Raw genomic sequence first — 283,038 nt, forward strand, 5'->3', positions numbered from 1 at the left:
CCCTACCGGGTGCCAGCAGCCAAAAGGGAGGAAATAAAAGCAGAAGTCAGGAAAATGCTGGAGATGGGGATCATTGAAGAATCTCACAGTCAGTGGTCCAGCCCAATAGTGTTGGTGCCCAAACCTGATGGCACCACGAGGTTCTGCAATGACTTCCGGCGACTAAATGAGATATCCCAGTTTGATGCCTACCCTATACCCCGCATAGATGAATTAGTAGACCATCTGGGGAATGCCCGGTACTTAACGACCCTAGACTTGACAAAGGGGTACTGGCAGATTCCCTTAGCTGAAGATGCAAAGGAGAAGACGGCGTTCTCTACACCAGAGGGTCTTTTCCAGTATACGGTCCTTCCTTTTGGACTACATGGGCCCCAGCTACCTTTCAGTGCCTCATGGACAAGTTATTACGCCCCCATGCCAGCTATGCTGCGGCCTACTTGGATGACGTGGTGATTCATACCCCAGACTGGGAAACCCACCTGAAGAAGGTGGGGTCGGTCCTTGATACCTTCAGGCGAGCTGGCCTTACGGCAAACCCTGTTAAGTGTGCTGTGGGGTTCACAGAGGCCAAATATCTTGGCTACGTGGTAGGAAAAGGTCTGGTGAAACCTCAACTGAACAAGTTAGAGGCCATCCAAAATTGGCCACGACCAAGTAGTAAGAAGCAGGTTGAAGCATTCCTAGGGGTGGTGGGGTATTACCGGCGTTTCATTCCCCATTTTGCCACAAGGGCAAGTCCCCTAACGGTCTTAGTGAAGGCCCGTGGTCCAGATCCAGTCAGATGGTCCGACGCAGCAGAGAGGGCATTTGCAGACCTATGGACTGCCCTCTGCAGTAACCCCGTATTGATAGCTCCGGATTTCACCAAGGAATTCATCCTTCAGACAGATGCATCTGAGGTTGGGCTAGGGGCAATCCTGTCGCAGATGGCTGGGGAAGAGGAACACCCAATTCTCTACCTCAGAAGGAAACTCCTTCCAAGGGAACAAAAATATGCAGTGGTAGAGAGAGAATGCCTCGCCTTAAAATGGGCCATGGAAACGCTGCGTTACTACCTGCTGGGGCGCAGATTTGTCCTCGTGACTGACCATGACCCTCTTCAATGGATGCAACGGAACAAGGAAAAGAACACAAGGGTAACCAGGTGGTTCTTATCCCTCCAACCTTTCCAGTTCCGCATAAAGCACAGAGCAGGGAGTCGCCATGGCAACGCCGATGGCTTATCACGTGTACACTGTCTGGCGTCCCAAGCTGCCCAACCCCTTGGTGTTGAGCAGGGGGGAGGGATATGTGATAGACCCAGACCAGTTGGGAACAGCAGAGTAGCAGAAAGGAGATATACTGGCCACTGGATAAGTAGTTTTCTGTTCCCTGAGTGACCAGAGCAGGGGCTGCTCCAGGCTAATAGACCACCTGACTCCAATTAACCTGCTAAGAGTCAGGTGAGGCAGTTAAGCACCTGACTCTAAGGCCCTTCTGATGCTATAAAAGGGCTCACTCCACTCAAGCCAGGGGGAGCCAGAGGAGAAGTGTGTGAGGAACTGGAAGCAAGGAGAGGAAAAAAAAAAACTGTTTGTAGTGGTAATGAAAATGGCCCATTTCCAGCAATTGACAAGGAGATATGAGGAACTGGGGAGAGAGGGGGAATAAGCATGGGGAAATAGTTTTACTTTGTGTAATGGCTCATCCACACCCAGTCTTTGTTCAAGCTTAATTTAATGGTGTCCAATTTGCAAATTAATTCTAATTCAGCAGTCTCTCATTGGAGTCTGTTTTTGAAGTGTTTTTTTGTTGTTGTAATATTGCGACTTTTAGGTTTGTAATCGAATGACCAGGGAGATTGAAGTGTTCTCCAACTGGTTTTTTAATGTTATAATTCTTGATCTCAGATTTGTGTCCATTTATTCTTTTACATAGGGACTGTCTGGTTTGGCCAATGTACATGGCAGAGAGGCATTGCTGGCACATGATGGCATATATCACGTTGGTAGATGTGCAGGTGAATGAGCCTCTGATAGTGTGGCAGATGTGATTAGGTCCTATGATGGTATCCCCTGAATAGATATGTGGACAGAGTTGGCATCTGGCTTTGTTGCAAGGATAAGTTCCTGGGTTAGTATTTTTGTTGTGTGGTTGCTGGTGAGTATTTGCTTCAGGTTTGGGGGCTGTCTGTAAGCAAAGACTGGCCTGTCTCCCAAGATCTGTGAGAGTGATGGATCGTCCTTCAGGATAGGTTGTAGCACCTTCATGGTGCACTGGAGAGGTTTTAGTTGGGGGCTGAAGGTGATGGCTAGTGGCGTTCTGTTACTTTCTTTGTTGGGCCTGTCCTCTAGTAGGTGACTTCTGGGTACTCTCCTGGCTCTGTCAATCTGTTTTTTCACTTCAGCAGGTGGGTATTGTAGTTGTAAGAACACTTGATAGAGATCTTGTAGGTGTTTGTCTCTGTCTGAGGGGTTGGAGCAAATGTGATTGTATCGTAGAACTTGGCTGTAGACCATGGATCATGTGGTGTAGTCTGGATGAAAGCTGGAAGCATGTAGGTAAGTATAGTGGTCAGTAGGTTTCCGGTATAGGGTGGTGTTTATGTGGCCATTGTTTATTAGTACTGTATTGTCCAGGAAGTGGATCTCTTGTGTGGACTGGTCCAGGCTGAGGTTGATGGTGGGATGGAAATTGTTGAAATCATGATGGAATTCCTCAAGGGCTTCTTTTCCATGGATCCATATGATGAAGATGTCGTCAATGTAGCGCCAGTAGAGTAGGGGCATTAGGGGACGAGAGCTAAGGAAGCGTTGTTCTAAGTCAGCCATAAAAATGTTGGCATACTGTGGGGCCATGCGGGTACCCATAGCAATGCCGCTGATTTGAAGGTACACATTGTCCCCAAATGTGAAATAGTTATGGGTGAGGACAAAGTCACAAAGTTCAGCCACCAGGTTTGCCGTGACATTATCAGGGATACTGTTCCTGCCACAAGTACTCCTGTTCTTTTTGTGTATAGTAACAGATTTCATTCTCAACTGGCCCGAGGCTAGATTGGAACCACTGACCTCCCACTGGAAGGCTATTCCTCACCAGCTAATAACAGACTAGTGATCAAATTCTCCCATAGCAAGGGAGAGCTATATCAAGGTAACCTCTGTCAACTAAGAGGCAATTTCCACTAACAATTATCACTGAGGTGACTCCATTTACTTTGTTGCAGTGTTGTTGTAACCATGTTGGCCCCAGGATATTAGAGCGACAAGATGGATAAGGTAAAATCTTTTATTGGACCAACTTCTAAAGCTCGTCTCGCTCACCAACAGAAGTTGGTCCAATAAAAGATATTGTCCCTCACCCACCTTGTCTCCCCATTTGATTTGGCCTTTATTTATTTATGGTTAAAGTGTAGTTACTTCTAGTAATAAATGAGGTGCATTTACAGAGCACAAGAGCACAAGGTGCATGTACAGTGGGGTCCCTGGACTATACACCAGAAGGTGAGTTGGGTGAGATGTATTATCAGAGCTGTATGGAGAGCCTGGGGCTAAAGAAATGGGATGCTCCAAACTGGAGTGAGGGGCATTGGCAAAGCTGCGTGGGAGCCTAGGATTGGATTAGTAAGGGTGCTAAAAGGTGAGGGTGAGGAGAAATGGCAAAGAGACGGGGGAGGCTCAGAATTGGAGTGGCAGGGAGCATTACGGGTCAGGACTGAGGGGCACTGATAAAGCTTTGCCTAGTTCTTACCAGTGCTATTAGTTTGGACAGTGCTAGCCCCTGCCACCTCCCATTGTCCCTCCTTTGTACAGCCCACTGCCTTCAGCAAGAGCCCCCCCCCCATCTGAACAAGCCTTTTCTTCTCAGTGCATTTGTGCCTTTTATCTCCACTGGGACCCAGGAGTGTAACTAAGACAGAAAGCAGTTGCTGAGCAACTAGTTGCCCCACAGAGGGAATCTGTGATCCGTCTGCACCTGCCTTCCAGGTTAGGCTTCTCAGGGGATGGGGGACTGTTACCCAGGCTGTTTACGGCATCATCTTTTCACAGCCTGCAGATCCTCTCTCTTGGCAAACCTCCTTCCCCTCTGAGCCATCCGCCATTAGAGAAAGCTGTGTCTCTCCTGAGCACGCTCAGCCCTCTCTGTAGGGCCGGACAGGGCAAAGGCCAAAACAAAGACACGGCCTCACATTATTGATCGCCAGGGAGGCCTTGGGCTTGAGTAAACACATGTCTACCAATGTGTGTGCGCCCGGCCACACGCAGAGCTGGAGGTTTCAAAGGTAGGTCTGTAGCTTTGGGGGAAACCCCAGTGCCTAGAATTGATCTTCTAGCAAAGGGAGGCTCTTTTTGATCAGTCTGCGGTTCTTTATGCGGCTGTTGTTTTGAAGGAATCCCTTGAAGGTGGAGTAGAGACCCTCACCTCCTCCCTCCTGCTCCGGGGCAGGGGATACCCCTGAGGAACATCAGCTGAAAGGAGATCACAGTGAAGAGTAACATCGGTGTATTTCGATCTCTACTGCATGTGAGAGGGTTGTAGGAGACAGGAAGTGGTGGTGTTAATGGATTCACTGTTGTCTTTGTGCCTGCTCTTAAGTTAGATGTTTCCATTGAGTTGCTTTTTTTTTTTTAAACACTCTTTACATGTGTCTCTGTATTTGAGGAGCAAAGTTGAGGGTTGGGAGGAGCCTCAGTATCGGAGTGAAATAGGAATGCTGGCTGCCCTTGTTGTTCTCATATGGTCATGCAGCACACACGTTAATACAGACTTCCATGTGTGCACAAACATGTGCATCCACATGCTTCAACCCTCTAGGGACCTCCTCTAACAGGCACTCACATGCACCCCTCACCCCTGCACTCTAACACACCCAGGCACAGCCCCATGCATACACATGTGTGTCCTCCAGGCAGGCAGAGCACCATGTAAACAGGCTTTGGAACATGCTAACACACACTCCGGCACCCCCGCACACCCCCTCACATTCACATCCAGGCACACTCATATGTCGACATGCAAATCCTTTGGCCTCTACTAGTATGTTATTGGGTGACAGGACTGTCACAAGGCCTCTTAAGGGACAGTAGAGGGAAAGTGTCCAAGGAGGCCAGCCCAGGAGCATCCAGTCTTGGTAGGCTATGGTACTTCTTAGCAGAGAATCACGGGCGATTACAGGAAGGAGTAGGCAGGAATAAGTCAGACAATCAGGTGTTGTGGGAGGAGGGGTAAAGATGGCCATCTGGAAGGTAGAGGGCTGAATTACCATTGGGGGGTCACCACTCCCTAGTATCCATCAGTGGGGAGGGGGGAGAGGGGGTAGCAAGGAGCTACTTTAGAGTGGGTTATGCAGCATTTGAAAGCATTCCTGTTGCCTTGCAGACCCCTGGAGCTCAGCAGTTTGCATAGGTAATGCTGTTGCATTCAGTGACATTTGGGGGCAGACGCGGGTATGCTGGGGAATGTATTAAAAAGTTAGGACATACAGACACTAGGGGCACAGAGCCAGCAGGAGGATGGATAGGGCATGATCCTAAAGGTCTCACTCAGCTTCTGCCTAAGTAATGACTGAATAAACTCCTGCGGGACTTCAACAGGAGTTTTGCTTGTGTAAGCAATGAGCAAGGTCCTAGGGATTTGGCATAGGTAGGGCCCTACCAAATTCATAGATCATTTTGGTCAATTTCATGGTCATATGATTTTAAAACGTAAATTTCATGATTTTAGCTATTTAAATATGAAATTTCACAGTGTTGTGATTGCTGGGGTCCTGACCCAAAAAGGAGTTTTGGGGGGGGGGTAACCAGGTTATTTTAGGGGGGTCACAAAGATATTGTGTGTACGGGGGGGTTGCGGTACTGCTACCCTTACTTCTGTGCTGGTGGTGGCGCTGCCTTCAGGGCTGGGCAGCTGGAGAGTGGCAGCTGCTGGCCGGAAGGCAGAGCCGCCACCACCAGCAGCGCAGAAGTAAGGATGGCCTGGTATGGTATTGCCACCCTTACTTCTGTGCTGCTGCTGACAGGGTGCTGCCTTCAGAGCTGGCTACCCAGCCAATAGCCACTGTTCTCCGGCCGCCCAGCTCTGAAGCCAGCGCAGAAGTAAGGGTTGCAATACCGCAACCCCCAGGCAACTCCCTTTTGGGTCAGGATCCCCAATTTGAGAAATGCTGGTCTCCCACGTGAAATCTGTATAGTAGAGAGTAAAAGCACAGAAAAGACCAGATTTCACGGTCTGTGATGTGTTTTTCATGGCCATGAATTTGGTAGGGCCCTATGCATAGATAACAAGGGGATGTACAAATAGGAAGAGGAGCATATAGATGATAAACGACACATAGGAAGAGAGCAAGGGATGCGAAGATAATACAGCCTGATCCTTGGTCTGCTGCCTGACTAGATGCCCATGATGGAGGCTGAGGAAGATGCAAACACCCCATCTGAGGATGAACCCAAGAGCAAGGCTCGCGACTGCCTGCGCTATGCACCCCTCTGGATAGTCCTTGTGGTGTTGGCTGGAGCTGGAGTGCTGACCTGGTATTTCCTAGGTAACAGTTCTATGGTGTTTTGTTCTTTATGCTGGTGCTCATGTGTCCTAGCAAGGAGGAAGCCGATTTAGATGCCAAAGAGAATCAGTGACTCCTGGATGGGTCGCCATGGGTCAACCATCTGTGCACTGATTCCCTAGGGAGCTAGCTAAGTTCCCCCACCCACCCAAAGAACCCTGTCCTCCACATCCATGGGTTAATCTACCTGTGTCTTTTGTTGTCAGACTACAGACCACGACACTTGGAATCAACCGTCCTGCAGTTCTACTCCGGCAGCCTCCGGATCCTCAATTGTCAGTACTCCCTGGACCTTGGACGGCCAGAATCCAGAGCCTTCTGGACTGAGTCAGCAAAGCTACAGAAGATGGTGAGGGTGGTTTCATGTCTGGGAGCTGAGGCTGAGTGGGGGAATGGGCCACAGGTGCTTCTGTGAATGGAAGACTAGGTGGGTTATACCAAAACAGAGGGGGCTGGAGCACTGGGTGGGTTCCATGGGAAGTTTGCTGTTGTACTCTTGTTGGCTAGTTATCTGTTGGCATTCTTATTACAGCTGAGGGAACTTATTCGTGTCACGGACCTGGATCCATATTACAACTCCAGCACAGTATATGCCTTCGGGTGAGTGTTACATCCACATTTGTTTGCTTTTCAGGACTCTGTCTCTCCTGTCCTATGCGAAAGTTACAGCTCGGTTGTGATCTTGTTCAGTAGCCATCTGTTCATCTGACAAGAGCTGCTGCAACCTCCATTCTTACTCCAGCTGGGCTCTGGACTAAAGCTGATTGAAAAATGGAATTTCCATCCCACAGGAAATTCCAATAATTCAACGTTTGTTTTCAGCCCAAACTGAGATGAAAAGTCAAAATATCGAAACTTCTTATGGAATGAAAAGTCCAGAAAAAAATTAATTAGGAAATGTCAAAAGGTTTAGTCTCAGCATTTTCTATTGAAAGACTGTTTTGACATTCTTGAATCGAAATGATTCATTTTGTACTGTCAACACGCAATGAAACACCACAAAGACCAAGGTGCATCCTGGGAGATGTAGTTCTGCACGGGGCAGGCCCATAAGGGAGAAGTGGAGTAGGGGGGACTTGGAACTACAACTGCCTCAGGGCACTGTGGTGGCTAGGGCAGATGTGGAGACTAGTGTCAACATGATCCCAACATTTTGTTTTGATTTTGCCAATGGCAAATTACATCAACAGCAATCTTTGCCCACAGAATTTCTATTTCAGAAAAAAAAACTTTTTCCAGCAGGAAAATGTTTCATTCACATTTTTTCACTCAGGCCTACAGTCGCTCCCCAGCTTGGGCCATTTTCTCTGTCATTCAGCTGAGAAACTATGGTGGTTGTGATCTCTTGCCCTGTATCAATGGTCCCTGCACAGGATTAAAGGCTCATTCTGATCAGCTGAACAGAGTCCAGCATCAGTCACTTGTCACTACTGGGAGATGGGACATGGAGCCTTAAAGGTCAACATTTTCAATTTGTCAGCAGTGACCACAAGTTATTTCCACCTGAAGCACATTCAAGTAGATTATAAAAGTTTAATGATCTCATTTTAGTTTCTAATGGGCAGGTGTCCAGATAATTAACGCCACCATTACCAGTGGCACAAGATGGCTTCCTCAGCAGAAAGACCAACTATTGAATGGACCATGGACAAACTGGCTCCTCTTTTCCACTAAAGGTGGTCTCTCTAGGTTGGGGCTGAGGCACATTGGTGGGGCAGTGTGCTTTGGGATATTTGTACTGATGTGTCTGATCTGTAGCTAAAGAGAGGAGGAGATCTGTCTCCAGGGCTGTCAGTGAGGTGACTCTCACCAGTGCTGAACTCACTTGAAATGAAAAGGATGAAGGAAATTAATGTGCTATCTCCCTGCTAGGGAGGGGTCCCTGACCTTCTTCTTCTGGTTCACCCTTCAAGTCCCCGAGAGTCAGCACAAGGAGATGACTGCTGAGAGGGTGAACATGACTCTCTGCAGAGAGCTTCTCGCCAGTGCCAACAGTACAAACCGCCTCTCCTACCAGACAGAGTACAAGGTTGATCCAGACTCTCTGGTTCTGCTGGGTGAGTATCAGCCACCCAAGTGTGACCTAAACTTTCAGGATTAGGGGCTGAGGCCTATAAGTTGCTGCAGGCAGGTTGAGAGGCTAGACTGAATGGCCTTACTGAAAGGGAAGGAGAGAGAAACAATAGAGGAAGGGTAGAGTGTATGCTAGAGGGAAAGGCAGAAGACTGAACAGGACAGGGGAATGAATTACAAGTGTTTCCTCCTTGTACAGGACACACTTTTCATGAAGTTTGGTTATTCCCCTGAAGAATTATAGACTCATGGAGTAAGAGATGGCAGTGACTGACTAGGCAGCATCTTGTCCTTTCCTCTGCCGCCTCCTTCAGCTTTGGCAGGCGCAGAGTTGTTCCCTGCACTATATGCTTTGTAGCTTTACTCCAATGTCCCAAGCAACCGGGCTTCCATGACGTTCCTTGGGAGACTATTCCACTCTCTGATAGACCGAGAACAGAACTGAATGCAACATACTTAGATTACAATTGTTTTTGCTTCACGATGCTTGTCATATTTCCATCATTTCAATTCCTTATATTGACTTCAAGATTTTTTTAATCGGTGCAAAAAATAGAGATCACGGCTTGTTAAAGTGTCCTGGGAATGAAGGCCTGGCAACTGCCCTTGATATTTCAGGTCTTTTATAGGCCTTGATCCAAAGTCCATTAAGTCAGTGGAAAAAAATGCCATTGATGGCACTGAGGTTTGGATCAGGCCCATGGTGTGATTGCTCCCTCCTTGCTCTGTGATGTGATACCTCTGTGCACAGAGCCCACAATCAGGGCCAGCTCTAGGCACCAGCAAAGCAAGCACGTGCTTGGGGCGGCACATTTCCAGGGGCGGCATTCTGGCCATCCTTTTTTTTTTCCTGAAAAATCCACCAATGGGCAGATCAGGCAGTGCTAGGACCTGGGGGCAGCCAGGCTTGCTCTGCACAATGTGCTTTGCTCGCGGAGCGGCTCCCAGCCCAGCAGAGCCAGGGGGAGTGGGTATGAGGTGGCGGAGAGGAGCCGCTTTGACAGATGTGACCACTTGCTGACACCCGGGCCAGCGGGCCAGGGAGCGCAGACCAGCCTGGCCGCTTAAAGCACAGTGGAGGGGGGAAGTGGCTCAGAGCAAGGCATGCCCTGGGGGGAACCAGCCCAGACAGAACCGAAGGAAACGGGAGGCAAAGGTGTCCCAGGGCAGTGGTGGCTGGCGGGGCTGCAGCTGGGTGGAGAGGGGGAAAGTCCTGCTTAGGGGGACAGCCACTGGATTATTAAAAGACAGACCTGCCACAGGAATTGGCCCCAGATTATGGAACTCACTTCCACACAAGAGATGTATGACAACAGACTTCACCACATTCAGAACTAAAGGTAAAACTCAATTCTTCAACTTGTTTTTCTTTCAGTAAGTTAATGGTACACACACGCCACACCCACTTACACTCAAACATATACACCAACAACCGTAAAGAACCCAGGAACCAACCAATCCTTCCTCCTGCTGGTTCACAAGGAGGAGAGAGATTATTTGTTTTCAAATAAACATCTGCCAGTAGATAGATATGTGGACTACCATAGTACACTTGTACTTGGGGAGAAAACTATTGTCGGAAGCTGAACTCAGTAGCCAGCGTTGTTGGCAAGAACAGGCTGATGTAAGCACACTACACAGGACTCTGCACACACTATACTGGTGCACATTGCATTCACCATCCATTGAAGATTTCTGGTCTTTACTCTCAAATATCTTAATGGTTAGGCCTGAGCCATCTTTGAGCCAACTGCTCCCTTGTGACCAAGATCTCTTAAGCCTCATTTTTGCTAATGAAACTAACAGGAGCTGAAGGTAGACTTAGCAGTAACAAGCCCACCATTATGAAACTCCCTGTTTCACAAAAGCTGAGGATGACTAAAAAGTTCTCTGTTTTTAGAGAAAAAGTGTAAGGCCCATCTCTTTGTCATGATATTAATGATAACTTTAAACCAAAATCCCACTCAACTCTCACCTCCTCTGGCTGTGTTCAAAATGCTGTTGAGAAAAGCTGAAAGACTGGAGGCATTGCAGAAAGTTCTGCAAAGGGGAAGAGGGGAAAAAAAGAGTTCGGGTCTACAGATAGGACACCCATGCGGAGTAATGTGTTTGTGTTAGGTACTCAGATATGCGACGAGTGTGGCATAAATATTTAGCTAGGTACTTCTGGCAGAAAATCCTCAGGATATTTATTTGGTATGTGTTCCCAGCATGTGATTGGTAGGAACTCCCAGAACTGTAGAATTATAGGGATAGCTACTCCCTAAGCCAACAGGTGGCAGTGTCAGGACTCCCGCTCAACCTCCATGGAAATACTCATGTGAATAACATTACTCACGTGTATAAACGTTTGTAAGATCCAATCCATAAGTAGATCAATGAAATACTGAATTTATTTTATAGCCAAGGATTCCAAATTTTTTGAGGAGTAGTGGTTATTCCTTGGATTATAACTGGTGACAAAAGGAGTTTCCGCTGACTGCAGTGCTCTTGGTTATAAAATAAATTTAAGATGCTAACATTTCCAGTTCCTCAGGACTAGAGGGGCAGCCAAAATTTTTTTTGCTTGGGGCAGTAAAAAAACCTAGAGCTGGCCCTGCCCACAATGACTGTTTGTTTAAATTCTGCCCTATTGCATTGCAAACTCATCTCTAATTTGCTATCGTTGTTACTCCCGGGGTCTCTTTCACTATTGCCAATTCAAAGTTTCTCATTAAATAACATGTTTCCAACCATTTCCCCCTAGATACATTATCTGGCATTTTTCCCAGATTAATCTTATTTTGGTATATTCCTACCCTATTTCTCACTTCACAGGGTCCTTTTCTCTCTGTTCTCATGGCTGTTTTTTAATTTAGTATTGGGGAATGTCATTAAAATGCTTTTTACTCCCTCTTCCAGATCATTAATGAAGATGTTAAATAAGACCAAACCTAACGTCCCACTGAACACGTCTCTCCATTTAATAAATTGCCATTTATAATTTTTTATTTGCAGCTTTTCAGTTTCTGGTGCACTGTATGTGACAGGGCTCACATTCGAGCCAATTTAAATTAAGATTTCATGAAACACATGCCTAACGATTCACTAAAAATCAAGCTATATTGCATCTTCTGCTTTCCCTTTATCCACTAATTTAGTAATTCTATCAAAAAAAGCAATCAAGTTTGTCAGTACCATTATCTTCTAAAGGTTTCCAGTTTTTTTTCCTTTCATTCCCTTCACATTTGTTCATTATTTTATTAGGGTCTAAAGTAAGATTTGCTCAATTCTAATTGCCATGATCATCTATTGGGGTTTCCCTGTTTCTCCGTGACATTTCAAAAGTAAATGGCTGTAGTTGAGTAAGATTTGATAGCTTGGGAAGAAGTAGGTCTAGTGCCTAGAGCAGGGGGCAAAAATCCGGATCTTCAGGATTCTATCCCTGGGATAGACACGGCCTTGGCAAATCACTTAATCTAGGTCTTTGTTTAGCCATCTGTAAAGTGGGAATAAAATGATAGTTAACAATTCCTTTACACTTTCCAACCTCACAGCTTGTTGAGGTGTAATTAATTGACAGCAGTAAAGTGTTTTAAAACCCTCAGCCAAATGCTCCTATGTGAAGACTCTTAATATTACTAAATTTGTTAGCTGCCTCTCTTTATCATAGGGTGCCTATTTTATCAACCCACTGATTTGTATGTGGTCAGATCTTCCAAGTCTTCCCTCACTTTTTTTCTAATAGCTATTTGTAAGCCCACAATCTCTCTAGCCATAGGATTTCAGCCCCTTTTCTTTCAGGAACTCATTTGTATTTCTTTAGAATAAAATCTATTTAACACAGGTTCAAAAATATAATCACATCCTTTCACCCTGACTCAAGGTCTTTTTTTAGGAGCCAATCTATTCCCTATAGGATTACCCTCAGCAGGCCATCTGCCTAGGAATCATATATAACCTGGCCTCTTTCCCCTGCTCTAGGAACTCCTGAAACCACAATCTTCCCACCCACCAGCAGCCCTCCACTCAACAAAGCTCTTGCTGGCCTTTATGAGGACCAGGTGATCTACAAACTATCACCTGATCACTGCCTCTTAGCATGAGCTGGGAGGCAGCTGATCAGTCACAGGTGGGGCTGGGCCCAGCCCCCCTAAATGGGCCAACCACACTGACACTATTTTTTTTTTTAAACAGGTTTGTGGATTGTCCTCTCTTTATGTTCCTTTTTAAAGGGACATTTTATAAAGCAGTTCAATAGTCCATCTATTGGACATCACTCATTGGGGGCTTTGTTCTCTCTCCATCCCTGTCTCTCGGAGACTACAAGAAACTCCCACTGTTTTCAATGGAAGTTATTCATATCCTGCAACAGGAAGAAGAGGACCCCAAATTTCTTAATTCCCCATAACTGATTTTCTTGTTAAAGAATCCCTTTGGACTGCAGTATTCTGTTAACCTAGTATTCACTGTGCCAAACTCACATACCTTGTGGTCACTTGTACCAATCCTCCCTGTTATCGTCACATTTTCAGTTTTTTTTTTTTTTCCATTCGTAATCCTCTTTGACAGCAGATTCAAAGCCCACTGAAGTCACTGGAAAGAATCTCCCTTCCTTGACTCCCTGAGTGAGAAGAGCCCAATCCCCTTTGGGATTTGGATCCTTCTACCCCCACATCTCTGCTCACCCCAAGGGACTTTCTTTCCATCTAGAGTAAGAGAGAAGAAAGGAGGAAAGTGGGTTAGGTCACAGGCAGGTAGCCAGGGTAGAGCCTGGGAGGCATGGGAAGCAAGGCACTTCCCTGGGGTACTAGTGCTTGACAATGAGCATGGTTAGGAGTGGAAGGGCCTATGGCCACGTGGGGTGTGGCTAAAGAATGGTGGCCTAGGTTAATGACTGACTTGTGTGGGAAGAAGAGAATATGCCTGGGAGAGGATCAGATGATGGCCAAGTAAAGAAGGAGAGAGGCTCATGGCAGGTTGGGGCATCATGGGTAAGAGGGATAGGGCTCAGGATAGGTTGGACAAGGATGGAGGAATGGGAGATAGAGGAGGTGACCAAAGTAGATCTTGATAACAGGCATAGTAAGGAATGAAGGCACCCAGGGTAGTGCTTGATGGGGGGGACCACTGGGCACAGAAAGGAGGAGAGGGGCCCATCCTGCAGCTTAGATTTTAGGTACTACAGATTCTTATGTTTTTTTTTTCCCCTTTCTTTTATATATTTCCTTTCCAACAGAATCCAGTGTGAAAGACATAGTAGTGCTGAAATCCACTCTGGGTAGGCCATCCTTTCCCTTGCTTTTTGAGTTCATTTTGTTGGGGGGGGGATTTGGTGAGGGGCCAGAATTATTTTGTTTACTGTCCTGAGATGTGAGATCAAGGAAAATGTGGGGAAGAGGATTGTATTCATGAAGCACAGATGCTGCACACAGTGAATAACACTTTCAAAAGCACCACTGTGATTTAGCAGCCTAAATCCCATTGACTTTCAGATCCTCAGAGGTGTTAGGTATTTATCTCAATGGAAGTTAGGCACTGAAATATCTTTGAGGATCTAGGCTAAGTGCCTAAGTCACATAGGTGCTTTTGAACATTTAACCCAGTGTCACAACAAACTCTCTGGCTAATAGCTGGACATTTGCGTTCAGGCTCTGCGTGTGCATGCATGGTGTGCACTTGGAAACTCACTCTTCCCTTCACTTACAGTCCCCATTCAGAGCTGCCAAACCAAAGAGAATTAGAAGTGTCAGTAGAACAGGCAGCATGTACTCTAAATGGGATACACAGTAAGTGGAGGACGGGGCCAGGAAGAAGGAAAATGGGTCAAACAGAAGGGAAATATGAGAATGAGAGTCTGCCTAGAAGAAGGCAATAATTAACTTGGAGTAGGCTAGTGAGAGGGGACTGGTGTCACTGGGAGGAACTAGGGTAAAGTGTGAAAGTAAAATGAGATCACTGGGAGGAACTAGGCTAACACAGAACCTAACTGGCTTGTATTGGTCATCATTAGGGTATCTTGTTGGTAGGAGTCCCTTCCCTGACACTCAGCTAACAGCACTCTGGGGTTCTGTTTGTCTCATGGATTCAGGTTGCTACAGGTACAGCCACATCAGGGCGGAGGAAGTCCTCAGGCTGAAAGGCCCTGACTACTTGGCCTCCAGTTGTCTTTGGCACCTCCGTGGTCCCAAAGGCCACATGATCAAACTACGTCTGGAGTGGACCCTCCCGGAGTGCAGAGACCGGCTGGCCATGTATGATGCAGCCGGGCCACTGGAGAACCGTCTCATCACCTCGTAGGTAGCTTTCATATGACAGTGATATAAAATACAGCAAATGGTAGGAAGAAGTCGAGTCAGTTGGCGCTACTTACCCTTTCTGACAGTGCACCAACTCACCTGTAGAACTCACTGCTGTGGGATATTAGTGAGGCAGCCCTTCAGTTTAGTAAAAAAAATAAAATAAATGTTCAACTAGTTGAAGTGTTTAGATGAATAAGAACAGCAACTCTACAGTGACAGTGGTAGTGGAACAAGAGATTGTGCTTCAGAGACCAAGGAGTTTCATGAGAACATCATTTGATATAGGACTCCTCCTCAGAGCAGCCCAGATCTTAGGGTCAGGAACCTTACAAGAGGATCCTTGGACAGATCCTTAGCTAGTATAAATTGGTGTAGCTGCACCCATAGGCACCGACTTCGTGGGTGCTCCGGGGCTGGAGCACCCACGGAGAAAAGTTAGTGGGTGCTGAGCACCCACCAGCAGCTCTCCGCCCTGTCCCCCCCGCCGCTCCAGCTCACCTCCACCTCTGCCTCCTCCATGAGCGCGCCGCCACGTCCTGCTTCTCCCCCGTCCCTCCCAGCACTTGCGCCACTAAACAGCTGTTTCGCGGGACAGGGAGGGGGGAGGAGGAGGTATGCGGCGCACTGGGGGAAGAGACGGGGCTGGGTCGGGGATTGGGGGAAGAGATCCAATGGGGCAGGGAGGGGGCAGAGTTGGGGCAGGGACTTTGGGGAAGGGGTTGGAATGGGGCAGGGAAAGGGTGGAGTCTGGGCGGGGCCAGGGGCAGGGGGCGCAAGCACCCACCGGTGCCGGAGAAAGTTGGCACCTATGGCTGCACTGACTTCAGTGTAACTCTGCTGATTTTACACTAACTGAAGCTCTCACTAAGATTCCTTAGGAATGGGGTCTGATCTATATTAAGGTTAGAGGGAGAACAGGGGCTCCTGAAGGCTCTAAAATGACTGATTTATGGATGAGGGGTGTTATGGGTTGGTCCCCCTTCTGGAGTGCCACCTGATGTACTGGGGTTCCACTGAGCCCGCCTGTACCACCAGCCTGGGCTCCCTCACCCTGTCCTGCTGCGCGCGCATGCGCACACACACACGCACACGCACACACACACACACACGTAGGGACACACCCGGCTGCAAAGAGACACAGATCAGCTCTGTGTAGGAAGACTCAGCTCGGGGATTGCCCAGCACTCAGGTGCACACACCCTCTGGAGTGTAAACCCAAAATTACACTGTCTTGCGCTGGGTGAAGATCTATACAGCATAAGTCATGAAATTCGCTCCCCCTCTCAGTGTGAAGGAAGATATGCACAGCTTTTTGCCCTCCCAGTTATGAATTACACAAACTGGTTATAGAATAAACAAAAACACAAGTTTATTAGCTATAAAAGGTAGATTTTAAATTATTAAAAGGGATAGCAAACAGATCAAAGCAGATTACTGAGCGAATAAAACAAAACACACAACCTAAGCTTAATACACTAAAACAACTAGTTAATAGTAGAACATTCTCACCCTAAATGTTGGTTTGCGCAGGTTGCAGAGTTTCTTGAAGGTAAACTGCACTGCTTGCAGCTTAAATCTCTGGGTATTCCTCTCACAGGCTAGATCTTTCTTACCTGCGCTCCCTGCCCCCGCAGCTTAGTTCCTTTGTTTCTCCAGATGTTTTCAGCAGTCTTCCTTCTTGGGCTGGGATGCAGTGAAGAAGAACCAAGATTAATTCACTTCCCAGCCTTAAATAGGATTTGCATATGGCAGGAATCCTTTGTTTCCCAGTTTGACCCCTATCCCCTCCTAGTGGAAAAATACCAGCAGTCCAAGATGGTGTCCAGTATCAGGTGACATGATCACATGACCCTGCAATGTCAAAGCAGCATCCTAGGAAACTTCTCAGGAAGGAGGGAGATTAGTATCTGTAAAGTCCTATTGTCCTTCCTAATGGTCCATGCAGGTTGATTGCACATTGTCTGGTGGGCATTCCCCAAGCATAAACACAGTTGTAGTTGTTATACTCAATATTCCTAACTTCAGATGCAGAAATGATATATGCATACAAATAGGATAATCATATGCAGTAAATCATAACTTTCCAATGATACCGCTCATGACCCATCTTGCATAAAATACATCTTAGTTATGCCATATTCATATCTTAAGCATATCTCTATGAAGAATACGTGGTGTAGCGTCACAAGAGGTACCCTGTGATCTCAGAGTCCTCATGAAGGTGGTCTGGTTTGAGACAAGATGAAGGGCCTAACAAGGGGTGGGGGCATGCTCCCCCACCCTGATCTGAGCCCTTTTCTCCATGCTATGCCTTGATTTGGTTACTAGGCCCAGAGCTTCAAAGGTATTTAGGCTCCTAATATAAATTGATTTTGATGAAAGTCAGAAGCCTAAACACCTTTGAGGATCTGGGCCTTAGTGTCTAGCAACATACTGAAGTTAAAGGTCTGAATAATCTCATCCCCTCTTTTTCCTCTCTCCCCGTCTCTTGCCACCACCTCACTCCTCTCCTTTCCTCACCTCCTTTACTCATTCCCACCCTCTTTCACACTTCCTGCTATCTCTTTCCTCTCAGATTCTATGGCTGCAGCCGTCAGGAGCCCATGGTGGAAGTCCTTTCTTCGGGCCACGTCATGTCTGTGGTATGGAAGAAAGCGATGTACAGCTACTACGATCCTTTCATCCTCACCGCCCAGACTGTGCCCTCTGAAGGTGAGGGAGGCTGGAGGGAAAGTATGGAGAATGAAGGAGCTAGGAGAGCTCACACAGTGCAGATCCCTTGTCAGTTAGCCTCACACGTATTCTACAGGTCACTTCACCCACCATCCCAAGATGCTCCCACTGAGATGGAACGTGACAGCTGTTTCGCATAGAAACACCACACAACGGTTCGGGATAGGAATTCATTAAAGATTGTGTGGCACTTAGATGCTCCAGTGATGGCAGCCAAAAAAGGACGGAGATAGATAGAAGTGAGGAGTCCTGCATTCAGCTAAAGCCACAGGGGAATTTAGGTCAGCAGAATGGACTCCTATTGGAAATTGGCCAGGAGAAGGAGGTTAACAACCTTACTTTGCTCAAAGTGCCATGGGATCTTTAATAACCAGGAGTGGTCAGGGCTTGGGTTGTCCTGACAGAAGACAACACTAATGTCTCAGTAACCCCTAATGCCAGGCTGGAGCAATGGCACTGAGTCAGAGGGAAGAGCACCGCCGGTTACAGCAGCACCACTGCTTTGGACACCTCTCTGACGGTCTCCCATGCTAGTACAAGCCAGGCTTGACCCCTGCTTAGCTCATGAAAGCACAGCGTGTAGCCTTTCCCAGTTGGGCTTTCCTCGTTTTCAGCCACTTACTCATTTTTGAGCTGTACTCACTGCCCTTTTCTCTAGCTCTGGTCTCTTGGTATCTCCTGCACTATGATCCTTCACCATACCGTCCCCAGCTCTTCCCGACATGTACACACTGTGGCATAGCAATGTAGTGTGCCAAGCAGGCATCCACACCTGCAGTTGATTCCCTCAGCTGTCTGTCTCTGAGGGGCCCTCTCGTCAGGAAGTAGCTCCCCTGGGATGTTTCTGGGGCTCCCAGCGAACCCAGCTGGGAAAGCATGATGTTGGCCCACAGAGAACACAGACCATGAGCACAGCAAGCAGCCTCATGTATCTCTAGCAAACGTGTAGCCTGCGCCTTCCCCCATTCTTCTCTGGAGGGTGGGGCATGTCCCTTTTTTCTGCAGCAGGCGAAGATCCAGTTTTCCCAGCTGACGTGTGTCTGTGGGGGGTGGGGGGTGTCTGTGTTTTCAGACTGCCAGGTGAATCTAACACTGCAGGGAGGCCTGGAACTGCAGGGGAAGATCAACACTCCACACTACCCGAGCTACTACTCGCCCAACACACAGTGCACCTGGCTCATGATGGTGAGCCCCCTGGCCCCTCCTCTTTCCCTAGCCAAACCTTTCCACAGTAGTGGCTTTGAACAGAACTCCAGGGCATCCTTTCCCCTTCACCACTGCTCTGTGGCAATGCCCTCTCCACTCAGACTCAAGTGGCACAAGGGGGCTGAGTGCCAGGCGGTTTCATCTCTGCAGACCCTACTGCAGAGGGTCTCAAACAGAAGGTCATGAGATCACAGCCATCCAGCTCTTCCTGTAATGCTAAATGGGAGGCAGTCCCCGCTAGATTCCCACCTAGATGGGAGAAGGTTTGAGGGGAGAGGTTTCCTGTAAGGAAAAGGCTGGGAATCATTGCCCTACAATACTTCCAATTCTGGCTTTGGTTCCCAATGAACTGACTCTTGTGGCTCTCCTCCTAGATCTCTACCCTGGACTTGTGACTATCAAATAAACTCACTAGGCAGTCGCCTCCTGTTCTTCAAATCCGGCCTGTCTCAGTTCAACCAAGACCCACCATTAGAGTAGCAGGGATGAGGAGAGAGGTGCACTGGCACAGCTAGGTGCAAGGCCCCAGGATTGGAACAGCAGGGTTCCTGCATGTCAGGGCTGAGGTGCTTTGTCAGAGCTGAAAGTAGGATCTAGGGCTGAAACAGTCAGCCGTGATGGAGGTGCATTGGGAAAGGTGTTTAGGGAGAGGTAGGAGTGGTCTAGCAGGGAGTGTTGGAGGACATGACTAAGGTGCTCTGGCAGAGGTCTTAGAGGCAGGTCTGGAATGACAGAGGGTGCCACACTTCAGGATTAAGGTGGGCAGTGGCCTGGTGCCTGTGTAGACTGTGCCTAATTCTTGCCAGCTGGGCACTGTGAATTCACTGCTCTCCCATTTGTGTTCATTTTGCCCATTTCATGCCTATGGTCCCCTTTGGTTGGATGGAAATGTAGTTTTCTGCTGCTACCTCAGTTCTGCTCTTGGACCACTCTCCATGCAGGTCCCATCTCTTGACTACGGAGTTGTCCTGTGGTTCGATGCCTACACGCTGAGGAGACAGAAGTATGATCTGCCATGTACTCAAGGCCAGTGGATTATTCAGAACAGAAGGTGTGTGCTCATGTTCTTGCTGGATTGTCACTCTCCACCTCCAACCCCAGATTACTTCTGCATGAGTCTCAATTTGCCCCCAGCCCTCTCCTGTTTAGCCAGTCCCCAGGTCTGAAGGAGGAGATTCCTGCTAGGAAACATTTGCCAGCTCTAACTTCTATCTACTTGCTCCCACTCAGTCATTTGATCTGTGCCATTAACTGTAACAGCTACTACTGTGCTGATGGCACCCAGTTGTCCATATCTTTTTCAATACTCTAGTGACTCCTCCTTGTCCACTGACTCTGCCTATCTCGACCAAGTAAATGTATGGCTTTGCCTCAGCTTCCTTCAGAAAAGCATCTTAGAGAGAGAAGTGCTTCTTTTGGGCAAAGGCAACATCCCCAAACCTCTCCAATGTCGCTATCAACTTCTCTTCTTCCTCATGCTGTGTAAAGCAAACGGTCTAGTTTCCCCCACTGTGTGCAGCCCTGGCATCCTCCCACACCTCCTGTGTTTGCAAATGTGCCTATCACCACCTCTGCAGTAGCGTCTGTGTGTGCTACTGCCTCGAATCCTCCTCCGCACAAATCTGCCTCAGTCTCTGCCTCTTCCTGCTTTGCCTATAAAGACTCCCTTCTATAAAAGCTTCTTTAGGGCCTCCCTAAGCCCAGCTGCCATCATGCACTGGCTGCCGCTGCCCACTTTCTCCCACATACAAAGAAGCATGGCCACTGTACTGACAACCTCAGACCCCTCCAGCTGGCCCCGCTTTCATTTCAGGAGCCTGTTCAAAATTGCCCTCTTATTTTAAAACCCTGTTTGGGCCTTTTCCAACCTACCTCTCAGACCTTGTCTCTGCTGCTCACCTGACCTCAGCCGCCTCTGTCTTTGGACCTGATCCAGGGAGTTGTTCCAATGACCTCAGATTCTCCACTATGGGTGTGTCAGCCTGTCATCAGCAACAGCTGTCTTGTATGTCTCATTTCACCAACTTCCCCTCTATTTGCATCCCTTCCTTGCATGTACTTTTTTCTTCCTTTCTCCCTAGTCCAACCTCTCTTTAACTCTTATTTAACCATGTGAAGCATCTAGGATATGATGTCATAGGAAAGACAATATAGAAATAGCATTGGATTAGACAGCCTAAATTCTGCTCTTCCCCAGACAGGTAGGTGGAGTCATTCTGGATTTATGCCGAGGTAACAGAGCAGAATTTGGGCCAGTGGACTGTGTATAAAACATGGCCCGTTTGCAGAAGAACACCCATGACACCAATTCCCTGTGCCTGTTTTTTGTTACCAAGTGCATAATATTCTCATCAAAGCTGTTCAGTCCGGAACATCCAGAACCATTACACACATCGATCACTAACTTTAAATGGTGTTTATTACCGCTTTCATTTCAAATTCTCTCCATCTTACTCTTAGAATGTCTCTTTTCCTTTCCCTCCATCTCCATCAGTCTCTAAGGCTGCTTCATTGCACATTTCATTTTCTCTGGCCCCTGATCTTGGTGACACTAGTGTAAAACCAGTGATGTCTCTGGAGTTGCTCTGGCCTCAGGACGTTCCAGCCAAGTAGCTAAGTGCTGGTGCAGTGGAGAGGAATATGTGGTGCTGGATGGCCGGTCTGCTGAAAAAGCCTGGCTTCCCCTGCATTTCCCAGGGCATCGCCACGCTTTCCTCTATCACTACTTTACATCCCCAAAGCATACGGAGGGTGTTTCCCCATCTCTGCTATCCCAGTCCTTGTGGTTCTCTCTCTCTCTCTCATGGACCAGACTCCAATTCCCAACTGCCACAGAACCTTCCTTCCTCAACACCCTTTCCCCTTGAAGATCTCATTTTTTTCTCCTTCACACAAACTCTGCAATGTCCTGCCTGTACTTCTCTATCAGGTTGTGTGGCCTGCGGACCCTGCAAGCCTACGCCGAGCGAATTCCTGTTGTGTCCTCTGCCGGCATCACCATCAGCTTCACCTCTCAGATTTCCCTAACTGGACCCGGAGTGCAGGCTGCCTACAGCCTCTATAACCAATCCGATCGTGAGTACAGGGCTTCTTATAGCCTAAAGACACTGACTGAGAATGTGGGCTGCATCTTTCACTGCTACCCAGTCACCAGCAGCTTTCTCAAGCTCCTGGCATGTGTTAAGAGCCACACATGCCAAGTCCCAGAACAAGCTCACCTATAGGTACATACACACGTTACCCTCACGAATACACGTGCACACACCACTCTGAACCGTGGACACACAAACACTCAGGCACACAACACTTGATCATACACAGCTCACAGAGGTATTGAGGGACTGTACACCTAGGCACAGGCAGACTCACCTCTGCTGCTGTATTACTGAGCTGGCCTTGGAATTAGATGCCTTAGCTTATTTTAATTTGAAATGACTGTTTCAATCACAGAGGCTCCTGGAGAGTTATTTCCTGCTTTCCCTTGAAATCCATGTATGTGGAAGACAGAGAGAAAGACAAAGCCTGACACACACCCACATGCGCGCATACACACTCTCTCCAAGTCGGTCTTGTCTTACTGTGCAGTACAGTGCACACGGTCCCTCTCTGCATACTCCCTGCATGTCCTGGGGACACCTTTTTCAGGTCCCTGACCAGGGTTTTGTAACAGCCCCCAGGGAATTTATCCCCGTATTCCACCCAGCATCATGCACGGTGTGGCAGGATGTAATAAACAGTGTAGCTCCCAGGAGTTCTGGTGAGAGATTGCTCTTGATTTCCTGGACCCTGTCATATGACCTGCATCGGTTACAAGCGGTCAATACCTGCATTGCCTAGCCAGGGTCTGTATACACCGATTCCAGGGGCTGCCGTTACACAAATATAGCAAGCAATGCATGAACAGCTCTGCAGATCTGGCAAGGTCAGTAAAGCTTGTAGTCACACATTTTCGTCACACACTTCCGAGTGTTTTGCTTTTAGGCGGTCCTGTAATGGGGACTAAACATTCCCTTGTGATTTTTTTAGCCTGTCCCGGGGAGTTCCTCTGTTCTATCAATGGACTGTGCGTCCCAGCCTGTGACGGGATTAAAGACTGCCCCAATGGACTGGATGAGAGAAACTGTGGTGAGTGGTCCATTATTTCTACCCCCTGTCTCTCCTCAGCAATTTGCAGTTCAACCAGTTCAACCCTCTCCTGCACAAAGGAGTTGGTCTCCATGGTCCAAATCCAACTCTCTAATGGGGATCTCTGGGGGAGACAGGAAACCCCCTCAAAGACTTCACTGAATCTATCAGGGGGTGAAAGTAACAAAGGCATTTGCCTGGTTACATACAGGCAGTGAATCTTCAGTCCACCAAAAAGAAGAACAGGAGTACTTGTGGCACCTTAGAGACTAACAAATTTATTTGAGCATAAGCTTTCGTGGACTACAGCCCACTTCTTCGGATACTCCTGTTCTTCTTTTTGCGGATACAGACTAACACGGCTGCTACTCTGAATTCAGTCCACCAGAGTCACACTGCTTCAGTCTGTTAGGAAGTGATACTGAAAGTTCAATGTGCACCTGGCTCCTCCGTGCACTCTCGAGGCCATATATCCCACAGACAGCTGGCCCCAGAAATGGGGCAGTAGAAAAACAGACAGTTTCCATACATCAAGATGTACAAGTTCCGCAAATAAATCACTGTCCAACCTACAGCACTACACTACCCCCTCACTGCTAGTACAGTGCATGCCTGACAACCGCTCTCTCTCACCACAGTGAACCTCAGTCCTGGCTTACAGCCCCACCTGCTGTTCTAGGCCTGGGTGTCCCACGCTGCTCTGCCAACACACACCAGTCTTGGCTGCCCATAATATATGTAGTGCTTGCTCAGTAGAGCTCTGGGTCGGGGTGCTCTACTCACCGCTGGATAGCGTCACCCACTGGCCATTCTGTGTATTAGCTCCATCAGGCCAACACCCTTTCCTGCAGTTGCACTCCATCTCTCTCTTTCAGTCTGCAGCCCTTCTCTCAACCCAGGAGCTACTGCTTCCTCTTCAGGACTTAGCCCTCCAGCCAGTTCACTAAGGTCCTCCCCTTCCAGGGTAGTCTTTCTAAAATCTCTCTACAAGCAGCATCAGGCAGTCCTCACACTGCTGCCCAGACCAACTTATTCCTACACTGACTCCAGCAGTCTTCATATCCACTGCCCTTAATGGTACCACTCTGCAGTGGATGGTAGGGAAACCCAGGCCCACCCTCTACTCTGGGTTCCAGTCCAGGGTCCTGTTCTGAAGAGTCAAGGTCTGCATCTCCACCGCCTTACTGCTCTCACTCCTGGACTCCTGCCTACTTGGCTTCTTCTCCCCCTTCTTTCTCCTTTACCTCAGGGAGAGGGGATGCAGGCTTCCTCCCTGTTGTCCCCCCACACTGCTGCTGGCCTCGTGTCTTTATAGAAGCCCCGCCTGTTCCCTCACAGCTGAGCTTCCTTCTAATTAGCTCCCTCCACACAGCCTAAAACACCGCTGTTTGCAGTTTAATTGGCCGATGGGACCCACTTGGCCTAATTCAGCTCTTGCAGGGCTGGTGTGGGGAGTACACTCCCTCCCTCCCCCCCTCCCCCCCAGATTCTTTGTATTTTTAAACCACTTGCAAATATCACCTAACTAACTCTCACAGCTGTCCTGGGAAGTATTCTTAGTATTACTACAGATTGGGGGGGGCACAGAGAGGAAGGTTAGATTTGTCCAGGGCCACCCAGCAAATCAGTGGCAGAATTGGCACTAGAACTCCGGCATTCTTAGGTCCTAATCCCATCCTCAGGGCATTAGACCATGGTGCCTGTATGCAACGCTGCCCATGCCTGTTAGTCCTGGCATGCAACAGTCCCTCCCTGCTGTTCCAGGCCTCCCATGAAGCTCACAGTCCTGTGCCCACAGGAACATAAGAATCGCAGTGCTGGGTCTGACAAGACTCTATTTACCCCAGGATCCTGTCTCTGACAGTGGCCAGCGCCAAATAATTCAGAAGAAGGGGCAGAAAACCTTATTGTGGAAAGTTATTGAATAAACCTGTCCATGAAGGAAGTTTCTTTCTAAATCCATCAGTTAGTGCTTGATTTGAAGCATGAGGGTTTATTATCTCTAGTTGTCATGTCTGTGTGTCCCCCTCCCCGTGTCTTATGTAGCTGTGGATATTCTCATTCTCTATATAAATATCTAATCCTTTTTAGAATCCTATTAAGATTAATTCAAACTAGAACAGGTGCAGAGAAGGGCTACGAGGATGATCAGAGGAATGGAAACCTGCCTCATGAGAGGAGACTCATGGAACTTGGCTTGTTTTGTTTAACCAAATGAAGGCTGAGGGGAAATATGATTGTTCTCTGTAAATACATCAGAGGGATAAACACCCGGGAGGGAGAGGAGTTATTTAAATTAAAGGCCAATGTTGGCAATAAGAACAAATGGATATAAACTGTTCATCAATACGTTTAGGCTTGAAATTAGATGAAGGTTTCTAACCATCAGAGTGAGGTTCTGGAACAGCCTTCCAAGGGCAGTAGTGCTGGGGGGTGAAGGGGAAACATAACTTGTTTCAAGATTGATCTTGATAAGTTTACAGAGGGGACAGTGTGATGAGACTGCCGTGAGGGTTATTAGCAAATATCTCCAAAGGCCGGTGATGGGACACTAGATGGGGGGTGGCTCTGCATTACTACAGAGAATTCTCTTCCAGGTGTCTGGGCTGGTGGGTCTCGCCACATGCTCAGGGTTTAACTGACTGCCATATTTGGGGTTGGGAAGGAAATTTCCCCCAGGCTATATTGTCAGAGATCCTGGGGGGGTTTCATCTTCCTCTGCAGCGTACAGCGCGAGTCACCTGCAGATTTTAAGTAGTGTAAATGATGGAAGTTTTAAAATCAAGATTTGAGGACTCCAGTAACTCAACCAGCGGCTAGGGGCCTATTATTGGAGTCTATGGGCGAGGTTCTGTGGCCTGTGACATGCAGGAGGTCAGACTAGATGATCCTGATGGCCCCTTCTGGCCTTAAAGTCTATGAGTTCTTGTCCTCAGTGATCTCTTGTGGCTGTGAGTTGCAGAGGCTAATTATGAGTTGGATGTAAAAAGATACTATTTCCGTTTTCAGTTTCAAATGTGCTGCATTTCAGTTTCACTCAATGTCTCTGTGTCCTTGTATTATTAAAGTGGGTAAATAGAAGCAGCCTGATTTACCTTCTCTATCACCTCCATTGTCCTGTGTGCCTGTCAAGCCCCCTCCGTTTCATCTCATCTCTAAAGCAAACAGCCCTAGTCTTTTAAATCTCTGTTTTTATTGTCCCAGATTTTTCCAGGCCTCTAATAATCTGAACTCCTTGTGTAAATTATTACATAAATAATAACTATAATGAGGCAGCGCCTGGAGGCCCCAGCCCCATTGTGTTTGGGCCTGTCCGCACAAGCATAGCAAGAAGACAGTCCCTGCCCCCAAAGGACTTACAATCTAATGATAAGACAAAAGACAACAGGTAGATGCAACAAACAGCAAGGGGAGCACGAGGTAACAGTGAGCCAATCGTAATACAGATCATGTGCTGTGGCCCATGCTTACCAACCCCTGAGTCACTGTTGAGCGGTTTGCAGGTAAGGTAGGTTTAAGGAAGGATTTGAAGATGTATAGCATAATGGCTTTGTAGTCTTCTAGTTTTGTTGTAGATGGGCTAACCAGGACTGGGCACAGTATTCCAGGTGAAGGCGCACCTTTGATTTATAGAACAGCATTAGACTATTTTCAGTATTACTCTCATTCCTATTCCTGATACATCCGGACTCGTTGCTTGCCCTTTTTGGGTATGTCCACACTGCATGCTAAGCCCAGGCTATAATTCAGGTTTGAGCCCAAGTCCCCCTTCCATTCATACACAAATCAGTCTGATTTGGGTCAGCAAACACTCAGGACCTGGGTCCTAGGACCATGCTGGGGGGTGGTTCAGAGTCCGAGTCCTGCTGTGACTCGGATCCAAGCCCTGTCATTTTGAAGTGTAGATGTAGCTGAAGCCACAGACCCAGTTCAGAATGTCTGCGTAGTGCAGTGTGGACACATTAGCACAGCTCTGAGACCTGCGTCCAGCAATTGTAAGCCCAGGTTTACAATGCAGTGTGGACACTCAAGCGCAGGCTTGGCAACACCAAGTCCACAAGCCCACGTCCCACAGACCTGGGTTTACAATGCAGTGTAGACATACCCTTTGAGCCTGGCTGTACACTGAATGGAAGCTTTCAATGAGCTATCTAGGATGACATCCAAGACTTTTTCCTGCACAGTTAGTTAATTTAAAACAGATCAAGTTTCTTCTTCCTAGATGAATTACTGAGCATTTGTTAACAATTTGTTTAATCTGCTATCGAGCTGCCCTCTGGAATTCACTGCAGTCTTCTCTAGTCTTGACTAACCAAAATAATTTTGCAGCAGCTGCAAATGTTGCCACCTCACTGCTCTCTTTTTCCTTGGTCATTAATGACTATACTAAACACCAGCCCTAGCATGGAACCTTGGGCACGCCACTATCTTCCGCAGGGCCAGATGAAATTCATCCCAAAGTGCCTGCTTCAGCTAGTTCTGTAATCTCGGAACTGTTAGTAATTATCTTTGAGAATTGATGGAAGGCCGGAGAGGTCCCAGAGGCCTGGAGAAGGGCAAACAGTACTTATCTTTAAAAGGGGGAACAAAGAGGACCCCAGAAATTATAGACCAGTCAGCCTAACTTCAATACCCTGGAAAGATACTGGAACACATTATTAAACATTCAATTGGTAAGCACCTAGAGGATAATAGGATTACGAGGAATAGCCAGCATGGATTTGTCAAGAACAAATCATGCCAAACCAAATTAATTTCTTTCTTTGACAGGGTCACTGGCCTAGTGGATAAGCTGTGGACATCGTATATCTTGATTTTAGTAAGGCTTTTGACACAGTCCCACATGACAGTCTCATCTAGGGAACTATGAATTTACTATAAGGCAGGTGCACAACAGATTGAAAGACTGTACTCAAAGAGTAGTTATCAGTGGTTTGCAGTCACACTGGGGGTAAGTGTCTAGTGGGGTCTCACGGGGTCAGTCTTATATCTGGTATTATTCAATATTTTCATTAATGGCTTGGATAATGGAGTGGGGAGTATGCTTATAAAGTACGCAGATGACACCAAGCTGGTGGGGGGGGGGGTGTTGCAGGACGGGAGGACGGGACCTTGCCGAATTGGAGAATTGATCTGATTTCAACAAAATGAAAGTCAATAAAGACAAATGCAAAGTACTTCACATAGGAAGGGGAAAAAAATGAAATGCACAACTACAAAATGGGGACTAGCTGCCTAGGTGGTAGCACTGTTGTAAAGGACCTGAGGGTTTACTGAGGACTGGGGCCTATCCTATAGCCCCCTCCTCCTACCGGCCCAGGTTTTGCTCTTGCTGAGCCAGCTCACTCCCTGGTGTAATTCTATCTGAGCTCTCAAGGAATCCAGGGAAGCAGTTTCCAGCAGCCTTAGTTTTTTATTTTAAGCCGCCTTAACAAATCAAAAACCCCTTCAAAGTCTGTGCAGGCTGAACAGTCCCTTCCCCAAATCTGTCCCTCACACCGGTAAGTGCCGCAACCCACTTTCCTGGCTCTTTCCTCACAGCCTCAGGAAGAGAAGGACTTCACACAGTCTCCCTTCTGTCCATTTGGTTTCTGGAGCAACCCCTCTGTGCAGTTGCTCCAGCAGCCATGAATTAGGCACACAGTCCCTCAGCTTTTGGGAGGGTCTGGCCATCTCGCCCTCTTTTATGAGGATCAGCCAGTTATGGTCCACCTCTTTTCCCAGGTGCAGCAGGTGAGGCTAATCAGCCAGCCAGCCAGTCAGCTAGCGGCAGGCCTCTGACCCCAGAGAAATGGTATCCCTTATACTGTCACAGGGATATGGTGGATCACAAATTGAATATCAATCAACAATGTGATGCAGCTGAAAAAAAGGCTAATATCATTCTGGGGTGTATTAATGGGAGTGTTGTATGTAAGACATGGGAGATAATTGTCCCACTCTACTTGGCACTGGTGAGGCCTCAGCAGGAGTACTGGGTCAAATTCTGGGTGCCACACTTTAGGAAAGATGTGGACAAACTGGAGAGAGTCCAGAGGAGAGCAACAAAAATGATAAAAGGTTTAGAAAACCTGACCTATGAGGAAAGGTTAAAAAAAACTTTAGAGAAAAGAAAACGGAGTGGGGACCAGATAACAGTCTTCAGATGTGTTAAGGGCTGTTATACAGAGGATGGTGATCAATTGTTTTCCATGTTCACTCAAGGCAGGACAAGAAGTAATGGGCTTAATCTGCAGCCGGGGAGATTTAGGTTAGATATTAGGAAAAACTTTCTACCTATAAGGATAGCTCTGGAACAGGCTTCCAAGGGAGGTTGTGGAATCTCTGTCACTGGAGGTTTTTAAGAACAGGCTGGACAAACACCTGTCAAGGATGGTCTAGGTTTAGTCGGTGCCTCAGCACAGGGAGCTGGACTTGGTGACCTCTCGAGGTCCCTTCCACCCCTACTCTTCTGTGATTCTGTGATTAACCTTCTTTAAATCAAGATGGGGCATCTTTCTAAAACATAGGTTCTAGCTCAGCCACAAGTTACTGGGCCTGAAGCAGCAGCCCCTGGGTGAAAATTCATAACCTGTGTTACACAGGAAGTCAGACTAGATGATCAGAACGGTCTCTTCTGACCTTATAATCGCTGACTTTGTGGAACCTTTGCCGTGATGAAAAGTTACCATGCATTTCTACTCTCTGTTTTCTGTTGCTTTCCTGTGCTCAGTGCATTAGTCCATGTTGCCTCTCCTATAGCTCTGCCAGTGCACTACAGTCCTGACCCACAGCACCTTTTTGATGTGCTCTGTTCGCTATACCACATCGGTGCTCTGCTGATACACCTTAATCCTCGTGCACTCCCTTAGCCTCTCTTAAACAAAGGTGGCCAGTCTTGCCAAAAATGGGGCTGTCTGATGGGCACAATATGTGACTAGGCTGAGATTCTCCTCCTCCCCCAAATCATTTCACACATGACTTGTCCTATATTTGATGCCAGGACTGCAGAGGCAAAACGGGCTGGTCTCTTAACCGTCACATCACTTGGGCCTCCCAGCCTGGGTAGACAGACTGGCGCTAGCGGGGCCGAGCTCGGGCGCTAACAGTAGCGGTGTGGATCTTGCCACTCAGGCTCTCGCGCTCACGTGACCCCTGGCTCTGAGCTCGGGGCACCAGCCTGAGTCTCCGCCGGAGCCGCAACGTCCCCACTGCTATTTTCAGCACGATAGCTCGAGCCCTGCTAGCGCCAATCTGACTGCCCTGCCCTGGTGGGGCGGCTCACTGCCAGCTGCAGTGCAGACATACCCAAAGTCCCTTTCTCCTCTAGCCAAATGCCACATGGTGTTTCCAGTTGTGGCTAGTGGGTGGGTATTGCTGAGGGATAAGAGACCCGCTCTTTCCCTTTGCCTGGCTTTTCTGAATCCCGCCCGTTTCCTCCGGGTGCTTTGGTCTTAGTGTGCTCAGCGAAGTTCCAGTGTCAGGAGGACAGCACTTGCATAGAGTTCACCAAGGTCTGTGACCAACACCTGGACTGTGTCAACGGGAGCGACGAGGAGCAGTGCAATGAAGGTAGGGATGGGAGACTTCTGGGTAGCGATAAAGTTCCCCCTATCAGCTAACAATGCATGCAGTGCTGTTGTAGTGTGTCAGTCCCAGGGTATCAGAGAGACAAGGGAGGTGAGGTAATACCTTTAATTGGACCAGCTTTTGTTGATGAGAAGTTAGTCCAATCAAAGATGTTACCTCACCCACTTTGTCTCTCTAATAAGCTATTGATAAGATTCCTCTGCTGAGTCTCAGATCAGGACCCCGCTACCAGCTAACATCAAAGTACAGCTAGTAACATTCTCTCTCTTAACCTACCAGCTAATACAGGGGTATTACTGAGGGAACTCCCACCAGGGCCGGCTCCAGGGTTTTGGCTGCCCCAAGCAGCCAAAAAAAAAAAAAAAAAAAAGCCGCGATCGTGATCTGCAGCGGCAATTCGGCGGAAGGTCCTTCGCTCTGAGCGGGAGTGAGGGACCACCCGCCGAATTGCCGCCGAATAGCTGGACCTGCTGCCCCTCTCCGGAGTGGCCGCCCCAAGCACCTGCTTGCCAAGCTGGTGCCTGGAGCTGGCCCTGACTCCCACCCATCAATCTAGGAGTTCACCAAGGCAGAAGGTTGACATGGGTTTTTTTGGCTGCTCCATGCTCTCCACTGAAATACTCCAACCCTCATTCAAGTCTCTCCCCTTTACTCCCCCATCCAACTTCATCTTTCCAGGAGTCCCCTGCGGGCCTTTCACTTACCAGTGTGCAGACAGGAGCTGTGTGAAGAAACCCAACCCTCAGTGTGACTCCGCCACTGACTGCAAGGACTCGTCTGATGAGAAGCACTGTGGTGAGGAGTGAGAAGGGAGGGCACTCTCCTAGGCACTGCCAGGGGGAAGCTCCCACTCCTGGAGTTAAGAACGGTGCTGGCTGGGCCCTGCTGTGAGGAACCTTGTTCTACCAGAGCCTTGGTTGGCACTGCTGGAGTCATGGTTGCCAGTAATGGGGCACTGCTCCGAGAAAGTTCATATTAACAGAACACCAACTGGCACGGACCGGGCACTGCTGTGAGGAAGCTCACAGAATGGGTGTCCCAGCTGGTGCTGATTGAGCTCAAGCATGTGGGGTTCACCTGTGTTAATAATAGGGAAAAACCTCACACTGGAGTTTTCAGTCGCCTCAGCCTTGATGTACTATAAAATGGCTCCAGCCAGTGCCAGGCAGGGTGTAATTGGCCAAGGGTATAAATGGTGTAAATGGCAGACTGGAAAGTCAGTAAAACAAAGGGGAAGGGTAGACATGATATACAATGGCCCCTTCTATTCTTTCTCCCCTGAGAGACTTGCTATGTCTTCCACTCCGTAGATTGTGGATGGCAGGCCCCTCTGAACCGGATTGTGGGTGGCGCCAATTCCGTAGAAGGGGAGTGGCCGTGGCAGGCTAGCTTGCAGGTCCGCGGGAGCCATATTTGCGGTGGAACGCTGATTGCCGATCGGTGGGTGGTCTCAGCGGCTCACTGCTTCCAGGATGACAGGTAAATGGTGAGGGAAGAGCTCTGTGGAGGAGACCGAGTTCAGACTGCTTTCACATCGAAGCCAGTTGGGTCTCAGCCTAAACCAACTTGGAACCGTGTCACAGAATGGCCGGTCACTTCGGAACGATTGACGGTAGTGGCTCAGAGCTGCAGCAAGGAGGTCAGGCCTGGGAAGCCCTGCTGGAGATGTGTGTGTATGAGGGCAGGACTGTGGTAGCAGGGAGGTGCGGAGGTGCCCTGGGAAGGCATACAGGGGAGGGAGCTTGCATACACAGACGAAGGGTAGAGGAAATGGCTGCAACGGCCCAGCAAATTAATCTGGCGGAGCACTAGCACCGCTTTGCTAGTTCTGTGTTTTGTAGGGTGGGGCTTATTTTTATTACTATTATTATTTTGTACTGGGGTTAGAGGTATGAAGGAAGAAAAGGAGAGATGGGGAAGAGGAATAGTCACAGTTGGGCATGTGCCCAGCCAGGACCAGCAGGCTGGGGTTCAGAGGCATCATGGCAGAGATGAATCTTAAGGAGGAATTTGATGGAGGATAAGGTGGCAGCTGTTTGGAGAGTCTGTCAGGGAGTATTTCTCATGCATTAGGGGCAGCACAGGAGAAGGCATGGAGGTGGAAGGGACCTTGTGTCTAAACAATAGGCCTCTTACAGTTTTCCCCCCAGTCTTCTTCACTATGTTTTCCTCTCTGCCCTTCACTCTCCTGCCTGGAACATGTTCTCCCCTCTCCCATAGGCATGCTAGCTAATCTATCTAAACATCTTCACTGCTCCACCTCCAATCCCCACGTCTCTTGGCTTTTCCCATTAGGAGGTAGGTGCTATTTAATCTAGGCTCCCATTTAGGGCTGTTCCTCCTTGTAATGTACCCTTTCTTACCCGAAGGATATGTCTTCACTAGAAACACTACAGCTGGAGCTGCGCCACTAGCGTCGCGTGTAGACACTACAGTGACAGAAGGGGTTCTTCCATCGCTGTAGTAAATTCTAGTTAGGTCAATGGAAGAATTCTTCTGTTGACTTAGCACTGTCTACACTGGGGCTTAGGTTGGCTTACCTACATCTCTCAGGGGCGTGAATTTTTCACACTCCTGAGCGACATAGCTAAGTCGACCTACGTTTTCAGCATAGACCAGCCCTCAGATATGTCTTTCCCCTCCTTTACATCGCTCCCTCTCTGACCTTTTCACAGAGGTTTCACTTTCCCCATGCTCTCTTCCTTTCCTTTGCCCGCCCATTGTCTCTCTGATTTTCCAGCCTTCTCCTCACTTCCCTCGCTCTCCTTCATTTCCCCTAATTTCTCACTCTCCCTTTTCATGCCGCACGCCCCACCTCTCTGTCTAACACTGACACACTTTTTCTCCCCTTGCCCCCAGTAGATTGGCTTCCCCATCCATCTGGACTGTCTACCTGGGCAAGTACTTTCAGAACGTCAGCAGCCAGAATGAGGTGTCCTTCAAGGTGAGCCGCCTCCTCCTGCACCCGTACTATGAGGAGGACAGCCACGACTACGACGTGGCCCTGCTCCAGCTTGACCACCCAGTTATCAACTCGCCCTTCATTCAGCCCATCTGCTTGCCCACCCACTCCCACCTCTTTGAACCTGGCCTCCGTTGCTGGATCACTGGATGGGGGGCTCTCAAGGAAGGAGGTACATGCAGGATGTCTGCTGCTCTTGTTAGGATCCTCTTTCCTCCAGGGGCTACATAAGGGGGGGAGTTTTTCAAAGGCACAAATGGCAGTTAGACACCCAGCTCCCATGGAAAGTTGGGCTAATTACTCATTGTGCCTTTGAAAATCTCCTTGTGATGCTAGGCTTGGTTGCTTCAGTATGGGATACTGTTCTTGGCAAGGATCTGATGCATGGTCCCCCAAACAAAAGTCAGAGAATGTTCCAGTTCCGAGCTCCTTGAAACATAATGGAGAGCTTTGATTTGCCCTTGCCCCCTTTACCGAATGCAACTGCAATCTACCATAATCAGCCTTGCCTCAAGGTGCCCTCCAGCTCCCCCTAGTGGATCATCATAGTGCATCATGCAGAATTATCACATATTGATGTAACATCACAGCATAAAGACACTCATAGACTCATAGACTTTAAGGTCAGAAGGGACCATTATGATCATCTGGTCTGACCCCCTGCATGCTGCAAGCCATAAAACCGTCCCTACCCCTTCCCTGGACTCTGCTGTTGAAGTCCCCAATCCTGTTTTTAGTGACTTCAATCGGCAGAGACCCTCCTGCTAGAGATCCCTGCCCCATGCTGCGGAGGAAGGCGAAAAACCTCCAGAGGCTCAGCCAATCTGCCCTGGAGGAAAATTCCTTCCCGACCCCAAATGTGGCGATCAGTAAGACCCCGAGCATATAGGCAAGAGTCTCCAGCCCGACCCCGTTAGCCATTATACTATTTACCCACCATTGCTTGGCTTTCCTTGACTACTATGTTTTACCATTAAACCATTCCCTCCATAAACTTATCTAACTTTATCTTAAAACCAGACAGGTCCGTCGCCCCCACCGTTTCCCTCGGTAGGCCGTTCCAATATTTCACCCCTCTGACGGTCAGAAACCTTCGTCTAATTTCAAGTCTGAACTTCCCCACGGCCAGTTTGTATCCATTCGTTCTGGTATCCACGTTAGTACTAAGCTGGAATAATTCTTCTCCCTCCCTTGTATTAATCCCTCTAATATATTTAAAGATCGCAATCATATCCCCTCTCAGCCTTCGCTTTGTCAGACTAAACAACCCAAGCTCCTCTAGTCTCCTTTCGTACGACAGCTTTTCCATTCCTCTGATCATCCTAGTGGCCCTTCTCTGCACCCGTTCCAGTTTGAGTTCATCTTTTTTAAACATGGGAGACCAGAACTGCACACAGTACTCCAAATGAGGTCTCACCAGCGCCTTGTACAACGGAAGCAGGACCTCCTTATCCCTACTAGATATACCTCGCCTAATGCATCCCAAGACAGCATTGGCTTTTTTCACCGCCACGTCACATTGTCGACTCATAGTCACCCTGCGGTCTACAAGAACCCCTAGGTCCTTCTCCTCTTCCGTTACTTCTAACCAATGCGTCCCCATCTTGTAACTAAAATTGTTATTAGTCATCCCCAAATGCATCACCTTACACTTTTCACTATTAAATTTCATCTTATTTCTGATACTCCAATTCACAAGCTCATTCAAGTCTCCCTGCAGGATATCCCTGTCCTCCTCCGAATTTACAACGCCTCCCACCTTCGTATCATCCGCAAATTTTATCAGCCCACTCCTGCAATCGGTTCCGAGGTCAGTTATAAATAGATTAAATAAAATGGGTCCCAAAACCGAACCTTGAGGCACTCCACTAGTAACCTCCCTCCAACCCGACAATTCACCCTTTAATACGACCCGCTGCATTCTCCCCATTAACCAATTCCTTATCCACCTCTGGATTTTCATATCGATCCCCATGTTTTTCAGTTTAACCAATAATTCCTCATGGGGTACAGTATCAAACGCTTTACTGAAATCCAGGTATATTAGGTCCACCGCATTTCCCTTATCTAATAAATCCGTTACTTTCTCAAAGAAGGAGATCAGATTCGTTTGGCACGATCTGCCCTTCGTAAAACCATGTTGTAATTTATCGCAATTGCCACTAACCTCCAGGTCCTCCACTAGTTTCTCTTTCAGAATTTTCTCTAACACCTTGCACACTACTGATGTTAAACTAACAGGCCTGTAGTTACCCGGATCACTTTTTTTCCCTTTCTTGAAAATAGGAACCACATTAGCTATTCTCCAGTCTAACGGGACCACCCCCGAGTTTACAGATTCATTAAATATTATCGCTAACGGGCCTGCTATTTCCCGCGCCAATTCCTTCAATATTCTCGGATGTAGATCGTCCGGTCCTCCCGACTTAGCCCCATTAAGGCGTTCTAGTTTTGTTTCTACCTCGGATACGGTAATCCCCCATCCCGTATGCCCCTCTGTAACGGTGCTAGTATCCCTAATACCTTCATTGGCCTCATTAAACACCGATGCAAAATATTCATTAAGATATTGCGCCATGCCTAGATTGTCTTTAATCTCCTCTCCGGCAATAGACTTCAGCGGTCCCACTTCTTCTTTCTTTGCTTTCTTCCTATTTATGTGGCTGTAAAACCTCTTACTATTGCTTTTAATTCCCCTCGCTAGGTCCAACTCTACACGGCCTTTGGCCTTTCTCACTCTATCTCTACATTCTCTGACTTCACTTAGGTACATTTCCTTACTGATCCCTCCCCTCTTCCACTCTTTAAACGCTTTCTGTTTTTTCCTAATCGCCCCTTTGAGTCGGTCGCTCATCCAGCTCGGTCTAAATCTCTTGCTTAGTAATCTTTTTCCCTTTTTTGGAATACAGGCCTCCGACAGCTCATGCATCTTTAACTTAAAGTAATCCCAGGCTTCTTCTGCTTTTAAATCCATTAATACGTTTGCCCAATCCACTTCCCTTACCAGTCCCCTTAGTTTGTTAAAATTGGCCTTTTTAAAATTATAAACCCTAGTCTTTGATTTAATTCTGTTACTCCTTCCATGTATTTTAAACCGAATTAGCTCATGATCACTGGAGCCCAAATTGTCCCCTACTACCACTTCCTCAACAAGGTCCTCACTACTTGCTAGAATCAAATCTAAAATGGCCTCCCCCCTCGTCGGTTCAGTTACCACTTGATGGAGGAATTGATCAGCAAGCACTTCTAGGAACATCTGAGCCCTGTTATTGCTACTAGCGTTTGTTCCCCAATCTATATCCGGGAAGTTAAAGTCCCCCATAATTACACAGTTTCTGTTAGTAATTACTTCTCTAAACACATTAAATAGTTCCTTATCCATATCCTGGGTCGATCCCGGCGGTCTATAGCACACTCCAAGCACTATCCCCGGAGAGGCTCTAGTAGTCCTATTACCCAGTGTGAGTATTGCCCAGACAGACTCTGTGTTATCTAATCCATCCACTATTATTTCTTTACAGTTTATTTCACTATTGACATACAAGGCCACCCCCCCACCTTTACCCTTGTTCTGGTCTTTCCTAAACAGCGCATACCCCTCCATACCGGTGTTCCAGTCGTGACTGCCATTCCACCACGTTTCCGTTATTCCTACGATATCCGGTTTCAGTTCCTGGACCAAGAACTCCAATTCCTCCATTTTGTTACCTAGGCTTCTGGCATTGGTGTATAAACACCCTAATGTATGTCGTTTAGCCCGTCTCCCATTAGCAGCACTATATGTTGCGGGCCTCCTTGTGTCCGTCCCCCCTGTCCTTCCTATGTCCAATCTCATCTCCCCGGCTATGTCTCCTCTCCTTTTACTCACCTTTTCCATACTGGAATCTGGCGTGGAGATTAACTGTGCATCTCCCAACCGTCTCCCCAAACTTCCTAGTTTAAAGCTCTTTTGATTAGATGAGCCAGCCTCCCTCCCAGAAGTCTATTTCCTTCCTTACTCAGGTGAAGCCCATCCCGCGAGAACAGGTGTCTGTCCCCGAAAGCCTCCCAGTGGCCATACATCCCAAAGCCCTCCTTATAGCACCACTCCCTTAGCCAACTATTTATTCTCACAATCCTATCAGCCCTTTGCTGCCCTTCCCTCGGAACGGGCAGAATCCCACTAAAGATAATCTGAGCCTCTATCTCCTTGAGCGTCTTCCCCAGCCTGGCATAATCTCCCCTGATCCTCTCTAACGAGAACCTAGCCGTGTCATTCGTTCCCACATGAAGGATTATCAAGGGGTTCTTACCTGCTCCTTTTAGGATCCTTTTCAACCGCAGGTCCACATCGCGTATCTTTGCGCCCGGGAGACAGCACACCCTTCTGTTCTCTGGGTCCGCCCTGGTCACAGGCCTGTCCAATCTCCTCAGTAAAGAGTCTCCAATCACATACACCTGCCGCCGCCTGGCAACAGTGCGATCTAGTAATCTAGTCTCCGATCCCTCTAGTCCTGACCTGTGCCTGTTCCTATCTTCCCTTATGCCTTCCTGAATCCTCCCGGGGCCCAGAATTGGTGCTGTCTCCATCAACTCCTCCCCTCTCTCTCTTGGACTAGCTGCTCTTCTCTTCTTTCTCACCCTTCCACCTTCAGTCGCCACCTGCTGCCCCTCCACCTCGCTATCCAAACACTCGAACCTATTCCTGAGTTCTATTCCCCCCTCACTGGCCCTTCTTTTCCTTGGCCTACTTCTCACAGTCACATGCTTCCACCTCCCATGTTCTCCCCCCTCCATTCCCCTCTCACCGTCCTCTACCTCTGCCTCTACCTCCGCCACAGGGCATTCTCCTTCAGCCCCCCCTTGCCTTTCCTCCATCAGCTGCTCAAACCCCCGCCTAAACTCCACCAGGGTATCTACCTGCATCTGCAGCCCCTTAATCTTTTCCTCCAGTAACACTATCAGGCGACACTTCATACACACATACCTTTGTTCCAGGTCTCCTGCTAGGACTATATACATACCACAGCTCCCACATGTCGCCATCTGCATTCTGTCTGCTGCTGCTGCTTGGCTCATGGCTGCTGCGGTCTCTGCCCACGACACCTGGGGGAATGGAGCACAGAACACACCGCGCCCTCCTGCCTCCCCCTGCAAACTCCCTCTCAAACTCCCCTGTTAGCCGCCCTGTTTGCTGCCGCTGCTCGCAGCTGTACCGCTGCCTGGCTGGGCGGCCGCTTTTATGGGCCCCTTAATCAGCCAGGCCCCACACTAGCACGAGGCCCCCAAAAGATGAGAGATTTTAACTGTCTGGGCTTGCAGGACCTAAGACAGACTCATAACAGTATGGGTCATCCTGGGAGGACCAGGATGGGAAGGTGCACTGCTCTGGGACAGCTCTCAGCTGGAGGCGTTGGGTCCGAAGACCTAGAGAAGGGTCTTTGTCAGCAAGTGACGGGAGCATGAAGGATTTTTGTAGCTATAATTCTTTACGGAGTGTGTGCATGGCGTATTACACACACAACAACATAATCTCCCAACGGACGCAGTGGAAGCCCTGGCTTAAATTTTCAAAAGCGGCTGGTGCCTGTCAGACAGAGCTGAGCTCCTGCCCTCTGAAAATCAGGCCCCTTCAAGACGTTAAGCATCCCAAATATGGAGGTGCCCAAAATCAGGTGTCACTTTGGAAAATGTAACACCCCCTCCTCAACCTAGGTCATTGAAAACTACACTGGACAAAGCACTAGTAAAAGTATAGTAAGGAAGACTCCTACCCTGGCAGGGAACTGGGCTAGATGGCCTACAGTGACAGGTCCTGTCCATCTAATAGCTATAATTCTCTGACTGATGAAAAGCGTCCAAATTCTAACCTGTTGTAGGCTGGTACAACTCCTTTGGGAGTGTTGAACCCAGTTATAGCAGGTGTCAGTTGCAGTGCCCTGCCAGTGAGCTGAGTGTTTAATTGAGACAGGTAAGTATGAAACCCGGGGAAAGAATTCCCAAGGCAATGAGAGGGCAATATTGGCATGAAGATCAATGCAGGACAGCTTTGTGAAAGGAGTGGGCGAGGAGGAGCAGGAGCTCTCTTGGCAGATGAAAAGGCTGGAGCTGTTCCAGACTTGGAACACAAGGGGCGGCATGAGAGACACTGTGGAGCAGAGGTCAAGGGAAGGAGCCAGAGCGCAGTAATGAGAGAGGCCTGAGAAGAGCAGAGCTGGCTGCAGGGACGACACTGGGCCCAGCGATAGCCCTGCACTTGTGCAGGGACAGGCACCATCACACAAATGGAGGGGCTGCAGCTTGCACTTCCTCCAAGCAGCAGCTGCAGCAGCCAGTGCAGCCCCCAAGGGCTGTCCTAACCTGTGCCCTGGTGAAACGGTCACTACAGCCTGCTGCTCTCGTACAGTACTGCCCATGTGTCTCCTGTTCCCCTCATGGAGCTGGTTGGGACAGTCATGGAGACTTAGCAGGTTTGGATGAAGTTTTCATCAGAAAGATTCTGCCTTATTCTGGGATGAAAACATTGCTCTGAATCAGACAGGACAGGAACTTGAACCTGAGTCTCCCATCTCCCTAACCACCAGGCCACGAACCCACACTACTTCCTGAATCCTCGAGGGGGCCATTTAGGGATCTGGGGCAAAAATTGGGGATTGGTCCTGCTTTGAGCAGGGGGTTGGACTAGATGACCTCCTGAGGTCCCTTCCAACCCTAATATTCTATGAATCGAAAAGTTCTGGTTTGGATCCAAAACTGGACAGTTCAACACAATTCTGTTTTCATGGGGACGTTTGGAAGGCCATGTTTTCAGTCCACTGTGGGACGAAAACAAGTTTTGAAAGCGCAAAAGTTGCTGCAAAACGGAATTGTCCTCCTTCAGACAGTTCTACCCCCCTTGTGCCCCGCTGGTGCAAAGGGGCTGCAGCGTAATGCTGAATAGGACCCAGTTGTGTAGAGCCTTGTGGGTGAAGTGAGAAGCTTGAACTGATACAGTAAAAGGTGAGAAGCTAAGGTAAGGATTAGGGGAGGGGGGGAAGATGTGACGCAAGTGGAGGACAAGATGGTGATCCGAGTGGCAGCTCTTTCCATGAGCTGGAGAGGTGAGACGTGGCCGTGGTATGGGGATAACAGGAAGAGGCAGGGAGCTCTGCTGTTACTCACCGGCTGTTCTTGTTCCATATCTAGGGCAACTGAGTAACATCCTGCAGAAGGTGGATGTGCAGCTGATCCAGCAGGACATCTGCAGCGAGGCTTATCACTACCAGATATCTCCCAGAATGCTCTGCGCCGGCTACCGCAAGGGCAAGAAGGATGCCTGCCAGGTGACAGAGGAGACATGGGACACTTCCACCTTAAAGGGGCATCATCCAGTAATGGATGGGGGTGGGAGGTCTTTGTCCCCTGAACATGCGTTATAGCTTTGAATAAGGAGTATATTAATTCCAAGAGGTTAGAAGAAAGACCTTCTTGCCCCAACTGTAGGTCACATCCTGCTCATGCTTATCCTCTGGTGCAAACGCAGAAACTTTTCAGTTTCTTAGGATTATGTCCAGTCTCCCATGAGCTCCCCACAGTGATGGAACCTTGGTGGAGCCACACGCAGCTCCATAGGGAAGGTTATCCGCTTCTTCCCATGGATCCTCGGCCTAGTCAGGAATGCTGGTGACACTATAGCTTGGATTTTCCCTTTTCCAATTTCAGGCCATTACGTCCTTGTCAGCCATTCCTCCGCTTTCCTACTACGAGCACCTTTCCTGTCATCTACCTGAAGACTGTTCCCATAACTCACCCCACCCCAGCATGTGCTGATTGGTGCTGCTGCTCTCTGCCTGCTCCTACATTACCCTTCATCCCCAGGCAATTCCACTGGCACTCCATTCATTTTAGGATCCAGTTCAAATTTGCAATTGGCAAAGCCCTCCCTAGACTTGCTCCAGCCTGTTTCCTTCTGAGGACCTTCCACTGACTGGAAGAATAAGCAAGAGGCTTATTGGGGAAGGGGACACGCATGGCCGAGGATGTGCCAGTGGCCAATACCTTTCCTTAGAAGACTTGGATTTCTGATGCTATCCTACACCCATCTGCCTAAGATACTTAGCTCCATTGGGGGTTCTGCCAAGGCCTTGGGCAATGGGATGGAGGGGTTGAATTGCAGCCTGAAGATGAGAGGAAGTAGGGGAAATGTATTCTCAAAGCATGTGCGAGTTCTTCATCATGCTCCACCCCCATCACTTCAGTGTCCTGATGGTTCTTTGTTTCCTTCTGCCTCTAGGGTGATTCCGGAGGTCCCCTCGTCTGCAAGGAGCCCAGTGGCAGGTGGTTCCTGGCTGGCCTGGTGAGCTGGGGGCTGGGTTGCGCACGTCCAGATAATTACGGGGTCTACACCAGGATCACCAGGGTGCTAGGCTGGATGAAACAGACAATGAGCTGAGGGAGTCTCCCTGTGCCTTCCCCACTAGGCACAGGCTGCTCTGTTACCTGTTCCTGACATTGATCACTTGTCTCCAGAGTGTTGGGAAAGACAGAGATTATGTTTTGGGATGGAGGAAAGTATATCTGCCCCTGGGGGTATGTGAGGACATGTGGGAAGCCCCTCCACCCTCTCCAAGAACTGCCCAGTCTTGTATTAAGGCCAGGCACACAAAGGTCTCTGGTACTTTAAGGGGAGGGAGGATGGAAAGCCGTGGGTTCTGAGCAGATGCTTTCTGGACAGGAGAATGGGGGAGATGAACTTTACAGGAACTACATAATTAATTCCCAGTCCCAACGCTGGAACATTTGCTGCAAGAAAATCTGACTGATGTAGATAGAAATGAGATTCCAGTAACTGTGATATCAATCCGTCTCTCTCTCCTTCCCTGCCATTCATTCTTCTCCTCCCCACACTTCCCCCCACCACGCCTCCTCCTCTCCCATCTCTATAATTGCTTCTTTCCTTAGCTAGAGGGTGTAGTTAGGTTCAACTGGGCAATTATTTGTCTATTAGAGCCTCCAAGACATGATCCATCACTTTTCCCAAGTACATGTCACTGCCTCAGTGCTGTAATTTCACCATCATTTTATGCTGCAATTGGACTCCCTCCAGGCAGAATTCTTGGCCACTGAGTACATAACATCTGTGCAACCTCCTACCCGCTCTCTTGAATTCATTTAATACCTTTAATACAAAAGATCTTCCTTCACTTCCATCCTCTGTTGCCAGCAAAGTGAGGGGAGAAGGCAGCAAGCAAAGTATTTTAGATGGTGATGGCTATGTATTTATGAAGAAATATTATGGGCCAATGTCTGGAATTGGGAATAAAAAGCATTTTTTTTGCTCTGCAATTTTCTCTGTCTGGGTTGAGAATGTATCTGCCAGCCTAAAATTCCATATGCAGCAACTTGATGAGACCAGATTAGAGAACCTCAAAAAGAGACGAACACCTCCCTCTCAGCTGCAGCCTGGGGACAGCATGAACCATCTATAATCTGTGTGGGTGCTTATACAGTTCACTGTGGTGTGAACTACAACAAGAAGAAGTTCCCCCATCAGCCGTGCTATACACACTTGGGGAAATACACAGACAGTAAAGGGAGGCCCAGCCAGGCTCCCTGGGAACTGTGGGAATGTCTCTGTCACTTTAGCCAGGAACCAGGAGAACATCCCTTTCCACCTGAGAATGGAAGACAATGTGTGCAATAAATATCAGTATTTAGGTACATTAGGGTCAGAGTAGGTGACCAGGAGCACAGGCCAGGGCCAAGCCTCCAGGCTGAGCTGCACCCAGCAAACAACTTTTGTATCATGCGTGTTTATGAATTTTATCCTGGGCCGAGTGAGCACTGGACACAGCTTCCTTAGCCCAACATCATTTCCACTGGGACCATAAGTCTCCTGGCCTACAGAGTGCTGGGTACAGGGACTCCAGTCACACGCACTTCCTGCCTCACTTGCCAGTCGGGAACAAAGGGGTGGGGAAGGAAGACTGGCTCCGAGTGGATGAGTTCTAATATTGTCATGCAGTTAATCTGAGGCCTCAATTCTAGCTCTCAGGTCCTTCCCATGAGCACCAAAGTGCTGTGGCAAAAAGGAGAGGAGACAGCCAGTAATGGACAGTCACATTTATTCAGGAGTTATAACACAGCGGAAACACCCCATGTCCAGAAGCACTGGCAGGCATCTCCTTCCTAGAACAGTCAGAAGCTACATCAGAAGCCAGGTACGCCATGCTATACTCCTGCCTCTTTCTCCCCCATTGAAATTAAACCTCTCACTGCAGGGCCTGTGTGTGTGTATATTACCCAGAAAAGGGTCAATGCTGCCCCTTTACTCCTTGTGCTAAGCACAGGCTATCTGGAGAGAGGCAGGGATTCCCCATTTGCCCCCTGGTGACAAGCAAAGCTCAACTGCCCTCCCCAACAGTGGCTCTGACAGTAAATCAAACACACAGGCCTGAATCTAGTCAGCAGATGTGGGTAGGAAGGAAGTGTGTAGCTGTTGAGTTCTGGACTCTCCAGCATGGGTAACTGTGACCAGTGCTTAATTTGTAGTGAAAGAGGTGCCGGGGCTCAAGCAATGATTTATTTTCAAAACTGATGTGGCAAGTCCAGAGATGCTGGGGCTATGAACTGCCAAGCCTAGAGATGCCAGGGCTGAGCCCTGGCACAAATTAAGCACTGACTGTGTCCCTAAAGAAGGGGAATCCTGTGGGCCTGGGGAGATTGCAGGGTGTGGATTACATCCCCTGCAGCAAGTCAGACACACAGGCGTCGGTATCTGCCTTTCTCAGGGGGGAGGCGGGCGTGAGCTTCAGAAACGATATTCCAAAACAGAACTTTAAAAACAAAGGCAACAAGTTGAGGGTGAGGAGTGGAGTCGCTGCGACGCTTTCCCCCAGAGGGCTGCCATAAACTACAGTACAAAAATAAAGATTTTTAAATGGAAATTAAAAGGCTGGAGTTGATCGTCGGTATCACATCCTGAGGCCTTTGGCTTGTAACAACTAGAAAACAAGAGAGAGACAAAGAACAAAACCAAAGGCAGAGAGAAATCAAGCATGGAGGAGAAAGGGAGAGCAGCACAAATCGAGAGGAAGAGGAAAAGCAAAGTGATGAGAGAACAGAAAAGAAAGAGACATGAAAAAGGAGGGAGGGAGAGAAAGAGAGAGGAAGGAAAATCCATGTGAGTAAAATATACTGACTCAGTATAATACTCAGGCCCCACAGCTGAGGGCAGAGAGACCCCTAAACAGAGGGATGGAGAAGGCCTGGCAAATACCAGAGAACCAATGACTCCCCCTAATTGTAGGGGTGTGGGAAGAGGGGTTCAGGAACCTCCAATTTAGCACAAATCCTGTAAACAGCCTAAAAAGAGAGAAGCAAGGCTCCTTCCTCCAGGCCTCCTCACCCCCTTCATCCCCTCCACCACACAACTAGGGCGGTGAGCCCAAGTTCTCTCTCTCTCTCTGCCAAAAATTGGGGTGCACTTCACACAGAGCTGCCTAGTTTCTATTTTCACTCCCAGAACGCTTACCCTGTCAGAATCTGCTGGGAAACACCCAGCTGGCAAAGGCTGCTTTTAAAGGCAGGGAAATATATGGAAATCCTCATGCAAAATATTCTTTCAGCTACCAGGAGGAGGATTAAACAGAAGCTGCTGGGGAAAAATCCTGTGTGCACATATGCCAGGCAGAAATACAACACTCTCCCCAGCTCCCCCTCTATCTTCCTTGCCCTGGTTCTCATCCCTCTCAATGTCTCACAGCTTTGCTTTTCCTTCTGCTACCAGAGCCTCTAGTCCAGAACTGTAAGGCCTGCTTAAAAATAAGACACACACAAAGAGAATCAGGAAAGCACAGAGTAAGGAAATAATCAACCACTCCCTGCCCCCACCAAAGGCCTACAAACCAGGGCCAGATCCGTAAGAGGGGAGGAGACGAGAGTCACTCATGCAGAGCTCAGAGTCATATCTGAGAGAGCAGACAGGTACCATACCTGCAGAGGAGGAAGAGTGAGGAGCAGGAGGAGACAGGATCCTGAGCAGGGAGCACACAGGACACCAGGAGTGGAAGGTGGGAGGGGAGGCAGGAACCTAGGTGCATGAGGAGAGAGAGTGAGGGAAGAGGGGAGTGGAGGGAGGGATTCTTGGGGAAAGAACTGTGTGGAAGGGAGGAAGTAGGAGAGAGGTGACAAGAACCCCATGGGCAGGAAGGGAGCAGGAGAGGGAATCTGGACAGAATTAGCAGAATCCCAGGTAGATTAATTTGCTGCAAATAAAAATAAAAAAATAAAAAGTTAAATATAAAGTAGCAGCCATGTGTAATAGATCTCCCGCCTCCACCACTGAGACTTCAGCCCCACTGCATCCCCTGCTCCCTGGAGTGGTTCCCTCAGCCTCTTCCCTAGTGCTCCCCTGACACTAGCTGTGTGGACTCTCACCAGATGGGAACAGACGGCTTTATGGTTGGGTTTTTATTATTATTTTCCTCAGGGATTTGATGCACCTTTCTCCTCTGCCTCCTCCTCCTCCTTCTCTTCCTCCTCTGGATCCTCCTCTGTGCTCTGCGGCCCAGCATGCAGTACAAAGGGAAGAAAGATCGGAGACACTTGCAAGACCTGCCATGGTGATTCTTGCTCATGCGCAAGGGCTCAAAGTAGCGGCCAGATTTGGGTATAGGGAGGAATGGCCTGAAGACCTTTAGGGTTCAGAGAAATTCAGGCTTCTTCTGGAACCCTGAGCAGGGATTGTCCATGGGAATCAGGCAGGTACGTCTCCCCGCATAGAAATGCAGAGGACTGTCGGGGACCGATGGATTTTGGTCCTTCCCATGTTCTGTGTGTCTGTATCTACCAAGAAAGTGTGCCCCAACGGAGTTTCTCCCCTCCCTCTCTGGCCTGACGGTGAGGAGAGCGCCTCCCATTTCCACACACCACAACTCAGTGGAGAAAGCGTTCCTTACTCTCCAGAAAGAGGATGTTGTCCTCTAGTCAGCAAACAAAGGTACCCACTGCAAAGCATTATGGGTATTCCCACACCGACGGGTCTGATGATAGTGACACACTCAGCGTGGGTAGGAAGAGAGATGAGGAGGCAGACTGGGGAGGCACGAGAAGGACAGGGGTACCTTGTTATAGTGATTTGCCACACACACAAGGTCCTGTTCGTTAGGAGGTAGCACTTCATGACTCTGAACAAAGGGACAGGCCATGACATTTCACCACCTGGTTAGCCCACCGCTGAGGGGGAGGGAGGAAACAGAGAAGAGGCTCTTATGGTGATGAAGACAAGCCATTAACAAGGACAGTGAAGTGCAGGTTGGTCTCACCTTGGCTTTGCGGCTAGGCTCAGAGCTCAGGCCATTGGGTGAGTTGTACAACTCTTTGGAGACTACGCACAGGAACTCTGTCTGGTCCTCATTCCCATAGTTATAGGATGACCCGATATTCACCAGCTGGAAGTGACAAAAGAGAAAGTCAAAGATCTCACACATGCTTCGCTACATGTCCACTTCTCACTGGGAACAGGGATATGGACAATGCCCTCAGGGAGCATGGAGTCAGATACTTATGTGCTACTCCCGTCAAGAAACCAGAGGGACTGAGGACTAAACAGAGGCTGTGACACAGAGAACTGGGCGGGGGTGGGGGGGGGGACGGACTGCTGTAACACAAAGCACTGTAACCTCACGCAGATTCCTCCAGGCTCCCCAGAGAAGAGATGGCAGAGAGATGGGATCTACTGGCACTGAACCTGGTGAGTAAGCAATACCCACAGTGGGAGTGGTGTATTCTGGCGCCTTGATGTTAGAGCATGTTCCCTGTCTCTCCTCTAGCACACAGCTCCTCTTCTACCCCACACATCCTGCTCTACCTGCTCAAAGCGCCATCCATCTGACATAGTGGAAACCATCTGAGTGAGCTCTTCTTCCTGGCACTGCAGCACCCGGTACACATGCTTCGGAGGCACCTGTGAGGAAAGTGAGGCACGTTGCTGAGGAACTCTGCCTTCGGGGCAGATGTTCCAGCAGGAAACTGAGCCAAGTGGCTACATACCCTCAAAAGATTCTGAATGTTATTCTGTGACAAAAGCTGATATACCTGTGGCTTGGATTATAAAAATGAGGGCCCTACAAAGAGGTATACCTGCAACCCAACTTCATATTGCCCTGCCCAAAAAGGGGTGGTATGAGAGGACAAAGGTTTCTGCGGGATCACATCTCATGCGCAGCAGGACAGCACATGGATTAAAAGGATCTACTGTGAGGAGGGGAAGGGTCCAGCACCCAGCATAGGCCACACTCATTCTTACAGGAAGTTTGCATTTGTTATCATTGATAATAAAAGCCATTGATACAGTGCAGAGGTTCTCAAACTGGGGGTCAGGACCACTCAGGGGGTCAGGAGGTCATTACATGGGGGGTCACGAGCTGTCAACCTCCACCCCAAATCCCGCTTCATGTCAAGCATTTATAATGGGGTTAAATATATAAAAAAGTGTTTTTAATTTATAAAGGGGGGGGGGGTCGCACTCAGAGGCTTGCTATGTGAAAGGGGTCACCAGTATAAAAATTTGAGAACCTCTGACATAGTGCCATAAATGTCCACTGTGCTCAAGTGTGGAGTCACAGTCTCTGCTTCAGGGAGTTCACAAACTAAGGCAGATAAGACAAAACATAATGCAAGTTCGGACACGGGATCACTGCACAAGGAAAGAGACTATGGAGAGATTACTGGTGAAGCAAAGTAGTAGCTCTGCTGCAGGATTCCTGAGTGACCTTGGGGGAAAAAACCAATCCACAATCTCTCTGTGTTCGTTTCCAATCTGCAAAGTGGGGGGTAATAAGCCTGTTTTTCTCCCACCCTTTCTCTTGTCTATTTAGACTGCAGGCTCTTTGGGGGCAAGGACCGTCTCTGATCGTGTTTGTACAGTGCCTGGCACAACAGGGCTCTAATTTCAGTGTGTGTTACGGTAATGCAAATAACAAACAATTTTTAACTCTCATTATTCCTGGAATAAATGGGTATTAAAGAGCAATTTGAAGGAGGTAATCACAGCCAAAGATGGAGGAGTCACGCCTTAGAGAATTTCCCCACCACAGACACCCCCTCCACCTCCCACAGCCTCAGTGATTCCCCACCGATATCCCTCTGCCTCCCACAGTAATAGTACACTAAAAGGAACAGGCTGGCTTCTTTCTGGAGTTGCAGGCACACACAGACAATGCACCTTCCACCAACTATCCCCTTCCCACACTGAAATAGCCCCTGCAGCTAATACCCTGTCTGGAGGTTCAGAATATAGCACCCTTCCAGATCAGACAAGCGCAGCATCCAGTGCCACCTCTGGGACTTCCATTTTAACTACAATGAAGGTTTCCTGCTGGTGGAAGATTTCATGACACAGCATGTATCAGTGGAATCATCCCTGTGTATTTATGTGCCAGCAAACATCTCCCATTTATGTGACAGGGCCAGCTGGGCTGACACACCAGGAATTAAACCAAGAACCTCCAGAACTAAAAGTATTGGCTGCTACAGCTTAAGCTAAAGCTCTGTGGCTGGGGCTGTAACAACTCATTTCTTCTACAGATAGTCACAGTGGGTTATTTTTCCACGGTACTTCCCCACTGTCCCTCCCATATTTGACCTCTCTTCTAGCTCTCCATCCCCTCTCCCCCTCCCCCAGCCTTGTCTCTCCATTTTCCCTCAGACCTGTGTTACGGTGTAGTTCTTCTCCTCCAGTCTGTCCTTGATTATTCTGATTAAAGGGCCGATGTTATAGAATTCAGCTTCTTCTAAAACCCCTAGAAACACAGAGAGTGTAAAAGACATGGGAATAAGTATTTGTCCTTCTTAGTCCCATTTCCCAGTACTCGGAGCTTCCTGAAGGGAAAGCCCCATCTGGCTGCTTCAGGAATTCACATGCCTGTACCGAGAACTCTCTCCCCTGGGGAGAAGGGACACCACAACGTCCCACATGAACAGTTCTCTGGTGCCTGGAAGCTCTTACACCTGGGGATTGAATTCAGGCCCCCTTTATTACTGTACCAAGGGGAGGCGCAGGGGTGACTAACCTAGTTACGATGTCAGGGCTCTACAACTGGAGACAGAACCCTAGCTCTCTGGTTAATGTTCCCAGGATTCATCCTACTGGGAAGTGCACCCATATCCCTACCCTGGCTGTTATTCCAGGAGAAGGACACTACCCAGGCTTGCAGGTTATTTTCCCAGGGCAGGTTCAGAGCTCTACCTATTGGGCACTGAACCCAGGCACCCTGATTATTGACCCAGAGTGTCTATGAACTAGAGTGAATTTAGGCCCCGAGTACACAAGGGCTCATTCTTGCTCTGTTGGTTACTGTCCTGTGGGCTCTGTTCAGCAGGGATTAAATCCAGACCCCTCAGTTACTGAGTGCTACCCACTTGGGAGTGAATCCTGGTTATTGTTGTAGGTATTGAGCCTAGTCTTCTGGTGCCCGCCCTGGGCCTGTTGCTGATCTCTGAATAGCACTTTACCCCAAAGCAGATAAACAAAGATGTGTGTTTCACTTCATTAACCTACAGTAGCTGCATCTGTCTGCTCCCCTGAGACATACATGATCACGTTTGCTAACAGGGAGGGCGTGGGGCATTTTATGTGTCCACAAGGGAGAATGATGCCTAGGAACCAGCATTCAGTGACTACACAGGTTCCCTCTTGAGATCAGAACATAGACAGGGCAAGCAGGTGAGATTTATTTGCCCTCAACCATCCCACGTAGGCCTAGGGTACACAGAAAAGTTATACTGACATTGCTACGTCAGTCAGCGATGTGAAAAAAACCCACACCACTGACTGACATACCTATGCTGACAAAACCCCTTGTGTAGATGCAGGTCTGTCAACAGAAGAGGATTTCCATCAACAAAGCTAACTTTGTTTGCAATGACAGAAAAACTCTTTCTGACAGCATAGTCTCCATAGTGTAGACATACCCTGAGAATCCCTCAGAGCTTCTGATTCTCCCACCCCATTGGTCCCTCTCTCATACACTGGGAGAAATGGCATGCTGGGGAGGAAATTGATAATAAAGCATTCTCAGTCACTTAGGGCTCAAACCCTATGGGGCTAACACCAGGGAAGACCATCCATTTCCTACTTGTTAATTCATCAGAGATCCTACTGGGCATCACTACCATAGAATATCAGGGTTGGAAGGGACCTCAGGAGATCATTTAGTCCAACCCCCTGCTCAAAGTAGGACCAATCCCCAAATGGCCCCTCAAGGATTGAACTCACAACCCTGGATTCAGTAGGCCAATGCTCAAACCACTGAGCTATCCCTCCCCCCTAGCTACTCCTTTCCCAGCCCCAATGACAGAAGCTTCATGCTCCAAATAGTGGAGCAGTGGTGAGGAAATCAGCGTGCAGAGGGTTGAATCAGCATGGGTTCACCCTATCATAATATCATACCATCACTAGCGATCAGGGGAAACTCCAGCAAGCTTTTTCTCCTAACTCTCATTCATTTTATTGTATGGCAAATGGGGCACAAAGAGTTCCCTGGGATGAGGGCTCCAAAGATAGCTGTCTTCAAAATCCTAGCGCAGGGGAGGGGGCCTGCCACTGTGGGGGGCGATTTTTTAGACAGCAGAATTGGATATGGTCAGGATACTGGGTTAACAGCACCTACTGTAACCCACCTCTAAGAGAGGGATTCAGTGTTAAGAGGGAGTTTACTGGGTTTCAACACTCACCCTCCTCAGCCATGTCTTTATTCAGTACCAGCTTGCCATGACGCAGGAAATTCAGGATGGGTCCAAAATATGTGGGGTCCCGGTCTATAAGGTATGCACCAGTCTCATCCTAACAATAGAGACAAGCCATGATGGGAAGAACCCAACGGGAAAACTTGCCACTGCCCCTAACTTCTCTAGACAACGGACTATAGTAAAACAAGAACTGTAGTAATCCTGGTTTATATTTCTATTAGGATGACCAGACAGCAAGTGTGAAAAATCGGGATGGGGGTGGTGGGTAATAGGATCCTATATAAGAAAAAGACCCCAAAATCGGGACTGTCCCTATAAAATCAGGACATCTGGTTACCCTAATTTCTATAGCTCCTTTGGTCCAGTGGACAGGACTGAGGGTAAGGAAACCTGGGTCCTTTTGGCTGTTGATTTTAGGGAATTCACTTAATCTTTCTGTGCCTTGTTTTCCCTGTGAAAAAGGGGGATAATGATTAGTGATGGTCAGGAAACAGTTTTCCAGTCTTGTGAGAATTTTTGAGATTTCAATAATTTTTTCCACCTTGAATTGGGATGAAAAGTCAAAATCTCAAAAAGAAAAAAAAAATGTGAATGGAAAATTCAAAAAGAAAAACATTCAAACGAGAGATCAAAACATTTCAGTTCAATTTTGACTTTGTCATGTTTAACATTTTTAACCTTAAAATAACTTAAATTTCAAACCAAAAAAATAATTTGAATCAAAAACCCAATACTTTCCATTTAGAAAATGTCAAAATGGGACATGTCAACAAGTTCAAAACGTTCTCCCTCCCCCACCCCCAAAAACAAAATACAGGAAATTCATAAAAATGGATCCTTTCCCAGGAACAGTTTTGATGAACCAGCATTTTCCAAGGAAAAAACATTTTATCAAAAAATTCCTGACCTGGTCTAATAACGATACCTATTCGCCTTCATAAAGTGATTTGAGAGCTACATATTAAAAGTAGCATATAAAAGCGAACTTTTGGATCCCAAACCACTTCCCAAACTACATGCATATAGTACCACAGAAAAGCAGCCAACTCTAGGATGGAAGGCTGCAGCCAACTGGTACCCATCACACTGCAAAACAGTAGGGAGAAGAGGCATGTTGGAAAGCAAAATGGGTTAAACCTGTTCTCTAATTTAAAGTACCCTGGGACTTTTAACATTCAGGCAGAACCTTGTTGTTATAGATCTCATCCTAAATGCACAAGCAGAGCAAACTGCACAGTACTCTCAATTTATCTCCCTTGAAAGAGCAAAGGGCTGAAACTGATCCTGCTGGGGCCTGAGGTTCTTGGTATTTCACCCCTGAGGTGCAGACCCCCAAGCCTTTCCTATATATAACATGATTCTATAAGGCTAGCAGGGAGATCCAAGAATAAAAAGATGTGATGCGGACTCTGGTCTCAGCAGGGCTCCTACCTCTTCAGCCTGTATTGGGAGGAGGAGAATGGAAGAAGCGCTCTGTGTAAGCTGGGAAGCTTGTCTGGTACAAAAAAAAATATACCTCTCCCGCCTTGTCTCTGTGATGGGAGGCTACTTATTGTGGCTCTATGTGGTAACGCCATGTCTCCTTGTCAGACCTGAGTCCCACCCACATAACTGGGCATGTGACAGTGGGAGAAAGGGGGGCGCCTCTTGTGGGGCTGGTGCGAGGAAGCAGAGGAGACGGGTGGCAGGCCTGTTTGGTCCCCACTATTAAGCCAGAAACTCCTCCCATTCCACAGAGGGAACGGGCCAATCCCCCCAAGAGGCTCTGGCTGGATGGAACGCAGGGAGTGAGTTCCCCGGGGGGACAGGGAAGGGGTCTCATGCCAATTACCCCGGTCCTGTGCGCGCCGGCCACCAGTCTATCTCTCCAGCTCCCTGTTGATCCTGCACTATGGGACCTCGCCTTCCCCGCCGGGGTTGGCTCCTCCCAGCCCGGCCTGCGCTGTGCTTTGATCCCACCCCGGTCATGGCTCCGCGCTCCCCCGCTGGGCACACGGCAGCCACAGACACACACCCAAGGCGGGGCGGCCAGCAGGCGCCAGCTCGCCGCTTACCTGGTCTGACTGCAGCTCCTCCCCCTGGCACAAGCGGCAGAGGAACGATTTCTGCTCCCGGCACAAGGTCTGCCTGGTGGTGAGGAAGACCGTGCCCCCGACGTTCAGCCGGACCCACTTAGCCCGGCTGCTGTTTGCGGGCTGCGGCGGATGGCTCTCCCAGGTCAAAGACACCCTCTCTGGAGCCTGCGTTTCCTCCCCTCCTTCCATCCTCATCTCTCCCTCTCCCTCTCCGTCCCTCCCAAGCTGGAGACGCCACTGCAGGTGTGGGCGCTGGAGGATTCTGGGATCTGTAGTTTATCTGGTGCTCTCCACCCCAGAGGTGGCTGCATTTCACTGGGACTCAATGTGGTAGCTATGAGATCTTTGGGGAAGAAAGATTCTGTCTGAATGGCATGTTTGTCATTACTAGTGATGGGCACAAAGGACAAAACCCACCTCCTCATTCTGAACATTCCCCAAATCCCAGGGGTCCCAGGATAATGGGGTTTGCCTGGGGACTTTTCTCTGGTCGCTGCTGTTCAGTTGATAGCTGTAGAGTATTTTGAAATAATATATAAACTCTCTTAATTACCATATTACATCATTGCTGCAATTGGTCACCAAAGAATCCTGGGAGCTGTAGTTTTGCATGGCCCAGTCTCCCTGCACCAGGATTTGCAGTGTAATCTAGGCCACCATTGCTGCTGTAGGTGCTATAGGATTCTGGAAGCTGCAGTTTACACACCTCCAGAGCAGGGTGTTGCAGTGGTGCTTTGGGTTGAGGAGAAAACTGCTCTGTGCCCATGGGCTGGATGTGACTAACTCTTCCAATGCAGGGGGAGGGATAGCTCAGTGGTTTGAGCATTGGCCTGCTAAACCCAGGGTTGTGAGTTCAATCCTTGAGGGTGCCATTTAGGGATCTGGGGCAAAAATCTGTCTGGGGATTGGTCTCCCTTTGAGCAAGGGGTTGGACTAGATGACCTCCTGAGGTTCTTTCCAACCCTTATATTCTATGAACTAGATGGATCTTTCATGTTCCTCTTTTGCCCAGCAGGGGGTCTAACTATTATAGCATCCACTTCTCTGTTATTGCAGCAAAACACTCATAGAGGATTTGGACAATTTCTGTCATTGAGACTATGTGGGTGTTCATGGGTGTAGGGGACCAGTGTGCAATATCAAAGCCCTGTTGTTGTTGTTTTAATTTATCTGTAGTAATAATCACCTAGTCAGTAAGTTTTCCCGGTGGTTGCTACCCCACCACCACTTCTAAACTTACCTTGCATAAACCTCCCTTTCCTGGATGGGTGTCTCTATGTTCATTCAGTCCCAGGCCTTGCCCCCACCCCCGTCCAGGGGATTAATTCATTCACAACACCTGCCTCAGTCTCTTCTGAGTGCCCCATTCCAGGGCGGGGGGAAGAGGGTTTGAGAAGGAAGAGAGGGTGCCCTTGTGGAAATCAAGTTACACATGACCCCTGGCCCAGGTGAAACACAAATGCTTTATCTATCCACCCAACCATGCTTCTACCATGCACAACAGAGGTCACCTGACTTATTAACTGCAGCCACCTTGCCAACATTTCAAACAGTATTCACATCAGGCAGAAAAATGCTAGTAGCTTCCCTCTGGAAGGCTGACACTGGCCCAAAGCCACCCGACCCTTTTCTGCCAGGGCAATATCCATAAAGTGCAGTGCTAAAACGTAGACAAATATCTATTAACCTTACAGTTGGGTCTTTTCTTGAGTCATCCTCACTGCCCCTCCCCCCTTATTTTTATTCCATTTAGGGAGCTAGTTCTCCGGTACAATTCAGTCCCCTTATGCCATAGAGGGGGCATAAAGACAATAGTTTTCCCCACAGGTGAGTAACCCAGCCTAAAAGGGGTTGCCTGGAAAACAGAGCCAGCCGATGCCACTCTCTTTACAGGCCCCAGTGTAGGGGGTGTGCTGGGGGTAGGAGGGAGCGTGGCTGGAATATGCTGCCCTCTACCTATTTTCAGCTGCTGAGTAGCCCCTAGGCCACCTCTGCAGGGGAGTGTAAATTTGAACAGCCTTGAGTCTCCTCTAATTTACAGCAGGAGATAGATAGGCAGGCCCCTGGATGCACAAAAAATATAAACTGTAGGTGGCATAGTCACTTTTGTACCCCTGCTCCTCATCTCTGCATGGCATACCTTGGTTAGAGTGGAGACTCAGGCCCAAATCCTTATTGTGTCATCTATTTTTTTCCTCTTATCCCACCCTCCCGATCTCCTCTGCCCCACTTCCTACCTATCTCTTTCCTCCTACAGTATGCACCAGGGAAGGTCTTTAGTCATAGCACGAGTTCTTCTGTCAGCACTGGCCTCTGTTTGTTGCCCAGACTTCAGAACCTGGCCCACCCACAAGAATGACATCATCATGGGAGGAAGGGCAAATTGTTAACACCTAACCCACCATATGTAATGCAGCCCAGCTGCTCCCTGGGAATTGATCAGGAGACAAACACCCTCTCACCCACCTTTCTCTTCAGGCTGTCTAGGATAAAGGGTGTTATGATCAACAGGGACCTTTCTTTAATCAAATATATTGAAGCCAATGTGCTTGTACAGGTGTAACCAAGAGCAGATTAACTCTCCGAATGCACTGAATCAAATACCCCTGACATTTGCTGGGGGAGATTTTCAGCTCCAAGATTTCAGGCAGTGGCCTTGTGAAAATGACTGCCATTATGGGTAGTTCTTCCCTAGGGCTTCAACTCAGCAAGGTATTGAAGCACATAACTAATTGTAAGCACGTGAACAGTCCTGTGGAAGTACCTGAAGAAGAGCTCTGTATAAGCTCGTCTCTCTCACCAACAGAAGCTGGTCCAATAAAAGCTATTACTTCACCTACCTTGTCTCGCTAATATCTCGGGACCAACATGACTACAACAACATTGCTTACAATGGGAGTACGCTCTCATGCCTAGGGTTAGGCATGTGTAAGTATCATGCTGAATTGGAGCGTGGCATCTGAAAGTCACACAATTGCATGGCTGCAGACGGAAACAAACAACAGAGAGGTATGCTGTTCCTTTCTTATTTGATCCACAGGGCTCTCCCAGGGAAACTGAAATATACCTACCAAGGATGAAACAAATACTGCATTCACTTCATCAGAATAGCTTCCTTCGTAGAGAATAAGGGTATGTCTACACTGGAAGTGTAATTTGCCACCTGGATAGACATACATGCGCTAGCTGTGATCAAGTTAGCACACTAAAAACAGCAACGGAGCTGCAGCCGCATTAACTGCACGACAGGCTAGCAGCCCCAATCATGATCCAGTCGGAAACTGCAGGTACGTCCTTGGGATGGCTCCTCACGCCAACGCAGCTACACTGCTGGTACAGGTATGTCTGTTGGAGCTGGATTTTACACCTCCAGCTTCATTGTAGACATATGCTGGATGCATGTAGCTGTGCTAACTAAACATTTCCTGTGGATGCCTCTGTGAGCAGGGAAGGAGAAACCCCAGCTATACTGTCCCGGGTTCAGTTCAGGAGAAAAACCTTTAAACTCATTAAATGTTTTTATTATGTAACCTTTGAAATGGATACTTTTAAAAAAAAAAAAAAGAAATGAAACAGGATTTCAAGTTCCCCAGGAACAACAGTGGATGCAAAACTGGCTGAGAACAAATCAGAGTCCAAATATAAGGAGAAACCTAAACTGCTCCTCCACTCATCTTCCTCACTAAGTGTCCAAATAGGAGAGATCATCCCAGCTGATGAGTCCAGCCTGAATCAATTATTCCACCATCCCATGGCAAGTGCTTCCCCCCACCCCAATAAGATACTGTAAAAAGGCATCTTCCATGCCCAGAAAGTGAGGGGTGTGGTTTGTGGGTGAGAAGGGGGAGGGGAGTAGGGGAAAGGGGCTAGAACCATGTGAGTTTAGATTTGTCACCCAAGACCGTCACTCAATACCACCATGATTTTAAAACAGGAAAGGCTAAGACCATCTCTGAAAGCCTGTTCCAAGGCAATTTGTCTGCACTGCAGGGGCAGAAGCATTGCTTCAGAGGGTCTTGCCTTTGCCCTCAGAGATGACCTCTCCAGGCCGCGCCCGCATGTACCACTCCACCCAGGCACCATCGTAGACAGCCACATCTGGCTTGCCACAGAGGTACGCCCCCAGGGTCACATGGCAGGCAGTGACTCCTGAGCCACATGTGGCTACCACTGGCTTTGAGAGGTCCACTTTCTTCTCCTGGAAAAAGCTGCGGATTGCCTCAGGGGTCTTCTCAAAGCCAGCTTCTGTGAGGAAATCCAAGAAAGGGATGTTCACGGAGCCAGGAATATGACCAGGCTCAATTCCTGGAGGAAGAGGAAGGAGACCAATGCAGACAGGAGTTAATCTTTACATCACAGAGGGTTTCACCACACAACCCCTCCTTGACTACCCTCCACACATACTCGTGCCACGGCAACCCTCCCTCTACAGCCACTGCACAAGGTTATGTGAGGGTTAATGTCTGTACGTTTGACCACAAAGCATCGTATCAAAACTAAATATTATTAAAGGGCTGGGGTGTGTGGGAGCTATCTTCTTTTCCACCTCCCCAGGTCCCCGAAAGATTGAGTGCACTGTTGCCTCTGAACCACGGGACTCCGCATTCATACTAAAATACACAGCTTTTTTCACTTCTTGTACGGACAGAAAGTCACTTTCTGGAGTGCAGCTCTAACAGCTAGGGGTGGGGATGGGAGCACCTTCTTTCAGCCACATGTGTTAGTCACAATGTATGCAACACCCCTTCTAGATGCCTGATTTGAGACTCAGCTGTGGCAACAGGTGAATCAGCTGAGAGGAGAGATGGTTTTAGGGTGAAGGCAAGGAATGGGACTCAGCAAATCTTATTTCTATTCCTTCCTCTGCCACAGACTTCCTGTTTGACCTTAGATGTGTATCATAATCTCTGTGTGCCTCAGATTCCCAGCAGGAGAACAGCTATAATAATCCTTCCCTTCTCCCACCATTTGTCTGCCTTGACCATATAGGCTGTAAATGCTTTGTGGCAAGGCTGTCTCCTACTGTGTGTTTGTACAGCACGTACCAGAATCGGGCCCTCTATGCACGTACCAGAATACAAATCATAATCTACAGTAAATCTGGCTGTCAGACGGAGAACTTCACTGCCAGGGTTAAAGTCCTCATGGCTTACTGCTGGCACAGATGCTGAACTACTAAACATCTTGTGTTTGGTGTCATAAGGCCTTTCCCCAAGGCAAATGTGTTTTAAGCAAGCATTTCAAGCAGCATACGGAGAACAGAACAGTGGGAGTGGCAAATAGACATAGGTAAGCAGAGACAGCAACCACAAAAGGGATAGATATCAGCCAAGCATCCTCCTCTTGAAACTCATCTTTGGAAAAAGTGAGTTTCCAGCCTCAATCTTCAGCTGGGAACGAGAGTCATGTTTCTGGGTTTGTGCCTTAAATGGACCCCATGTTTGTTACAGTGATGGCTAAGCTGAGGCGTTACCTTCCCTGGGCTCTGCCTCCGTCCCTCTGAACCGCCCTGCAGGGCGAGCATCAACAAGCTGAAAGCGACGTGACTCTATGTTCTCCTCTATGTCCTCATGGGTCTTCACCAGGGACTTGTCCAGGGAGGCATGGAACTCCACAGGAACTGCTCGGTTCTTGCCAGAGCTCAGTGGGTACCCCTCCCGTTGCCAGTTCTTCAGCCCACCGTCCAGAAGGGAGACGGCATGGTGCCCAAAGGCCCGGAACATCCACCAGACACGGGGAGCAGAGAAGAGACCCTGATCACTGGCATCATACACGACCACGTGGGAGTCGTTCCCCACGCCCAGCTTGCCCACATACTCTGCAAAGTCATCCGCACTGGGCAGCATGTGGTCATATGGCGACGTGCGGTCACTGCATAGGTCGATGTCAAAGAAAGCAGCACCAGGGATGTGGCGCTCCTCAAACTCATGCCGGGGGTCACGCTTCATCTTCGGGAGGTACCAGGATGCATCCAGGATCTTCACAGCCTGCCCAGCCTGAGGGGACTTGATGGTTTCTGAGAGCCACTTAGCTGACACCAGTGCCCGATAAAGGAACTGTTGAGACATTGCTCCCGAGTCCTGGCCAGATTCAGACAGTCTCTGGGGTTTCCTGAAGGGGGGAAAAGTCAGGAATTAGTGACAGAAGATATTAGGGTGAGCTACTGGGGAAAAAAGAGATTAGAGCTCTTTGGGGGAGGAATTGTCTTTTGTTCTTTGTGTACAGCACCTTGCACAATGGGCTCCTGAGCACTACAGTAATACAAATAATAAGAATAGTAGAAGAAAAGAACTTGGGCCCCAGGTTACAGAATACAACCCCACCTCTGCTTCACTTTGTGCACACCGGGGTAAAGTCAGCTCTGTTGTAACACCACTGGGGCTACATTAGAAATCGGTTTGGTGGTCCAGAGATCATGAAATGAGCCCAGTTAAAGACACAGTGAGAAATCTAGGGAGAGGAACACCTGCCGAGCCTGCCTGACACCAAGCTGAGTCAGCTGCATGTGGCAGGAACCTGAATTCAAAATCAGGAAGCGAGAACCCTGTGTGAGGCACCCTGGCACCTATGCCCCATGGGGCTAGAAAGCTGTATATATCAGAGCCAGCACTCTGAACCTCACAAAAGGGAGCTCTGAATTAAGGACTGCCACCACCCCATTCAAAAAGCTGTTCATTTCCCTGGGTCCAAGTTTTCTGCTACACACTCTGCCAGCACCATGACTTTCCTACAACTCCCTGCCCCACAGGAGCATGAGAGGAAAGCACAGCTTTGGGAAGAGTCCTTGCCTCAGCGACAGGCTGAGAACTCCAAGCAGAGAGAGTATTGTCCCCTAGGACCTGGTTGAGTCAGCAGCATCCCCTCGCCCCTGCCCTGGCGGTATGGACCCTGGGTTCCCAGAGGTGTTACACAGAAGCAGACAGGAGTGGCTGGTGCCCACTCAAGGCCACTCCCCTGCCTGACCAGCCCCTACAAGGCACTAACTGCCCTGGATACCCCCCATCAGATTTTAAGGGGCAGTCTCCGCTCAGGGCTCCAGTGGAAAGCATGCTAGCGTGCCAACAAGCCCTGGCACGGCCTCCTTCCAACTCTGAGCCTGGGGATCGGTGCATCAACTCCATGCCCACGAGCGGCGCAAGGGAGTCCTGGAGGCCGCTGAGCCCACGAACCCGCAGAAGTTACTGCCCTCGACTGAGTGACTCCCGGCCAGCAGGCTATTGCCCATACCTCTGTGCCCCTCCTGGGTGGCTGCTGCTCGGCGCTGTGACTGACATGGGCTTCAGAGCACCTCCCCCGATGCGCGGCGCTCCCACCCCCTCCGCTCCCGCTATACGTTCGCTGCGGGGAGGAGACAAGCGCCACCTCCCACCCGGCTGCCCAATGGGGGAAAGGGCTGCCCGGGCAAACCAACCTTTAGGAGGCCGGGGCAGCGCTGGGGGCAGATGGGACCCCACGCAGCAGCCCTCCCAGCCCAGAGTCAACCCGCAGCAGCTCCGCTCGGCTCCCAGCCACCAGCGGGTGGGCTTGCCGGAGGGAGTGGCCCCGCTCAGCACTCTCCTGGGGAGGGGGGCGTTTCCACCCCCCCCTGCAATAATGGTCCGAGCCGCCTGCAGGGCGAGAAGGAAATGAATCAAACAGGCTTTTGGCAGCCAGGGTGCGGCGCTGGGAGCTGCCGTCGCTGCTGAGTCACGGCAATAAATGTGCCTTGAGTGGAATGCAAAGGGAGCGAGGCGCTGCACGTGTGGACTGCACCCGCCCGCGCTGCACGTGTGGACTGGGGCTTAGTCACCCAGGGGTCCGGAGCGAGCTGCGCCGCACACGCTGCCCTCTGCACCCCCCCTTAGCCGGCTTCCAGCCCCGCTTCCCTCCCCGTGTGCTTGCCAGGAATCCCGCTCTGGAGCGCTCCCTCGCTGCTAGGGTAGCTCTGGCTGGGGGCGTTTCCCGCAGGGGATTTAGCACTGAGGGGTTTCTCTGAGGCGGGTGGGCCTGGGAACTGCTCCTCCATCACCAGGATTCTTCCTAGAGCAGGAGGACTTTGTGTCCAGCGGTTTCCTTCATTTGGAGGGAGTCTCCTGGGCTTGCTGTGTAGTGACATGCCAGCGGGTCTTTAGCTCCCATCCCTTACACTTGTACTGTGCCCATCACCCTGTCTGATCCCACAGTCCTAGCTTTCTGGACAGCCCCTTACAGTTTCTTCTGTGGGGAGACAAGGTGGGTGAGGTAATATCTTTTATGGCAGTGGTGCTCAACCTTTCTGGACTACTGTAACCCTGTCAGGAGTCTGATTTGTCTTGCATACCCCTAAGTTACACCTCACTTCACTGTTTGCCAGAAGCTGGGAATGGGCAACGGGATGGATCACTCGATGATTTCCTGTTCTGTTCATTCCCTCTGAAGCACCTGGCATTGGTCACTGTTGGGTGACAGGATACTAGGCTAGACGGACCTTTGGTCTGACCCAATAGGGCCATTCTTATGTTCTTAAAAACTACTTGATTACAAATCAGACATAAAAATACAAATACAAAAATAAAAATACAAAAGTGTCACTTGCTGACTTTCTCATTTTTACCATATAATTATAAAATAAATCAATTGGAATATAAATATTGTACTTACATTTCAGTGTATAGTAGATAGAGCAGTATAAACAAGCCATTGTCTGTATGAAATTATAGTTTGTACTGACTTTGCTAGTGCGTTTTATGTATAGCCTGTTGTAAAAGTAGGTACCTAGCTAGATGAGTTGATGTACCCCTGGGAAGACCTCTGCATACCTCCAGGGTACACGTAACCCGGGTTGAGAACCACTGTTTTATGAGATCAGCTTCTGTGGGAGAGAGAGACAAGCTTTCCAGCAGCACAGAGTTCTTCTGGTACCAGTAGCTCGAAAGCTTGTCTCTCTCACCAACAGGAGCTGGGTCCCATAACAGATAGAATGACAAGGTGGGTGAGGTACTAATATCCTGGGACCAATACGGCTACAACACTTCACAGTTTTTTCTTTGAGATTTGCCCTTTGCCCTAACACCGATTTAGCCAGTCATCTGACTGCGCTGTCAATGACTCTGGAGTCTGGTTTCACCTTGTTACCTCCCTCCCCCACTGTCAGGGTTTCAGATTTATGTCCCACAGGAGGCTGAAGATGGTTCCTTATTCCCAGTTCCTTACTGGTGGTACAGCTCCTTATTCATGGTTCCCAGCTCCTTATTCAAAGGCCAACATTATTTAAAATATATCAGGGTAAGAGTCAATGTTTAGAAATGACATCAAATTGTGATGGAATGTGATAAAGATACATTAGTTAATTATTAATTACATAAGCAAATAGGCTGGTATTTGACTGACTGTACGTGACAAACTAAGTCTCCAATCACCTCAAGTGACATGTGCCTGTGACCAACAATCTGTTCTGAAGGAGCTGGGACAGGCTGCTGCCTGACCCAAAGTGTAGTTCCTGCGCCTTATGCTGCTACATGTCATGGTCCTGCCCCACTACTACCTTGTAAATAGGGCTTAAATAAAGAGCTGGGATTTGACTGACTGCACATGACAAACTAAGTCTCGGGTCACCCCAAGTGACATGTCTCTATGACTGTCAGACTGTTCTGAAGGGGCTGCTCGCCGACCTGAAGTGTTCTTCTTCAGCAGTATGCTGCCACATGTCATGCTCCCATCCTATTTCCATTTTTTACATGGAGTTTGGATAAGGAGCTGGGGCTTGACATGCTGTACATGACAAAATACATCTTTGGGGCACCGCAAGTGATACGTCCCAGCAACCGTCGGACTGAAGAAGCTGGGGTGTGTGATTCATTGACCTGAAGCTTTGTTCTTGTGCAATCAGATGTCACATCTCCACCTTACTTATATTTTCTATGTGGAGTTTGAAAAAAGAGCTGGGTTTTGACAGGGTGTACCTGACAAAATAAGTCGTGGGTCACCCCAGGGGACACAGTCTCTCAACTGTTAAACTGGTCTGATGGATTTGAGACATGCAACTCCCTGACTTGAAACTTTTTCTATGAGAAAAATTGTGGCCCATATCACCAGCCCTCTCCCTCACCCCCCAAACACATACACACCTTTTAGAAGGGAATGGGAACAGGAATGGCAAACCGGACCGTTTCAGAAGGTGAATATGTGGATCCTATGCTTGCAGCTACAGGGACTTGGTGAGTGCTGTGTTTGTTCCATCTGTTTGTTTGTTCTCAATCAGGGTTGTATGGCTGGGCTATGGGCCCCTGAACTGCCTGGATGAGACAGATCTGTTTGTGTCTCAGTGAGGGCCTGGTGGCTGGATTTTGAACAGAACTAGTGTTTGACGTCTCTGAGTGGTTATTCCCGCCCTGTTTGCGAGGGAAGTTGCTGAACACTGAGGCTTAATATATATCAGTTGCCAGGTGAACAAGAGTGACAAACCAGATAAATCTGAGTGGGGGTTTACAGAGGGATTGTGAAACCAGTTTTAGGTATGTCTTTACATAAGGTAGCAGATAGGGATGATGAGGGAACAACTGCTGTGACCTGCATTGGATGTGCTATGTTTTCCTCTTTGCTGGACGCCACAATAGATTTATCCGAGGCAATGAAGACTTCTTGGACAACCAGATTTGGAAATCATTGTCACAGACACCACAAGGTGATCAGTGATAAGAGACTTGGCGAAAGTAGAAACCAAAGAGGCAGTCTGTGACCAAGAGAGGAAAGAGAGTCAGGAGGCATTCAACCCAATGAGAAGTATCAAAATATTTTCAGGTAGCAAATCTACAATAGAAGAACCTTTTCTCTGATGAATGGAACAGAAAGCTACAGGGGACATACCTGATGGGTGTCCTTACCATATGAAATAAGCAGCTACCAAGAGAAGTTCTTCGGCCATCCTAAGAATGCAAATAATCAACATCAGCGACTCCATATTAAGAAGAGCAGACAGAAAATTAAGCAAGGGGCAGAAGGACAATAGGACGGTATGCTGTCTCCCTGGAATGAAGATATGAGAGGTAACTGTAGAGTTAGACAGGTTTATGAAGTTGTCTGGCAACTGATGATACACATTGGAACCCAGGACAAGCATCACATAGAACTACCCAGATTATAGAAGACCTTAGACATCTTGGAAGTGAGTGGAAGAAAAGGAAAGTTTAAGTGATCTTCTTGGAGATCATACTGGTCCCTTGAGTGAGAGAAGGCAGAAAATACTGGAAGTGAATTGTTGGCTGCACGGTTGATGTGAGGCTGAAGGTGTTGGATTTGTTGAACCTTTCAGTGGGAGAGAGGCCGTACAGTCAGGATGGGCTGCATCTCACAGGTAGGAAGCTAACCTTGAATGCAGATGAACTGGAGCAGCTAGGAGGCCATTAAACTACCAATGCAAGGGGAGGGTGCTAAGGAGGCAAATGCAGTACAAAAGTTCAGACTTGACATCGTGAAAAAATTGGACTGGTGTGGCAAAGAGAAGACATTTTTCAATTGCTTATATATCAGTGCTAGGAGTCTGGGTAACGAGTAACAGGAAGTAGAAATTCTCAATGATGAGAAAAAAATTATATAATTGGCATTACTGAAGCCTGGTGGGACAATTCACATGACTGGTTATATCCTGTTTCGGAAGTATAGAGTTGGTAAAAGAGGTGTGTGCCTTACAATGAGAGATTTAGAGAGCTCAGTCTGTTTAGTGTATCAAAAAGAAGATTGAGACATGACTTAATTATGGTGTATAAATACCTTCACATTAGAGGTCTGCACAGGCCTAAGTTTTAAGCCTGACTGGACTTGGACTCTGAGTCCAAGAGGGTCAAGTCATTTTCCAACCCAACCCCGACCCCTCGAACCTGAGACAGCGCCACCTCCTGTAACCTGTCCACGTGGTCGACACGAGCCCTGTGGCTGCTTGGCACGCTCACTCCACAGCAGATACAGTGCAGCAAGGTGGTGGTGACTGGCAGGAGCGGGGCAGGCAGGGACAGAAAATGAGGAGCAGAGCTGACCCAACCCAAGCCCAAGAGGGTCGGGTTGTTTTCCAGTCTGACCTGATCCGAACCTGACACTTCTCATCGGATCCCATCGGGTTTGGGTCAGGTGCAGGGCTCTACGTCACATGGACAAAATATTGGGTACTAAAGGCTCTTTAATCTAGCAGAGAGAGGCAGAACAAGAACCAATAGCTGGAAGCTGAAGCCACACTCCATTTAGGGCACAGGAGGCAATCACCTCCCAACCTTAGGGAAATCTGAACTTCACAGCTGCCCATATTTTGGCGAGTGGCATATCTCAGGGCCCAGCTCCTTCATGGCAGTTTGATGGTCACAGGGACGTGTCACTTTGCGGTGATCTGAAATGTTTGTTATATACAGCCAGTACCAATTACTAATTTAAATGTTTATCACATTCCATCATGTTAATTTGATAACATTTCTAAAACGTTAACCGTACATTGATACGTTTTAAAAATAATTTTGGCCTTTAAATAAGGAGTTGGTACCACAAATAAGAAATTAGGAATAAGGAACAAATCCACCAGTTGCTTGCAAAAGTGTTCTGGGACTAGCAGCTAGCAAGGGAGGAGGGGTGCAGGGGAGGAGGAGGGAGAAGAGGGGGTGGAGTTTTTAGAGCTGTCTCAATCCAGACAGCTGATTGGCTGAGAACCAGATACCAGAAGCTGGGATTCCGGTAGACTTAGCTCCTCCCCATATCACCCCTGTGGTGGTACAGTCCCTGCATTCACATACAGTGCTAAGCTCTCAGTTCACGGCACAAACACAGTCTTGGACACAATGATGCAGCAAGTACTGTACAGAGCTCTGGTCTCCACCAAGTGGCTCTCAGAATCTGTCCTGGCCAAACAGATTGGGCCCAGCCTGCGTGTGCTAGATGCATCCTGGTACCCTCCTGGGGAGAGGGATGCACAGCAGGAGTTCCGAGACAGGCATGTACCTGGCGCCTCATTTTTCGATATCGAGGAGTGTAAAGATAAGTCGTCGCCCTATGAGCTCATGCTGCCCAGTGAGGCACACTTCGCCGACTACGTTGGGCACCTGGGGATCAGCAATGACACGCATGTGGTGGTGTATGATGGGGATGACTTGGGGAGCTTCTATGCACCCCGAGCCTGGTGGATGTTCCGAGTCTTCGGGCACAGAACGGTTTCCGTGCTGAACGGTGGGTTCAAGAACTGGGTGAAGGAGGGTCACCCTGTGACATCAGAGATCAGCTGGCCAGAGCCAGCAGTGTTTAAGGCCACCTTGGACAGGTCCCTGCTGAAGACCTATACAGACATGGTAGAGAACATGAAATCCAAGCGGTTCCAGGTGGTAGATTCCAGGTCTGAGGGGAGGTACCGGGGGACAGAACCAGAACCAGGGAACGAAGGTAGGAGCAGCACTTGGCGTCTCTTTCAACTACAGCTGGATGTTTGCTCAGGCACTACCCCTCCTCCCTGCTAACAAACACACCTTGCAGTAATGCATGCTCGCAACTCACACCTCTCCTCACTGACACTTGCACTAATGGCACCCAAATTTCAGCAAACAGATCAGAATCTACTCCGAGTTCAGGGCTGTTCAGATCTAGGGTTTTCTTTGGACCTGTTATAAAGATGAGCAGCTGTGAAGTTCAGATCCAGCCACAAACTTCCCTGAAGTCTGGAGGTGTTTGTCCCCTGTGCCCTATTGCCCCCTTGCAGAGTTAATCATATTGCTGTTGTGGGAGAATAGGGCCTCCTTATCTACTGTTAACAGATGCACACATAACTGGTTTTCATGCTTGCACTTTGCCTTCCTTGTACACACCAGAAAAATGCCCAAGCTGCTGTAAGCACAGCTCATTTTTCCTTGTAACATGAGAGATCTGTTTTCCCTTGAGGGATAAATCCAATTTCCCAGTGGACAGAGAACTTGCTTGACTGGCTGTTTGCCCTTTGGATCCTTACCATATAAACCCAACCATTTTAAAGAGAGAGAGAGTCCCAAACCCTATCCCAGAGGCTCCTCCCCTCCCTTTCCCTGACAAGCAGCATGGTTTGCCAACTGTAACTTTATCAGCCTGAACAAAGAGCTGGAGCTGCCGCAGTGGGAGGGGGGAGAGACTGTGTGTCTAGGGAGAGTTTATATAGAAACATGCCTGGAATGGAATTTTGCTCAATTTGAAGTTGAAGGAAAACACTCTTATTGCCAAATCTAAGCATTCACATAGCACAAAAACAACCCCCAAAATCATAGGAATAACTTAAAAATCATGAGAGCTCTTTAAATCCCAGGATTTTTTGCTCCGCCTTCTGATTTCTGAAGAAAGCCTGTCAAATTGTGCGTGTGCACCAAGATTGTTGTTGTTCTTATTTCTAGAGAGCCAGACGTGTGTGCAGGGTGTTTTACAGTTAGGAAGTGAGAGAGGAGCCTGCCCAAAGTTTAACTTGTGCTAAGGTTTGCATCTCTGGGCTTGGCAGTTCATAGCCCCGGCACCTCTGGGCTTGCTGCTTCACTTATGAAAGTAAAAAAATTGCTTGAGCTCCAGCACCTAATTGCTTCAGCCCCAGCACCTCTTTCATTACAAATTAAGCACTGGGCCTGCCCCAAAAAGATTACAATCTAAGGTCCTGATCCTCCAGTCGGATCCATGCAGGCAGACCCCTGAGCCCATCCAGAGCTCCATTGACTTTGGTGGGGCTGTACATGGGCACAGGGCTCCACATCTGTGGATCCAATTGCAGGACTGGGATTTAAATGAGACAACACAAGGTGGGATGAGGGGAAGAGGAGGTACTGCATGACAAGGGTTACAGCAGTGAAAAATCATGAGATGTGCTTGTGGTTAGTTCCCTTTTTTAGTGTCTTAAGATCTGGGATTGCATCTGAGTTCAGTAACTGGAGGTTGAAATTCAATCTGAAATGCACACAAAATGCTCCTCGCTGGTGACAGATGGATTCCACATTCCTTCTCCCTGACCCCTGGAGTGGAAGTAGGGAGTTGTCATCAGCCTGCAAATGCTGTAAGAACTCCAACATTTCAGTGACTATTCATTCCGAGTTTTGAATTAGTTCCCTGGGAGCGGGTTGGTCCCCCTTTTGTGTTTGCTTTCTGCAAGTATTCCAGCAGAGGAGCCTTCCAGGCACATATACACACCCACAGCACAGCATGATGGATAAGTCGCTAAAAGCTGTTTTCAAATCAGTTAACACCCAGAGTGCAAACTGCACATCGTAAAATACAGAACTTACATTCAACTGTGCAATCTGAAATCTATGCTGTTGTTGGCTGATTACACAGGTCATTGCCATAGGGCGTAGCTACCCCATAGTGCCAAAGTGTGGCACTGCCAGCACGCCCTGCCTCAGTTTCCTTCCCTAGGGTGGATTTCCTCAGTTCTCCACACACCAGTCTGTGCTGGAGATATGGCATAGCCCTCTGTCCAAATCACAGACAGGGGAGCAAAAGACCAGCTAAAAGGCCCAACAAATAAAAAAGCTTTTCTTCCCTTCAGCCCAGCCTCTGGACTCTGTTCCCAACCCCTTTTTGGGCTACCTGTGCCAGTGTTTATGGCTCTGGCATAGGGCCCTCCACCCTCAGGCTGGTTCCCCTGAAATACTATTTTCAGCCCCTTCTGGGCTCTGTTCCTTGCAGCCTTCCCTATTCTGATATAGGGCACTGGGTTGCCTGAACTCTATAGACCTTGGCTTGAGGCCTTCCATAGAAACCTGCCCACTCCCTGTGTTTCCACCAGCAGAGTGAGCTCTCTCAGTCCTTTTATAAGGCCCACCTGATCATTAAAGTATCACCTGACCCTTTAGTCTCACCCCCTCAGGTTGGGAAGCAGATAATTAATTATGGCACAGTTGTTGCTCATTTGCCCTTACAGGGACTAGTCACTCTGTGACAGTCATCCAATCAGGAACTGAAACAAGGGCATGTGGCTTAGAGAAGAAGTGACCTGGTCCTTAGGAGACCGAGGTTCCATTACTGGCTCCGCTGTTGACTTCCTTAAGTCACTTCACCTCTCTGTGCCTCAAGGCCCCATCTGTAAAATGGGGATAAGTCTCTCCTTTCTCCCACCTTTTATTTGTTAGACTGTAAGCTCCTTGGGGCAGGGACTGTCCTTCTCTACGTGTTTTGAAACAGCATCTAGCACGATGGGGCTCTGATGTTGGGTGAGGGCTCCCAGTGCTACCATAAATCAAATAAACAATCATAATAATTAAAACTAATTTACAAGCAATGTCACATTTCAAATATTTGGCACAAACCATCTGATCAGCAAGAATTATTTGCTTAAGAACTCATGAATAAATACACTTGAGACTCTCTCTGTTTCTTGGCAGACAACAGAAAAAGAGGGTCAACTTTCCAAATTAATTGTTTGTTAGGAACTATTGCCCAGATCCCCATGGAGGGCACGTGAACCCCCCCCCCCTTTGAAGGAGGCTATCCCCTGTGCCACCCCTTCTGCTTGAGGCCCCCCTCTTACCCCACCCCTTCCACGTCCCCCCCTCGACCCCTGGAGCCAGAGGAGCCCCACTGTGGCCAGAGGATCCTACCTAAGCTGCCCCAAACCCAGCCTGCCTGCCCCAGCCACTCCAAGTCCCCAGCCGCCGGCCGGCCCAAGCCCCCACCGGCTTCAGGGGAGAGGCAGAATGAGGGTAGGAAGAGAAGCAGCGTGGGCAGGGGAAGAGTGGGAGGTGGGCCTCAGGGCGGAGCGTGGGCAGGGCCACGGTTTGGCTGTTTGGAGAGACTTAGCCTCCCCTTGCCCATGCAGATCCCTGTCATCCTTCCACTTTTCTTTTCTCCTGCTACTCTTCAACCCCATCCCCTGTATTCTCTGCCTCTTCTGCTTCCCTGCCCCTCCCATTCTCCAGAATTTCATTGCTCCTTGCGCTCCATATACTGCTTTCTGCTCACCCTGAAAGACCCAGGGAGGAGAGAGGGATGGGACTCAGAGGACATTTCTATGCTATTTAGCAGCTTGAGGATTGAGCATCTGTTTTCAGACAATATTTGATTAACTCACTTTGTATTGTTTTTGCTAGGTGTGAACGCACACTGAGACTGCTCTGATGGACACGCTGTTAATAATTAAAAACATAAATCAAAATAAATCAAATTTCTAGATGTAGGCCACCTGTGGACTTGGGTCAGGAAACACCCAAGGACTGAAACAGCAGTTCAAATCAATATATATTTCTTAATTAAAAAAAAAAGCCAGGAGTGCAAATTGTTCTCAGCTCAGCATTTGCCAGCCAATGCTCAGCCTGTTTTCAAGGGAAGTGTGTGGATACTGCTGGGAGCTGGAGCCAGTTTCTAAGGCGCTCAGAGGAGACAAATCAAGAAGCAAATGAGACGAATAATGTCCGTCTGGAATAGTGGGTGATCACACAATCACAGAGCAGCCTTCCAAAGGGACCTAGCACTGTCACAGATTCTGCCTCCCAACCCTCTAGCTTTACCTGTGGGACAAAATAACATGCCACAGTCTTTGCAACATCACATTGTGATGCTGCATCCATGAGTGATGAAACTGCAACATCATCACATAGAGACACAACATTGTGATGCTGAGTTATGTTGCAAGGTCATGGCATTGTGAGGCCTGAAATTAATAGGTGACTCTGTGGGATGGGGGATAAATCTATGACCATCAGGACCATCCCGCTGAATTTGGGACTGGTAGTGACCTGTCTTTAAGACGTAGATTATTATCTGATTGTCCCACAACATGTCTCTTCCAGGCTCTTTAGAGATTCAAACCTGTCTCACTCACTGGAGACTAATTTCAAGCCAGTGTTTAAAGTCTCCTTCTCTTGTAGGGCATGAGCCAAAGCCCATTAAAATCAATGGAAAGACTCCCATTGACTTCAGTGGGTTTGGATCAGGCCCGTAATGGAGTTTGCTACGTGTTTCAGTGAGGCATTTAAAATCTCATTCATCATTTTTGAAGCCTCTCTCCCACGAACGGTCTTACCCTGGGGTCACATTCTCAGCTGGCACAAATAAGCAGAACTTCCTTGAAGTAACTTACACCAGCAGAAAGTCTGACCTTCATTGACACCAATGCAGAGTGGATTTAAAATGTGACAAAAATCTAAATTCTCCACTCATACTAGTGGTGATGTTTTACCCGCACTTGGCCCTGCTGTAAATGACTAGCCAGTGGTGACCCTAAATGCTCCAGGCCTGACAACTCTCTTCTCTAGAAGACCATCTGTGAGCGACACACCCAAATGCTGGGCTCAGCACAGTTTTCATGATATTTCTGGCTTCTGACTGTTCACATCACCCCCACCCAACATTGCTAGCAGCAGAAATAATTTCATAAACTCTGGGAGTCAAATTCACCACTGACATAAGCTCATGCAACTCTAGTGAATTTAGCCCATATAGGCAATGGTAGAGGCCACTGGATCTTCCAATCTGATCCTTTCTTACATATTTTGTTGGGTTTCTCTTTACACCAGGCCATGAATATCTGCTCTAGCCTGCTCTTGAATTTCAGCAGTGATGGTACCTCTGGCCATGAAGAATCTTAGGCCCAAATCCTCAAAGGAATTTAGGTGCCTAACTCCCCTTGAAATCAATGCACTCAAATACCTTTGAGGATCTGGGCCGTAGTGTCTTAGCCAAGGCTTTTACTTCTGTAACTTGTAGCTTGTCATTTTGTACCCGCAATGTCATCTCAGAAGTGAAGTAGTCCCTTGAAGGGATTTATAGGCTATGAGCGTGCCATGTTATGTGGATGTCTTTTGAACGCTCTCCTCACATGTCCTTTTCTCTCTCCCTGGGGGTGTTTTAGGGCTTGAACCAGGTCACATCCCCGGCTCGCTGAACATGCCCTTCTTTAAATTCCTCACTGAAGCCGGCTTTGAGAAGAGCCCAGAGGAGATTCGGAGTATGTTCCAGGAGAAGAAGGTGGACCTCTCGCAGCCACTCATTGCCACGTGCCGTAAGGGGGTCACGGCGTGCCACATTGCCCTGGCGGCGTACCTCTGTGGCAAGCCAGATGTGGCCATCTATGATGGATCCTGGTCAGAGTGGTTCCGCCGGGCCCCGCCAGAGCACAAGCTCTCTGAGTGGAAGCGCAACAAGGCATAAAGGGGGAGAGGTTGCAATGCAGTCCTTGAGCATTCACTGAGAGTGGGGTTTGTCAACTCTCTTCATTCAAGGGAGCTGGAAACGAGGAGAATGAATGTAATAAATTTTCTCTCTGTTATAGTTAATCCAGTTTTGTAAGAACAATTAGTAGGTTTTTGGTCTATCTTTCTTTTTTAATCGCGCCACTGAATAAAATCTCTGCCTTCCGATTACGTGTCTGTATGTGCCTCTAATCCTCCCCAGTGACTGTGGGACCTCATCATTCTGTGATGTTGCAATGTGCGGCTGAAGGAAGAACAGCCACATTCCACGGGGGAAAGTTATGCTCTCCCATGAGAGGTTCTGAGAAATGCCAGCTGGGTTAGGAACTACTGAAGCCAAGTTACCAACTCCCCCAAAGAAATGGGTAGCACAGCCTTGTGGGGAAAGCACAGGGCTGGACATCAAACATAGTAGGTTCTAATCCTGTGTGACCTTGGGCAAATCACTTAACCTCTCTTTCTTACTCTGTAAAAGGGGGGTAATGACACCTCCCTCCTGGGGAGTGTATGAGGCACGGTTAACACCATCTGGAGATGCTTGGGTGGAAAATGCAGTAGAAGTGCTAAGTCCTATTAATTATTATTTTATTATGTGAGCCACTAAGGATCCCCACACACGTGCTGAAAACTGTTGGGCCTGTGCTCTTTCTGAGACATGAGCTTTTTTCCCCAAAGATAAAACCGAACTGTGCCTTGTTTATTTTGGTTCCCATAGTAACTACAGCTCATAGATGGGGAGGGTTGTTCCCTAGCAACCATCCCTGATGCTTACTCTTAGTTCCACCTCTTTGCCTGCACTTCTGGACTTCAGCAGGACCTGCCTGGTTAGACGAATCACTTTGTCATCTCAACTGAGACCATGGAACAGGTGAGAGAGACATTTATAAGAAAGGCTTCACCTCTGAGCCTCATTCTGGAAACTCAGTGCCCCCTCCCACCCCGCTTCAGAGACATTGAAACTCAGACAGACACACAAACAAAAAAAGGATGAGCCAATCAAAGACAACATTTCATATGTATTGCCACATTGCTTTTCAGGCCTGAGGCAGCACACTGATCGCACTGTCTTTTTGATGCCAGTCCAGACCACATGTGGCAGGCGTGTGGGGCTATTCTTGGCCACCTCTGGCAGCTGATCCTGAGCCCCATTTGGCAGGCGATACCAGGCCACTTCTGGCAGGTGTATAGTTCATCTATAATAATAATAGTGCTTTTCCCAGCCAGAGACCTTGTGAGAATGGCACAGCAATACCTTCAGCAGCCTGAAAAGGTTAGTCTTTAGCTCCATTGGGACAAGTCACTTATTTCTCCTTGGTCAGTGGGAGTCAGAATGGCAGGAGAGTATGAACACGGTGAAAATACCCGAGGAATTACGCTAATAATTTATGTGGCATCTTCAGAAAAAGGCAGAGATAAAAGTTTGGTCATTTTATAGCTCTGTGGTCAGGAGTTGTTTTTTTTATAACATGTGCATGTGAGTAAGGAATGGTGTCCCTAGCCTCTGTTTGTCAGAGGGTGGAGATGGATGGCAGGAGAGAGATCACTTGATCATTACCTGTTAGGTTCACTCCCTCTGGGGCACCTGGCATTGGCCACTGTCGGCAGGCAGGATACTGGGCTGGATGGACCTTTGGTCTGACCCAGTATGACTGTTCTTACGTTCATGTACAGTGCCTAGCACAGTGGGCTCAATCTAGGAGACTCTGGATGAAATTCTGTGGCTTGTGCTATCTCGGAGGTCAGGCTAGATGATTGAACGGTCCCTTGTGGGCTTAAGAGCTATCAATGTTTGAATGGGGCCTCGAGTTCAGTCGGAGCCTCTAGGCACTGCTGTAAGAAAAATACTAAATACGAATAATAATAGGTAATTAGTTCAAATCCCAGAAAAGAGGATCTGCATATGAACTTTAAAGTCACTCAGCTCGCCGGAAGCTGGAGTAATCAGAGTTACTAAGGAATGTGCTTTGCGGTACAAGGAAAGCAGTGGAGGCAATACCCCAAGCCTTCTGAGTCAAAGGGTGACCCACAAATGGGAGACTTGCGGGCCTGCCCTCTTCCCATGGACATAACAATAATGGTGGTAACTTGATTCAGCTCTAGGTGGGAGGCAGGAGTTAACATAGGAGCTAAGTGGGGGAGATCCATTTAGTTAACATCGAGTCCTGCAATCTGATAAAAATACAATTAAAATGCTCTTAAAAGGGATTGAAAATAATACAGAAAAAGAACGTAATTCTGTCCCATGGAGCAATCACGTGCCTTCACTCAGGGCCTGATCTAATGGCCAGAAAGTCAATTGGACTGTTGGAACAGGGCCTTGGGAGCCCTGCATTCAGGTTTGGCCAGCCAACGGGTAAGATGAATAGGGGGCAGAGAAGAGCAAGGACAAAGGTTAGAGGTGTGGGTGGGATTTGCATATGACAGCTCCTTCCCCACAGAATGCAGTCAGTCTGGGGAGTCTGCTGCCATCGAAGGGCACAGAGTAAAATACAGTAGCTGTTTTTTTTAACAAAAGGGCTGGCTAATTTGTTGACAAATAGCATTTGCAGTTATCGTGGCTTGAGTGAGGGTAGTCAAAGCAAAGCATAAAATGATCACTGCACAGGTCAGTGCTATGCACATCCCCTCCCCACCTTTGTCTTGTCTGTTTAGACCTTAAGCCCTTTGGGGTAGGGACAGCCTCTCACTGTGTTTGTACAGCACCTGGCACAACGGGGTCCTGATCTTGGCTGAGCCCTCTAGGAGCCACTGTAATATACATACCAAATAATAATGTTTTTAATGCCCTCTGCCTATGGCAAATGGCATTCTACAGACATTGATTATACACCATTACAGGCTGTAGCCTTTTGGACCAGTCCTGTAGAACACTGTATCGTTTTTTTGTAAGAGAGGATTATGGATTTGATGAACCAATCGGCTGCTCTGGCGTGGTAATTCCTAGACTGATCCGGTGCAGCAAATTCTACGTTAACCTGGTGTGGCACCCCCTCTATTTGGTTGGGCCGTGTCTTACTTCTGACAAACAACCAGCCTAACCCAAATTCTTGGCTCCTGCTCTATGCCTACCTAACACAGCCTTTGTTGCTCTTTCAAGGAGGTGCCTATGACCTCAGCCTCCCTTACACCTGCTGCAGCAAAACACGAGTCTGTGCTAGCCCACGACCCATCAGGTAAGAGACACAGTGGAACAGCTGCTTTGTTCACTAGCCCTCACTTTGCACTCAGACGTCTGACGTAGCTCCCACATTCCATGGGGGTTTTCCTCCACCCTTTACACCCCACCAGGGTTCCTGTGGGATTGCTTGTTTGCATGAATGTGTCCTGATTGGATATGCATGTGTCTGAGTGGATGATACACTTGGGTTTGTGAACTGATTATCTACAGACACCTATGGGAATGAGTTCTCATGGGCATGCCTGCACTGCTTAGGATTGTGTGTGTGTGTGTATGCAAGAAGGCATTCATGCGGGTGCATGACGATTAAAGGCAACAGATGTGCATGTGTGACAGGACGTATGCCTGCTGAGGTGTGAGAAAGTTCAAACCTGGGTTCGAGGGCACAGGCTGACTAGCTACACCTTTGTGTGTATGTGTGCTTCTGGACACGTGACCACATATATGTGCCACAGGCATACCCGAGCTCCTCGCACAGCCTTCACCCAGCTCAGGGGGAGTAGATTATGTACACTGTACATTTTGGTTTAACCATGATGCTCTGCAGTGCAAGATCATTTATTGCCACACTCCTCTATCAAAATGATGGCAAATTCGTTGAGCTTTTCCTTCTATCTTTAAGTGGAACCTGGAGATGGCAACAAAGAGCGCATCCTGGCTGGGGCACGGGCCAGCAGCAAGAGAACCTCCTTGAAAAGTTCCAGTAGAACCTCCTGGAAGATCTCCAAGAACCCTACAGATAGCAGAACACCCATGAGTTCTCCTCAAGTCAAATCCCAGGCATCCCCCTCTGCACAGCATCTACAGACCAGAAGCTATAGTAAACAGAGTCTCCGGGCCAAAACTCCTTCTGCATGGCGTCATCTCACCAGAGAAGAAGGAGAAGAAGGCCGGGATGTCTCAGGTGCCAAGGAACCAGCAGTGGGGCAACATCAAAGAGGGAGGTCAGGAAGTCTCCTACATCTTGCAAAGTCTACCCAGAAGGAGGCAAAAAGTGTCCAAGCCTACTCAGATGGCAAAGAACCAGTAGCAGGGCAACATCGACCGCTGGGGCCCAGGATGCCTGGATCTCCCCGAAAGACCACCAAGACCAGCCACAAGGAAGCGAGGGAATTCCGGAATGGCTTAAGTGCAAAGGAATCCTTAGCATCAATAGGGCAAGACGTGAAAGCAGAGGGGAAGCTCTTTCAGGAGAATAAAAGCAGCATAATCCCAATTAACATCAAACACAAGTTCGGGAGCAGCATCGTGGATGAGCTCGTCACCGAGGAGCAGGTTGTGGAAGAAGTGGTGACACTGACACATGAGGAGTGGGAAGGATACTTTCGGGGGGAGTGATTGGAAGTACAGCACCTGGAGGAGGGTGTTTTAGGGGGAGGCATTTTGGCTTTGCAACTGGGGGGCAGGTCCAGTGACAAATTCCATACCCAGAGGCACCAGATCTTCAACAATTTCTTGTGTTCTCTCTCTGTATCCCCATCCTGACTTATCTCAGCATTCTCTTTCCCTCTCCCTCCTTGCACTCATGATGAAGAAGCAGAGGGTGAAGGCCAATTAGAGATATCAATAGCATTAGAGGGTGTGAGGCTGGGGGGTGGGGGGTGTCACAGCACCCACCCCTGGGCCAAATTCAGACCTGTTGTAAGAAGATGACACTCCATTGATTTCAGCTAAATCGCACCCATTTATACCATTTATTCAAGTCTGAATTAGCCTATGTATTCAGGGTGCACCCAGAGATCAGGGGTACATGCTGGTGAGAGAGGTACACTCAAGAACAGCACTTGCCCCTGGGGATCAGGATACATCTAGGGCCTGCACTTAGGGCCGGAGGTGCCTCCAGGGAGTCGGGTGCACTTGGGGTTTGTGGGTCAAGACTGACTCCATGATGTTTGTGCTTGCCAGGCGCGTCGTGCTCTGTGTGAGGCTGGACTGATCGAGGGGCAAAAACGACTCAGCAACCGGGCCCCTAAGACACCAGAGAATCCCATGGCCACCACATCCTTTGCTGATTATTATGAACTGGGATACAACCTAAGGTCAAACATCTTCCAAGGTGAGGGGCCCTCCATTTCTACCCTGAGATTTCCGTCTACTATTTGCATTGCCCCAGGGCTCCTACATTGGTCTTTGTGTCTCTTTAACTATACCTCTCCCTCCCCCTTCTCCTCCTCCTCCTCTCTCCCCTCTTGTTCAGAACACTCCAGTAGCAGGATACAGGGGGAAAGAAGGGATGGCTATGGGTCCCCTTTTTACCCATTCCCCCTTTTCCTTATCTTCCTCTCTTCCTTCTTTCCAACCAGCAACAGTGAGAGTCCAGCACGACCCATTTCCCCGCCACTCGAGAGCTGCCTGGGTGGTAGCTTTTGCAATCAAATGTCCCATGTTAATAGCTCCAGTTCAAATCACATGCTTGTTCCTCTTTGAGGTCTTCTCAGACATGCTGTTCTGAAGCCTCTCCCCCAAGTCTCTGTGCCTCCAGAGTCTTCAGTGATCCCTCTATCTCATGGGTGAGCAAACTACGGTCCGGGGGGCGCATTCGGCCCTCCAAACATTTTAATCTGACCCTTGAGCTCCCGCCAGGGAGCAGGGTCGGGAGCTTGCCCTGCTCTGCGCAACTCCTGGAAGCAGCGGCATGTCTGTCCGCCCTCCCCTGGCTCCTATGCGTAGGGGCAGCCAGGGGGCTCCGCACACTGCCCCCACCCCAAGTGACAGGGCAGCGCGCACTGCCTGGCTGCGCCGCCACGTTGGAGCCGGAGGAGGGAACCATGCTGCTGGTTCTGGGAGCTGCTTGAGGTAAGCACCGCCCGGAGCCTGCACCCCTGACCTCCTCCCGCACCCAAACATGCCGCCCCAGCTCTGATCCCCCTCCTGCCCTCCAAACCCTTCGGTCCCAGCACGGAGCACCTTCCTGCACCCCCAACCCCTCATCCCCTGCCCCAACCCAGAGCCCGCACCCCCAGCCGGAGCCCTCGCCCCCTCCCACACCGCAACCCCAATTTTATGAGCATTCATGGCCTGCCATACAATTTCCATACCAAGATGTGGCCCTTGGGCCAAAAAGTTTGCCCACCCCTTGCTCTATCTGATCAAATAGATGTACTGCTCTCATCAACATGGTATCAGAGTGCCTTTTGTGCATGCACCCAATGCCTCACGAGCCGAATTATGATTATTATGCAGTGTGCCCGATGGTAGCATGTAGGAACCTCAGTCAAGAATTGGGACCTTTGTGTAGTCAGGTAAAATGAAGACTGGTCCTCCCTCAGGAAGCTCAGACTTGGCATCAACCAGTGGATGACAGCTAAAAGCAGGTCTGGGTGGCTTGGGAGGAGGAGGTAATAATGAAACCAAGAAGAGCTGAGCAAGGCTAGAAGGGACTGAGAGAAGTCACAATTCACCATTGCCTCGCCAGGGCCGGATGGGAGTGATCTGGAGGGCCCACAGGTTTGAAGGAGGGATTTAAGATGGTGGCTCTGTGAGTTACACTGAGACATTGGGAGCAGGAGGGGAGACTGCACATAAGTGCTTGAGGGAAAAGTAGACCTTGTGACATGACTAAAAATGATGCTCCACCATGGGCCTGCTCTATCTATGGGCAGGAAGTACTAGCAGACAAAGTGCAAGAATGCACTGGACAGAGTCCAAGCAGTCACAGAGCCTGCACCCCTATACCACAGACCCCATCAGAGTCAAATCTGAATGAAGGTGCTAATGTCAGTGGTGTATCCCTTCTCTCTCTCCCTTTTGGCCGCGGGTGTACATCACTTGTGCCAGCAGCAGAGGGGCTCATGGTGGTAAATTCCCGCATGGTCGGTTTCTTGCAGGTGGCCCAATAGAGAGTAAGAGCCTGATGAAGGATTCCTATACCCCAGATGTGATTCAAAGGGCAGTCAGAGACCCCAAGCACTGGCATGGAAGGAAAACCGATGACCTAGGTAAGACTTCGGTCATGAGCAAGCAACTGATGCACTTCAGAGCTGGGCACGGACTCAGAAAGGGAGGTGATGGGTTACAGATGGGCATTATCACAGGAGAAGAGCCATTGAGCTAGGGCAGAGCACTGCCACAGCAGGTGGAAATCATTAAGGCTGGTTCTTACCCACACGGTATCATTAGGAGTGAAACAGCGATTGAACTGTGGTTTGTCTTCTTTATAGGACGATGGCACCAGAAAAATGCCCTAAACCTTAACCTGCAAAAAGCTTTGGAGCAGAAATACGGAGAGAAGACCAAAGGTACCAAATCCTAGAAGGCAAAAGACAGAGAAGCAAAGCGCTCTCCGAAAGGGACCCTGCTCTCCCTAGCGCTAGAATAAACCTCCGTGCAGCCTCGATCGGTGTGCTTGCTGAGCATCAGCAATATGAGTGGCAGGAAGAGACCTGGGCAATCAGCCGGCAGAAACACAATGGCAAAGCCTCTTATCCCAGGAAAAGGGAGGGAGAGTCTTTGGGGGCAGCAGTGTGTGAGAGGACTGAATGGCCATGGAAACAGTTCTCATGGAATCCCTGCAGGGGGAGACTGGGGGTGGGGGAGGGCACTGTGGGGAGCAGTGTGGGGGTGCAGAGAGGAAGCCCAGGACGGAAGGAACAAGGAAACTGACTATCCAGCAGCCTGGGGACAGTGTTTAAGAAATAGCAGGGCTGGAATGTGTGTGTGCGTGCATGTGTGTGGAGGGAGGATGCCCATGACTGAATGACCATGGATGGCACTTTGATGGCTGCCAGCCCCTTTTCCGTCTCTCGCCTGGATTCTGTACACAGTTCTCCGGCACAGCTGGAAGCACAGTGGGGGCTTGGTGAGATATAGAAACCAGGCAGAAAGCCGTCACTCTCAGGGCCCTTTCTGTGGGAACACATTCTCGCAGGTGTTTTTAGGGGGCCAGTCACTCTCAGTACAGCATCCAGGTGCAACTCTTGTCCCTGTCGGGGGCTGAGACTGTGAGGCAGGAGGCAATTTCCTTCCCTCTCATAATTCTGGTTGTGTTGCTTTAAGGCGGCTAGACTGAGACTCGCTTGGAGAGCTCCTGCATGGCCAGCGACCCACAGTGACTGTGGGAAAACCTGCCAACACTCACCTCAGCACTGGAGGCCACAGATCACCCAGCCAAACCCAGGAGCTCCAAAACCCAAACCAATGCCAAAAAGCCCATCCCACCAAAAGGGAGCCAGAAGGCTGCAGAGGGACCCCTGGGGGCCCCTGGAATTCTCACTCTGAGGTGACCCAGCAGCATGGCAAAGGATCATTTTGGGGTCTTTTATGACAAGCTGTTCCTACTTGTCCAAGTCCCGTCTCCCACCATCCCCTATAACAACGTCTCTCTGTGGACAGGAAGGTGCCAGCATTGCATGGTGCTCTGAGGTCCAGGTCCACCCGCAGATAGTAAATCCAAATGGGAATTAATCACTCAGAAGGGAGGAGATGAACCGTGGCAGGCAAGGGGGTGTCACGCAGTAACACTGTCTGCTGGTTGGGGGTGCCATGGTGGTTTAAGATCTGCTCACGGCTGTTCAGTCTGACACGGTTCCTCAGAGAACCCAAGGGCTTCTAGTGTTTGTTCCTTCCTGCTGGCTCTACACAGATCACTACTTGCCAAAGTTTGCAAGGGGAGAGAGGCCCTCTCTTTCCCCAGCCACAGGTGCTGGAAGTAGGGGTGCTGCCACACCCCCTGGCTTGAAGTGGTTTCCATCAGATAGAAGGTTTACAGTTTGGTTCAGTGGCTCTGAGCACCCCCCACTATGCAAATTGATCCAGCACCCCTGGGCCCAGCCACACCTCCAGGCTTGTAACTGCTGATTATTTTGCCACAGATGTAGTGTTACCATTCGTCCGGATTTACCCGGACATGTCCTCCTTTTTGTGTTAAAAATAGCGTCCGGGGGGGAATTTGTAAATCACTAAAAATGTCTGAGATTTCCCCCCATGCAGAGCGAGGCGCGGCTGGGAGGGCTGCAGGAAAGTCAGCCGCTCACATGGGGCTCTGGCAGCCAGAGCCCTTCCCCCGCAGCTTGCCAGGCTGGACTCCGGAGCAGCTGTAGAGCTCCTCCCCCCCCCGCGTTCTGAGCCGGCCGGCCTGCTGGGCCGTTTGCATCGGGCCTCAGCAGTTCCTCCTCCCCTGCAGCCCAGCGCCCAGCTCCGGCAGCACTGGGTAGGGTGGGACCGGGTTGTGTGTTGGGCTGGGGAGCGCAACCACGTGTCCGGCTCCGCACAGAGCCCAAAACCATGTTCTGAGCGGCAGGGTAAGGGGGCCAGGGGGCAGGAGAAGGGGCAGGGAGATTTTGGAGGGGGCAGTCAAGAGACGGGGGGGGGGGTCGGGAGTTCGGGGGGGGGCTTTTTTTGGGGGGGGATAAGGTTTTGGGCAGTCAGGGTACAGGTAGGGGTAGGGTCCTGGGGGGCATTTGGGGGGCGTCTTAGGAGGGGGCAGTTAGGGGACAAGGAACAGGGAGGCTTAGGTAGGGGGTGGGGTTCTGGAGGGCAATTAGGAGCAGGGGTCCCAGGAGGGGGCAGTCAGGGGACAGGGAGCAGAGGGGTTTAGATGGGTTGGGAGTTCTGGGGGGGGGCTGTCAGGGGGTGGGGAGTGGTTGGATGGGGCGTGGGAGTCCCAGGGGTCTGTCTGAGGGTGGGGGTGTGGATAGGGATTGGGGCAATCAGGGTACAGGTAGGGGGTAGGGTCCTAGGTGGCCAGTTAGGATGGGGGGAGGGTATCAGGAGGGGGCAGTCAGGGGACAAAAGGCAGGGAGGCTTAGGTAGGGGGTGGAGTCCTGGGGGGCAGTTAGGGGCAGGGGTCCCAGGAGGGGGCAGTCAGGGGAAAAGGAACGGGGGGAGGGTTGGCGGGAAGTGGGAGGGGCAGGGGCGGGGCTAGAGTGGGGCTCCTCCCATCCTCTTTTTTGCTTGCTGAAATATGGTAACCCTACACAGATGTGAACTGATTCTGGGCACAAATTAGGGCTGTTTCCCCACTATCTGTCAGTGGGATTTGGTCAGAGCATGCTGACTGCAGTGGAATGCCAGAGGTTGGCAAATAGAAGAGGTTAAAATGTAACCAGTGGTAACTATGGGAGGATTATCTCTCACCCTCAATAATTAACCATTACGGGTTCTGCTGTTCCAAGGTACATGGTGTGGGGGAGAAAGAATTGCTCAGTGACTAAAAATGGGGGCCAAAATGCAGGTCACAGAGATCTCCTACTGGGCTTCCTCCTGCTTCAGCATGGAGTGCACAGGCCTCAGCATGCTATCTCCAGACAAGTAGCAAAGCACCCTAGGACATCACTCTGCACACTGCATGCCTGGGCTGATGCAGAAGGAGGCTACATGTGCCAATTAAGTGCAGCCCTCAAGGCACCCAGCAAGTTAGTGGTGGAGCCCGTGCTGCTGCTCCAGCATTCTGATCGTAAAACCTCAGCGCCGAATCCTGCCACTCGTGAGCCTTAGAATAGCACATTGGGTACAGCGCCACACAACATGAGCAAGCATGGCGAAAACAGAATCTCAGACAAGCATCCGCCCTGATCAGAACGGAGTCTGCTGCCAGCCGAGGACGCTGCCCTGTGCTTGATGCAAACAGAGGCAGTGCATTCCTGTTTGGTCGAGGCCATGAGTTTTGGATAACCAATTTCTCCTGTGCAGCTTACAGGAAATTGCTCACACCTGAGAGCCAGGTAGCGAGTCAGTGAGAATGGCTGATAATTATTTATTCATATAAATAAGGAAAGGGTCCAATGATTAGTTATGCCCACCACTGGCCTATGTAATTTAGGGTTACCATATTTAAAAAATAAAAAAAGAGGACACTCCACGGGGCCCAGGCCCTGGCCCTGCCCCTTTCCCAACCCCGGCCCCGCCCCAACTCCGCCCCCTCACCCAAAGTACCAGCCCTAACTCCACCCCCTCCCCTGAGCACCCTGCATTCCCCCTCCTCCCTCCCAGCCACGCGGAAAGGGCTGCCCGAGCGCTACCGGCTTCACAGTTTGCCGGGCAGCCTCCAGACCCTGCGCCCCCGGGCGGCGCTTCCCCAGCACAGCTGGAGCCTGGGAGGGGAAGCGCCCAGCTGGGGGCGCAGGGTCTGGAGGCTGCCCGGCAAACCGTGAAGCCGGTAGCGCTCGGGCTTCGGGCAGCCCCCGTGCCTCCGGACCCTGCGCCCCCGGCCGGGCACTTCCCCTCCCGGGCTCCGGCGGCTGCTGTGCTCCCTGAACTCCTGGGCTCTGTAAGCGCCGAGCTGCCCGAGCGCTACCAGCTTCGGGCAGCCCCCATGCCTCTGGACCCTGCGCTCCCGGAGCCCGGGAGGGGAAGTGCCCGACCGGGGGTGCAGGGTCCAGAGGCATGGGGGTTGCCCAAAGCCGGTAGCGCTCGGGCAGCTCGGCACTTACAGAGCCCAGGAGTCAGGGAGCATAGCAGCCCCCGGCGCCCGCTCTAAGGTAAGCCAGGGAGTATTTTTCCCGGACAAGTTCAGCTTTTGGGAAATTCCCCCTGGACGGGGGTTTAATTACCAAAAAGCCGGACATGTCCGGGAAAAACTGGATGTATGGTAACCCTATGTAACTGCTTGCTTATATTACTACCTGTATTGGCCTTATCCTTCCTCCAGTTAGTCTCACACTTGTAGAGTCTTGCCTTAAATTACATTGTAAGCACTTCGGAGCTGGGATTGTGTCACCCTGTGCATGTGTACAGTGCCTAGGCCAACAGGGCTCCCACAGGCCTACAGAGATTATCTGGGATACAGAAAACAGGGCAGCTCAGGGACACAGCAAGTTGATATACAACCGGGCATCTGGGTGCAGGGGCAGAGTTAATACATGGGGGTTTTAGGGTTTCATTCTAATGCCTACATAAAGACATTAAAAAAACCACAGCACAGACTGGCAAATGTGGCCTTCTCCATTCATGAAAGGTTCAGGGCTGGATTAACAAGGTGTGTAACAAGTCAGGAATGAGTTGGGCTGGGAACGCTTAGCACTGCCTCAGGCTGACCGTCGGCCCCTTGCTTTCAAGAGCAATGAATTCACTATTCACATATCTTAAAGTTTAAAAACAAATGAGTTTCTCAGAGTTTAAATTATCCAAAAGAAGAATTACCATGAACAACGCAGGCTTGGCAGCATCCAATTTACATAGCAGGAAAAACAGAAACATACTCCCAGAACTGCCCTTTTCTCCCTGTAGCGGATTGAGACTCACTGCAGCGGTGCCTCCTGTTAGTCATCTGGGAATTAGCTCTTTTCTAGCATACAGCGTGCCCTCTGTAGGCCAGTGTCTCACCTGCAGCTGTCTCCATGTCCCTCCTGGACCCCAGTGCCCTTTACCTCAAGGGTTCTACCCCAGCAGTACTCCCACACTCTGGGTCTCCCCAGGGGAACCCCCAACCCTCTAAGCCCACCTTGCCTCAGTGGCTACTGCCAGCCATCATCTAGCCCCCGCTCACTGGGGCAAACTGCAGTCTGTAACGGCCACTCTTCAAGGGGTTAGGACCAGCTGCCTCGGCCTATTCCCAGGCTGCACCTCTGTAACCCCAGTATCTTTCTAGGCCTTCCCCAAGGCCTGCAGGTTTACTAAGCTGGAGCTCCCTTTGCCCTTCCCCAGCACTGCTCTACTCCAGGTACCTTGCTCCCAGGCAGCTAGCCCTTCCCACTCCAAGACTAGAGTGAGACTCCTCTATAGCTCCTGGCCTCCCATCCTCTTATCAGGGCCAGCTGTGGCCTGATTAAGCCTGCCACACCTGGGGCCAACTACCTCACCAGCCTCCCTCAGCTGCTCTTAATCCCTTTTACTTTGGAGTGGGGCAGCCGCCCCATTACACTCCCCTTATCAGCCATGTCACACAAATACACAAAAGTCAGACTCAAACATCCTACCTGGTAGGTGACACATCCAACTCAATCAGTAACAGAGCTGACCCATGGATTGAGAGAGATGATTTTGCTAGATCTGATCACTGGGTGGCAGTTCTGAGCCAATGTTTTTCCCTTGCAGAAATGAACAGGAAAGAACTGAGTTCTCTTTCCCTGGTACCGTTAACACTCACCAAAGCAGCTAGCTAGCTGCTACCGTCTTCTACAAACAGCCAGTGTACTGGGAATCCAGCATGTCATAGTATTTGAGCAATTAGAGATAGAGATCCATTAGACCATAGTTTGTCTACCCCCACAACCTTTCCCCTGCCCCAACTCCAGTTTTCCCTGCAATAATATATATCCTCCCTGTCTTTGTCCAGTCTGGTTTTATGTGTCCTGGTAATGGGGCTTCCACCACCTCCCTTGAGACATTATTCTGCAGGATAGAGTCACAGGTAGGAAAGGTTTCTTCAGCTGCAGCCAAGTTTCCCCATTGCTGTTTCACCCCTTTACTCCGACCCACCTTGTCCCATCCTTAACAATTCCAATCCCTCCTTGGTATCTACATCCTTCCAACACCAATTCTTCTGGATGAGTATTATCTCTCTAAATAACCTAGATCTGTTTTCAGAATGCGAGGCATTTCATTCCAGGTGCTTGCACCAGAATCTTATTCATGACATGACATTTGATCCTTCATGCCGTGAAGTTTGTGTTGAGTTCAACATTACATAGCAGCAGAAGCATGGCAAGACAAACATGATAATGGCAGGAGGACTAGAGCTCCGTGTAATGAGCAGATCTCTCCAATGGGGATAGGTTTCCTGGTTTCTCTAGCCAAGTACACTGATACCGCTGAGGAGGACATGTTCTGATTCAGGGCTGGCTCCAGGCACCAGCTGAGCAAGCTGGTGCTTGGGGCGGCAGATTGTTGGAGGCGGCATTCTGCCCAATCCTAGGGCGGCACGGCCGCTTTTTTTTGTTTTGTTTTTTTGTTCTCGTTCCGCTCCGGCGCCCTGTAGGGGGCAGCGGTGCAGAGAACCAGAGCGCCCTGCAGGGCAGTCCTCTTCCTTCCCTCCCTGCCGACCGGAGCGGAGCCCTCGCGGCAGGCGGCAGGCGGCAGGCGGCAGCGCAGCGGGAGGGGCCGTGTGGCAGCGCCCCTGCTGTAGCTCTGGCCGTCCCCTTCTCTCTCTCTCCTGCCTGCTCCCTCCCCCACCCCCCAGCCGATCCCCCTGCACCCGCGCTCCGGCCGCGCTGCAGGTTTTTTTTTTTGCTTTGCCGTTCTGGCCGCCCCGTTTTTTTTTTTTTTGCTTGGGGCGGCCAAAAAGCCAGAGCCGGCCCTGTCCTGATTGCCGTCTGCCACCCACTTTGGAAGAAGGAGGGCTGGGAAGAAGAATTGCCCTTTGTGTTTTTCCTGCCTGGGTTCGGGACGGGAAACAGTGATGACAAGAAGAGGCAACATGCTTCGAGTGGGGGACTTTTCATCCATTCACCTGCTCTCTTGCCCTCACCAGTCCTCTCACAGCGCTAGCACAGTTCCTTGGCCCCGACAGCTGGTTCCTGTCCTGCCCACGGAGGCAACACAAAGTAATCGTCACACTTCAGGGTTTTAAAGAGCTGAATGGCCTGCATGTGAAGTGCAGGCTCTCGCTTGCCATTGACAGATCCTCCATCAGAGGGCGGCTTTCCAAATGCCTGTCTGGCTTCTGATGTCTGATCAGCCAGGGGGTCTTTCTCACCCATGGGGGTCTTCTCACCAGGTTTGAGGCCAGGAAAGAAGCAGTATTCCCCCACCTGACGTAGAAAAACTGGCCCGGTGCCGTCGGGGTTGAACATGACCACATTGTCCTCTTGCCCAGGCTCTGCTTTAGCAAAATCAACCCCCTCTGAGAGGATGGGTGGGGAAAAACTGATGGGTTCTGGGGTACCATAGAGTGCCTTGGGGAACATAACATAACTCTCAAATCCAGAGAGATTGGCTGATGCTGGAGACGGAACTGGGACTGTGACACCAGGTTTTTCAGGGCCCAACTCAGGGCTAGGGGTGCCCTCCGTGGCATGGGGCAGTTGTGGGTTGGATGACAACATGGCAGCAGCAGTGAGCATTCCCTCCGGCGGGGCCAGTGCAGGGGACAGATGGGCAGAATCTCTTACTGACATCAATGACAGATCTTCCGTGGTGACGTATCCCACTGGCCATTTCTGACAGGAGTTGTTTAAGATGGCAGCAATCTGTGACTTTTGACCTTCGGTGTCCCCTTGTGCCACTTCCTCACCTGCTGGCTGGCCTTGTGACCCTTCTTGCCTTCCAGCAAGGGGCTGCTTCATCTCTTTCTGAGCAGGAAGCGAGACGGGATAGAGCTGAGCTGCTCCTCTCTCCTCCCCCACCAGCAGGGTCTGGGAAGAGGCCCCCTGGGGTAGGGACACATACTCCAGGGACGCTAGCTTCCCCCTGGTTCCCAGTGGGGCAGTTTCCCGGTCTTGACGAATGTCAGGCAGAGAGCACCCATGGGGGAGGTTTAAGTATGGACCATTAAAGTCAAAGCAGGACATGGGTGCCTGAGAAGCAGTGACCTTAGCACTGCTCCTCCAGGGGAGCGTGGCTGGTGACAAGGACTGACTGGTGCCCTGACTTGAATGGCAGCCAGCTGGGGCTGCAGGATGTGGAGCTGGAGTTGTCATTTCAAGAGTCTGATATGGGTTCTCTGGGTCCAGTGCACCAAGGACGCACATCCTCCTATCGGCCACGGCTGCAGGGAGCTCTGCTGAACTAACTTTCATCGGTCTGCAAGGGGGAAACAAGAGGAATCAGAGATGTCACCCTGCAGAGAACATCACATACAGACAGGGAGTGGAGCTGAGGGCCCCCTAGGAGAAAGGTCTTCTGGGAGTTAGAAAGAATCTTTCCCTTGGGGCAGATTATCACATAACTGCCTATGGCAGAGTTTCTTGTGCTTTCCTCTGGAGCAGCTGGCACCGGCATCTGTTCCTGGCAAGGTACTGGACTAGATGGACCATTGGCTGGACCCAGTCTGGCAGTTTCTGTGTTTCTTGAGTCTAAGGGGCCCAAGCAGCACATCACCCTACAGAGACTGTGATCACCACCACCCACATTATATAGCACCAGACCTTTGCCTGGCACTTGGCAGAGTTTATAAAAAGACATGGCCACTGCCCCAAGGAGCTTACAGCCACTGAGGTAGAAGCTAGCGAAAGGGAGGGGGCAGGCAAGGAGAGATGGGGGTTCAAACAAATACAAATAATGGCCTGCGCTTTCCAAAAGTGACCAGTGATGGCTGGGCACCCACCCATGGGCGGTGGGTATCAAAGGCCAGGGGAGATTAAGCCTCCCCTAACCCAGGCTGTGGTCTCGCCCATGCTCCACCCTGAGGCCGTGCCCTTGCTCCCCCTCTCCCCTGAAGCTGGCAGGGGCTCAGCTCCTTCCGGTGGCCTGGAGCTCGGGGCTTGCGCTGGCAGCCAGGGGCTGGGGTGGCCAGGGGCAACTCAAGGAGGGTGAAGAGCTCTTGCCCCCAGCCTGGAAGGGGAGAGGATATCTGGCTGCAGCCCTCTAAGCCCTGGGAGAAGGGGTACAGCTATAAGTGTCTCCAAGTTGGGACTCAGGCTATTCTAATTGAATACAGCCTTCCTCAGGCTACTCTTCTTAACCCAGAATCCCTCACAGCATAGAGCATGATGGGTACCCTGCCTCAGACAACCTCCCTACACCAGGAGCTGTGAGGAGGGCAGTCTTGGGCTTCTTGCATTGGCCCCACACTTCTGCATTGGATGAATTATCCTCTGGCCTATTGCAGCTCCTACTGGCTCTTGTATGCTGCCAGAGCCAGAATTGGCCCCAAGAGTGGTGAGGGCCTCACTTCCAGATGACAGGGAGTTAGGGTATGTGGGGGAGGGGGCGTGTGTGTATCTGTGTGCTGGGGGTGCTTATCCACCTCCATTTCCTGATTGGGAAATCAAGGGCATTAAGGCAAGCCCATTTCCAGAAGGAGAGATCAGGGAGGAAGGGCTCAGGGTTTGGGACTGGTGTTTCCAGGGAGACCAGGGAGACCAGGGGCTGCAAGTCCATCCACTGACATTTCCAGATGTGCATGTGGAGAATGTGCCAAGGTTTATCATTCACACCAGTTACATTTGCCACCCCTGCCTGATGAGATCAGCCACCCACAGGAACTGAGATGCCACCATCACCGAGTAACGTCTCGGAGAGTATCACCAGTGAGCAGTGCACCGACCACTCACCCATCCAGCACTTGGATGCAGCTGGCCAGGTCCGTCTTCTCGGAAGGGCTCTGCTTGCCAAAGTCCAGCTGGCTGCTCGACAGCGGAATCCCGAGCGGTATTTTCTGAAAAGAGACAAGGGCAGATAGCACTCCTGGCACACAGAGGGTGATTCCCTGAGGTCAGTGGGAAGCCAGAAGCCCCATAGTGGAGATACCACAGTGTGTGGTAGCACTTTAACCCCTCCTGGGGGCAACATTGCTCCTGGGGACTGGAGGTTTGATGAGGGGGAGTAGGTCTGGAGACTCCCTGCTGGAGGCCTCATGGCCCTGCCTCACCCCCCCCCCAAAAAAGAGCAGAGGAGAAGTCCTCCAGGCAGTCTAGAGTGGCTGCAGGGGAGCAGCTAATCAGAGGGGCTGCTGGAGTGACCAATCAGGGGGCACAAGGGCCATATAAAAGGAAGCAGCAGGGGCAGAGCAGTCAGTTGCTGCCTGGAGCTTGAAGAGGGAGAAGTGGGTGCCTGGCTGGCAGGAATAGGGTGACCAGACCACAAGTGTGAGAAATTGGGATAGGGGTGGGGGTAATAGGAGCATATAGAAGAAAAAGACCCAAAAATCAGGACTGTCCCTATAAAATCGGGACATCTGGTCACCCTAGGCATGAAGAGCAGCAGGACCATGGGCAGCTCGGTGCGGGCAGACTGAGCCCAGAATCTAACCAGACCCGGCGAGGGTATCATGAGGAGCCCTGCTGGTCTGGTTGAAGATTAAGCCCAGGGAGAGCTGCCAAAAAGACATTAACCAAGGGTATCGAGATGGGCCCCTTTGGGGCTGTTAAAGAAGGTAGTGCCACTGGGGGGAAGCCTTGGTTCTACAGCCCCATACCAGGGCTATGAGCAAGAACTAGAGACTGTATACCCTCGAAGTGGGGACAGTGCGTCTGACTCAGCCGGGGGTAGGGGGTGCTCGTGAGAGGCAGGTACCACGCCATTGTAAGAACTGAAAAGAAAGCAGGGTCACACCCAACCAGGAAGGGGGCACCTGAGATAGGTGGGTACTGCCCTGTTCAAAACTGAATAATTACCATCATGTATCGGCCAGAGAGGGGGCGCTCACAAGCATAAAGTAAAACACAGTGACAAAAATACTGCTATCTCCTGGGCTTCTCCGATGCACCGATGGGCAGTGTCCTCAGACAATGTAATGGGGTATTTACCCCACATGTGCCGTGAAAGGGTAAAGGCTTGAGAGGGCAATTAACCTGCCTGCTTGAACCTGGAGGATGGGCTGGGCCTAATTAGAAATAAAGCCCAGGTGGGGAAGAGAAGGGCTTGTGGCCATAAAGAGCTGAGTGAGGCTAGTGGGAGGAAGGAGACCCACGGGAGAGGAGGTGGGAAGTAGCCTGAGAGGGAGGAGGCAGAGCAGAGCAGACAGGCTACTCCGGGGGTGAGTGGGAAGCCTGACAGGAGACAGGGACCCTGAAAAGCACTAACCTGCCTGAGCCCCTGAGCGAGGGAAGGAGCGTGCCAGCCCCTGGACAGCGGTGCTATTGAAAGCACAGGACCTGGAGACAAGCTGTGGGGATAAGCTGTAGTGGAGGCAGGCCTGTGAGGCCGAGGTGGCCAGCTGAGCCCAGCCAGGCTGAGGGTTTTGTTTTGTTTACAGTTCTATTGGACTTGGTAAAGAACTCGGTTGGCCAGAAGGGGAGAACTGTCAAGTCATCTGACCGGAGGGCCAGGATACTCTTACAGCTGGAGTAGGCCAAAGTGTAGTAGGGGAAAGCTCAGTTCTCTCTTACCTGGAAGTAGCTCTGGAGCAGCTGACTCCTGCCAGGATTTGGAATCTTTTCCTCCCATTTTTTCTTCTTGCTGTAACAAGACAGAGTTTGCAGGGTCACTTCTCTTGTGGGGAGGCTACACCTGACACACAGCCTTACTCTGGGCCCCCTTGTCAACCCAGAGGTCCTGAAACTCCATGGCCCTACATTCAACCTGCTGTCCGATATGGAGAGAGCTCTGCACTGCACCCCAGGCATATCTCCAGCTCAACTAAGCCCTAGATCAAGGATAGGGGTGTACACATGCAGCACCTCCCTGCACTCACTCGACCAATGTGTCTGGCGGATCTCCAACTCCCAGTGCAGACTTACCTGAGTACGCATCTATAACCACACCAGACAAAGGCTATCAGCATGATGGTGAAGAATGGGACCAGCAATGGGAGAATCAGTTGTGACCCGGCTGAGGCAGCTAAATGAGAGAGAGAGATAAAGAGACAGCAACAGAAAATAGCTTCATTCTATAGCGAACCTTATGTTCTGGATGCTCTGGAGGGATGATATTGAGGTCAGGAAAATGTAGGTTGCCTATCAAGTCACGTGTCCTAACTGACAGGTCTGTTAAACCATGGAATACTCACCCAGTTCTAAAGGGGATGTGATCCTCAAGCCCCTGTTCTCCCCAGTCTCATGTTAGGGCTATTTAAAAAAAACCTAAAGAAATTCCCAGAGCAAAGAACTTTGTTAAAGCGAAGTTCAGGCTGAGGGCTTGTCTATACTCTTGGCTAAATCAGCATTGTTACGATCAGTGTAGAGGTGTAGATTTAGTGGGTCTGGTAAAGATCTGCTAAGTCGATGGGAAAGCATTCTCCCGTCAACATCTATACGCCGCCTTCCTGGGAGGCAGACGGTAAGTCAGTTGGAGAGTGTCTCCTGTCGACACAGCATGGGCATCTGGGGGTCATAGTGGACCACAAGCTAAATGTGAGTGAACAGTGTTGCAAAAAAGCAAACATCATTCTGGGATGTATTAGCAGGAGTGTTGTAAGCAAGACTAGAGACGTAATTCTTCTGCTCTACTTCTCATTTTAGGAAAGATGTGAACAAATTGGAGAAAGTCCAGAGAAGAGCAACAAAAATGATTAATGGTCTAGAAAACATGCTATGAGGGAATATTGAAAAAATTGGATTTGTTTAGTCTGGAAAAGAGAAGACTGAGAGGGGACATGAAAACAGTTTTCAAGTACATAAAAGGTTGTTACAAGGAGGCGGGAGAAGAATTATTCTTCTTAACCTCTGAGGACAGGACAAGAAGCAATGGGCTTTAATTGCAGGAAGGGCGGTTTAGGTTGGACATTAGGAAAAACTTCCTAACTGTCAGGTTAGGAAGCACAGGTTAAGCACTGGAATAAATTGCCGAGGGAGATTGTGGAATCTCCATCATTGGAGATATTTAAGAGCACGTTAGACAAACACCTATCAGGAATGGTCTAGATAATACTTAGTCCTGCATGAGTGCAGGGGACCGGAACAGATGATCTCTTGAGGTCCCTTCCAGTCCTATAATTCTATGGTGTAGACACTCCTGTAAGCTGACCTAAGTTTCATCAATTTCAGTTACGTAATTTACATAATTTATGTAACTGAAGTAATGTAACTGAGGTCGACTTACAGCTTTAGTGTAGACCAACCCTCTGAGAACAGATCAGTAACGTCCAGGTGAAGTTCCTTACAAGAACATCGCAGATATCAACAAAAAAAGACTTGCAGTTAAGTGTAAATGTACAAGAAACACAAACATTTGAGAGTCTGGAAATTCACTATTAAGGCCTATTCAATCACCTCTCCTATTTGTACATGTTCAGGAAGCCAATCAGGGACCAGGAAACACACCATGATACCTAGTGACCAATCACACAGCCTGAATTCCAAATGCTGAACAACACACCCATGAAGCAACGTTTCTCTGAATGACCAGAGAAACCCCTGTAGGTTCCAACAGATTTGCTTAAAATCAGTTGCAAAGAGCCCATCTTATTTCACAGACATGAAAATGTTGTTCAGAATGAACAGTTCAACCAGCTCCACTGATTGATCCCTTTCTACCTTCTAACATGGATCATTCCTTCCCTTCTCCAGCCCTCCACTTAGATCCATGAACTTCTCACTGGCCTCCAGCCCCATTTTCAGCCTGACCAGTGGGATCCAGTCTGCCTGGTTCCTCTTAAAGGTAGTAACCTGGAAACTTCAAAGGCTGCAATGCAGACATACAACGTGGGGAAGATTACAGTCATGTGACCCTCCTGTGACATTCTATACCTTTGGGGAGCATGCTGTAACCCCCATATTCCTCGTTTTCATATAATCATGATCTGAAGTATAAAGCATGCCTTGTAAGGTATCAGGGGAAAGGTCATTTCTCTATCCATATATGTATATTGTAACAAAGTTCCTCCTCTATCTTGGTGTTTCCATGGCCCATTTTACAGCAAGGCATTCTCTTTCCACCACTGCATATTTTTGTTCCCTTGGAAGGAGTTTCTGACTGAGGTATAGAATTGGGTGTTCCTCCTCCCCGACCACCTGTGATAGAACGGCCCCCAACCCTACTTCCGATGCATCCGTCTGCAGGATAAACTCCTTGGTGAAATCAGGGGCTATCAGTACGGGGTTATTGCAGAGGGCAGTCCGTAGGTCTGTGAATGCTTCCTCTGCTGCGTCAGACCATCTCACCAGATCAGGCTCACGGGCTTTCACTAGGTCTGTCAGGGGGCATGCCCTTGTGGCAAAGTGAGGGATAAATCGTCAGTTATACCCCACCACACCTAGGAACGCCCGAACTTGTTTCCTGCGAGTTGGTCGGGGCCAATTTTGGATGGCCTCTAACTTGTTCACTTGGGGTTTTACCAGACCTTTTCCCACAACGTAGCCAAGATATTTGGCTTCTGTAAACCCTACAGCGCACTTGGCAGGGTTTGCTGTAAGGGCAGCTCGCCTGAAGGTATTGAGGACTGCCTCCACCTTCTCCAGGTGGGTTTCCCAGTCTGGGGTATGAATGACCACATCGTCCAAGTAGGCAGCAGCATAACTGTTATGCGGGCATAATAGCTTGTCCATGAGGCGCTGGAAGGTAGCTGGGGCCCCATGTAGTCCAAAAGGGAGGACAGTATATTGAAAAAGACCCTCTGGTGTAGAGAACAATGTCTTTTCCTTTGCATCTTCTGCAAGGGGAATCTGCCAGTACCCCTTTGTCAAGTCTAGAGTAGTCAAGTACCGGGCATTACCCAGACGGTCCACTAGCTCATCTATGTGAGGTATGGGGTACGCGTCGAACTGGGATACTTCGTTTAGTCGCCGGAAGTCATTGCAAAATCTTGTGGTGCCATCAGGTTTGGGCACCAGCACGATTGGGCTGGACCACTGACTGTGGAATTCTTCGATGATCCCCAACTCCAGCATTTTTTTTACTTCTGCTTTTATTTCCTCCCTTTTTGCCGCTGGCACCCGATAGCGCCTCATTGTTACTCTGGCCCCAGGGTTCGTGACGATGTGGTGATATGTCTCGGTTGTTCAACCCGGTTTTGTCGAGAACACATCTTGGTTCTGGAAGATCATCTCAGACACCTCATTCTTCTGGTCTGGTGTTAAATCAGGAGACACTCTCACCTGTTTGGAAGGCTTATTTTCCTGGGTTAGGTCTTTTTGGACCATTGTGCATGCCTCTTGTGCATGCCAGGGTTTCAGAAGGTTAACGTGATAAATCTGTTCTTGTTTTCTGCGTCCTGGCTGCCGCACCTTGTAGGTTACTTCCCCCACGGGTTCAACCACCTCATAGGGCCCCTGCCATTGGGCCAGAAGCTTGAGTTCTGCCGTGGGTACCAACACCATAACCCGATCCCCTGGTTGGAACTGTCGCACTTTTGCCTGGCGATTGTAATGGGTTCGCTAGGCCTCCTGTGCCTTCTCCAAATGTTCCTGTACAATAGGGGTAACCCGGGCTATCCGGTCTCGCATCTGCATTACATGCTCTATTATATTTCTCCCCTCATTGGGTTCCTCTTCCCAGATCTCTTTGGCGATATCTAATATGCCACGGGGGTGACACCCGTATAATAACTCGAAGGGGGAAAACCCAGTTGAGGCCTGTGGTACCTCCCGGATAGCAAACATAAGGTAGGGTAGTAGTGTGTCCCAATCCTTCCCATCCCGACTTACCACCTTCCTTATCATAGCCTTGAGGGTTCGGTTAAACCTTTCTACCAACCCATCAGTCTGTGGATGGTAGACCGAAGTTCTCAGGGTATGTATATGGAGCAGCGTACAGAGGTCCTTCATTAGCTTCGACATAAATGGGGTTCCTTGGTCGGTTAATATCTCCTTTGGTAACCCCAATCGGGCAAAGATCCCCACCAGCTCTTTGGCTATAGTTTTAGAGGCCGTGTTCCGCGGGGGGACGGCTTCTGGGTAGCGAGTAGCATAGTCCAAAACAACAAGTATATATTGGTGACCCCGAGCCGTCTTCTCCAGGGGTCCCACTAGGTCCATGGCTATTCGCTCGAAGGGGACCTCTATGATGGGAAGGGGTACTAAAGGTGCCCTCAAGTGGGGACGGGGACTGCGCAGCTGACACTCCGGGCAGGAGGCACAGTACCTCCACACATCTTCATGTACGCCAGGCCAGAAGAACAGTCGTAGGACTCGTGCCAGGATCTTCTCTACCCCCAAATGCCCCCCAAAAAGATGACTATGAGCAAGACTTAATACAGCGTTCTGGTGTTTCTGAGGTACTAGGATCTGCTGTACCTTCTGCCCCTGTACTGATGCAACCTGGTATAAGAGATCCTTCTTCATTATGAAGTAGGGTCCTGGTCCCTGGGTTTTCCCTTCCACGGGGACCCCATCTATTTCAGTCACCTCCTTCCTAATGTTGTCATACCTTGGGTCTTCTGCCTGGTCCCATCCAAAATTTCCTCTCTAGGGGCCCAGTCTCTGTTGCCTCTACTGGTTCAGAAGCATTAGGGTGAGGGTCAGACTCAGGTGCTTCTCCCTCCTGCATGGCCTCCTCTTCAGCTGCGCGGGTCTGCCTACCTACAAGAGCAACTCTCTGGCTTTGGGTCAGTATTCGGGTTCCCAAGGCCTTAGCTGCCCGTCTTTCTACCCTGTCTGGGAGTGGAGAACAAATCTGGGGATATTTCAGAGAAGATTGGGGGTTGAAAGTCTGCTGTGGATGCCTCATCAATTTTAGGGTCCCCATCTTTCTCCAATCCCCCTACTGGGAGTAAGTTTCCAAACCCTGGGAAGTCCCTCCCTATGAGCACCGGGTATGGGAGTTTAAGGACTACACCTGCTGCTACCTCAGTAGTGTTCCCTTGGATCTCGATTTTTACTGGGATGGTGGGGTAGTAACTAACTGTCCCATGGACACATGTTATCCCCGTATGTTTAGCCTGCAGCAGCTGACTACGCTTCACAAGCTTCCCTGAGATAAGCATGATAGCACTCCCCGAATCAACCAGTGCCGTGGTCCCTACCCCATTTAGTTTCACTGGTCTGGTATATATATGTGGGGTTAGTGAGACCCCCACAAGGTGGATTAGGGAGCATGGATCTGCCCAGTTCCCCAGGTTACACTGCATAAGCTCCTCAGCATTGGGACACTGTGCAGCTATGTGTCCCCACTCCCCGCAGGCATAACATCTGTATGGAGCCCTAGGTGTTCCCCGGTCTCTTGGTTTGGGCAGTCTAACATTACGATCCTCTTCTCCCTCAGTGCTCCGACTCTTTGTGGCCTCTGATGGGCCTTCAGCCTCTCTCTTTTTCCACCTGGGCCCTCCTGGTGGCCCAGTCACCCGAACTTTAGGACTTGATGCTACTAGTTTAACCCGGGGTGCCTCTTCCTTAACTGGTCGGGTCAGCTCTCTCACTGTCCTTCGCCTCTCTACCAGGGCGACAACCTCATGAAAGGTGGAGGGTTCGTTCTGGCTTACCTAGGCACGAAGGTCTGGTGGTAGTCCCCTCATGTATCAGTTGATGACCAGAACCGCTAGTATCTCTTCCGGACTCCGGGACTCTGTTTGCAACCACTTTCGTGCAAGATGGATGAGGTCATACAATTGGGACTGCAGGGTTTTGTCTTCCTGGTACCTCCAACCGTGATACTGCTGGGCCCGCACTGCTATCGTTACCCCAGATCTGGCCAGGATCTCTGCTTTCAGCTGGGGGGTAGTCTGACGCAGCCTCTTCAGGCAGATCATGGTAGGCCTTCTGGGCCTCCCCACACAGGACTGGGGCAAGGATGCCAGACCACTGATCTCGAGGCCAGGCACTCCCGTAGGGCTGTCCTCTCAAAGGCCAGAAGGTATGCCTCTACATCATCCTCCCGTGTCATTTTCTGCAGCCAATGGCTGGCCCGTATGAGCCGCGTCCCATCATGGCCGCGATTCAGCTCTGTAAGGGATTTTATCTGGTTTACCAGTTCCCGCAACATAGCTTGGTCTTGAGCAGCCTGGTCCATCAGCAGGCGATTAGTCTCTTGCTGCAGCCGCACTGCCTCCTGTTGGGCGGCTGCCTGGACACGGGTAGCCTCCTGCTGGGCCACCGTAGCTTGTATCAGTGCCAGCACTACGTCATCCATTGTGGTGAAAAAAAATAAACCCTCTCCCTTTTTTTTTGTTTTTTTGTTTTTTGTTTAAATCACCCTCCTTTTTCTGCCGCGCTGTGCACCAGTGTGACAAAGTTCCTCCTCTATCTTGGTGGGTCCTGCGCTTATTGGTGGATTTTCTTTCCTCAGAGATTCACCATATGGGTTGTGGAACAGCCCAGAGACCTTCCCCTCTGAGAGAACCCACAGTCCAGATCGGTTGGGAGGTTTGGGGGGAACCCAGGCCCGCCCTCTACTCCCGGTTCCAGTCCAGGGCCCTGTGGACTGCAGCTGTCTATAGTGCCTCCTGTAACAGCTTCATGATAGCTACAACTCCCTGGGCTACTTCCCCATGGCCTCCTCCAAACACCTTCCTTATTCTCACCACAGGACCTTCCTCCTGGTGTCTGATAACACTTGTGCTCCTCAGTCCTCCAACAGCACACCCTCTCACTCTCAGCTCCTTGCACCTCTTGCTCCCAGCTCCTCAGACTCCCACCACAAACTGGGGTGAGCTCCTTTTTAAAACCCAGGTGCCCTGATTAGCCTGCTTTAATTGATTCTAGAAGCTTCTTCTTAATTGGCTCCAGGTGTCCTAATTAGCCTGCCTGCCTTAACTGGTTCTAGCAGGTTCCTGATTACTTTAGTGCAGCCCCTGCTCTGGTCACTCAGGGAACAGAAAACTACTCATCCAGTGACCAGTATATTTGCCCTCTACCAGACTCCTGTACCCCACTGGTCTGGGTCTGTCACAATATCATTAATGCATATGAAGTTATTATAATTGTGTAGTATGGTTGTCACTAAACCATACTGTAAATTAGGAGAATCAGCCAGATATTAGCTCCCCAGAGGCAACAGCAAGGAAAGTAACCAGCGCCCGGGCAGGGTGTCAAACAACCCATCAACAGCCATTGTCCAGCAAGGGAGCTACAGTGCATGAGGCCACACCAGGGGAATTGCTCTCCTTGGTTGGAGAGATTCAGTAATGCTCACCTGACTCTGAAAGGGGAGGGGGAGCAGGGGGCAAAACCAAGAGAGGAGAAAGGACATGATAAAAGGGAGAGACATTTGGCATGCTCTTCCTCTCTCTTCCACCTACATCTACAGACACCACATCAAGCAACTGAAGCACTGATCAAAGGGGAGAGCCTGGCTGAAGAGCAACCAGCCAGCCTGTGGTGAGAAGCATCTAAGTTTCTAAGTACATTGAAAGTGTTAAGATCAGCTTAGAATGCATTTCGCTTTTATTTCATTTGACCAAATCTGACTTGTTATGCTTTGACTTATAATCACTTAAAATTTATCTTTGTAGTTAATAAATCTGTTTGTTTATTCTACCTGAAGCAGTGTGTGTGGTTTGAACCATGTCAGAGTCTCCCCTTGGGAAAACAAGCCTGGTACATATCAATTTCTTTGTTAAATTGACAAACTCATATAAGCTTGCAGCATCCAGCGGGCATAACTGGACACTGCAAGATGGAGGTTCCTAGGGTTGTGTCTGGGACTGGAGATATTGACTAGTGTCATTTGGTTGCAAGTAGCAGGGAGCAGCTTACATGCCAGAGGCTGTGTGTGAACAGCCCAGGAGTGGGGGTTCTCACAGCAGAGCAGGGTAAGGCTGGCTCCCAGAGTCAAGGATTGGAGTGACCTAGCAGATCACCAGTCCATATAACACCAGAGGGGAATGTCACACCTCCCTAATTTTCCTGGGAATCATGGAACTAAATCCGCTGTACGACACTGACAATGTAGGCAGTTCATGCTTCTAATCTTCCTTGTGGAGGCCTCCTTCCCTCCTCACCTAGTGCATCCACTTCCTGCCCCTGATTTTCATATAGTTTTCTTGCTCCCATGGAGAATGGCAGCCCTGGGATCCCATTCAGATAAGCCAATTATACTCCTTCTCTGTGATATGAAGCATGCAGCCAGGTACCAAGGGGACCCTGGTCAGGCTCTTTGCTTAAGTAAGTGTATGAACCCTCAGTTTCCCTGAAACTCCAGCCAAGGGACCCGTTTCTCTAGGGAGGGAACTGACCCCCTCCCCCAAAGCCCCAAGCCAGTAGCCCAGCTGGGATGTACCACTCTCAGTTTCCCAGGTGCACTCCTCACTCCACTCGCTCCAGGGCCCCTTGTAGCTATCCGAGTGCACCCTCGCCCGCATTTTTCCCCTATAGTGTGTGGAGGGCTCCAGCATCTGCAGGGTGATGATGAAGGGAGGCTTGTCATTGCTGATGTTTACAATCTGGGCATTCTGGGAAGAGAAGAGGAGAAGAGATGGAGGAGGGGTGAGGAACTCTCTGTCCCATCCACCCACCTCCCTGGCAGAGTCCTGGGCTCCCAACAGTACCATCACCTACCTCCAAGGAGTCAACAGTCTTCCAATATAAGAATTCATATCTCTGGCCTATATGGTCATAGCTTAGGATCTGTTTTGTCCATCTCAGCTCATACTCCTGGTCTTTCATCTTTGTCATTGTCACGTTGACAGGTGCAAGTGGCTTGACTAGAACACAAACAATGCATTAGGAACATGGATCCATCTCCCAGCTTATCTTCCTGCCCACTCCCTTTTCCACTCTGGGTTGTGAGCAGGACTAAGGATATGCGGGTGCGAAACTTGTTGCCTGAGCAGACTAGCACCAAGGACTGCTAATAGCAGTGCCCCCATCTGACACATCTCATCTCCACACGCCCATTCTGTGCCTCCTCGCAGCAGTGCTCTGTCGGTGCCAGTAAGGAGCTCCAGTGCTGGGAGCTTCCTTTACCAGCTCTCTGTCCCACCCACACATCACTGTCTAGCTCTTTTGTTAACCATTCCACCTCTGTCAACCCAAGCGTTTCCTAAGCTGGAGGAGAAACCCCCCGATAACCCCCCCCACTTGCTGCAGGCGGCCCTCCCCGCGCTCCCCTGCTCCAGCTCCCTCCGCCTAAATGCTGACGACAACTGGGGCAGCCGAAGATCCGGCCGCCGCGGTCGCCGCTGAAGGACCCGAAATGCCGCCCCCCCAAATGCTAGCGCCCTAGGTAACCTCCTAGGTGGCCTAATGGGTTGCACTGGCCCTGGGCAGAGGATCCAAATGGGCTCTCACTGTTTTTGGAGGCTTCTATCAGTTTCTCCTCCTCCTTGGGCCGGACAGTTATGAGGTACTGGCTCAGCCTGCTGGGGTTGGTGAGATTGATCTCACAGCTGTGGAGCAGGTAGTGGCTGCCAGGCAATTCCTCCTCATGGACTGGAGAGCATTCTGTCTCTCTGGGGAAGAGAGCAGCCAGGCCTGAGTGAGCAGGAGGGATGGTCAGATACAGGAGGACAGGCATATGCTGCCATGGGTAGGTCACTTACTCTGATCCCGGTGGGGTTCTGTAGAAGAGCGCGAACAAGACAGAGCTGGTGACTTCTGTCCTCACTTCCCAGCTGCACATTAGCCGATCAACCCCATTGAAGAGGCAGCGAAGGTTCTTGGGCTGAGCCTCATCCCCTAGTGAGGAGCCAGTGGTTAGTATAGCTCTGGGAGGGGCAGGGTTGGGAGGGATGCGGAGGACAGTGGAGCGGGGACTGATTGTAACATTGAGGGAAGAAGGGAATACTTTTAGACCTGATCTTCACTACAGAGTTAGGTCGATGTAAGGCAGCTTACGTTGACCTAACTTAGGGTAGGTCTTCACTACGGGGGTGGGGGTCGATTTAAGATACGCAAATTCAGCTACGCGAATAGCGTAGCTGAATTCTACGTATCGCAGCTGACTTACCCTGGAAGTCATGGTATATGAAGAAAATTATGACTTAATTGGCATTACAGAGACTTGGTAGGACACCTCTCATGATTAGAGGGATATAGTTTGTTCCAACAGGAAAGGTATGGGTGGAAAAGGAGGCAGCACTGTGCTGTATATCAAGAATGTAGACACTTGCTCTGAGGTGCAAGAGGAAGTGAATGGCAAACATACTGAGAGTTTCTGGGCGAGGATAAAAATGGAAAAGCAGAGTAGCAATGTTATGGTGGGGGTCTATTATACAGCACCAAATCAAGAAGAGGAAGTGGATGAGGCATTCTACAAGCAGGTAACAAGATTAGCTAACACACATGAGCTAATATTAATGGGGGATTTTAACTTCCCTGATATCTGCTAGAAGACTATTACAGCGAAACATAATATGTCCTGCAAATTCTTAGCATGTGTAGGGGACAACTTTCTGATTCAGAAAGTTGAAGAAACAACTAGGGGGTCATCCATTTTGGACCTGGTGTTGACCAACAGGGATGAATTAGTTGTGAACATGAAGGTGGCCGGGAACTTGGAGGGAAGTGATCATGATCTGATAGAATTCAAGATCCTAAGGAAAGGAGGACATGAGAACAGCCAAACAAGAACACTGGACTTCAGAAAGATAGATTTCAACCAGCTTGGAGAAATAGTAGGCCAGGTCCCATGGAAAGACCAATTAGGAAGAAAAGGAGCCAAAGCGTGCTGGCCATTCCTAAAAGATGTAATATTAGAGGCTAAACATCAAGCTATTCTAATGCAGAAGAAAGATAAGAAGAGGCACAGGAGGCCAATGTGGCTGCACAAGCAGTTTTTTACCTATCTAAAAACCAAATGGGATACATCCAGGAAATGGAAGGAGGGCCGTGTCACCAAGGAAGTTTACATGGGACTAGTGTGAGTGTGTAAGGACAAACTCAAGAAAGCCAAGGCAAGAATGAGTTGCATCTGGCACGGCATGTTAGAGACAACAAGAAAGAGTTCTATAAATGTGTCAGATGAAAAAGAAAAATCAGGGATGATGTGGGCCTGCTGCTCAATGGAGAAGGTGAGCTGGTAATGGAAGATAGTAGGCAGTGAGCAGCTATGCCTTCCTTTGCGTCAGTCTTTCACAAAAAATAACATGTGACTGGATGACTAGTGAAGTTGCCATAGATAATAAAGAGGAAGGGATGCAGATCAGAATAAATAAAGAACACGTCAGAGATCTTCTGACTAATCTGAATGAATTCAAGTTAGCAGGGCTGGATGCAGGGCCGGTGTAACCACTAGGCAAACTAGGCCAAAAAGCGGTGCCCCACATTTTTTTTTTACACTACAGTGGAGTCACATCTTAGGCGGGGGTTAGGTTCTAAGGTCAGAGCATAAGAGGAAAATCGCGTATAGTGAAAATTACCATAAAGTACAGTACACACAGTATACACTGTATGCACTAGAACAGGGGTCCTCAACCTACAGCACATGTGCCAAAGGTGGCACGTGAGCCGATTTTTTTTTTTTAATGGCTGGCCACCGGCCCGCTCAGCCCACTGCTGGTCTGGGGTTCCGGCTGGGACCCCGGCTGGCAGCGGGCTGAGTGGGCCGGCGGCCGGGACCCTGGCTGGCAGGAGCCGGCGGACGAAACCCCAGACCACTCAGCCCGCTGCCAGCCCCGTTCAGCCCACTGCTGGCTGAGTAACGGAACCCCAGGCCGGCAGCAGGCTCAGCAGCGGCCGGGACCCACCCCCTGCCATTAAAAAAATCAGCTCACGTGCCACCTTTGGCACACATGCTATAGGTTGAGGAGACAGAACATTATGGGATGCAGATGAAATTATGGGATGGAGAATACTGCATTCTGGGATGTTGAAATCATGTTCCCAGTCACCGCTGTGCCACTCATTTTGGCCCCAGGAGGCACTGCAAAACCTTCCCCAAACCCCCTGTGCTTGATGGTGGCGAGTTGCACACTGGGATAGCTACCCATGGTGCACTGCTCTCTGCATCGATGCAAGCACTGATGATGAGGATGCGCACCACCAACACAAGGAGTATAGTGTGGACACACAAATGTGATTTAATTTCTGAGGAGGCTGTATGCCAACATCACTTGGGTCAACATCATTTAGTAGTATAGCGATGCCCTCTGTTTCAGGGTTTTCTATGAGAGCCCAGAGCATTATGCTGGTCCATTCATCCAAAAGATACAATCCACATATTGCAAGAGACAGAGAGACTGGCCTCTCCGGAGCCCACATCCCAAAACCCACTATCTCCACTGGCACTCACTGGCCCTATTGCTGAGAGGCCCGATACTGAGCACACCTAGAAGGGCCCCATCAAGGCGAGGGGTTTCAGGTGCAATGGCAGGGGAAGTTTGTATAAGGAGCTTGTACTGCCCCTGCCAGTGCTGCACTGGGACTGGTACCTGTGCCATGGGACTAACCAGAGCTCTGAAGTTTCTGCAGCTACTGCTCTGGTACCTGTCAGTGACACTAAATTCACTTCAAATAAGAGAACACCAGTGAAACTGGACCATTTTCATCAAATTCCAGAGATTCTCCAATGTCATCAGTTCAGCCCCCAAATCCTCTGGAAGCGAAGCACAAAATCCCTCTGCTGCCAGCATCTCATCACGTCCCTCCTTCCCCCCACGTCCCCTCGGCCTCCGGAATTACCTTCCTGGGACTTCCAGGACACGGCAGTGCTCCATTCGCTGGACTGCCCAGACCAAGCAGCGCCCTGGCTTGGCTTGGATCGCACACGAGCTTCATAGGTGCTGCCTGGCACAAGGGCATCACGCCTCAGCAGGCAATGGGAGGAGTTTGCGACTGACACCGAGGAAGATTTCTGTCAGTGGGGAAGAGATAGTGAGGAGTCAGGGGTGGTGGAGAGAGATAGAGAGACTTGTTAGAGAGGCATGGGAGGATCCTTTTCTTGGGCAATTCTACTTAGCCAAGCACAGCCAGCGCTGTGATCCCGGGGTAACGTGGAGCCAGATACTGCTTGTGCAGGGCTCACTGCTCTCATAGTGCAGAGGCTGCTTTTTACTTGCTAGATCTCTGGCCATGACTAACCAAGGCCGGACGGCACAGGGTTTGTAAGATGCACACATACCTAGCTACAGTGTGCACGGACCCACCGTCTGGGTCATTCAGGTTTCAGAGGATCGGCTGGGGTCAGCGGCAGCCAAGCAGGTTTCAGAGGATTGAAAAGGTTTGTTTTCTACCCTCTAAAAGGTGCAACCAAGAACAGCACATGCCAATGCCTAAGCACATCTCATGCCTACCTCCCAGGATTCCCACTCCCGCTTGTAGGTCACTTCAAACTCCAATTCATCATGCACCCAGTGGCTTTCATTAGTCCCTTCAGCTGCTTCCCAGGACAGCAAGAAGTCACCTGCTTCTGTGACGTTGATCCAGAGCTTCTGAGGTGGGAGGGGCTGGACTGGAAATGAGAAGGGACAACACGGGTTGCGGTTATTGGTAGATGGGGATGGGGAGTGGGCAGAGGGCCTGTCTAATACTTATCCTGTTGGCACTTGGCAGTGTAACAAGTAGAATTGCCAAGGCCATAGTGAAAATGGTGGTGAACAGAACAGAAGGGTAATAGGGACATGAGTGCAGTATTCACTTAAAGGTGAAGACATATTACTTATTACATATTACATTTTTCTGAGTAAAAAGGTTTGTTTGAGATCACTTTTTCCTAATGGCAGAGACGCTTGGCCAGAGCAAGAGGGTGGGTCAACTGGGAGGAATATGTCTGGTTTTTACCTTGTAGGCTGGTAAGGAAGGAATCCATCCATCCGTCATCCTCTAAGTGAGGAACAGAAACACAGGCCTCACAATGGAAATGAAACTATTCCTGGCAGGATAATAGGCTGACATGCAGAAGTAAGGTTAAAGGTTAGCGTTCAGGATTCTTGACTAGGGTTAGGGGATCAGGGCAGAGGAAGAAGTTTTAATTTCACAGGATCTCAAATATTCCTGGAGAGAAGAGAGAGGTGGTGCCTTGCCCTTACCATTCTGGAACAGGCTGACGTTCAGCTCAGCCTGCAGCAACCGATCGGGTTTGAAAGTGTAATTGTCGTGCAGCCCAATAGCAAACATGGTGCTGTTCCTGTGGCAGCTCCAGCAGACACAGGAGTCCTGGCAGATCGGCAACTCCTTGCCTCCCTGAGGCTCACATGGGATCTGTGTGCTTCTCCTATGTGCAGAGAAAGTGGGTGAGGAGGAGCTGATTTAGGTACAGATAGAAAATCCCAAATTAGGCTCCTGAAATCTTCCCCACATTCTGTTCTAGTCTATATAGATTCTTATGCTGCACTCATCACCGTAGCATCTGAGCACCTTCGAGTAGATCATTAAGCAATGTGACTTCACATCTGTCATCTTTGGGTGGGTCTCATTCTCTCCCCAGGGGGAAAAGCATGTGAAGTGCAGTGTCTTGTGTTGGTTGGGATTTTTTTTTTTAATATACACATGTTGCTGTGTATTTCTATTAGCAAAGGCATGTCAAAGAGATCGCCTTGCACTTGGAGTGGAAGGTGTGAGGTTGTGACTGTTGTTAAGTTCCCATAGAAGTTGATTCCACAGTCTCAGACTGGCCCCTGAGAAAGCTCTGTCTCCAGCACAGATGAGAGTTAATCTTAGTGACAAGAGTTCCATTGTGCCAGAGAAGTGGAGTTGTCAACCACAATTTTTGTCCCAGAACATTAGATGGCCCATTAGATGGCTTGGGCCCCAACCCTGGAGAGCCTTGAAGATAAGGACAAGACCTTTAACTTGATTTGAAATTCTGTGGGAAGCCAGTGGAGGACAGTGGTGGTGAGTTCCCGATAGGCCTGTGTTGCTGAGGAGACACGCTGCAGCGTTCTGTACTAGCTGGAGTTTCCTACACACTGAAGGTTTCATGCCCAGGTACTTTGCCTTGCTGTGGTCCAGCCAAGAAGTGACAAAGGTGTGAATAACTGAAGCCAGGTCCACCAGGATGGGACCGAGTCCCCCAGCCAACCAGAAATGATAAAAAGCATTACTTGCTGGCACTGCTATGTGAGAGCTTAGGGTCAGCGAGGAATCCAAGAGTACTCCTCAATGATGGACTGAACTGACTGATTGTGGGTATGTGACTTCAGCCAAAAGAGACTGCACTGTGGCTGCAAACACTTCAAAATGCTTTCCTCTGCCCACCAGCTTCACCTCTATCTTGCTCTGGTTCAGCTTCAGCCAGCTGTTCTTCACCCATGAGCTGGTCTCATCCAAGCACTGGGCCATCTTGGTGGTAGTGGCGTGCTTGTGTGCGGTGAAGGATAAGTAGAGAGCTGTGTCTCATGGGCATATTGCTGGCACTAGTGTCCAGTTGTCTGACTAGTTCACGCTCATCCCAGGATCCATCCTCACAGCTCATCTTCTGATTGGACTCCAGAGCATTCTCTCAAGAGTCAAGTCCTTGTACGGGTTCTTTTTCCAGGGGTGATGGGCTCACTTAGGTCCCAATCCAAAGCACAGTGAAGTCAGCGGGAGTCCTTCCACTGACTTCAACAGGCATGGGATCAAGCCACTAATGATTTCAGCATCTCTTCCCGAAAAGGCAATAGAGATGATACCTTCCTATTCCCCACCAATTTCCCCCATTCCTAAACCCTGACCTTTACTCTCCCCATCTCCCCATCTCTTGCTTTCCACATCTCCCTTTCTGTCCCTCTCCCTCTCTGCCCACCACATCCGTCCAGGCCTGATGGCTCAGTTCCCCTCTCTAAAGGAAACAGATGTGGTGGGCAGATACTGGAGGTACACAGCCCAGTAACTCTGGGCGGAAACCCGATTGCACAGCTTGGCATAACCACTTCTCTCTTTTCAGTCTCTCCACCCATCCTTATTTTGCAGATGTGACCTCACCAGAGCTATGTTCCTTCTGACCCTGCAACAAAGAAGATCCAGGGGAATGTTTGGGAGCGGGGAACCATCCCTCTCTCTTTTGCTGATGAATGAACCTCAACACAGCTGTACTCTAATGCCTATTTCTTCACTCCAGGTACGGTAAGCTAACAGGCCCTGCCATCACTCACACCTGGGATCCCCCAGAAAAACCAAGGGAGAGTGATAGAAAAACTAATAAAATAAACTGATCAGCGCACCTTCCTGTATCTCCCCATCCTCCCAATGCAGACCTAAAAGAGTCTCCAACTTCCACCCCTCAGCAGGACCAGCACAGGTGTCCATGTGCTCCTCAAAGCCGGGCTGTCAGCTCGGATCCCTTTCCCTCCTCCCATTCCCACCTCTTAGGTTCAGCAGCCAGAGGCCTCTTGAGTCCTTCTGCAGCAAAGCAGGGGTCAGGCACTTACTTGTCTATATTGTCCTCATGGTAAAGTGTCACATTGAGGAAGCGACGTGCCACTGTGCATTCCTGCCATGTGCAGGTCGTCCGGGAGGTGTAGTCATTGTAGCAGCGCAGGCTCTGCATCGGGAGGCTCTCTGCAGGGGGAAGGAAAGCACAACGCTGTGGGTGGGTCATAGAGAGGGGCAGTGAGGAATAATGGGATGTGCACACCACTGCCATGGCGGGGAGGGCAAAGATGGCGAAATGGGGCACAAATGGGTAAACTCTCCTGGGAGTCCCTCGCATGTCAGTTAGCTCACGTGTCAGGGATGTCATGGACAAAAACCTCCCGCTCCCCGATGCTCACAATCCAGAGGCTGGAGAAGAGCGGTTTACTTACCAGGAGCTGTGGTAATGAGAGAATCGTCCCTGTGCATTCACAGTCTGGCCAACTTGTGTGAGTCTATCATGAGTCTCAGACTACTGAGTGTTTTTCTTAAAGCCCCAACATCTGCATTGAGGTTATTACCCGAGACTCTCACTTTTCACGTACAAAAAGTAAGTGTCTGACCTACACGGCTGGGAAGAGAAGCTTGAAGGATGAGCCCTAAATACGCCAACACCAAATGACAAATCAACCCCCCCCAGCTGTATTCTCATTCAAATCTCATGATATTTAAGTCACTCTCAGGATTTTTTAGGCCTGACCCTTGATTTCTGAACGCTGGGGGTTGGCAGTTCTGATTTGCATTGTGGGAGTCGCCCTGGTGGTGAGCACACAGAACCCTCGTTGAAAGCCATGTTCTTGGGGGGTGCATGAGCATCCTCACAGTGTCATTGGTCAGACGACCTCCTCTGCATACGGGAGTGAGCCCATCAACTGCCTCCATTCCTTCTCCTGAACTGCTTTATTATTGTTGCATTATTTCAGGAGGTGTCGCTCGCAGTAATGCACTATATGACATGTCATATGATGTTAAGCCATGCCACAAAATACCTCTAAGGCCCAAGTGAAGGACTTGGCAATGAAGAGGGCTGCCCTGGTGTGAGAATGGGATTTGGACCTGAGAATGGATCACATAGCTTAAGAGCCTTGGAGGTCAGATAGGCCTGGAGACTTGGGTGTCTTTCCTTGAGTGTGTGAGAGGTGAAAGCCCTGCCAATAGCACATTGGGCTGGGGAGTGTGATTGCCCCAGCACAGCAGACATCAGACATGCACATCCACCGCTGGAAAGAGAGATGTGCATGAGACACCTCCTCTGAAACCCATTTTAGGCTCTGTACGGGGTCTGGGCTTGGTGCAGAGCTGGGACAACAGGGGCTCAGAGGGAACATTGTGGAATTTGGAGAAATTCCTCCCTTTCTAAGGTACACTGACCTAGAACCAAGCAACAAACAACTAGCTCAAGGGTGGGCAAACTACGGCCTGGAGGCCACATCCAGCCCTTCAGATATTTTAATCTGGCCCTTGAGCTCCCGACGGGCAGCGGGGTCCGGGACTTGCCTTGCTCCATGCGTGCTGCGGCTCCGTGTGGCTCCTGGAAGTAGCGGCATCCCCCCCCTCCAGCTCCTAAGCATAGGGGCAGCCAGGGGGCTACGTACGCTGCCCCTGCCCCAAGCTCCAGCTCCTCAGCTGCCATTGGGAACCGCGGCCAATGGGAGCTGCAGGGGCAGCGCCTGCGGATGGGGCAGTGCTTCGAGCCACCTATCTGCACTTCCACGTAGGAGCTGGAGAGGGGACATGCTGCTACTTCCAGGAGCTGCTTGAGGTAAGCGCCACCTGGAGCCTGCACCCCTGACACGCTCCTGCGCCCCAACCCCCTGTCCCAGCCCTGATCCTCCTCCCACCCTCCGAATCCCTCGGTCCCAGCCCAGATAACCCTCCTGCACCCATAACCCCTCATCCACAGCCTCACCCCAGAGCCCGCACCCCATCCGGAGCCTGCACCCCAACCCCCTCCCCCAGTCCGGAGCTCCCTCCACACCCTGAACTCCTCATTTCTGACCCCACGCCAGAGCCCTCATCCCCAGCCAGAGTCCTCCTGCACCCCAATCCCCAATTTTGTGAACATTCATGGCCCACCATACCATTTGCATATGCACATGTGGCCCTTGGTCCAAAAAGTTTGCCCACCCCTGAACTAGCTCTAACTGTGCACAGATGGGAGATTAATCCTAGAAACAGGAGCAATCAATAGACATGACAGAGGGTCCTGTTTGTTCTCTGCAGTGGTAAAGAAGGAACTAAGGTGGTTCAGAGGGATGGACACCCCTAGACGTGAGCCTTTGACACTGACACTGGTGACTTGCTCTGTCTCCCTGCCCCTCACATTTCCCCCCTCCTCTTTGTCTCTCTTTCACACACACCTCACAGTCATCCTCCTATTTGTCCACACTTCCAAATGGATATTCGTTCACTTACACTCCCACCTGAATCTATGTATCGTTCTATCCCTCCACTCTCCTTCAGGGGTCTGTCTATCCCTGCACTGCACCTCCAGTTCATCCACCTACTCACCAGCCAGCTTTTTCATACATTTGCCCAACAGCCCACCTGTCCATCCATCCATCTACTCACTCTCCTGCTTTTCCATCCATCCATCCACTTCTCCATCCAACCATCCACTTCTCCATCCATCCATTTCTCCATTCAACCATGCACCCTCCCATCTGTAATTCCATCCACATTTCAATCCACTTACCATACCACCCATTCACATAAACAATCACCCTCTTGCCTGTCAGTCTAGTCACCAACATACACATCTGGAATGGCAGAGGGAGCAGCTGAGCAGAGGAAACAGGGAAAGTAGGAAAGGGAATGGAGAAGAGTAAAGGGACTGGAAGGAGGGGAGGGAAGATGATAAAAAGGGCAGGGGGGAAAAAGAAGAGGAAAAGAAACCAAAACTCACCTCGAGATTCTCCGACCCTGAAAGCCCAGCACAGAGCCAGCAGAGCACTGCAGAACAACTTCATCTTCACACCAGCCTGCGCCCACCAGCTCAGTCCTGCTCCCTGTGCTCTGGGCTGGTCGCTGGCCTGGGGTTCTTGCAATCACACTTGTTAACTCCTTCTTTGTCACCTGTTGAATGTGGAAGCCAAGCTCTGATGGTCAGGTGGTTGGGACCTTCTGTGAGACAGAAAACCTTCCCTCCTGCACTAAGGGGACCTTTCACTGATCCATCAAGGCCACAAGGGACCATTAGGTCACCTAGTCAGACCTCCTGTAGGACATAGGCTGGAGAATAAAATTGACTTCCAGGACCGGTTCATTGCAGGAGAGAGGGGAATTCAGTCTCCATGTTCATTCACCACTGGGATTCCCCCGCACACATACACAGCTCCCTCATTTGTTTGCAAGCCTGCCCTGGAGACTCACCATCCTACCCTACCCCGCCCCATCTCCCCCACTCATATACATCTCCCCTCTCTTGGGATGAGATGGGGATTCAGTCTTCATGTTCCTTCAGTTCTGGGCTTCTCCCCCATATGCTTCTCCTCCAGCAACACCCCTCGAGAGAATTGCTTTGAAGTGATTCCAAGTGGCAGTTTGCAGCCAGCTCCCCTGGAATTGCTTTGGGACCCAATCCACAGACATAATCCCAAAGGAGATTTATTGTCTCTTTTTGTGGGATCTAGCATTGAATTCAGTGGTGCAAAAACCATGGTCAAATTCTCCATTGGTGTAACTCAACTGAAGTGAAAGTACTTGCACCACTGGAGAATGTGCCCCATATTACTGCTTGCTAAAGAGTATAACAGACCCCCCCCCCGCCTTGGGCACAGCCACAGAGCCAAGCCTCTGTGCTCTGGGGATGTCTGATCTGGGGCTTTTCTCCACTTTGGGAAAGTATGGAGAAGAGGATCCACCCAGAACAACCCCCAGCTTCCTAAATGCCATTTCCTTTGATAGAATATGAGGTTCTAGACAAGTGAACATTCATCACAGAGACGAGATCTATGACTAATGGCTCCAGAGCTCATGAGCCCTTGTCTGTCCGGGGACAGGCTCTCTTTGCCACGTACCCTTCCCCCAGTAAAGGCAGAGTTTCCTCACCTGAGCCAAGAGCTGCTGGTGGGACAGCCGCCTCACAGCAGGTGGATCACTGACCCTCTCAGTTCTCACTCCCTGGCAGCTGGAGCGTCTTTACACATACAGGAATCAGCAATGACCATGGCTGTCCAAGACTGGAATGGATCCCCCTGGGAAATAATGAAGCTGGGGTATCCCCTGCACCTTTTGCCCTCTCAGGGCTTCCACACCCTGTATGCCTCCTTTCAGGGAGTAGACACAGCCCTGAACACTCTGAAGTTGGAGTGTGACACTCAGACTCTGAACTTCCTATTTTTGTAGTTTGTTTGACACCCTCGGAGCGCCTTCTGAGGCAGTTCTTAAAACCTGGGCGGGGAAGGGAGTATTTCTCTTTTCATTGTTATATTGTATTGTTTCTGATTAAACAGTTTCCAGGAATCAGGACACATTGTTTTCTTGAAATCAGGAGTAATACACTGCTAAAAGAAGCTGTCCTTTGCTTCCTATCTCCTTCCCCCTCCCCCTCCCCCCCACTCGGACCCTCGGGAAGAAGACAGATGGAAAAGAGAAGTAGTTCCCTCCCTTCCTGTCCCCTGTTTGTTTCATCCACATGCTGTATCTTCCCATAACCTAGATTGTAGATCTTTGGGGGCAGGGATTACTCTTTTCTACATTGATCCCTGGAGTTCCAGTGAATTCAGTGAGCTTTGCATCATACTTTAAATAATAAAGAGAGCACAAGAGGAGCTAGAAGAAAATTAGAGGGTAGAAATGTAGGATAACTCACCCAAGAATCCCACATGGTTTTAAATACAACTTCCTGTAACTACCAATTAGTCTTCAACCTAGAGGCCCAAGAAGTGGGCTATGGAGAGTTGTGAGTGTCAAGGATGGGGCCCTCTGAAGCCTAGCAACCCTTTGGCATGGGTTATAAGGGTCAAGGTGGGGCATGAAGGCAAACTGGGGGCCAGCATTCCTCTGAGGTTGGCTGTAAAGGCATTTATAGGCCACGGATGGGGCGCTCTGCAGTGCAGTGCCCAGGGAGACTGTGTGTAAGGGGCACGGCGTGGGGTGACTGGCGACAATGGCAGGCTATACAAGGTTATATCAGACTGAGTGTTAGGGCACACTGGAGTCCAGCAGCCCCATGAGACAGATTGCAAGGGACCAGAATGAGTCAGAGTCAAGAGCAGAGCTCCACTTGCTACAGGGCACATCTGCACTTCAGGCTGGGGTGTGATTCCCAGTTCAAGGAGACATACTAATGCTAGTTTAAAATATAATGCAGACCGCAGTGTGAGCAGTGGGAAGGGCTAGCAGCCCCAAGTATGTACCCATCCAAGACCCTAGGCACAGTGAAAGTGTACAGGAACAAGACCCCGGGAATGGTTCCCCGCATAGCTTATCAGAAGGGACTTTTGTGGTCATCTAGTTTGACTGCCTGTCTAACTCAGGCCATAGGGCTTCCCTGAATTAAATTCCTTGTTGAACTAGTGCAGATCTTGTAGAAAAACAGCCAATCTTGATTGTAACATTTCCAGTGATGGCAAATCCACCATAGCCCTTGCTAAATTGTTCACTGATGAAAATGTTAAATAGTGTAGGGCCAAGAACCAATCCCTATAGACCCCACTAGCAATACAATGATGATTTCCCATTTACAGTTACATTCTGACACCTATCCATTAGTCAGTTTTTAATCCATTTAATGTGCCATGTTGATTTTGAATCAGTCTAGTTTCTTAATCAAAATATCCGGAAGTACCAACTCAAATGCCTCACAGAAAGCCAAGTATATTACATCTACACTATACCTTCATCAACCAAACTAGTAATCTCATAAAAAATATCGAATCTGACAAGATCTATTTGCCATAAACCCAAGTTGATTGGTATTAATTATATTACTCACATTTAATTCTTTACTAATTGAGTTCTGTCTCAGCTGCTCCATTAATTTACCTGGGATCAATGTCAGATTGACAGGCCTATAATACCCAGGTCATCCTATTTACTTTTTAAAGTATTGGCACAACATTAGGTTACTTCCGGTCCTCTGGAACTTTTCCAGTGTTCTAAGACTTATTGAAATTCAACATTAACAGCCCAGACGTCCTCAGCCAGCTCTTTTAAAATCCTGGACCTGCTGATTTAAAGATGTCTAACTCATAGGCACCGACTCTGTGGGTGTTCCAGGGCTGGAGCACCCATGGACAAAAATTAGTGGGTGTTCAGCACCCACTGGCAGCCAGCTCCCCCTCCTGTCCCAGCGCCTCCCCCTCCCTCCCAGCGCCGACTGCCTGCCGCAATCAACTGTTTCGCAGCGTGCAGGAGGCTCTGGGAGGGAGGGGGAGGAGTGCAGATGGGGCATGCTGGCGGGAGGGGAAGAACTAGGTGGGAAAGAGGTGGAGTGGGAAGAGGCAGGGCAGGGGTGGGAGCCTGGGGGAAGGGGGTGGGTGGGGGCGGGGCCTGGGGCAGAGCCGGGGGTTGAGAACCCCCCGGGCCCAGAGGAAGCCGGCACCTATGGTACAGTAGCTGCTGTTTAACATCCTTCTGAGTTACTATTAGAATGGAGAGTCTTTCATCTTCATCATACAATATGAATACATCACCCTGCCTCCCACCCCCCAAAATACAGAACAGAAATGGTCATAGATAGGGCTCTACCAAATTCACGGCCATGAAAAACACGTCACGGTCTGGCCCCGTGAAATCCGGTCTGACCCCGTGAAATCTGGTCTTTTGTGTGCTTTTACCCTATGCTATACAGATTTCACAGGGGAGACCAGCGTTTCTCAAATTGGGAGTCCTGACCCAAAAGGGAGTTGTAGGGGGGGTCGCGAGGTTATTTTTGGGGGGGTCACGGTATTGCCACCCTTACTTCTGCACTGCCTTCAGAGCTGGGTGGCTGGAGAGAGGCAGCTGTTGGCCGGGTGCCCAGCTCTGAAGGCAGCGCCCCACTAGCAACAGCGCAGAAGTAAGGGTGGCAATACCATACCAGGCCAGCCCTACTTCTGTGCTGCTGCCTTCAGAGCTGGGCGGCCAGAGAGTGGTGGCTGCTGACTGAGGGCCCAGCTCTGAAGGCAGCAGCGCAGAAGTAAGGGTGATTGGCTGATTGCGGGCCTGCTCTGCTTCCAGCAGCTCCCATTGGCCTGGAGCAACGAACCGCGGCCACTGAGAGCCGCGATCGGCCGAACCTGCGGACACGGCAGGTAAACAAACCGTCCCGGCCCGCCAGGGGCTTTCCCTGCACAAGTGGCGGAACAAGTTTGGGAACCACTGGTCTAGATAATATCTAGTACTGCCCCAGGGCAGAGGACTGGACTAGATGACCTATCAAGGTCCCTTCCAGCTCTGCATTTCTATGGTTATATTGTCTGTCCAGCAGCACCTAGCACACTGATGGCACTGTATAATTAATATATACAAATCCCATACAAAAAGCTACATATAGGCCCTGATTGAGCAAAGCACTTCAGCACATGCTTAACTTTAAGCACATGAGTTAGCCCTCTGGTTTCCATGGGACTACTCACATGCTTGCAGTTAAGCACACGCTGAAGTGCATTGCTGGACCAGGGCCTAATGGAACATGCAAGCTCCAAAGTTGTCTGCACAAGTCAGGAAATTCTCTAGTTGAAAGGATATGTCCCATTGTTACAATTAACACCTAAGATAACTGTTTCCCCGGTATAATCAGAATTGCTGGGATATTTTGGTTCATTGGTAATGCTGAAAAAAATTAATTGTTTTGGAGTCAAATGAAGCCTTTTGACAAGACTGAAATGTTTCATTTTGATCTACCCTCCTAAAAATAAAATTAGAGGGAATTTGGAAACAGTTGTTTCAAACAAAACCCAAAGCATTTAGTTTCAAAACTGTCAAAACATTTTATTTTGATTTTGATTTTGGGGGATTTTTTAAAAGTTCTCCCTCTTAAACCCCTCCCCCCCACCCACAGTGAAATTGACATAAATGTGTCAAATATTTTGGTGTCACAGAATCTGCATTTTTTTGCCAGGAAAAACGTCAACATTTTCATCCAGCTATTAGTCAGTGGATCAGTTTCCCCTGTTTGTGTGGGTTTTACACGCAGCAACAAGAGAAAAAACCATTAAAAAAACCCCAGGAAAATGTGATTGTAAAAAACACCAAAATTTGCAGGTGGATTCAATCCTAATCCTAACCTAACACTGAACCCACTCTTAATTGTTTTGGGTTTTTTTTACAAATGGAGTAGATTTCAAGTTAATGGCATCCCTTTAAAATTACACACGCAAGCTGCATGCTGCCTATTGGTGCAAGTACATTACAGTACCATCTTCAATTATACGATTGCACAGTATTTTTCAAATATATCATAATTTTTGTATAATCTAAGAAACATAAGTAGCCCTTGTTAGGAGCAATATATGACTTTCTTGGAGGATTTTTTTTTTTAACAGCCCTGCAACTGAAAACCAATTATTGCAAGAAAATTTTTATAAAAGTGTTTTCTTCCATCCAAATTCCTCATGCTAAAAATGGCTAAACAGATTTTGCTGAAGCTTTCAAAAAAAATTTCACTTTCAGGCAAAGACCAAGCTTGGGAAATTTCAGCCCCATAAGTAAACATGTCAGAAAGTTATAAGTGACTGAGAAAAGGGAGTTAAAGGTTCAGACTAGCTTCTACTCCAACTGTAGCAGGGTTTGATATAATAGCAATTTGCTGGTAGCTATGTCATGTGAGGCTGCAAAAGTTGGTTAAAAAAAGGAGGAAGCCAGAGAAGGAGTGAAATTTGATTGAGCAATTACATCATGGAAATTATCATCAGTCATCATGGGGCCCATTTCCTAAAAGTGGTAAGAGTTACAGAAAGCCATGGGATTTAACGCATTCAAGGAGGAACCTTGACGACCTCTGGTTTTATGGTAGGGAACTTAAAATATTTTGGCCTGGAGAGAGGAGGAAGGAAAGCTACTTTGCAGTCTCTACACTGGAACAATACATTTCCCTCAATGCTTCCAGGAGTAGCTCTGAGTTCCCAGCCTGTCCCCCGGTGACACAAATAGTTACAACCCCCCCACTCCCCACCTCGAGGGATTGCAATCAAGGCATATATAATAAGCAACATAGCAGCTGTCCCTTTAAGCCTAATGTGGGAGCACAGTGAATTCGCTTAACTCCTCTGGGGGCTGGGGTATGCAGAATGCTGCTGCTGCAAGAAGAGGCTAGCCTGTAGCTGGGCACTGAGAAGGTCTCTGTCTGCAAGAGGCTCCTAAATAAACTGGTTTGGACTCCCAGCATGAACAAAGATTTCCTTCAAAAGCTGAGTCTTGGGATTAAGAATGTAGGGGGACTGGAGTTTCCCACATGGCAGAGAGACAGAGATCTATTTAAGAGCAGGATTCTGCTCTGTACAGGAGGGCCAATCATCTCTGCATACACACAACCAAAGGACTTGCAGGAGGGGAGAGCAGGTAGGTTTCTGCTCCACCTGAAATGCTGACAAACCTCAGACTCCCAGCAGAGGCGAGCACACACCAGGGGAGGAGGTGTCTCAGGACTTTTGTTTTCAGAGAGCTGTAACTCTTGAGTCCTTTAAGAGTAAAGTTTCTGTGGTTAAGAAATTCCTCTGCTAAGTCTGCATTCCTCGCTTTTCTGCCACATTGTCCCCTAAGGGGTTAAACTAGAATCCCTGAGTGACCCACAGCCTCAGAGGAGATCTGGGGAGCAGGACTAAATGACTGGGGTGCTCAGCAGGTCTCAGACACCAGTTTAAGGGTCTAGGGTGGCTGGACAGTGGTGCCCCACATCCCAAGGGTGTCAGACAAAAGGCCCAAGCCTGGGAGTGTGTCCTAGACTCCCACAGCTAGAAACAATGATTAGACTCTGCCCAGGCCCACTTGGCTTGGAAGCACATGGAACCCAGTCATTGGGTCCATTCACAACAGACTAGGGACCATACAGAGTGGTACTGGGCCAGGTTGTGACAACTGCCAACTCTCCAGAGTAATAGGGAAGAGTATGTCAAGCCCAGAACACTGGGATGGCTGGACAGACCCTAAAGCAGCCAGGAGTGGGAGGAACTCAGGAAATATGCCTGGGAGTGAATCTCTGCATCCAGTAGTGGCTGCACCTCCTCCATCTGCCTGTGCTGTACCTCATTAATGCCATGAGGTCCTTGAACAATGGGGTGCTGCTCAGGTCCTCTTCCACTGATATGTCCCTAGAAGAGGGAAAATACATCGTCATCTCACTTGATCAGAGCAGATCCCTGACTGGGCTGCAGGAGTCTGGGCATCTCTCCAGCAGTCACATGAAAGCATCATCTCATTACCTGATGCTGTGGAGAGTGTCATCCTGGTAATAGCAGCGCAGCCAATTGATAGTGCCCTCCTCTGGGGGTAAGTCTTGAATGATCTTCACAAAAGCACATGGGAAGATTCCGGTGGCATCGTGGACAGTTCCTTGGGACAAGTGGAAGGAAAAGAACGACAAAGAGGGCACTATTTTTGCTACATGTGATCTGCTGTGGAAATGTATGTCATTTCCATGAAGATAACCACCAGAATTCCCCAGATTTCATTGTGATGATGGAGGATCTTTCTGTATAACTTAATGAATTGTAGTTGATATTATGGAATTGCTCTTATGAAACCTCCGTATCATGAATGCCCTTCCATATGTGAATCCAGCATGTCCCACAAGACTGAAAGCATGCCTTCCCCAGACTGAGGACAATGGGGAATACTTAAAGTGGATTATAGTCATTCAAAAGAGTAACTTCATCCTAGGAAACTGAGGGAAGGGTTTTCTGGGAGCAGTGGAAAGATACCATAACAGAACAAAGAAAGCCAGGTGTTGGTAGGTGGACACAGAGCCACAGAGAGGTTGGGGGTGAAGCACACAGGAAGTTGGGGCAGGAGGAAGGAAGGAAGGGAGTGGATAGACCAAGGCCACAGGACACAAGCTGTGTGGTTTGGCAGGGGGTTGAAGAAGTCTCCATGTTCCGGGAATCCAAGCCACGCTCTGCAGCAGCAGGACCTGCACAGCTTCAGACAGCTTTGACCCTAGGATACTCTGCAGTGGTGAAGAAGGTAAGGCAGTGAAATGCAGGCAGGGCTGTTATTCTGTATGTATGTGTATATCTTGTGCTACTAAACAAAGAGTATTAAGTTGCTATACCTGTGCAAAGTGTGTGTGTATTTCATGGTGCACCTACCACAGGGCCCCTGAGAATGCTTAACAGTAACCCAGAAGTCTCATATTTTTTGTGGGATTCTGGGAGAGGATGTGTTTAAACTACAACAGAGTCTGCAGGGTCAGCATGAGCCCATGGGGTAAGTAGCTAGACATGGATGGGAGGGGGGAATCTAAGCTCTCAGGAAGGGATAACAGAGCCTGCATCCCAAAGGGAGCACCTATGGACCTGTGTCAGGGTGTGCAAACCCCACCCTAGGCAAGAAGGTGTTAAGAGCAGTTTGGTGCTTCTGCAGCCCCACCCCACCACAACTGTTAAGCATGCCATTCTTAGAGGAGGAGCCTTAAAAAGGGAGATGCCAAGTTCAGAAGGTGCAGTCTTGGAAGGTACATAGACCTCTCCCCACTAGTTCCCAGAAATGAGCATCGTGATGGATGAAGCTAGTAGAGGGTTCCTGCAAACAATGCACAAAAGCCCCGAGGATGCTGAACCAGGCTCATCAGGTAGCTCCTAAAAGGAGGGAGGCCAGGGACATACTTGGACTATTTTTGTGTTGTGCTTTCCTTTGTTACCTTTCCTTGGAGGCCTGAGGACAGCTGGGGAGGAAGGGCTAGAGGCTGGCTGCAGTAGCAAGAAGCCCAGGAAAGAAGCAGGTGGTCTGAAGAAGCAGACCTTAACCACCCGCTATAGGGACGCTGGGTTGGAACCCAGGATAGAAGGAGGTTGGGTTTCCCTATGGGCCCCCAAGGAAAGGCCTGGTGAAGGCTCTGGACAAGACTCACAAGCCCTAGTAGGCCTAGAGTTGAGCCAGAGACCTGGTACAAGGCTGCCATACTGGTTTGGTCTAGACTCAGTCCCACGCCTTAGGGGTAAGTCAGAGTGTGACCTGGCTGGAGGAGGCTGAGTTACAAGACAGGGGACCACCAGCAGCAAGCCTGACTGGCTGGTTGGCAGGGCAACAAAAGGAGGGAAAACCCTGTGCCCAGCCACAATGGGGCACACTGGTGGATGAGTCACTGTCATAAGGCCCCAGGACAGGGACAGCGTCTGGACTCCATTCGGTCTCAGGGAGGCTTAACAGGCAGAGATTCAAAGGCTTGGTTTCCCCTCACACCAATCTGGAGGGCAGGTAAGAGAAGGTGCTTGACTGGATCTGTGACGATGATCACATAAGGAGATGAGTTCAATGGAAGTGACCTCATGCCAGCCCTGTAACAGGAGTGCGGGATGGGGTAGTCAGCTGCAGAAGGACTGGGGCAGTGTCTCATATACACAAATCAGACACCTCCCTCAGAGGCTGTTCTCTTTCACAGAGCAGAGATACCATATCAGCAATCAGCTTGCATGCACCCCCCGGCCTGTTCTCACAAGCTTGTGGTATTGCCCAAGTCCCCTTTTAGATAGGGTGGTGTGAGTGGATGAAGTACAGTACGTACCAAGCCACGTAAACAAAAGCAATCTAATCACATCTAAACAGGAGTTTCCTTCTGCTTTCTGTGGCCTTTGAGCGTGCTACTCACTTCTACAGAATCCAGATGGTATTACAGGGAAGGAGTAGAAGTGAAACCCAAATGCCAGAGAAGAGAAAACCTGAAATCCAAACACAGCCCAGAAAGTAAGAACCCTGCAATTTGGAGATGGAGGCTTAGTCCCTAGTAGGCTAATGGCTTATGCACCCCGACAGCTTTGTGATCCAAATTCAGTCTCACCTCTAGTCTTTGTTGATCCTGCTGCATGGATAGATCAAGTTTCCCTTCTTGAAGTCAGCTCCAGTGTACTGATTCTAGGAAAGTCAAACAGTGCCTGGGGGAAATAACCAACATTTACATGATAAACTCACGGTTTACGACTGCATCCCGTTTTCCTGTCCTGCTTCCACACAGAAAAGAAGTTACTTACCTGTAGCTCGCATTCTTGGAGTATATTGCCCATGCAGACCCCTGCTACTGAGATGCACACTGAGAGCTGGACCCATGAGGAAAGCATAGATATGTTTCTATAGGCAAGGGGGGGGGGGGAACTATCCACTTGTCCTAGACTATTATTATCACATCCCTGAGACAGCCTTACAAGAAGATACTACAGCTAAACAGGTGATTGTGCATGTCAACTCCATTTTTGCTCGACATGGATGTATCTGACAGTATTATAAGGCTATGTGCGAAGTTTAGTGGACATGAGTTTAAGTAGTTTGCAATAAAGTGGGGGGATTTGGCAGCTGACTGCCTCCTTATTATCCCCAATCCAATGGGCCGGTGGCAAAGTGAGTCAAAATAATCAAGTGCCTATAGAAAAAGGCTGCAGAGCCAGACTCTGATCCTACTTAGAACTGTCTAATCACAGAATGGCACCACTGAAGCATAGGCTGTCACCAGCTGCTAGCTTGTTAAACAGGAAACTAAAACCAAGAACCCCTCCACTGCTAGAAATTGATGTCGAAATCACTGGGGACTGGAGAAGCATAGAGATAAATAAGGCAAAATGAAAAAATCAGTATAATTTGGGGGCCTGGGAGCTGCAACCACTTTGTGAAAATGGCACTGTGCTTATCTGTGATAGAAGACAATGGCCGCAGACGTTGTCACCCCAGATGGACACACACTAAAGAGGAGTAGGTGACACTGTCTGCAAATTTTAGAAGGGAGGGAAATAAGTGGTAGTGAGTTACTATTGATGCAAAGCTGATTGAAGTCACTGAGAGCCCAGGGGGCAAGGTGCTGCACACACATGTAGTGAAAAGCAGTCACTGCCCCCAAAATCTTACAGTCTTATGGTAAGCTACAGCGGGGTGGGCGGGAGACAAATACAGAACTCCTCTTGCTAGTGCTACTTCCCTTTTCCTTCTCTCTTCTTCGCAAGTGTCTGACTGGATATGGGGGCAAGGAGATGGGAAGCAAAGGCCAGTCTCTGTTAGCAGCGTGTTACTCTTGATTCCTAGAAAACAACATGTCCTGATTCCTCCAAACCGGTTAATAAGAATCAGTGAAAGGTCACAATGAAATGAGATATTTCCTCCCCCTCCCAGCTTTTAAGAACTGCATCTGTGGCAGGGACCCGGTGGGTGTGAAAACACCAAAAATAGGAAGTTCAGAGTCTGAGTCTCACACTTCAGCTCCACGGTGTTCAGGGCTGTATCCGCTCCTTGAAAGGAGGCATATATGGGTGTGGAAGCTGAAGTTCAGAGGACAACAGGTATAGGAGATACCCCAATTTCATTATTTCCCAGGGGGATCCATTCCAGTCTTGGACAGCCATGGTCATTGCTGATTCCTGTATGTGTAAAGACGCTCCAGCTGCCAGGGAGTGAGAACTGAGAGGGTCAGTGATCCACCTGCTGTGAGGCGGCTGTCCCACCGGCTGCTCTTGGCTCAGGTGAGGAAACTCTGCCTTTACTGGGGGAAGGGTACGTGGCAAAGAGAACCTGTCCCTGACAGACAAGGGCTCATGAGCTCTGGAGCCGTTAGTCACAGTGGGATCTCTTCTCTGTGGCGAATGTTCACTTGTCTAGCAGGCCATATTCTATCAAAGGAAATGGCATTTAGGAAGCTGGGGGTTGTTTTGGGCGGATCCTCTTCTCCATGCTCCCCCGAAGTGGGGAAAAGCCACAGAACAGACATCCCCAGAGCACAGAGGCTTGGCTCTGTGGCTGTGCCCAAGGCGGGGTGGGGCTGTCATGCTCTTTAGAAAGCAGTAATATGGGGGCACATTCTGCAGTGGTGCAACTCCTTTAACTTCAGTTGAGTTACACCAGTGAAGATTTTGGCCTATGGTTGTTGCACCACCGAATTCAATGCTAGATCCCACAAAAGAAGATGGTAAATCTCCTTTGGGATTATGCCTGTGGATTGGGTCCCAAAGCAATTCCTGGGGCCCTGGCTGCAAACTGCCAGTTGGAATCACTTCAAAGAGATTCTCAACTGCGGTCTCACTGGAGGAGAAGCAGATGGGGGAGAAGCCCGGAACTGAAGGAACATGAAGACTGAAACCCATCTCACTCCAAGAGGAGAGAGGTGTATTTAAGTGGTGGAGATGGGGTAAGGTAGGGTAGGATGGTGTGTCTTCAGGTTAGCCTTGGGATCAATGGGGGAAGTGTGGGTGTGTGGCTGTGTGTTCGGGGGAAGCCCGGGGAACGAATGAACATGGAGACTGAATTCCCCTCTTTCCACAGCCTAGGACTGTTTCTTGCTGATGAGGTTAATGGGGACAATGCTTATGTTAGTCAAATAGAGCACAATTGGCTCTCAGTTCTCTGGGCATTCAGCAAAGGAGCAAAAATTCAGTAAGGAGATGGGGACCTTGCTCTGCAATGTATGGGTCCTGCAAAGTAAATTTTATTTTCCATCCTGTGTCCTACAGGAGGTCTGACTAGGTGACCTAATGGTCCCTTGTGGCCTTGATGGATCAGTGAAAAGTCTTCTCAGTGCAGGGAGGGGAGGTTTTGTATCTCCCACCTGACCATCAGAGCTTGACTTCCACATTCAACAGGTGACAAAGAAGGAGTTAACAAGTGTGATTGCAAGAACCCCAGGCCAGTGACCAGCCCAGAGCACAGGGAGCAGGACTGAGCTGGTGGGCGCAGGCTGGCGTGAACATGAAGGAGTTCTGCAGTGCTCTGCTGGCTCTGTGCTGGGCTTTCAGGGTTGGAGAATCTCGAGGTGAGTTTCAGTTTCTTTTCCTCTTCTTTTTCTTTCTGTCCCTTTTATTATCTTCCCTCCCCTCCTTCCAGTCCCTTTACTCTTCTCCATTCCCTTTCCTACTTTCCCCATTTCCTCTGCTTGACTGCTCCCTCTGCCATTCCAGAGGAGTATGTTGGTGACTAGACTGACAGGCAAGAGGGCGATTGTTTATGTGAATGGGTGGTATGATAAGTGGATGGAAATGTGGATGGAATTACAGATGGGAGGGTGCATGGCTGAATGGAGAAGTGGATGGATGGATGGATGGAAGAGCAGGAGAGTGAGTAGATGGATGGATGGACAGGTGGGCTGTTGGGCAAATGTGTAAACAAGCTGGCTAGTGAGTAGGTGGATGAACTGGAGGTGCATTGCAGGGATAGACAGACCCCTGAAGGAGAGTGGAGGGACAGAATGACATGTAAATTCAGGTGGGAGTGTAAGTGAATGAATATCCATTTGGAGGTGTGGACAAATGGGAGGATGACTCTGTGAGGTGTGTGTGAAAGAGAGACAGAGAGGAGGGGGGAAATGTGAGGGGCAGGGAGACAGAGCAAGTCACCAGTGTCAATATCAAAGGCTCACGTCTAGGGGTGTCCATCCCTCTGAACCACCTTAGTTCCTTCTTTACCACTGCGGAGAACAAACAGGACCCTCTGTCATAACTAGAAAGGGAAGGGTAACAACCCTCCTGTATACAATACTATATAAAATCCCTCCTGGCCAGAGGCACCAAAATCCTTTTAGCTATAAAGGGTTAAGAAGCTTAGGTAACCTGGCTGACACCTGACCAGAACGACCAATAAGGGGACAAGATACTTTCAAATCTGGGGGGAGGGAGGCTTTTGTTTGTGTGCTCTTTGGTTTTGGGTGTGTTTGCTCTTGGGACTAAGAGGGACCGAACGTCAATCCATGTTCTCCAAATCTTTCTACACAAGTCTCTCATATTTCAAACTTGTAAGTAACAGTCAGGCAAGGCGTGTTAGTTTTATCGTTGTTTTCTCAACTTGTAAATGTTCCTTTTGCTAGAAAGTTTACCTCTGTTTCCTGTAACTTTGAACCTAAGGCTAGAGGGGGTTCCTCTGGGCTCTTTGAATCTGATTACCCTGTAAAGTTATTTTCCATTCCGATTTTACCTTTTCTTTTAATAAAATTCTTCTTTTAAGAACCTGATTGATTTTTCATTGTTTTAAGATCCAAGGATTTAGATCTGTGTTCACCGGGACTAATTGGTGAGGGGATTCTCTCGAGCCTACCCAGGAAAAGGGGTGTATGGACTTGGGGGCGGGGAATTATTCTCAAATCTATCCAGGAAAAGGGGGGTTAAAGACTTGAAAGATATTTGGGGAAAGGCAGAGTTCCAAGTGGCTCTCCCTAAATATTTGGAAGACTTAGTGGTGGCAGCTTAAAATTAACCTAAGCTGGTAAAAATAAGCTTAGGCGGTCTTTCATGCAGGTACCCACATCTGTACCCTAAAGTTCAGAGTGGGGAGGGAACCTTGAAACCCTCTGTCGTGTCCATTGACTGCTCCTGTTTCTAGGTTTAATCTCCCATCTGTGCACAGTTAGATCAAGTTGTTTATTGCTTTGTTCTAGTTCAGTGAACCTTAGAAAGGGATCAGAGTAGCAGCCGTGTTAGTCTGTATCCGCAAAAAGAACAGGAGTACTTGTGGCACCTTAGAGACTAACAAATTTATTAGAGCATAAGCTTTCGTGGGCTACATCCATGTATCCGATGAAGTGGGCTGTAGCCCACGAAAGCTTATGCTCTAATAAATTTGTTAGTGTCTAAGGTGCCACAAGTACTCCTGTTCTTTTTTCTTAGAAAGGGAGGAATTTCTCCAAATTCCTCAATGTTCTCTCTGAGCCCCTGTTGCCCCAGCTCTGCACCAAACTCAGACCCTGTACAGACCTTAAAATGGGTTTCAGAGGAGACGCCTCATGCACATCTCTCTTTCCAGAGGGGAATGTGCATGTCTGCTGTGCTGGGGCAATCACACTCCCCAGCCCAATGTGCTATTGGCAGGGCTTTCACCCCTCATACCCTCAGGGAAAGACACCCAAGTCTCCAAGCCTATCTGACCTCCAAGCAGGGCTGGTTCTAGGTTTTTTGCTGCCCCAAGCAAAAAAAATGTTGGCTGCCCCTCTGTCCCAGCCCTGGGTTCTCCCCCTCACCCATTCACCCTGCCGCCCCAGCTCTGGGCTCCCTCATTCCTCCCCACCATTGCACCCCACACACACCTCCTGCCGCCCCAGCCCTGGGCTCTCTCCCCTCCCCCCACCTGCACCCTCCTTCCGCCGCAGCCCTGGGTCACTGGTAACTCGCTCCCACGGCAGGTCATTCAGCAGGAATTTTAGATGTGCACAGAACACAGACAGGATTGGTTCCCATATGGTTACAGAACTACAGTAAAGTGGAACAATTTTCAGCTTGTGTGATTGGAGGATATCTGGATGCATATTATAAGACTGTCCTACATAAATGAGGAAAAGTTGAGGTGCCTTTATTATTCTTTTGTTCCACTCTTTGTTTCTATGGGGAATTTGCCAATGCAATATCACTGTCTTCCTTTTAAACAAACAAACAAAAAGTCAATGGCTGTTGAAAATAGCAATTCCAGTCCTAATAACCACTGGGAAGCATTTCTTGCTCAATTTTATCTTACTTTTTCTAAAGCAAGTTACAGTGGATCAGTATATTTGATTTGGGAGAAATGAAGTAACAGCTGCCCAAACTGAGCTTGAGCACGCCTGAATTTTGAGGTTTTCAAATCTGGAAGGCAAGTGCTGGGGGAGGGGGGGGGGGCGGGCTGTGGCTCTGCGGGGGAGCACGGCAGCATGTATGCAGCAGTGTGTCTGGCGCTGCGCGGAGCCAGAAACGCTGGTCTGAGTAGCACGGTAAGGGGGCTGGTGGGCTGGATGGGGTGTGGAGGTTCGGGGGGGCGTCAGGGGCAGGGAGAAGGGGGGTTAGATGGGTCAGGGATTGGGGGGGCAGTCAGGGGACAGGCAGCGGTTGGATAGGCATGGGAGTCCCGGGGATTTGTCAGGGGACAGGTAGGGGGTGGGGTCCTAGGGCGGAAGCTGGGGGGGGGGTCTCAGGAGGGGGTAGTTGGGGACAAGGAGAAGGGAAGCTTAGATGGAGTCCCAAGGAGCAGTTAGGGGCAGGGGTCCCAGGAGGGGGCAATCAGGGGACAAGGAGCAGTGGCGCTTAGATAGGGGGTGGGGTCCTGGGGGGCAGTTAGGGGCAGGGGTTCCAGGAGGAGGTGAGCAGGGGGGGTTGGGGTTTCTGTGGGGGTGGATAGTGGCAGGGTGGGGCTACCCTCCCTCCCCGTGGAGTGTCCTATTTTTTGAATGTTAAAATATGGTATCCCTACTCACAGTGCAGCTCTCCATTCACAGCAAGCTGCAGCATGAGGTCTCAGCTACCTCACTCCCTCCCCCTCTTTCCTGTTGGTAGTGGCCAAGGGAATGCTGGGAAATGTAGTTCTTTCCCTGCTCCAGGGCTGGCTCTATAGGCAGGGAGCTAACCAAGGAACTACAGCTCCCAGGGCCCCCTGTTGGTTCTCAGCTCCCATACTGGATCCCTGCCGCCCCTGCAAATGGGCTGCCCCAACCATGTGCTTACTTTGCTGGTGCCTAGAGCCACCCCTGCCTCCGAGGCTCTTAAGCTATGTGATCCATTCTCAGGTCCAACTCCCATCCTCAAACCAGGACAACCCTCTTCATTGCCGAGTGCTTCACTTGGGCCTTAGAAGTATTTTGTCGCATGGCTTGACATCATATGACGTCACATAGTGTATTACTGCTAGCGACACCTCCTGAAATCATGTAACAGTAATAAAAACAATAAAACAGTGACAAAACAAAATAAGTTTCTAAATGAAAAGTTTGTTTTGAAATGAAATTTTGAAATATTTTCTGATGCTCCACGTGCAAAACAAACTCTTCAGAATTCCCATTGTCTGAGTAATTTAAAAGCTTTTGGTTTCCTTTCAGTGTAGAAGGAAAACCAATTTTGTAATGTTGAACTGTCCCATGCAGTGGGAATTCCACGTGTGGCCCAGCTTTAGCCCTGCTCACAAACAGCACAGACAATTCTACTCCAATCAAGGGTGGCGGCAACCTGGAAATTTTACACACCAGAAGGAACAGAATTTCCCTCCTGGGCCACTAATAAGGAACTGATTGCATCTGAAACTGGAATTCCAGCAATTCTAGATTATCTGATGCATGTGAGGTCCCCAAACCATCTGCACCTCTCAGAAAATGAACCAAGCACCTATCTCTGTTCCCCATCAGTAGCGGGAAGGGAGAACTATATTTTCCCATTCCATTTGCTAGATTTTTAAAAGGCCTTATCAATGTTTCTCTCATCCCCCACATTCCCGTTAGGGAAGCTACTTTTCCCGGGACTTAAATCTCATTTTAACAAAACCTCATTTGGTCCATCCTCTGAGTCACTGAAAAATGCCTCCCTTAAGTCTCTTAAAACTGCCTTTCGATTTGCCATAGCCTCTTCTGGGAGGGCCAGTGAACTACAAGCAATAATCTCCATCCACCCTATCCAGCAATCCACAAAGACAAAATGATTGTGAGGCCCCAGTTGAATTTCATGCCTAAGGGAGTTAGAGAGACAAGGTGGGTGAAGTAATATCTTTCATGGGACTAACTTCTGTTGGGGAGAGAGACAAGCTCTTGAGCGACACAGAGCTCTTCTTCAGGGCTGGGAAAGGAACTCAGAGTGTCACAGCTAAATACAAGGCAGTATCTCATTTCCATCACAAACAGTCTATCCATTATATTCTTCCCTAGATCCCATTCCCCTCCCAAGGAAACCCATATGCACACCTTAGACATTGTGTTAGAAAGCCAAACAGACATTTATAGCTCTCTGGGAAAGATGTCAAGTAAAACCTCTCAAAACAGACACATTCTCTGTGGGTTAAGAGCAGGACCGGTGCAAGGATGTTTCACGCCCTAGGCAAAACTTCCACCTTGCACCCTCCCCGAGCCCTGCGGCAGCTCCCCATCCCCCCCCTACCCTGAGGCGCCCCCCCCCCCCCACGGCAGCTCCCCACTCCCCCCACCCTGAGGCGTTCCCCCCTGTGGCAGCTCCCCCCCGGGGAGCCATGCGGCAGCTCCCCACCCCAGCTCACCTCTGCTCTGCCCCCTCCCTGAGCCCTGCGGCAGCTCCCCACCCCTCCTCTGCCCTGAGGCTCCCCGCCCGTGGCAGCTCCCCCCCCGCCCGGGGAGCCGTGCAGCAGCTCCCCACTCCAGCTCATCTCTGCTCCGCCTCCTGCCCGAGCACGCTGTTGCCGCTCCACTTCTCCCACCTCCCAGGCTTGCGGCGCCAATCAGCTGTTTGGCGCCGCAAGCTTGGGAGGGAGAGAAGCAGAGTGGGGCGGCGTGCTCAGGGGAGGAGGCGGAGCAGACGTGAGCTGGGGCGCGGAGCAGTTCCCCTGCATGCGGCCCCCCCCTTACTTGCTGCAGGCGGCCCTCCCCGCGCCTCCCGCCCCAGCTCCCTCCACCAAAATGCCGACGACAACCGGGGCGGCCAAAGATCCGGCTGCTGCCAAAGAAAATGCCCCCCCCGGTTGCCTAATGGGTTGCACCGGCCCTGGTTAAGAGGTGCATAGGGCTATTAAATTAATGGAGATATCCTATCTCCTAGAACTGGAAGGGACCTTGAAAGGTCATTGAGTCTAGCCCCCTGCCTTTACTAGCAGGACCAAGTACTGATTTTGCTCCAGATTCCTAAGTGGCCCCCTCAAGGATTGAACTCACAACCCTGGGTTTAGCAGGCCAATGCTCAAATCACTGAGCTATCTCTTCTCCCCACCTTCAGGAAAGTGCAGGTTCCTGCATGGATAAGATCTCATTCCACTACAGCACCTGCAGCACCATAGCTGCCCTTGGGCATCAGGACTGTGTGGTTCAGGAGAAGGAATGGAGGTGGTTGGTGGGAGCACTCCTGTATGCAGAAGAGGTTGTCTGACCAATGACACTGTGAGAACGATCATGCACCCCCCTGGAGGCAGCTTTCAACAAGGGTTCTGTGTGCTCACCACCGGGGCGACTCCCACAATGCAAATCAGAACTGCCAACCCCCAGCGTTCAGAAATCGAGGGTCAGGTCTAAAAAATCCTGAGAGTGACTTAAATATCATGAGATTTGAATGAGAATACAGCTGGGGGAGGGGTGTTGGTTTGGTGTTGGCGTATTTAGGGCTCATCCTTCAAGCTTCTCTTCCCAGCCATGTAGGTCAGACGCTTACTTTTCGTACATGAAAAGTGAGAGTCTCGGGTAATAACCTCAATGCAGATGTTGGGGCTTTAAGAAAAACACTCAGTAGTCTGAGACTCATAATAGACTCTCACAAGTTGGCCAGACTGTGAATGCACAGGGACGATTCTCTCATTACCACAGCTCCTGGTATGTAAACCGCTCTTCTTCAGCCTCTGGATCGTGAGCATCGGTGAGCGAGAGGTTTTTGTCCATGACATCCCTGACACGTGAGCTAACTGACATGCGGGGGACTCCCAGGAGAGTTTACCCATTCGCGCCTCGTTCCCCCATCTTTACCCTTCCGGCCATGGCACATCCCATTATTCCTCACTGCCCCTCTCTATGACCCACCTGCAGCGTTGTGCTTTCCTTCCCCCTGCAGAGAGCCTCCCGATGCAGAGCCTGCGCTGCTACAATGACTACACCTCCCGGACGACCTGCACGTGGCAGGAGTGCACAGCGGCTCGTCGCTTCATCCAGGTGACTCTTCACCACGAGGACAATATAGACGAGTAAGTGCCTGACCCCTGCTCTGCTGCAGAAGGACACAGGAGGCCTGTGGCTGCTGAACCTAAGAGGTGGGAATGGGAGGAGGAAAAGGGATCCGAGCTGACAGCTATGCTTTGAGGAGCACGTGGACACCTGTGCTGGCCTTGCTGGGGGGTGGAAGTTGGAGACACTTTTAGGTCTGCATTGGGAGGATGGGGAGATACAGGAAGATGCATTACTCAGTTTATTTTCATTACCTTTTCAAGTATCAGGGGGTAGACGTGTTAGTCTGTATCCACAAAAACAATGAGGAGTCCAGTGGCACCTTAAAGACTAACAGATTTATTTGTGCATAAGCTTTCGTGGGTAAAAAACTCACTTCTTCAGATGCGTGGAGTGAAAATTACAGATGCAGGCATTATTATACTTACACATGAAGAGAAGGGAGTTACCTTACAAGTGGAGAACCAGTGTTGACAGGGCCAATTCAATCAGGGTGGATGTAGTTCACTCCCAATAATTGATGACGTGGTGTCAATACCAGGAGAGGGAAAGTTGCTTTTGTAGTGAGCCAGCCACTCTCAGTCCCTATTCAAGCCCAAATTAATGATGTTAAATTTGCAAATGAATATTAGTTCTCTTTGAAGTCTGTTTTTGACGTTTTTTTGTTCAAGTATGGCTACTTTTAAATCTGTTATAACATGTCCAGGGAGATCGAAGTGTTCTCTTTCTGGCTTTTGCATGTTATCATTACTGATGACCGATTTGTGTCCATTTATTCTTTTATGTAGAGACTGCCTGTTTGGCCAATGTACATGGCAGAGGGGCATTGCTGGCACATGATGGCATATATCACATTAGTAGATGTGCAGATGAATGAGTCCCTGATGGTGTGGCTCATGTGGTTGGGACCTCTGATGGTGTCACTAGAGTAGACATGGAGACAGAGTAAGCAACGGGGTTTGTTACAGGGATTGGTTCCTGGGTTAGTGTTTCTGTGGTGTGGTGTGTAGTTGCTGGTGAGTATTTGCTTCAGGTTGGGGGGCCTGTCTGTAAGTGAGGACTGGCCTGCCTCCCAAGCTCTGAGAGAGTGAGGGATCGTTTTCCAGAATAGGTTGTAGATCGTTGATGATGTGCTGGAGAGGTTTTAGCTGGGGGCTGTATGTGATGGCCAGTGGTGTTCTGTTATTTTCCTTATTGGGCCTGTCCTGTAGTAGGTGACTTCTGGGTACCCATCTCGCTCTGTCAATCTGTTTCCTCACTTTCCCAGGTGGGTATTGTAGTTTTAAGAATACTTGATAAAAATCTTGTAGGTGTTCGTCTCTGTCTGAGTGATTGGAGCAAATTTGGTTGTATCTTAGGGCTTGGCTGTAGACAATGGATCGTGTGATGTGTCCTGGATGGAAGCTGGAGGCATGTAGGCAAGTATAGCGGTCAGTAGGTTTATGGGATAGGGTGGTGTTTATGTGACCATCACTTATTTGCACTGTAGTGTCCAGGAAGTGGATCTCTTGTGTGGACTGGTCCAGGCTGAGGTTGATGGTGGGGTGGAAATTGTTGAAATCCAGGTGGAATTCTTCAAGGGCTTCCTTCCCATGGGCCCATATGATGAAGATGTCATCAATGTAGCGCAAGTAGAGGAAAGGCGCTAGGGGATGAGAGCTGAGGAAGCGTTGTTCTAAGTCAGCCATAAAAATATTGGCATACTGTGGGGCCACGCGGGTACCCATAGCAGTGCCACTGACTTGAAGGTATAAGTTGTCTCCAAATCTGAAATGGTTGTGAGTGAGGACAAAGTCACAAAGCTCAGCCACCAGGTGTGCTGTGGCCTCATCGGGGATATTGTTCTTGACAGCTTGTAGTCCATCTCATGTGGAATATTGGTGTAAAGAGATTCTATGTCCATGGTGGCCAGGATGGTGTTTTCTGGAAGATCACCAATGCATTGTAGTTTCCTCAGGAAGGCAGTGGTGTCTCGAAGATAGCTGGGAGTGCTGGTAGCGTAGGATCTGAGGAGAGATTCCAAATAGCCAGATACTCCTGCTGTAAGAGTGCCAATGCCTGAGATGATGGGGCGTCTAGGGTTTCCAGGTTTATTGATCTTGGGTAGCAGATAGAATACCCCTGGTCAGGGCTCTAGGAGTGTGTCCATGTAGATTTGTTTCTGTGCTATAGTAGGGAGTTTCTTGAGCAGATGGTGTAGTTTCTTTTGGTAACCCTCAGTAGGATCGAAGGATAATGGCCTGTAGAATGTGGTGTTGGAGAGTTGCCTGGCAGCCTGCTGTTCATAATCTGACTTGTTCATTATGACTACAGCACCTCCTTTGTGAGCCCTTTTGATTATAATGTCAGAGTTGTTTCTGAGGCTGTGGGTGGCGTTGCATTCTGTACAGGGCAAGCAATGCTGTTTGTTCACTTTCAGCCTGTGCACGTCTGCGGAAGCACTCTATGTAGAAGTCCAGTCTGTCATTTTGACTGTTAGGAGGAGTCCACGCAGAATTCTTCTTCCTGTAGTGTTGGTAGGAGGGTTCCTGTGGGTCAGTGCACTGTTCAGTGGTATGTTGAAAATATTCCTTGAGTCGGAGACGACGAAAGTAGGTTTCCAGATCACCGCAGAACTGTATCATATTCGTGGGGGTGATGGGGCAGAAAGAGAGTCCCCAAGATAGGACAGATTCTTCCGCCAGGCTAAGTGTGTGGTTGGATAAATTAACAATATTGTTGGGTGAGTTAAGGGCACCACTGTTGTAGCCCCCTGTGGCATGTAGGAGTTTAGATAGTTTACTGTTCTTTTTCCTCTGTAGAGAAGTGACGTGTATGTTGTAAAAGGCTTGTCTCATTTTTGTAAAGTCCAGCCACGTGGAAGTTTGTGTGGAAGGTTGGTTTTGTATGAGAGTGTCCAGTTTTGAGAGCTCATTCTTGATCTTCTCCTGTCTGCTGTACAGGATGCTGATCAGGTGGTTCCTCAGTTTCTTTGAGAGTGTGTGGCACAATCTCTCACCATAGTCAATGTAGTATGTCGATTGCAATGGATTTTTTACCTTCAGTCCATTACCTTTTCTATCACTCTCCCTTGATTTTTCCGGGGGATCCCAGGTGTGAGTGATGGCAGGGCCTGTTAGTTTACTGCACCTGGTGTGGAGAAAGAGGCATTAGAGTACAGCTGGGTTGAGGTTCATTCATCAGCAGAAGAGAGAGGGATGGTTCCCCACTCCCAAACTTTCCCCTGGCTCTTCTTTGTTGCCATGGGACCCAGAAATGTTGGGGGACACATGACCCCGCATGACCCCCTATGCATCGCCTCTGGCTCACCACCTTCCGTACCAACTGCAAGGATCATTTTTTTGACCAGCCTTGTCTAATATAAATATAATATAAATTCAGAGCAACATGTGTATATGTTCTCCCCTGAAGCTAGGGCAACACAATAACTAGCAGATGCATATTCACATTTCTTAAAGCTTTACTGGAAGGTATTGCTGAGCTCACCACAGAGACAGCCCTCGTCAATGAGTGCAGTATAAGAACTTATATTGAGTAGAATAGAATAAATGTGGGGAAGATTTCAGGAGCCTAATTTGGGATTTTCTATCTGTATCTAAATCAGCTCCTCCTCACCCTCTTTCTCTGCACATAGGAGAAGCACACAGATCCCATGTGAGCCTCAGGGAGGCAAGGAGTTGCCGATCTGCCAGGACTCCTGTGTCTGCTGGAGCCGCCACAGGAACAGCACCCATTTTGGACTTCGGGTGAACGACAATTACAGTTTCAAACCTGATCGGTTGCTGCAGGCTGAGCTAAATGTCAGCCTCTTCCAGAATGGTAAGGGAAAGACATCCACCACTCTCTTCTCTCCAGGATTATTTTTGATCCTTTCACATGAATACTTCTCCTTCTGCGCAGGTCCCCCAACCCTATCCAAGAATCCTGATCCCCAGAGTGGACTGGGTTAAATCAAAACCATTTAAATTTTAATCTTGATTGAAATCAATAAGCAGCAAACCTTGATTTAAATCCTCGATTTTAATTTTGTTTTGTGTTTGTACATTTTTAGTTCTTTTTCTAAAGAGATGTTGATTTTCATTGGTTGGTAACCATTAACACATCTTGCTTTGCAACTAAATATAACCTTTCAAAAGGTGACAGAGATGTAGTGATCTATCAGCACTGAATGTCTTTTAGGGCTAATCCCAGGTTGACCCTAGGAACCTCTGCTTTTCTTTCTTAGCTCCAGCCCTTGTCAGAGTCTAAACAGTAGAGATGATAAATCTTCATGCCCACTATTTTGATTTCCCTCTTACAGCATTCAAACCGATGGGACAAGGCCTTCTGTCTAACACCTATCTTGAACACTACTAACATAGTAGTTTCCAGCTATGAATTTGTCAGTGCTCAGCTGATGCTTACAGACTTTACAGGAGCTGGCAGCTGGTTTACCAGCATCACAATATCTTTTTAAACGCATTTATATAGCCTAACATACATTTATTCAGATTCCTACTTACTTTTTGTATTATGTTACAAAAAGGTGAATGATGCATTTCTTATTTACTAGGTTATGTTAAATTTTTACTTGTGATTGATATCAAGCTCAATTCGGATAGAATTCAGATTCAATTAAAAAGGCACAAAAACAGCATTTTAATTTTTATTATGATTACTATAATTAGTTACAGAGTAGCAGCCGTGTTAGTCTGTATCCGCAAAAAGAACAGGAGTACTTGTGGCACCTTAGAGACTTAGGGTACGGCGGGTAGTGATCAATCTATCAGGGATCGATATATCGCGTCTCATCTAGACGCGATATATCGATCCCCGAACACACTCCCGTCGACTCCGGTAGCAAAGTCGACGGGGAAGCCGCGGCCGTCGATCCCGCGCCGTGAGGACGGGAGGTAAGTCGAAATAAGATACGTCGACTTCAGCTACGCTATTCCCGTAGCTGAAGTTGCGTATCTTACATCGCCTCCCCCTCCCCCAGTGTAGACCAGCCCAAACAAATTTATTGGAGCATAAGCTTTCGTGGGCTACAGCCCACGCAGCCCACGAAAGCCTAAGCTCAAATAAATTTGTTAGTCTCTAAGGTGCCACAAGTATTCCTGTTCTTTTTGTATAATTAGTTAAATACAACTACTTTATGTGTGCTGGATACATAAGAAAAAAAAGTTTGTCAAAACATGTTTTGCATTTAAAATTAACAGAATTGTTAAACAACGGAAGTAGTAAGTGACTTTAATTCATTGTTTCGGATCACCACATTCTTCAAGATTTTAAAACTAGTAGATCTCATCCTCTCACACCTAGTTTTTATACAGAGATTGGAAGAGCAAAACAAGCTTTCCTGCTTTTTCAACTCCAATTGGTTTCTTAATGTGGAATGAACTGAACTAGTTGAATAAACAGAAATGAAGAAAATATTCTCTAAGCACCAACAGAAGAGATTACTGCTGTCAAAAGCTGCTTTTAGCACTGTAACAAATTCTGAATCCAGGAGCTTAGCCAGTGACTTCCACCAGTTTACAGTCTCACAGTCTTTAAAACCTGGTAGCAAATATATATTGCTTAATATTATTATTTTAATTGATTAAAATAATTATAATAGATTATGGTAAATTTAGGCTTTAAGATAGTTGTTATAATTTCACATTTAATTTTAAATAGGCTTTTTAAAAAAAAAAAAAAGCTGTATTTAATTAAAACTAAAAAAAATGATTTAAATAAAAAATAATTGTAATTATTCCCATGAAGCCTCATGGGGTACACCATCACAGGATGTTGATTTTCATTGGTTGGTAACCATTAACACAAGTTGCTTTGCAACTAAATATAGCCTTTCAAAAGGTGACAGAGATGTAGTAATCTATCAGCACTGAATGTCTTTTAGGGCTAATCCCAGGTTGACCCTAGGAACCTCTGCTTTTCTTTCTTAGCTCCAGCCCTTGTCAGAGTCTAAACAGCAGAGATGAAAAATCTTCATGTCCACTATCTTGATTTTAGGGTGACCAGGCAGCAAAAAGGCTGTATTTAATTAAAACTAAAAAAATATTTAAAGAAAAAAATAATTTTAATTAAAAAAAAATTGATTTGTATCCACCCTGTCCCCAACCCTTCACCTTACTTCTGCATGTCAGCTATAATTCTGCTAGGAACTGAGTTTCCGTTTCCATTGTGACACCTGTTTAACAGCTCCTCACTTACAAGATTCCAGATAGATAAATAGATTCCTTCCTTACCTGCCTACAATGGAAAAGCCGGATGTATTCCTCCCAGCTGACCCACACCCTTGTTCTAGCTGGGTTTCTCTGCCATTAGGAAAAAAACTGATGTCAAACAAACCTTTTCACTCAGAAAACTACACAGTAATATGTCTCCACCTTAAAATGAATGCTGGCTGCTATGGGTCTACCTGACAACACTCACCTCCCTATTCTCCTTCTGTTTTGTTCATCGCTATTTTCCGTAAGGCCTCGGCAACTATTTCTTTCACTGCCAAGTCCAAACAACCTTCCCACCCCACCCCCCAAGTCCTGAGAAATCCCACAAAAGCCTGATATTAGGCAGATCTGGGTCCTTCCTTATGGAAATAAGACTTAGAAAGGCCCTCTGCCCTCTCCTCATCTACTAATAACCACAGCCCATTTGTCCCTTCCCATTTCCAGTCCAGACCCTCCCACCTCAGAAATGTTCGATCAATGGCACAGAAGCAGCCTGGGAAGCAGCTGGAGGGAGAAAGAGAAGACACCGGCTGCCCAATGCACTGGAGCTTGACATGACCTACAAGCGGGAGTGGGAATCCTGGGAGGTAGGCAAGAGACGTGCTTAGGCATTGGCATGTGCTGTTCTTGGTTGCACCTTTTAGAGGGCAGAAGACAAACCTTTGCAATCCTCTGAAACCTGCTTGGCTGCTGCTGACCCCAGCCGATCCTCTGAAACCCGAATGGCCCAGACGGTGGGTCCGTGCACGCTGCAGCTAGCTGTGTGTGCATCTTACAAACCCTGTGCCGTCCGGCCATGGCCTTGGCTGGTTAAGACCAGAGATCTAGCAAGTAAAAAGCAGCCTGTGTGCTATAAGAGCAATGATCCCTGCACAAGGAGCATCTGGCTCCACCTTACCCAGGGATCACAGCGCTGGCTGTGCTTGGCTGAGCTGGATTACCCAAGAAAAGGGTCCTCCACCCACCTCTCTCACAAGTCTCTCTCTCTCCCTCCACCTTCCCTCACCTCTCGCTATCTCATCCCCACTGACAGAAATCTTCCTCAGTGTCAGTCGCAAAATCCTCCCACTGCCTGATGAGGTGTAATGCCCTTCTGCCATACAGAACCTATGTTTCTCGTGTGCGATCCAAGCCAAGCCAGGGCGCTGGTTGGTCTGGCCAGTCCAGCGAATGGAGCACTGCTGTGTCCTGGAAGTCCCAGGAAGGTAATTCTGGAGGCCGAGGGGCCGTGGGGGGAAAGAGGGACATGAATAGATGCTGGGAGCAAAGGGATATTGTGCTTCGCTTCCAGAGGATTTGGGGGCTGAGTTGATGACATTGGAGAATCTCTGGAATTTGATGAAAATGGTCCAGTTTCACAGGTGTTCTATTATTTGAAGTGAATTTGGTGTCACTGACAGGTAGCAGAGCAGTAGCTACAGAGACTGCAGTGCTCTGGTTAGTTGCACGGCACAGGAGCACGGCACCAGTCCCAGTGTGGCACTGGTAGGGACAGTACAGGCTCCTTACGCACACTTCCCCTCCATTGCACCTGAAACCCCTCACCTTGATGGGGCCCTTCTAGGTGTGCTCAATATCCGGCCTCTCAGTAAAAGGGCCAGTGAGTGCCAGTGGAGATAGTGGGTTTTGGGATGTGGGCTCAGGAGCGGCCAGTCTCTCTCTCTCGCAATATGTGGATTGTATCCATTGGACGAGTGGACCAACATAATGCTCTGGACTGCCCTAGAGAACCCCGAAAGTAAACGTTTTCTCTTCCTCCCTCAATGGTCACAATCCTCTCCACTGTCCTCTCCCTCCCTCCCAATCCTGCTCCTCCCAGAGCTACACTAACCACTGGCTCCTCACTAGGGGATGAGGCTCAGCCCAAGAACCTTCGCTGCCTCTTCAATGGCTAATGTGCAGCTGGGAAGTGAGGACAGAAGTCACCAGCTCTGTCTTGTTCGCGCTCTTCTACAGAACCCCACCGGCATCAGAGTAAGTGACCTGCCCATGGCAACTTATGCCTGTCCTCCTGTATCTGACCATCCCTCCTGCTCACTCAGGCCTGGCTGCTCTCTTCCCCAGAGAGACAGAATGCTCTCCAGTCCATGAGGAAGAATTGCCTGGCAGCCACTACCTGTTCCACAGCTGTGAGATCAATGTCACCAACCCCAGCAGGCTGAGCCAGTACCTCATAACTGTCCGGCCCAAGAAGGAGGAGAAACTGATAGAAGCCTCCCAAAACAGTGAGAGCCCATTTGGATCCTCTGCCCAGGGCCAGTGCAACCCATTAGGCCACCTAGGCGGTCACCTAGGGCGCTAGCATTTGGGGGGCGGCATTTCGGGTCCTTCAGCAGCGACTGCGGCGGCCAGATCTTCGGCCGCCCCAGTTGTCGTCAGCATTTAGGTGGAGGGAGCTGGGGCAGGGGAGCGCAGGGAGGGCCGCCTGCAGCAAGTGGGGGGGGGGCGGCACGCAGGGGAACCACTCCCCACCCCAGTTCACCTCTACTCCGCCTCCTCCCCTGAGCACGCCGCCCCGCTCTGCTTCTCTCCCTCCCAGGCTTGCAGCGCCAAACAATTGATTGGCACTGCAAGCCTGGGAGGCGGGAGAGGTGAAGCGGTGACGGTGTGCTCGGGGAGGAGGCGGGAGCAGTGGTGAGCTGGGGCAGGGAGCTGCTGCACAGCTCCCCGGGCCGGGGGGAGCTGCCGCCGGGGGGGGGGGCGCATCAGGGCAGAGGGTGGGAGCTGCTGCGAGGGAGGTGCCTCAGGGCGGAGTGGGGGAAGCTGCCGTGGGGGGGTGCCTTTGGGTGGGGGGGGGGGCGGAGAGCTGCCACAAGGCTGGGGGGGGGGGCGCAAGGTGGAAGTTTTGCCTAGGGCGCGAAACATCCTTGCAGCCTCCCTGACTCTGCCCAGGGTTATCTGGAGGTTTCTCCTTCAACTTAGGAAACGTTTCTCCTCCAGCTTGGGTTGGCAGAGGTGGAATGGTTAATAAAAGAGCTAGACAGTGATGTGTGGGTGGGACAGAGGGCTGGTAAAGGAAGCTCCCAGCACTGGAGTTCCTGACTGGCACCGACAGAGCACTGCTGCGAGGAGGTACAGAATGGGAATGTGGAGATGAGATGTGTCAAATGAGGGCACTGCTATTAGCAGTCCTTGGTGCTAGTCTGCTCAGGCAACAAGTTTCACACCCGCATATCCTTAGTCCTGCCCACAACCCAGAGTGGAAAAGGGAATGGGCAGGAAGATAAGCTGGGAGATGGATGCATGTTCCTAACGCATTGTTTGTGTTCTAGTCAAGCCGCTTGCGCCTGTCAACGTGACAATGACAAAGACGAAAGACCAGGAGTATGAGCTGAGATGGACAAAACAGATCCTAAGCTATAACCATATAGGTCAGAGATATGAATTCTTGTATTGGAAGACTGGTGACTCTTTGGAGGTAGGTGATGGTACTGTTGGGAGCTCAGGACTGTGCCAGGGAGGTGGGTGGATGGGACAGAGAGTTCCTCACCCCTCCTCCATCTCTTCTCCTCTTCTCTTCCCAGAATGCCCAGATTGTAAACATTATCAATGACAAGCCTCCCCGCATCTTCACCCTGCAGATGCTGGAGCCCTCCTCACACTATAGGGGAAAAATGTGGGCGAGGGTGCACTCGGATGGCTACAAGGGGCCCTGGAGCGAGTGGAGTGAGGAGTGCACCTGGGAAACTGAGAGTGGTACATCCCAGCTGGGCTACGGGCTTGGGACTTTGGGGGAGAGGGTCAGTTCCCTCCCTAGAGAAGTGAATCCCTTAGCTGGGGTTTATGGGGAACCGGGGTTTCATACAGTTTATTAAGCAAAGAGACTGACCAGTGTCTCCTTAGTACCTAGCTGCATGCTTCAGTTCACAGAGAATGGGTATAATTGGCGTATCTGAATGGAAGCCTGGGCCTGCCATTTTCCATGGGAACAAGAAAACAGTATGAAAATCAGGGGTTGGAAGTGGATGCACTAGGTGAGGAGAGAAAGGGGCCTCCACAAGGATGAACTGCCTACATTGTCAGAGTGTCGTACAGAGGTTTTAGTTCCATGATTCCCAGGAAAATTAGGGAGGAGGGCCACATGACTGTAATCTTCGCCTACACATTGTATCTCTGCACTGCAGCCTTTGAGGTGTCCAGGTTACTACCTTTAAGAGGAACCAGGCAGACTGGATCCCACTGGACGTGGTCAGGCTGAAAATGGGGCTGGAGGCCACTGAGAGAAGTTCATGGGTCTAAGTGGCGGGCTGGAGAAGGGAAGGAATGCTCCGTGCTAGTAGATAGAAAGGATCAATCAGTGGAGCTGGTTAAACGGTTCATTCTGAACAACATTTTCATGTCTGTGAAATAAGAAAAAGATGGGCTCTTTGCAACTGATTTTAAGCAAATCGATTGGAGCTTACAGGGGTTTCTCATGAAGTGTTGCGTCATGGGTGTGTTGTTCAGCATTTGGAATTCAGGCTGTGTGATTGGTCACTTGTTCTCATGATGCAGTTCCTGGTCTGCGATTGACTTCCTGAACTTGTACAAACAGGAGAGGTGACTTAATAGGCCTTAATTGTGAGTGTACAGACTCAAATGTTTGTGTTTCTTGTAAATTCACGCTTAACTGCAAGTCTCCTGGCATTTCAAATGACTGGGTGTTTTTGTTGTTGTTGATATCTGCAATGTTCTTGTAAGGATCTTCACCCTGAAGTTACTGATCTGTTGTCTCAATCTGAACTTCACTTTAACAAAATTTGTTGCTCTGGGAATTTCTTAATTTTTTTAAATATTCCTAACATGGGATTAGGGAGTGTAGGGGCTTGAGGACGATATCCCCTTTGGGGCTGACCTAATGAGATCTGTAGAGGAAAACCGCACTTCCACAGCACCTCCTGGGACACCCTGTCCCTTGGAGTTGTGCAGGAGAGGGAATTTTTTCTTGGGAACGTCTGAGGTCTGTGGGCATACGAGGACTCACAAATACAAGCTCATCCCCAGATGTTTACACAAATGTAAACTGGTTATCCAGATAGATCCTACAGGGTTTTCACTGGTCATTCAGAGAAGCGATGCTTCATGGGTGTGTTCAGCATTTGAAATTCAGATTGTGTGATTGATCACTAGGTCTCATGGTGCGGTTCCTGGTCTCCGATTGGCTTCCTGAACCTGTACAAACAGGAGAGGTGACGGAATAGGCCTTAATTGTGAATGTACAGAATCAAATATGTGTGTTTCTTGTAAATTCACGCTTAACTGCAAGTCTCCTGGCAATTCTAATGACTGGGTGTTTTTCTTTTTTTGTTGATATCTGCAATGTTCTTGTAGTTTAGTTTCTGTAATGACCCATCCAGTCCTCTAAATGGATGCAAATCTGACATCAGGAATTATAACATTCAAAAACCAATAGGAGAACACTTCAATCTCCCTGGTCACTCAATAACAGATTTAAAAGTGGCAGTTCTTCAACAACAAAAACTTCAAAAACAGACTCCAACGAGAAACTGCAGAACTGCAATTAATTTTCAAACTAGACACCATCAAATTAGGCCCAACTGGAGACTGGGAGTGGATGGGTCACTACAGAAACTAAATCAGTTTGTTAGTCTCTAAAGTGCCACAAGGACTCCTTGTTGTTTTTGCTGATACAGACTAACACAGCTACCACTCTGAAATCTCTCATTTATCTGTCTCAGTCTCTTCACCACTGATCCTCCCACTGCTGGTCCCAGCCTTCAACATCATGCTGATAGCATTTGGCTGGTGTGGTTATAGATGCCTACTCAGGTAAGTTTGCACTGGGAGTGGGAGATTCGCCAGACACATTGGTAGAGTGAGTGCAGGGAGGGGCAGAGAAACAAAGGTGAGGTGCCGTATTGGCACACCCCTATCCTTGATCTAAGGCTTAGTCCAGGGGATATGCCTGGGCTGCAGCTTGAGTGCTGGGCCATGGAGTTTCAGGACCTCTGGGTTGACAAGGGGGCCCAGGGTAAGGCTGTGTGTGAAGTGACCTTGCAAACTCTGTCTTGTTACAGCAAGAAGAAAAAATGGGAGGAAAAGATTCCAAATCCTGGCAGGAGTCATCTGCTCCAGAGCTACTTCCAGGTAAGAGAGAACTGCTGACCCTGGAGAAGTGGAAGTGGAAGCTCTGCACGGGGCAGAGAAAGGGGAAATGCTGCCCTGGGGTTTATTGCTGAGTGTGTAGCTGCCCAGGTGGAACCTCAACATGCTGATCAAACCACTGCCCCCGCCTGGGGGGTCATGGGAGCACTATGAGCAAACTGGAAACGGCAGATTAGGCCATTGGTCTCTCACATCTGTTATCCTGCTTCAGTGGCCAAAACCTGATGCTTCAGAGGTAAACAAACTCCTGCCCACAATGCACCTGGTCAAGAGTGCAACACTCTGCGTAGGGAAATTTCTTCCTGGCCCTACGTGCACGAGAAATCTATTTCTTCTCTCCCCTCCCCCAAATGTTACTAGCTGTTACTTTTATTGAGTGACCCTCTCATGCTATGGGACAAGGGGAAAAGGAGTCACCACTCAGTCTGCCAAGACCCCTTAGTAATGATCTTCCAGGGCAAGCCCCAACCACATGCATTTCCATGCGAGGGCCAGTCACAGTGTTTGCTTTGCAGGAGCATGCCCCCAAAGGGCTGGGGAAGGTGAAGGCAGGAGGCTGAGTCATGGTCCTGCCCCACCTCTGTACCTACTGCACCCTGGTGAGCAGGTATAATCACCCTACAGGATGGTGGCGCTTGCCTAGGTCCACCTCAAAGAGACACAGTCCCTCCCCCACCCACCCTGAATGGTGGTGCTCCCCACCAGCACAACTCCTAAAAACCTCAGCCAAGTCTATGCCAGGTGCCTCCATAGCTCCCCTCAGCACAGGATTGGGTGCTTCATAACCTTTAGTGCAGGGATCAGCAACCTTTGGCTCACGGCCCGCCAGGGTAAGCACATCCCTCGGCCCGCGCCGCCTTTTGCAGCCCCCATTGGCCTGGGACGGCGAACCGCGGCCAGTGGGAGCCGCGATCAGCCAAACCTACGGACGTGGCAGGTAAATAAACCGGCCCAGCCCACCAGGGTGCTTACCCTGGCAGGCCGCGGGCCAAAGATTGCCAATCCCTGCGTTAGTGTATTTCTCCTTACAATGCCCTTGTGAGCCAGGGCAGCACTATTATCCCATTTTACAGCTAGACAACTGAGGCAAGGAGGTTAAATGACTCGCCCAAGGTCACGCACAAAGTCTGTAGAGGAACAGGAACTTAAACCCAGGTCTTCCACACCTGACTCTAGACACCATCCCCCTTCCACTCTTGTCCTTTGCACATTCAATAAACCTGTCACTCTTTTTCTGTCCTGTATCATAGAATCATAGAATATCAAGGTTGGAAGGGACCTCAGGAGGTCATCTAGTCCAACCTCCTGCTCAAAGCAGGACCAATTAATTAGTTGATTCCCAACTAAATCATCCCAGCCAGGGCTTTGTCAAGTCTGACCTTAAAAACCTCTAAGGAAGGAGATTCCACCACCTCCCTAGGTAACCCATTCCAGTGCTTCACCACCCTCCTAATGAAAACGTTTTTCCTAATATCCAACCTAAACCTCCCCAACTGCAACTTGAGACCATTACTCCTTGTTCTGTCATCAGGTACCACTGAGAACAGTCTAGATCCATCCTCTTTGGAATCCCCTTTCAGGTAGTTGAAAGCAGCTATCAAATCCCCCCTCATTCTTCTCTTCTGCAGATTAAACAATCCCAGTTCCTTCAGCCTCTCCTCATAAGTCATGTGCTCCAGCCCCCTAATCATTTTTGTTGCCCTCTGCTGGACTCTTTCCAATTTTTCCACATCCTTCTTGTAGTGTGGGGCCCAAAACTGAACACAGTACTCCAGATGAGGCCTCACCAATGTCGAATAGAGGGGAACGATCACATCCCTTGATCTGCTGGCAATGCCCCTACTTATACATCCCAGAATGCCGTTAGCCTTCTTGGCAACAAGGGCACACTATTGACTCATATCCAGCTTCTTGTCCACTGTAACCCCTAGGTCCTTTTCTGCAGAACTGCGTCCTAGCCATTCGGTCCCTAGTCTATAACAGTGCATGGGATTCTTCCATCCTAAGTGCAGTACTCTGCACTTGTCCTTGTTGAACCTCATCAGGTTTCTTTTGGCCCAATCCTCTAATTTGTCTAGGTCCCTCTGAATCCTGTCCCTACCCTCCAGCGTATCTACCACTCCTCTCAGTTTAGTGTCATCTGCAAACTTGCTGAGAGAGCAGTCCATGCCATCCTCCAGATAATTAATGAAAATATTGAACAAAACCGGCCCCAGGACCGACCCCTGGGGCACTCTGCTTGATACCGGCTGCCAACTAGACATGGAGCCGTTGATCACTACCTGTTGAGCCCGACGATCTAGCCAGCTTTCTATCCACCTTATAGTTCATTCATCCAGCCCATGCTTCTTTAACTTGCTGGCAAGAATACTGTGGGAGACTGTATCAAAAGCTTTGCTAAAGTCAAGGAATAACACATCCACTGCTTTCCCCTCATCCACAGACCCAGTTATCTCCTCATAGAAGGCAATTAGGTTAGTCAGGCATGACTTGCCCTTGGTGAATCCATGCTGATTGTTCCTGATCATTTTCCTCTCCTCTAAGTGCTTCAGAATTGATTCCTTGAGGACCTGCTCCATGATTTTTCCAGGGACTGAGGTGAGGCTGACTGGCCTGTAGTTCCCCGGATCCTCCTTCTTCCCTTTTTTAAAGATGGGCACTACATTAGCCTTTTTCCAGTCATCCGGGACCTCCCCCGATCACCATGAGTTTTCAAAGATAATGGCCAATGGCTCTGCAATCACATCCGCCAACTCCTTTAGCACCCCCGGATGCAGCGCATCTGGCCCCATGGACTTGTGCTCGTCCAGTTTTTCTAAATAGTCCCGAACCAGTTCTTTCTCCACAGAGGGCTGGTCACCTTCTCCCCATACTGTGCTGCTCAGTGCAGCAGTCTGGGAGCTGACCTTGTTCATGAAGACAGAGGCAAAAAAAAAATCATTGAGTACATTAGCTTTTTCCACACCCTCTGTTACTAGGTTGCCTCCCTCATTCAGTAAGGGGCCCACACTTTCCTTTACTTTCTTCTTGTTGCTAACATACCTGAAGAAACCCTTCTTGTTACTCTTAACATCTCTTGCTAGCTGCAACTCCAAGTGTGATTTGGCCTTCCTGCATGCCTGAGCAATATTTTTATACTCCTCCCTGGTCATTTGTCCAATCTTCCACTTCTTGTAAGCTTCTTTTTTGCGTTTTAGGTCAGCAAGGATTTCACTGTTAAGCCAAGCTGGTCGCCTGCCATATTTCCTGTTCTTTCTACACATTGGGATGTTTTTTTTCTGCAACCTCAATAAGGATTCTTTAAAATACAGCCAGCTCTCCCGGACTCCTTTCCCCTTCATGTTATTCTCCCAGGGGATCCTGCCCATCAGTTCCCTGAGGGAGTCAAAGTCTGCTTTTCTGAAGTCCAGGGTCCATATTCTGCTGCTGTCCTTGTGTCAGGATCCTGAACTCGACCATCTCATGGTCACTGCCTCCAGGTTCCCATCCACTTTTGCTTCCCCTACTAATTCTTCCTGGTTTGTGAACAGCAGGTCTAGAAGAGCTCTGCCCCTAGTTGGTTCCTCCAGCACTTGCACCAGGAAATTGTCCCCTACACTTTCCAAAAACTTCCTGGATTGTCTGTGCACCGCTGTATTGCTCTCCCAGCAGATATCAGGGTGATTAAAGTCTCCTATGAGAACCAGGGCCTGCAATCTAGTAACTTCTGCTAGTTGCCAGAAAAAAGCCTCGTCAACCTCATCCCCCTGGTCTGGTGGTCTATAGGAGACTCCAACCACGACATCACCCTTGTTGCTCACACTTCTAAACTTAATCCAGAGACTCTCAGGTTTTTCTGCAGTTTCATACCAGAGCTCTGAGCAGTCATACTCCTCTCTTACTGCTGCCCAGATCTCAACCCACCTCCACTGGCCCTCTCTGAAGCTCTACAATCTCAGCTACAGCCTCTGTCCCGGGAGGTGATCAGAAATGTAGTGCTCCAAGGAGAGGCCACCCCGTCTGACAGAAGGGCACTATTTCCATTCCCTTTTTAATGCTCCCAATCAATCTATCAGCTTTTAGAGCTTTGTCCCGCTCTGGGCAGACACCTCCATTGCTCTGTTCCTCAGGGCCGGCTCCAGGCACCAGCTTAACAAGCAGGTGCTTGGGGTGGCCAAGGGATTGGGGCGGCACCTGCAGCAATTCGGGGGCGGCAGGTCCCTCACTCCCTCTAGGAGCGAAGGACCTGCCGCTGAACTGCCGCCGCCGATCACGGCTTTCCCCCCACCCCCAATTGCTGCCGCCAATCGCGGCTTTTTTTTTTTTTTTCCTCGCTTGGGGCGGCAGAAATGCTGGAGCCAGCCCTGCTGTTCCTGAAGGCTTGGCTGCAGCAAGTAGCCACCCCAGCACACCTCCTCCTGGCTGGGTGTCGCAGTGCAGCAAATTTCTCCTTAGTTTTTCCCTACTAATCTTTGGCCTACTCCAGCCATAAGAGTACCTGGCCCTCCGGTCAGATAACGTGACAGAGTCCTGCCCCTTCTGGCCAGAGTCCTTTACCATGTCCGATAGAACCGTAAACAAAACAGCCACCACAGCATCACAGGCCTGCCTCATCCGCTCCATTTATCCCCACAGCTTGTCTCCAGGTCCTGTGCTTTCAACAGCCCCACTGTCACGCTCCTTCCCTTGCTCAGGGGCTCAGGCAGGCTACTGCTCCTCAGGGCCACTGTCTCCAGTCAGGCTTCCCACTCACCCCTGGAGTGGGCTGTCTGCTCTGCCTCCTCCCTCTCAGCCTTCTCTCAGGCTACTTCCCACCTCCTCTCCCAAGGGTCTCCTTCCTCCCACTAGCCTCATTCAGCTCTTTATGGCCACAAGCCCTTCTCTTCCCCACCTGGGCTTATTTCTAATTAGGCCTGGCCCATCCTCCAGGTTCAAGGAGACAAGTTAATTGGCCTTACAAGGCTTTACCCTTTCACAGCACCTGTAGGGTAAATACCCCATTACATTGTATAACTGTGCCTCAGTGGGTCACAACTGAGAATGCCAAACTGCTAAGAAACAGGGCAAACACAACCCAAAACTGGTGGTTATTCTTCCATAAGATATACCAAATCAGCAACAAAAGTAAACTTCTGTTTCACCACACTGGCTAACAAGACGTCATAATGCAGTTTCCTTAGGCATTCCAGTTCTTATATCACCATCAAAACCACTGGACTTAGAGAGGAGTGGTTCTTTACAACAAGTCTCAAAAAATAAAAGGGTCTTCTGATCCCAAAGGACCAGCCACACACCCAGATCAATATGTACCTCAGATCTTACCCCAAAATCACACTGATGCCAATCCTTTAGTATCTAGAATCTAAAGATTTATTTATAAAAAGAAGGTGAGTTAAAATTGCTCAGAGGAATCAAATACGTATAGTAATTGCAAACACCACACTCAGGCTTGTAGCAGTGATGGAATAAACTGCTGGCTTAAGTCAAGTCTCTGGCTGCTTCCAAATCATTGAAAGGTCCTCAATTCCTTGATTAGACTGCTTCTATTGATATAAGTTCATAGTCTAGAGGTTTGGGCAGGAAAGAGGCCAGAGCAGGATAGAGGCAAAATGGAGGGGTTTCCAGGGCCTTTTATATCTTCTGCCACGTGCAGAGAACCTATTCTTTCAAACAAAGCTCTCAGCACAGCTAGTGGAAAATTACAGGTGACAAGATAGTGTTTGGAGTCACATGGCCAAGTCACATGTCCATGCATGAAGGTTTGGACACAGAAGAAGTGTAGCATTCACCGCCGCAGCACCTCCTGCTGGTCAGTTCCAGCCTCGGAGCGCCTTCTGCTGGCCGGTGTCTTCCTACTGGTGCCTGCTTCCTCCTGATCGCCACCTCTTATAGCACTTCAGCCCCACATTCCTCCTGGACCCTGGTGCACCTTACCTTGGGGTGCTGCCCCACAGCAGTGCACCCACACTCTGGGTCTCCTCTTCCTGGGGAACCCCAGTCCCCTAAGCCCACCTCACCTCAGTGACCCACTGCCAGTCCTCATCTAGCCCCTTCCCTCAGGGGCAGACTGCAGTCTGAAGTGGCCACTTCTCATTGGCAAGGGTTTTGGACTGGCTGCCTTTCCACCCCGAGCTGCCTCCCTGCAGTCCTAGTACCTCCCCTGGCCTTTAGCAAGGCCTCAGTCTGGGGACTTAACAGGCCAGATCTCCTCAGCTCTGCCTGCCTTTCCCCAGCTCTGCTCTGCCTCAGGTACCCTAATTGCTCTCCCAGGCAGCCTGGTCCTCTCTGCTCCTCAGCTTGAGCAAAAGTCTTTCATACTCTCTCAGCCTGCCCATTTATCAGGGTCATAGGCGTCGACTCGATGGGTGCTCTGGGGCTGGAGCACCCACAGGGAAAATTTGGTGCGTGCAGAGCACCCACTGGCAGCTCCCTGACCCACCCCACCGACCCAGCTCACCTCTCCCTCTGCTCTGCCTGCTCCTCTGAGCGGGCCTCCACGTCCTGCTTCTCCCCCCTCCCTCCCAGCGCCTGCGCCGCGAAACAGCTGTTTTGTGCAGCAAACCTGGGAGGGAGGGGGGAGGAGGAGGAGGAATGTGGCATGCTTGGGGAAGAGGCGGGGTCAGGGCAGGGATTTGGGGAGCGTTCCAATAGGGGCAGGGAGGGGGCAGAGTCGGGGCGGGGGTGGGACCGGGGCCAAGGGAACGTGAGGACCCACCGGCACCAACAAAAGTTGGCACCTGTGATCAGGGTCAGCTGGACCCTAATTGGGTGTGGCCACACCTGTGGCGGTTTATCCATCCAGTCTTCCTTGGTTGCTTTTAATCCCTTCTTAACCGGAACGGGGTGACTGCCCTGCTACAAGAAGCCATTACCTATACCTCAAACAGCACCTTTGCAGGACAGTTGATTCAGTGTAGATGGGGGTCTCCCATGGTCTACTGCCTGTTAAGTGTCTTTTGATGAGCCACTTAATTTGAATAGTCCCTCCAAGATGTGCTGGCTAACTACCTTGTGGGCGTTACCTCAGCAGCAAGCATTTGAAATCGAGGTATAGAGCCAATATTTATAACTTCAAATACAAAAATGATACATGCATATAGACAGCATAATCATAACCAACAAATCATAACCTTTTCATAGACATCTTACATGCCACATTTTATATGAGATTTGTTGCAGATATATAAGAGAGGTTGCAACAGTGATCTATATGATCATATCTTAATCAGATAACGTCACACATTATCCTTCGAGGACCCTGCCCAGCCGTGCATAGGAGAAGCCCAGGTAATTTACCTTATGCAGGTGCATGCTGAACTGCACCTACTATCATGTTGCTCATTCCCTCCATGGGTTCACATCCACCCGGAGATGCTGTCAAGTCTCTCTAGTTCCAAGTCTCTCTAGTTCTAACTGAAACAATCTTGTGTCACTGGCAAATGTCACCAACCTGCTGCCCAGTTCTCTCTCCAAATCCATAATGCACACAGCTCCCAGGGCTGGCCCCAGGACAGCTCAGTAATGAGCTCTCTGTGCCCTGAGGAGCAGCCATTCCCAATAGCTCTTTCTTACCAGTCGTGTAGCTGGTTTTCAATCCACAGTCGGACTCTGTTCCTAACCCCGTGGTTTTAAGTGTCTGTCACATTTCATTAGGTGTCTGATCCAAAGGTGTTCGGAAATCCCAGGAAATGGTGTGCCCCAGCTCACCCTGGGATGGCAGAGCTCTTATGCTATAGACACAGGCTGATTTCCTGGGCCCTGTCCCTGCCTACAGCAGCATCCCCATAGTCTCCCAGGGCAGGCCTGCCATTACGCACAGTGGCTGATTTGCTGCCCTCTGCACCTGCCCACACTGTTCCCCTGTGCTCTGTGAGCAGAGCTGCCACAACACACCTGGCACTACCTGACGAAGGGCAGAGTTAAATGAGAGAGATCAGCACTGGGGGAAATGAAAGGCCCATGGAGAACAAAATAAACCTCACCTGTAATGATGTCGACACCTGTGTCTTGTGAGCACCCCCTCTGTGGCCGATACCTGCCTGCAATCACTCAGTTTTGAATGGGGCGGAACCCACCTCTTGCGGGTTCCCCCTTCCTGGTCGGGTGTGAGCCTGGTTTTCTTTCAGTTCTTACAACAGGGTGGCACCTGTCTCTCATGAGCACGCCCCCAGCCAACGGTTCTTTTTGCGGTTCTTCAGTGCCTCAACCCTCCAGCCAAGTCACATGCACTGTCCCCCATTCCGGGATACACAGTCTCTAGGCCTTGTCATGGCCTGGTATGGGGCTCTAGCACCAATGCTTCTCCCGGAGGCACTGCCTTCTTTAACAGCCCAAAAGGGGCCCATCTCGGTTCCCTCGGTTGGTGTCCTTTCGACAGCCCTCCATGGGCTCAATCTTCAACCAGACCAGTAGGGCCCATCATGGTACCCTCGCCTGGTCTGGCTACATTCTGGGCTTAGCCTACCTGCACTGAACTGCCCATGGTCCTGCTGCTCTTCCAGCAAGCCAGGCACCCACTTCTCCCTCTTCAAGCTCCAGGCAGCAACTGTCTGCTCTGCCCTTGTTGCTTCCTTTTATATGACTCTTCTGCCCCCTGATTGGTCACTCCAGCAGCCCCTCTGATTAGCTGCTCCCCTGCAGCCACTCTAGACTGCCTGGAGGACTTCTCCTCTGCTCTTTTTTGGGGGGTGGTGAGGCAGGACCATGAGGCCTCCAGCAGGGGGCCTCCAGACCTACTCCCCCTCATCAAACCGCCAGTCCCCAGGAGCAATGTTGCCCCCAGGAGGGGTTAAAGTGCTACCATACACTGTGGTATCTCCACTATGGGGCTTCTGGCTCCCCACTGCCCTCAGGGAATCAGCCTTTGTGTGCCAGGAGTGCTATCTGCCCTTGTCTCTTTTCAGAAAGGACCGCTCAGGATTCCGCTGCCGAGCAGCCAGCTGGGCTTTGGCAAGCAGAGCCCTTTCGAGAAGACAGACGTGGTCAGCTGCATCCAAGTGCTGGATGGGTGAGTGGTCGGTGCACTGCTCAGTGGTGATACTCTCCGAGACGTTACTTGGAGATGGTGGCATCTCAGTTCCTGTGTGTGGCTGATCCCATCAGAGAGGGGTGGCAAATGTAACTGGTGTGAATGATAAACATTGGCACAACCTCCACATGCCCATCTGGTAATGTCAATGGATGGACTTGCAGCCCCTGGTCTCCCTGGCTCCCTGGCAACACCAGTCCCAAACCCTGAGCCCTTCCTCCCTGATCTCTCCTTTTGGAAATGGGCTTGCCTCAATGCCCTTGATTTCCCAATCTGGAAATGGAGGTGTGTGACGGGTTGGATCACAGAAACCCCTTTGGGACTGTCACCTGATGTGCTGAGACTACCTCTGAGACCGTTTGCCCTGCCAGCCTGGGACTCCAGAACCCCGACTTGTTGAGCCAGATATGCTAATCTGCTGCAACACAGACCCAGGGTCCAACCCACGCCCCCCAAACTGCAGACTTAACTGAAAACGGCTTAGCAAGTGTTCCTGTCTCTAGCACCTGGACACCCAGCTCCCAATGGGATCCAAACCCCTAATAAATCCATTTTACTCTGAATAAAGCTTATACAGGGTAAACTCATAAATTGTCCGCACTCTATAACACTGATAGAGAGATATGCGCAGCTGTTTGCTCCCCGGGTATGAATTACTTACTCTGGGTTAATTAATAATCAAAAGTGATTGTATTAAATATAAAAAGTAGGATTTAAGTGGTTCCAAGTAATAACGGACAGAACAAAGTAGGTTACCAAGCAAAATAAAACAAAACATGCAAGTCTAAGCCTAATACATTTAAGAAATTGAATACAGGTAAATCTCACCCTCAGAGATGTTCCAATAAGCACCAGGTTAAAGATGGATTCCAGTACCAGGTGACATGGTCACATGTCCTGTGAGACCCCAAGCCTTCATTCTTCCTGGCCTGACTCACAGGAAGGCTTGCAAGTAAACAGAGCCATTTACAACCAATTGTCCTAGTTGATGGGAGCCATCAAGATTACAAACCACCATTAATGGCCCAGAGTTATATTTCATATTTCTAGTTTCAGATACAAGAATGATACATTTATACAAATAGGATGACCACACTCAATAGATTATAAGCTTTGTAATGATACCTTACACGAGACCTTTTCCATTAAGCATATTCCAGTTACATTATATTCACACTCATTAGCATATTTTCATAAAATCATATGGAGTGCAATGTCATACCCTCCTCCTGAACTTACTGCCAGAGACTTGGACACTGTCCATGGCAGAGACAATACATCTACAATTCCCCCCCCTTTTTTTTAGGACAGGGCATTTACTACCCAGTTCTCTCTTCTCCTCCTGAGCATCGTTCTGTGCTTCAATCTCTTTGTCTTTTAAGTCCAGTGCTTGCTGGTGTGCAGTGCTTTGTTTGGCTGCTTCTGCCTTCATGGCAGCCTTTTCCCGGGCAAATTGCACATCAGTTTCCATTTGTCTTCCCTTGAGACCGTCACTCAATGAGCTGGGATACAACAGAGAACCCCCTCCTGCCAGAACAGGTGCCCCTCCACTCCTGCTTGCTGAATTAGACACTCCAGTCAGCTTCAACACAGACCCAGAGCTTGGGCCACGCCCCTCTGCAGTTCACTGAAACTGAGATCCACTCAGCTCAGGGGGTCTTCTGGAAATGGGCTTGCCTCAATGCCCTTGATTTCCCAGTCTGGAAATGGAGGTGGACAAGCACCCCCAGCACACCGATACACACACACCCCATCCCACATATGCCCTATCTTCTTGTCATCTGGAAGTGAGGCCCTCACCACCCGTGGGGCTGATTCTGGCTCTGGCAGCATACAAGAGCCAGTAGGAGCCGCCATAGGCCAGAGGATAATTCCTCCAGTGCAAGAGAAGTGTGGGGCCAATGTAAACATTGCAGTGGAGATGTACCTTAAAGTGTCTTGAGGTTGGTGCCCAGCCATCACTGGTCACGTTTGGAAAGCGCAGGCCATTATTTGTATTTGTTTGAACCCCCATCTCTCCTTGCCTGCCCCCTCCCTTTTGCTAGCTTCTACCTCAGTGGCTGTAAGCTCCTTGGGGCAGGGGCCATGTCTTTTTACAATCTCTGCCAAGTGCCAGGCAAAGGTCTGGTGCTATATAATGTGGGTGGTGGTGATCACAGTCTCTGTAGGGTGATGTGCTGCTTGGGCCCCCTAGGCTCCAGAAATACAGAAACTGCCAGACTGGGTCCAGCCAATGTCCATCTAGTCCAGTATCCTGCCAGGAACAGATGCCGGTGCCAGCTGCTTCAGAGGAAGGAGCAAGAAACTCTGCTAAAGGGAATTATGGGATAATCTTCCCTCAGGGAAAGATTCCTTCTAACCCCCAAAAGACCTTTCTCCCAGGGGACCCTCAGCTCCACTCCCTGTCTGTATGTGATGTTCCCTGCAGGGTGACATCTCTGATTCTTCTTGTTTCCCTCTTGCAGACCGATGAAAGTTAGTTCAGCAGAGCTCCCTGCAGCCATGGCCGATAGGAGGATGTGCGTCCTTGGTGCACTGGACCCAGAGAACCCATGTCCAATTCTTGAAATGGCAACTCCAGCTCCACATCCTGTAGCCATGGCTGGCTGCCATTCAAGTCAGGGCACCAGTCAGTCCCTGTCGCCAGCCACGCTCCCCTGGAGGAGCAGTGCTAAGGTCATTGCTTCTCAGGCACCCATGTCCTGCTTTGACTTTAATGGTCCATACTTGCACTTCCCCCATGGGTGCTCCCTGCCTGACGTTCATCAGGACCAGGAAACTACCCCACCCCAGGGAGCCCCTTCCCAGACCCTGCTGGTGGGGCAGGAGAGAGGAGCAGCTCAGCTCCACCCCATCTCTGCTCAGAAAGAGATGAAGCAGCCCCTTGCTGGAAGGCAAGAAGGGCCACAAGGCCAACCAGCAGGTGGGGAATGGCGCAAGGGGACACCGAAGGTCAAAGGTCACCAATTGCTGCCATCTTAAACAAGTCCTGTCAGAAATGGCCAGTGGGATACGTCACCTCGGAAAATCTGTCACTGATGCCAGCAAGATACTCTGCCCATCTGTCCCGTGTACTGGCCCCGGCGGAGGGAATGCTCACTGCTGCTGCCATGTTGACATCCAACCCATGACGGCCCCAGGCCATGTCGGGCACCTCCATCACTGCATTGGGCCCTGAGACAACTGATGTTGCACTCCCAGTTTCATCTCCAGCATCAGCCACTCCCTCTGGAGCGCACCAGCATATATTTGGGAGTCACGTACGTTCCTCCAGGCCCCGCATGGCACCTCAAAACCCATCAGTGTTTCCTGACCCTTTCTGTCAGAGGGGGTTGATACTTCTAAAGCAGAGCCTGTGCACGAGAGTAACGTGGTCATGTTCAACCCCGATGACATTGGGCCAGTTTTTCTACACGAGATGGAGGACTACTGCTTCTTTCCTAGCCTCAAACCCACACACAGGCCATTCAGCTCATCAGAACTCTGAAGTGTGACGCTTACTTTGCATTACCACTATGGGAAGGACCAAAACCAGCTGTCAGGGCCAGGGAACTCTGCTAACTCTGGGAGAGGACTGGTGAAGACAAGAGAGCAGGTGACTGGATGAAAATTCCACCATTCCAAGAATGTCACCTCTATTGTTTCCCCCCCCTGTTCTCCACCCCTCTTACACTGGGAAACAAAAATAGCAATTCTTCTTTCCAGTCCTCTCCACTCCCTTTGGGAGTGGAAGACATCAATCAGTACTATGTCCTTCTCAGCTGTATTAGTATATTTGGATACAGAAACCAGGAAACCTATCCCCATTGGAGAGAGCTGCTCATTACACACACTCTAATCCCCTTGCCATTACCATGTTAGTCTTGCTATGGTTCTGGTGCAGAACATAATGTTGAGTTCAATGCAAACTTCACGGCATGAATGATCAAACTGCATGTCACCGATAAGACTCTGTCACAAGCACCTGGAATGAAATGCCTCGCATTCTTTAAACAGATCTAGGTTATTTAGAGAGATAATACTCATCCAGAAGAATTGGTGTTGGAAGGGTGTAGATACCAAGGAGGGATTGGAATTGTTGAGTATGGGACAAAGTGGGTCAGAGTAAGGGATGAAACAGAAACAGAGAAATTTGACTGGGGATCAGGAAACCTTTCCTAATTGTGACTTCTACTATCCTGTGGAATAATGTCCTTAGGGAAGCAGTGGAAGACCAATCATAGGAGACATAAAACTAGATTGGAGAAAACAATGGAGAATATACATTATTGCAGGGAAAGCTGGGGGGAAGAGGCTCTTAAGATGGACAAGCTACGATTTAATTGGTCTGTTCTATCTCTAATTCAGAGCAATCTAGGGTGACCAGGTCGCAAGAGTGAAATATCAGGACACGTTGGGCGAGTGGGGCGGAGGGAGGGGAGAGGATGACAATGACAGACACAGGTGCACAGAGCCATGAGAGGGGGCCCTAGGAAGCTGCGAGAGGGGTTGTACGGCCCCTGCTGCAGCCCGCACCACAAGCCACAGGGCGAGGACACCTATTGAATTCAATCAGAATTTTGCATGTGAATTGATGTACCTAGTTCTGAGATTATAAAGCCAGAAGGGATCCGGTGATCACCTGGTCTCACCGCCTGTATAGCACAGACATAGAACTTTCCCAAAATAATTCCTAGAGGATAGCTTTTAGAAAAAGCTTTTAGAAAAACACCATGACCCTTAGTATATTGTTAATCGTTAATATTCTTACCATTGAAAAGGTATGCCTTATATCCAGTCTGAATTTGTCTAGCTGCAACTTCCAACCGTTGGCTCATGCTCTACCTTTCTCTGCTAGACTGAAGTGCCCATTATTAGCTATTTGTTCCCCATGTAGATACTTATAGTCTATAACCAAGTCACTTCTTAATCTTCTTTTTGTTAAGCTAAATAGATTGAGGTCCTTGAGTCTATCACTATAAGGCATGTTTTATAATCCTTTAATCAGTCTTGTGACTCTTCTCTGAACACTCTCCAATTTATCAATATCCTTCTTAAATTGTGCACACCAGAACTGGACACAGTATTCCAGCAGTGGTTGCACCAGTGCCAAATACAGAGATAAAATAACCTCTCTACTCCTGCTTGAGATTCCCCTATTTAGGCATCTGGTCACCCTATTTCTGTATGCATTTCCCCACGTTTTTTGGTAAAAATCAAAACTGAACTGCCCCAGAAATTCTGGCATGTGGAATCATCGTGAAACTCGCATGGCTCCAACCCTGCCGAAGAACCTTTAGATCCACTGCACAGACTTCTGCCACTTGAGCTAATGGAGTAAGTGATGGCAGAGGCAGTAGGTTGTCATCCTATGTGATAGATCAGCTCTATAGGGGGAATGAGACACTTTTTTTGCCACTGGGTTTCACAGATATCTGCTGACAGAAGAGGAACTGTGAAACTCAGGAATCCTGGGTCTATTCCAGGCTCCTGAATGGAGTGGTCTCTAGTAGTCAAATACCCTTCTTCCCTGTCCTCTCCAGTCTATGTCTATCCTATTGCTGTCTAACCCGCCCCAGCTCCTCATCTGATTTCAACTGCCCCCCACTACCGCTCTGGATTCCTTGTCCCAGTTTCCTAGTCCTGTCTCACTCTCCTCTCTCCCCGCCCCCATCCCTCAGATGGGATGTTCGTTCCAGACTGGCAAAATTATAAGGCTTCTCAACATTTCAACACTTCCCATTCTAAATTTTCGGTTGCTTAACTATAGGCTAGCTCTGCCTACAACAAAGCATATTCAGAACCTCTGATTAAAGGGATTATAAGTGTAGCAACCTCCATCATAGCTAGTCACCAAAGATTGAACCCAAGCCATCCAGACTTAAAAGCATGAGCTTCTACTACTTGAGTTCAAGATATAACTCCCTTAGCTGGTAGCTATACAGTTATCCTCTAAAAATCCACCAGAGGAGGGCACAAAACACATGTTGGACAGTGAATTACAAAAGTGCCAAATATTATTATTAGACCTGCAATACTTTTCACAATGAACATCAGCGGGGGATAAACTGGGAGTTTAAGAACATTTGGAAAACAATTTTAGAATAACATTCAGTGCTATGGTTTAAAAGAAAAAAAACTTAAAATTCATAACTTAGCAGTATTCAGTGTTTGAAAAAAAAAACTTTTAGGAACTCTGGGATACAAGTTAAGAATGTTGAAACAGGAAGATGTTATGCTTAGTTACCACTTGGGCAAGGCGGCGTGCTATGTAATACTTGCAATATTTCACTGTAATGTTTTACAGTATATAGCAGCGCAATGCTGATTCCATTGCTATTGTTGAGCAATTCATGCTGATTTTATTTCAGCCCACATCTTAATAGTTTTGAATACTATAGATCACAATTTTCAGCTCAGTTGGTCTGAACATGCAGAGCTTTAAAACTGCTATGCTCTAAACTGTATATTAACTACAATTTTATAAACCTGCATGTCAGAGAATTGTGTGCCACTACTACTAGACAGTGGCACAAGACAATTCAATGTGAATCACAGAAATGTAGGACTGGAAGGGACATCAACGGGTCATCTAGTCAAACCCCTGCACTGAGGCAGGACTGAGTAATAACAACACTAGACCATCCTTGACAGGTGTTTGTCTAACCTCTTAAAAAACTCCAATGACTGCTATTCCATAACCTCTTTAGGTAATTTGTCCAGTGCTTAACTACCTCTACAGTTAGGAAGCTTTTCCTAATGTCTAACCTAAATCTCCCTTGCTACAATTTAAGCCCATTGCTTCTTTTTCCTGCATGTCCTGAGTGGGACAGGGGTGAGTCCAGGCAGTGGGATGGGGGGTAGGGAGGTCGAGGAAGTCAGTGGGTGTGTGGGGATGGACCAGGGGAAGCAGGGTGGAGGAACTGAGAGGGACAGAACTGGGCAAGTCAGGGGGGCTGAGGGGGATGGGACAGGACTGGGATGGGGGGAGCAGGGTAGGGGCTGAGGGAAGCATGAATGGGACAGGGTAGAGAGCTGTGTAGAGAGTGGGGCGGGGCAGGAGAGACAATGGGGCTGGGCTGGGGAGGGTCAGGGGGTTGGGGAGAGGGACAGAGTCAGGAGGGGATGAGATGGAGGGGAGCAGGACTGGAATGGGGGGGAAGTTGAGGGGGTGGGACAGCAGGGGGAGCAATGGGGATGGGATGACGGGAGAGGCTGAAGAAGAGATTTGGGGTAGGGCAGGGACTGAGGGCAGTGGGTTTGGGGTGGGAGGTACAGGGGGGACTGCGGGGGAGGCTGAGGGAACAGGGTCAGGGTGGGGGCTGAGGGCAGTGGGTTGGGTCTACACTGGCACCTCTCAGCATTGCTGTGCCGGGCAGCAGACCTGCGCCAGCGCTACCCTGGCAATGGAAGAGTCCTCAGTGGAAATGCAGACTTCATGACACAGACCCTCCTCGTCACGTCAAAACTAGGGTTACCATATTTCAGCGAGCAAAAAAGAGGACGGGAGAAGCCCCGCCCTAGCCCCGCCCCTGCCCCTCCCACTTCCCGCCCCCCCCTGACCTCCCAACCCTCCCCCCGTTCCTTGTCCCCTGACTACCCCCTCCTGGGACCCCTGCCCCTAACTGCCCCCCAGGACTATCTAAGCCTCCCTGCCTCTTGTCCCCTGACTGCCCCAACCTTTATCCACACCCCCACCCCCAGACAGACCCCTGGGACTCCCACGCCCCATCCAACCACTCCCCACCCCCTGACAGCCCCCCCCAGAACTCCCAACCCATCTAAACCCCTCTGCTCCCTGTCCCGACTGCTCCGATCCCTCTCCCCACTCCTGCCCCCTGACAGTTCCCCCCCAGAACTCCCAACCCATCTAAACCCCTCTGCTCCCTGTCCCGACTGCTCCGATCCCTCTCCCCACTCCTGCCCCCTGACAGCTCCCCCCCAGAACTCCCAGCCCCCTACCCCCCCGCTCCTTGTCCCCTGACTGCCCCCTCCTGGGACCCCTGCTCCTAACTTCCCTCCAGAACCCCACCCCCTACCTAAGACTCCCTGTTCCTTGTCCCCTAACTGCCCCCTCCTAAGACCCCCCCCCAACTGCCCACCAGGACCCTACCCCCTACCTGTACCCTGACTGCCCAAAACTTTCTCCACTCCCCCCCAAAAGCCCCCTCCCCGTTTCTTGACTGCCCCCTCCAGAACCTCCCTGCCCCTTCTCCTGCCCCCCTTACCCTGCTGCTCAGAACAGGGTGTTGGGCTCTGTGCGAGCCGGACACGTGGCTAAGCTCCCCAGCACAACAAAACCCGGTCCCTGGCCCTGCACAACAAAACCCGGTCCCTGGCCCGGACCGGGTTGCAGGGGAGAGCTGCCCTTGTATCAGCACAAAGTGCTCTCGCTCCCGTTTTGCTACGCTGCATGGCAGTAACCGCTCCCAGTTGCAAAAGGGGAGGGCTGCACTTTGTGCTGAGACACTTGCTCAGAATGCAGGGCGGAGCTCCTCTCCAGCTGCTCCGGAGTCCAGCCCGGGACTTTCCTGCAGCCCTCCCAGCCGCTCCGGGGGAGGGGGGAAATCCCGGACATTGTGAGTGCTTTACAAATTCCCCCCGGACGCTATTTTTAGCACAAAAAGGAGGACATGTCCGGGTAAATCCGGACGAATGGTAACCCTAGTCAAAACTGATGCTGCTCTGGTCAGTCGCTAGGCTCTTGTCACTTTCAAACCCATGCAGGGTATCTGGCTCTTTTTCAGTTCTCAGGTTAAGAAAAGCCTCTGCATTTTGTGAGGACTTCAGCATTCACATTCCTACTTCACAAACTGTCTGCCTGACACATTGCTCCGAGGGCATTCATTTTTATTCATTATCGGCAGGTCCATCAGATTAACGAGCAACACAGGGGGAAGGAACACAATGTGTCAAGGATTTTTAATTTTTCAAACCACTTTGGCCTCAACAGGGATAACAGCAAATCTGGACAGAGCAGATGGGTGTCAGGATGGGTTTGAGTATTTATTTATTTATTTAAGTGAAAATGCTTGGGTCTGAGCAAAGGCTGCAAACTTCCCTTTGGAAACCTCTGCTGATCTTTTGCCCCAGGGGCTAACGACAGCCTGGAATCCGGGACAGATTTCCACATCTATGCAGGATGAGATGATCGGGGGCGGAGAGGGGAGGAGGAGGGGGAGGGGAGGGACTGTGGGGGAGGCAGAGGGAACAGGGTTGGGGGCTGAGGGCAGTGGATTGAGGGTGGGGGGGGCACAGGGGGGACACTGCGGGGGAGGCTGAGGGAACAGGGTCAGGGTGGGGGCTGAGGGCAGTGGATTGAGGGTGGGGGGAACAAGGGGGACTGCGAGGGAGGCTGAGGGAACAGGGTCAGAGTGGGAGCTGACAGCAGTGGGTCTGAGGGGAGCCCCCCTCAGAGGGACCTGCCAGGGGGTCAGGTGAACCCAGCAGTGGTGAGTGGCGCCAGTGGTGCCGGCTTGCTGCGATCTCCCTCATATAGGGTGACCAGATGTCCCGACCAATGTAAGGTCGGGACGCGGGACAAGTCCCATAAAATCGGGACTGTCCCGATAATATCAGGACATCTGGTCACCCTAGAGCAATCCGGATTGCTTGTTAAACTGGGAGCAAGCAAACAATATGTGCTTTAATACAGTTAAATATAAATGTATATGTAAGGGGACTGTTGCCCCCTTACTAAAATTCAGTGGGGGTGTTTTGGTTGGCTAGCTCCCAGCACTAAAAGGCAAGGGTCGATGAGAAATCAGGAGCCTGAGACTGACAGACCCCAGGAACAATGGGGAGAGGCCAATGCTCCAGATCAGCCTTATTGACAGGGCAGGCAGGCTAATCAGAGAGTCAGGAGGCCGGGGGGTCCCGTCCTCCGTGTGAACTGGAATAGCCTGGGTCAGATAGAGTGGGGCCGAGCTAAGGAGAGAGCAGGAGCCCGAGCTAAGCTGTTGGGAGCAGACCTGCACCCCAAAGCCAGAGCACAGTCCAGAGAGAGCAGAGCTGCCCTGGGAAGAGAGCTGCAGCCCCAAAGCCAGAGGGGCTAGAAAAGCGGCCCAGGAAGCAGGTCAGAGCTGGGAGCAGAGTCACAGAAGCAGCCCAAAGAGCTGACTTGTGCTGGGAGCAGAGCTGTAGCAACCAGAGCCAGAGGGGCCAGAGAAGCAGCCCAGGGAGCTGAAGGCAGAGCAGCAGCAGCAGCAGTGCTGAGGCAGAGTGGAGCTGGAGCTGGGGCTGGAACAGTCCGGAGCTGGGTGCGGTGAGCAGGTGGGGAGAGGAGGGGAACCCTGGGCAGCGGGCCCAGCGCAGGGAGACACCTCAGCCAAGAGGCCTTACAGGCCAGACTTGGAGGGGGATCATAACCCTGACAGGGTGGGGGTGAAGCTGGGAAAAAGGGTCCTGCCACCTAGAGCCTGAGAGCGTGTGGCCACCGCCAGAGCAAGTGTCCGACCCCCAGCGTCTCTTCAGCACAGCCAGGGCCTGAGAAGGAGCCTGGGACCTACAAGGAACAGACTGTGACCTGCCCTGACGTTCCAGAGACACTGTTTGTGATGTTCCCTGCCACAGAGCAGGGTGATGTGTTTTCCTTTAACTTTTCCCATTTTTCCTTATTCTCTTTTAAAATTAATTGTTAATTAAACAACTTGTATTTGCTTTACATTGTATGAAATGATCAGTGGGTCGGGGGGGTGCCCAGTGCAAAGAGAGTACCGCGGAGTGGGGACACCCTAGGGTTACCATTCGTCCGGATTTACCCGGACATGTCCTCCTTTTTGTGCTAAAAATAGCGTCCGGGGGGAATTTGTAAAGCACTCACAATGTCCGGGATTTCCCCCCTCCCCCGGAGCGGCTGGGAGGGCTGCAGGAAAGTCCCGGGCTGGACTCCGGAGCAGCTGGAGAGGAGCTCCGCCCTGCATTCTGAGCAAGTGTCTCAGCACAAAGTGCAGCCCTCCCCTTTTGCAACTGGGAGCGGTTACTGCCATGCAGCGTAGCAAAACGGGAGCGAGAGCACTTTGTGCTGATACAAGGGCAGCTCTCCCCTGCAACCCGGTCCGGGCCAGGGACCGGGTTTTGTTGTGCAGGGCCAGGGACCGGGTTTTGTTGTGCTGGGGAGCTTAGCCACGTGTCCGGCTCGCACAGAGCCCAACACCCTGTTCTGAGCAGCAGGGTAAGGGGGGCAGGAGAAGGGACAGGGAGGTTCTGGAGGGGGCAGTCAAGAAACGGGGGGGGGCTTTTTGGGGGGAGTGGAGAAAGTTTTGGGCAGTCAGGGTACAGGTAGGGGGTAGGGTCCTGGTGGGCAGTTGGGGGGGGGTCTTAGGAGGGGGCAGTTAGGGGACAAGGAACAGGGAGTCTTAGGTAGGGGGTGGGATTCTGGAGGGAAGTTAGGAGCAGGGGTCCCAGGAGGGGGCAGTCAGGGGACAAGGAGCGGGGGGGTAGGGGGCTGGGAGTTCTGGGGGGGAGCTGTCAGGGGGCAGGAGTGGGGAGAGGGATCGGAGCAGTCAGGGGACAGGGAGCAGAGGGGTTTAGATGGGTTGGGAGTTCTGGGGGGGCTGTCAGGGGGCAGGAGTGGGGAGAGGGATCGGAGCAGTCAGGGGACAGGGAGCAGAGGGGTTTAGATGGGTTGGGAGTTCTGGGGGGGGCTGTCAGGGGGCAGGAGTGCGGAGAGGGATCGGAGCAGTCAGGGGACAGGGAGCAGAGGGGTTTAGATGGGTTGGGAGTTCTGGGGGGGAACTGTCAGGGGGCAGGAGTGGGGAGAGGGATCGGAGCAGTCGGGACAGGGAGCAGAGGGGTTTAGATGGGTTGGGAGTTCTGGGGGGGAACTGTCAGGGGGCAGGAGTGGGGAGAGGGATCGGAGCAGTCGGGACAGGGAGCAGAGGGGTTTAGATGGGTTGGGAGTTCTGGGGGGGGCTGTCAGGGGGTGGGGAGTGGTTGGATGGGGCGTGGGAGTCCCAGGGGTCTGTCTGGGGGTGGGTGTGTGGATAAAGGTTGGGGCAGTCAGGGGACAAGAGGCAGGGAGGCTTAGATAGTCCTGGGGGGCAGTTAGGGGCAGGGGTCCCAGGAGGGGGTAGTCAGGGGACAAGGAACGGGGGGAGGGTTGGGAGGTCAGGGGGGGCGGGAAGTGGGAGGGGCTAGGGCGGGGCTTCTCCCGTCCTCTTTTTTGCTCGCTGAAATATGGTAACCCTAGGACACCCTAGCCCCTGTTCTGCATGACCACAGCAGGGTTGGGGGTTGAGCTCCCCAGGAATCCTGGGCCCAACCTTGTCAGGGTTTACGAGGACTCTGCCAGATAGGAGAGTGCAAGGGGAGCCCTCAAGGGCAGGCAGGCCTCTGGGTAAAGGAAGTGGGAGCAAGGACTCAGATTCTTTCGCTAGCCCACTTCATCGGGGTAGTGCAGAAGCCAGGAAAGTTCCCCACAATAGCGGGACCATTCCCCCACTTACATATACATCTGGGAACAAAGACTGCAGCCATACTTACAGGATGGGGGATTCTCTCCTGGGAAGCAGTGACTCTGAAAAAGATTTGTCATGGAGGGTCATGGTGCTTAATCAGCTGAATGTGGGTTGATGCAGGGCCCAGAAAGGCTAATACAAATCTTGGATGCATAAACAGGGACAGAGGAATCTTGGATTGATTTAGATGTGTCACCTACCAAGTGGGATTATTGTGTCTCACTTGTTTGGGGCATCATGTGACAGGGCTGATGAGGGGAGGAAAGAGGAGTTCTGGGAGTTGGTTTCTGTTTTTCCGCTACGTTAATCAGATGCTGCCAGGCCTGCATTGTGCTGTGCAATTCTTCTTTTGGATATTTTAAGTTCTGATAAACTTGTTAGTTTTAAACATGTGAAAAGTGAATTCATTCCTCTTGAAAGGAAGGGGCCGACAGCACTGTCTCAGGCTGACCAGAGCGGAGATAGATGCCATCCAAGCGTTCCCAACCCAACTCATTCCTGACTTGCTAATCCAGTCCCAGGCCTTGCATGAAAAGAGAAGGCCACATGTACCCGTCTGTGCTGTGGTTTTGTTATGTGTCTATGTAGGCATTAGAATGAGACCATAAAACCCCCCTGTATTAACTCAGCCCCTGCACCCAGATGCCCGTGTTGCCGGCACAGAGGCCCGAGGACAGCAACAGTGAGGTTCGTTGCCCGGAGTGCTTCGCGCCAATAAACATACCGGGGTGGAGAAACAATCAAAGTTTATTTGAGATCTCAAAGTGGTGCAAGGAGACAGGCAAGTCTCAAATCGAGCACACCAGCAAAAACAGTTTCTCTCTTCTTTATACATTTTACAACTAAGCCCCCCCCTCTCCCCCCCTTCCTACCACCTCCCCTCTACTCCCCCTCCCCTCTCTACCGAAGGCATGTTTATACATTTAAGCAACTAAATCATTCTAGGGCTATAAATCTAGCTTGTTAGTAACTTCTCTAAACAGTTATTTGGTTCTGTTTACCCTTAGGCCTTGTCTACACTATGAGAGTAGTTCGATTTTACTTAAATCGAATTTTTGGAATCGATATTGCAAAGTCGAACGTGTGTGTCCACACTAAGGACAGTAATTCGACTTTGTGAGTCCACACTAACGGGGAAAGCGTCGACATTGGAAGTGGTGCACTGTGGTCAGCTATCCCACAGTTCCCGGAGTCCCCGCTGCCCATTGGAATTCTGGGTGGAGCCGCAAATGCCTTCTGGGTAAAAAAAATGTGTCCAGGGTGCTTTTGGGTAACTGTCGTCATCCGTCCATCACTCCCGCCCTCCCTCCCTGAAAGCGCCAGCGGGAAATCAGTTCGCGCACTTTTCTAGTCAGTGACAGCGCGGACGCCACAGCACTGCGAGCATGGAGCCTGCTGCAACCATCACTGCAGTTGTGGCCGCTCTCAACGCCTCGCAACTTATCATACACCTTTCCCTGAGGCAGATGCAGAAAAGTCAGGCGAGGAGGCTACGTCAACGCGGTGATGGCCTGAAGTCTGAGAGTAGCACAGACCTCTCAGAAAGCAGGGGACCCAGCGCCGAGAACATCACCGTGGCAATGGGTCATGTTGATGCCGTGGAAAGGAGATTCTGGGCACGGGAAACAAGCACTGAGTGGTGGGACCGCATAGTGCTGCAGGTCTGGGATGAATCCCAGTGGCTGCGAAACTTTCGCATGCGGAAGGGAACTTTCCTGGAACTTTGTGAGTTGCTGTCCCCTGCCCTGAAGCGCAATGACACCCGGATGCGAGCAGCCCTGACTGTCCAGAAGCGAGTGGCCATAGCCCTGTGGAAGCTTGCAACGTCAGACAGCTACCGGTCAGTCGCGAACCAGTTTGGGGTGGGCAAATCTACCGTGGGGGTTGTTGTGATGCAAGTAGCCAAGGCAATCGTTGATGTACTGCTGCCAAAGGTAGTGACCCTGGGAAACGTGGAGGCGATCATAGATGGCTTCGCAGCGATGGGATTCCCAAACTGCGGTGGGGCCATAGATGGAACTCACATCCCTATCCTGGCACCGGAACACCAGGCCAGCCAGTACATTAACAGAAAGGGCTACTTTTCCATGGTGCTGCAAGCACTGGTGGACCACAGGGGACGTTTTACCAACATCTACGTGGGATGGCCGGGCAAGGTTCATGACGCTCGTGTTTTCAGGAACTCTGGTCTGTTTAGACGGCTGCAGCAAGGTATTTACTTCCCGGACCACAAAATAACTCTTGGGGATGTGGAGATGCCTATAGTCATCCTCGGGGACCCAGCCTACCCGCTAATGCCCTGGCTCATGAAGCCCTATACTGGCGCCCTGGACACTGAAAAAGAACTCTTCAACTACCGGCTGAGCAAGTGCAGAATGGTGGTGGAGTGTGCTTTTGGACGTCTCAAGGGGAGATGGAGAAGCTTACTGACTCGCTGTGATCTCAGCGAAACCAATATCCCCATTGTTATTGCAGCTTGCTGTGTGCTCCACAATCTCTGTGAGAGCAAGGGGGAGACCTTTATGGCGGGGTGGGAGGTTGAGGAAAATAGCCTGGCTGCTGATTACTCACAGCCAGACAGCCGGGCGATTAGAAGAGACCAGCGGGAAGCGCTGTGCATCCGGAAGGCTTTGAAAGCAAAGTTCCTGAGTGAGCAGGGTAACCTGTGACTTTAAAGTTTGTGTATTGAGAAGCTAAACCTGCCCCCGTTTCTTTACCCAGTTAATGTTGACTATCCTATCCAGTTACATACCCCCTTCACCCCACTTCCAACACACGTTTCAAAATAAAAATAGTTCTACTTTGTTAAAGCACACCGTTTTCTTTAATACTGTATTCGCGGGAATTTTTTAAAACTGGGACGCAGACTGTGGTGCGGAGCGGGTGTACTGTAGTGGCGCGAATGCAGCTTCTAAACTCAAGGATTGACAGGCTCCGCTGCGGTGGGATGGTTGTTTCAACGGAGCCTGTCACCCCTCCTGATAGGGACTGTGTGTATGGGGGGGTCTATGTGACTTTGTGGCAGGGGGAGGACGGTTACAGATCCCCTGCTGTGTGGCTCTGTGATCCTGCCTAAGGACCGCCGCTTAAGATCTGTAACTGCCCTCCCCTGCCACAAAGTCACAGAGCAACCCACCCCCCACCACATAACATGAAAACAACCTCCCAGACTAACCAGGGTAACTAGTCACTGCATCACTGCACTATGTATGTGCCCTGCTGCTGTGCCTGCCCCCGACTATATACCCTGCCAAAGGTGACTGTCCTGTCGAATTACCAACCCCCTATCCCCCCCTCCTCCAAAAGAACATGATGGAAACAGTAGTTAACAGAAACGTATTTTTTATTATCAACCAAACATGGAACTGGGAAAGTGAAACTTGGACGGGGGCTTGTGTCAGGCGGGAAGGAAAGAACTTGTCAAATTTTGGGGAATGAGAGCCTTCTGCTGCTCGAGCTCTCTGCAGGGGTGGAGTGAGAGTTAGCAGGGACTCTGCCGCCTCTCCTTCTGTGCACTTTGGGTGAGGGGAGTATGGGACTTGGTGGCGGGGGAGGGCGGTTAGAGATGGACTGCAGCGGGGCTCTGTCCTCCTGCCTCCGTTCCTGCAGAACATCCACAAGGCGCCGGAGCGTGTCCGTTTGCTCCCTCATTAGTCCAAGCAGGGTTTGAGTCGCCTGCTGGTCTTCCTGACGCCACCTCTCCTCCCGATCCATGTTGGCTTGGTGCATTCGGGTCAAGTTCTCACGCCACTGGGTCTGCTGTGCTGCCTGGGCTCTGGAGCAGGCTATAAGCTCCGAGAACATGTCCTCCCGTGTCCTCTTCTTCTTATGCCTAATCCGCGCTAGCCTCTGGGAGTGTGATGACAGGCTAGGTTGTGAGACAGTCGCAGATGGGGCTGTGGGAATGGGAAAAAGGGAGTGAATTCCTCAGAAAGATAAATGTAGTTGTGAACAAAGAACATAGTCTTTCTCTGTGAACAAGACCATGCACAGCACCTATCACATGCGCACTCAGCACAAGGTCGAATTCTCGGCCTTCGCATTCAGTGCCTGGGGTCTTCTACAGCACATTTGAGAAGCCTCTCAGGAGAACGGAATTTCTGTTGCAGGCAGACATGGTAAGCCGTAGACTTGTGGCAGCTTAAAACTTTAATATTAGCAATGGCCTCATTTCACATTGAAATCAATGTTGGTCCCTGCTGCCAGCAATTCGGCAAGCAGGAAGTCTGCTCCTGTCCCACACCCTCGCGGCTGTCCCCGGGAACAATCCCTTTCGGCTGCCCCTCTCCCGGCTCCACCGCGTGGCTGCAAACCAGCGGTTACAGTTCTGTAAAGGAACGGCAAAGCAGTCCCAACACTAACATTCCCCTACCTCATTCAAAACAGGTCATCATGAGCGACATCACCCTCATGAGGATCTCTGACAGCGAGAAAGAGCGAATGCTCCGGGAAAGCCTGCAAAGACCAGGGCCGTATGCCGCCATGCTGTGCAGAGCAATGATTCCAGAGTACTTGCTTGTCTCGTGGCGTGGCAACGTGTCCTACTACGGAGGACCCAATAAGGCCGCTCTCCCCAAGAACCTAATGCAGCGGATTTCCAATTACCTCCAGGAGAGCTTCCTCGAGATGTCACAGGAGGATTTCTGCTCCATCCCCGGACATATAGACCGCATTTTACTGTAGCTGCTGTAGCAGTGACTAACCAGTAGAGCGGCTTGGGCAGGACAATCATGCAAAACCGGACATTGCTAGATTTTTTTTCAATAGTTGCACTGCCCATGACTGAACCGTTAAGCTAATCAAACTAATCATGAGAAACCCATTTTTTAAATTGTTAATATTCCTGTTCTGTTACAAATAAATGTTTAGATTTTTACAACACTTACTGGCTGATCCTTCCCCAGATTCTGTGTCCGGGGTAACGGCTGGGGAGGGTTGGTAGGGGATCTCTGTAAGGGTGATGAAGAGATCCTGGCTGTCGGGGAAATCAGCGTTGTGAGCGCTGTCGACTGCCTCGTCCTCCTCATCTCCTTCCTCATCTTCCCCGTCCGCTAACATGTCCGAGGATCCAGCCGTGGACACTATCCCATCCTCAGAGTCCACGGTCACTGGTGGGGTAGTGGTGGCGGCCGCACCGAGGATGGAATGCAGTGCCTCGTAGAAACGGGATGTCTGGGGATGGGATCCGGAGCGTCCGTTTGCCTCTTTGGTCTTCTGGTAGCCTTGTCTCAGCTCCTTGATTTTCACGCGGCACTGCGTTACATCCCGGCTGTATCCTCTCTCTGCCATGTCTTTAGAGATCTTCTCGTAGATCTTTGCATTCCGTCTTTTGGATCGCAGCTCGGAAAGCACGGACTCATCGCCCCACACAGCGATGAGATCCAAGACTTCCCGATCAGTCCATGCTGGGGCCCTCTTTCTATTCTGAGATTGCACGGCCATCACTGCTGGAGAGCTCTGCATCGTTGCCAGTGCTGCTGAGCTCGCCACGATGTCCAGACAGGAAATGAGATTCAAACTGGCCAGACAGGAAAAGGAATTCAAATTAAAATTTTCCCGGGGCTTTTCCTGTGTGGCAGTTCAGAGCATCCGAGCTCGTACTGCTGTCCAGAGCGTCAACAGAGTGGTGCACTGTGGGATAGCTCCCGGAGCTATTAGCGTCGATTTCCATCCACACCTAGCCTAATTCGACATGGCCATGTCGAATTTAGCGCTACTCCCCTCGTCGGGGAGGAGTACAGAAGTCGAATTAAAGAGACCTCTATGTCGAACTAAATACCTTCGCGGTGTGGACGGGTGCAGGGTTAATTCGATGTAACGGCGCTAACTTCGACATAAACGCCTAGTGTAGACCAGGCCTTAGTTTATTACCCCTCCCCCAGCTAGAAACATGCAAACCTCATCATTATTGTTTGGTACCTGGCATGAGCAAGGTCGTAATTGCTTACTAGCTATTTACACATTCCAATTCCTGCCCTTGGTTGTTAAGGTCGATCAGAGTTAAACATGGAAAGACAGAGTTTAAACATGGAAGAACTCTGGCTCAGGCAGGTCTAGTAACCCCAACACCCGGATGTGTATCAACTCGCTGTGACCCCGAGCTGCCCTGTTTTCTGTATCCCTGATAAGCTCTGTGAGCCTGATTCCAGAGCCCAGTGAGGTCAATGGGAGTCCATGTGTTTTGCATGAGGCCCAATTAGTGATGCAAACAGATCTCTTCAGGAGCCCGGAACCATGTCATCTTGGCACAGCAACAAACCAGTGCCAGGCCAATGGGCCCAAATCTTCCATTCTTTGAAACCCTCCAAGATCCCTAGCACTAACTTTGCGCAGTTCTGCCCCCTCCCCCCCCCCCCCCCCCACCTGCAGCCTTGCTCCTCAGAGCTGTTCATATTGTCATTGTTATTTGTATTGTGGTAGCCCTAAAGGGAGCCCCATTGGCCTCAGCGCTGTACATACGCATACGGTGCCTTGCTACTTGGCTGGAGATAGCATGCTGAGACCTGTGCACTCCATGCTGAAGCAGGAGGAAGCCCAGTAGGAGATCTCTGTGACCTGCATTTTGGCCCCCATTTTTAGTCACTGAGCAATTCTTTCTCCCCCACACCATGTACCTTGGAACAGCAGAACCTGTCATGGTTAATTATTGAGGGTGGGAGATAATCCTCCCATAGTTACCGCTGGTTACATTTTAACGTCTTCTACTTGCAAACCCCTGGCCCCCGTGTTTGATTTTTAATATTCCAAGTTTTAAAACTATAGTGAAGTTCTAATTCCTCCTATAGCCGGCACCTCCATCTGCCTGTGCTGTACCTCATTAATGCCATGAGGTCCTTGAACAATGGGGTGCTGCTCAGGTCCTCTTCCACTGATATGTCCCTAGAAGAGGGAAAAGACATTGTCATCTCACATGATCAGAGCAGATCCCTGACTGGGCTGCAGGAGTCTGGGCATCTCTCCAGCAGTCACCTGAAAGCATCATCTCATTACCTGATGATGCTGACAGTGTCATCTTGGAATAGCAGCACATGATGTGATTAAACTACAGCAGAGTCTGCAGGGTCAGCATGAGCCCAGGGGGTAAGTAGCTAGACATGGATGGGAGGGGGGAATCTAAGCTCTCAGGAAGGGATAACAGAGCCTGCACCCCAAAGGGAGCACCTATGGACCTGTGTCAGGGTGTGCAAACCCCACCCTAGGCAAGAAGGTGTTAAGAGCAGTTTGGTGCTTGGGCAGCCCCACCCCACCACACTTGTTAGGCATGCCATTCTTAGAGGAGGAGTTTTAAAAAGGGAGATGCCCAGTTCAGAAGGTGCTGTCCTTTGAGGTGCAGAGACCTCTCCCCACTAGTTCCCAGAAATGAGCATCGTGATGGATGAAGCTAGTAGAGGATTCCTGCAAACAATGCACAAAAGCCCAGAGGATGCTGGACCAGGCTCATCAGGTAGCTCCTAAAAGGAGGGAGGCCAGGGCAGGGCCGGCTCCAGGCACCAGCTTAACAAGCAGGTGCTTGGGGCGGCCAAGGGAGAGGGGCGGCACCTGCGGCAATTTGGGGGCGGCAGGTCCCTCCTTCCCTCTAGGAGCAAAGGACCTGCTGCTGAACTGCCGCCACCAATCGTGGCTGCAGCTTTTTTTTTTTTTTTTTTTGCTTGGGGCGGCAGAAATGCTGGAGCCGGCCCTGGGCCAGGGACATACTTGGACTATTTTTGTGTTGTGCTTTCCTTTGTTACCTTTCCTTGGAGGCCTGAGGACAGCTGGGGAGGAAGGGCTAGAGGCTGGCTGCAGTAGCAAGATGTCCAGGAAAGAAGCAGGTGATCTGAAGAAGCAGACCTTAGCCACCTGCTACAGGGACCCTGGAAGGAGGTTGGGTTCCCCTATGGGCCCCCAAGGAAAGGCCTGGTGAAGGCTCTGGACAAGACTCACAAGCCCTAGTAGGCCTAGAGTTGAGCCAGAGACTTGGTACAAGGCTGCCATACTGTTTTGGTCTGGACTCAGTCCCACCCCTTCGGGGTAAGTCAGAGTGTGACCTGGCTGGAGGAGGCTGAGTTGCAAGACAGGGGACCACCAGCAGCAAGCCTGACTGGCTGGTTGGCAGGGCAACAAAAGGAGGGAAAACCCTGTGCCCAGCCACAATGGGGCACACTGGTGGATGAGTCACTGTCACAAGCCCCCAAGACAGGGACAGCGCCTGGACTCCATTTGGTCTCAGGGAGGCTTAACAGCAAGAGATTCAAAGGCTTGGATTCCCCTCACACCAATCTAGAGGGCAGGTAAGAGGAGGTGCTTGACTGGATCTGTGACGATGATCACATAAGGAGATGAGTTCAATGGAAGTGACCTCATGCCATCCCTGTAACAGGAGTGCGGGATGGGGTAGTCAGCTGCAGAAGGACTGGGGCAGTGTCTCATATACACAAATCAGACACCTCCCTCAGAGGCTGTTCTCTTTCACAGAGCAGAGATACCATATCAGCAATCAGCTTGCATGCACCCCCGGCCTGTTCTCACAAGCTTGTGGTATTGCCCAAGTCCCCTTTTAGATAGTGTGATGTGAGTGGATGAAGTACAGTACGTACCAAGCCACGTAAACAAAAGCAATCTAATCACATCTAAACAGGAGTTTCCTTCTGCTTTCTGTGGCCTTTGAGCGTGCTACTCACTTCTACAGAATCGAGATGGTATGACAGGGAAGGAGTAGAAGTGAAACCCAAATGCCAGAGAAGAGAAAACCTGAAATCCAAACACAGCCCAGAAAGTAAGAACCCTGCAATTTGGAGATGGAGGCTTAGTCCCTAGTAGGCTAATGGCTTATGCACCCAGATAGCTTTGTGATCCAAATTCAGTCTCACCTCTAGTCTTTGATGATCCTGCTGCATAGATAGATCAAGTTTCCCTTCTTGAAGTCCTTCTTGTTTCCACACAGAAAAGAGGTTACTTACCTGTAGCTCGCATTCTTGGAGTATATTGCCCATGCAGAGCCCTGGTACTGAGATGCACTCTGAGAGCTGGACCCATGAGGAAAGCATAGATATGTTTCTATAGGCGGGAGGGGGGGACTATTCACTTGTCCTAGACTATTATTATCACATCCCTGAGACAGCCTTACAAGAAGATACTACAGCTAAACAGGTGATTGTGCATTTCAACTCCATTTTTGCTCGACATGGATGTATCTGACAGTATTATAAGGCTATGTGCGAAGTTTAGTGGACATGAGTTTAAGTAGTTTGCAATAAAGTGGGGGGATTTGGCAGCTGACTGCCTCCTTATTATCCCCAATCCAATGGGCCAGTGGCAAATGAGTCAAAATAATAAAGAGTCTATAGAAAAAGGCTGCAGAGCCAGACTCTGATCCTACTTAGAACTGTTTAATCACAGAATGGCACCACTGAAGCATAGGCTGTCACCAGCTGCTAGCTTGTTAAACAGGAAACTAAAACCAAGAACCCCTCCACTGCTAGAAACTGATGTCGAAATCACTGGGGACTGGAGAAGCATAGAGACAAATAAGGCAAAATGAAAAAATCAGTATAATTTGGGGGCCTGGGAGCTGCAACCACTTTGTGAAAATGGCACTGTGCTTATCTGTGATAGAAGACAATGGTCACAGACAGCAGTGACGTTGTCACCCCAGATGGACACACACTAAAGAGGAGTAGGTGACACTGTCTGCAAATTTTAGAAGGGAGGGAAATAAGTGGTAGTGAGTTACTATTGGAGGCATGATCCAAAGCTGATTGAAGTCACTGAGAGCCCAGGGAGCAAGGTGCTGCACACACATGTAGTGAAAAGCAGTCACTGCCCCCGAAATCTTACAGTCTACGTTATGGTAAGATTCAGCGGGGCAGGCAGGAGATAAATTCAGAACTCCTCTTGCTAGCGCTACTGCTCTTTTCCTTCTCTCTTCTTCGCAAGTGTCTGACTGGGTATGGGGGCAAGGAGATGGGAAGCAAAGGCCAGTCTCTGTTAGCAGCGTACTACTCTTGATTCCTAGACATCAACGTGTCCCGATTCCTCCAAACCGGTTAATAAGAACCAGTGAAAGGTCACAATGAAATGAGATATTTCCTCCCCCTCCCAGCTTTTAAGAACTGCATCTGTGGCAGGGACCCGGTGGGTGTGAAAACACCAAAAATAGGAAGTTCAAAGTCCGAGTCTCACACTTCAGCTCCACGGCGTTCAGGGCTGTATCTGCTCTTTGAAAAGGGGTGTGGAAGCCTTCAGAGGGCAACAGGTGCAGGGGATACCCCAGCTTCATTATTTCCCAGGGGGATCCATTCCAGTCTTGGACAGCCATGGTCATTGCTGATTCCTGCATGTGTAAATACGCTCCAGCTGCCAGGAAGTGAGAACTGAGAGGGTCAGTGATCCACCTGCTGTGAGGCGGCTGTCCCACCAGCAGCTCTTGGCTCAGGTGAGGAAACTCTGCCTTTACTGGGGGAAGGGTACGTGGCAAAGAGAACCTGTCCCCAGACAGACAAGGAGCCATTAGTCACAGTGGAATCTCTTCTCTGTGGTGAATGTTCACTTGTCTAGCAGGCCATATTCTATCAAAGGAAATGGCATTTAGGAAGCGGGGGGTTGTTTTGGGTGGATCTCTTCTCTATGCTCCCCCAAAGTGGGGAAAAACCACAGAACAGACATTCCCAGAGCACAGAGGCTTGGCCCTCTGGCTGTTCCCAAGGTGGGGGGGTCTGTCATGCTCTTTAGAAAGCAGTAATATGGGGGCACATTCTCCAGTGGTGCAACTCCTTTAACTTCAGTTGAGTTACACCAGTGAAGAATTTGTCCCATTGGCTTTGCATCACCAAATTCAATGCTAGATCCCACAAAAAGAGACGATAAATCTCCTTTGGGATTATGCCTGTGGATTGGGTCCCAAAGCAATTCCCGGGGCACCGGCTGCAAACTGCCAGTTGGAATCACTTCAAAGCAATTCTCACTTGCGGTCTCACTGGAGGAGAAACAGGTGGGGGACGAGCCTGGAACTGAAGGAACATGAAGACTGAATCCCCATCTCCCTCCAAGAGCAGAGAGGTGTATTTGAGTGGTAGAGATGGGGTAAGGTAGGGTAGGATGGTGTGTCTCCAGGTTAGGCTTGGGAACCAATGGGGGAAGTGTGGGTGTGTGGCTGTGTGTTTGGGGGAAGTCCAGGGAACGAATGAACATGGAGACTGAATTCCCTTCTTTCCACAGCCTAGGATTGTTTCTTGCTGATGAGGTTAATGGGGACAATGCTTATGTTAGTCAAATAAAGCACAATTGGCTCTCAGTTTTCTGGGCATTCAGCAATACTCCAGTAAGGAGATGGGGACCTTGCTCTGCAAGTATTGGTTCTGCAAAGTAAATTTTATTTTCCATCCTGTGTCTTACAGGAGGTCTGACTAGGTGACCTAATGGTCCCTTGTGGCCTTGACGGATCAGTGAAAGGTCCCCTCAGTGCAGGGAGGGGAGGTTTTGTATCTCACAGAAGGTCCCAACCTGTCCCACCTGACCAACAGAGCTTGGCTTCCACATTCAACAGGTGACAAAGAAGGAGTTAACAAGTGTGATTGCAAGAACCCCAGGCTGGCGACCAACCCAGAGCACAGGGAGCAGGACTGAGCTGGTGGGCGCAGGCTGGTGTGAAGATGAAGACATTCTGCAGGGCTCTGCTGGCTCTGTGCTGGGCTTTCAGGGTCGGAGAATCTCGAGGTGAGTTTCAGTTTCTTTTCCTCTTCTTTTTCTTTCCTCACTTTTTATCATCTTCCCTCCCCTCCCTCCAGCCCTTTTACTCTTCTCCATTCCCTTTCCTTCTTTCCCCCTTTCCTCTGCTTGACTGCTCCCTCTGCCATTCCAGATGTGTATGTTGGTGACTAGATTGACAGGGAAGAGGGCAATTGTTTATGTGAATGGGTGGTATGGTAAGTGGATGGAAATGTGGATGGAATTACAGATGGGAGGGTGCATGGCTGACTGGAGAAATGGATGGATGGATGGATGGATGGATGGAAGAGCAGGAGAGTGAGTAGATGGATGGGTGGACAAGTGGGCTATTGGGCAAATGTGTGAACAAGCTGGCTGGTGAGTAGGTGGATGAACTGGAGGCGCAGTGCAGGGATAGACAGACCCCTGGAGGAGAGTGGAGGGATAGAACACCACCTAGATTCAGGTGGGAGTGTAAGTGAACAAATATCCATTTGGAGGTGTGGACAAATGGGAGGATGACTCTGTGAGGTATGTGTGAAAGAGAGACAGAGAGGAGGGGGGAAATGTCAGGGGCAGGGAGACAGAGCAAGTCACCAGTGTCAATGTCAAAGGCCCACATCTACGGGTGTCCATCCCTCTGAACTGCCTTAGTTCCTTCTTTACCGCTGCAGAGAACAAACAGGACCCTCTGTTGTGTCCATTGACTGCTCCTGTTTCTAGGATTAATCTCCCATCTGTGCACAGTTAGAGCTAGTTATTTGTTGCTTTGTTCTAGGTAAGCGTACCATAGAGAGGGAGAAATTTCTCCAAATTCCACAATGTTCCCTCTGAGCCCCTGCTGCCCCAGCTCTGCACCGAGCCCAGACCCCGTACAGAGCCTAAAATGGATTTCAGAGGAGATGCCTCATGCACATCTGTCTTTCCAGCAGTGGATGTGCATGTCTGATGTCTGCTGTGCTGGGGCAATCACACTCCCCAGCCCAATGTGCTATTGGCAGGGCTTTCACCTCTCTCACACTCAGGGAAAGACACCCAAGTCTCCAGGTCTATCTGACCTCCAAGGCTCTTAAGCTATGTGATCCATTCTCAGGTCCAAATCCCATTCTCACACCAGGACAACCCTCTTCATTGCCGAGTGCTTCACTTGGGCCTTAGAGGTATTTTGTCGCATGGCTTGACATCATATGACGTCACATAGTGTATTACTGCTAGCGACACCTCCTGAAATAATGCAACAATAATAAAAACAATACAACAGTGACAAAACGAAATAAGTATCAGAGGGGTAGCCGTGTTAGTCTGAATCTGTAAAAAGCAACAGAGGGTCCTGTGGCACCTTTGAGACTAACAGAAGTACTGGGAGCATAAGCTTTCGTGGGTAAGAACCTCACTTCTTCAGAAATAAGAAAACGAAATAAGTTTCTAAATGAGAAGTTTGTTTTGAAATGAAATTTTGAAATTTTTCTGATGCTCCACGTGCAAAACAAACTCTTCAGAATTCCCATTGTCTGAGTAATTTAAAAGCCTTTGGTTTCCTTTCAGTGTAGAAGGAAAACCAATTTTGTAATGTTGAACTGTCACATGCAGTGGGAATTCCACGTGTGGCCCAGCTTTAGCGCTGCTGACAGACAGCACAGACAATTCTATTCCAATCAAGGGCGGCGTCTACCTGGAAATTTTACACACCAGAAGGGACAAGATAGTTAGGATCTGATTGCATCTCAAACTGGAATACCAGCAAGTCTCAATTATCTAGATTAGGAGATGTACTGCTGTTCTCATTCGCACTGAGGTCATGGCTGCAGTAAAGGTCTTAACTCACCCGCCATGGATGTGGCTTTCAACGAGAGTTGTGTGCGCTCACCACCAGGGCGACGCCCACAATGCAAATCAGAACTGCCAACCCCCAGCATTCAGAAATCAAGTCAGGCCTAAAACATCCTGAGAGTGACTTAAATATCATGAGATTTGAATGAGAATACAGCTGGGGAAAGGGGTTGATTTGTTGTTTGGTGTTGGCGTATTTAGGGCTCATCCTTCAAGCTTCTCTTCCCAGCCGTGTAGGTCAGACACTTACTTTTCGTACATGAAAAGTGAGAGTCTCGGGTAATAACCTCAATACAGATGTTGGGACTTTAAGAAAAACACTCAGTAGCCCGAGACTCATAATAGACTCACACAAGTTGGCCAGACTGTGAATGCACAGGGACGATTCTCTCATTACCACAGCTCCTGGTAAGTAAACCTCTCTTCTCCAGCCTCTGGATTGCGAGAATCGGGGAGGGGGAGGTTTTGTCCATAACATCCCTGATACGTTAGCTAACTGACATGGGAGGGACGCCCGGGAGAGTTTATCCATTCGCGCCTCATTCCTCCATCTTTGTCCTCCCCGCCCTGGCACCGGTGTGCACATCCCATTATTCCTCACTGCCCCTCTCTATGACCCACCCACAGCGTTGTGCTTTCCTTCCCCGTGCAGAGAGCCTCCCGATGCAGAGCCTGCGCTGCTACAATGACTACACCTCCCGGACGACCTGCACGTGGCAGGAGTGCACAGCGGCTCGTCGCTTCATCCAGGTGACTCTTCACCATGAGGACAATTCAGAGAAGTAAGTGCCTGACCCCTGCTCTGCTGCAGAAGGACACAGGAGGTCTGTGGCTGCTGAACCGAAGAGGTGGGAATGGGAGGAGGAAAAGGGATCCGAGCTGACAGCCCAGCTTTGAGGAGCATGTGGACACCTGTGCTGGCCCTGCTGAGGGGTGGAAGTTGGAGACACTTTTAGGTCTGCATTGGGAGGATGGGGAGATACAGGAAGGTGCGCTGATCAGTTTATTTTCATTACCTTTTCTCAAAAAGAAGAACAGGAGTACTTGTGGCACCTTAGAGACTAACAAATTTATTAGAGCATAAGCTTTTGTGGACTACAGCCCACTTCTTCGGATGCATATAGAATGGAACATATATTGAGGAGATATATATACACACATACAGAGAGCATAAACAGGTGGGAGTTGTCTTACCAACTCAGAGTGGGCTAGCTTGATTATCACTTCAAAAGTTTTTTTTCTCTTAATTAATTGGCCTCTCAGAGTTGGTAAGACAACTCCCACCTGTTTATGCTCTCTGTATGTGTGTATATATATCTCCTCAATATATGTTCCATTCTATATGCATCCGAAGAAGTGGGCTGTAGTCCACAAAAGCTTATGCTCTAATAAATTTGTTAGTCTCTAAGGTGCCACAAGTACTCCTGTTCTTCTTTTTGCGGATACAGACTAACACGGCTGTTACTCTGAAACCTGTCATTACCTTTTCTATCACTCTCCCTTGGTTTTTCTGGGGGATCCCAGGTGTGAGTGATGGCAGGGTTTGTTAGCTTACTGTACCTGGGGTGGAGAAAGAGGCACCAGAGTACAGCTGGAGTAATACTCATTCATCAGCAGAGGAGAGAGCGCTGGCTCTGCTCTCACAGACCTTCCACACCTCCCTTCTTTGCAGCAGGGTCAACGGGAACATTCTGTTCTATGTGGGGTTTTGCAGTGCCCTCATCGCTGTCTTTTCTGAGTGCCTTCCAGTAGTGCATTTAAAAAACATGACTACACATCTGTAAGATGTGGTTATCTCTCTGATCCTTTCCCCCAGTGGGAGAAGCACGTGCAGTGCAGTTTGAGTAGTTTTTTTGTTTGGAGGAGGTAGGATGTTAATATAATATAAATGTTGCTCTTTAGTTGCATTAGAGAAGGCAGGTCAAAGAAATGCACCTTGCACTTGGAGCGGAAGGTGGTGAGGTTTGGGATGGTCCTTAGTTCTCGGGGGAATTCATTCCTCGATCTCAGAGTAGCACCAGAGAAAGTTGTGTCCTCTGCCCAGGTCAGTTTTATCTTTCCTGTAGGAGTTCCTGTGTGCCAGAGGAGTAGATTTGTTGCCCATGGTCTTCATCCTGGAGTTTTAGATGATCTGTTAGACAGCCTGGGCTCAGGCCAGGGGAGTGCCATGAAGATAGGGACCGAGACCTTGAACTTTATTTGACATTCTATGGGAAGCCCGTGTAGAGAGCAGAGGAGAGGTCTGGGATGTTTACCTCAGCCAGTATTGCTGAGCTCACCACAGAGACAGCCCACGTTTGCTGATAATAAGACAATGTGACGAAGTGGGACTGTTCTTAATATCTGTTTCCTCTGAATACTGTAGGGGTTCCTCAGTTTCCCCTATGTATTTCTTAAGTCTCTAAGTGGTGGGATAAAGGGGTGTAATTCTCGCAGAGCGGAGGGCCAGTGTGCATAAATGGCCGACACTTTGTCTCCTGGCAACTAATGGCCTGGGCCCTTCCCCCCTGCAAGGCGATAGCTAAAGGTGTTGGAGAACAAAGGAATCAGGTGACCTCCTGGCCCGGGAAAGGGACAAAGCCCAGAGGAGGAGGGGCTGGAGGGTGAGTCAGTTTGGAGCTGGCTGGGGATGTGGAGTGAGTGCAGATGTGCATGTCTGGCTCACTGCCCCCCAAAATGGACCCGGCTGAGGGGTCCTGTTCTCTGTACCTACAAGCTCACAGCTGTTCCTCCTGCCTCTGCCTCTCCCGGACAGGTGCAGCTCACAGCTCCCCGGCTCAGCTGCCCTGCAGGGAGAGGGCCTGGCTGCACCATGTGACACAGCAATGGTGGGGGACACATGACCCCACGTTCCCCCACGCATTGCCTCTGGCTCACCACTTTCCGTATTAACTAAAAGGCTCATTTCTTTGACCGGCCTTCTCTAATATAAATTCAGAGCAACATGTGTATATGTTCTCCCTGAAGCTAGGGCAAGACAATAACTGTAGCAGACGCATATTCACATTTCTTAAAGCTTTACTGGAAGGTGCTCAGATACCACAGCAATGAGTGCAGTATAAGAACTTATATTGAGTAGAATAGAATAAATGTGGGGAAGGTTTCAGGAGCCTAATTTGGGATTTTCTATCTGTATCTAAATCAGCTCCTCCTCACCCTCTTTCTCTGCACATAGGAGAAGCACACAGATCCCATGTGAGCCTCAGGGAGCCGAGGGGTTGCCGATCTGCCAGGACTCCTGTGTCTGCTGGAGCTGCCACAGGAACAGCACCATGTTTGCTATTGGGCTGCACGACAATTACACTTTCAAACCCGATCGGTTGCTGCAGGCTGAGCTGAACGTCAGTCTCCTCCAGGGTAAGGGCAAGACACCACCTCTCTCATCTCCCCAGGAATATTTTTGATCCTCTCACATGAATAATTCTTCCTCTGCGCAGATCCCCCAGCCTTAACCAAGAATCCTGATCCCCAATCAGAGTGGATTGGTTTAAATCAAAAACATTTACATTTTAATCATGATTGAAATCAACAAGCAGCAAACCTTGATTTAAATCCTCAATTTTAATTTTGTTTTGTGTTTGTACTTTTAAAGTTATTTTTCTTAAGAGATGTGTGATGGGGTGGATCACAGAAACCAGCACCCTGTCTTGTTGAGCCAGACACACCAGTCTACTCTGACACAGACCCAGGGTCTGAACCACGTGCCCCAAAGCTGCAGACTTAATTGAAAGCAGCTTACAGAAGTGTTCCTGTCTTTAACACTCAGATGCCCAACTCCCGATAGGGCCTAAACCCCAAATAAATCCATTTTACCCTGTATAAAGCTTATACAGGGTAAACTCATAAAATGTTCGCCCTCTATAACACTGAGAGAGATATGCACAGCTGTTTACCCCTCCCACCCCCCAAGGTATTAATGCATACTCTGGGTTAATTAATAAGTAAAAAGTGATTTTATTAAATACAGAAAGTAGGATTTAAGTGGTTCCAAGTAGTAACAGACAGAACAAAGTGAATTACCAAGCAAAATAAAATAGAACACGCAAGTCTATGTCTAAGAAAACTGAATACAGATAAAAACCCTCATCCAGTAAGCTTCCTTTTACAGACTAGTCTATTTCTAGTCTGGGTCCAGCAATCATTCACACCCCCTGTAGTTACTGTCCTTTGTTCCAGTTTCTTTCAGGTATCCCTGGGGGTGGAGAGGCTCTCTCTTTAGCCAGCTGAAGACAAAATGAAGGGGTCTCCCAGGCATTTAAGTAGACTTTCTCTTGTGGGTGGAGACCCTCCTCCTCTCTCCTATGCAAAGTCCAGCTCCAAGAAGGAGTCTTGGAGTCACATGGGCAAGTCACATGTCCATGCATGAATGAGTTTCTTACCAGCCAAGCCACATTCCTGGGAAAGCTCCCATGTGGATTGATGTCTTTGAGTTCATTGTTGGCTTAAGTGATTCTTGACTGGGCACTTAATTTGCACATTTCTTTCTCAAGAAGCTGACCAAATCCTTTACTAAGGCTATCAAACAAGTATACAGCCAATATTCCTAACTTCAAGTACAAAAATGATACATACAAATAAGAGGAATGTATTCAGTAGATCATAACCTTTACATAGATATGTTACATGGCAGATGTAGCATAAAACATATTCCAGTTATATCCTATATACAATCATAAGCATATTCCCATGAAGCCTCATGGGGTACACCATCACAGGATGTTGATTTTCATTGGTTGGTAACCATTAACACAAGTTGCTTTGCAACTAAATATAGCCTTTCAAAAGGTGACAGAGATGTAGTAATCTATCAGCACTGAATGTCTTTTAGGGCTAATCCCAGGTTGACCCTAGGAACCTCTGCTTTTCTTTCTTAGCTCCAGCCCTTGTCAGAGTCTAAACAGCAGAGATGAAAAATCTTCATGTCCACTATCTTGATTTTAGGGTGACCAGACAGCAAAAAGGCTGTATTTCATTAAAACTAAAAAAAGATTTAAAGAAAAAAATAATTTTAATTAAAAAAAAAATTTGATTTGTATCCACCCTGTCCCCAACCCTTCACCTTACTTCTGCATGTCAGCTATAATTCTGCTAGGAACTGAGTTTCCATTTCCATTGTGACACCTGTTTAACAGCTCCTCACTTACAAGATTCCAGATAGATAAATAGATTGCTTCCTTACCTGCCTACAATGGAAAAGCCGGATGTATTCCTCCCAGCTGACCCACACCCTTGTTCTAGCTGGGTTTCTCTGCCATTAGGAAAAAAATGGATGTCAAACAAACCTTTTCACTCAGAAAACTACACAGTAATATGTCTCCACCTTAAAATGAATGCTGGCTGCCATGGGTCTACCTGACAACACTCACCTCCCTATTCTCCTTCTGTTCTGTTCATCGCTATTTTCCGTAAGGCCTCGGCAACTTTATTTCTTTCACTGCCAAGTCCAAACAAGCCTTCCCACACACCCCCCAGTCCTGAAAAATCCCACAAAAGCCTGATATTAGGCAGATCTGGGTCCTTCCTTATGGAAATAGGACTTAGAAAGGCCCTCTGCCCTCTCCTCATCTACTAATAACCACAGCCCATTTGTCCCTTCCCATTTCCAGTCCAGACCCTCCCACCTCAGAAATGTTCGATCAATGGCACAGAAGCAGCCTGGGAAGCAGCTGGAGGGAGAAAGAGAAGACACCGGCTGCCCAATGCACTGGAGCTTGACATGACCTACAAGCGGGAGTGGGAATCCTGGGAGGTAGGCAAGAGACGTGCTTAGGCATTGGCATGTGCTGTTCTTGGTTGCACCTTTTAGAGGGCAGAAGACAAACCGTTGCAATCCTCTGAAACCTGCTTGGCTGCTGCTGACCCCAGCCGATCCTCTGAAACCCGTATGGCCCAGACGGTGGGTCCGTGCACGCTGCAGCTAGCTGTGTGTGCATCTTACAAACCCTGTGCCGTCCGGCCATGGCCTTGGCTGGTTAAGACCAGAGATCTAGCAAATAAAAAGCAGCCTGTGTGCTATAAGAGCAATGATCCCTGCACAAGGAGCATCTGGCTCCACCTTACCCAGGGATCACAGCGCTGGCTGTGCTTGGCTGAGCTGGATTACCCAAGAAAAGGGTCCTCCACCCACCTCTCTCACAAGTCTCTCTCTCTCCCTCCACCTTCCCTCACCTCTCGCTATCTCATCCCCACTGACAGAAATCTTCCTCAGTGTCAGTCGCAATATCCCCCCACTGCCTGATGAGGTGTGATGCCCTTGTGCCAGACAGAACCTATGTTTCTCGTGTGCGATCCAAGCCAAGACAGGGCGCTGGTTGGTCTGGCCAGTCCAGCGAATGGAGCACTGCTGTGTCCTGGAAGTCCCAGGAAGGTAATTCTGGAGGCCAAGGGGCCGTGGGGGGAAAGAGGGACATGAATAGATGTTGGGAGCAAAGGGATATTGTGTTTCGCTTCCAGAGGACTTGGGGGCTGAGTTGATGACATTGGAGAATCTCTGGAATTTGATGAAAATGGTCCAGTTTCACTGGTGTTCACTTATTTGAAGTGAATTTGGTGTCACTGACAGGTAGCAGAGCAGTAGCTACAGAGACTGCAGTGCTCTGGTTAGTTGCACGGCACCGGAGCACGGCACCAGTCCCAGTGTGGCACTGGTAGGGGCAGTACAGGCTCCTTACGCACACTTCCCCTCCATTGCACCTGAAACCCCTCACCTTGATGGGGCCCTTCTAGGTGTGCTCAGTATCCGGCCTCTCAGTAAAAGGGCCAGTGAGTGCCAGTGGAGATAGTGGGTTTTGGGATGTGGGCTCAGGAGCGGCCAGTCTCTCTGTCTCTCGCAATATGTGGATTGTATCCATTGGATGAGTGGACCAACATAATGCTCTGGACTGCCCTAGAGAACCCCGAAAGTAAACGTTTTCCCTTCCTCCCTCAATGGTCACAATCCTCTCCACTGTCCTCTCCCTCCCTCCCAATCCTGCCCCTCCCAGAGCTACACTAACCACTGGCTCCTCACTAGGGGATGAGGCTCAACCCAAGAACCTTTGCTGCCTCTTCAATGGGGTTGATCAGCTAATGTGCCGCTGGGAAGTGAGGAGAGAGGTCACCAGCTCTGTCTTGTTCACGCTCTTCTACAGAACCCCACCGGGATCAGAGTAAGTGACCTACCAAAGGCAGCATATGTCTGTCCTCCTGTATCTGACCATCCCTCCTGCTCACTCAGGCCTGGCTGCTCTCTTCCCCAGAGAGACAGAATGCTCTCCAGTCCATGAGGAGGAATTGCCTGGCAGCCACTACCTGCTCCACAGCTGTGAGATCAATGTCACCAACCCCAGCAGGCTGAGCCAGTACCTCATAACTGTCCGGCCCAAGAAGGAGGAGAAACTGATAGAAGCCTCCCAAAACAGTGAGAGCCCATTTGGATCCTCTGCCCAGGGTTATCGGGGGGTTTCTCCTCCAGCTTAGGAAATGCTTGGGTTGACAGAGGTGGAACGGTTAACAAAAGAGCTAGACAGTGATGTGTGGGTGGGACAGAGAGCTGGTAAAGGAAGCTCCCAGCACTGGAGCTCCTGACTGGCACCGACAGAGCACTGCTGCGTGGAGGCACAGAATGGGCGTGTGGAGATGAGATGTGTCAGATGGGGGCACTGCTATTAGCAGTCTTTGGTGCTAGTTGCTCAGGCAACAAGTTTCGCACCCGCATATCCTTAGTCCTGCCCACAACCCAGAGTGGGAAAGGGAATGGGCAGGAAGATAAGCTGGGAGATGGATGCATGTTCCTAATGCATTGTTTGTGTTCTAGTCAAGCCACTTGCACCTGTCAACGTGACAATGGCAAAGACGAAAGACCAGGAGTATGAGCTGAGATGGACAAAACAGATCCTAAGCCATGACTATATAAGCCAGAGATATGAATTCTTGTATTGGAAGACTGCTGACTCGTTGGAGGTAGGTGATGGTACTACTGGGAGCCCAGGACTCTGCCAGGGAGGTGGGTGGATGGGACAGAGAGTTCCTCACACCTCCTCCATCTCTTCTCTTCCCAGAATGCCCAGATTGTAAACATCATCAATGACAAGCCTCCCTTCATCATCACCCTGCAGATGCTGGAGCCCTCCACACACTATAGGGGAAAAATGCGGGCGAGGGTGGACACGGCTAGCTTCAATGGGTCCTGGAGCGAGTGGAGTGAGGAGTGCAATTGGGAAACTGAGAGTGGTACATTGCAGCTGGGCTACTGGCTTGGGGATTTGGGGGAGGGGGTCAGTTCCCTCCCTAGAAAAACGGGTTCCTTAGCTGGGGTTTATGGGGAACCGGGGTTTCATACAGTTAATTAAGCAAAGAGACTGACTAGGGTCCCCTTGGTACCTGGCTGTATGCTTCAGTTCACGGAGAAGGAGTATAATTGGCTTACCTGAATGGGCTGCCATTTTCCATGGGAACAAGAAAACAGTATGAAAATCAGGGGTTGGAAGTGGATGCACTAGGTGAGGAGAGAAGGGGGCTTCCATAAGGAGGCTTAGAAGCATGAACTGCCTACATTGTCAGAGTGTCCTACAGAGGTTTTAATTCTATGATTCCCAGGAAAATTAGGGAGGAGGGCCACATGACTAATCTTCCCCTACACATTGTATCTCTGCACTGCAGCCTTTGAGGTGTCCAGGTTACTACCTTTAAGAGGAACCAGGCAAATTGGATCCCACTGGATGTGGTTAGGTTGAAAATGGGGCTGGAGGCTAGTGAGAAAAGTTCATGGATTTAAGTGGAAGGCTGGAGAAGGGAAGGAATGATCCATGCTAGAAGGTAGAAAAGGGTCAATCAGTGGAGCTGCTTGAACTGTTCATTCTGAACAACATTTTCATGTCTGTGAAATAAGAAAAAGATGGGCTCTTTGCAACTGATTTTAAGCAAATCGATTGGAGCTTACAGGGGTTTCTCTGGTCATCCAGAGAAGCATTGCTTCATGGGTGTGTTGTTCAGCATTTGGAATTCAGGCTGTGTGATTGGTCACTTGGTCTCATGATGCAGTTCCTGGTCTCCGATTGGCTTTCTGAACCTGTACAAACAGGAGAGGTGACTGAATAGGCCTTAATTGTGAATGTACAGACTCAAATGTTTGTGTTTCTTGTAAATTCACGCTTAACTGCAAGTCTCCTGGCATTTCAAATGACTGGGTGTTTTTGTTGTTGTTGATATCTGCAATGTTCTTGTAAGGATCTTCACCCTGAAGTTACTGATCTGTTGTCCCAGTCTGAACTTCACTTTAACAAAATTCTTTGCTCTGGGAATTTCTTCATTTTTTAAAAAATATTCTTAACATGGGATTAGTGAGTGTAGGGGTTTGAGGACCATAACCCCTTTGGGGCTGACCTAATGAGATCTGTAGAGGGGAACCGCACTTCCACAGCACCTCCAGGGACACCCTGTCCCTTGGAGTTGGGCAGGAGAGGGATTTTTTTCTTGGGAACGTCTGAGGTCTGTGGGCATACGGGGACTCACACAAATACAAGCTCATCCCCAGATGTTTACACAAATGTAAACTGGTTATCCAGATGCTCATGGAAACCTCAACAGAAAGGGCTCAGGCACAGGCAGATCAAATCACGAGTTGGATTTAGCAAACGTGTTCACAGATTCATTGTTCTGATTAGGTCACATCTAGTCTGTCCCACATGGGCAACTATTCCATGGTCTAACAGACCTGTCACTTAGGACATGTGACTTGATAGGCAACCTACATTTTCCTGACCTCAATATCATCCCTCCAGAGCATCCAGAACATAAGGTTCGCTATAGAATGAAGCTATTTTCTGTTGCTGTCTCTTTATCTTTCTCTCTCATTTAGCTGTCTCAGCCGGGTCACAACTGATTCTCCCACTGCTGGTACCAGTCTTCACCATCATGCTGATAGCATTTGGCTGGTGTGGTTATAGATGCCTACTCAGGTAAGTTTGCACTGGGAGTTGGAGATCTGCCAAACACATTGGTAGAGTGAGTGCAGGGAGGGGCAGAGAAACAAGGGTGAGGTGCTGTATGGGCACACCCCTATCCTTGATCTAGGGCTTAGTCCTGCTGGGGATATGCCTGGGCTGCGGCTTGAGTGCTGGGCCATGGAGTTTCAGGACCTCTGGGTTGACAAGGGGGCCCAGGGTAAGGCTGTGTGTGAAGTCACCCTGCAAACTCTGTCCTGTTACAGCAAGAAGAAAAAATGGGAGGAAAAGATTCCAAATCCCGGCAAGAGCCAGCTGCTCCAGAGCTACTTCCAGGTAAGAGAGAACTGCTGACCCTGGAGAAGTGGAAGTGGAAGCTCTGCACGGGGCAGAGAAAGGGGAAATGCTGCCCTGGGGGTTATTGCTGAGTGTGTAGCTGCCCAGGTGGAACCTCAACATGCTGATCAAACCACTGCCCCCGCCTGGGGGGTCATGGGAGCACTGTGAGCAAACTGGAAACGGCAGATTAAGCCATTGGTCTCTCACATCTGTTATCCTGCTTCAGTGGCCAAAACCTGATGCTCCAGAGGTAAACAAACTCCTGCCCACAATGCACCCGGTCAAGAGTGCAACACTCTGCATAGGGAAATTACTTCCTGGCCCTATGTGCACAAGATTCGGTTTCAACTCGCATAACTTGAACCCTTATCCAGCTTATGAGCCAGGGCATTAGCTGGCTCTTTATAAAGTCACAGCCCTCCGCCCTTCGGAGGCAGGGAGGTTTCCAATACAGTGTGGGAAGAGCTAGTTCTTCTCTCCCCTCCCCCTAATGTTACCAGCTGTTACTTTTATTGAGTGACCCTCTCCTGATATGGGACAAGGGGAAAAGGAGTCACCACTCAGTCTGCCCAGTCCCCTTAGTAATGATCTTCCAGAGTAGGCCCCAACCACCTGCATTTCCATGTGAGGGCCAGTCACACTCTTTGATTTGTAGGAGCGCAGGGACTGCTCCCTCCTTGTGCCCCCAAAGGGCTGGGGAAGGTGCAGGCTGGAGGCTGAGTCATGGTCCTGCCCCACCCCTGTACCAACTGCACTCTGGTGAGCAGGTATAATCACCCTACAGGATGGTGGTGATCAGAAATGTAGAGCTCCAAAGATAGCCCCCCAGTCTGACAGAAGGGCACCATATCTGTTCCCTTTTTAATGCTCCTCCTGGCTGGGTGTGGAAGTGCAGCAACTTTTGGATTAGTTGTCCCCTACTAATCTTTGGCCTACTCCAGCCATAAAAGTACCCTGGCCCTCCGGTCAGACAGCTTGACAGAGTCCTGCCCCTTCTGGCCAACAGAGTCCTTTACCAAGTCCAATAGAACTGTAAACAAAACAAAACCCTCAGCCTGGCTGGGCTCAGCTGGCCACCTCAGCCTCACAGGCCTGCCTCATCCGCTCCATTTATCCCCACAGCTTGTCTCCAGGTTCTGTGCTTTCAACAGCCCCACTATCCAGGAGCTGGCATGCTCCTCCCTTCGCTCCGGGAAGCTACTGCTCTTCAGGGCCCCTGTCTCCAGTCAGGCTTCCCACTCACCCCTAGAGTAGCCTGTCTGCTCTGTCTCCTCCCTCTCAGGCTACTTCCCACCTCCTCTCCCCTGGGTCTCCTTCCTCCCACTAGTCTCACTCAGCTCTTTATGCACACAAGCCCTTCTCTTCCCCACCTGGGCTTTATTTCTAATTAGGCCTGGCCCATCCTCCAGGTTCAAGCAGGCAGGTTAATTGGCCTCTCAAGCCTTTATCCTTTCACAGCAACTGTAGGGTAAATACCACACTACATTGTGTAACTGAGAATGCAAAATGCTGAGAAACAGGGCAAACAACCTAAAACTGGTGGTTATTCTTCCACAAGATATACCAAACCAGCAACAAAAGTAAACTTCAGTTTCACCACACTGGCTAACAAGACGTCATAATGCAGTTTCCTTAGGCATTCCAGTTCTTATATCACCACCAAAACCACTGGACTTAGAGAGGAGTGGTTCTTTATAACAAGTCTAAAAAAATAAAAGGTTCTTCTGGTCCCAGAGGACCAGCCACACACCCAGATCAATATGTACCTCAGATCTTACCCCAAAATCACACTGATGCCAATCCTTTAGTATGTAGAATCTAAAGGTTTATTTATAAAAAGAAAGGTGAGTTAAATTGCTCAAAGGAATCAAATACATATAGTAATTGCAAAGTTCTTGGTTCAGGCTTGTAGCAGTGATGTAGGGTTACCATATTTCAACAATAAAAAAAAAAACAGGATGGGGGGAGCCCTGTCCTAGCCCCACCCCTATCCACTCCCTCCTACTTCTCACCCCCCTCAGAACCTCCAACCCCCCCACTCCTTGTCCCCTAACTGCCTGCTCCTGAGACCCCAACTGCCCCCCTAGGATCCTACCCATCCCCTGACTGCCCCAACCCTTATCCACCCCCCCACCCCCCAGACAGACCCCCAGGACTTCCACACCCCATGCAACCACTCCCTGCCCCGTGACAGGACTCCCAACCCAACCCAACCCAACCCAACCCATCCATCCATCCATCCATCCATCCAATCCCCTTCCCCTGTCCCTTGACTGCCCCCTCCAGAACCCTCCTGCCCTTTCTCTAACCCCCTGACCATGCAGCTCACTCTCTCACTCCCTCAGCTTGCCCTTTTATCAGGGTCAGCTGGACCCTAATTAGGTGCAACCACACCTCTGGCTGTTTACCCAACGAGCCTCCCTTGATTGCTTTTAACCCCTTCTTAACCAGAGCGGGGTGACTGCCCCACTACAAGAAGCCATTACCTATAGTTCAAACAGCACCTTGCAGGACAGTTCATTCAGTGTAGATAGGCATCTCCCATGGTCTACTGTCCGTTAAGTCTTTTTTTTTTTTTTTTTTTTTTTTATGAGCCATTTAATTTGAATAGTCCCTCCAAGATGTGCTGGCTAACTACTATCTGGGTGTTAGCTCAGGAGCAAGCATTTGAAATCCAGGTATAGAGCCAATACTTATAACTTCAAATACAAGAATGATACATACATATAGACAGCATAATCATAACCAACAAATTATAACCTTTTCATAGACCTCTTACATGCCACATTTTGTATGAGATTTGTTGCAAAATATAAGAAAGCTTGCAACAATGATTTTTTGGTCATATATTAATCAGATAACGTCACACATTGTCCTTCGAGGACCCTGCCCAGCCGTGCATAGGAGAAGCCCAGGTGATTTACCTTGCGCTTGTGCAAGCTGAACTGCACCTACTATCATGTTGCTCAGTCCCTCCGTGGGTTCACATCCACCCGGAGATGCTGTCAAGTCTCTCTAGGTCTAACTGAAACAATCTTGTGTCACTGGCAAATGTCACCAACCTGCTGCCCAGTTCTCTCTCCAAATCCATAATGCACACAGCTCCCAGGGCTGGCCCCAGGACAGCTCGGTAATGAGCTCCCTGCGCCCTGAGGAGCAGCCATTCCCAATAGCTCTTTGTTCCCAGTCGTGTAGCTGGTTTTCAATCCACAGTCGGACTCTGTTCCTAACCCCGTGGTTTTAAGTGTCTGTCACATTTCATTAGGTGTCTGATCCAAAGGTGTTCGGAAATCCCAGGAAATGGTGTGCCCCAGCTCACCCTGGGATGGCAGAGCTCTTATGCTATAGACACAGGCTGATTTCCTGGGCCCTGTCCCTGTCTACAGCAGCATCCCCATAGTCTCCCAGGGCAGGCCTGCCATTACGCACAGTGGCTGATTTGCTGCCCTCTGCACCTGCCCACACTGTTCCCCTGCACTCTGTGGGCAGAGCTGCCACAACACACCTGGCACTACCTGACGAAGGGCAGAGTTAAATGAGAGAGATCAGCATTGGGGGAAATGAAAGGCCCATGGAGAACAAAATAAACCTCACCTGTAATGATGTCGACACCTGTGTCTTGTGAGCACCCCCTCTCTGGCTGATACCTGCCTGCAATGACTCAGTTTTGAACAGGGCAGCACCCACCTCTTGTGGGTGCTCCCTTCCTGGTCAGGTGTGAGCCTGGTTTTCTTTCAGTTCTTACAACAAGGTTGCACCTGCCTCTCATGAGCATGCCCCCAGCCAACGGTTCTTTTGGCGGTTCTTCAGTGCCTCAACCCTGCGGCCGAATCGTACACACCGTCCCCCATTCCGGGATATACAGTCTCTAGGTCTTGCTCATGGCCCTGATATGGGGCTGTAGCACCAAGGCTTCCCCTGGAGGCACTGCCTTCTTTAACAGCCCAAAAGGGGCCCATCTCGGTTCCCTCGGCTGGTGTCCTTTCAGCAGCCCTCCCTGGGTTCAATCTTCAACCAGACCAGCGGGGCCCATCATGGTACCCTCACCTGCTCTGGCTAGGTTCTCGGCTCAGCCTGCCTGCACCGAACTGCCCATGGTCCTGCTGCTCTTCCAGCAAGCCATGCACACACTTCTCCCTCTTCAAGCTCCAGGCAGCAACTGACTGCTCTGCCCTCGCTGCTTCCTTTTATATGGCCCTTGTGCTCCCTGATTGGTCATTCCAGCACCCCCTCTGATTAGCTGCTCCCCTGCAGCCACTCTAGACTGCCTGGAGGACTTCTCCTCTGCTCTTTTTTAGGGAGTGGTGAGGCAGGGCCATGAGGCCTCCAGCAGGGGGCCTCCAGACCTACTCCCCCTCATCAAACCGCCAGTCCCCAGGAGCAATGTTGCCCCCAGGAAGGGTTAAAGTGCTACCACACACTGTGGTATCTCCACTATGGGGCTTCTGGCTTCCCACTGACCTCAGGGAATCACCCTCTGTGTGCCAGGAGTGCTATCTGCCCTTGTCTCTTTTCAGAAAGGACCGCTTGGGATTCCGCTGTCAAGCAGCCAGCTGGGCTTTGGCAAGCAGAGCCCTTCCGGGAAGACAGACGTGGTCAGCTGCATCCAAGTGCTGGATGGGTGAGTGGTCGGTGCACTGCTCAGTGGTGATACTCTCCGAGACGTTACTTGGAGATGGTGGCATCTCAGTTCCTGTGGGTGACTGATCCCATCAGGGAGGGGTGTCAAATGTAACTGGTGTGAATAATAAACCTTGGCACATCCTCCACATGCCCATCCGGAAATGTCAATGGATGGACTTGCAGCCCCTGGATTCCCTGGTTCCCTGGAAACACCAGTCCCAAACTCTGAGCCCTTCCTCCCTGATCTCTCCTTCTGGAAATGGGCTTGCCTCAATGCCCTTGATTTCCCAATCTGGAAATGGAGGTGTGTGACGGGTTGGATCACAGAAACCCCTTTGGGACTGTCACCTGATGTGCTGAGACTACCTCTGAGCCCGTTTGCCCTGCCAGCCTGGGACTCCAGAACCCTGACTTGTTGAGCCAGATACGCTAATCTGCTGCAACTCAGATCCGGAGTCCTACCCACGCCCACAGAGCTGCAGACTTAACTGAAAATGGCTTAACTAGTGCTCCTGTCTCTAGCACCCGGACACCCAGCCCCCAATGGGATCCAAACCCCAAATAAATCCATTTTACTCTGTATAAATCTTATACAGGGTAAACTCATAAATTGTCCTCCCTCTATAATACTAATAGAGAGATATGCACAGCTGTTTGTTCCCCCAGGTATTAATTACTTACTCTGGGTTAATTAATAAGCAAAAGTGTGTTTATTAAATATAAAAAGTAGGCTTTAAGAGTTTCCAAGTAATAACAGACAGAACAAAGTAAGTTACCAAGCAAAATAAAGCAAAACACACAAGTCTAAGCCTAATACATTTAAGAAACTGAATGCAGGTAAATCTCACCCTCAGAGATGTTCTAAGAAGCTTCTTTCACAGACTAGACTCCTTTCTAGTCTGGGCCCAATCCTTTCCCCTGGTACAGTCCTTGTTCCAGCTCAGGTGGGAGCTAGGGGGTTTCTCATGACTGCAGCCCCCTTTGTTCTGTTCCACCCCCTTTTATAGCTTTGGCACAAGGCAGGAATCCTTTGTCTCTCTCTGGGTTCCCACCCCTCCTTCTAAATAGAAAGCACCAGGTTAAAGATGGATTCCAGTACCAGGTGACATGGTCACATGTCCTGTGAGACCCCAAGCCTTCATTCTTCCTGGCCTGACTCACAGGAAGGCTTACAAGTAAAGAAAGCCATTTACAACTAATTGTCCTAGTTGATGGGAGCCATCAAGATTCCAAACCACCATTAATGGCCTACATTTGCATAATTACAATAGGACCTCAGAGTTATATTTCATATTTCTAGTTTCAGATACAAGAATGATATAGTTATACAAATAGGATGACCACGCCCAGCAGATTATAAACTTTGTAATGATACCTTATAAGAGACCTTTTGCATGAAGCATATTCCAGTTACATTGTATTCACAGTCATTAGCATATTTTCATAAAATCATATGGAGTGCAACATCACACCCTCCTCCTGACCTTACTGCCAGAGACTTGGACACTGTCCATGGCAGAGACAGTACATCTAACCCTCCCTCCCCCTTTTTTTTTTTTTTTTTGGACAGTTCTCTTTTCTTCTCCTCCTGAGCATCGTTCTGTGCTTCAATCTCTTTGTCTTTTAAGTCCAGTGCTTGCTGGTGTGCAGCCGTTTGTTTGGCTGCTTCTGCCTTCATGGCAGCCTTTTCCTGGGCAAATTGCACATCAATTTCCATTTGTCTTCCATTGAGACTGTCACTCAATGAGCTGGGATACAACAGAGAACCTGCTCCTGCCAGAACAGGGACCCCTCCACTCCTGTCTTGCTGAGTTAGACACTCCAGTCAGCTTCAGCACAGACCCAGAGGTTGGGCCACAATCCTCTGCAGTTCACTGAAACTGAGATCCACTTAGCTCAGGGGCTTCTGAAAATGGGCTTGCCTCAATGCCCTTGATTTCCCAGTCTGGAAATGGAGGTGGATAAGCACCCCCAGCACACAGATACACACACGCCCCCTCGCGCACACGCCCTGTCTTCCTGTCACCTGGAAGTGAGGCCCTCACCACCCGTGGGGCTGATTCTGGCTCTGGCAGCATACAAGAGCCAGTAGGAGCCACAATAGGCCAGAGGATAATTCCTCCAGTGCAAGAGAAGTGTGGGGTCAACGTAAACATTGTAGTGGAGACGTACCTTAAAGTGTCTTAAGGTTGGTGCCCAGCCATCACTGGTCACTTTTGGAAAACTCAGGCCATTGTTTGTATTTGTTTAAACCCCCATCTCTCCTTGCCTGCCCCCTCCCTTTCGCTATCTTCTACCTCAGTGGCTGTAAGCTCCTTGGGGCAGGGGCCATGTCTTTTTACAATCTCTGCCAAGTGCCAGGCAAAGGTCTGGTGCTATATAATGTGGGTGGTGGTGATCACAGTCTCTGTAGGGTGATGTGCTGCTTGGGCCCCCTAGACTCCAGAAGCACAGAAACTGCCAGACTGGGTCCAGCCAATGTCCATCTAGTCAAGTATCCTGCCAGGAACAGATGCCGGTGCCAGCTGCTCCAGAGGAAGGAGCAAGAAACTCTGCTAAAGGGAATTATGGGATAATCTTCCCTCAGGGAAAGATTCCTTCTAACCCCCAAGAGACCTTTCTCCTAGGGGACCCTCAGCTCCACTCCCTGTCTGTATGTGATGTTCCCTGCAGGGTGACATCTCTGATTCCTCTTGTTTCCCTCTTGCAGACCGATGAAAGTTAGTTCAGCAGAGCTCTCTGCAGCCGTGGACGATAGGAGGATGTGCTTCCTTGGTGCACTGGACCCAGAGAACCCGTATCAGACTCTTGAAATGACAACTCCAGCTCCATATCCTGCAGCCCTGGCTGGCTGCCATTCAAGTCAGGGCACCAGTCAGTCCCTGTCACCAGCCACGCTCCCCTGGAGGAGCAGTGCTAAGGCCACTGCTTCTCAGGCACCCATGTCCTGCTTTGACTTTAATGGTCCATACTTGCACTTCCCCCATGGGTGCTCCCTGTCTGACATTCATCAGGACCGGGAAACTGCCCCACCCCAGGGAGCCCCTTCCCAGACCCTGCTGGTGGGGCAGGAGAGAGGAGCAGCTCAGCTCCACCCCGTCTCACTTCCTGCTCAGGAAGAGATGAAGCAGCCCCTTGCTGGAAGGCAAGAAGAGCCACAAGGCCAACCAGCAGGTGAGGAAGTGGCACAAGAGGACACCGAAGGTCAAAAGTCACAGATTGCTGCCATCTTAAACAACTCCTGTCAGAAATGGCCAGTAGGATACGTCACCACGGAAGATCTGTCACTGATGTCAGCAAGAGATTCTGCCCATCTGTCCCCTGCACTGGCCCCGCCAGAGGGGATGCTCACTGCTGCTGCCATGTTGTCATCCAACCCATGACGGCCCAGGCCACGCAGGGCACCTCCAGCCCTGCATTGAGCCCTGAGAGAACTCATGTCGCACTCCCAGTTCCAGCTCCAGCATCAGTCACTCCCTCTGGAGCGCACCAGCATATATTTGGGAGTCACATAATGTTCCTCCAGGCCCCCCATGGCACCTCACAACCCATCAGTATTTCCTGAACCAGTGTATCCTTTCTGTCAGAGGGGGCTGATACTTCTAAAGCAGAGCCTGTGCACGAGAGTAACGTGGTCATGTTCAACCCCGATGACACTGGACCAGTTTTTCTACACGAGATGGAGGAATACTGCTTCTTTCCTAGCCTCAAACCCACACACAGGCCATTCAGCTCATCAGAACTCTGAAGTGTGACGCTTACCTTGCATTGCCACTTTGGGAAGGACCGAAACCAGCTGTCAGGGCCAGGGAACTCTGCTAACTCTGGGAGAGGACTGGTGAAGACAAGAGAGCAGGTGATTGGATGAAAATTCCATCATTCAAAGAATGTCACCTCTATTGTTTTCCCCCCTGTTCTCCACCCCTCTTACACTGGGACACAAAAATAGCAATTCTTCTTTCCAGTCCTCTCCACTCCCAAAGGGGGTGGAAGACATCAATCAGCACCATGTCCTTCTCAGCTGTATTAGTATATTTGGATACAGAAACCAGGAAACCTATCCCCATTGGAGAGAGCTGCTCATTACACACACTCTAATCCCCTTGCCATTACCATGTTAGTCTTGCTATGGTTCTGGTGCAGAACATAATGTTGAGTTCAATGCAAACTTCACGGCATGAATGATCAAACTGCATGTCACCGATAAGACTCTGTCACAAGCACCTGGAATGAAATGCCTCGCATTCTTTAAACAGATCTAGGTTATTTAGAGAGATAATACTCATCCAGAAGAATTGGTGTTGGAAGGATGTAGATACCAAGGAGGGATTGGAATTGTTGAGTATGGGACAAAGTGGGTCAGAGTAAGGGATGAAACAGAAACAGGGAAATTTGACTGGGGATCAGGAAACCTTTCCTAATTGTGACTTCTACTATCCTGTGGAATAATGTCCTTAGGGAAGCAGTGGAAGACCAATCATAGGAGACATAAAACTAGATTGGAGAAAACAATGGAGAATATACATTATTGCAGGGAAAGCTAAGGGGAAGAGGCTCTTAAGATGGACAAGCTATGATTTAATTGGTCTGTTCTATCTGTAATTCAGAGCAATCCGGATTGCTTGTTAAACTGGGAGCTAACAAACAATATGTGCTTTAATACAGTTAAATGTAAATATATACATTTGGGAACAAAGAATGCAGCCATACTTACAGGATGGGGGATTCTCTCCTGGGAAGCAGTGACTCTGAAAAAGATTTGTCATGGAGGGTCATGGTGCTTAATCAGCTGAATGTGAGCTCCCAGTGTGATGCAGGGCCCAAAAGGGCTAATTCAAATCTTGGATGCATAAACAGGGACAGGGGAATCTTGGCTAGAAGTAGAGAGGTAATTTTCCTCTGTATTTGGCACTGCTATGATCACTGCTGGAATACTGTATGCAGTTCTGGTGACCACAATTCGAGGATGTTGAGAAATTGGAGAGGGTTCAGAGAAGAGCCATGAGAATGATTAAAGGACTAGAAAACATGCATGGTAGTGACAGCCTTAAGGAGCTGAAGCTTTTTTGCTTAACAAAGAGAAGGTTAAAGAGTAACTTGGTCTCAATCTACAAGTACCTACATGGGGAACAAATATTTAATAATGGGCTCCCCAATCTAACAGAGAAAGGGATAATACAATCCAATGACAGAAGGTTGAAACTAGACACTTACAAACTGGAAATAAGACATACATTTTTGACAATGAGGCTAATTAAGCACTGAAACAATTTACTGAGTGTCATGGTAGATTCTCCATCACAGACAATTTTTCAATCAGGATTGGATGTTTTTCCAAAAATCTATTCTGGGAACTATTTTGGGGAAGTTCTCTGGCCTGTGCTATACAAGAGGTCAGATAAGATTATCACAATGGTCCCTTCTGGCCTTAGAATCTATGAATCTATAATTGTTAAAATACTATGATTTGCTGGCTTTCCAGTGCATTGGCTGTTTGTGGAAGATGTTAACATCAAGCTGGTGCTTTGGTGAAGATCTGAGCAGTTTCTTGTAAGGTATGAACTGCGCCAAACAAAGAGAACTCAGTTCTTCCCGGTTCCTCTATTGCAAGGAAAAAATATTGGCTCAGAGCTGTAACCAATGATCACACCTGGCAAAAATCAGCTCTCAGTCCATCAGTCAGCTCCATTACAGAGTGATTTAGATGTGTCACCTACCAGGTGGGATTACTACATCTCACTTGTTTGGGGCATCATGTGACAGGGCTGATGAGGGGAGGAAAGAGCAGTTCTAGGAGTATGTTTCTGTTTTTTCCGCTATGTTAATCGGACGCTGCCAGGCCTGCATTGTGCTGTGCAATTCTTCTTTTGGATATTTTAAGTTCTGATAAACTCATTAGTTTTAAACACGTGAAAAGTTAATTCATTCCTCTTGAAAGGAAGGGGCCGACAGCACTGCCTCAGGCTGACCAGAGCGGAGATAGATGCCATCCAAGCGTTCCCAGCCCAACTCATTCCTGACTTGCTAATCCAGTCCCAGGTCTTGCATGAATAGAGAAGGCCACGTGTGCCTGTCTGTGCTGTGGTTTTGTTATGTGTCTATGTAGGCATTAGAATGAGACCATAAAAACCCCATGTATTAACTCTGCCCCTGCACCCAGATGCCTGGATGTGTATCAACTTGCTACACCCCCGAGCTGCCCTGTTTTCTGTATCACAGATAATCTCTGTGAGCCTGATCTCAGTGCCCAGTGAAGTCAATGGTAGTCTTTCTACTGAGTTCCATGTGTTTTGCATGAGGCCCAATTAGTGATGCAAACAGATCTCTTCAGGAGCCTGGAACCATGTCATCTTGGCACAGCAACAAACCAGTGCCAGGCCAGTGGGCCCAAATCTTCCATTCTTTGAAACCCCGAAGAGCACTAGCACTAACTTTTCATATATGGAGATATACCTAATCTCATAGAACTGGAAGGGACCCTGAGAAGTCATTGAGTCTAGCCCCCTGCCTTCACTAGCAGGACCAAGTACTGATTTTTGCCCCAGATCCCTACATGGCCCCCTCAGGGATTGAACTCACAACCCTGGGTTTAGCAGGCCAATGCTCAAAGCACTGAGCTATTCCTCCCCCTCACCCTTTGGGTGGTTCCGGCCCCCCTTGCAGCCTTGCTCCTCAGAGCTGTTCATATTGTCATTGTTATTTGTATTGTGGTAGTGCCTAAAGAGAACCCCATTGGCCTTGGTGCTGTACATACGCATACTGTGCCTTGCTACTTGGCTGGAGATAGCGCGCTGCATGCTGAGACCTGTGCACTCCATGCTGAAGCAGGAGGAAACCCAATAGGAGATCTCTGTAAACTGCACTTTGGCCTCCCTTTTTAGTCACTGAGCAATTTTTTCTCCCCCACACCATGTACCTTGGAACAGCAGAACTCGTAATGGTTAATTATTGAGGGTGGGAGATAATCCTCCCATAGTTACCACTGGCTACATTTTAACGTCTTCTACTTGCAAACCTCTGGCATTCCACTGCAGTCAGCTCATTCTGACCTAATCCCACTGACAGATAGTGGGGAAACAGCCCTAATTCATGCCCAGAATCAGTTCACAGCTGCGGGCAAAATAATCAATAGTTCCAAGCCTGGGGGTGGGGCTGGGGCAACTGGGGGAAAGAGAGGGCCCCTCTCCCCCTTGCAAACTGTGGCAAGTAGATGATCTGGGTAGGGCCAGCAGGAAGGAACAAACACTAGAAGCCCCTGGGTTCCCTGAGGAGCCATGTCAGACAGGACAGCCATGTGCAGATCCTAAACAACCATTGCACCCCCAGCCAGGGGATAGTGTTACTGTGTGATGCCTTCTCGCCAGCCATGGTTCATTGCCTCCCTTCTGAGGGACTCTTTCCCATTTGGATTTACTATCTGTGGAGTGGACCTGGACATCAGAGAACACCGACCCTGAGATGTTGGCATCTTCATGCCCCCAGAGAGACATTGCTGTGGGAGATGGGGCTTAGACAAGCAGGAACAGATTGTCATAAAAGCCCCCGAAATTATCCTCCTCACTGTAGGGTAACCCAGCAGCATGGTGAATCCCAGGGGCCATTTGGGGTCCCCCTGCAGCCTTCCCATTCCCTTTGGTGGTGTTCAGTGATCACTCAGTGCTAAAGGCATTAGACAGAGCTCTGCTTTATTCCATGACCAGTTCCAGTCGGCCCCATGACAACAGTTGGAGCTTCTGCTGCGCTCCACCCAGATTTCATGCTGGGGCGCTCAGCCCGTAAAGGCACATAGTCCACAATAGCACATCTTCTCTTCCCAGCCAAAACAACACTTCAAACCCAACACTGACACACAGTTACAATTATTTATATCCAGCTTACTAACATTTACTAACAATGTCCAATTAGTCTTTGAGGGCTTGCAGGCTCCCCTGACACCTCAGCACTTCTGCTCTCAGGCAGAAGTAGGTCCACTTGTTCTGGTTGTTCCATGTCCCAGAGCACCAGTATCTATCCTGCTGTGATTGTTGCCTGTCTCAAGCCTAGTTAAAAGAAATCGGTACAGTGGATGGAGGGGTGCAGCCACCAGTTGAAACAGCTCCCTGTGGCAGTCACTGTCCTTTTATTGCTAGTGCCTGACTAGTGCCTCCTGCTGGGCTGGTGTTGTAGACACTGAGGTCATCTTGGCGGGTGATGTGCAACTTCCAGGGGAAAAAATGCTTCTCGGAGGGCCGTCTCCTGCCCTGAGACACCATGAGTTCAACATCCTGGTCAGAGACCAGACGGATCAGGTCACCCTCTGAGTCCCGGTAATTCAGAACAATGTCATCACGGTCAAACTCTCTCCTAGGAGAGGAAAAAAGGATTCAAACAATGCCAGGAAGATACTGCATATTGGTGTACGAGAGACAGCAGCCCTCTAAGGAGAGCTCTAAAGAATGGCAGCACACCCAGCTTTTTGAAGATATTTAACCCTTCCCAAGGCAATGAATGAGAGGTGTCAGATTCTTAACAACAAGACTTTACACTATCAGCTGTCCCCATACTGCATAGTGTATTAACATTATACAGATATGAAGCTGAGGCCGGGGGTCTCTTTGCTCTTCACTCCAACACTGGCCTCTGCGGGTACATCTGCAGTAGGCCATTACTTATTGAAAATGGTTGCCAGCAATGCATCTCACTAATGCAGGGGTGGGCAAACTTTTTGGCCCAAGGGCCACATCTGGGCATGGAAATTGTATGGCAGGCCATGAACGCTCATGAAATTGGGGGTTGGGTGTGGGAGGGGGTGAGGGCTTCGGCTGGGGATGCAGGGTTGGGGGTGCAGGAGGGTGCTCTGGGCTGGGACAGAGGGATCTGGAGGGTGGGCGAGGGATCAGGGCAGGGGGTTGGGGCGCAGGAGGGAGTCTGGGGGGACAGGCTCTGGGTGGCGCTTACCTCAAGCAGCTCCCGGAAGCAGCGGCATGTCCTCCCTCTGGCTCCTATGCAGAGACGCGGCCAGGTGGCTCTGCGCGCTGCCCCGTCCACAGGTGCTGCCCCTGCAGCTCCCATTGGCCACAGTTGCCAGCCAATGGGAGCTGCAGGGGCAGTGTGCGGAGCTCCCTGGCTGCCCCTACGCGTAGGAGGGGACATGCCACTGCTTCTGGGAGCCGAGCAGAGCCCCAGCATGCGCGGAGCAGGGCAAGCCCCCAACCCCACTCCGCGGCTGGAGCTCGAGGGCCGAATTAAAATGTCTGAAGGACCGGATGCAGCCCCCAGGCCGTAATTTGCCCACCCCTGCACTAGGGACACGCTATAGAGTTTAGCTGCTAGTAGACAACAGTGTTTCAAACACCATTACAGAAAGTCAGCTAGACTGCTAGGGACAGGTGAATTTGCAATTGGAGCAGTTAGGAGGCAGGAGTAGTATTGCCTACTGAATGTATCTGTAATTCCACTGTCATTCAAAATTAAGTTATAATGCTTCTTCTACTATCCCTTTCAGAGGTTGGGCAAACATGTGGGGGATGCTACACCAGCAGCTCCTAGATAAGTGGCTCAACAAAGAACTGCTCTACAGTAAGTAAAATAGTTTATTGGTTTAATATTTGTTTGCAGTGTTGGTGTAGCCTCGTTGGTCCCAAGGTATGAGAGAGACAAGGTGGGAGAGGTAATATCTTTTTTTGGACCAACTTCTGTTGGTGAGAGAGATGAGCTTTCAAGCCACACAGCATTCTCTCTCAGGTCTATTGGTCTACTGATTTAATAGTGTATTAAAACGATTTAAAATTGGTAAATTCATAAACAACTCCTTTCCCCCTTGTTTGTTTCCTTTACAAGTAGGGTGACAAGACGTCCTGACAAAATCATGACTGTCCCGATATTTAGACATTTGTCCCATCGGTCGGGCCGCAATTTGTCCCGAAATTTCGCACTCCGGTGTTTTTTTGCTCCGCCGGTGACCCGCCCCCGCCATGTGTCCTCTTTCTTTTTATCATCTGGTCACCCTATTTACAAGAGTGGAAGAAAACTGGCCCGTGTTTGATTTTTAATATTCCAAGTTTTAAAACTATAGTGAAGTTCTATTTCCTCCTACTGCCATGTGTCCAGCTTGTTATTTGTGGTATTGTCCATCACACCAAGCCAGCTGATGGATGGCTCAGTGGCTCGCAGGCCTGCTAAAACCACATTGGAGAGAACAAGGCAAGTCAAGACCAAAGGGAGGTGTTAACAGAGTGCAGAGAGGTCACTGATCAATAGTGTTGTCAACTCTCTCAGTTTTATCGCAAGTTTTTCTTAAAGCCCCAGCTCCTGGAGTCATTTGATTACATGGGAATCTCAGACCTCATGCTTGAGAAAATAATCTGAAAATGTGACCCTTCTCAAATGCCAGAAGGTAAATAAAAAAAACCCTCCAACATTTATGATTGAAGTCTCAGGAGTCTCAAGCCAATCTCACAATCTTGAGGGCCTGGACTCATTATTTCTGTAAGCCTAGGGCTGGCAAGTTTAGGGTTGAGTGGGGAAAAGCATTGGTGGGCTGAGCTGGGAGAACCAGCCACGCCTATGTGACTGCAATGCCTGTGAGTTCCAGGCACACTGGACTAGCAAAAGGGGGCAGGGATGTTGGGGATGACTGTTCAGTGCCTCGCCCAATGGGGTCCTGGTCTATAACTAGGGTTCCAGGCACTACGACAATACAAATCATAAACAGGGCAGGCAGAGACCTTATCAAGACTTGCTCAGTGGAGGTGCACACTCAATGATGCTGGCAACACTTGTAAAAATAAGAGCATTTTATGTGCATTGCAGATGTCTCCACGGGTGGTGGCAATGCCTTTTCCCTCCTGTGTAGATGAATGTCTAGGGTGGCTGGACAGTGGTGTCCCACATCCCAAGGATGTCAGAGAAGAGGACTGAGGCTGGGAGTGTGTCCTAGAGTCCCATAGCTAGAAACAATGACAAGACTCTGCCCAGGTCCAGTTGGCTTGAGCACATGGGATCCAGTCATTGGGTCCCTTCACAACAGACTAGGGACCATACAGAGTGGTACTGGGCCAGGTTGTGACAACTGCCAACTGTCCAGGATAATAGGGAAGAGTATGTCAAGCCCAGAACACTGGGATGGCTGGATGGATCCTAACACAGCCAGGAGTGGGAGGAACTTAGGAAATATGCCTGGGAGTGAATCTCTGCATCCAATAGTGGCTGCACCTCCATCTGCCTGTACTGTACCTCATTAATGACATAAGGTCCTTGAACAATGGGGTGCTGCTCAGGTCCTCTTCCACTGATATGTCCCTAGAAGAGGGAAAAGACATTGTCATCTCATATGATCAGAGCAGATCCCTGACTGGGCTGCAGGAGTCTGGACATCTCTCCAGCAGTCACCTGAAAGCATCGTCTCCTTACCTGATGATGCTGACAGTGTCATCTTGGTAATAGCAGCGCAGCCAATTGATAGTGCCCTCCTCCGGGGGTAAGTCTTGAATGATCTTCACAAAAGCACATGGGAAGATTCCGGTGGCATTGTGGACGGTTCCCTAAGACAAGTGGAAGGAAAAGAATGACAAAGAGGGCACTATTTTTGCTACATGTGATCTGCTGTGGAAATGTATGTCATTTCCATGGAGATAACCACCAGAATTCCCCAGATGTGGTCATGTAAGAACAGCCATACTGGGTCATACTAATGGCCCATCTAGCCCAGTATCCTCTCTCTGACAGTGCCCAGTGACAGATGCTTCAGAGGGCATGAAGAGAACAGGGTAATTATTGAGAGATTCATCCTCTGTCATCCACTGTCAGCTTGTGGCAGTCAGAGGTTTAGGGACACTCAGAGCATGGGGTTGCATCCCTGATCATCTTGGCTAATAGCCCTTGATGGACCTATCGTCCATGGACTGATAGAGTTCTTTTCTGAACCTAGTTGCATTTCTGGCCTTCACCACATGCCCTCGCAGTGAGTTCCACAGGTTGACTGCACATTGTGTGAAGAAGTATTTCCTTTTGTTTGTTTTAAACCTGCTGCCTATTAATTGGATGACCCCCAGTTCTTATGTTCTGTGAAGGGGTAACTAACACTTCCCTATGCACTTTCTCCACACCTTTCATGATTTTATAGGCCTCAGCCATACCACCCCTAAGACGTCTCTTTAGTCTAATCCCTTTTCATTTTTGTTGCCTTTCTCTGTACCCTTTCCAGTTCTAATACAGTACATCTTTTTTGAGATGAGTTGACCAGAACTGCCTACAGTATTCCAGGTGTGGGCATACAATGGATTTTTATAATGTCATTATGATATTTTCTGTCTTATTATCTCTCTCTTTCCTAATGGTTCCTAACATTCTGTAGCTTTTTTGACTGTTGCTGCACACTGAGTAGATGTTTTCAAAGAACTATAAATAATGACTCCAAGGTCTTTCTTGAGTGGTAACAGCTAATTTAGACCTTATCATTTTTGTATGTATAGTTGGGATTATATTTTCCAATGTGCTTTGCATTTATCAACACTGAATTTCATCTGCTAACTTGTCACCCAGTCACCCAGTTTTGTGAAATCCCTTTGTAATTTCACAGTCAGCTTTGGACTTAACTATCTTGAGTAGTTTTGTATCATCTGCAAACTTTGCTACCTCACTGTTTTCCTCACTTTTCCAAATCATTTATGAATATGTTGAACGCACTGGTCCCAGTAGAGATCCTTGGGGGACCCAGATATTTACCTCTCTCCACTGTGAAAGCTGACCATTTATTCCTATCCTTTGTTTCCTATCTCATAACCAGTTATTCATCCATGAGAGGACTTTCCCTCATTATCCTATGGCTGTTTACTTTGCTTAAGAGCCTTTGATATAGGACCATGTCCAGGGCTTTCTGAAAGTCCAAGTAGACTATATCAACATAATGAGATGAGTGCAGTGGAAGTGACCTGATGTCGTACCTATAACAGGAATATTGAACTAGGTGGTTGGCTACAGAAGGACTGGGGCAGTGTATGATATACAAACATCAGATACTTCCCCATGAAGGCTGTCCTCTTATAGAAAGCAGAGATACCGTATCAGCAGACATCCTGCATGCTCCCGCAGCCCAGTCTCATTACCTCCCCATAGTGTCCAAGTCCCCCCAAAACAGGGCAGTGCAGGTGGGGCTGGAGGGCAGTGTGTCACAAATAATGCAAACACAAGCAATCACATCTGAACAGGAGTTTCCTTCTCTTTTCTGTGGCCTGTGTGTGTTCTACTCATCTCTACATACTCTAGAGTGCACTACAGGCAAAGAGAGTACAAGTGAAACACAAGCGCCAGAGGAGAGGAAACCTAAAATCCAAACAGAGCCTAGAAAGGAAGGACCCTGGAATATGGAGATAGAAGCTTAATCCCAGATCCTCAAAATTATTTAGACTACTAATTTCCATTGAAATCACTGGAAGTCAGGATGAGGGATCTGGGCCTTAGTCTCTCATGGACTAACGTCAGATGTACCCTGAGAGCTCAGAAACTCTAGCATAGCCCCAGTAACCTCAGTCTTACCTCTAGCCAATCTTTGTTGATCCTGCTGAGTAGATAGATCAAGTCTCCCTTCTTGAAGTTCAACTCCAGTGTACTGGTTCCAAGAAAGTCAAACAGTGCCTGGGGGAAATAATCACCATTTCAATGATAAATTCAGAGTTACAGAACTCTGCTTTCCTGCTTTTCCTGTGAATGCGCCGGACAGGGAAAGGTTATTTCCCTGTAACTCACATTCTTGGGAGTATATTGCCTAATAGATCCCTGCTATTGAGATGCACACGGAGAGCTGGAGCAATCAGGAAAGCAGGGAGAGTTGGAGCAGCATGCACTTCCCATCACAGATCCAAATGTTTGCGCAAGGTCATATAGGGAACTGGAGCCCCAAGCCCCTCAGATCCTTTCTGCTATTCAGAACAACAAATAAAGACTGAGCGCTCAGAAGATGGTGGTTCTCATAAAGGAGGATAGACACCGGATCCCCTCTCGCTAGTGACTTATATAAATAACTCTCTAAACAGGCTTTTATAAACTACATAAACGATAGTAACTATTAATAAAAAAAGGGTACAGATGCCATGGAGAATGACTGAGCCAAGAGCTGCTGTCTTCAGCAGTTGAAAAGGATCTCAAAGCAACTGAGCCCATAGTTTTTAATAGCCTTAATCTGAACATTCAGATCTGCCAGAGGGCAAAACCATGGCCCAAACAATTTCTGTTTTTGAGACAATTCCGAGCTGCTAGTGCCCAGGTATGGAAGTGTGCATCCCCAGAGCAGGGCAGTTCAAAGGCAAAGTCTCGCTGGAATCCCTTTGTTCCAGAATACATTCTGCGTAAACCTTTCCATGGCATTTCCCCTTGGCTGCAGCCTCCTTTCCTTTGTGTGGGGGTGTTTTGATTGGCTAGCTCCCAGTACCAAAAGAAAGGGGAAGGGTTGATGGGAAATCAGGACCCTGAGACTGACAGTCCCCAGGAACAATGGGGAGAGGCCAATGCTCCAGGCCAGCCTGATTGACAGGGCGGGCAGGTGAGTCAGGAAGCCGAGGCCCTGCAGGCCAGACTTGGAGGGGGATCGTAACCCCGATGGGGCAGGGGCGATGCTGGGAAGAAGGGTCCTGCCACCCAGAGCCTGAAAGCGTGTGGCCACTGCCAGAGCAAGTGTCCGACCCGCAGCATCCCTGCAGTACAGGGCCAGAGGCCTGGGACTTGTGAGGAACAGACTGAACTTCCCTGACATTCCAGAGACGCTGGTTGTGACATCCCCGTGCCACAGAGCGGGGTGACGGGTTTTCCTTTAACCTTTCCCGTTTTTCCTGATTTTTTTAATTGATTGCTGTTCAATAAATTGTATTTGCTTTGAACTATATGTAATGATCAGTGGGTCAGGGAAGCATCCAGTGCAGAGAGAGCACCCCGGAGTGGGGACACCCTAGCCCCTGCCCTAAGTGACCATGACAAGGTTGGGGGTCGAGCCCCCCAGGAATCCTGGGCCCAGACTCGTTGGGGTTACGAGGACTCTGCCACACGGGAGAGTGGAAGGGGAGCTCTTGAGGTCAGGCAGGGAGCGAGGACTCAGATCCTTTCGCTAGCCCATTTCACCGGGGTAGTGTATAAGCCAGGAAAGTTCCCCACAATAGCAGGACCATTCCCCCGCTTACATAATATGCAGGGCCCCTTGACTGGGGGCATCTCCCTGCGCTGGGCCTGCTGCCCAGGGTCCCTCCTCGCTCTCCCCAGCTGCTCACTGCACTTGGCTCCGGACAGATCCAGCCCCAGCCCCACTCTGCCTCCAGCTCCCTGCGCTGCTTTTCTGGCCCTGGTTGCTGCAGCTCCCCTCCCAGCACAGGTCGGCTCTGTGGGCTGCTTCTGTGACTCTGCTCCCAGCTCTGACCTGCTTCCTGGGCTGCTTTCCTGGCCCCTCTGGCTGGCACAGCTCTGCTCCCAGCTCAGCTTTGGCCCTGCTTTCTCCTTAACTCAGCCCCACTCTGTCTGACCCAGGCAATTCCAGCTCACACGGAGGACAGGACCCTCCCTGACTCCCTCATTAGCCTGCCCACCCTGTCAATCAGGCTGACCTGGAGCATTGGCCTCTCCCCATTGCCCCTGGGAACTGTCAGTCTCAGGGTCCTGATTTCCCATCGACCCTGCCCCTTTCTTTGGGTACTGGGAGCTAGCCAAACAGAACACCCCCACTGAGTTTTAGTAAGGGGACAACATTGGTCTTAGCGAAGCAAGAGGATACCAACATATTCCACCCTGGGGCCCCAAAAAAGAAGCTTAGTGTCTCTCTTAAGAAGGGCCTCCCAAAGAGGCTTCAGAGTGTAAGTGTCTTGTGTCTTGGCAGAGGGAAAAAAACACTTCAACTCAGGAAAAAACTCTGAGCCGCCTCTGCTTGCTCAAACAGGAAAGTGCAGGCGTCCAGCCGCATGCCCTGGAGAGACCCCACTTCCTGCTAGTGACAGAAGGGAATGCAGTCAGCCTTACAAATACCCAACGGGAGCTGCGGCTGAGGAAGGAGTGTCAACTCTTCTTTCCCAAAGCCAGGAAAGATTATTTTTAAATCAGCTGGAAACATCCAAATCGCCATCAAATGGCAGATTCAAAATCCAGTTTCAAAGTTTTCTACCCAATTAAAAGGGAAGCGGTGGGGGAGGGGGGCAGGAACTTGCCATCCCCTTTGTTCTTCTCCTTTTCCCTTTGCTCTTCCTATTTTCCATGTATCTTCCTAGATTTTGAGTCTCTTTCCCAATGCCCAACTTTTCCCTAGGACTATTAGCTCTGTAAGTGTTTCCCCCTTTCACGAGGTTTCAGTTTATTGAAACGTTCTCTTTTCCCCCAAACCCCTCTCTCCCCATGAAATCTCTGGTCTGATTCAGCCTTGTCCCATCTACTTTTACCTTCCCTGTTTTATCTCCCTCCCTCCTTTCCCCCACTCTTTCACATTCTCTCCCCGCCCCTTTCCATTTGTAAGAGCTTCCCCTTCTCAGCTTAGGTCTGAGGACTGGATTTTCCTCGCTCTTCCAGTCCTGGTGATGAGAATGCCGCAGGCCCCGATTCAGAGCATTTAAGCACATGCTTATCTTACAGCAAGCAATGGGACTTAAATACATACTTCAGGCTAAGCATGTGATTAAGTGCTTTGCTGAATCGGAGCCTGAGAGTGAGTCTGTGGGTGACCCCCTCTAAATACAGAAAAGTTGGCAGTGAGTTCTCTCTGTTCTGTCATTTCTGAGATTCAGCTATTATTGATCCTCCAATAAGACCCTCCTGTTATTCAACTGAGAGGGGGAATTCAGTCAGTGTGTGTGTGTGTGTCTCTCTCTCATATATATATATCTATATATATATCTATATATATCTTCAGTCCTCTGCTTCACCCCATGCTGGTCTCTCCTACCCTTCCCCTCTCCTGCACTGGAGTGAGAGGAATTTCCTATCTATGCTTATTGCATTTTCCCTCCTCCCGCAACACATGAACCTCTCCCAAGAACGGCACAGATGTAATAAGAGATCCCTGAGTGGAAAAGCAGCTTTGTTTACAACCTGCTGCATGCTGCACAGGGCACCCACCTCAGCCCGCGGGGCTGCCATGCGGTCAAAACCAGGCTCCTGGTGCATAATGCTTTTGCTGCAGAGGAAGGAGACAATGGGAAGGTAAACACCCCTTTCTAGTGGTAAGAAAAGCATCTGAATAGCACAGTCTTTGCTTCCTCACCCTCTAGGAGGCAGGTGATCCAAGTCACTTTACAAAGCACCAGAGTATCTGTGCACGACATGCGAGTCAAGCAAATAGACGCAGACACGACTACATTAACCCCAGTGTTCTCAGCTCTGGTGTGTCACAGCAGCAAACCTTCCCTGGCAAAGCCCTCTGCTGAGCACAGAGGGGAATTCAAACCGTATACTCAGTCTTAGATCTCCCTTACCAACCCCGCTCTGGAGGAATCCCTCCCTCCCGCTGTGCTGAGCGGGGAAGTCAGACTTGTCTAGGGTTACCACATTTTGAGTGTCCAAAAAGAGGACACTCCACGGGGCCCCGGCCCTGCCCCCAGCCCCGCCCACGCCCTAACTCCACCCTTCTCCAAAGTCCCCGCCCCAACTCTGCCCCTTCCCCTGCTTCCCGCGAACATTTGATTCGCGGGAAGCCTGAAGCAGGTAAGGGAGGGGGTGGGGGGAGGAGGCGCGGCCCAGTCTGGCCCCCCCGGCGTCTCCAGCCTGGGTCGGCTCGGGCCCTGGGGTGCCGGCCCCGGGCCAGCCCCCGGCCGAGCACCCCCGGCCCGCCCCAGCACCGCTGGCCCGACCCCGGCCCAGCACCGCCAGTCCCCAGCCTGGCCCCCAGCTTAGCACCCCCAGCCCCCGGCCCAGCACCCCCGGCCCCGGCCCCCAGCCCAGCCCCCGGGCCGGCACCGCCGGTTCCCGGCCCCCGTACCGCCGGCCCCGCACCCCCGGCCCAGCACCGCTGGCCGCCGGCCCGGCCCCGCATGTCCCGATTTTCCCGGACATGTCCGGCTTTTGGGGATTTCCCCCCGGACGGGAATTTGAGGCCCAAAAAGCCGGACATGTCTGGGAAAATCCGGATGTATGGTAACCCTAGACTTGCCCTGGAGAGCTAGTTAGTTCCCTTGGAAAAATCTCAGCCTTAAGGATTGTGTTAATTCAACATACACACACACACACACACACACACACACACACACACGGGGTTGAGAGGGGAATTCATTCTCCTTTGTTCTACACAGCGCAGATCTCCTGTGGGATCCCAGCGCTGCTCTGGAGGATAGGCCCCTGCTCCGGTGAGGCATGGGGACCAATTGAGTCTCCACATTCATTTAAGATCTGATCCAACTGCTGTTGAGGTCAATCGCAAAACTCCCATTGACTTCAGCAGTGCAGGATCAAGCCCCCAACCCTGGCCTGCCCACACCACACACAGCTCCCTACAGAGATCACCGGGACAGAGTCACTAGCGCAATGAGTGGGGCACCATTTTAAAACAGTGCCGATGGCCTTTCAGCATTTCTCTTGCCTTAGACAGAATGCAGCCTGAATACTGGAGGGTTTTAGCTACTGAGGGTGGGAACAGTCCAGTTTACATGGCACAGACAAGCAGTAGAGTAGGACTTGACTGACTTATTGGGGGACACACTTGGACTCCCCAATTCCCTCTCCCCAAAGGGCGCTGGACACCCTCCCTTCGAGCAGGCACCCAAGAGGAAACACATCAGAGGCTTACATTCGGCGAGTGCGTGGGCGAAGCCGCCGCAGCCCCTTCGGCACCTGCTCGCAGTCAAACTCCGACTGGTAGAAAAACAGTCGCAGGTCTTCATCCATCAGCACCCAGCTGGGCAGGCAGAGCAGCTTCTGTGTCGGGGAGACAAGGGAGCAGAGTAACAGCAGTGGGAAAGATCCGCCCTGTATGTTACCTGGGTAATGGAAACATCTCTCCAATCTACCGACACACAGAGGAGGTACATCACTGTCAGAAATCCCCCTGCTAAGCGGGACAGGGTTGAGCAGCTTCTGGTTTTGCCTCTATTCACTGGCCTTGGCCAATGTGTTGCCAGTGTGCCTGATTTACTCCAGGGACATTCACCCTCTTCCTGTCATCCCCCCACCCGAGAATCACAGCAATTTCTGTGGGGAGAGGGCAGAGCTGGGCAGTGGAAGGCTCCCTATCACTGCCTATCAGCCCATCAGCTGCTGCAGGCCCCAGTCAGCCACTCATTTAATACAGGGCCCATAATCAACCTGCACACGAAGGAGTTCTCTCCCCAGTGTTATGGTGCCTCGGGAAAGTAGGGTGTCCCAGGGTGAGCACCATAAAGAGAGCCAGGTACCCCCTGCTGGGGTGGACATAGCTATCCAAGATGATTTCAAATGGGACCTATCCAAAGCATTGACTCTGTATGCCCACAGCAACCTCAACTCTAAGTTGAAGCTTTACCTTCATGTAAATATTGAGGATAGGAATCCGGCTCTCTGCAATCTCCTTTTTCGCACCAACATAAACCTTTCCTGGAAAGCACAAAACCAACAAACCATAAGAGTTACCAAAAAGAAAATAGGAAGGAAGCAACATGCCAGTAGCATCCGAGACAAGAAATACAGGCGAAAGGATTTCCAGCTTTCCACATGTCAGTGTCCCTTGCTGGAGGAGATCCCTCAGCCACTGCACCTGCACTGATCTCTACAACACCCATTGCTGGGAGCTGGTTCTCACAGCCAGCACTCCGGCATCCTTCCCTACAATGAGCTCCACTAGGAGAAGCTTGGATTGGAATAACTACTAAGGATGTCTAGGAGCAGACACGGGGCTGCATTCGACAACAGCGTACCTGGCAACACGGGGAGGGTGAAGGCAAAGGTGTTGCTTTTATTCTCTGCCCCATATCTCTCCTCTAGCTTGCTATGCAGGGCGTAGAACTGGCGGTAGCGGCGGAAGATCAAGTATCTGCCGCCTCCTTTTGTCTTCACCTCAATGACAAACACCTGAAGGGGAAGAGGGAGTGAGGGTCACATGCATACCTAATAAGATCTACAGAGTGCAAGTGAGGCACAGAGCAAATGCGTATAGCCAGCCGTCCACTGTCTGGGCTGTTTTCTCAGGAGGCTGGAGCTGAAGGGAAGCCTTCTGTTAAGAACCTGGCATTTTGGGTGCTATAAAATAATAACCATGCCAGGCTGATTTTGCCTGTGTCCCCAGGTTTCCCATGGATCATGTCACTGTGACTGCTTGATGGCATAGTAGGAAACAAACAGCAAACCTGGGAGGATTTGAGGCATTAGATAATGCTAACAAGAATACTTTACTCTCCTATAACACCTTCCATCAGAGGGCAGGACACCACTTTATGGCTGCCATTTGACAGGTGGGGAAATTAAGAGATTAAAGATAATATTTTCAAGCTTGGGTGCCTTGGACATCTTAAATCCCCGTTTAGGCCCCTAATTTAAGGTCCTGGTTTTCAGAGGTCCTGAGCATCCATAACTCTCGCTGACTTCAAGCGCACAAGTTTGAACATTCTGGCCTAGGAGCCTTGTCCTTGGTCATGCAGCAAGTCAGCGGCAGAGTCAGAAACAGTGCCCAGATTTCCTGACTCCAGGTCCCCTGCTCCAACCACCAGAAAGTACTCCCGCCGATTTCCCAAACAGATTGGTTTGCTATGATTAATGGACGGCCTGATTCCCAAGCATTGAACCTGTGCCAAGTGGCACCCAGTCACTCCCAGGAGACTTAAGCAGATAGCAGCCAAGACTTATTGCAGCCGAGTCTAAACCCTGCAGTCCCTCAGTGAGAGATCGGTGGTCAATGCCTCTGGCAAGAGGAGCCTACCCAGCAGAGGGCATACTGAGCTGGCCTCATCCAGAGCTCACTCTTCGCACATCTCACGCCCCTCATTCCTCCTTCCCTCCCGTTCTCCTCCCTGGTGCTCCAGTGATTCACTGTCCAGATCGGACATCCTCTTCTGTGGAGGAGGGAGCTTCCTAATTTGCATGTGCCAGGATAGGCTATTCCCTGTCAGACTCTCTATCCCCATTGAATCTCCTAAACAAGGCTATGGAAAGACTTAGGAAACAGGCAGTGCCAAAGAGCCCATCACTGTCAGGCAACACCCACAGGTACTTGGATTGTCAGGGTGCACCTGAGACAGACATCTCCCCATTCCAGAGGAAGGCAGGCCCCACCCGACAACATGGAGACCAGAAGGCTGTATAGACAGCAGGTCATGCCTAGCGGCATCAGGCCAGGCAGGTTGCATCCTATTTCCCTGACCCAATGCTGAGCCAGTCACGCCTGTGAGCACATGGAGAGTCTCTCTCTTACATAGTAACTGGTGAAGCCACTCTTCTCTTGGGCATCTGCAATGTTAGCGGAGACAGGCACCTCATTTGGAAGCTGGTCAAAGTCACTGAAAGGCAAGAGAAAAAAAGAGCTGGGTTACTACAGCTGGTGTTGACCTTTGGCACAAGCAAACTAATGGCTCCATGTAAGCTCTGCAACTCTTGGGCTGGTCCTATCTCCCTCGCAGGCAGTAGAGCCAGGTTGGGGAGGCAACATCTTGCTGCCAGGCACCAGACAGCAACAGAAGCAAGAAGAAGGCAACTCATGCCCCAATTTCTCTTTCTGGAAGCCTGGGACCCCACAAACTGCAAGGATGACTGTATAGACCTCTGAGGTCTGATTTTCAGGGGCATTGAATATGTACAACTCCAACTGAAGTCAGTGAGAGCTGTGGGTACACAGTGAGTCTGAAAATCAGCCCCCATGCTCTAAGGTCCAGCCACACCAGCAGGGCTACACACCAAAGGGTCTGGGTTAGCGCACTTTTGCTGGCAGATAACATTGTCTCGGGGCACATTCTCGACCATCCTACAGTGTCTAGAAAACTTGGTGTAAGGGGACTGTTGGCCCCTTTCTGAAACGTAGTGGGGTTTTTGGTTGGCCCTTTCCCAGGATCAAAAGAAAGGGGAAAGGCTGATGAGGAATCAAGACCCTGAGATTGACTGTCCTCAGGACCAATGGGGAGAGGCCAATGCTCCAGGTCAGGCTGATTGATGAGGCAGGCAGGCCAATGAGAGAGTCAGGAGCATGGGGTCCCGTCCTTCTCAGTGTGAGCTGGAGCTGCCTGCCCAGAAGGGCGGAGCTAAGGAGAGAGCAGCAGCCAGAGCCAGAGAGGGGTTAGAGGAGCAGCCCGGGGAGCTGAGCTGGAGGCAGAGCAGTAGCAGGGCTGGGGCTGAGGCAGAGTGGTGGAGCTGGGGCTGGAGCAGTCCAGAGCCGGGTACAGTGAGCAGCTGGGGAAAGTGAGGGGGACCCTGGGCAGCAGGCCCAGTGCAGGGAGACACCTCAGCCAAGAGGCTCTGCAGGCCAGACTTGGGGGGGTTGATCATAACCCCAACAAGGGGGGGGCTGATGCTGAGAAGAAGGGTCCTGCTGTCTACAGCCTGAGTGCCTGTGGCCTCCGCCAGAGCAAGTGTCAGACCTGCAGCATCCCTGCAGCACAGCCAGGGCCTGAGACGTGTGAGGAACAGACTGAACTGCCCTGACGTTCCAAAGACACTGTTTGGGACGTCCCCGTGCCACAGAGTGGGGTGACAGGTTTTCCTTTAACCTTTCCCATTTCTTACTTATTCTTTTTAATTGATTGTTGTTTAATAAATTGTATTTGCTTTGAACTATATGCAATGGTCAGTGGGTCAGGGAAGCATCCAGAGCAGAAAGAGCACCCCAGAGTGGGGACACCCTAGCCCCCCATGAATCTTGGGCCCAGCCTTGTTGGGATTACAAGGACTCTGCCACACAGCAGAGTGGAAGGGGAGCCTTTGAGGTCAGGCAGGCCTCCGGGTAAAGGGAGTGGGAGCAGGGACTCAGATCCTTCTGCTAGCTAAGTCCACTGGGGTAGTGTATAAGCCAGGAAAGTTCCTTACAATAGCAGGACCATTCCCCCACTTACATTAGGATAATGATTATAGACCAGTCTGCCTTGGCCTACGGTGAGCATGGGCACCTCTCTCACTTTTGTCTGTATACACAATAAATAGTAATCGGCTCACAGGTCTGACCAGACAATTTTCACCTTATTTTCAGGCCCTTCTCTGCCCAACCCCCTTGATAAAAACAGAGAAGCACAAATTCATTTGCCTCAGTCACATGCCACCATGTAAGAGCTCTCTGTGTGTTAAGCCTGAAGTAAAAGTGCTGGAGGACGAAGTGGAGGAGCAGTGGGAATGGGGAAAAGGTGGTTTCCAGTTCTAGCAAATGGAATACTTTCCCACTCAGCAAAGACTATGGAAGGGGGATCAAGTCACCCTTCTGCCATCAAACCCCAGAACAAGGGGCCTCTGGCGGTGGAGAGTCCACCCAGAAGGGCGTTGGAGTGGTGGAAGTTGCCCACAATCCCTTGCTCTTCTGGAGTTAGTCAGCACCACTCCAAACTTGGGAGGTGCCACCACTTGCTGTTAGAGCAGCCATGGGATGTACAGATGCTGTCCCAGCCTGCCTTTGCTGTGGAGCCCCAGCTGCAGTTTAAAGTTACCCTCCCCTGGTGGAGCTGCAGGGAGGACAAAGAGGCAAATACCCACTGCCCTCCCTGAATGGGAAGCTTTCCATGGGCCCCCCCGATAGCACCAGGGCGGCTATTCCTATTTAAAAATTGAGGGCTCCCACACGCACAAAGGAAGCCTAATGTTTTGGTGGCTGCAGCCACACCCAGGCAATGTCTCTTCAAAAAGGCCTGTGTCCAAGCAAAAGGGAAAGAGCAGAGTGGTAACGCAGTGTGTCTGGGGAACTCACCTCTTGTCTCGCAGCTGACGGGGAAGAGACATCCTTTCAGCTCCTTGGTGTCCAGGTGAGCTACAGAAAGGACCAGACCGTTCTCTCCTCTAGGGGACTGGGAGCAAACAGTGCCCCACCCCTGTGGTTCTGTTAGTCTGGATGTACTGGGAACCCTCTGCAGGGCCTCAGGGATCTCACTCTGAATACATCACTGTTAGCCTGTCATTTCCCGCCCCCACCAGATTGAGGAAGTGCTACAGAAAGAAAACCCATAAGCAGGGCAGCTTTATGATTGCAGCATGTGTGGCGAAACTGCCCTCCCCCCAGGTTAGGGAAGTGAAAGGTCAAATGGGAACGATGAGCCTGACTCATTACTGCCAGGTACCACACAAACAGTGGCCCCTGTGCAAAGGGACTGTCACAAGCTGCCAGGCCAACAGCATTTTACACTCTTTGCACTGGTGTCCCTATCTGCAGAGTGCAGAGCAGTGGAGAATCAGGCCCAATAAAAAACACCAGGGCAAGGCTGACTGGCATCGTGCAGAAATCTGGATCTCAGGAACTGGCAAAAAGCAGTTCATCTCCCCACCCCCCACTTGCCTCTCTGGATAATGACACGTGCCACCCAGAGAACAGAGTTGGGCCTAGGTTTTGTGTGGCTGTGTGTGAAATAACCCATGAGGGGCTTGTCCAGCTCGCTTCCCACTGATGTCCAAACTCCCACACATCCCTGTATCCACAGCACCCCTCCTCCCTGCCTGTGACCCCCTCAGGCTGTAGCAAATCCCTTACCTCTGAGTGAAGCTCTATAGCTCCTTGAGGATTCTCCCTTATATGGCCAGGAGATGGAGCCAACGTGCAGCTTTCCAAGCAGGGGTGGGAAGAGCTGTTATGAAATTCACCCCCTGCCAGAGCCCTTGGGCCCCAGAGTCAAACGGGGTCACGGACAGGGAACCAGCTGGGATGATGGGAGTGAGAAGTGGGACCCCTCAAAGGGCAGGGATTAATGCAGCTGCATAGGCCTAAAGCAGCAATTGCTGCTGAGACTCCTAGCCACAAGGATTCCTGTCACCCAAAGACGACCCTGCCTCCCCTACCACTGTCCACACAAGGTAATGACACACCACCTGCAGTGGGTGGGTTGGCAAAGCCTTAATGAGGAAAAGAGAAGGAAGGGTCATTTGCTAATGCTCCAGCAGTGTTGCAGCATAACCTGGCCCTTCTCCAGTTGAATAGCTTCCTCACACAGCCTCTCTGCCTCCCCGTGCACCTTCCTTTCTGTTTCAATCCTTGTCTCTCCTCTGCCTCCAAATTCAGTACAAATTTGGCTCCTTTTAATCCTCGTAGGGCCAACTGACAGAAAGTTTGGGGCTTGCATGGACCCAGCCAGCATGCTCCAGAGTGGAAACCTGCTTAAACCTGTTACAGTCAAGCTTGAATCTGCCTTGCAAAGAGAACTCTGCCCCTCCCCTGGATGCAGTTTCCAGAGATGAATGGGAAGCATCATTACAAGGAGTCCGAGCTGGACTGTGTTGGATTTTAGCTAGAAGAGGCTGATGGCTGCTGATCTCTGGGGATTGCAAAGAGAGACCCCCCAGGTTCTTTGCTGGGTTGTCCCTGCAATCCCCTCCCCTGTGCAGCTTGCATGAGCAGAGAGTACAGTGGCTACAGGGAAGAGATGTTGCACATAAGTATCCCTCTGGACCTTCATGCTCTACTGTTTGCTCTGTTTTCTCTGCAAGCCCTCCTGCATGTGCAGTGCTCAGGTAACCTGAGGAGGCAGACAGTATTCCCTTCCCTTCCCCTGGGGCGCCTGTTAATGGAGCTTCCTAACTGCCATCCTCTTGCTTCCTCCTGATACCCAGAGGGAAATGAGGCCAGATCACCTTGAACAGAAGCCTCAGTCACAAGAGTTGGGTCAGGAAAAATTAAAGGGGAACCTAAATTGGCAGTACATTGGGAAAGGAGCAGGGCCGGCTCCAGCATTTCTGCCGCCCCAAGGGAAAAAAAAAAATGCGGTGATGGGTGGTGGCAGTTCAGCAGCAGGTCCTTTGCTCCTAGAGGGAAGGAGGGACCTGCTGCCCCCGAATTGCCGGAGGTGCCGCCCCTCTCCCTTGGCCACCCCAAGCACCTGCTTGTTAAGCTGGTGCCTGGAGCCGGCCCTGGAAAGGAGACCCCAGGGCTTAGTGCAAAGGATTGGGAGTGGCACCAGTAGAGGGCATTCTCCATTGGATAGGTGGGGTATTTTGGTGAGGTATTTTTAAGATCATTGGACCTCATCTGCATGAACCATGTTTGACAAACATACAAGTTACATGCCATTTGAGAGAATGAGATGTAAGATAGACCAAAAGATGCTACCCCCAGGGAACAAAGGAGCCTAAAAAGGGCATGACGTGGTACACATGGCTTGTTCAGTTTTCACCAGTGCAATAGGGTGTTGCCTTCCAAGAGGGATTACCCGATATAATCCCCTCCAGCCACAGTGTAAAAAAAGGAAAGCAAGTCAAGACTGCTCAAGGCTACTGTAATCTGCACCTTTACTATGCTGTATGAGGCACTGCAGCCAATATCAACGCTAGCCTGGAATTCTTGGTAGACTCCGGGTACTTAAAGGATGTATTGGTGGTTAATATAATCCAAGGTTCTCTTGTCATACTGACCATACATATGACAAGGAACCACTATTCACTGGGATATGTGCCACTTGATGTTCAGGTATATTGAACTGAATGTGGGAGCACTGTTTTTTTTACAAATTGGTCTCTGAATGGGTCGAATTTCTTTTCTGAATATGGTCCTTGTTCATTTTACTCTGTTGCTGAATGTATTGACTCTTTATCTGATGACTGAATATAACCATAGACTGCTTTTCTAACACCATGTGCAGAGAGAAGCCAGCATTCCAGCACTCACCAGCATGCTCGGCCAAAATAACGTTGTACCTACCATACTATTAGACATAGTACATTGTTCTATCAGGATACGTGCATAGATGAATCATTTTGTATCAGCCACATCTGATTTACCTCAATTACTTTGTTTTTTTCCCCTTAGCCATTCATCTGCCATGGTTGTACTGTCTAGCTACTAATATCCCCAGCTCTAAGCCATTCTGCTACATAATATTAAGATTTCACATCCAGCTAGGTTTAGAAGATCTTTAATTATTGTTTTATTTGATCTCTGAATTATACCTCTGTGCATGTGCTGGACAAAAGCTGCATCAGCCCAGCTGGTAATGTCTACCTTACAATATTTAGTAGACGAGTTGACGTATTACCAGGTGGCTGCTTTGCAAGTTACTTCAGTAGAAGCTGCACCACATTCTGCCCAGGACTGCTGGTCTGATGGGCTTTCACTGGTACAGAATCAGGTATCCTCCTGGAGATATGCTTCAAGGTTAGCTGAAGGAGTCCATCAAGAAATCATAGATTCATGAATCATAAAGCCGGAAGGGATCACTGATCATCTAGCCTGACGTTCTGTATAACACCTTCCCTGAGTTAACTCCCATTTGAACTACAGCATATCTTTTAGAAAAACGTCCAATCTCGATTTAAAGATTTTTCCAGTGATTCCATGCTTTTGAAGCTGCTTTGTCTTTTTATGTTGCTCCAAAAGAGACAGAGTTGATCAAGCGAGCTGAATGTTTTTGTCCTCCTCAAGTAACATTGAATGGCTCCGTTCGCATCAGGCAGTGAGTGCATGATCCTTTCCATGTTACATTTCATGCTGGAAGAGGAGGATACACGAGAGACTACTGAATAATACTAAAGATGGAATTTTGCTTTGGATTGACACAGGGCACAATTTTCAAGATTGCTTTGCCAGGGTGCAACGCAGCTAGTGGGAATTTGCAGAAAAAGACTGCGGTTTCTCCCAGGCTTCTGGCTAAGGTAATCACAACCCAAAAACACTACCTTGAACAAAAGAAAATCTCAGGGCCTGGTTCTGCCACCGTTCCTCACACTGAGTTCAATGGTGCTATTTCCAGAGTGAGACGCTAGATGACATGAGTAAGGATGGCAGAACCATGTCCTAAAGAAATATTGTAGTGACCTTCAGTTCAAAAGGAGAAGTGGCAATGTCTTTTGAGCACCAGACTGAGCCACTACCATGGAATCTGGGCTTTAGATGCATGACTGCTCAAAGAAAACTATTGACTGAGGCAAAAGGTCCTACAGAGAAACCCCCAACAGGAGAGCCTTTAATAATGCTAAATGCAGAAGTTTGGCTCTTTAAAGTCCTAAGAATTAGAATTTTCTTTGGGTAACATTAGGGAAATTTTAAAAATTCAGCTATCTGGGACATGAAGGAGGAAATACACCTATCAGCATACCATGAAAAGGTTCTTTTCAAACTGTAATGCTCATCACTGGTCAGTTGTTTTTGAACGAATGAATGACTTGAATGAATATTGACTGAGGCAGATTATACCTGGGGCTTCAGGCTCAGCCTCTCACAATCAGTGCCTACAGGGACAGGCTGCTGAAATGGAGTAGACCAGGCCATGAGACAACAGTTTGTCCATGTGAGGAAGAAACCAGAGCATAGCTAGGGTCAACAGAGCCAGATAGGCAAAACAGCTTCTTTGCAATCTGAGGCTACGATAATCAGTTCATTTTCTCTCCCATTAGTCTTCTGAGCACCTTGGGAATGCAGATAAAAGGAGGAAAGGCCTAGAAAAGGCTGTGATTTGTAGCAATAGAGACCAGTTTATCTGTATAAACTTGTATCTATTGTAGAACAGAGGCACTTTGCAGTTGTGGCAAACGTGTCTATTACAGATTCTTGCTGTAGATTTGTCACACCCTAGTTTCTCCATGACTCACCTTACTTCACCAATAGTCACAAAGAAATCAATGGCACTACTCATGGAATAAGACTCTGAGAATTAATAAGAGTCGGAGACTCAGGCCCCAGTGAAATATTTATAGATTGAGGCTGCACTTTCCAGGACCTATGCTAGAATAGTAGAGATAATCTGTTGTGAGGCTGAGTTCCCCAAATATCTGGGTTGCTTTGAGAAACAAGAGAACCATTTTTCCCCATTTCAAGAGGAGTAACCTTTCCCTTAGCAAGGCTACTCTGTCCCTCCTGAATTATTGAGGTTAGCCACCATCACAGCACTGTCTGAACTGACTTGGACTGGATTCTGTAGAATCTGTAGCCTGAAATCTAATAGCACTGACTGAATGGCTTTCATTTATAGCCATCTGGTATAAAAGTGTTTGACTACTTGCCCTGTGCTGACATCTGGATCATATGGTCTTCTATCTGAGGAAAACAGCTCCTCAGGGGAGATATGGATTCCTCTTTGACCTTGTTAAGGTCTCTTTGGTGACAAAGGCCTGCAAGACTTCTTACCATGACAGCAGAATGTTTTGCTTCATGAATGAGTGTGTTGCTTTTATGGTATTCAGAGGGGGACGAAGTCCCAAGGTAAAGCTGAGCGGGAAAGGCAGGGGCTCATGCAGCAGCTGCAGAACATTTAGCTTCTTTGTTGAGGTAGCTTACCAGTTCCAGAGCAAAGGATGCAAAGGGGAAGGTCAGGAGACAGGGCAGGTTGCTGAGTGGGCCCAGCAGTACTTGTGAAAATATCCGAGTGTGCTGTGGAGGTACCCTTGCTGACAGCAGAGCAAGGAGCTGCTAACACAAAGGGTTCACCTTAGTTAGGCCTGTCAGAATTTAGCAGGGGACCTGCCTACTGTACTAGGCTTTGGAGATGGCTGGGTTGTGAGCGGGAGATCCGAGCCCTTGCACTCCAGGCACATAGGAGCTTCAGAATCTGGCCGCTGTACACAGAGTAGTAGGTAAACAGATTCTTATTTTTCTACAGGGTTCTTCTTCAGAAACCCAGCAACTACTCCTCTAAGGAACAGCACAAACTGGTGTACACTAGCAACAGCGACCCCATCTGCCGGAGACTTTTCTTTCTCCTGATTCATTGGTTTATCTGTAAACACCTGAGGACCAAGGGAAACCCCCCAGTATAAACAGCTGTTGTTCAGTGCAGAAACAGCTACACTTCTGGCTCACAGCTGAAAGACAACAACAAAAGAGCAGCCTGAATTTTTCCATACTTCAAGGAGGTTTGGGGTCAAGGTTTGGGTGGTACTTTATTCAAATCAAAACACCTAACCACTTATTTAGATTATCTTTAGCTATCTTGTAAAAGCCAGTTATACAAGTACAAAGGTGCCTTATATGGGTATACCTTATTCTCCTTTCCGTATAAACACTTTTATACCACTATAACTGTCTGCACTGGGGAGAGGGGAGGTTGAATCACTCTCACTATATAGACAAAGCAGTACAACTTTCTGCTGCAGAAAAGGCCCCAGTTTGCTAATTTTACAAAGCCTTATGGCTAATTTTCTAGTGTGGCCTACTCTATCAGCATGGTGCCCAATATACACCTATGACCTGCCTCACCTGCTGCTGCTTAATGACTTCATCCTCTCTGCTAGAGAAAATAAAGTTGGTGAGTGAACCCACCCCAAACAAGCAACCTGTCCCCACTCCCAGCTGCCAAACCTTCTGTTCCAAGTGTGGGTGATGGAAGTTTTCCCTGAGGCTCCCATACCTTACTATGCAGAGGGAGACTTACTATCCAAAACTTAGGCTGGGCTTTGGTTTAGAGCAGGGGACTGGGAGTCAGAGTGGATTTTGTTCCAAGTTTGCTAGTGATTTGTTGTGTGATCTCTCTGCCTCAGCTTCCTTATCTGTAAAATAGATATAATAATCCCCACCCTCCCAGGGATGTAGGGTGGGTTAGTTACTGAATCTGGAGAAAGCTCTTTGAGAGAGTCAGGTAAAAGGTGATAGGGGAGTGCGAGTATCATCAGTTTGGCTTCAACTGCCAGTGGAAGTCATCCACGGCAACATGCTCAGGCTCAAAAGAATGGAAAAGCTTTGGTTCTTTAAAAACATACCCTTACTGTGTCCTCTAAAATATCAGTGCTTGCAAGTGAATGACAACAAAGCTGAAGAACTGATTCCTCTTCCTCCGCAAAGGAGAATGCTGTTCTTGAGTTATAGACCATGGTAGATGAAGGCTGCTAATAGATCTTGAACCAACAAGAGGGGATGCCATTTTAGATTTGGTTTTGGTGAGTAGTGAGGACCTCAGAAGAAGTGACTGTAGGGGACAGCCTTGGTTCGGGCAAACATGAGCTAATTCAGTTCAAACTAAATGGAAGGATAAACAAAAATAGATCTGTGACTAGGGTTTTTGATTTCAAAAGGGCTAACTTTAAAGAATTAAGGAAATTAGTTAGGGAAGTGGATTGGACTAAAGAACTTGTGGATCTAAAGGCAGAGGAGGTCTGGAATTATTTCCAGTCAAAGTTGCAGAAACTATTAGAAGTCTGCATCCCAAGAAAGGGGGGAAAATTCATAGGCAGGAGTTGTAGATCAAGCTGGATGAGCAAGCATCTCAGAGAGGTGATTAAGAAAAAGCAGAAAGCCTACAAGGAGTGGAAGATGGAAGGGATCAGCAAGGAAAGCTACCTTATTGAGGTCAGAACGTGTAGGGATAAAGTGAGAAAGGCCAAAAGCCATGCGATGTTATGAGTGTAATATAATATCTCATTGAAAGATGACAGGACCAGAAAGAGTTAATTAACTCACAGACTGACCTGACCCATGGGTGAACCTTAAGGACTGGTTAGGAAGATATGTAAATGAATAGAGCTTTGAAATGCAAGTCTGCATTGTTAGAGGTAAAAGGGTAGATGTTTGCTCAGGGCTTGTGATGTAAGCAAACAAGTCTTGTCTATTGCTATAGTTTTAAATTCAAAGATCAAAAAAGGAATATTAACATTTATGATGATACTTGAGTGAAATAGTATTATTGTCTATATGTCTCTTTGAAGGTTGTGTTAACCTGTATCTGAACTGTTTAATGGATAAATTACCCTGTGCTAATTGCCAGGATGTTTGGAAAGAGAGTTAAGCCTATTGTTTTCTCAGGCCAAAAGGCTGCTGGAAATGTATAAGAACCCTGGGACATGATCCTACTTCATCTCAGATCTGCTTTGGGTTTCGAGAGGGGGAACCTTAAGCTACAAGGATTGAGATCCCCCGTCAGTGACTGGAGCCACCCTGAATATGGACACTGGACTATAACCTATGGACTATTTCTAAAAGGACTTTTGGCAACTACAAGCTCACCTCTGCTATGTATCTGGACCTCAAGAATTGAATTCAAGTCTGTATGTATATTGATCTTTTAACCAACTCTCTCTTTTTTTATTAAATTTTAGCTTAGTTAATAAGAATTGGCTATTAGCGTGTATTTTGGGTAAGATCTAAGTTGTAATTGAACCTGGGTATATGGCTGATCCTTTGGGACTGGAAGAACCTTTTATTTTATATGATGAGATAAGATTTTCAGTAATCATCATCATATCTGACGTGTGTGTCTGGACAGAGGCCTGAGGCTGGGTGCTTTAAGGGAACTGTGTTGTTTGGACTTCTGAGTAACCTGTAAGGTACTATAGAAGCTGTTTTGTGCTGGCTTGGTAAATCTAAGTATTGGAATATCCACCAGCGTTTGGGGTTTGTCTGCCCCATTTTGTTTGCAGTTCACCCTGATTAATTTGCAAATTTAATACCATTAATCTGGGTTTGAATAGGGACTGGGAGTGGCTGGCTCATTACAGAAGCAGCTTTTCCTCTCCTGGAATTGACACTTCCTCATCTATTATTGGGAGTGGACTACATCCACCCTGATTGAATTGGCCCTGTCAACACTGGTTCTCCACTTGCGAAGTAACTCCCTGCACTCCATGTGTCAGTATATAATGCCTGCATCTGTAACTTTCACTCTATGCATCCGAAGAAGTGAGGATTTTACCCACGAAATCTTATGCCCAAATAAATCTGTTAGTCTTTAAGGTGCCACCGGACTCCTTGTTGTATTTGTAGATACAGACTAACACGGCTACCCCCTGATACTTGACACCCTGATTGAGTGACCTCAGCTGGCTCCCATGTCACAAGTTGGACCTTGCAAAAGGAATTAAAACCAATAGTAAAAGGTTCTATAGCCATCTAAATAAGAAGAAAAGAAAGAAGTGGGACCGCTAAATACTGAGGATGGAGTAGAGGTTAAGGATAATCTAGGCATGGCCCAATATCTAAACAAATACTTTGCCTCAGTCTTTAATGATGCTAAGGAGGAGTTTAAGGATAATGGTAGGATGACAAATGGGAATGAGGATATGGAGGTAGAAACCAAACTCAAACAGCTTAATGGGACTAAATCGGGGGGGCCAGATAATCTTCATCCAAGAATATTAAAGGAACTGGCACATGAAATTGCAAGCCCATTAGTAAGAATTTTTAAAGAATCTGTAAACTCAGGGGTTGTACCGTATGACTGGAGAATTGCTAACAGTTTCTATTTTTAAGAAAGGGAAAAAAGTGATCTGGGTAACTACAGGCCTGTTAGTTTGACATCAGTAGTATGCCAGGTCTTAGAAAAAAATTTGAAGGAGAAAGTTGTTAAGGACATTGAGGTCAATGGTAATTGGGACAAAATACAACATGGTTTTACAAAAGGTAGATCGTGCCAAACCAACCTGATCTCCTTCTTTGAAAAGGTAACAGATTTTTTAGACAAAGGAAATGCAGTGGATCTAATTTACCTCAATTTCAGGAAGGCATTTGATACGGTTCCACATGGGGAATTATTAGCTAAATTGGAAAAGATGGGGGATCAATATGAAAATTGAAAGGTGGATAAGGAACTGGTTAAAGGGGAGACTACAACGGGTCATACTGAAGGGTGAACTGTCAGGCTGGAGGGAGGTTACTAGTGGAGTTCCTCAGGGATTGGTTTTGGGACCAAACTTATTTAGTCTTTTTATTACTGACCTTGGCACAAAAAGTGAGAATGTGCTAATAAAGTTTAGAGACTAACAAATTTATTTAAGCATAAGCTTTCATGGGCTAAACCCCACTTCATCAGATGCCCACGAAAGCTTGTACTCCTCGTTCTTTTTGCAGATACAGACTAAACATGGCTACCACTCTGAAACCTAATAAAGTTTGCAGAGGACACAAAGCTGGGAGGTATTGCCAATACAGAGAAGGACCAGGATGATCTGGATGACCTTGTAAACTGGAGTAAAAGTAATAGGATGAAATTCAATAGTGAAGAGTGCAAGGTCATGCATTTAGGGATTAACAACAACAAGAATTTTTGTTATAAGCTGGGGATGCATCAGCTGGAATTAACAGAGGAGGAGAAGGACCTCGGAGTATTGGTTGATCACTGGATGACTATGGATCACCAATGTGATATGGCCATGAAAAAAAGCTAATGCGGTCTTGGGATGCATCAGGTGAGGTATTTCCAGTAGAGATAAGGAGGTGTTAGTACCATTATACAAGGCACTGGCGAGACCTCATCTGGAATATTGTGTGCAGTTCTGGTCTCCCATGTTTAAGAAGGATGAATTCAAACTGGAACAGGTACAGAGAAGGGCTACTAGGATGATCTGAGGAATGGAAAACCTGTCTTATGAAAGGAGACTCAAAGAGCTTGGCTTGTTTAGCCTAACCAAAAGAAGGCTGAGGGGAGATAGGATTGCCCTCTATAAATATATCAGAGGGATAAATACCAGGGAGGGAAAGGAATTATTTAAGCTAAGTAACAAAATGTGGACACAAGAACAAATGGATATAAACTGGCCATCAGGAAGTTTAGACTTGAAATTAGACGAAGGTTTCTAACCATTAGAGGAGTGAAGTTCTGGAACAGCCTTCCAAGGGGAGCAGTGGAGGCAAAAGACATATCTGGCTTCAAGACTAAGCTTGATGAGTTTATGGAGGGGATGGTATGATGGGATAGCCTAATTTTGGCAATTAATTGATCTTTGACAGTTAGCAGTAAATATGCCCAATGGCTTGTGATGGGATGTTAGATAGGATGGGATCTGAGTTACTACAGAGAATTCTTTCCTGGGTGTCTGGCTGGTGAGTCTTGCCCATATACTCAGGGTTTAGCTGATCACCATATTTGGGGTCGGGAAGGAATTTTCCTCCAGGGTTGATTGGCAGAGGCCCTGGGGGGGTTTTGCCTTCCTCTGTAGCATGGGGCACGGGTCACTTGCTGGAGGATTCTCTGCACCTTGAAGTCTTTAAACCACGATTTGAGGACTTCGATGGCTCAGACATGGGTTAGGGGTTTGTTACAGGAGTGGGTGGGTGAGATTCTGTGGCCTGTGTTGTGCAGGAGGTCGGATTAGACAATCATAATGGTCCCTTCTGACTTTAAAAAGTCTATGATTCTATGAGATCTGCTGGAATGCAGAATGCAAGTGGGGAGAAGAAATAAAAACAGGTCTCCGTGCCTGAAAGATATCTAGTCTAGCAACTCATCGCCTGGACCTGGGTAGTGCCAGGGCTTTGAACTCAACAGAAATGTGGCAAGACTCTGAATATTGTGTGAATCTACACACACAGGTCCCTGGACAACTGGAGCACATGTATATCTGTGCCTCTGGACAATCCACAGTTGAGCTACATACAGATGCCTCTGAAGAACTCTCTCTCACACACAGAGGTTTCAGGGCAAGTCAACACTGGCATCCCAAGGCTTTTACTCTTTTTAAGATGCGAGGATGAAGCCAAAATAATCCCTCAACCCATGAAATTTTCTGAATGAGACATCTGCCGCAGCTGGCATAGTATCTGAAGAACCCAGCCCCTGAGTGGCTGCCAGTCTCTGCCTGGCTGCCCTCACCCCTCTTGCCAGTGCTTTATTTAGTTTTCCAGACTTCACGGCAAACAGCTTGTGGAGTCTGAGTGCCCCTTGCAACAAGATGCTCCCTGGGAATCATGCGAGGGCGGGCGGGGGGAAAGGGGAGAGAAGCACATACTTCCGTGCTGGGTGCTGAGCATCCTTTGCAGGGTGAAGGGGAATTCCCCTGCAAGGGGCTGAGAATAGAAAGGGGATTTTCAGAATGAGAAGAGAGAAATTAATGGGGGGGGGGGAAGAGAGAAGGGAAAAGGAGATGAAAGAAAAAGGCAAAATAATCCTGTTTCTAAGGCACACGGTGAAATGACTCTTCTCCCCGGAAGTGCTTTATTTCAAGCCAGCGGGTTCCGGAGTCGTGGGAAGTGGACACGTCTAGTGCAGGGAGGTGAGAGCTGGGGGACAGGGGTAATGCCCCCCAGCTTCAGCTCCCTCTCTCTCTCTCTCTGCCCAGAGTTCTGCTGAATGTGACATTTTTGCCCAGTGCCTCACACACAAAACTCTGCTGCTAATTTTATGCCCAGGGTTCTGTTGATGTGTAATTTGAGGCCACAGACTCCTCCAGCAGCCTGCCAGCCAGGGTGCACACCACTTCCAAAGCGACTCCTGCTGCTGAGGAGTGGGGGAGGGGAAGGAGCCAGACAAGAGAGAAACCTCTAAACTTGTGTGGGTTGTATGGCTGACTATAGTCTGCCTGGGGAGTCCCCCTGCTCCCCCTCTTCTGCCTGGGGATCCTCCTTTGCCCTCACTCTGCTCCCTCCCTCCCACCCCCCCGGTTGTGTCCAGCTAGCTAAATGGATCTGGCCCAGGTCATCCTGCAGCAGCCTAGCTAAGCATCCCCCATACACTGCACCTTTTGTTTGCAGGGTAGATTCCGTCAGGCTGCTGTACTGCTGACTTGGGATAATGGCCACAAGGCTCTTTTCACAGTGCAATGAGGAGGAAATATGGTAGCAACTGGCAAGCAGCAATGTCTATAAAACTGCAGCTATGGCTTTGCACGTAAGGGTAGGTCTCTTTCACTTTCCCCAGTAGGACTCTCGGCACCCCAGAGAGAGTCTTGAAGAACCACTATGCCAGGGGTGGGCAAACTTTTTGGCCTTAGGCCACATCCGGGTATGGAAATTGTATGGCAGGCCATGAATGCTCATGAAATTGGGATTGGGGTGCAGGAGGGGATGAGAGCTCTGGCTGGGGGTGGGCTCTGGGGTGGGGCAGGGGATGGGGATGAGGGGCTTGGGGTGCAAGAGGGTGGTCCAGGCTGGGATCAAGGGGTTCAGACGGTGGGAGGGGGATCTGGGCTGGGGCTTGGGGGGAGGCTCAGGGGTGCAGGCTCCATGCGGTGTTTATCTCAAGCAGCTTTCGGAAACAGTGGCATGTCCACCCTCTGGCTCCTACATGGAGGCGCAGCTAGGCAGCTTTGTGTGCTGTCCCGTCCGTAGGCGCCGCCCCCACAGCTCCCATTGGCTGTGGTTCCCAGCCAATGGGAGCTGCGGGGGCGGTGCATAGGGTGTGGGCAGCGTGCAGAGCCCCCTGGCTGCCCCTCCGCATAGGAGCCAGAGGCGGGACATGCTACTGCTTCCAGGAGCCACACAGAGCCACAGCACCTACAGAGCAGAGCAAGCCCCCGACCCTGCTCCCCAGCAGGAGCTCAAGGTTCGGATTAATATGTCTGACAGGCCGGATGCGGCCTGTGGGCCGTAGTTTGGCCACCCCTGCACTATGCTGTGACCAGCAGACTCTAACCAAGCTGGCTTGGGCAGGTCTCCTTCAAGGGGTGACCACAGCCCTTTCTCACTTAGATTATCAATTCACTTGCATTTAACACCCCCATATTCAGTCTTTCACCCAACTCAGCCACCTTCATCAGCTGCATTTTGAAGCATTTAGGAGATGAGTGAGATTTCTTTTTTAGCTGATCTGAAGCCACTCAGGCTCCAGATTCCATCCTGGGCACAGGGAGAAGGATGGGGTGGGAGGTGGCTGTGAACCCATTTGGTCACTGACAAGAGCTTTTGTCCCCTTCCTTCCATGACAAGCAGCCCTGCCATTCTTTGCTGATTCCCTCACGCAGGATCCACACTGTCTAGGAAAGTGGAGGAAGCACTGAATTAAACCCAGATTCCACACCACTTACACCTCCCCTGCAGCTGACACTGCAAAACGGAGACCACACAGCACTGATCTCCTCTTCCCCACTCCCAGTTTCCTTCCTCTAATGCACCAGCCAGCAGATGGAAGAGGGGAACTACGTGTTAAAGAGAAGAAAACAGACCATGAGAGCAGAAGAAATGGAGGGGACACCCAGCCCCCTCCCAGTTGGATGGTACATATCAGCCTCCTTTTCTTTCCAAAAAGATAGGTTTGAACTGTTCAGGTAGCAGGAAGCAAATCGTCCCTCCGCATGCTCCATTCTAGGCCCTTGTGACCGATTGCACTCTTGTATTCACACCCTACACACCATTGTAATAATCTTTGTCCAAAATATGCCTTGTGAGGTATCATTTGAAAACTAACTCTTCACTGGTCAATAATATCATGGTGACGTGTGTAGCAACATTATCTGTAAAGTTATGAATTCCCTCTGAATGACGTTGGTAGCACATGTCCAGACTCACATAGCTCTGATTAGGAAGAGGCAGCTCTATCTTAAACCATGGAATGTGTGTTTACCCCAATTTACATATAAATAGTAAACAAAGTGGTTGAGACAGCCATGGGGCAGGAACAGACTGGCCTGCATTTTAGCAAACAGTATGGAACCTCTTCCACCATGAGACTTTGTCTGCATCCTCATAGTGGGAATTAACTTTATCTAGGGGGAACCCTCAGGAAAATGCATTTCAAAGGGTGACTGGACTATAAAAGTGAGGGGCAAAAACACCCTATGGCATCTCTCCCTCTCTCTCTCTCTCACTTTGGGAAAGATCCTGACATGAAATTTGGTCATACCTGTTGCTGGGAGCACGTGGTAAGGATTTTATCTTGAGTCAAGTCGAGCTTGTTAAGTTTTACCACTAGAAAGCATTTTATCTTTATTTCTCTTGTAACCATGTCTGAATTTACTGCCTTGAACTTGTACTCGCTTAAAATCTCTTTGTAGATAAAGACCCTTGTTTTAGTCTTAAACTAATCCAGTGCTGTGTTTAAACTGAAATGTTGGGAAACTCCAATTAAAGTGGCAAGTCATTGTATATTGACCCCTTGCAGGGGCAATGGGGTTATGATATCTGAACTGTCCAGGAGAGGGCTGGACAGTGCAGAACACATGTCTTTGGGGAAAATTCAGAACTGGGAGTGTATGGTGGTCACCCTGCAAGTAGTAACCGAGGCTGCTGGGCTCAGTGTTGCTGGCAGGCTGTAGCTATCCACAGATACTCAGTGTGACCTGCATGCTGGCTGTCTGTTTATGAGGAACCCAGGTGGGACTTGCACCAAAAAATTGTGAGGCACCCCAGGTTGCGGGGCAGTTGGTGACAATCCCTCACTTGTCTGGATTGCACTCCGGAATGTGATAGTGGCATAGTCTAAACAGGATTTATATACAACCTGCTATTTGAACTGAGTTCCACAGAAACTGTTACACATGCTTAAAGTGTGTCTCAAGTGTGATGGCTGGGAACAGTCAAAGAAAGAAAACAAACTGTTGCCTGTTTATTTCAGATGAGAGACAGAACAGAAACAAGGGCAAGGTGAGCAAAGAAACATGCCAAATGCACCAAAAAAAATAGAAGAATTGTGTTCAGATCACTGCATATTCCATGCTGGAAAAAAGCCAGAGGAGTTAAGAAGCCTCCTCATGGATTATGACAAAGCCAAAGGAGGGCAGGCAGCTTGCCTGGACTCATGTGAGGTCCCAGAGTCTACAGCTTCAGGAAGAAATAGATCCTCCAGCTTACAAGTTAGCCCCAAATGGATGCAGGTGTAGCGAGAGAAACTGCAGTTGGAAACCCTTTGAATCCAAACATGAATGGGAAGAGAATGAAAAGAAACTAGAAGAGGACAAAAAAAATGTCAGTGTGAAATCAAGATGTGAGAACTAAGGGTGGACAATCCTCAAGCAACGATCAATCCTACCCAAGAAACCCCCAGCTAGGACAAATTGTGCCCCGCATACAAAGAAACAGACTGTATTGCAGAAAGGCTATGTGAAGTATCACGGGCAACTGGGAACCACATCCTACCCAAAGGGGGAAGAAATGCATCCTTGTGGTAATTAACTTTGCCACTAGCTATCCTGAAGCAGTTGCTCTAATACAGGGGCTGATTCTGTGGCAAAAGCCCTTTTCCCTATTTTTAGCACAGTGGGTTTCCCTAAAGAGATTTAATCTGACCTTGGGTCAAATTTCATGTCTCAGCTGTTCAGTGAGTTCTGGAAGTTGTGTGGGGTGAATCAACTAAAAGCTTCATCACGTCACCCAGAGACAAATAAACTAGTGGAGAGGTTTAGTGGAACTCTGAAATCTATCCTGGGAATGTATGCAAATAAGAGAGTTCAAGCCTGGGGTGAAATGCTACCCTATTCGCTTTCAGGAGGTGACACAAGAATCAACCAGGGTCTCCCCATTTGATCTCCTATACAGAAGGGAAAGTGAGGGGACCCCTAGATCTCCTCAGAGACTCCTGGGAAGGGGACCCTGAGGCTAACGGAGAACCAGTAACCGAATATGTACAAAGGTTCAGGAAAGAGTTAAGAGATATTATGGGTATAGTTGAGACTAACCTCAGGGATAGTCAGTCCAAACAAAAGGAGTGGCATGACCTACATACGTCTAAACAGTCTTTTGAAATAGGGGACTTGGTGGAAAAAGCCCTGTGGAAAAAATACAAAATGCAAAATTCTTGGGAAGGATCTTTACAGGTGATAGAAGAGGTGAATTAAAATACATATGTTAAAAGGGCTCATGGTAATGCTGACCCCCATCTTGTATATGTAAACAAACTTAAAGCTTATCACAGCAGAGAAGCCATGGTAAACATGATCTATTGTGTAGAGGGGGAAACTAAGGCACACCACCTCATTGATTTGTCCAGCTTGACAAAGCCGTGGCTGGGATGATTTAGTTGGGGTTGGTCCTGCTTTGAGCAGGGGGTTGGACTGGATGACCTCCTGAGGTTTCTTCCAACCCTAATCGTCTATGATTCTATGATTTGATGACTGAATGCCAAAGTGACTCATCTCTGGAAAGCATCAATATCTGCAGTGAGTTAACACCAGTTGAAAAGGCAGAGGTGTTACCTGTGCTGCAAGAACCCTGAGAAGTGTTTGACAGTTCATAGCCCCGGCACCTCTGGGCTTGCTGCATCAGTTAGGAATATAAAAAAAAATTGCTTGAGTCCCAGCAACTAATTGCTTGAGCCCCGGCACCTCTTTCATTACAAATTAAGCGCTGGCCACAAGGGTTGGTCAAGAGGGACCTCTCAGCCAGCGACAAAGGAGGCTTGCCAACTGAGAGACGGGAGAGATTCCAGAAGACTGGAAAAGGGCAAATATAGTGCCCATCTATAAAAAGGGAAATAAAAACAACCCAAGAAACTACAGACCAGTTAGTTTAACTTCTGTGCCAGGGAAGATAATGGAGCAAGTAATTAAGGAAATCATCTGCAAACACTTGGAAGGTAGTAAGGTGATAGGGAATAGCCAGCATGGATTTGTAAAGAACAAATCATGTCAAACCAATCTGATAGCTTTCTTTGATAGGATGACGAGTCTTGTGGATAAGGGAGAAGCTGTGGATGTGGTATACCTAGACTTTAGTAAGGCATTTGATACGGTCTCGCATGATATTCTTATCGATAAACTAGGCAAATACAATTTAGATGGGGCTACTATAAGGTGGGTCATAACTGGCTGGATAACCGTACTCAGAGAGTTGTTATTAATGGTTCCCAATCCTGCTGGAAAGGCATAACAGGTGGGGTTCCACAGGGGTCTGTTTTGGGACTGGCTCTGTTCAATATCTTCATTAACGACCTAGATATTGGCATAGAAAATACGCTTATTAAGTTTGCAGATGATACCAAACTGGGAGGGATTGCAACTGCTTTGGAGGACAGGGTCATAATTCAAAATGATCTGGACAAATTGGAGAAATGGTCTGAGATAAACAGGATGAAGTTTAACAAAGACAAATGCAAAGTGCTCCACTTAGGAAGGAACAATCAGTTTCACACATACAGAATGGGAAGGGACTGTCTAGGAAGGAGTATGGCAGAAAGGGATCTAGGGCTGATAACGGACCACAAGCTAACTATGAGTCAGTGTGATGCTGTTGCAAAAAAAGCAAACATGATTCTGGGATGTATTAACAGGCGTGTTGTGAGCAAGACACGAGAAGTCATTCTTCCGCTCTGCTCTGCTCTGGTTAGGCCTCAACTGGAGTATTGTGTCCAGTTCTGGGCACCACATTTCAAGAAAGATGTGGAGAAATTGGAGAGGGTCCAGAGAAGAGCAACAAGAATGATTAAAGGTCTTGAGAACATGAACTATGAAGGAAGGCTGAAAGAATTGGGTTTGTTTAGTTTGGAGAAGACAGAGGGGACATGATAGCAGTTTTCAGGTATCTAAAAGGGTGTCATAAGGAGGAGGGAGAAAACTTGTTCACCTTAGCCTCTAAGAATAGAACAAGAAGCAATGGGCTTAAACTGCAGCAAGGGAGGTCTAGGTTGGACATTAGGAAAAAGTTCCTAACTGTCAGGGTGGTTAAACACTGGAATAAATTGCCTAGGGAGGTTGTGGAATCTCCATCTCTGGAGATATTTAAGAGTAGGTTAGATAAATGTCTATCAGGGATGGTCTAGACAGTATTTGGTCCTGCCATGAGGGCAGGAGGGACTGGACTCGATGACCTCTCCAGGTCCCTTCCAGTCCTAGAATCTATGAGGGAGCTGTCGAAGATGACTATGTTCGTTGTATCAGTGGGATGTGGCCACGCTGACACTTAATTGATTGAGCTGCAGTTGATTGAGGCTTTACCCTGACAAGTTAGCAGGGCAACTTCAATGGCTTGTTACCTCCCTAACCGTCGATGAAAGTGCCTTTGTGCATTGACCTGACAGTTGATTGATCTTTCAAGTCCAGACAAGGCCTCTGACAGCATGTTCAGACTCTGGCTGGAGGACTTTCCTAACTGGTTGAAGTCCCCTTGAAGCATATGGCTAGTAGACCCCATCCATCCTGAATTGTCCAGGATGGTTCACTGACCTATAATTAAAAAGTCCCACATTCCTTTGGGAAATGTAGAGGTCACAGCCAGGTAAGGAGGTAGAGAATCTAGTTGTGATGTTGCAGTCTATATGATTTTATAAAAAATATGCTAATGGGTGAATATAATGTAACTGGAATATGCTTCATGCAAAAGGTCTCTTGTAAGATATCATTACAAAGCGTATTGTCTACTGAGTGTGGTCATCCTATTTGTATAAAGGTATCACTCTTGTATCTGAAACTAGAAATATGAAATAACTCTGAGGGCCTATTGTAATTATGCAAAGTGTGAGCCATTAATGGTGGTTTGGAATCTTAATGGCTCCCATTAACCAGGACAATTGACTGTAGATGGCTCTATTTGTAGGCAAGCCTTCCTGTGAATCAGGCTGGGAGGAATGAAGGCTTGGGGTCTTACAGTGACATGTGATCATGTCACATGAACTGGAATCCATCTTTAACCTGGTGCTTTTCCATTGAGAGGAGGGATGGGAACCCAGAGGGACAAAGGATTCTTGCCTTATGCAAAAGATATATAAGTGGGTGGAACAGGAAAAAAGAGAGCCATCATGAAGAATCCCCTAGCTACCACCTGAGCTGGAACTAGAGCTGAACCAGGGAAAAGAATTGTGCCCAGGCCTGAAAAGTGTCCAGTCTGAGGAAAAAAACTTACTGAAACATCTGAGGGTGAGATTATCTATATTCAGTTTGATTAGACATAGATTTGCGTGTTTTATTTTATTTTGCTTGGTGACTTACTTTGTTCTGTCTGTTACTACCTGGAGCCACTTAAATCCTACTTTCTCTATTTTATAAAGTCACTTTTTACTTATTAATTAACCCAGAGTATGCCTTAATACCTGGGGGGGCAAACAGCTGTGCATCTCTCTCTATTAGTGTTAGAGGGCGAACATTTTATGAGTTTACCCTGTATAAAGCTTAACTGGATTTATGTGGGTTTAGACCCCATTGGAAGTTGGGCATCTGAGTGTTAAAGACAAGAACACTTCTGTAAGCTGCTTTCAGTTAAGACTGCAGCTTTGGGGAACATGGTTCAGACCCTGAGTCTGTGTTGGAGCAGACTGGCATGTCTGGCTCAGCAAGACAGGGTGCTGGATTCCCAGGCTGGCAGAGGGAAAGCAGGGGCAGAAGTAGTCTTGGCACATCAGTTGGCAGTTCCCAAGGGAGTTTCTGTGATCCAACCCATCACACTAGTCTCCTATATCTTGGGAGGGCTTCAAGGGAAGGGGAGGAGACATCAGGGGAATTCTTCTAAAGAAATGAAGCTTCCAGGAAAATTATCTTTATTAACCCCCCAGCAGGAAGTAATGATGAAGATTCTAGGAGCTGGATGCCAATCAGAAGGAATAAACTGTCTATCTTTCTTCTCTCACTCCTCTCTCTTCCTCCGGAAAGTCTCTCCTTTTTCCTCCGGCCTAATCTTCTCCCTCCTATCTTCCCTTTCCCCTCATCCTCCTCCTCTCCCACATCATCCTCTTCCCAACCTACTTTCCTCTCCACTCTCCTTCCTTTCTATCCTCTCCTTTGCTCCCCATCCCACCCATATCTCCACCCTGTACCACATCTCTGACCTTGAAAGAGAGAATGGAATGCCTCAAGCCGCCTTCCCGAATAGCAGCTAATGACTTGGCTTTTGGCCAGGTCCTGCCCTGATGGCTCTCTCTTGTCAACTGACATGCCGAGCATGGAAGGAAGCTTTTGGAATGAGAGCCAGGAAATCCACAGGCTGACCTGGTAATCCTAGGGAAAGCCGGGGTCTGCATTAATGATTCTTGTAAAATAAGCAGCAGAGTTTAGCATCTGAAGCGTCTTGCCCCTCACCTCCGAAATACTGTCCAACATTGCACATGTTCAGTGCTGGTAAATGGGGGAGAGAGTAGTGGGAACAGACACCACCAACATGAAGACTTGGACCAAACTTACTGCTAGCACAAACAGAGAAGTCAATAGAAGTGCTTCATTTTTTACCAGCAGTGAATGTGGCTCTCTTTATGTTCTCTTTTGTCTCAGGATCTTAGCCACCACCTCAGCCACTCACAGACCCACCTTACCCCCATTGCACCCAGACCTCAAAGGTTCTCGCTGAAAGAAACTGGCACATTTGAAGACACTGCTCCCCAGTTGTTCCTATAAAGAATGGCTGTGTCAAATTATGTGCCTTTTCTGACAGTAAAGCAAAAAAGAGGTGGAGAAAATTCCATGTGATTTGAGATTTGAACTCTCATGCCCAGTGAGGCACAGGAGAGCAGCAGAGGGTCACAAACATACTTTGATCAGACAACAAGAAGCATAAGGACATCAATACATGCACCAGCCAGCTGTCCAGTTGAGTAGGACTTCTACTTCAGAGATATTGTCTGAGAGTTTCTTGACATTTTGTGGTCACTTATAGAAAAGTCACTGTTGCACACTATGTTGAAAAGCATAGCTAAGGCTGAGCAGTGCAGCTTTGTTACCCATGTAATCAGCCAGCTAGTTTAATTCCACAGTTTAATTCCATCAGAACATGCTTTTGGTGCAAGCAGTCCAGTATTCCTCTTCTTGAGGCATCAAAGCACACCTCTTGTCTTTCTCTGGTACCCCATTTGCCACAGTGGTTTATGCCAGATGTTTCAGAGCAAGGTTAAGAACAAAATGCATCTGGACATTTCTGCAATACAGTAATTTCTTACCCTTGCTGGTGATCAGCTGTAACGGGTCGGACTCACCCCTGCAGCACCTCCTGCTGGTCTCTTCTAGGAATTAGCTCTTCCAGCATCCTGGAGTGCCCTCTTCAGGCCAGTGATCCACCTGTCCTCGGGCCCCCATGTCCCTCCCTGGATCCCAGTGCCCATTTATCTGGGGTGTTGCCCCATGGCAGTACACCCCTCAGTACTAGGGTCTCCCCTCCCTGGGGAACCCCCACCCACTATCCCTACTTCTCCTCAGAATAAGGCCACTGCCAGTCACCAACTAGCCCCCGCTCCCTGGGGCAGACTGCAGTATAGGCCACTCATCACAGTCAAGGTTGGGTTTGGACCTGCTGCCTAGGCCTACCCATGGGCTGCCCTCTGCAACCCCCAGTACCCCTTGGCCTCCTACTAGGCCACAGCCTGGGGTATCCAGGCTGGAGCTCCCCAGCTCCTCAGCCTTTCCCCAACCCTGCTCCACCCAAGTACTCTGTCTTAGCTCCCTGCAGCCAGGCCCTTCTCTCTCTGCACTCAGAGAAAAACTGCTGAGTTGCTGGCTGCCCTGGCCTTTATAGGGCCAGCTGAGTCTGTTTGCTGCAGCCACTTCCCCCAATCAGCTCAGCCTAAAAGCTGCTTTCTCCAGCCACAGCCCCCTCTGGACCGGAGCGGGGTTACCACCCTGTTACATCAGCTTATACCCCACAGGCTTGATACTTTTAGCTAGTGTCATGGCAGAACAGTATACTATATAATATATATGTATATTATATAAATGTATAATATATATGTATATTATATAAATGTATAATCCTTTTTCAGATCCCACTATGTTCACAGAATCATAGAATAAAATATCAGGGTTGGAAGGGACCTCAGGAGGTCATTTGTCCAACCCCCTGCTCAAAGCAGGACCAAGTCCTAACTAAATCATCCTAGCCAAGGCTTTGTCAAGCCTGACCTTAAAAACCTCTAAAGAAGGAGATTCCACCACCTCCCTAGGTAACCCATTCCAGTGCTTCACCACCCTCCTAGTGAAAAAGTGTTTCCTAATATCCAACCTAAACCTCCCCAACTGCAACTTGAGACCATTACTCCTTGTTCTGTCATCTGATACCACTGAGAACAATCTAGATCCATCCTCTTTGGAATCCCCTTTCAGGTAGTTGAAAACAGCTATCAAATCCCCCCTCATTCTTCTCTTCTGCAGACTAAACAATCCCAGTTCCCTCAGCCTCTCCTCATAAGTCATGTGCTCCAGACCCCTAATCATTTTTGTTGCTCTCCGCTGGACTCTTTCCAATTTTTCCAGATCCTTCTTGTAGAGTGGGGCCCAAAACTGGACACAGTACTCCAGATGAGGCCTCACCAATGTCAGATAGAGGGGAATGATCACGTCCCTCGATCTGCTGCCAATGCCCCTACTTATACAGCCCAAAATGCCATTAGCCTTCTTGGCAACAAGGGCACACTGTCGACTCATATCCATCCACCCATTCATGCCCATACATACTCCTCCAGCCACACATCCTTCCATCCACCCATATACAGACCTTTCCTGCCACCCATTTGTCCCTATGCACACCCCTCCATCTACCCATCTCTCGCCATACACACTCCTCCAGCCACCCTTCCATCCATCCCCATACACGTCCCTCCATCCACATATCCATCCATCAGCATACACACCCATCCAGCCACCCATCCATCTCCAGACACACGACTCCATCCCCATAAATACCCCACCAGCCACCGATCCATTCATGCACATGCATACCCCATCAGTCACCCATCCATCCCCATACACACCCCTTCAGCCACCCATCCCTCCATCCCCATACACACCCCTCCAGCCACCCATCCTTCCATCCATCCCCACTACACACCTTATATGCTGCAACAGTAGCATACAGCAGTGAGTTCCCCAAGCTAATTGTGTGAAAAAGCATTTCCTTTTATGCACATTGAAATATTTTTTATCAAGTGTCCCTCTTTTATTTTGGCTAAGGAGAAATAGGAAGAGTTTGGCTGGTCTTCTCCCTCCCATTAAGTATTTCATAAATTTTTAACATCTCTTCTCTCACTCAGCTCCTTTCTTTGCTCTTTTGGGTGATACAGAAAGATAAAGTTTAACTGAGAGTTAACACAAGCAAACAAACCAAACCAAACCATGGAACAATCACTCATTTATAGTTTAGGCCCGACTCCTACTTCAATGGGACCAGTTACAGTGTGTAAAGTTAAGCAGGGGTGTAAGCAGGGCCGGCTCCAGGGTTTTGGCCGCCCCAAGCAGCCAAACAACAACAACAACAACAAAAGCCGCGATCGCAATTGCGATCGCGATCTGCGGCGGCAATTCAGTGGGAGGTCCTTCGCTCCCAGCAGCAGTGAGGGACCGTCCGCTGAATTGCCGCCGAACAGCTAGGCGTGCCGCCCCTCTCCGAAGTGGCCGCCCCAAGCACCTGCTTGGTAAGCTGGTGCCTGGAGCTGGCCCTGGGTGTAAGTCTGTGCAGGATTGGGGCCTCCAATAATTAGCATAACAGGGCCTCGTTCTTGCTTGTGACAGCCGGGCACTACTGTAAAACAATAAAAAATAACAAACAACAGCAACACAGAGCCCTCCAAGAGACAACCTTCTGATCAGTTGAAGTCCCTTTACCAATGAAATGTCTGGCTGAACCTCCCTAGCACTGATGTAGTGAGTATCTTTACGTTTGATTGCATACACACAGCACTAGACACCACCTCACCCCCCACCCTCTCTGCACTGCTACACACAGGCAGTGTTCAGAGGACACAGCTGCTCTGCTGAGAACTCACACACGTGCACCTAGCTGCATGCTGCCCCAGAAGGAGTGGAGAGAAAGACATTCTCCAGACAGGACAGACTGCTTAGGTGTTACAATGGGCAAGAAAGGTAAGATCAGCCCTGACATAACACGGTCATGGTTAGTCTGACACTGAAGGAAAGAGCTGACTAGCAAACTATTATCTGGAGCAACTTTGGGAGGAGGATGGTTATTATATCCAGCCCATTCCACTCAGAATGTCCTTGGCCTGGATTTGCAAAGGAAACAATTGGCTTAAAGGTCCCTACTGCTAAACCTTCCTTTCCCTGCCCTTCTGTTAGCATGCTGGTCTCCCGCAAAGTCCCCCAAAATGATCCCTTTATTTTGCAGATAAGACTGCATTGTGCATCACTTTTCAAGGCAGGATTTGAGAAGATGTCAGTGTTTTGCTCTCCCATCTTTAGGCTCCTTGTAAGGAGCTATTAGTCTTAAAGGTTCCTTAATCCCCCAACTAAATTTATCAGCTGTTGATTGCAGCCAAGAGTTAAGCTAAATTAAACGTTGGAATCCTATGTACAGTGTATCAGATGCACTTAAGTTCGGTGGAACTGTGAGCCACTGAATGTCCCAGGAGATCCGTCCTTCTAATGAGAGGTTTCTCAGGGCACTTTCACCTATTCCAAACCAACGCAGCATTTGCAACTGAAAACCGATCCAAGGAAGCAATCTGCCACTTGAACCCATACTACACAGCAGGGGTGAGTATGCGTGCAGGCGTGTGCAGTTGTGTGCATGTATGGAGGGGATGCGTGCTATGGCTGTGTGCATGTTTGAGGTGTCTGTGCCAATACATACACATGTGGTATACATGTGTGTGCGTGTGTGTGTGTGTGTGTGTGTGTGTGTCTGCTCTCCATTACTTACCTTCCGGTATTCTCTTTCTCTCACTCTCTCAGCATCTGTCACAGTTGTCACCTCTGCAACCCCCAAGGCTGCTCTCAGCCCAGACAGTGAGACATAAGAGTCTCACACAAACATTACATACACAATCCACTTAAAGAATTGGTTGGGTTTTGTGACATCCTGTCATGTTTCCCCACCTTCCAAAACTGCACAGTTCCGTGCTATCCCAATGTCCGAAGAGGCACAACTACTGACCCGCATATGCCACAAAAACAGGCAAGGTACAACAGGGAACTTAACCAGTAAAAAATACATAGAAAAAAAATACGGACGTTTAACAGGACGTGGAATGAGATACAGGCCTTTCACCTCTAGGTCACCTGTTCAAATTCAAGCCAGGTCAAAAGTCATTGCTATCTAACAGTTGCTCAGTGGTCATGTAAAATGGCCAACTTCCTAGCAGACAGGTCTTCTGATCACAAAATAAACACCCGTTGGTGCTAATCAGTCCCTTTGTTGGTAGTCTCAATAACTGAGGGCCTGATCCAACTCCTATTAAAGACTATGGATAGACTCCCATTGACTTTAGTGGGAGCTGAATTAGCCCCTGATAGGGCAATGGAGACTGAACTCCCATCCCATGACCTAGAAGTGGGCCCTGCAAGGCAAGGTTAAGGTACATTGGTGAAGTAGTATGGGGAAGTTTGGGCTGCCAGGGGCCACACAGTTCCTGCTCTGCAGATAATGGAAGATTTCTCTCTCTGAGGCTATCAGTCTTTTTTCTCAGCATAGTATTAACTTTTTCCTAGGAAAGGAAAAGGGAAGGAATTTGAAATTCTGCCATCCCATATCCCCACAGCTACCAGACACAGAACTAGGAAGGGAATTGGGACAAAACACAGGCTACACAGCATAGAAACAGGCAGGTGAAGAGACCCAGTTCAAAGAAACAGATGCTAGTTCAATGCCCTCCTCCCCCCATCACCCCCTAACCATGCTGAGTAGAAAAATCAACAGCAGGGGTCTAGCCAAAGCCATGTGATCGGGTCAAATATCGCTCTCAGGAAAGTATGTCACTCAAAAAATAGGACAAACAGCTAGCAAGTCACCTGATTGTACCCATAGGAGTAATAAAGGATGCCCACAATGTAAAGAATGCAGGCAGGCAATAAGCTATCTCCCTATCGTGTGTGTCTGTGTCTGTGTCTGTGTAGCATTAACAGCATGTAACCTGAAAGAGAACCCTCTGCCCAGCCTGTCCCAAGACAGAAGCAAACCCTCTCCTTTTCAGGAGAAAAAAGACATCCTCTCCTGACTATGGCTTTTGGGTACTACCATGAAATACAGATTTATGAATAATTAGAGAGAATCAAATCCCACTCCACCTGAGAAAGGCAAAAGAGGCCACCTCAAGAGAGAGAAGGTGGACACTTCACATGTGATGTACCAGGTACTGAAGTGGTTAACCAATGAGAAGAGGACCTCCATCACACCCAGAGTGAAAGCAGTGTGGGCAACCCCATAAGAGGTGCTATCTTTCTATGTTTTGTACATTGTGACAGCCATGACTCAGCTCACCAGAAGAGAGGAAGAATGATTCAGTGCATAGGGTGCCTGGGACTCAGGAGGCCCAAGTCAATTCCTTGCTCTGCTAAAGGCTCCCTGCCTGACCTTGCACAAGTCACAGTCTTTCTCTGTAATAAACTATTGTTTATGTTAAACTTGAACTCTCCACTGAGATTCCCAATTAGTGTCAAATCAGGAGGCTGTTTTTGTGATGTGGACATTTGTCAGTAAGTCACCGGGCTAAGGCCCTCCAGCTCATTTCACATAGCCCATTGAACTGAACAGATGTCACAGAGTAATGACTTTTAGTTACTACTACTGTCTTGGGCTGGATTCAAACCAGTAACCTAAAGACAGCACGGTCTGTATCCCATTCTCAATGCCTTCGGGGGGGAGTGGGGGGAGAACCATTAGATAATGAAATATTGCCAGGTAAATTAGCAGCTGACAGAATCTCACTCCCTGTTTCAGGCTAGTAAAAGACTCTCTTAGCCAGCACTTTTCCCTGGTATGTTGGCAGGAAAAATCCCAGAATTAAGTTCTGGGATCATCACCATGTTGCGTCCCCTCATTCTGCCCTGGCCCAGCCTGGCCCAGGATAGCTGGAGCTACATGAGTCCTGTACAGACTTCTGACTATTAAAAGACATTTCATTTTGCACTTTGAGTTAGCAGACATAAACCATCTGATTAGCTGACAAATGTTTACAAAAACCAGATTCCTTCCACTGGGAAGCATGCTCACAATCCAAATTTGGGGGACATAGTCTGGGGATCCAGATTACCACGAGACCCCTGACTGCTAAAACTGAAGGCAAGTCTCATTGAAGGCCATTTATCCTGATCTAAATCCTTTCAGTTCTCCCATCTCCCCAGCCTAGTGTAAGTGTGGATAAGTAATGTAGCCACCTTTCTGCTGAGCTAGTTTATACCGGTATACAAACCCCTGCGGAAATAATTACATGGGTTTATCCACCCCAGTGTGAATAACACCACAGTGGCAATTACGACAACTGCCTGATAGATACAACTATCTATTGTAGAGAAAACTGATTCTTTCCATTCCCCTAACCTGGGGGTCAGGGCTTCCCACTGGGACTAACAGCTATTTTTCCTTTTGTAGATATCCATTTGAGAGTTGCTGGGAGATTTTATGACACACAGATCTATTTCTTCAGCTCAATTTTTTTTTCTTGTTTAGTGAGATGAGCCCAGCTCTCACCAGGGGCTTATATAGAAACTGCTATCACTGGTTTTGGTTTGTATTCTCTCCTTCTGCTGATACCTCTCAAGACCTTTCACTTTCTTTCCCACATCATTTACAGTATGTTAAGAGCAGCAAAGGTCCCAAATCTCATCGCTGGAGTGGCCTGCTGGTGACCTACTTCCAGCATTGAGTATCTGTTTACAGTTGCTAGATTTTGAGTCAATTTCCACAGAAGCCAGTTCAGAGACTAGAACTCACAAACTTTGATTCAAGGATTATAGAGTTCTAGCAGGTAAAATAAAGGAGCTGCTCCACAGACAGACAAGAAGTAACAGAAACTAATAAATACTTGAGCAGGTCTCAAGTATCAGAGGGGTAGCCGTGTTGGACCCTCTGTTGCTTTGAGCAGGTCTGACATCCAGTACCGGGTAACAAGGCATACAAGCAAATCATAGAGATAATTGGTATACACAAAAAGATTGACATATTTCAGTCAGAAAGTAGAGGTGCAAAAATCTGTGTGTGCCCACACACAGGAGAAGATACATCACCACACATCAGCAAAGAACACTGGTATACAGAAACAAGTTTGATCGTTTATTCCTGGTGAGAAACAGAGCTTTGCACTATATGTACTTTCAAACAGCAGGCTCCAAAAACTGGGTGATTTCTTTTACTTGGGATACATTTCATGCACAGTCTATCAAACAGATCCTTCCCTATTTCATGCACCCATACCAGAGTCGGCTTTTCCCCATCTACTCCATCCAATACCCGTGGGGCATTTTGCTTACTTCTTTTTTGGCTAAAGCTTAACATCTCTTAGGTACTGGCTCCTTTAGTACTCCAATGTATATTTCGAAGGAGATACAAAACCCCATTTGTTGCCATTAAAGATTCCATGGTACAGTACTTTTTGTAAGAGCAAGGTGTTTGCCCTAAAGCCCCGGTCAAATTCCAATTTGGGAAAATACTTTCCACCTACTTAATAATTCCTACTGCACTTGAATTAGTTAAAATTATTCTTCACTTCTCCCCAAAAAAGTGTATTGGTAGAGGGCTTCTGGCACAGAAGAGATGTTACATTGCACCCCAGATGTGGCTGCATCAGAGCTGGTCCCAGGGACATGCAAACAGAGTAGCTGCATGGGGCACCCTTTTGGCAGACAGCTCACTAGGGCTGGGAAGAGTGGCAATACTATATTTTCCCCTTTTTTAAATAGGAAGAAGATGGAAGAGAATCAGCTGGAGCCTCAAAAGAAGAGTGAGTTTGTCTGCAGCCTCATGAGGCGCAGGGGGAAGTGGAAGTGGACGGATGCAGCTCATAATAAGGACACAGAAGAAAATGGTGCCACCTAGGAGATTCTTGCCCTTCCTCTAACAATAGGTCAGATCAGCACCGAGCTGCATTTCAATAATGGGTGAAGTGATCCCTATAGACAGCATATGCCCTATAAAGTGCTTTGAGACCCTTTTAATTGAAACGTGCTACAGACATCCAAGATATTCTTTTAAGTATTACAATCCCTGTGGGGATTGTTTTCAAATCTAATTGGCACTGTGCTCAGTCACTACATCCTATGCGCACCCCTACCCCCAGCAACTTCAGCCTGAGTTATTATTCCTGGATTATTTCCTGGGAGCAGGATAGAAACTGCCACAGATGGTTTAGGATAGACCCACGAGCTCAGAGAGCAAAGCAATCCTACATTATCCTGGGCACCTCAGTGCTGAAAAGATGCCGACAAAACTGGAGGGAGTTCAGAGATGAGCAACAAAAATGATTAAGGGGCTAGAGGGACTGATTTATGAGGAACGATTAAAAAGAACTAATTATGCATAGCTTGGCTAAGTGATGACTGGGGGATGATATAACTGTCTGTAAAAATATCTGAAGGGTACACATGCCCAGGAGAGAGAGGAATTGTTCAGGGTAGTCCAAGGAGATAGAAGTGGGAATAATGAGATAAAGTTGAGAAAGGAAAATTTAAGCTGAATAGAAGGAAATATTTCTTGTCAGTTAGAGCTATAAAACTGGGGAATAGTCTCCCAAAGAAAGTGATCATGTAAGTCACTTAACAAACAATAAGAAACGGAATTTGGTGTTAGTGAAAGGTGTCAGATTGGCAGCCCTGCAGACTGAAGTCTCTTTTTATCCACATAACAGATACAGCATGGAACACTGCAAGCTTCCTTTCTAATGAGCTACCAATGTGCACCAGTCCTGACCCGGAGGGTTTCTCTCAGCTGGGTCAGTTAACTCCGGTTTAAAGCACCTCCAAACCTAGCTCAGAGGTTGGTGTGTGTGGACGGTAGGGAGCCCAGGGGAAACACCCAAGTAAGAGCCCAAGTTAACTCTGCAAGGAAGACATACTCTAAAAGAGAAAAGTGAATTCAGTTTCCAAGGCCTACTCAGTTCTTGACCTCTCCTGAAACCGCCGGCTGAGGTGGCAGCTACATGTCTATTGATTAGTGTGATGAGACACCCTCCCTACCCAACTAATTTCATATAGGCAAACTTTCTCTGATCAAATGTCAGGTTCTAATAACATTCAGTGACTCCGGACCTGGGCTGGATTCATAGCAGTGACCCAGAGGAGTCTGGGTCTGCATCTCAATCTCACCAAGTGGAAAAAATATTAGTTAATAAACTATTGTCAGGTAAATTAGCATCTGACAGTGTCCTCACTCTCTGTCTGTTGACAGCAGGGTGTGGATTAGGGTGACCAGATGTCCCGATTTTATAGGGACAGTCCCGATTTTTGGGTCTTTTTCTTATATAGGCTTCTATTACCCCCACCCCCTGTCCCGATTTTTCACACTTGCTGTCTGGTCACCCTAGTGTGGATTATCTTCCCTTTTTGTGAATAGGCTTCAGTAGAAACCACCTCGATGGATAAGAAAGGATTTCAGTTTCTTCCTCTAATCCGTGTGGCTTTCACACTGCTGGACTAAACAAGGCAATCACATTGACTAGCACTCCACTTGCTCTGCATTAGCGGCTGGGTTCTCAGTCCCCACTGGTGGACCAAGACACACATCATGCCAGATGGAAGGAAGGAGAAGGGCAGGTAAGCCACAGGCCAGGAGGAAAGACATACAGCCCCCATCTCCTCAAACCAGTTAAAAGAAGAAAATAAGAGGGAAAGGCTGCCCTGCTAGCTGCCAAGAGGAGGGGGAATAGAACCTCTTACAAACACCCAAGAGGATGCTGGCATCCCCAAATCAGCATTTACTCTTGTTACCACATCAGTCAGGTAGGAATTGGTGACATGAGTAACAAACTCCACATTGCAGGTTTCAGCAAAGGGCACATTGTGGGTCCATGCTGCTTTAGTGACCATCCCACCTGAAGGAAACATTCAAGAACATAAACATCAGCTAAATCATAAAATACACCATCTCCTCCACCCAGAGCCAGGGCAGTGGGGCAGCTGGGTGCTGGAGGGAGGAACAAGGAGTTCAGGATCACCCCCAAAATGTAACAGCATCTCCATCCTACCATTGTCTGAACTAAATTCTGTGGTGCACTGGAAATTCAAGGGTATGTACAAGAAAGTGAACATGTGATAAATAACGCAAGGAACACTCAACTGAGCTTCAGAGCTGATTCCATATAACGTCTGCTTTTGAAATTGCCTCAAGCTGCTGAAGAACTTCCAGTGTGCCACCAAATCCAGCACCAGAGTGATGCAGAAACTAGAGGGCTTTGATGCAGTATTTGGGTCCAGTTCCCTTGCCTATACCTCTGTTATGTTCCCTCCCCTCTGGAATCCAGCACTCACACCAGGAAAATAACTCCCCAGAGGAGAGCTCCAGATGTGTTACTGATGGGGCTGACCATTTCCCAGCAACCTGTGTAGGTTCTGCACTTGAGAGCAGTTGGCTAACAAGCCCTGAAATAAAAGAAAAGAGATGCCTTTTTTTCAGCAACAAACATCCAGAAGATAGATCAGTGTGATTAGGGAGCCTCTGTAAAAACGCCAGGGGAAATGAAAATAGCAAAGGGAAGTGCCCTCCCCAAAATACTGAAGGGCACATGGGGCTCAGTGGCACTTAATTATTATTCTTATTTTACTAACTATACAAAGCAGTCAATAAATCAATAGTAATGAGCACCTGCCAGAAGATAGCTGTGGATCGAGATGAGACAGCTCCATTTCCTGGCCCTTCTGTGTTAAAGGGGGCCTGAAGAGCTTGTCTCCCCACAGAAGTAGGTCCAATAAAATATATTACTTCACCCACCTTGTCTCTTTAAAGAAGATTATTCACTGTGGCTCAGTCTTGTCTGAGAGCAGGATTCCACCTTAGCAAGGAAATCAGGGTCAAGCGGTAACACTTTCAGTGTAGGCCGGCTTTGGGGAGGGGAAGACCTTATTGCCTCTTGTAAGAAGAGGGCATTTGCCAAGGCAGCAGACAAGGAAGTGACAGGATCCCTGATCCCTAAACCTGCTTCCCCTTAGTCTCTGATGCCGCCTTGAGTAGGGTGCATCTTCCCACCCCTTTCTTCCCAGCTACAGCGGAGCCCCTTTCACCTGGGGCTCCCCTTCTAAGCAGGGCTCTCGGCAATCACTGAGGGAGCCATTCATCCCAGATGTCAAACTGAACCCTTAGCGCTACAAACTCCGCAATAAAAGCGTCGCTTGCCAGTCTGCCAAGGGAACAGGTTTCGGGAGCTAGGGGAAGATGGGTGCCAAGGATTATTAATAGTGCCCCTTGATTAGCTGGGGGGGAGGTGAATGTGATACTGAGTGTGTCCCTGGGTAGCTGACACCGGTGAGGAGGGGGTATCACCCGCCGAAAATAGAAAAGGCCAGGAGCTTATATAAGTGGGGTTCCCAGCCTGGCTGTCACCTCCTTTGGCCACCTCCAAATCTAACAGCCCTTCACACAGCACTTAGGAGCATTCAGAAGGTAAGTAGCGAACAACACACCCACTTCCACAGCAAGGATCGATTCGTCCTGGCAGAGGGGGAGAGCAGGACTTCAGCCTGAGGTAAAACAAGGGGAAACCCACCCCCGCCCCCATAAATAACAGCAAAGGGAGACAGCAGAGAGCCCCTCTTCCGAACCAACTGCCTGCAGGTGGAAGACTACAGAGGAGGAGGGACATGGCCTTGTGGAGGGGGAAATGACTACGTAGTCGGGGCAATGAAGGGAAAGCAAGGGGGAAATGGGAGGGGGGAAAGGGAAGGGTGGTGCAAACAACAGCATCTCCCGCAAGACCCGTTAGCAAACCTTACACACCAAAGCCCCCTGTTGCAGAAAGGAAATTGGCTCTTTAAACCTCAGCTCCCTCTGCCTCTCAGGGCAGCCGTTTGGATGCTCTGCAGAGTGCTCCATCCTTTCTGGCAAGGGAGTCCCAGGTTTCTGCCCAGCAGCTGCTGTACCTGGGGCAGCGGGGTGCAGGCTGGCTGTTGTTGCCAGGGGGCTGTCTGCATTGCTTGGCGGTGGTGGCTTTATTGTTACTTTATATTTACATCATGGGCTGTTGCCTGCCTGCCTGCTGCTAGCCCGGGGTGCACCCTGGCCCCAAAGAAGGCTCTATGACTCAAGGGATCAGTGAGCCTCAGCCACGGAGGGGGAGAAACCCCGAGTTGCAAGGCAGGGGGAGAAACAGCTGTTTAGCACCCGGCTACTTCGTGGGTAGCAGCCGACTGGAGAGAGCCTCCAGGGCCCGTCCACCAGGGCCCTCTCTCAGGGGACACAAGCAGGGGCTTCTCTCTGGTATGCAAGTGCCGAGGAGAGGATGTGAGCAGCTGCTGAATTCTGGAGATCTGTCAGGGGCGTTTTGCTGTTTCTCCTAAATGGCTGGGGGTCGCTGGGATGAAATCTGAGGGACGCGTGGCATAGGCTAAGAGTTTGATGGGGGAAGACTTTGTCACCCTCTTGATCTTTGCTCAGGGCCAAATGCAGCTGCGATCGACCTGGCAAAAGTCTTCGTAGCGCCCCGGCTCCTCAAAGGAGCGAGGGGGGAGGCGAGAGAATTCGCTCGGGTCGGAGCACGGGACAGGGAAACTGAACTGAGTCTGATTCGCGCTGCTGCACTTTAGGTTTGGCACAAGGCCGGCTCCATATGGGTCCGCTTTAGCCGCTGCTTAGGGGAGAGCTGCTCAGGGCTTGACCCAGACACCCAGGCGCCCTCTGTGCGCGGGGCTGTGGTTTGCCTGCGGAGAAAGGAGTGACTCGCTCCTGCCACGAGCAAATACACCAAATGGGGAAGGGACGGTGCCAAAGATTCAACCCACCGTCCGTCCTGCAGTGAGGTGACGCCGTTGTTAAACAAAAGGACCCCAACATCTTAACGCTCCCCGCTCCGTGCGCTCAGTGGCGTTATGCGGGACGAGAACTATACCTGGACTTGGGGCGGGGAGGGGCTTGTACCCTTACGAAGCAGATGAGAAGGAGTCATTGAGAGGATGAACAAAGTTTCTCTCGAAGCCTCGTTCGTCTCTGGGCCCGATGATTCTTCAAAATCTTACGCAGCGCAGCCACCCCGTTGCCTTCAACGGGAAGGAGTGGCGGGGTCGGGCCAGCAGCTGTGCTGGAATGCATGACACGCCCCTGCCCTTGTTTTAGTTACTCGATGTGGAGCCAAGGTGCCGGCACCCCCCGCACGGATCTGCCCTAGTGTCCCCACCCTTCAGCGCCCCCGGCACCTCCCGCACGGATCTGCCCTAGTGTCCCCACCCTTCAGCGCCCCCGGCACCTCCCGCACGGATCTGCCCTAGAGCGCTCTGACAGGGGCTGTCCCCGCTCTTCAGCGCCCCCGGCACCCTGCGCTGCAGCGGAGGGAGGTCGGGTGGATCATTCCTGTGACAGCAGTGGGCAAGTCGCTTACCAGGAAACCCAGACAAACTTCCCGGGCGGCTGTGCTGGTGCTCACAGTGCAGCACAAAGCCTCAGCAGGCTGCGCCCGCAGGCCCGCACATCAGCATAGTTACTATAGCACCTCTAGCTTCACCCTATCCTCGTGTCTGGCGCGTTGGGCCTCAAACCCGGGCTCGGAGTCACGTACAGGGCTGGGGTGAAGAATTCAGCCTGGGGGCGGGTTAACACGGAGGGCTCCCAAAGAACCGAGGGTTGAAAGGCGCCGGGGGGAGGGAGAAGCGGCTCCAGCTAAGGCAGGTGCTGGGAAGCTACGGTCCATCCGCCCCCCCCAGCTCGCGCGCGGCTTGCCACGGGGCATCTGCTGCAGTGCCGCGCTCCTCGCCGCCCCGTGGAACGGGGACAGCTCCCGTCCGATGTACCCGCGCTGCACCACTCGCTCGCTCCCACTGCACCCGGGAGGGAGTCTGCCCTTGACACAACTCCTCTGCCAGCCTAGATCGGGCCCTGGCGCTGCTCCAGGGGGGTTAGCCTCCCGCCTTCCAAAGAAGTGCCCCCCCCCCCCCATCCACAGCCACCCACACCCGTGCCCCAGAGTGCTTGTTTCCGCGGCCCACTTCGGGCGGTGCAAACGGGCTAGCGGCACTTCCCCCCCGAGGGGGGGGGGGCGCTAGCTGGCACGGGTCCAGCCCTTCCCGGTGTGCCGTCCCCAGCCGGCACTGCAGCTTGGGTCATATGCGCAGGAATGATGAGACAGGCACTTTTTAATCTTTTCGCACTCGCCTCTCCCTTCACCCAGCGACAGGATGGCGATGACGGACCTGCTCAGCGCGGAGGAGATCAAGGCGGCTGTGGGAGCCTTTTCGGGTGAGTGGCTTTTCCTCTGTCTCAGTGCGGGGCTGTGGTGCAATTGTGCTCAGCTCGGGGATGGTCAGAGGAGCCGGCTGGATAAAACATCAGACGGGGATGGGGAGAAAAGTGCAACCTGAGCACGTCGGGCTTATTAACCCCAGGGATGTGTCCTCTGCAAACTTCCCCTGGACACTGGAGACATGACACGCTCCATTCATTCTAAGGAGAAGTGGGTAGCAAAAGCAGGCTCGGTTCCTAGGCACGAGATATTTACAAACGGAACAAAGCTGTAGCCACACTAGGAAAGGGCATGCCTTGGGGGTGGGGAACAGAGCCTGGGGGACACCCTGCAGCTCCCCCCAGCCTCCCCCAAATCTAGTCCCCGGCGTTGCAGAGCTCTCGGTTCTTGTTTCAGTGGCAGACGCAACTGCTGAGGTCTGTCCTGTTAGGGGGCCCCCCGTGTGGGTTTTGCTTTTCAGGCTGAAGATGGAGAGAGAGAGAGAGAGAGGGATCAGCCTGCTGGGTTGCAGAAGCTTCCCGCAGGACAGATGGCTGCAGTGCTCCATACTTCAGGCACAGATCGATGCCTCCCGTTTCAAACTCTCCCCATTTCTCTCCGCCAGCGTTCGACAGGTGACCCCCAAATAAACCGCATGCCCTTGCATCTCCGGCTCGGGCTTCTGCCAAGCGAGTGTCGGGATCCGTGTTCTCGGGTGAACACGATCCAAGCCCCCAGAACTAAAATTCCCTTTCCAGCCTGCAAAGGGGGAAGCCTCTTTCTTCTTGCTCGCGAGGTGACCTTCCCCACTCACACACACACAGAGCGCCCAGCCAGGAAACTCAGCAGCCCGGAGCTGAAGGGACATCGGGCCGCGCGCTCTTCGCTCGGGCAGCTCCCTCCATGGTTCTAGTGCCGTCACAAAGTCCCCGGGCACTTTGCCCCGGGTGGAATTAGCTACGGCTAAGGACTCAAGCAGCTGCCACGAGACCGAATCCCCTTATGCTGCTGTAGACCCAGAAATGCTGCTAGTGGAATAAGGATGCTTTGCAAACACGGAAGCCCACTGCACTTTGATTTCCCCTAACATCTCTCCAGCCCACATTGTTATAGGGCTCCATATGGGTGGAGGTGCTGGTGAGGGAAAGGAGAAGTGGACCAGATAACCTCATCTTTCCCCCCTACTTGTGCAGCACACGATCTTGCAGGGGCCATGCAGCACAGCAGTCCCTCGGACCGTGCCCCAGAATACAAACTACTTCTGCATGTCCCTCTGGCTCCGTGTGGGAAACGAGGAAACGGGAGATGTCACCATAAACTAGAGATAGGCCTTATCCTGTCAGCCTGCGCGGCTGAGCAGGGCAGAACTCTGATTTCCAAAAGAGGAAGTTTTAAAAATATGTTCGGTACATTCTGACTCCAGTTCAGGATTCAGGTGAACACTCTTACGCCTGATTGGGAGATCTCACAGCTTAGGCACTGGATGGGAAGGGAGGAGACCTAGGTTTAATTCCCAGCTCCCTCACTGCCTCTAGGGATGACCTTGGGTAAGTTACTTCCCCCCCTCTGTACAGCGGGGGCACTGTCTCTCACCCTTTGTCTATTCAGAGTTTAAGCTCTTTGGGGCAGTGACTGCATATTGCTCTGTATATGTACAAGGCCTCGCACAATGGGGCCCCTGACCTTGTGGCCTCTAGGGGTAGGATTAAGAAGGAGGGCTCTTTGTGGCAGAGAGGGAGAAAATCAGGAGCATCTATACCAATGTGCCTCAGGAACCAACCTACAATTAACCCAGCCTCACTCCTCTTCTCCCGCAGCTGCCGAATCCTTCTGCCACAAGAAGTTCTTTGAAATGGTGGGACTGAAAAAGAAGAGCCAGGAAGATGTAAAGAAGGTTTTCCACATTCTTGATAAAGATCGAAGTGGCTTCATTGAGGAGGACGAGTTGAAGTAAGCAGGACGAGTCCTCCCTCTGTCCTTACATTAAGAGGATGTGTTCATATTTTCACCTGAGTAAAACACACCCTAGTACGGGGTCCCATTCAGACTCCTGACTGCCCTGTCTTGGGCAGTGTCCAGTTGTTTGCATGGTTCAGCAGGGGGAGTAAACAGTTAAAAGTAGGATCAAATGTGTGTGGAGAGAAAGATATCTAACTTTTATGTGAGTGATCTGTAGTCTAACTACAACTCCTCCATCTCAGACAGTTCCAGGTGACAGCACTCGTTCTTTCTGTGTGGTGAAGAAGGTCACCAACCGGGGCCAGGTCCCTGGATTCAATTGCATGTCTCAACACGACTGCTAGTCATCTCTACAAACCAGGAATGTTAAACCCTACTGACCCAGCCTCATCTTTGTTCCATGCTTTTTCTTTAGATTTGTACTGAAGGGCTTCACCCCTAATGGCAGAGACCTATCTGATAAAGAAACCAAGACACTCCTGGCTGCTGGAGATAAGGATGGCGATGGCAAAATCGGCATTGATGGTAGGTGGCTTCAGGGAGGATCAAATTCTGCCCCTAGTACAGAGGTATAAGCACCATAGGCTTCATTGCCAGTTGTGACCTTGTGGAGGGCAGATTAGGACTTAGTTACATTTCAGGGCTTGCTAAATTTTTGGTACCTTCCTTGGTGCAGAAGCTGAGTCCCAACACTAGAGAGAGCAGGAGTTCATAGAAACCCAGATTTAGCACAGGATGAGAGACAGCAAAGGCACTCACAGGGCAGAGAGCTAAAGGGCCGCATCCAACCCTCACTGAAGTCAGTGGGGTCTTTCCATTGGTTGCAATGGGTTCAGGATCAGGCCCTCAGAGTTTACAGGAGCTGAATTTGGAGGCAGGGAGAGAGAGCAAGAGAGCAGCTGAATAGCAGCATTGCTCCTTGATTAAAAAAAATGCTGTTTCACTTAAACGAGAACGTGACGCAAGACTTCTGATGGCTTAGCAAAGCAAATTCTTAACATTCAGCATTGAGTAAGTTCATTGTGTAACCTTCATGCCATCACTGTGTATCCAAGTTCCCACAATATGTGTGGCACCAATAATCTTCACAGGAAAATGGGGAAACCTGTCATTTAACTTCATTAACTATCAGGATTATATCATCAGGCTTACAAGAAAGGGGCACAAGAAATTTGGAAACTGATATTTTGCTCTTCCTGGCAACTTCTTATCAAACAAGTCCACAGACTGCATTTCTCCCTTTCCCTCTTCTTTTCTCTCCTCCACATTACTGAAGCTCGTTGGAACAGATATGAAGATGTGCAGGTCCAAATGAACCCTTTCCCTCCATTATAAGAGAGGAGGTGGAAGCGGGGGTTCTACCCAGAGCATTATGTCAGCTCAGCAGTAGAAAATCACTTTGTAACCTCCCATCATCCTGACAGCCCCTTTGATAGGGTGAAAACTAGAAACATCTCGATTTTTCCTTCAGATAGTCCTGTCTCTTAGTATTATCCGTTCTCTTGGATTTATAAAGGTGTTGTCTTCAAATGGTGTGCAAAATACAAGACAAAGTGAGGTTACCCAACGCGATCTCACAGTTTATAGGGTAGAAACAGAAGGGATGACATACAAAATTATCCAATGAGAGAGGTGACAAATAAGATACGCTTAGCTGCCTGACCACAGCACACCAGTAGAAGAATGTCTATGAGCCTATTTCTAGGTTAAATCTTCTTAAGTTCTCAGGCCCTGATTAGGTCACAGTGGCATATGAGCAAAGCGAGCTGTTGCTGACTACTAGCAGCAGTCTTGAACTCAGGGTTCTATGTCATTAATCTCAGATACTTTCACATACTTTATTACTGACAGAACCTTTCTAGTCCCACTCAAATTAGTGGCTCCATTCCCAGAGATCTGGACAGGAGTGCAATTTGCACTAATCAAGTCGTTTGAAGATCCTTGTAAGGATGCTCATAGTTGGTTGACCAACTTGATACCTCCACGACTGCGAAACAGGAGCAATCTCAGTTAAGTTAAAAGAAAATTCTACTTATGAAATAGTTCAGACTCGTCTTGGCTTATATGAAAGAGAACGGTGTTGGCGTTTCTTAAATTAATGATGTGGCCAACATTTAAAAAAAAAAAAAAAAGTGAAGCAATGCCTGGGAGCAGACCTATTATATGAGAGCAATCTAGAGTATCTCCCTAGCCTGAGCCTCTCCCATCAGTTTCACACCTGTGTAAGTCCACTGAATTCTGTGGAGTTACTGTGGATTTACACTAGTGCAAGTGTGAAGGGAATCTTTTTCCTCACACACTTCTGGCCACACCCCCACCGAGCAACATTCCAGAGCTCTCCTCCCTCCCGAACCTCACTCTACGGGCAAACTCTTGCACCATTGAGGCGTAGAGTGTGTGGCAAGTTACCTGTTGTGGGGGACAGAGAAAAAGAGCGAGGGGAAATGGTGATAAGCAATATGTTTGAGACACTTTGCTCTGTCTCACAATATGCCTGATTCCCCAACCATTAAAGCCTTTGCAAGTTGGAACTCCCACAGCTATTTCTTAGCTTTGATATTTTTCGATTTTGATGCTATATTTTCTGCTACAGAAACACTGGATTTTTTTCTAATAAATGAATTGTCCTCCTTCACCCTGGGTCCATCCCTTGGGTCAAGTTTTCAAGCACCAGCCTCATCAATCACTAGCTGACTATGGAGATTCAGCCTTTTGCAGATGATGGTAATGAATTGGATATCCCCTGAGTCGCCTCAGTGTAGTTCCCAGCAGCCCATAACAGTTCTGAGAGATGAAGGAGTGGCATTCAGTGCCTTCTGAAGATTGATTTGAGCATGCCAGGTCCACCTGTTCCTCAGGTCTTTCATTGTAGACTTCCATCTCAGCTGTCCTATGGAGCCTCCTTCAGAAACATGTCTCAGATTAGGAATGATCTCTCAGATCTGCTGTTCAGAAATCATCTCTGCTTCCACACACAATTCAGGAATTATTCCAATAATTTATCTATACTTCTGGTTAAATGGATGAAGATTTGTATTTTGGGGCTGGCCTGCCAATCTAGAAGTGTTGAAAACACGGGGCCTACTCCTGCAAGGTGCTGACCCATCTCTTGAGAGGTACTGAATCCCTTCATCTTTCATTGGATTCAGTCAAAATTGAGGGACCAAAACAACCTCCAAACCCAGGTCCATGTTACCTAGGAGGGTGACCATCCTCCAGACCTCAGCTCCCAGACTGAAGGGGGAATGCTACTGAGGCAACATAGTCAGTTTCAGGGGAGGTGAGTCTAGCCTTCCACAGTCCCTCAGCTGGAAGACATCATAATCACATGGTCAGATTCCAAGGGTGCAAGAGAAAACAAAAGAGAGGAAGCTTTGTACTTGAGATCATTTTTTGATCTCTTATGTGTGTTAGCTATTGGACATATAAATCATACCCTTCAGTTTCTCCAGCTGCCTGACACTGGTAGGTCTGTGATGTCAGAAGCCATGTGCTACAGGGAAAAGATCTGTAGATCACAACCTTTATCTAGTACATGTATTCAAGCTCCACTCCAGCTGAGGTTCTGGAAATACTTCTGATTCTACCAGTCATTTTCTCAGAACTCTGTCATGAAAGATGTTCAGAATTCAAATCAACTATTTGTTGGCCCAAGTTAAAAAAAAAATTAGAAGAAAAATCAGGTGGGGGTAAAAAATGCTCCGATGAGTTTCTCTCTTTTGCACTCTTGTGTGTCCCAAAATAATTTATTACCAGTTTGGAGAGAGAAATGATTAGTTTATATTAAATTCACAGAGATTACCTTTGGTAGTTCAATGAAATAACGCAGGGTTTGTGCTGGGTCTTCTGCAATGTTGAGGAAAAGTCTGCTGATGGGCCAAAGAGCATTACAGAATAAAGTGAAAATAAGTTTTGCATAATTAGAACTCTGGAATTTGTTTATAATACTTAAATATGATATATTGGAAATATAGGAATCATTCATAGACATTGTGTAAAATATAGATAGGTTATTCATATACATAATGTATTTTATTAAATAAATAGCCTTGAACTATGTTGACAATATACAATAACAGCATCAATATGCCTATATACTTTAGAAAATATCTGGCTATAACCATGATTACTTTATTTGCATTTTATTCCATATATACTACATGTTAGAAAAAGGATTAAATTCTAATATTGCCAATATACTGAGTGTGCTATCTGATATACATTAAACACCGGTTGTATTCCCTTATGGAGGCATGAAAGATTTTGTCCATATGAAGGCTGCGTTTCCCACCATGGGCTTCCTTCATGTGGTGGCTTGAGCAATCACAAGTTTTCCTCTTTCTGCCCTGAATATTCTGAGTTCCCATCAAAGTGCTTTTTTGCTTCCTCTTAAGCCGGGTTGTGCAACATTTAACTCATCAGTCAAACTGTTCCAGTTCACATACCCATTGCCTGGGCCTTACCCCTCTTTTATGTTGCATATTCTGCACCACTAATCCTAGTTTGGATTTATACCCTACAGAATAATTAATTAATACATGTGGATTTAATATAACCCCTATTGGCATCTCTGCCGGCCTTTTAGCGTTTATCAAAACCATTCTGGAACATCTCTACTATGTCACTGCGCTTACATTATTGACCTCATTGTTAGCAACTGCTTCCTAATGTCTAAGATCCATTTTCCACACTTTTACATTTCAAGGCATTGCTCCTTATTATTTTGCACTTCCGTAAATTCTTCTCACATATTTACAGCTGGTTACATCCCGCATTTGTCATATTTTCTCTAGGTTGAACATGTTAAAATCCCTTAAGCCTCCCCTTTGTAGAATATGCCCTCTAAACCCTTTATCGGCTTTGTTGCCCTTCTTTAAATTCACTTCAGTTTATCAGTATCTTTTTTAATACACTGAGGTCCTCAAAACTTTACCCAGTATTCTCACGTATCACCATTCCAAGTCTGTATAGAGAGAGGAATTATGACTTCCTTGGGTAATACACTATTCAAAGCTCAATGTGGTGAGAGTTACTGAGATGCAAACATACCTTTCCTGTGCTTTATAATCTTTGCTGAAAGATTTATTGTTTAACCAAAACACAAGGAAAAAAATGCAAATACATCAATTTTTTTAAACCATTACAGTTGTAAATACACAGTAATAAAAGCCACAGGGTGAAATCCTGGCCCTAAGAAGTCAATGGGAGTTTTGCCATTGACTTCAAAGGAGCCAAGTTTTCACCTAGATTTTAAAGCAGATGGAATCTCAGCCTTAGACTTTTAAAATGTACTGGCTTCTGTCAGTTTGCCAATTATTATTATGAATTATATTTAATATATTTATAATACTGGGGCACAAGTGCTATGAAAAGTCTTTCAGACGTGCTGCCAGCCACTGACAGAGCGGAATCCATCTCACTACAAAATTTATATCCAGTGCTTGCCTTCTTCGTATTAGCTTACGTCTGTTGGGTTCAGAAAGGAAACTGACTTTGTGACGAAGGAGTACTGCACAACTAAAGAGGCTGACGGACCAGGCAGCAACAGGCAGTCTGTGTGGAGTGACATATCCTGAATTCCCTCTTTGGCGTCTCAAAAATATTTTAGCTTCACTGTGATGTTTTCTGACCCACAATCTGACCCTCTGATGCATTTAGGTTTATGAGCCATTCAATTATTGTGAAAGGTTGTTAATGAAGTTGACCCTGCTGTCTCAGTGACGCTGTGAACCTCTGTAACATGCTTCTCCTTAATTTACTTTTTTCTTGCTATTTTTAAACAAATTTTCTCTTCTCCAGAATTCATAACTTTGGTGGCTGAATCATAAAGCCTTTGACCAATCTGAACCCTCCATCTGCCCTTCACCACCTGATTCCAGCCAACTCCTGCTGACCTCCTTGGCTTCTGTTCTATTTATTTTTGTTATTTTATACTCCCACTCTGTTCTCTGCAGCCCTGTAACTCTGTAATTGTGCTGAAAGATACTGTTAAAATAATAAAGGTCACATCGATTTTGGCTCTACTGTCTGACTATCACATGTTCCTTCTTTCATTTAGGTTTGGGGTATGTTTGAGAGGAAGGGGCTATTTTCTTATGATTTTATGCTGAAACCATGTCTGCTGTTGTATCTCTGGTTAGTGTAAGGTGGGAAGCATTAAAATAATTATTTGGGGTGAAATATACCTAAAGTGATTCATTCAGTCAACATCCCTGCATTGGGGTAAGACTGATTTCACTATCCTTAAATCATCTCTGATAGATGGGTGCGTATGTAAAGCTTTGACAAATATCTAGCAATGGCAATTACACAACCTCATTTGGCAGTTTGTTCTTCTAGCTATAAAGCATTTCCTAATATTTAACCTATATTTTCCCTAATTCATTTCAGTGATCAATACACTGCTCCCCAAATATATTGTTTGTTAAGTGTGTCCAGTGCTTAGAGATCTTTGGAGGAAAGGTTCTCCAGAAATATCGGTTGGCATCACTCATGCAGGGGGATAATTTCACACTACTGAAATGCAGACATTTCTGGGATGGAGCGCAGTGTGTATTGACTAGCAACTCTACACAACGACTTAGGCCAGGAAATTAAAAACGATTCACCAGATGAAACCACAGGAAGAAAAGGAGAAAAAAGTAAATACATGAGCTGAGATTTGGCCACGATGCCAGTGTTAAAACACCTACTTGTTGTGAAAAGTATCATGTAAATGTTATTACTGCTAGGTACTGAGTCACCACCATCACATCATACAGAACACCATTCTCTAGTACTGTAGGCACCAAGACCGCTCTGTGAAGCCAGTCAGCACTCCATAGCACCATTCCCCAGGACACTGCTCAGTGCTGACTCAGAAGGAAGCATACTTACTGAAGTTTGTGTTCCTACAAAAGGAGTCCTCTGCTTTTGAAGAATTATAATGCTAATGGATGGATGGGTGTGAAGAACACATTCATCTTCATGTAGTCTAAAGTAAATGAAAATGGAGTAATAAAGCAAGATGGTGTTTGCTAACTTGATGGCTTTTTCTCAGCAGCTGCTGACCTCAAGTGGCAATAAGATGTAATTACACTAAGAGTAGTAACAGGGTGTGTGTGAGAGCAGTAGGCAAGTGTAACACAGACAGACCCTGGTCATCCTTGGCCAGGATCAAACCTGGGACACCTCTGGAGCTTCAGGTATGAGCCTCTACTGCATGAGCTGTGAAAGAGCAGGAAGGCTACAATATTTCCAACCCCAAGCATTCAAAAACCACGGGTCAGCGCTGCCTTCCTTCCTCCCTCTCCCCCCCCCCGCCCAAAATCATGACATTAGCTTAAAAAACATGCAATTTTTAAAAAGTAAAAATGAATTTTGGATCCTTTATATTTGCCTTCTGGTTTTTGAGCCTTTAGGATTCTTATTTTCCAGCTTTTCTCTGTAACCAGGAGGGTTAACCGTTGCAGAATAAACCTTTAGTTACTCACTTGGGCTCTAAAATCCAAAGTTTCATTTAAAACAAAGTTTCTAGCCTGCCTGGTTGTGATGAAAAATGTTCCAAATGTGAATCAAGTATAAATCAATATCCGCTTCAGTCTGAACCGCCTGACACAATAAAGTGTGATCGTCTACAAATTTCACTATCAAAGTATTGTTAACTATCGCACTGCTGATCTTTTAACATTTAGCCAATGCCCTTGCTCTAGAAACCCAAACTGCGTCCACATTTTTGCAAAGGCCAAACCCCACAATTGTTTCCTAGTCAGGTGACAAAACTCCCAGCACCCTCTTGGGTACTTCTATTATTCAGTTACTCAGTTTTGATACAAAAGTCTGCAGCATGCTGTAAATAAACATTTGGGGCACCATAAAATAAACTGAATCTCAAATTAAATTACAGGGGAGATACAGTACTGACTGAATTAATCATTTTCATATTTAATTCAATAAAACTCTCACTTGTTTAATGTATCTAATGCTGACATAGAATTTACTGTGTAGATTGGAGACCATAGGCACATTTTAGGTCAGCCTTGCAATAGAGTATACAGGGTATACATTATACTATGCCTGTTACATACATAAAATATCGACAGTACATAGCCCTGTGGAGTAAGATCACATATTGAAAGCCCCGACAACTGTCATGTGCCTATACAAGGCAGCAGAGTTAAATTCGCTCTTAGCTTCCTGGTTTGCAGATAAAACCTCCCTCTCTGTCCTGATGTTAAGTCCTCTATAATCCTCTCCCCCAGATATAGTAAAGCAGAAGTTATCATCAAATGCCAACGAAAGTCATGATGTTGGAGGATAAACCTTAAATAAGCACTACAGCCATTATACACCTTGACAGTGGCTTGGCATGTTTGCAAAAAGACATGGAATTGACACTCTGGGAGGAATCAGAATAGGTTTTGGTCCCTAGATTTAAGGAGGTTTAAGATATGTAAATTATGTTCAGCCATATTATGAAAGACTCCTTATGTTTGTGCTCGTTTGACATGCTGCCAGGAAGGAATTTGCCCGGGATGGGGGTGCTTCTCCCGATTTCCCCCAGGCTACAAGATACTTTAAAGGGTGGGATAGCAGGTTTTACTCTCCTCTCCTTACCCCATGTGTAGATTATATCTATCTTAGGTATTCATAAAGGCCTTTGTACTATGGAATCTAAGCCCTGACAGGATTCCACTTAGGCCAGGACTGTAACTAATACTGGACTCAAGAAAAAATAGCAGGCTGTGATGTCTTCATCTGCCTCTGATGTCCTGGGTGCAACTTGCTACTGGTTCTGCTCCATGAGGATGATGACATGGGAAACTAACTGAACGCTGAAGGCAGTGAGCTTGCACAAGGGTCACTAAGGACACAAGCCAACATGCAGAACCTGGTGATAACGTGCAAAAAGAAAAGAACCCAGTTTAACTCCCAGATCCCAGTGAAGTTTATAGTGCCAGCAATTACAGAATGCATTGTTTTATTTGTAAACCATCCAAAACTGATAAGGAAATCATTTAGAGACAATATCATTTTTTTACAGATTACCTTTTCAAAGTAGAACTGCACTTTAAGAATGCCCTCCAACAGGCACTAAACTGTCATGAGCCCCCCAATGGTTTTAAACAACTTTTCTCCAAAGGAGGGAGAGAAGGAAGTTCCCTTGTGCCTTTAGCCATGGGCTTGGGCAACTAGCTGTCAAAGGCTTCCCAGAGTGTGTCCCAGTCAAAAAAAATCTCCTAATCTGCGCCTATTTCATAAACGTAGAAGTGATATAAAGCCAAGTACTAGAAGGCCAATTCGCCATTGTCCAGGCAGCTAAAATGGAAATGCAAGTAGCTGCTTGCAACAATAGGATCAGGAAACCTAGAAATGAAAAGAAGGTGGTGCTTCAAGAAGTAGGTAAGACTGGCCAGCTAAAATGGGAGATGGACGACCAAAGGAGTGCACTAAAACCCAAGCAGATGCAAGCTAAAGGGAACAGGAACCTTGACAGCACCAGAATCAGAATGTTCAACCCTTACAACAAAAGAACGTAGAAGACCTGGGCCTGATTCTCCACTCTGTTACCAAATTTGTACTGCTGGAATTCTGAGGTTCCCCATGTTGAGGACAGTAGTGATACTCAGTCTGAGAGTGTAGGGGATGATGAACTCACAGATTCTTTGGGTGCTGAACTCCCTGAGGGGAGTTTTCTGGATGAGACGAAGGGGAAACGTGGAGTAGAGATGACAGATAGATTGTCAGGAAACCAGTCTTTCTTGTTCGCTCAGCATACTATGAGACATGTCTCTGTGTGTGAGTTTGACAAACAGAAATGGTATAGACGAAAAAAACTGATGACCAAAATGCATGTCCCTTTGACCAATAGAAATGTAGGGGAATAACGGATATAGGAAGTTCATGGAAGTAGTGATGTTGGGTTGCATGAGAGCTTGAAACATAAAAAATAGCTTTTGCATGACCTATTGGATAACAAAGTTTAGAATGCACTGGCTAGGGCCCAATGTCAGGGCCTTTCTCAAATGGATGTGCCTTCTAAGATTTTCTTTGGCTTGGAAAGAAAGTTTTTCTTGGTTTGCTTCGTGCACAGCAGAAGATGATTGACCACTTCAAGATGCCCTCAGGCCAAGTGCATTAAGATCCTGTGGGGATTAGGAACTTTGCCATGAATTTTCCCTCAGAGCTGTACGTAGGGTTGCCAACTTTCTACTGGCACAAAACCGAACACCCTTGCCCCACCCCCTGTCCCGCCCCTTCTCCGAGGCACCACCCCTCCCGCTCACTCCATCCCCGCCTCCGTTGCTCACTCTCCCCCACCCTCACACGCTCATTTTCACTGGGCTGGCTCAGGGATTGAGGTGTGGGAGGACATGAGGGCTCTGGCTGGAGGGGTGGGCTATGGGGTGGGGCCAAAAATGAGGAGTTCAGGATGCAGGAGGGGGCTCCAGACTGAGGCAGTGGGTTGGGATGCAGGAGGGAGTGAGGGTTCTGGCTGGGGGTGCGGGCTCTGGGGTGGGGCTGGGGATGAGGGGTTTGGGTGCAGGAGGGGGCTCCGGGCTGGGGGATGGAGTTGAGGTGTTTGGAGTATGGGAGGGGGCTCCGGGCTGGGGTAGGAGCTTGGGTGCTGGGGGGGAGAGGTGCGGGCTCTGGGGTGGGACTGGGGATGAGGGGTTTGGAGTGCAGGAGGGTGCTGTGGGCTGGGACTGAAAAGGTCAGAGGGCGGGCAATCAGGGCTGGGGCAGGGGGTTGGGAAACAGGAGGGGGTGCGGGCTGGGGATGAGGGATTTGGGGTGCAGGAGGGTGCCCCGGTCTGGGATCAATGAGTTCGGAGGGTGGAAGGGGATCAGGGTGGAGCAGAGGGTTGGGGTGCAGGTGGGGGGTCAGGGGTGCTATTGAGGAGCTGAGGCTTGAAGCACTGGGAATTATGCTAGGACTGATATTTGGGGTTGGAATTGGGAAGGAGTCATGGAAAAGTTAGAGAGGAGGTTACAACGGTGGAAATGGTGTTTGCCTCGACTCTCCCTTCGAGAGCAGGTGCTAGTCATTAATAATTTAATTGCCTTTTTTTAGAAAAAGTTCAGAAGTTTCTTTTGGACTTTTTCTGGTATGGCATCATTTAGGCAGAATATTTTATATCTGTTGTAGAAGGTCTCCTTGACCTTTTGAGCAGAGTCGCTACTTTTTGGTTACCGTCTCTGCAGCCATTATTTGGAGATGAGCCTTTTCCTTAGAAGCAAAAGGCCTTTGCTTTACTTCAGCAGATAGGGGTTGGATTTTGATCAGGAACTTTTTTTGGTGAACCATGGCTGCCTCAATTTTTAGATGTTACCTAATTGGAGATTTTTTTAAGCTGAGGTCACAGGATAGGGAGCTGGAGTTCCCTGGGCTCCCTTGTTTATAACTCTGACATAAGGATTCCTAGTTTTGTTTCTAGGAGTCTTGTCTCTTCCCTTATTGCAGCAGGTGTAATAAAACGGGTTCATTTAATTGATTTTACTCCTTTGACATAGGTCTCCGTGCATATCCTGGCTGTGAAGCTTGGTTTTCATTCCATTCGCCTCTGCGTTTCTTGGTTTATATCATAGGTGGAATCAGACCTTCCAAGGGGCAGTATTGCCAGTCTGGACAGATGACTCCTTGAGCCAACTATTCCTAATGTTTCTATTTTCTTGCCTGTTGCTCCTTCAGAGGATTGGGATGTTAACAAGCCTGGCAGCTTGGTTGCCTTTGGTAGGTCTTCTGAATTTACTTTTAATAGCTTAGGCCATAAATCATTGCATATGCTTGTGGTAAAAATTCGTCATTTTCAAACACCTGTTGATTAACCGATACGGTGTGGAGAAGACAGCTTCTGATGGCAGCTTTTCCGGTCTTGGGGGAGCAGTGGGTGAGGGGGGAAGAGTGAATGGTGGGTGGGGCCTGGAGGAAAGAGGTGGAGTTGGGGCGGGGCCACAAGTGAAAGGGGACAAACCGGGGAGGGGCTCTGGGCTTGGAGTTCTGGTCAGGGCCAACAGCTCCACTGCAGTCCCAGGCCTCGCCACCACCCCCACCCCATGGCCCTAACCAATCTCTCAGCCCCCCCACCAGGGGGGTGGGTGAGAGCAGTGAGCAGGGGCATGGCCTCGACCGGAAGAAGCAGGGCAGGGGGCTAGCCTCCCAAAGGGAAGCTTCACCCACCGCCCATGACTATGCCATAGCTCAGTGCTTAGTCCACATTCGTGGAAAACCCCTGTTCAAATGCTCTCTCCCTCTAGCAGGAGAAGAGGGAATAGAACCTGGGTTTCCCACATCCCAGGTGGCTGAGTGGGCTAAAAGTTATAAGCTCAGCTCCTCCTCCAGCCATTTTGCAGGGAGCAAGGTAGGCACCTAATTCATTTCTGCAAGAAACAGCTTAGGTGCCAAAGCCACCTGACTCCAGGCAGCGGGTTCTTCTTGTTTGTGGATCACTAAGCAGAGACAGAGACAGGCACCCCCCTGCAGCCCAGATTTAGGCATCTATCCCTGAGAGAGGGGCCGGGCTTAGGACACACCCCTCTCATCAACATCTCCTATTGGCTTGCTCTCCGCCTAGTGTGCTGGCTTTTGTAGATCACATTCTAGGCACCTGCCTCTCCCCATTCATTGCAGAGGGAGCCCACATACCTAACTCAGGCTCTGTGGATCACAGTTTTGTTCCTGGGATTTTCTAAACACCTCAAAATTAGGTGCTACAACACTCAGCATTGTGACACCTAACTCCCTTTTATTAGAGCATAAGCTTTCGTGGACTACAGCCCACTTCTTCGGATATGCATCCGAAGAAGTGGGCTGTAGTCCACGAAAGCTTATGCTCTAATAAATTTGTTAGTCTCTAAGGTGCCACAAGTACTCCTGTTCTTTTTGCGGATACAGACTAACACGGCTGCTACTCTGAAACCTAACTCCCTTTGTGGATCCCACCCATCCATCCAACTTTTATACCATAGAAACACATGGCATACATGTCAAGACAATCAAAAGTGCTGATATCACTGCCACTAATACTCTGACTGCTTCCCCCACCCTATAATCATCTCTCTTCCCACTGGTTCTCAGCCAGCTAGCTTTCACCCATGCCTCAATCTCTATTAGATATTGAGTAAATAACCCTAGTGCCCAGGCAGGATTAGAACTTGAACAGAGAGAAATATGGAGCTAGGCATCATCAGTATATTGAGGCATCGTAACTCGTACTTCCTTACTAACGGCCTTGTCTATAGTTTGCACAAGAGGGGTGACAAAATGCAATCTCGTAGAAGTCCACAAGACAGCCCTCTGAGCAGATGAACAGCTGTCTAATACAACCTCGGAGTTCAAATAAAAAGAAAGGGAAAGTGCCACGCTAAAGTGAGCCCATTTATTCATGTAGCTGCATCAATAAAACCTATGTCAGTTCCTGTACACCACTTCAAATGCCTACAGGTGAATCAGTAAATACTCATGGTCAATGGCATCAAAGGTAGCTACAGATCTAAAAGAAACAGCAGGGATACTTGATCTTCCTCCATCACCAAGAAGAGATCATTAAACAAGACCACCAGTGCAGCTTCTGTACTATACCCAGGCCTATGACCAAATTGACTAGAGTGAAAAAGGTACAAGTAATCCAGATATTGCTGAAGTCATTTTGGACATGCATACATTTATGTGCGTGCTTAACTTAAACTCTTTGGGACAAGGATCACTTTTTACTATATGTTTACTTACAGTGCCCAGCATGTTGGGGCCATGATCTGATTACGGTCATTGGGTGCTGCTGTAATATAAATAAATATAATAAAACAATTTTGTTTTAAATCAAGAGTTTCCCACTTCCCTGGTTAAGGCCTCTGCATAGGAACACTAGGCTCTTGTATCTTTCCCATCCACTCCAGAATCAGGTCGCTTAAGTCTTCCACCTCCTACTCAGTAATGTCCCCAGAACCCTACTTTAGTCTTGTCTCCCCATTAGACTCCCTGCAACCACACTCTGATCTCTCCTTCTTCATAAGATTACCTAGGATGATACCAGCTTCCTCTCAGTCCACAAGACAGACTTCACTTTATCTCCGAGCTTAGGCCACCTATGTCCTTGGCTCAGTCTTCAGAATTAAAAACCTTACTTTACTACCACTGCTCCTATTCACCTGCAGTCCCATCATCCATGCTTTCTGCAGCCTGCCTACAAAGTGTGGCCCACCTCCTGCTCCATAGGCAAAGCATAGGCTATCTGTTGACATGACTACTGACAGTCCCAATTCCCTTAGTTACTCACGTCTTCCTACCTGATATCAAAACAGGAGCTGAGTTATATTACTGCAGATAACAGGGCCTCTTATAGCTGCTGGGTGGGGTGTTCTTTCCCTCTCTCATTTTTCAAGAGGGGACCTGCCACTCCCCATTCCTGCCTAATAGACTCATAGACTCTAAGGTCAGAAGGGACCATTATGATAATCTAGTCTGATCTCCCGCATGATGCGGGCCACAAAAGCTGACCCACCCACTCCCAGAAGAATTCTCTCCCTTGACTCAGCTGTTGAAGTCCCCAAATCATGATTTAAAGACTTCAAATCGCTGAGAATCCTTCAGCAATAGGTGGAGAAAAGACAGAAAGGAAGTGAGGAAATGGGGGCAAAGGTGTGCTCTACTTCTCCCCAGCTGCTGAATGGGGTCTCAATCCAACCAGCCTCCTTGTTGACTGATGGGAGGATGCAGGAATCCCCTCTTCCCCCACTTGTTTTTTTCCTTGGGCTCCTTTTCTCTTTCTCCTCCACATGTTCAGGAAGAGAAAGAGGGAGAGAGAAGACTGCAGAGCAGGGAGCAGTTATTAGTGCTCTGCTGTACTCAGGAGAAGACTATGGACAGCTAACAGCAAGCACAGGCATGAGCACCTGCTTGGATCATAGGGCCCACATAGGCCTTAAACTACCATTGACAATACAAGTGAAAGAACAGCTTCCACCTGTGAAGAGTCAAAGGGATGAAAAGAGGTAAAACTGAAGGAACAGAGTGACTGGGCAAAGGGAAGAGAGAAAGAGACAGAGGGCAGCAAGTCCACGAAGAGTTCTAACATTCAGACATAGATAGGAAGCTAATGAAGGGGACAGAGGATCATGTGGTGGATAGAAAACTTGCAAAGGTGACAAAGGATGGATAGTGTAATACTCCGAGAATGTCCCTTCTAGATTCTTGACTAGGACTTTGGAACAGCCAAAAAACCTGTCGCCAAATAATCCATCCCAACTAGCACACTTGATCCCAACATTGGGTGGTATAGATCTTCGGGACATCAATGAATGCTGGGTGGATTCTACTGCACTATAGACACAATCAATAAATCTCGTGGACATCATTACTGATCCTCCCTGGCTTCGTTGAAGGAGTTCTCCATAACCTGGGACAACTTGTTTATCTTTTTTAAATATTGGCACAACATTAGCTTCCTTCCAGTCTTCTGGAACTTCCCAGTGTTTCCAAACTTATTGAAAATCAGTATTAACAGTCGAGCAAGCTCCTCAGCCAGCTTTTAAAACTCTTGGATGCAAGTTATGCAGACCAGCTAATTTTAAAATACGTAACTTTCATAGCTACTGTTTAATAGCCTCACGAAATACCAGTGGAATGGAAAGAGACTTATCGTCTGGCTACATGATCATCATCTGGTTTTTAAATTTTTACCATCACAAAGCCAGCGAGGGGCAACACCACACAGGTGAGAGGAGATGGAGACAGGTGAGCGACGGAGTGGAAGCCAGGGCAGCTGACAACAGAGGCAGATTGGCTAGGGAGGCAGTGAAAGCGATGGGAGGCATGAACTGGAGGATGCAGGGGTGGGCGGGAAGCCAGCCAGGGTGAGCAATATAATCACACCCTTCTCCTCTTTCTCACTGGGGGTTACCTACAGCGTGAGGCACTCCCTGCCCCAGCACTGACTTGTGGCTGGCTGTCACTGCTCGCACAGGCATGCCTGCCCCCCACGGGGCTGCACGCGCACACGAGGCCGAGGGCCGGCTGAAGAACCCAGGGAAAGCACGCGCAGCCCCAGGCGCGGAGAAAGAAAGCCGGAGGGGGCCGAGTTAGAGGGAAGAGGATGGTGCGCGTGCGCGATTAACTCAGTTAACCCGGCGTTGAGTGACCGAGAAGCGTGGAAGAGCCCATTATGTACCGAAGGGCGTAGGCAGTTAAAATAGCTTTTTTCCCGCTCTTTCCCTCAGAACGCTGCCAGGAAGTTGTGCCTCATTTTGGTAAGTACTGCTAGTCCGTATCTTTCTGGGCGTCGCGCTTTTCCCTAACCCTCCCTATAGAATAATTCCGCCTAGATAGTACGGGCCGCCGTGGTCTGTCCAATCAAAAAGAGGTTCCAGTAAATGTCATTAGTTGCTGGGTAGAAACAACCTGAGCGCACGCGCACACACCCAGAACTGCAGCGTTAATGACTTCATCGTCTGCCTCAGGCCGCTTGTCCCTCGCAATGGGCGGGGCATTTCTTTCGATTGACAGACTCATACCCAATGACAAGTATGTTCCTGAACCAATGGCCTCAGAGTATCGAGGACGCCGACGCCGAGTTCCCATAAGGTGGAGCCCAATGGAAGGGAGTCAATAGCAGCCCGAGAGGCCGGTGGATGGACAGCACCACCAGCCAATCGCGTGTCAAAGAAGGGGGCCGCCCCCAAGGAGGGCGGTGGCTGAGCGAGGATGGACCGTTGCTAGGGAAGCGCCGGTGGTGGGGACAGGGCTGCGGAGCCTGCGATGCTGCCCGAGTTCGAATAGCCGGTGGGGCCCGCGCTCCCCCCCCCGCACCCCACTCCCCTCGGAGCCCACCCCCCCAACCCCCTCCCCTTCAGCGCATACCCTCCCCCTGCACCCCACTCCCCTCGGAGCTCGCCCCCCCAACCCCCTCCCCCTCAGAGCCCGTCCTCCTCCCCTCAGAGCCTGCCCCCCTCCACCTCTGCACCCCACTCCCCTCAGAGCCCGCCCCCCCCAACTCCCTCCCCTTCAGAGCCCACCCTCCCCCTCTCCACCCGCCTCTGCACCCCACTCCCCTCGGAACCTTCCCCCTCGAGACCTGCCCTCCCCCTCTGCATCCCTCTTGCCCATTAGGACCCGCTGCCCCCACAGCTGGGGCTTTCAAGTCCCACCTCACCCAGGTCCCACCTGCTGACTCGCCCCTGCTCAGCCCTTTGGTGATTGTTTAAGGCTCTTTTCCCCCACAGGCTCCAGCACCCTGGGGTCTCTCTCTTGAGACAGGGCTTCAGTCATCATCGCCGTGACCCCCCAGGAACAGTCCCCGGTTCCCCTTGTTGCAGCACAGAGCATGGTGAAACTAGCTGCAAAGTGCATCCTGACAGGTGAGCTTGTCATCTGGAGTCTAGTGCTTAATTTGTGCCGAGACTGAGCCCCCGGCATCTCTGGGTTTGCTACATCAGTTATAACTGTAAAATAATTGCTTGAGCCACAGCACCTCTTTCATTACAAATTAAGCCTGGCTACAGTCCATGGGGTTGGCTGTTCCTCCTGACCCAAAATAATGGGTCAGCTGAGGGGTCGAGTAATGGCCAAAATGGTCCAATGTTTTAAAACACTGATTTATGAGAACGGTAATGAAAGACAGCAAGACTCTGTGATCTCCAGGAACCCTACATACTTAGACCTACTCACAAAAATGAAGTTACTCAGCTGAGTTATTTTAACTCCAAACAATGCAAGGAAAAAATTGCCCCAGCACTCAAATGAAAAAGATAGACCACCACCTCCTGCTGTAGTAGTTGACAGTGGCCAAATGCTATGTGGTCAGCTGACCAGTGAATTGATGTTATTTGACCAGGCAATTGACTGTCTTGCCAAGCCTACACCGATCTCTCGCCATGTTGTTAGTGTTAGCTGTTATTTATATTATGGTAGCAGCTCAAGTGCCCATTAGGTGAGATCAGGGCTGCATTGCACTAGGTGCTGTGCATGCAAATAGAGACAGTCCTTGGCCCAAACAACTTGCTATCTAAATAGATACGGTGGAATGGGGCACAGAGAGGGGAAGTGATTTGCCCAAGGTCACATGCCAGCTCACTAGTAGAGCAGTGAACAGATCCCAGGTTTCCTGACTCCCTCCCTGTCCAGTGCCCTGTCCACTTGATCAGAGTGCCTCAACAACACTGCTTCATTTTGTACAGCAGCCTTCATACCAATTGTACTTCAGTTACAACTGTATTTAACTACAGTCTATAAAAAGCAGCGGGTAACGAACTGAGAGGTACAGATGAAGAAGAGGATGTTTTCAGATGAAATATGATGGAGAGCCAGTGGGAAAAAAAGATGCAGGATCAAAGAGAGAGCTCTCTTCACAACAATGGAAAGATGATGTGACAGGAAGGGCAAGAGAAGCGGAGCAGGGAGCCAAGACCAGCTTCATGAAATAAGTAGGAGCATTCCCATTAGTGATGAAAATAAAAATTGTGTCAGGAATAAGGATGATTCCATGATTTCAAACAAGAAAAAAAGTATGGTGTTAGTCAAGTTGAAAGTAAAAGAAAGGCAGATGTGTCCAAGGAGGCTGCTCTTGCTCAAGAGAAGCACAAGTTAACCTGAAAGAAGCTGAGGTAAACCTGCAAGTTGGTTTGGCCATGACAGACTGTGGAAGTTGAATGCTATCAAACATAATAGAAGCAAGACATCAAATGTAGAGATAAGATGACTGAAAGGCATAGGTGTAGTTTCACTTCTATTTTGGGGGGCGCAGCTCTAGCCAAACCAACAGGGTCATGCATGGGGTGCAAATTCCATGCCTGCTGAGGCTTGCAGTTTGAGGAGGGGGGAGACAACATCCCCCATGTTCCCCCAATTTATGTCCATGATGAAAGGGGCTAGGTAAAATGAAAGATTCTCACTTCCTTGCTGGCTTCAGGAACCTTCGAAGGGGAAGGGTCTTAACACAGAAGAGGAGCCACAATGAATTAAAGGGGGAGAAATAACACAATTAGGTAGGAGCATAAACATCAGAGGAGGGAACAAAAAACTCACATGTACCTACTCATGTGGAGGAGAGAGTGGCTTACATTGCTGAGAGTTGCACAGAAGTCAAGGAGAATGAAAAGAGAAAAAGAGTGTTCATTAGCAGAAAGAAGGAGATTGTTAACTATACGATGGACAATGATTCCTTTGTTATTTCCAGGGAAGATTTACAGTCAAGAATATTGTTGTGAGCTATTTGCTGAGAAAAAGGGAAGGTTAAGGATAGGGCAGTAGTTAGACAGTGAAGGGAGTGTATTTAAAGAGGGTGGTAAACAGCATTTGATATTTTATTTCATTTTTAGAGAAATGGGGAAGGTACAGGAGGGCAATGGAATTAGTAACATTAGGAATAGCACAAGGAGCAATGGTGGAAAGATGGGACCAAACTAAAGGAAAAAGGCAGGCAATATTAAATTACTGTAATAAAAAAGTATAATGATGGATTGGAGTGAGGGGAAAGAATGGAGCAAGGGAAAAGAAGAATGTCACTAATGGGGCATGCAGTGTTGTTGTTGGTCTCAGGATATTAGCGAGACAAGATGAGTGAGGTAATAACTTATTGGCCCAGCTTCTGTTCCTTTTGTACCCTCACAAAACAATTTATTTTCCCAACACTGTTGCTAAACGATCCAATAATCCTGTTTCAATACATGAAATAGAATTAGTACTCAAAGGGCAGAGCAACAAATCAATGTACATAGTTTACTTTTCCAGTTGCATTAAATTCAGGCTTAATTTTTCCTAAGAACTGTGTCAGCTGAGCCCAGGGTGAGAAAGAGAAGGTCCTGAAGAAGATTTCTGTGTAAGTTGGAAAGCTTGTCTCTCACCATCAGAAGCTGGTACAATAAAAGCTATTCTCTCACCTACCTTGTCTCACTAATGGGGCAATCAGTCTGAAATAAGATACCAAATTAGATAAGAATTTGCACTGAGAGGTGGAAACAAAAGAACTTTCTGCAGTTTGGGACAGGGTGTGAAGAAGCATCATGTCATAAAACATGGTCTATTATGGTCTATTAAACTATGCATTAGCTTCCCCAGGGAAACAATAGACTGGTCAAAGCACAAGAGAACATACTGTAGGGAACAATCCTGAATTGGTCAAGCTTGAACTAGATCAGTGGTTCCCAAACTTTATTGGTTCATGTACTGCCTTCTTAAGAAGCTGTTGTGAAGTGAACTCCATGACCTTACAGGGCATTTCCATCTTAATTTTTGGGCCCAATTCAGCCCTAGTATAAGCAGGTACAGCTATCTATATAATAGGATTTCAAGATTGTGACTCTGATTCAGCAGACATTCTAGACTTCAGTGTGAAGCAAAGGAAACAGCTACAAGCGTGGTTGAGAGCTCTTGTTCAGAATATCACCAGGTTCAGTCTGCACTGGTCCCTGTGAGAACCAGGTGGAAAGTTGGAGTCCAAAGGTTCTGTGGCAGTCCGAATGTGACAGTTAATCAGAGAAGGTGGGAATAACAGCTACTTGGGGTAACAAAGAAGTGGTGCAGGTGTGAACACAAACTTTGGGAACATGTACAAATAGCACCCTTGCTCGTTGCAACACAGCTCATGAAATGAGCTCCATTTTCAGCCTTTTTTTTTTTACACACACATGACTATGAAGTATACCCATGCAATAGCATAGGGCTTTCAGCTACTAGTATTAAATATATTTACTGCAGGGCTAAATTTGGCCTATGATTCTGTAAGCAAGTGTCACTACCCAGAATACTCTCCTGCTCCAGATATATGTGTAGCTTTCCCACTCTGCCTCAAAACACAGTGTGTACACACTATGGTAAGGTCAAAACTTACCCCATTCCTGGATTCAGCTTTATTAACAAAGTAACTCAACACAAAATATTAATTCCAGGCTTGGTTGCTTCCTAGAATCCCTCCTTATGAACTGTTCAGCCTAGACCTCTAGACCCTTTGCACTGGGTAGGCCAGCACAAAGGAGGAGGAAAGTAGGAGTATATCCTGTGGGATCATCAGGACAGCTCTATGCCAGCTTCACAGGAGGTCCTGTTGTAGAGCGTGTTCCAGGGAGTAGCCTGTGCATTCTTAAGATCCAGCAATATGGTGCCAGTGCTATGGCCCATAGGGACTATTACAGCAGGAGCCTAAATTAGGGCAGCCCTGGGGGGTAACCTACACTCGAGGGCCAAACCAGCACCTGGCATCCCCAAAATAGGAGCAGCACAAGCCATCTCCCTACTGTCCCTGCACCCAGCTTTTATGGGTATGAATCAGGAGGCCTTTTCGCTCTAGAGAGTGACACTCACTTCCCTTATGTCCAGGATGGAGCTAACAAACCATCTGCAGCAGGAGTTGCTTAGCATCTCCAAGCAGGGGCAACACCTGCTAAGTGGGGGAGGATTCATAGGAGAACACTGCCATCCTCTTGCAATTTTTCAGTAGCATGAATGACCCGATCGTCCCACAAACATATTTGGATTTTGGAAGATATGTAATCTTGAGAGAGGAAGGTCTCCTATCACAGCTCCTTCTCCCATCCTATTCCACAGTTTTTTGTCTTCACATTAAGGTATGCCTGAATAGGTTTGGGAATCTTTAATTGTTCATGCTAGAAAAGACACAGCACTGACCTGTGAATTTCAGAACAAATGGCAAGTCTGCCCTGATGTTTAGGGACCTCTCAGCCATGGATATTGTAGACACCTAAAGCCAGCTCTGCACATGCAATAGCAACACTCATTTCACCACTTGGACAATTGTCCTATTGATTTTTCTGGCTTTCTTGCCTGTAGTGACTGGTATGAGTAAAATTGCAAATGCAGGTAACCAAAAGTTCTTTTGGGGATTTGGTGGGAACAGGATTGAAGGGAGGGGAAATGAGATTGTCCATCCACAACTAAACAAAGTGCTTTGGCCATGCAGGTGACTCAGCAGTAGGGAAGAGTGCCCTGGCCCAGATGTTCTGCAATGATGGAGCTCATTTCCAGAAAAACTACACACTGGTAAGCTTTGTGGGTTGATACATCCGGGACAGGGATTGAGAGAGGACACCAGGCTCAGTCTGCCATCAAGTGACTTCTCTATAACTCCATGAGTGAGGAATAGGAAACTCCAAGCAGGATGAATTATTGAGGGCTGGTTTTAGCTATTGACAGACCTGTACACTGATGCATTAAAGGGGGTGTCTAGTAGGGTTTTCTTTCAAAATACTTATAGACACCAGGTTGTAAAGAGAAGCTGACTAGCATCATAGTAGATTTCCATATACCTAGGGAGTTGGCTTCAAAGTTTAACACAGAGTAAACTAATTGCGATAGTTTCCTTCTGTATCAGAATTTTCACAGGCTAGTGGGGTCTTAGCCAATTTCCCATTTTCAGGGAGTTCCAAGGGAAAATGGCTTGCTGCAGGAGGAAGCTTCTTACTCCAAGTAGAATATCTGAGTGTGAAATGTATGCTCTTCACTATACAAACATGAAAATATGCTCCATGGCCCCAAGCTCTTGAAATCTAAAGAAACCATTCTAAGACGAAGAGGATGCAGTTTGCAACCCTTCCATATAAAAAATATTAATGGTGATAGGTGTACAGAAGCAGGATGAAAAATAAGTCCTGTCACATGTTATACATTGAAATAAATACCAAAAGGAAAACTGGAGAATAGAAATAGAAGAGACAAAAAGAAAAAGAGGTTGGGGGAGGGAGAGAGAAAGTGGAAGAGGCATAAAAAGAGGACCCCAGAATCCTATGTGCCAGCTGCAGCAAAGCACCTGTGAAGGATCACATGGTCAGTGCAGAGGATTCAGGGGGATGTTTTGGAGCAGCCAAGCAGAGAGGAACCAGTGAGTATTGATCCAGCTCTAGATCTGAAGTTGTCAACCAATATCCTGGTATGTGAGCAAATCTCCAGAGGCTAGTTCTTTTCTGTCGCCTTTCCCCATGTGAGCAAGTCTCTAGGGGTTGACAGTATCTTTGATTGTAAGAAAGTTTAGAGAGACAAGATCCTGAAGAAGAGCTCTGTATAAGCTCAAAAGCTTGTTTGTCTCACCACCAGAAGTTGGTGCAATAGAAGATATTACTTCACCCACCCTGTCTGTCTAATATCCTGGGACCAACACAGCTACAAAAATACTGCATACAACATGTAAGAAAGTTTGTTATTAGGACTTTAGGAAGTGTTATGGTGAAGTTGGTTCTCCACAGTCTCAGTTTGATGGTATTCTGGTGATCTAAGATGATTGCTGCACCCTAGAGCATAGTGTGTAAGTGGACAGGCCTCTACAATCCCTGCTGATCAATGTTTTCCTGGTTCTGCTTGACAGACGACGGGCGTGGAACTGTTGGTGAAGACTGTATCTGTTCCAGAGACAAGTGATAGTGTGGTGAGCCCTACTGTGTCACAAATAGGGACAGAAGGAGATCTTCAGAGCACACAGTCCATCTATTACATGGATGTCTGATATGTCTCATTCCCTTGGATGGACTCACCAGAGATTTACCTGAATATTGAGTTGAAAACCTGATACACTGCTCATGTGCTAAAATAATTCAAATAATAAATTAAAATAATTATGCACAATAGCTGATTTTTTCCAGTGATAACTTATTTTTAAAACATACATGTTTACATATTCAACTGCAACATGACTTTTTAAACTGAAGCTTTCAGCAATCCAGATAGGGCCCTGCACTGCCATGTAGGATACCCAGGTATAATTCCAGTTCCCTAGAACAGTGAAGACTGAGCCCTATCCAGAATGCTATGTGTTAATGCTCTGCACTACCATTAAGATATAGGTATACTCAGGTTAGCATCCCAGTCTCTTGTTCCACAGATCTAGTTGGTGCTCGGAGTGGAGACAAGGCCTGGTGCACTGTGGAGTAGATCTTTTCACTGTTTATGCAGAAAATCCAGCTACTGCTTTGCACTTCCCCTCTGGGCTAGGTGCACTGTGGAGGCTGTGAGCTTAGCCACAGCAACATAGATAGCCTCATGCCTCAGTGGCTAAGTTCACAGTGTGACAAGTGTGGCTAAGCAAGTGTGACAGCTTCTAGTATACACCTCCCAAACCTTTCCCCACATAGAATCATAGAAATGTAGGACTGGAAGGGACCTCAAGAGATCATCAAGTTAATTCCCTGTGCTGTGGCAGGACCCCATTAATCTAGACCATCCCTGACAAGCGTTGGTCCAACCTGTTCCTAAAAACCTCCAATGATGAGGATTCCACAGCCTCCCTTGGAAGCTTGTTCTACTTCTAACTACAAGGGTAGTTAAGCCAGTTTTTCCTAATATCTAACCTAAATCTCCCTTGCTGCAGATTAAGCCCGTTGCTTCTTGTCCTGCCTTGAGTGAACATGGAGAACAATTGATCACCATCTTCTTTATAACAATCCTTAACATATTTGAAGACTGTTATCAGGTCCCCCCCTCAGTCTTCTTTTCTCAAGACTAAACATGCCCAGTTTCTTTAACCTTTCTTCATAGTCAGGTTTTCTAAACCTGTTATCATCTTTGTTGCCCTTCTCTGGACACAATACTCCAGCTGAGGCCTCACTGTCCCGAGTAGAGTGGGACAGCTACCTCCTATGTCTTACAAACAGCATCCCTGTTAATACCCCCCAGAGAGATATTAGCCTTTTTTTTTTTTCAACTGCATCTCACTGCTGACTCATATTCTGTTTGTGATCCACTATAATCCCCAGATCCTTTTCATGGTCTTCCATGCAAAAACCTTCTTTCTGCTTTCAGGAACTCTTCCTTTTTGACTCAGCGGGGAAAGAACTATTTTCTGAGATGATGGAGAAACTGGTAAGTATCATGTAATAGTCGTCTTGTTCCTCAAGAGGTGCTTTTGCTGTGAAAAGGATCTGAGCTACCCAGTCTGGCAGATGTAGCAAGCCTTGGCCTGAGTGGGAGAAACCCCTCTCGGTTACCTATGACCCCTGTTCCTTTATTTTCTGAAACTTGGAACAGTACTGTAGGAAATCTGTTCCAAAGGAAGGGAGGTGGGATCCCAGAGGAAGCTCCTTTGGCTCTTAAAAAGAAATGGGAATACTAAACTGAGATAACTGTGTGGATGTTTTTGTTTTTTTATGGGCATTTTTAGAGGAACTTCCATTTTGCCAATTCTAGTATATCAGATTTTTGCCTTCAGCCTGATCTTTCTGTTCCACATAGACTCTGCCTTCTAATGGGATATAGAACTGCCCTTGACTTTTCACACTCCAGCAAGTGTGTCCCTGCCCCCACCCTACATTAGAGACCTTTGCATTGTATCATCTAATTTTGATGCATAGGGTCAGCTAATTGGGCGTGAGGTCTCATTATATAAAACTCCTTTTATTCCTGTCCTGGAATGTATTTCCTGTACAGACACTTCTTCTCTGGGGATGTATTGACCATTGGTCACATCAGTTTCATTAGAGCTGACAATATCTCCCTCTTGATGTACAGTGGGAGCAGCCCAATGCCCTGTGTATTGTGTATGATGTCACCAATGAACAGTCTTTCAACAACTGTGCCAAGTGGCTGGAGAAGCTGAGAGCACAGACACTTGGAATGCACCTTCCAGGTAGGAGATGGTGAGATTCTTTGCACCTATTCTCATGTTTTGTGACAGCGTCTCTTCCCATTGAGATGTGGCATAAAGCATTATCTTAAATCCAAACCAGGCATGGCTTCCTCCAACTCACCCAGTCTGTTAATAAGACAGACCAGGGAAGTGCATATTCCATGCATATTCCAGGTGATTTCCTTGCTGTCCTCTCTAGCACCTTCTTTAAGCAGCCATAGTCTAGCAATCCAATTTTTTTCCTCCCCTGTTTTCTAACTCACCCACCAGGTTTTCCGGTATTTATTGCTAACAATTCAGCATTTCTTTTTTTCTTTTCCTTTGTTTCACATTTTTTGTAGGTGTTTTAGTGGGAAATAAAACAGACCTGATTGGTCGACGAGTTGTGGAGCAGAAACAGGCACAGGAGTGGGCTGAGATCCATGGCCTACAATACTGTGAGACATCAGTGGTGAGTGTCTTCTCTCTTCTCCATCTGTGGAAGTGGGCGAATTCTCTTTTGGGGGCTCTGTTACAATCCTTTATCATTTAATCCACTCCCAGTATAAATGTGGTTTTTTTTATTGAGCAGATAAGAGTAGAAATAGTTCAATGCTTCCTCCATCCATTTTTCACATCCTCTCTTCTCTCTTTACAGAAGGAGATGGAGAACATCGAAGCCCCATTCCACATATTGGCAAACTCATTCCACCGACTGTACAGAGAGAAGGTGGAAACCTTTCACTCACTAGTGTGAGGGCCTTGGGTATAGCAACTTGCTTAGCCCCTGTGGGGTATTTTTTAGTCTGGAAACACCCTGATGCCTAGAATCCCACAGACTGGAAGATGGAGAGAAAGTGAGAGATGAGATTTTTTTTTTTCCCCCTTGTGACCGTTTCCTGACCATTCAGATTAAACCGGAAATAAATATGGGGAAAGGCAGCCTTTCTGAGGTTGAGACCTGGTGTTTCTTTCATGTCTCCGGACTTGGTTTTCTTCTCCATAAAAATCTGTTGGATAGTTGGGGGGCTACAGAATGGAAATTGCCAGCCTTCTGCTTTGAGATTGCCCCATCCTTTGTCAGAATGGCTTTTCTGCTAGAAACAAGGGTCAGATGATTTGGTGGGGTTTTTGAGATGGGGAAGGAGTAGGGAGGCTAATGGGACATTTCTCACATTGGACAGCCCAGCACTGACATATATCTGAAGGGAGTAGGACTGCGGAAGGCCTTGCACGTGGAAAGCATATTCACTAGCAGGGCTGGAATAGACTTTAGGCCCAGAGCCTGTTGAGATGTGCTCAGCAATTGTGGCATCTGCAGGGATTCTTCTTGACTCATGAATGGTTCTTAGATGTGCCTACAGATTGGGGCTTGGCTTACGTGATGTTCCCAGGTTAATCAGCTTGGAGCCCACTGCACTGCTGACATAGTTTGTGACCCTAATCTATGTTTCTGACTTCTCAGAGTCGAGTTCTTACTCTGACTTGGCTCATTTTCTCTCCCTGTTAGAAGCTGTCTGGCTGCCAGGAACTTTTCCCCTGTACCTCTCATAACTTGGTAATGCAGTGCCCTCTGCTGGTCCCAGGTCACAAACGTGCCCAAGAAGATGCCACTGTGTTGTAGTGAGCAAGAATTGTGCTCCTACCTTCCTTCCCCACCTCCCAGATCAGAGCCATCCCTTGGATAGGGTGAATTGGGGTGACCACTCCAGGCCTCGCACTTTGGGGGACCCTGTAGGCCAGTGCGATTGGCCGGCATGGTCGGTCCCGGAAGAGACGAATCCATCACTTCTGTCCTGGACCCCACACCCCCCTAGGGACGGCCCTTTATCCTGAGGAGGGGTCCTCAGGATTTCAAATAGATAATTTCTCCTGCTCTCTCTCCCCATGTTCTCCTCCCCACCCCCAACTTGCCTTTGTTTTGTGTATTTGGGATGTGGGGGGTGTTGCTGAGTAAATTCAGTAGTGGCAACTCCTCGCTAGGTCCAGTTTTCCAGTCTCTTGGTCAAATGAGAACCTCATTTCGTTGTTCAGTTTTCACCATCCATTCTCACATTTCCTAGCTGATCACTTGGTTCTGGTATCACTAGTGCATACAGGACACAGAAAGAGAAAGAGGCCACCTGGCTCTAAACTATTGAGTCAGCAGAGGGACTTGTTGAGGTTTGGTGTGTGTGGGGGGCAACATCTCTAGGTAGAATTCTTGTCTCTAATATAATACTGATGTAGCATGTGTGAGAACCCTTTCAGATCTCCAGTGCAAGGAGATGCACTGCAGTTAGGCAAAACGTCTGTGCAGTTCAAGATAGGATGTAGCTCTTTTATTCCAGAAGAGGGACAATTGCAGCGATTCTCTTCTGCTTCCAAGGTCACAACATCTTCCCTTGGCTAAGGGGTACTGATTTTTCTGGGATATGCACTGAGTCATTTCTCTGAGACAAGCTTTCTAGGAATCTCTGCTCTTAGTGGGTTGGATGTAATGCATCTAAGTAGGAGATGTGGAGGCAGGAGCCAGCCACCTCCAGCTGCTGTGAATAAGATATAATTATTTTTAATACTGTGTTGAGTTAGTCAAAGAACTTTAGAACTAAAGGCTCACTTTGATTCGATGGCTTCTACTACAGTTTTACAAGTAATGTGCTTCTGTTACATGATGGATCTTTTCATATTTGAAATATTTTTCCAAGTGTATCTTTGCCACCTGTGGCATGATCTATGGAGGATTAATACCTTGGGGATGGAAGATAAGGGGAAACCCATGTGATTTTTATCTGGGAACGCCTTTCTATCTGCCCCAGGAAAAGCCTGCCATAGCTCTTAATGACTGAAGAAGAGCTGTGTAAGCTCAAAAGTTTGTCTCTCTCACCAACACAAGTTGGTCCAATAAAAGATATTACCTCACTTACCTTGTCTCGCTAATATCCTGGGACCAACACAGCTACAACAATGCTGCAAATAGCTCTTAATAAACAGTCTGTAAAATGGAGCTGGGTGAATGTTTTTCACTGAATGAAAGCAAAAGCTGGAGAATCTAATTAGAAGAA

At 48.9% G+C, this 283,038-nt stretch overlaps 9 protein-coding genes and 2 pseudogenes across 29 annotated transcripts; 7 read left to right on the forward strand and 4 right to left on the reverse strand.

Moving 5' to 3' along the window:
• The first annotated feature begins 4,244 nt into the window (after positions 1-4,244).
• On the forward strand, positions 4,245-47,367 carry TMPRSS6 (transmembrane serine protease 6). 9 transcript variants are annotated; one of them, XM_054032041.1, is made up of 20 exons: positions 4,304-4,506; positions 6,376-6,523; positions 6,748-6,890; positions 7,074-7,141; positions 8,414-8,598; positions 13,833-13,874; positions 14,685-14,889; positions 17,471-17,607; positions 18,701-18,813; positions 19,776-19,885; positions 21,764-21,909; positions 22,861-22,959; positions 30,397-30,510; positions 31,207-31,323; positions 31,839-32,007; positions 33,388-33,662; positions 40,655-40,791; positions 41,742-41,804; positions 47,140-47,201; positions 47,281-47,367. In XM_054032041.1, the coding sequence occupies exons 2-19, from the start codon at positions 6,376-6,378 to the stop codon at positions 47,194-47,196; spliced, it is 2,328 nt and encodes a 775-aa protein (XP_053888016.1). In that variant the 5' UTR covers positions 4,304-4,506; the 3' UTR covers positions 47,197-47,201; positions 47,281-47,367. The 9 variants fall into 9 exon arrangements, with proteins under 9 accessions (XP_053887974.1, XP_053888016.1, XP_053888007.1 ...); XM_054032032.1 differs by having other exon boundaries at positions 47,140-47,305; XM_054032025.1 differs by lacking the exons at positions 47,140-47,201; positions 47,281-47,367 and adding an exon at positions 43,496-43,758.
• Positions 43,556-53,484, reverse strand: KCTD17 (potassium channel tetramerization domain containing 17). Of its 8 annotated transcripts, none has more exons than XM_054032055.1 (7): positions 53,254-53,484; positions 51,185-51,293; positions 49,160-49,251; positions 47,319-47,414; positions 46,774-46,899; positions 45,443-45,714; positions 43,556-44,360 (listed from the first exon to the last, which is right to left on the reverse strand). In XM_054032055.1, exons 1-7 carry the CDS (start codon positions 53,467-53,469, stop codon positions 44,204-44,206), a joined length of 1,068 nt encoding a protein of 355 aa, XP_053888030.1. In that variant the 5' UTR covers positions 53,470-53,484; the 3' UTR covers positions 43,556-44,203. The 8 variants fall into 8 exon arrangements, with proteins under 8 accessions (XP_053888030.1, XP_053888086.1, XP_053888038.1 ...); XM_054032063.1 differs by having other exon boundaries at positions 44,267-44,451; XM_054032092.1 differs by lacking the exon at positions 45,443-45,714 and adding an exon at positions 45,887-46,009 and having other exon boundaries at positions 44,278-44,360.
• A 3,295-nt stretch (positions 53,485-56,779) lies between these two features.
• On the reverse strand, positions 56,780-62,143 carry MPST (mercaptopyruvate sulfurtransferase). 3 transcript variants are annotated; one of them, XM_054032136.1, is made up of 3 exons: positions 61,894-62,143; positions 58,748-59,385; positions 56,780-57,579 (listed from the first exon to the last, which is right to left on the reverse strand). In XM_054032136.1, coding segments are annotated over exons 1-3 (939 nt in total). In that variant the 5' UTR covers positions 61,896-62,143; the 3' UTR covers positions 56,780-57,280. The 3 variants fall into 3 exon arrangements, with proteins under 3 accessions (XP_053888111.1, XP_053888119.1, XP_053888104.1); XM_054032144.1 differs by lacking the exon at positions 61,894-62,143 and adding an exon at positions 60,686-60,708; XM_054032129.1 differs by lacking the exon at positions 61,894-62,143 and adding an exon at positions 60,502-60,615.
• A 3,853-nt stretch (positions 62,144-65,996) lies between these two features.
• Positions 65,997-72,560, forward strand: TST (thiosulfate sulfurtransferase). Of its 2 annotated transcripts, none has more exons than XM_054016261.1 (2): positions 65,997-66,435; positions 72,053-72,560. In XM_054016261.1, the coding sequence occupies exons 1-2, from the start codon at positions 66,051-66,053 to the stop codon at positions 72,349-72,351; spliced, it is 684 nt and encodes a 227-aa protein (XP_053872236.1). In that variant the 5' UTR covers positions 65,997-66,050; the 3' UTR covers positions 72,352-72,560. The 2 variants fall into 2 exon arrangements, with proteins under 2 accessions (XP_053872236.1, XP_053872235.1); XM_054016260.1 differs by having other exon boundaries at positions 65,999-66,645.
• Positions 72,561-73,192: 632 nt separating this feature from the next.
• Positions 73,193-79,904, forward strand: TEX33 (testis expressed 33). Its single transcript, XM_054016461.1, has 6 exons — positions 73,193-73,260; positions 75,490-75,565; positions 76,193-76,845; positions 77,476-77,626; positions 79,398-79,508; positions 79,731-79,904. The coding sequence occupies exons 1-6, from the start codon at positions 73,252-73,254 to the stop codon at positions 79,820-79,822; spliced, it is 1,092 nt and encodes a 363-aa protein (XP_053872436.1). The 5' UTR covers positions 73,193-73,251; the 3' UTR covers positions 79,823-79,904.
• A 6,974-nt stretch (positions 79,905-86,878) lies between these two features.
• On the reverse strand, positions 86,879-112,415 carry LOC128839285 (cytokine receptor common subunit beta-like). The gene is made up of 14 exons (XM_054032156.1): positions 112,179-112,415; positions 111,034-111,203; positions 108,146-108,275; positions 105,824-106,008; positions 105,089-105,246; positions 104,478-104,649; positions 101,399-101,534; positions 101,148-101,308; positions 100,416-100,561; positions 100,138-100,309; positions 91,788-91,887; positions 91,437-91,506; positions 89,661-89,764; positions 86,879-88,188 (listed from the first exon to the last, which is right to left on the reverse strand). The coding sequence occupies exons 2-14, from the start codon at positions 111,095-111,097 to the stop codon at positions 86,931-86,933; spliced, it is 2,856 nt and encodes a 951-aa protein (XP_053888131.1). The 5' UTR covers positions 111,098-111,203; positions 112,179-112,415; the 3' UTR covers positions 86,879-86,930.
• Positions 112,416-122,489: 10,074 nt separating this feature from the next.
• Positions 122,490-157,258, forward strand: LOC128830435 (cytokine receptor common subunit beta-like; annotated as a pseudogene).
• An 18,885-nt stretch (positions 157,259-176,143) lies between these two features.
• Positions 176,144-198,849, forward strand: LOC128830436 (cytokine receptor common subunit beta-like; annotated as a pseudogene).
• A 1,774-nt stretch (positions 198,850-200,623) lies between these two features.
• NCF4 (neutrophil cytosolic factor 4) lies at positions 200,624-216,902 on the reverse strand. The gene is made up of 10 exons (XM_054032165.1): positions 216,732-216,902; positions 214,266-214,350; positions 212,776-212,929; positions 212,385-212,455; positions 211,674-211,801; positions 210,011-210,068; positions 206,465-206,563; positions 204,341-204,471; positions 204,164-204,229; positions 200,624-201,292 (listed from the first exon to the last, which is right to left on the reverse strand). Exons 1-10 carry the CDS (start codon positions 216,761-216,763, stop codon positions 201,058-201,060), a joined length of 1,059 nt encoding a protein of 352 aa, XP_053888140.1. The 5' UTR covers positions 216,764-216,902; the 3' UTR covers positions 200,624-201,057.
• A 32,826-nt stretch (positions 216,903-249,728) lies between these two features.
• PVALB (parvalbumin) lies at positions 249,729-260,502 on the forward strand. The gene is made up of 5 exons (XM_054032179.1): positions 249,729-249,755; positions 252,469-252,536; positions 254,337-254,469; positions 254,894-255,003; positions 260,278-260,502. The coding sequence occupies exons 2-5, from the start codon at positions 252,476-252,478 to the stop codon at positions 260,304-260,306; spliced, it is 333 nt and encodes a 110-aa protein (XP_053888154.1). The 5' UTR covers positions 249,729-249,755; positions 252,469-252,475; the 3' UTR covers positions 260,307-260,502.
• Positions 260,503-270,508: 10,006 nt separating this feature from the next.
• IFT27 (intraflagellar transport 27) lies at positions 270,509-280,936 on the forward strand. 3 transcript variants are annotated; one of them, XM_054032199.1, is made up of 8 exons: positions 270,509-270,701; positions 271,674-271,808; positions 276,365-276,444; positions 277,763-277,822; positions 279,193-279,252; positions 279,898-280,015; positions 280,357-280,466; positions 280,653-280,936. In XM_054032199.1, the coding sequence occupies exons 2-8, from the start codon at positions 271,775-271,777 to the stop codon at positions 280,749-280,751; spliced, it is 561 nt and encodes a 186-aa protein (XP_053888174.1). In that variant the 5' UTR covers positions 270,509-270,701; positions 271,674-271,774; the 3' UTR covers positions 280,752-280,936. The 3 variants fall into 3 exon arrangements, with proteins under 3 accessions (XP_053888174.1, XP_053888166.1, XP_053888182.1); XM_054032191.1 differs by lacking the exon at positions 270,509-270,701 and adding an exon at positions 271,151-271,233; XM_054032207.1 differs by lacking the exons at positions 270,509-270,701; positions 277,763-277,822 and adding an exon at positions 271,151-271,233.
• Positions 280,937-283,038: the final 2,102 nt, after the last annotated feature.

This window comes from Malaclemys terrapin, chromosome 1, assembly GCF_027887155.1.
Source record: "Malaclemys terrapin pileata isolate rMalTer1 chromosome 1, rMalTer1.hap1, whole genome shotgun sequence".
In the NCBI taxonomy this organism is placed as follows: domain Eukaryota; kingdom Metazoa; phylum Chordata; order Testudines; family Emydidae; genus Malaclemys; species Malaclemys terrapin.

Excerpts from the sequence above, each read along its gene's own strand:
- KCTD17 (XM_054032055.1), bottom strand. The coding sequence starts at position 53,469 with ATGAGGATGGAAGGAGGGGAGGAAACGCAGGCTCCAGAGAGGGTGTCT. Across the intron at positions 49,252-51,184 it reads TAAAGACATGGCTGAGGAGG|GGGTTTTAGAAGAAGCTGAA; the intron begins GTGAGTGTTGAA and ends CTGTGTTTCTAG. Across the intron at positions 44,361-45,442 it reads TCACTCTTCCTCCTCTGCAG|TTTATGGCAGCCCTCTGGGG; the intron begins GTATGGTACCTG and ends TTTGTACTGTAG.
- PVALB (XM_054032179.1), top strand. The coding sequence starts at position 252,476 with ATGGCGATGACGGACCTGCTCAGCGCGGAGGAGATCAAGGCGGCTGTG. Across the intron at positions 252,537-254,336 it reads GGCTGTGGGAGCCTTTTCGG|CTGCCGAATCCTTCTGCCAC; the intron begins GTGAGTGGCTTT and ends CTTCTCCCGCAG. Across the intron at positions 254,470-254,893 it reads ATTGAGGAGGACGAGTTGAA|ATTTGTACTGAAGGGCTTCA; the intron begins GTAAGCAGGACG and ends CTTTTTCTTTAG.
- IFT27 (XM_054032199.1), top strand. The coding sequence starts at position 271,775 with ATGGTGAAACTAGCTGCAAAGTGCATCCTGACAG. Across the intron at positions 271,809-276,364 it reads TGCAAAGTGCATCCTGACAG|GTGACTCAGCAGTAGGGAAG; the intron begins GTGAGCTTGTCA and ends TTGGCCATGCAG. Across the intron at positions 279,253-279,897 it reads CTGAGATGATGGAGAAACTG|TGGGAGCAGCCCAATGCCCT; the intron begins GTAAGTATCATG and ends CTTGATGTACAG.
- NCF4 (XM_054032165.1), bottom strand. The coding sequence starts at position 216,763 with ATGTCTCTTCCCCGTCAGCTGCGAGACAAGAG. Across the intron at positions 211,802-212,384 it reads TCCTCAATATTTACATGAAG|AAGCTGCTCTGCCTGCCCAG; the intron begins GTAAAGCTTCAA and ends TCCCCGACACAG. Across the intron at positions 210,069-211,673 it reads CGCCCACGCACTCGCCGAAT|CAAAAGCATTATGCACCAGG; the intron begins GTAAGCCTCTGA and ends CTTCCTCTGCAG.
- LOC128839285 (XM_054032156.1), bottom strand. The coding sequence starts at position 111,097 with ATGAAGTTGTTCTGCAGTGCTCTGCTGGCTCTGTGCTGGGCTTTCAGG. Across the intron at positions 91,507-91,787 it reads GGTTATAGATGCGTACTCAG|CAAGAAGAAAAAATGGGAGG; the intron begins GTAAGTCTGCAC and ends GTCTTGTTACAG. Across the intron at positions 89,765-91,436 it reads TGCTCCAGAGCTACTTCCAG|AAAATACCGCTCGGGATTCC; the intron begins GTAAGAGAGAAC and ends GTCTCTTTTCAG.
- TMPRSS6 (XM_054031999.1), top strand. The coding sequence starts at position 6,376 with ATGCCCATGATGGAGGCTGAGGAAGATGCAAACACCCCATCTGAGGAT. Across the intron at positions 7,142-8,413 it reads AGCACAGTATATGCCTTCGG|GGAGGGGTCCCTGACCTTCT; the intron begins GTGAGTGTTACA and ends TCTCCCTGCTAG. Across the intron at positions 14,890-17,470 it reads GAGAACCGTCTCATCACCTC|ATTCTATGGCTGCAGCCGTC; the intron begins GTAGGTAGCTTT and ends CTTTCCTCTCAG.
- TST (XM_054016260.1), top strand. The coding sequence starts at position 66,051 with ATGATGCAGCAAGTACTGTACAGAGCTCTGGTCTCCACCAAGTGGCTC. Across the intron at positions 66,646-72,052 it reads ACCAGAACCAGGGAACGAAG|GGCTTGAACCAGGTCACATC; the intron begins GTAGGAGCAGCA and ends GGGGTGTTTTAG.
- MPST (XM_054032129.1), bottom strand. The coding sequence starts at position 60,548 with ATGTCAGTCACAGCGCCGAGCAGCAGCCACCCAGGAGGGGCACAGAG. Across the intron at positions 59,386-60,501 it reads CACCCAGGAGGGGCACAGAG|GAAACCCCAGAGACTGTCTG; the intron begins GTATGGGCAATA and ends TCCCCCCTTCAG. Across the intron at positions 57,580-58,747 it reads GGAGGCAGAGCCCAGGGAAG|GAATTGAGCCTGGTCATATT; the intron begins GTAACGCCTCAG and ends CTCTTCCTCCAG.
- TEX33 (XM_054016461.1), top strand. Across the intron at positions 77,627-79,397 it reads AAGGTCAAACATCTTCCAAG|GTGGCCCAATAGAGAGTAAG; the intron begins GTGAGGGGCCCT and ends GGTTTCTTGCAG. Across the intron at positions 79,509-79,730 it reads AAGGAAAACCGATGACCTAG|GACGATGGCACCAGAAAAAT; the intron begins GTAAGACTTCGG and ends TCTTCTTTATAG.